Genomic DNA, 288358 nt, shown 5'->3' on the forward strand with positions numbered 1-288358 from the left:
AATTAATCAATAACATTAAAAGTGTAGCTAATTTCTTCATCTATGCATCAGTCACATTGATTTCTCCCACATACAACTCTGGGAAAATAACTTGCTAATAAACTTGTCCTCCCTCTAATGGTTGGCTTTACAGTAGCAATGCAGAAAATGTGTTGGATCCTGTATAAACAGTCTTTACAAATTTCAGCAACAGCACGGAATATTTTAAAATAAAATGTTTAAGAATCAGGACATTTGCTATTTATGGAAATTTTAACTTAATTTTAACTATTAACTTTTTCTTTGTTAATATTAATGAATGTTTGCGGGAGGTCCTCAGAGTCCGTCTTATGATCATTTTCTATGCAAAGATGATACAGTCCATTAGTTCTGATAGGACAATATGTCTGGTAACAAATTAGGATATTATAACTTGATTGCATGAAGAAGTCTGATGAAACGGAGTAGATGGAAGGAAACCTTTTGTACTTAAACAAAGAGCTCCTAATCACAAGCTTTGGGGGGAAGCTTTAAATTACCTACCAGAAAGAACTGAAATAGGAAAATTATGTGATCTCCTTAGAGGAGGGGCTTTTATAAGTATGGCCCTGATGCAGGAAGCATTTACACATATGTTTAGGGGGCTGTCCATAAATTACATAACACATTAGGGTGTGGGTCCTTCATTTTGTATGTTTTTTTCAGTGTTGCAAAGTGTTACAAGGAGTGGGGGGACACCTCCTAACTTCATACAGGAATAATTCAATTGACTTTACTGGGATTACTCACGTGCATAAAGTTACGCACGGGTAAGTGCTTGCAGAAGCAGTTTTTCACCTTCCCCTGCAGTGTGGGGCACAGGTCACTTGCTGGTGGATTCTCTGCAGCTTGAGGTCTTCAAACCACAATTTGAAGACTTCAATAACTCAGGCATAGGTTAGGGGTTTGTTATAGAAGTGGATGGGTAGGGTTCTGTGGCCTGCTTTGTGCAGGTGGTCGGACTAGATGATCACATTGGTCCCTTCTGACCCTACAATCTATGAATCTATGAATCTAAGAGGACTAATATATGCCTTGTTAGATAACAGTATCAGTGGCTAGTTTTTTCCCTGAGAAAGACCCCAGTTAATTCTTCTAGTTACAGCTGGGATATATGATAAATGTGTTTTCTGAGTGGGACTAATTGCTTCTTTATATAAATCTCACAATGCAGTTTATTGGCTTTGTCTCTAGAGAGAACATTGAACTCATCTAGTTTTTTTATATAAATACACATGATTGGAAATATCACAAAACCCAGATTCCCTGCAGATATGATTTTTGTCTATTTGGTCATATCTGATTGCACAATTCCAGTACATATGACTCAACACAGTCAGAGACATGATGTCTGATGCAAGGGCTGCACTGATATTAGTTTCTAGTGCATAGTAAATTAACTGAGTTCTTATTCCATCAGCTAAAGTGGATACATTTATACACCATAAAAGAAACCTGTCATCAAGTTAACCCTTCTTCCTGTAATGGGAAGAAGTGAAACCTGGCCCAGGCAGAAGTTCTAGAGATCCTGAGTGTGAAACCTGACCTTCTCAAAGGCTTCTCCTCTCTCTTCTGCTTTTGGTACAAACCATTTCTATAGTTCTTACCTCTTGTTCACTGGGGCAGTGCCCCTACATTGTATGGCAAGACTGGGCACCCAGTCTCATACGATTGGGTTGAACATCAACTGAAAGAAAAATTGATCCATGCATACTAACCTAAGACTGGAGATCTAGGTTCAATTCTCTGTTCTTAAAGACTTCCTGTGTGACCTTGGGCAAGTCACTGAGGCCTGGATCCATCAAGGAACTTAAGCCTTGTGATGCCTATTTTTTAGGTGCCTATAAAACCCCAGGAACAAAACTGCAATCCACAAAACTTGAGTTAGGTGTCTAGGATTCCTATACAATGCATGAGGGAGCTAGGCACCTAAGAATGTGATTTATTATGCTCCATGCAGGTTCTGGGGTGGCTGCAGAGGTGGTATGTGCTATTCAGCTTCCTGGGGTTATCAGTAGTCTTCCTGGACTCCTCAGCCGCCCTATAACATGCATGGGGCATAATAAAAAGCTTTTTCCATACCTGAGAGACACTCTTCCCTGGGCGGGTTGGGATCTGAGGAGGGAAGGAGCGGCACAGCTTCAGCTGGCCCAGGACTCCTCCAGGCAGGTGGAAGAGAGGGGCTTGGGATTTCAGTCGGCCTGGGGCTCCTCTGGCTGAGGGGGGGCACGCGGGGCTCCACTCAGAGGGGAGGGGCAGGGGATCTCGGGGTCCAGCCGGGGGGGATGAAGGAAGCAGACAGAAGGAGTAGAGCCAGGGCTAACCTCTGCCAAAGGAGGGTCCATAGTTAGGAGCCTGCCTCGCTCCCCACAAAATGGGAGGAGGTGGAGGGAATGGATGATGGTGCCCACCATACTACTTTTAGCGCAATGGTTAGAGCATAGTCACATATTTATAAATGGTCTGGAAAATGGGTGAACAGTGAAGTGGCAAAAATTGCAGCTCATACAAAATTACTCAAGATAGGAGTCTGCTTTGAACTTAACTAAGAGTTACAAAGAGATCTCACAAAACTGAGTGACTGGGCAACAAAATAGCAGATTAATTACAACGTTGATAAGACCAAAACACAATGCACATTGGAAAACATAATCCAAACTATACGTACAAAATGATGGGTCTGGATTAGCATTTACGACTCAAGAGAGATCTTGGAGTCACTGTGGATAGGTCTCTGAAAACATCTGCTCAGTGTGAGATGGCAGTCACAAAAGCAAACCAAATGTTAGGAAACATTAGGAAAGGGATAGATAACAGGACAGAATTTGCCACTATATAAATCCATGGTACACTCACACCTTGAACACCGTGTTCAGGTCTGGTTGCCCCATCTAAAAGAAAATATTAGAATTTGAAAAGATACAGATAAGGCCAACAGAAATGATTAGGGGCATGGAACAGCTTCCATGTGAGGAGAGATTAAAAAGACTGGCACTGTTCATCTTAGAAATGAGATGACTAATGTGGGACACGATGGAGCTCTATAAAACCATGAATGGTGTGGAGAAAGTGAATAGAGAAGTGTTATTTAGCCCTTCACATAACACAAGAACCAGGGTCAACCAATGGAATTAACGGGCAGCAGATTTAAAACAAACATATGGAAGTACTTCTTCACAACCAATCTGTGGAACTCATTGCCAGGGGATGCTGTGAAGGCCAAAAATATCACTGGGTTCAAAAAACATTAGGTAGGTTAATGAAGGATTGGTCCATCAATTATTATTAGCCAAGATGGTCAGGGATGCAACCCTGTGCTCTGGGTTTCCCTGAACCTCTGACTGCCAATAGCTGGGTCTGGACAACACTCAATAATTGCCCTGTTTCATTCATTCTCTCTGAAACATTGGCTGTAGTTAGAAGACAGGATACTGGGCTAGATGGACCATTGTTCTGACCCAGTATGGCCATTCTTATGGTCTTATAGTCACTTCCCTATATCACTGAGCAGTTGTGAAGATATACATGTTACAGATTTTGAGTACTCAGATACTTTGGTAATGGGGACCAATGTATGTACCTTAGCTAGAAATGGAGGAGTTTGATTTCCTTTTCTGCTTATGTTAAGTTTAGATTAGCCCTAACCATTTTGCCAGCCAGGGTGGAAAAGCATTTTTAGCAAACTCCTCCACATTGGCCAACCAAAACAAATCAAAAACAACAAACAAAAACCCACAATGCACCTGGTCCTTCAGCAGAAATGTTCTCTGTAAAATTTGCCAGTTCATCTAGCCCACCTCAAAACATGTACAGACAAGAATAGCTGCTCAGCATGTGTGGAAAATTGTTTTACTAAATGTGGAGGGGAAAGCATTGATTCAAACTCACGGACATGAGAAGTTGAAATTGCAGAGAGTTGCCATTAGTACTCTTGCTGCTGTGAAATTTGAAAGGAGTGGAATGGTTGCTCATTCAGAGGCCAACATAAAGGCAATGAAGGAAGCCAAAATTACTTTTCTGAATTTCCTCTCATTTCAGTTATAATTAGGCACCCCAAGGTATTCTGTTCTCAGCCACAGTAATAAGCAGTCAGACCTGTTGTTGCATATATAGAAGATATCAGGGAATTGACGGCCTGGGCTTTTGAATTGATTTCTCATAATGTGTTCAATAAAATATTTTAGTATAGCCAGTGAAATCCTATGCACATCACCAGGAGATAGGAGAGATGCTGTCATCTGTCTGCAAAAGAACAAATATAGATCCAAATATAGATCTGCTGACCTGTTGCTAATAAAGATCTATAGCAAATTATTTCTTTCCTGATGCCTGATGATACCGCAACTAGTATTTTATTTGAAAGAGATGCCACACAGTTCTACAAAAGCAAGGCTTGTTGTCTGCAACAGTAAAATTTAATGCAAAAAGAATAGCCTCCAGCTTTATGCACACAGTGTCTATCTCCTCATTTGAAGCTAGCTGTAAAAAAGTACTAAACAAAATATTCCATTGTGCAAAACTCTTCTGAGCCTCCTTTATGACATAATTGCCCTGATTAAAAGTCTCTACAATGTCTCACAGAGACTGAAATGCTGCAGAGAAGTGCATCTAAAATTTCTTTACCAACTCAACGGGCATTAAGGGCATCATCATTACAAACTGGGGATAGCAAATGACAAAAAACTACTTGAACATTTTTCTTAGATGACGAGGCTGTAGTCAAGGCAAAAGGATTATCCACTGTTACAGCAGACTTAAATGTGTATTTCTTTTATCTCGGAGTCAAAACAAGTTAATAAAAAATTAAGTTTCCTTTACTGAAGTCTAACACTAAATATTCAAAAGGCAGCCACTGTGATTCTCTCGGTAGGGGAAAGTATGAAGCAACTTTGTAAAAAGTCTAGAATTCATGGCCTAAATATGCCAAAAGGGGCTGCACTTTTGAGTGACCGATTTTTTTTCTAGTTCATCGATTCTAAGAACACTATATGTGAAAGAAAACAGAGTCAAATATTGTAAAAAATCTTAAATGAATCAAACTGTGCCATAGAAATTCCATGCTTGAATAATAAAAGTATAGAAGTAGGAATATGCTATCGACTACCTGACCAGGATAGTGATTATGAAATGTTCAAGGAGATTAGAGAGGCTTCAAAAGCAGAAAACTCAATAATTATGGGTGATTTCAACTATCCCTGACTGGGTACATATCACCTCAGGACAGGATTCATAGATAAAATTTCTAGAAATAATTAATGGATTTCTTGGATCAGCTACTTCTGGAACTCACAGGAGCAGAGGCAATTCTTCAGGATCTGGTCCAAGAGGTGAATATAGCTAAATCGGTTGAAAATAACAACCATAATGTAATTAAATTCAACATCCTGGGGGCGGGGGGGGGGGGCTGGAAGTACCAAAGAAACTCACCCACAGTAGCACCTAACTTCAAAAAGGGGAACTACACAAAAATGAGGAAGCTAGTTAAATGGAAATTAAAACTAACAGTCACAAGAGTGAAATGCCTGCAAGCTTCAGGGAAACTTTAAAAAAAACACCACAATAGTGGCTCTACTTAATTTTTTTTTTTAAGTAAAAGGACCAAAATAATGCCACCATGGCTAAACAACAGAGTAGAAGAGACAGACTGAGACAAAAAGGTATCCTTTAAAAATTGGATGTCAAATCTTACTGAGGAAAATAAAAGGAGCATAAACTCTGGCAAGACAAGTGTAAAAATATAATTAGGCAGGCCAAAAAAAGATTTTGAAGAACAACTAGCAAAAGACACAAAAACTAACCACAAATTTTGTTTTAAGTACATCAGAAGCAGAAGCCTGACAAACAGTCAGTGGGGCCACTGGATGAGTAAGGTGCTAGAGGAGCATTCAACGAAGACAAGGCTTTTGCAGAAAAGCTAAATGAATTCTTTGCATCAGTCTTCATTGTAGAGGATGTGAGAGAGATTCCCCATCTGAGCCATTCTTTTTAGGTGACAAATCTAAGGAACTATCCCAGACTGAGGTATCAGTTGGAAAGGTTTTGGAAACATGACATGATTAGAGTGAGCAGATGTCCCATTTTTATAGGGACAGTCCCATTTTTTGAGAGGTTTTCTTATATAGGGACCTATTACACCCCACCCCTGCCCATTTTTTCACAGTTGCTATCTGATCACCCTAAACATGATACATTAAACAAGACCAGATGGTATTCACCGAAGGGTTATGGAGGAAATCCAATATGGTAGTGCAGAACTATTAACTACGATACGTAACCTATCACTTAAATCAGCCTCTGTACTAGATGACTGGAGGATAGTTAATGTAACACCAATTTTTTAAATAGGCTCCAGAGATGATCCTGTCAATTTCAGGCCAACTTCAATACCAGGTAAACTGGTTGAAACTATAGTAAAGAACAGATTTATCAAACACAAACACAACTTGTTGTTGGAGAAGAGTTAACATGGCACTTGTTAAGGGAAATCATGTCTCACCAATTCATCAAAATTCTTTTAGGAGGTCAATAAATATGACAATGGTGATTCCACTGATACAGTGTACTTGGATTTTTAGAAAGCTTTTGACAAGGTCCCACACCAAAGACTCTTAAGCAAAGTAGGCAATCAGGGGACAAGAAAGAGTCCTCGCAAGGATCCATAACTGGTTAAAAGGCAGGAAACAAAGGGCAGAAATAAATGACCAGTTTTCAGAACAGGAAGAAGTAAATGCTCTGGGACCAGCACTGTTCAACATATTCATAAATGATCTAGAAAAAGGGCTAAACAGTGAGGTAGCTAAGTTTGCAGATCATACAAAATTACTCAAGATAGTTAAATCCAAAGCAAAGTGTGAAGAGTTAAAAGGGCATCTGACAAAACTGGCTTACTGGGCAACAAAATGGCTAATGACCTTTAACGTTGTTAAGTGCAAAGTAATCCATATTGGAAAACATAATCCCAATGATACATATGAAATGATGGGGTCTTAATTAGCTGTTACAACTCAAGAAAGATCTTGAAGTCATAGTGGATAATTCTTTGAAAACATCAGCTGCATGTGTAGCAGCAGTCAAAAAAGCTAACCAAATGCTAGGAACCATTAGGAAAGGGATAGACGACAGGACAGAATTTGCCACTATATTAAATCCATGGTACACCTTGAATACTGTGTTCAGTGCTAGTTGCCCCAGAGGGGAGGGATAGTTCAGTGGTTTGAGCATTGGCCTGCAAAACCCAAGGTTGTGAGTTCCATCCTTGAGGGGGCCATTTAGGGATCTGGGGCAAAAATCTCTCTGGGGATTGGTCCTGCTTGGAGCAGGGGGTTGGACTAGATGACCTCCTGAGGTCCCATCCAACCTTGATATTCTATGATTCGATCTTAAAAAGAAAGACATATTAGAATTGGAAAAGGTATAGAGAAGAGGAACAAAAATGATTAGGGGTATGGAACAATTTATGAGGAGAGATTAAAAAAGATTGGAACCGTTCAGCTTAGAAAAGAAATGACTAATGAGGGTTATGGTTTTGAAACAGGGAAGAATGAATTCCCCCTTCACATACCACAAGAAACAGGGGTCATCTGATTAAATGAATAGGCAGCAGTTTTAAAAACAAAAGGAAGTACTACTTCACACAATGCACAGTACACCTATGGAACTCATTGCCATGGGATGTGGAGAAGGGCAAAGTATAACTGGGTTCAAAAATGATTTTGATAAGTTCATGCAGGATGGGTCCATCAATGGCTGTGAGCCAACATGGCTAAGCCTCTGAATGACAAATTCTCAGACTGGATGACATGGGATGGGATCACTTGATAATTGGCCTATTCATTCGCCTCTGTCAGAGGGCACAATTCTGGGCTAGATAGAGCATTGGTCTGACCCAATAGGGCCATTCTTTTGTTTTTATGTTAAAGGAAGGGTGGAGGGGATAGTTTGAGATGTGAATTCAGAGTCGCCTATAGCAATACTCTAGGAAACCAGGTCAAAGAAAAAGGAGGCAGCTTGTTTATAAGATTGTAATATTTCTGCACTCTACTAAAGGATAACGTATTTTACTGAATGACAAATTATCTGTTTAAATAATAATTTGACAAAGCACCTTCTATCTCCACAGGCATTTACAAAGACATATACACAAATCTTTAAAAGATTACTACATACCCAAGAACTTCAGCCACCTCTGGGATGAAACACAGTGGTTTAGCACAGAAAGTGATTTCACAAACTGCAGGGAAAATTTAGGAAGGCAGAATATAATTTTCAGAGCTGACCTTTGGCTGGACACTGGTGTTAACACCCCTACAACTTTAAATATCCCCTGGTGATATAACTAAAGGACCACAAGTCATCAGGACTTCGGTTCTACATCTCAGCTAACAAAATTAATGAGAAATGAAATATGCAGTAGAAAGGTCAAATTCACTCCTGGCTTACATTAGCTTCTGCAGTAGCAGGCTCCCTGGTGGTGGAAAGACCACCATAGAGACATCTGCAGTGACACAAAGCAGCCATCACCATACACCCACCAGGAGCCAGTGCATCCTAATTAGTGGGTGGTACTAGCTAGGAAGGAGGTATGGATAAGGCATCCAGGGGAAATGCTAATTCAACACATTAAAAATATTGGAATTGCTAGAGTAGACTAATAGTCCATCTAGTCATCACCATAATACAAATAATAAATAATCGTCATCCCTGTTTGGGATCCTTATGCACTTCTGTAATATAAATATATAACAACCACCACCACCACCATGGAAACACTGTCTCTCCTCCCTAGGAAGAAATCTCTCTTCCCCGCCTCCCCAAGATACTTTACATTTGAAGCCAGCCAATCTTGATTACAGTTTCCTGTGGATAAGAAATAGAGACCAGGGAACAGCTCACTGCTAAGCTCTATGAAACCTCCCAGGGTATCAGTGTTGTCAACCCTCCAGGACTGGCCTGGAGTCTCCCAGAATCGGCATCGATCTCCTGGTGACTACTAAATAGTTTCTGTCAGAGTTGGCAACCCTACAGCGTGTTGCACTGTTCCCCTCTACTAAACACTTTTCCCTGATTAATGCAAACAAGGCTGCTGAAAAACTTCAGATAGGAAAAGGGCTTCAAGACTCAGTTTATTTTTAGCTGTTTTTATTTTGCATTATACAAGCTTCCTTAAAAGCTGATTATTTCAGTCAATTGTTTTGCAGTCCCTCTCCCCCATGTGCTCATCTGCTATTCAGTATCAATCAAAAGCAACACCCACTGTTAGCTTCTAGGCAAGAAGCCATCAGGAAGATGAGTTACCATGATCACCTGCATTAATTCAGGAAGGCTGAGAAAATGCTGTCCTCTGTCATTTGTGATGGGGGAAGGGGCACGCATGTTAGTTAATGTTTGCTAGGTGGGGAGGGACTTTAACTTCATAGTAGAAACAATAACTGAAGAGCAGCCTCTGGGTGCAACACACTGCCAAAGTGTCAGAAACTATCAACATTTGTTTGTGTTTCCTATCCCCCTCTCGAGGTAGCAACACAATAACTAGCATAATAAATACATTTAGCTCAAACTACAACTGAAGATAAGGGAGGAGAAAATTCTTAACATGTAGGGGGAAAACTTTTTTAAAAAACACCTAAATTATACGTTAGGAGATCAAAATTCACAGTCATTTCAAATGTTTCTTGACATCTTCACAGAGCCTACAATATATTCATATTTTACCCTGAGAAGCATAAAAACAGAAACTTTAAGGGCATTCACAGTTAATAATTTCGTTCAAGGTAAGTTATTAACCAACAACTCACCTTAAAATCCTTTCTTAAACTACACCACCACATCCAGCCCTCAGTTTCTTTGCGCTTAATTTTCAGGTGATCTGCAAATTTAAACAGAAGTTTGGTCCATCCAGGCTAGAAGGCTGTAGGATGACTGGACACCTAGTAAAAAGGTGACATTCAAAGAGTGAACAAAATGAAAGTTAACTAACAAAGAGAGGAAAGGAGTTTTAATCAGACTATATAAAACAAAACTTTTTTTTAATGAAAGCCTATTTAAATGCAGTTGTATCCAGTTTGGGATAAAGGAATCCTTTTTAAAGATCAACATCATTTTCCTTTCAAGTCAGATGTTAAGAGTTTTTTAAAAAAATCCTTGAGACCATCCAGAGATTTTTATACAAAAACCCTAGAAAAACATTTCCAAGACACCAAACAAGTAAGGAGAGGAAGAAAATAAAATAAAACAACACAACACAACCTAAAGAACATAAGGCCTTATTTATACATCATAAAAGGAAAGAAAAGGACAAATCCAATTTTTCTTTAAATCATTTGCAGACAAAAATGGCTCTTTAACAGAGATGGACTTCTAGGAAAGGTGAAATAGACCTGTACTGAGCACTTCAAAGATTTCATTGTAAGTGGCCTTAATATAGAAGATTGCCTAATAGGGGAGGCATAAATTTCACTATAAATTATCTGCATTAGGTTTTTTAAGTGTGTTAATTGACACTTTTTAGTTAATAATCCTAGTGCAGACAAGCTCACCAAGTAGTGCTTTACTCTGGGCCATCATGCTGGTATCCAAATCAGATCTTATAAAAGTAAACACAACATTGGCCAAAGGCAAAAGCTTCCCATTCCAGCAATCTTCACAAAAACTTCATGTACCCAATCAGGGGAAACAATTGCAAAATACAACCCCATGCTTATATGTTGAGGAAGCAGTAAAAGTAAAAATGGAATAAAAAAAATCAGTAACATTCAGGTGACAAATTAAATTACATTTTTTAGCTGGAACAGAACCAAATCTCATATATCAATAACAATCTTTCTGAAATGACTTAAGTCAGAAACTATTTAACTACAATCTTCCCATTAATTGGTGTTCCAAAATTAACCTTTCTATAAAACAAGCTAGGATTAAAAACTACCAAGGCTCATAATTCTGAGGCATTAGCTGTTTACCAGGGCCCATGTCCTGCCAGCCAACGTTTGTAGGTGAACCCTTGTGCCACTCTCAGACTAGATATACCATTGATCTATTGTGGAATGACAATTCCTATGTCCTTATTTTACAGGTAAAAAATAAAAATTGTAGTTTATATTATATATATTCATATATATCCCCCACACAAAAAGTCTTTTAAAATGTAATATGGTTGGAAAAGTATGACATCCCCATGCACCCAAATACACAGAAGCAAGGCAATAATAAATTATGGGATATCATTTAACTGTGTCCTAAAGCCAACTCAGCATGTTTCTACTGACAGAGACAGAGTCTGCATCATCACCAGGAACTTCCTTCTGCCTCCAACTGATAAGGAAACACACTACACACAACCCATTAATCTCCCTCACAGAACAACACAAATCCTTAATCACAACCTCATGCTTCCCCCATAAAAACATAACACCCCATACACCAAATCTGTGCACTTACATCATATTTGCCTAACCATAAACCCTTTTAAATGAAGTTTTTTTATTCATGGAATTGCTTCAGTTTGGGGGTGAGGGGCATGGAAAGGGGTCATGGATTTCCCCAAAATTCCTGTGTCATGCAGGTACATGGAAAGAGTAAGAATATTTGAAATAGGGGCTATATGATTGAAATCGGGGTTTTTTGTAGTGGTCTTACTTTAATTCACGCTGTGGAAAAAATAACCATAAAAACAAGTTGTTACAGCAAAAAAAATATTGTTTGTGTGTTGTGCCATAATACACACCTTTCACATTTGGTTATTTTATGCACTTTCCAATGGCTTATGACACACAGTGTGACTCAGTGAAGTAGTACTTTCCTGTGGGTATAGGTAGCTTCAGTCCAATTGTAAATTAAGAAGAAATCAACAAAGAGTCCTGTGGCACCTTATAGACTAACAGAAGTATTGGGGCATAAGCTTTTGTAAGTGAATACCCACTTCATCACCCACAAAAGCTCATGCACCAATACATCTGTTAGTCTATAAGGTGACACAGGGCTCTTTGTCATTTTTTACAGATCCAGACTAACACAGCTACTCCTCTGATACTTAAGAAAAAATAGTAGCCATTTTGAGTAAAGGAAAACTGTGCATATGATGGTAAGGATGGGGGTGGGGGAGGATAATGGTAAAGAACCTAAATACTTCAAATATACATTTAAAGGTAGTTAGCAATGAGTATTAACTATATACCACAATCCACACTTTGCAAACAAGCCATTTATTAGCAAAAGGACTGAGAAATAGGCCAGTCTGAAAAATTCTTAAATGTTTCATTTTTTGAAGTCGTCTGGATCAAACTCACAGATTTTGTTGAAAATTTCCAGAAAAAAAATCAATATGTACTCAGACTAAATACAGTAAATTTCCCTACTTTAGGTGTCTCCCCACCCCCCTTTGTTTTTCTGCATTATAAATCTCAAGTGCTGACCACTTTTCCTGCAGAACTTTGTCTGTCTTTTTAGAATTGGGACCCTGACATCACAGGAAACTACATTCTGAGCTGTGGCTAAGCCAACCCCCAAAAGAGAGTGAGGCAGAGCTAATGGGCCAGATTCTCTCTTGCCTTACTCTAGGTGACACCTGTGCAAAGTGGGTGCCACACGTTGCCATTTTGATTTGGTAGCATTTTCACACTCACTTTGCACAGCTGTAAATGAGCATGTAAGGTGGAGAAGCAGGCTCATGGGGTTTAAGATGTTACAGCAAAGCACAATAGTAAGCGCTGTAGCAATGGAACAGTTGGATGTATAATCTTTCCTTGCTTTTACTCATTGCTGTTGCCTCTCTTTACACATAAAAGTGTTATGCTGTTCAATGTTAAATTAATTTCCTGTTGTGGCCATTTCCCTCCTAGTCTACCTTTAAAACCTGAAAATGTGAAAGTCAGTTCTTCCATTCATTCCAGGTAATTGATTTAAGTGGAAAAACACCTTCATTTAGTTGGGTACTTTAAGTGTAACTGTGTGATCCTACCTTTTTCTAGCCTGCCCCAGCCCCCATCTTTGCTGTCAGGACTAGTTGTGGGTCTAGTAAAAAGTTTCTTTGCTTCCATCCAGCATGAAAACATGCATGCGCTTGTGAACACATACATAATCACACTGAAACCAGAGGTAGAAGGCAGGAGAAGCAGGAGCAGTTCTCCCCAACCAGCTATAGACAAAAGCTTTACCTCCTTCAGTCATGGCAAAAAAGTGCAGTCTGTTAGTGTATCCACAGCCAATAACTGGTATAGCTGCAGCAGTGCAAATAAGAAAATCCATGATTTGCAACAGTTAAATTTACCCAATGAATTGGGGCTTATCTCAAGCATAGACCCCGCCTCAGTTTTATTTCACTGAGGAGGTTTGTGCAGATATACATTATATGAAACTAGAATTACTTTTGTGCTCAGATTAAAACTTATTTGACCTTAGCTCAGAAAGTGAGAATTTATCCATCTCCTTCTCAGGCAGTGTGCATAATACACAACACCTTCAATCTTTTGTCATCTAAAGACTGTTTGTGGTTGATTCCCTTCTCAAGTATTGTATGAACAGGGATATTAATGCATTGTACCAGCTGGACCTGGAAGAATTCTTTTCCTATTTCTTCCTGTTTTGCATATTGTTTATTCAGAAAAATATACACTGTAGTTGAATCATGGTAATAATGAGGCTGACAGAACTCTGAGTGCTAGAGATCACCTTCACCAACTTGAAAAACTGTGCCGATGTTGGGCTGATTTTTCTTACATTTATTGTAAGTTTTATACACAAGATGTATATACTATTTTTAAATGATTAATTATAATCACTCCCATAATTCTAGTATTCAGTGTGAGCTGTAAGTACACTTATGTTTTTCTCACTGTTGCTATCATTGGTACATGTCCAGCAACAGCAAAAATATGATCGTAGATAAGGCTCCAAGCAACAACTGCACCAAGTCATCTACCCCTACTAAGAGTAAGCTGACATAAAATGTAAAAAATCTAGTGACTGAGAGCACCTTAACTATGCTAGCACTCCCACTGTCAGTATCACTGACACATCAGAATCAGTGGGCGCAACAGTGGGGAATATTTCAGTCCAAATCCTTAATACAGATGCAACCAGGAATGGTGAGCATCATCATACTAGCTCAGAGTGCAGATAGCATGTGGGTGATCCATGCATTTACTTGAACTGTGCTGTCCCAGTGAAGCTACCAGGCCTGCACTGTTTTATTCATGCACTTCTAGCTTCCCTCCTTTATTTTCATTATCACTGGCAGGTTTTTGTTTTATAGCTATGGTGGAGGTTTTAAATTTCCCAATAAAAAAACAAAAGAGACCACCACACACTCTGGCTGCTTTTTTTAAAAAATTGTCCAAAGAGAGAAACAAGCTCAAGATCCCTCTCCAAAGTACTGTGGCAGTGGTAAAACTGCCACCACCTGCAGATATCATGTGGTGGCAGACAAAAAAGCACTAAGATTCCAACACTCAGAAAGCATGAGGAAGGAAACAGGAGGCACTTCAAATGCATGGTATTGGGAGCAGTAGGATCATGGTGATCTTATAAAAGCAGGCTCAGATGCCACCGTAGTGTATTAAAAGATTTATTTTCCAAAGGCAACAGAAAACTGCCATTCAAGGCAGGACAATATCCCACTTCTTACATTAAGAAAGGCCTGATAGTGTCATGTCAGAAGATAAATAAGGTCAGTACACACATCATTGTTGTGTTTACAGACACCATTAAGAGTCCAGAAGCAAATAAGAAAAGCAACTGCTCTGTTGAAAGTGCTGAATTCAGCTGCATGAACAAGAAAACAGCAATACCCTCTAAACAGGCTGAACCAGTTCATATTGGTTTACAGAAAACAGCCCTCACCCAACTCCCCTGGAAGCTATAATGACAAAGCACTCAACCAATAAAAGCGTTGGCTGATCAGTGATCCTTTGGGCTCACCACCAGTGCAGTGTCAGAGAACTGGCTTTTACACAACTCTTCTTATGGGTGTCACATACCCCATAATCCTCACAGCTTAATGTTTCCCCATAGAAACCTTTACTGCCAGAATGGTAGCAAGGGAGAAAGGTGGGTATGGGGTATATATTAATCTAGTCCAGTATGTCACTTCTGTGGCTACCTCTACTATGACAGGTTTAATCTACATAAGATTGTGAGTTACATGGGGCTGCAGCATTTAAAATCAGACCAGACTTCTGTCCAAATCACTGCTTGGAGACCATGAGTTTGAGTCAGATGAAGAATCCAGCTCTTCTCTTCCACTTTCATCATTCCAAGTGTCCTTCCTCCAACCAAGTTCTCTTCTGTGACATGCCCGAAGATCCCCTGGGTAAGGGGAAAGCTGCTCCACTGGCTTCTTGGTCTCAGCTCCTTGCAGCTGGGAATCCAGTCCATTTTGCTCCCCTTAACAGCTAAAACAAGCAGCAAAGCCGGACATTGTGGAAGGAAGGTTGCTGTGGTGCCTGATGCCACATGGTGGCTACAAGGAGGCATTGCAGGTGGCACCACAGCTTGCAACCTCCTGAGTCAGACATCCATTCCTTGCCTCCCCCTCTTTAGCCCTTGCTGCTCTTTATATCACACAGCAAGTCCATGGCAAACCACATGCAGCCACCCAGTTGAAATGACCCTGTGCTGCATATATTGCTGAAAATGGGTTCAAACCACAAGGTACAGACCAGAATCTGAGCTAATAAAAGTTCCATGGTGCTCTGGTTATGACACATCTGACAATTCTGCCTCAAAGGGTTCCAGTGCCTTTACTTTCATGTCTTAGCCAGAAAGACTAAATTAATTTACACTGATGTGAAATTCTACTGTGAAAAGGGACTGTACAAATAGCATTGCAGAGATCAATTTTTATTGTGCCCCAGCCATTCCAGATCAAATTGACTCAGTTTTCAGGATTACAATGGGGGGAGGGGGATGTAATCGCTAGGCTTTGAAACTCATCTTAATCTGAAAGTCAAAAGTTTATGTTTCTGTGCCTTTATTTCATGTTATTTCTTTCTCTCTTATTTGAAGCTGTAACACAATTCAATTTTGTTGTTGTTGATGTACCAGTCAGAATATAATCCAGCTCACTGTCTCTCAGCTATGTTGATTCTGCAGAGCAAATATAGGTTCCTCAGAACAGTAAACAGGTCTGACCAGGAAGCCCTCCAGGCACAACGGTCTTTGGGATTTTCTCACATGCTTTATTTTTTTCAGGATTGGCCTCATTGAGATCTGTTAATTAATACAGAACCCCCGTCCCTTTTTTTTTTTTTGTAATTAATATATAGTCTCTTTATTGACCATAGCCTCACAAAATTCAGGACATTCTATGGAATGAGTCACACAGCAATCTTAACACTTGTTTATTACAACACAGTCTTTTCACTACAAGATGAATCTGCATATAGAGTTAAACAAATGCTGCAAATTGTACCCATATCCCCAGTTGTTAGTGTCTTTCCTTTCTATTATTTGCTGAGCAATAAATCACACTGCAGCATTCTGAGATAATGAAAACATAGTGAAAACTGTCTTAAAATGTCTCAATGTATGTAATTCAAAATTCACTATTAACCTTTTATTTTTAAAAAAATGTCCTCTGCCAACACAGAGAAACAAACAAAAAAATTAAAGCACCATTATTAAGTGGTCACCAAAGTACTAACTGGGCAAAGCTTAAAAGTACATAGCATTTACCAAAAATCTGGTTAAATGAAATCTCCTCAGACTAGGTCATTTCCAAACGTCTAATTCCAACTGCAATTGACTGTAGCTCCCATAATTTATGAATCCCAGGATGCACTTATACATCTGCAATATCATTATTTAAGCTTTTTATACCATTAGCATAAAAATTTTGTAAGTCATTGCCCAGGTGACAAGTTGAAAAGTTGCAGGGAATCAGTGATGAACTTCTCTCACCTTGAGTGAAAAGAGTTATTTTCTCGACGGCTCATGCTAGAGATTTTTAATGACAACAACATTTGAAGAATAGCCATTAAATCTGAACAGTCAAGAATTCCCCAATGAAAAAGTAATAGGTTTAAAAGGGGAGAGAGAATGTGTTTGAGAAAATTAAAGAACTGCAGTTCTAGAGACTCATCTGCTTAGGCTATTTTGCAAACATACACCTGCACTGATGGGTTTTGATGAGGTATGGCCCACGTAGCTACACCATGACTGTCTAACCAAATAACCTCTGCCATGTAAGAATGACCTATGGTAGTGAATAAGAGCTAGCAGGGAGGTTGTAAGGGCACAATCTCCCTAAGGCTCTTCCTCATCAAGGAGTGGCAGATGGGTAAAACAGAGCCAGATGGCTGAGAAAAGGTTCTCTCACACAGACCCCAGAGAACCAATGGCTTTTGATTCTCAAAACACAGGCCTCAGTCATACATGAGTAGGAGGGCACTAATCTTTTCTGGTGGCCAGGCCCAACATCACATAGTCACTCTGGGCCTACTCCAATTCCTACCACAGTAAAAGGAAGATCGGCCTTTGACTTTAATTGGTGCTGGACTAGGCCTATGCCATACTCCTCCTCATCCTAATTCCATCCCTCCCTCTAGTTACAGGAAACTAGCCTGAGGTCATGATGATTGCAAGGTTTCTGATTCATATCCTCTTAGGGCATTCCAGACGGGGCATGAGTAGTGCTACTTCCCAGCCCCTGTATCCTCTTCTGCCCCCTACTCTTCTACTACCCTATGAAAAATTCCTCATTGTGTGGTAGGTTTATGACAAAGGGGTTAACAGAGTTAGCTATTCTCCCATTTTCTCCCCACATTCCTGCTCCCGCTTACTCTTGGTGTTAAACCTATGATGTGTATTTTAAAAACAGAATGTAATTCTCCTCCAGTGTAACTCCACTGATGACCAATTGAGGAACACCATTTGTATTTGGCCCATTGTGTTTTAATATTTTTAAGGGTGATGATATGACCAATTTTTTTTAATGTAGCATAAGGTTTTGATGTTGTATAATGTGAAACAGAGGGACATGCAGTAATTCACTGGTTCCACTTCCTCTAAGTCATCCTTGATTCATTTTCACACTGCAAGACTGTTGGCTAAATGCCTTAGAATTTCATCATTGTTAATGTTACAAACCATAGGGAGGGAATGCAAAACAATTTAATAGCCTGAACAGAAAAATGCAGTGACTTCTCAGTTGTCCAGACTAGGCTGGAAATGTACAGTTGTTGCTGAACAAAGACACAGACTACTGAGCTATATATATGTAAACAATTTTTGTAAGAACTAGACAACATGACATTACTAATTTCCACTTACAGTCTATACCTGGGGTGTCAAACATAAGGCCTGCAGGCTGGATCCAGCCCTCAGAGCAATTTCAGTGTGCCTGCAGACATCCCATAAATCTTTGGGCTTGTCTGCACAACCTGAGTCGACGCTACCGGAGGAGATTTGTGGAGTGTATGTATCAGTGTGCTGCTCTCTAACTCTGTGTAGACTTGGTTAGCATGTGCATTGATAAAGGTCTCTTTGAAACAGGACTACATCAATGCTACTATACTATAAGGTGGGTGCATAACTGGCTGGATAACCGTACTCAGAGAGTAGTTATTAATGGCTCCCAATCCTGCTGGAAAGGTATAACAAGTGGGGTTCCACAGGGGTCTGTTTTGGGACCGGCTCTGTTCAATATCTTCATCAACGATTTAGATGTTGGCATAGAAAGTACGCTTATTAAGTTTGTGGAGGATACCAAACTGGGAGGGATTACAACTGCTTTGGAGGACAGGGTCAAAAATTCAAAATGATCTGGACAAATTGGAGATATGGTCTGAGGTAAACAGGATGAAGTTCAATAAAGATAAATGCAAAGTGCTCCACTTAGGAAGGAACAATCAGTTTCACACATACAGAATGGGAAGAGACTGTCTAGGAAGGAGTATGGCAGAAAGAAATCTAGGGGTCATAGTGGACCACAAGCTTAATATGAGTCAACAGTGTGATACTGTTGCAAAAAAAGCAAACGTGATTCTGGGATGCATTAACAGGTGTGTTGTAAACAAGACACGAGAAGTCATTCTTCCGCTTTACTCTGTGCTGGTTAAGCCTCAACTGGAGTATTGTGTCCAGTTCTGGGCACCGCATTTCAAGAAAGATGTGGAGAAATTGGAGAGGGTCCAGAGAAGAGCAACAAGAATGATTAAAGGTCTTGAGAACATGACCTGTGAAGGAAGGCTGAAACAATTGGGTTTGTTTAGTTTGGAAAAGAGAAGACTGAGAGGGGACGTGATAGCAGTTTTCAGGTATCTAAAAGGGTGTCATCAGGAGGAGGGAGAAAACTGTTCACCTTAGCCTCCAATGATAGAACAAGAAGCAATGGGCTTAAACTGCAGCAAGGGAGATTTAGGTTGGACATTAGGAAAAAGTTCCTAACTGTCAGGGTAGTTAAACACTGGAATAGATTGCCTAGGGAAGTTGTGGAATCACCATCTCTGGAGATATTTAAGAGTAGGTTAGATAAATGTCTGTTAGGGATGGTCTAGACAGTATTTGGCCCTGCCATGAGGGCAGGGGACTGGACTCGATGACCTCTCGAGGTCCCTTCCAGTCCTAGAGTCTATGAGTCTATGCACACTAAACATCTAGTGACTACCAGCAGGGTCCACATGAGGAAGTTAAAGTGCCACACAGTGATAAGCTATACAAATCACACTCTTGCAGTCTAGACTTCAATGCAACAATCCAACAAAACATCACAGAAAAGTGTAGAACTACTTGGTCCCATTTAAGAGGCTCTGGGGAGGCACAAGTCTGGTGGAAGGCAGTACATGCCCAGGTGAGGAGAAGAGGCACTGAAGAGTGCTTATTCAACATCTGGAGAATGGATACCTCTAACTGGCAAGTCAAAGAAAAGGATTAATATAAGTAATTACCAACCTGGTTTATCTTTATCTGTTTCTATTTTATTAACTTTTGCTGAATGTGGCCCATGCCAAATGGCAGAATATTTGCTCAGGCCTGCCATATGAAATTATACCCCAGTCTATGCTATCTTTCATAGTTATTTACAAGCATTAATAAAGGATCATGACACCCTTGTGAGGTAAGTGGTATCACAGCCATTATGTAGATGGATATAGTAAGGAACAAAAAGAGGGCAATAGACAAACCTGAGGACCTCAAGTTAGGCACTTGAATGGCCCACTGTTCAGAAGGGCCAGCTCTGAGAGAGTGGTGTTAATCTCTCAAAAATTCCTATCTCATACAGAGCAACATTAATGTTAAGAGCAAAGTCTAAGAATTATGAGTCCCACCTCTAAATTTAGAGGCAAAGCAGTCAATGAGTTAGTTCATCTGTCTGTCCCTCCTCCTGCCTCACATTCCCGGGAAGATGGTGCCATGGTCAATGCATGTGCATGCAAGGGGATAGGGTGGGGGAATGTGATAAACTTTGGTGCCTCTTTTTCCCTCCCGCTTGCCAGTGCTATGGTGAGAGGGTATGAGGAGCAAGGGCTTGCTGCTGAATAAACAAAAGAGAAGGCTGCAGCTCAGCTATTCCAACTGAGGAGAGGCAGGAACTGCAGGACATTCAGACTTTAAAAGCCTCCTACAGGAGGTAGTTTCTGCCTTCCTGAAGTGAAAGCCTGACAAAGGTGGATTTGCATTTGCAAAGTTGGATCAGCTGAAATTAACAGAAACTGGATGTGTTCACCACCACATCAGATTAGGCCACTTTTGCAGATGCCTAAATATGAGGTGCTGAAGTTTAAGCACCCAGCTTTGAAAATTCAGCTTTAGTGACTTGCTCAAGGTCACAAAGCAACTCAGTCTGGAATAAAACTCGAAAGTCCTGATGCTGTAACCTGTCTCTGGCAGTCACCACTAAAGTATGTATACAAATCAACATTTATAAAACATCTACTGAGAGTCAAGTCTTGCCATATGTGGCTGTGCTTTAAATCTTGAACTCAGAGAATCAGTCGTCACTTCACAGATATTCCAAAAAAGGAAAAATTAATGGGAAATTGGAGAGGCTAACTGTTTACTTTGGATGGAAGGTTACAAGTTTGTAATTAAGCGTTACTTTTTCTTCAAGGTTTTTTTTTTAATGCTAAACTTTTGTTTACCTGCCTACCTTTGAAATGTGCTTTTCAACTCATGTCCAAACATGATCTAATTCATATGTGGTGGGGGATGGGGGAGTCTTTTGTAACTTATTGAGGGGAACTGGAGCTCTTCATTAAAGTCATGCAGAAATCATTAACAAAACTGGTGAGAAATTGGGGACATGTAAACAAGCTTGAATGAAACAAACCACTGGAACATTTGCCCAACATGTGAACCACAAACCATTAAAATCTTTCAGCTCGTCTTTTTTGCTAGTTTGGCTCTACAGTTCTTGGTTTCAGATGGAAGAGGAAAGACTGTAAACAAGGCTCTTCCCATGCAATTTTCAACCTGGCTCCATCCCAAAGAGATTAAGGCTATGTCTACACTACAGAGGTCAGTCAATGTAAGTTACATCAACAATTGCTTTAATTACAGAAGTTACTAGATCGCAGGCCCTGGTTCTCATGGGGGACTTCAATCACCCCGATATCCGCTGGGAGAGCAATATAGCAGTGCACAGGCAATCCAGGAAGTTTTTGGAAAATGTAGGGGACAATTTCCTAGTGCAAGTGCTGGAGGAACTAACTAGGGGCAGAGCTCTTCTTGACCTGCTGCTCACAAACAGGGAAGAATAAGCAGGGAAGCAAAAGTGGATGGTAACCTGGGAGCAGGGCTATCTCTAGCTATTCTGGGGCCTTATGCAGCCCCCCTGCAGGAAGGGGGAGGCAGGCCTCTGTGGGGGACCGCGGGGGGGCTGGCCCCAGGCCTCCACAGGAGGAGGGCAGGCAAGAAGCGGGCCCCAGACCTCCATGGTGGGGGGGAGCAGTCTGGCTTGGGGGGCAGGGGGAACCACCCCCCAGCACTCACCAGCAGCATGGCTGGGGCTGGACTGCTGCACTCCTGCCGCTGGTGAGTGCAGCCCTGGCCCTGCTGCAGATCTCAGGGGAGTGAGAGCAGGGCTGGGCAGTGGCGAGAAGAGGTGGGGCTGGGGCAAAGAAGGGGTGAGGTGGAGCGGGCACAGGGGTCCTGGGGAAGAGCCAGGGCAGGGGCTGGAGCAGCACATAGCGGTGAAGGGCACCAGGAAATTTGATGCCCCAAATTTCCTGGTGCCCTACACAGCAGCGTACTTTGTGCGTGGGTAAGGACAGCCCTGCCTGGGAGGCAGTGACCAAGAGATGGTCGAGTTCAGGATCTTGACACAAGGAAGAAAGGAGAGCAGCAGAATACGGACCTTGGACTTCAGAAAAGCAAACTTTGACTCCCTCATGAAACTGATGGGCAGGATCCCCTGGGAGAACAACATGAGGGGGAAAGGAGTCCAGGAGAGCTGGCTGTATTTTAAAGAAGCCTTATTGAGGTTGTAGGAAAAAAACATCCCATTGTGTAGAAAGAATAGTAAATATGACAGGAGACCAGCTTGGCTGAACAGTGAACATAAAAGTGCTGATCTTAAACATAAAAAAGAAGCTTACAAGAAGTGGAAGATTGGACAAATGACCAGGGAGGAGTATAAAAATATTGCTCAGGCATGCAGGAGTGAAATCAGGAAGGCCAAATGACACTTGGAATTGCAGCTAGCAAGAGATGTTAAGAGTAACAAAAAGGGTTTCTTCAGGTATGTTAGCAACAAGAAGAAAGTCAAGGAAAGTGCGGGCCCCTTAGTGAATGAGGGAGGCAACCTAGTGACAGAGGATGTGGAAAAAGCTAATGTACTCAATGCTTTTTTTGCCTTTGTTGTCACGAACGAGTTCAGCTCCCAGAGTACTGCACTGGGCAGCACAGCATAGGGAGGAGGTGACCAGCCCTTTGTGGAGAAAGAAGTGGTTCAGGACTATTTAGAAAAGCTAGACAAGCACAAGTCCATCGTTGGAGCTGGATGCGCTGCATCTGAGAGTGCTAAAGGAGTTGGCGGATGTGATTGCAGAGCCATTGCCCATTATCTTTGAAAACACAGGACGATCCAGGGAGGTCCCAGGTGACTTGAAAAAGGCTAATGTAGTGCCCATCTTTAAAAAAGGGAAGGAGAATCCGGGAAATTACAGACCAGTCAGCCTCACCTCAGTTCCTGGAAAAATCATGGAGCAGGTCCTCAAAGGATCAATTCTGAAACACTCAGAGGAGAGGAAAGTGATCAGGAACAGTCAGCATGGATTCACCAAGGGCAAGTCATGCCTGACTAACCTAATTGCCTTCTATGACGAGATAACTGGCTCTGTGGATGAGAGGAAAGCAGTGGATGTGTTATTCCTTGACCTTAGCAAAGCTTTTGATACGGTGTCCCACAGTATTCTTGCCAGCAAGTTAAAGAAGTATGGGCTGGATGAATGGATTATAAGGTGGATAGAAAGCTGGTTAGATCATCAGGCTCAATGGGTAGTGATCAATGGCTCCATGTCTAACTGGCAGCCAGTATCAAGCTGAGTGCCCCAAGGGTCGGTCCTGGGGCTGGTTTTGTTCAATATCTTCGTTAATGATCTGGAGGATGGCGTGGACTGCACTCTCAGCAAGTTTGCAGATGACACTAAACTGGAAGGAGTGGTAGATACGCTGGAGGGTAGGGATAGGATACAGAGGGACCTAGACAAATTAGAGGATTGGACCAAAAGAAATCTGATGAGGTTCAACAAGGACAAGTGCAGAGTCCTGCACTTAGGAAGGAAGAAACCCATGCACTGCTACAGACTAGGGACTGAATGGCTACGCAGCAGAAAAGGACCTAGGGGTTATAGTGGACGAGAAGCTGGATATGAGTCAACAGTGTTCCCTTGTTGCCAAAAAGGCTAACGGCATTTTGGGCTGTATAAGTAGGGGCATTGCCAGCAGATCAAGGGACGTGATCGTTCCCCTCTATTCGACATTGGTGAGGCCTCATCTGGAGTACTGTGTCCAGTTTTGGGCCCCACATTACAATAAGGATCTGGCAAAATTGGAAAGAGTCCAGCAGAGGGCAACAAAAATGATTAGTGGGCTGGAGCACATGACTTATAAGGAGAGGCTGAGGGCACTGGGATTGTTTAGTCTGCAGAAGAGAAGAATGAGTGGTGATTTGATAGCTGCTTTCAACTACCTGAAAGGGGGTTCCAAAGAGGATGGATCTAGACTGTTCTTGGTGGTACCAGATGACAAAACAAGGAGTAATGGTCTCAAGTTGCAGTGGGGGACATTTAGGTTGGATATTAGGAAAAACGTTTTCACTAGGAGGGTGGCAAAGCACTGGAATGGGTTACCTAGGAAGGTGGTTTTTAAGGTCAGGCTTGACAAATCCCTGGCTGGGATGATTTAGTTGGGAATTGGTCCTGCTTTGAGCAGGGGGTTGGACTAGTTGACCTCCTGAGGTCCCTTCCAAACCTGATATTGGTTGTGCAAGTCAACACAGTGCAGCCTTGGTTGGTGCTCTTGTATCAATAAAGAAAGAGTGTTGCATCATGGGAAGCTATCCTACTGTGCAACTCACCACCCTCTCCTACTGGAATCCTTCGGAACAGATTGCAGTGAATCATGGGGGAATGCTCACTGCTCCATGATGCAGTGCTTTCTGTTCCATTATCCCATGGGCTTCCAACTTCATTTCAAACCATTTTTATCAGCCTCTGGAAACCATGTGCCCGCCCTCTCTGCCTGAAAGCATGGCTCCTGAACAGCTGCCCAGTCTGGTGATGTGTGTTAGGAACACAACGCAGCTGGTCTTGCAGTATTTCATGAGCTGCGAAACAGAAAGTGAATCCATGGTGCCTGCCCTGCTGTGTGCCATGGCAAGAAACAATTCAAGATTGCTCCTGGTATTCACAGAGCAGCTGCACAAGGTGGACCAACGGTACTGGGCTCAGGAAATAAAGCACTGATTAGTGGAATCACATTGTGATGCATGTATGGGATGATAAGCAGTGGCTGCAGAACTTTTGGATGGACAAAGCCACCTTCCTGGTGGCATAAGGACACCAGAATGAGAGCTTTTCTCACAGTTAAAAATCGAGTAGCAATCACTGTGTGGCAGCTGGAAACTGCAGACAGCTACCAGTCAGTTGCAAATCAGTTTGGAGTTGGAAAATCTACCGGGGGGTTGCAGGGATGCAAGTGTGCAGGGCCATTAATCATCTCCTCCTGTGAAGGACTGTGACTCTTGGTATTGTGCAGGAAATTCTTGATGGCTTCAAGACAATGTGATTCCTTAACTGTGGCGGGTGATAGATGGAATGTATATCCCTGCTCTCCTTCCTTCTCTTCCTCCCCCACATCCTTTGTCCCCTCACTATGCGTGCATTTTCAGAGCCATCTCATCTCATGAGCAAATTAATGTACAGTGCCTTGCATGATGAACAATTTTATCATCATCCCAATGGGACCAGCCCTAGGTTGATAGCTCATTCATAGTAGTGTGTTTTTCACATTAACAGAGCCTGTCAGTTAATTCTGATTACCAAGCTTAAGGGGTTAACAAAAATGATGGAAGTAATAGCAGCTTAATTCCCCAAGGACAATAAGTCACATCACAGTTTGACTATACAACAGAAAAGAACTTACGTTCTCTTTCAGGGAAGCTCTAGGACTCAGCTGGCATAAGGACATAATTACCAGCTTTTAGCCCAGTGAAAAGAAAAATATCTCCTCAAGCTGAATAGTGCACTTTATCGCTCTTGGGAATACAGGACTTCACTTTCCAGACAAAAGCAAAATGTGATACTTAGTCCAAACAGACAGTGCTATGAAGATGGAAGAATATGGATCAAACTAATAGACGATTTTCTTTTTAAATTAGGTTCTTGCTGTATTAGACTCTTATTATTTAGAAGTTCTTTAAAAACTTTATTCCTGGTTAAATTGTATGCTCTTTGGAATAGGGTCTGTATGTCGGGCCAGAAACAGCACCAAGAACTTTGTTGGTACTTACTGAATAAAAGCATTCAGAGATGGAAGATGGCTGTATATGGCTATCTTGAAACAAAGGAGGTGAGAAAGAAATATATATACAGACGAAGACTGCAATAAGAAAGCTAAAGACAAAGGTGACATCAAATTCATTAAAGCTGAAAGTGGAAATACATTAACCAATGAAAACAGTGGATAAATTACTTTGAAAGACTTATGAATGAAGAGAATTCCAGAGAACTATGCTGTTTGATAAAATCAAACCAGGGTCTGGTGCACTAGTCTGAAAGAAACTGCAGCAGTGTTAAACAACATGAAAAATAGGAAAGCTCTCAGTTTCGATGGCATACCAGTAGAGGTATGGAAGTGCCTCGGACAAGAATGCATGAACATATTGACAACTGCGTAATTGCATCTCGGGGATTAAGATGATGCCTGGAGAAAGAGCATATTACTCCTGAGGGAATTCTGGTTAAAAAAAAAAAAAACCCTAAAAATTCTCAGCCAAAAATTTAAAAATTCTGCATTCTATATTTTAAAATTTGGCAAAAATCTGCATAGTTTGTCAAAATAACACAATATAATCATGCCAGTTTCAGTTATTTTGGTAACTTATTTTAAAATACCTGTTAGCAAGTACGTCTGTAACAATACAGACAAGAAGAGAGATTCAGGAAATGTTTTTTGACAAATAGATTCCTTACTACACATATTAATACAGAACTCTGAGTAATAATTCATTTAAACTACAATACAGAAGCAGGGTCAGCAAATTATATGGGCCCATGGTGCCCAGGCTCCAGGAATATTCAGGGGATGGGGGCCTGGCTCCACCAATTTTCGGGGCCAGGTCTTTCCCCTAGCCCCGTCTACCACCCTTGCGCCCCTACCCTGGAGCGTCCCTGCCTGTGCAGCAGGCAGTTGCCATTCTGCTCCATGCTGCACTTCCTCGCCAGCCACTGCTGGCTACAAAAAGCAGTGGTGCCAGAGGGCTGGGGGAACTGTGGAGTCCTCCTCTCTGCTCCAGCCCCGGGGCAGCCTGCCTGCATCCCAAACTCCTCATCCACAGCCTTGCCCCACCAGCAACCCAACCTTCTGCCCTAGCCATGGGCTCCCTCCTGCACCATGAATGCCTCATCCCTGGCCCCACCCTGCAGCCCTCACCTCTGCACCCCAACCCTCTGCCCTAGTCCTGAGCCCCTCCCACATCCCAAACCACTCATCCCCAGCCCTCACCCTCCCACACACACCAATCCTCTGCCGCAGCCCTGAGCCCCTCCCACATCCCTCATTCCCAGCCAGAGCCCTCACGCCCAACACACACCTCAACTATCTGCCCCAGCCCTGAGCCCCCTTCCACACTCTAAACCTCTCAGCCCCACCCCATTAATTTTGTTATGTGCACCAATATGCAGGTGTGTCGGGGTGGGACTTGGACCCATTCTGGGCACCACCAAAAATTATACAAACCTGTCACCCTGTTACAGAAGCATATTTCCTGCACCCCTCAAAAGCAACACAATGGCTTTGAGGGAGTCCAAGGTAATGGAGGAGCTGAGGGAAAGGGAAGTAATTGCTGTGAAGGAGCCTGGGTGTGAACTTGGAGGGTTGTTGGGTATGTGTGGGAGAAGTATGGAATGGGGTTTTTTGGGCAGGGAGGAACTGATAAGGAGCCTCCACCATGCAGACCCTGGCTGACCCCTAGCTTCTCTCATTCAGTCAGGCACATCTTCCCCTGTCCCCGTGTGTCCTTGCACCCCCACTCAGTTATCCCTCCTCCCCCTCACCTGGAGAAAAGTGAGCAGAGTGTGTGTAACAGAAGAATGCCTATCAAATTGAAAAGTAAAATCTACACTATGGTAGTTAGACCTGCAATTTTGTACAGCTTTGAATTCTGGGCACCGAGGAAGAAATGGGAGCAGATCTTGAATATGGTGGAAATGAAAATGTTAAGATACATGCTTGAAGTTACAAGGATGTACTATGTTCAGAACAAACAAATTATGGGAAGTGTGAAGGTGGAAGGAACTCAGAAGGAATCCAGGCATGTGAAAAGATCAGAAAAATATATAAAAACAAGGGTGCTAAACTTAGAAGTGGAGGGTAAGGTATGGGTTGGAAAACCCAAAATTAGATGGATACAAAAGGATTTGATCAGCTGTGTTGTTCCCAAGCAACTGCTTCAATGGAATGGAGAAGGAGGACTCAAAGGGCTGACCTGAAATAGGACTAAGACTAGAAGGAAGGAAGGAGGCGAGGGTTAGGAAAGAGCTTCAGGAGAAGTAGGTTCAATCCCCAACCTCTGTCAGAATCTTCGGCCTTGGGCAACTAACAAATTCACTTTGTCTCAAGTTCCCCCTCAGTAAAACATGAATAATATTTCCTACCTTTTGTCTTTGCTATTTAGATTGTTAGATCTTCAAGATTCTGCGTATATGTGGAGCATCAATCATAATCAAGCCCTGATCTTGACCACAACCATCATACAAATTGAAATTAAGATTGCAACCATAATTTCTTCCTATCTGTTTCCATTTGAATTCTCTGTTTTGTTTTCTTATGCTCCTAATTTCCTAAAATATTTTCCTTTTGGACTGATTTTCCAGGCTTTTTCAGCTCAAATGGGGATTTTTGTGAATATGAACAATTTGATGAAAATCCCTGTAGCCAATTTGGAATTATGACTTTTTATTCACACAAAGCAGTATAACTTTTAAAAATTCAGAATTAGTATTAGAGTTGATTAAAATTAATTGAACAGAAACAATTGTCAACCTTTTTTTCTCCTTTCCCTGTAGGTTTTTCCTTTGTTTCAATATAAGTTCAACCAAATATACATTCAATTTCAAAAACTTCCCAGGCCTTGCCACTAGTACCCAAGATACTTTCAGGTAGACTTTGAGGGTACCAGTATGATTCTGATGAGCCATACTGTGCATACAGCTGAAGGAATGTATACATCACAGAAACACCATTATGATATTTTCAAGAACTGTATCATTGTCTCCAGGAAATGAGAACTAAAGAGGTTTTCTGAGAGAGGAGAGAGAGACCTACAGTTTCTTTGCATTACAATTAAACGGGTATCCCAGATTATTTTGGTTCAGGCTATGAAGCTGACTGAATCAAACTTAAGAGTTCTTTTCTAAGCACCAAAAGATATGATACAATGAAAAAATGCTGTACAGGGCTTCATCTCTCCCTCACTATAACCTTAAAATTAGGATAGTCCCATTAGCTAAGCAGTGAATGATAGTTGCACATGAGCTATACAGAAATAGACTAAGGTCTTCTGATGATATAAAAAAAACCCACACGATCCTGAAGTGTTAGTCCATTCTGATATTGACAGAAACTCGAGATGTAGTTTGCCTTCCACCCCCGTCACATTTATCCATTCTCTGTAATATAGGGAAACTCACCATCTTCACCCCTCAGGTATCTTCTGAATTATTTCTGTTTTCCCTGGACCTTTTCTCATCCTCCTGATACATCAGTCTTTCAAAGTTGTGCTCTTTTTCCATTCATACTTTAAACAGATCCTCCCTGAACTGCACTATCCTCACACCCCAAATTACCTCTTCCTGCAAGTTTTTTTTTTTTTGCCAACGCTCCCCCCACAAAGTACAGTATGTCTACACAGCAAAGAAACACCCACAGCTGGCCCACACCAGCCAATTCAGGCTCGCGGGGCTCGGGCTGAAGGGCTGTTTCATTGTGGTATTCTTCTGCGCTTGGGCTGGAGCCCAAGCTCTGGGACACTTGCATCCCACAGTGTCCTAGAGCCCAGGCTTCAGCCCAAGGCCAGAAGTATACACCACAATGACACAGCTCTGCAGGCTAAGCCCTGCGAGACCAAAGCCAGCTGGCACAGGCCAACCGTGGGTTTTTCTGTGCTGTGTCCACATACCCACACACTCAGCAATAAAAATTTAGTCTGACAATTCCATAACTCCACTTGCAGAAGCTATTGCTGTCTACATAGATTTGACTTACGAAACTTATTTAGAAGCATTGTGATTTTTTATAGTGTGGTAGAGCAGTCTGTTGCTCATGATAAAAGACTATTTGATGTTTAGTATTTTTCAAGCATCAATTAATGTCCACAACATCACTGGGAGGTAAAGAGGTTTTTTCTCAATTTTACAGATGGAGAAATGGAGGCAGAGATGTTAAGGCCCAGATCCTCAAAGGTAGTTAAGTGCCGAACTCCTATAGATTTCAATGAGAGTTAGATGCCTAATTACCACCTTTGAAGATCTGGGCCTATGTGACTTGTCCAGGCCACAGAACAAGTCAGCATCTGAGCCAAGAATTAGAATTCAGTTCTTGGTTCCCAACCTAAACACTATGTGATGTCACACCCCATATTCCTTATGGAAATATGCTTATGATATGGTTATGGCATAACTGATATATTTTATGCAAGATGGGTCTTGTAAGGTATCACCCAAAGGTTATAATTTACTTAAAGTGATTATCCAATGTGTATGCCTGTATCATTTCTGTATCTAAAGTTAGGAATATTGACGACGTAACAACGTGCAACTGTGTGTGTATCTGGAAGACACCCACCAGACAACAGGCCATCAGCTTTAATGGGCCATTAGGAAGAAACAATAAGACTTTGAAGATACTAATCTTTCTCTTTCCTGAAAGAAGTCCTGGGACACAGCTGTGACACTACTAGGTCAGGTGGTCCTGTAACCTGGTACTAAACATCATCTTGGATTTCTAGTAATTTTCCGCTAAAAGAGTGGGGAGGTCAAGACTGGGAAACAAAAGATTTCCACCTTATGTAAATTCTATTTAAGTTGGGGAGTAAGGCAAACAGGACTCCTCTCCATTGCCTTCCTGCCCAAAAAGAAAGACTGTGAAAGTACCTGAAGAGACAAAGGAACTTAGCGATGGGAAAGGGTTGAGTCCAGACTAAGATAGGAGTCTAGTCTGTAAAGTAAAATAATTGGAACTCTAAGCTACAGAAACTCTGCAACTTGCCTAAAACAATATTTAGGGTGAGAAATTATTTCTTGAAACCAGTCTCTTTTAAGATCTTAAGATCGGTATGTGTGTTTTGTTTTATGTGCTTGGTAATCTGCTTTGCTCTGTTTGCTATCCCTTATAACAATTTAAAATCTGCCTTTTATAATTAATAAACTTGTTTGGTTAATTATTAAATCCATTTTGTGCAATTTCTAACTGTCGGGGGGCAAGAAGTTGTGCATCTCTTCCTCCACATTGAGGGAGGGAGCGAATTTATGAGCTTATGTTGTATAGATTTCTCTACAGTGCAAGACATTATTATTTTGGGTGTACTTTCCAGAGTGGAGCTGCACTTGAGTGCTGGGCAATTTCCTAGCTGAGTCTTCTCATAGAGAGCTGTTTGCAGACACTGTGTGATCCTACAGCTGGGGCATCCCTATGTGTGTGTGTGTGCATGTGCGCGTGTGCTGCCAGAGGCCGGAGATCCTAATTCAGCAAAACAGGGAAACGGAGCCCAGGCTAGTGGAGCAGTCAGGCTCGGTGAAATCCCAGTACATCAGGTGGCATCCCGGACAAGGGGGGAAGGTCAGGAGGAGGAAGGGGGTTCAACCAGTCACACACTAGATGTTAGTGAGGATGCTAGAGCCAGACATTAACAATGGGTACTAAGTAAGCTTTCCTGCACAGTTCTGCTAACGGAATTCTGCCTGAACCTGTAACAGTCATTAGTTTCAATATCAGGCCTCTCTGGCTATTGTGATGTAGGGTGTCTCCTAAATAGCAGGAACTAGGATGAGATTTTCCACGTGCATCCTAAAACAGTTCTGTATTGAGATCTATTGTGATTTAAGGGCAAAATGTTCAGAACTCCCAAGAGACCTCCATTTTCTCTTTGAATCTAGCTATCCATAAACAGGTCAGCAGGTGACTTAAAGGGCCTACTTAATAATTTACACTAGTCTGCTGCAGAAGACAGGATGACCAAGGCCTGGACTACACTTAAAAGTTTTGCTGGCATATGTGTGTGTGTCAGTTGTGGGTGGGGGAAATCATATCCCTTAACTATGCCAACAAAAACCCTAGTGTGGATGCATTTATACTGGCAAAAGAGGCCTTTTGCCCCATAGATTATTTCATTCTAGTGTATTGATATACCAACAAAAGATTCTTGATGGTATAATCTGCATCTCCACTAAGAGGGTTTCCCATTATAGCAAAGTAGACAAGGCCCAATTCTGCCTGCATTCTCTTGCCAGTGAGGACTACCTGCTCTTGCAAGATGTAGGAAGAGGGACAGCTGTACAGCCTGTAGGAGAAGTCAGGCAAATTACAAGGACACTTATCTCCATTTTATGGATGGGAAACTGAGGCACAAAGAGATTAAGTGACTAATCCAAAGCCTCACAGGAAGTCTGTGGCAGAGCCAGAAATTGAACCCATATCTCCTAAGTCCCAGGGCACTGCCTTAGCCACAAGATCCTTCCACTGCTCAGCACATTAAAAGATACCCTACAACCAAGTGCTTGGAAACATCTTTTACTGTTGTCACAGCAACAGATGATATCAGATTCAGATGCACATTGTAAAAATGTATTCAGACCAATTTCATAACACTCTTATATCTCTATCCTTATTTAAGAACCAATGAAAGAGTACACCTTTGATAATACCTGGCTTTTCTGCTAAGTGCAGCCATTTCACTGACTTTTTGCACTGAAAGACAAGCTCTAGGGATCAATTAACAATGATTATAACACAAAATAAACAAACAGATAAATTAGGAATTTCACTTCGGAATGGATTTTTGTCTACAGGTAGACAGACTTCTCAATTCTCAAGAAAGCACTAATAGCACAAATATAGCAACACTCCTGGACAAGGAATGCAAGTGGACAAATGAATTTGTATGTGTATTATCGTCTGGGACTGCAAGTAGTATTTCAGTTAAGAGTTCTTTTCAAAGAAAATAGACAAGAAAATCAGTACTGAAATTGGTGACGTACGTAGAAAATCTAAAGATCTGATTAGGATGCCTTAAGGGGAAAAGTTGATGGGTCTGAGCATTATGCATAATCTACCAGTCACTGAGATATTTCATGCACTGAATAGTGGTCTCATCATTTTCTGCTTTCACATTTTTCAGATTCAGTGTTTAGCCCTTACAGTTGCAAAAAACATTCCAACAACTGATTTATGTTGCTGACTGACTGTGTTCAGTTACGTGATGTCTGTCAGATGAGATATGGAAGACGAGGTGTGGTACTTCACCTAAACTCTGCCCACATTCCCAGCATATCTGAGTGTTTCTGCTACAATGACCAGCAGTCAAATAGTTAACTCTGACATTTAAGTAACCACAAAGCCTCAGAAGTGACACTCCACTGGGATGAACCAGGGAGTTTTTACTACTCAGTTATTTCTGGTCTATCTACAGACTCTGTCTGCAGTTTCAATACGGTAACAGCATCAGTCCAGTTTCAGCAGTTTTGAAAGGCAAGCCATATGAAAACAAAGACTGTATGCAAATAAATCAATAAGCCTACATGGTATTTATGTGAAGTAATGTTGCCAGTATATGAATTACTGCACAGAAAAAAGCACAGGTCCAGAAATAAATTCAGGAATGTCTGACTCAACAAATCATTAAAACATTTAAAAAGTAAATTCCACCAACATACAAAACCAAAGCATGTTATTCCCCTTCCTGTCTCATTGACAACCAAGAGTGAAATCCTGCCCCACTGAAGTCAATGGCATAGGATTTCATCCCAAACCTCCACACCCCCATCTTCCGAAGCAAACCTGTCCCCTTGAAATCACCAGCAAGAAGATATAATGTATATTGCTGTAATATTTGGGAAAAATGCTAAAAAAACCCAACTTCATCGTATCCCTATTTTATGATTTGTTGTCTCTAATTTTACCTTTGCTTCAATTTTTCCATGTTTTCCAACCTCTCTGTTTTCCCTCTAATTAACTTTTGCATCTTCACCATCTAGGTCTCTCCCCTCTTATCTACTCCTGGACTGGGCCCAGGTTATACCTTGTAAGAAGTCATCTTAAACTCATTGGTAAAGAGAAGAGGATTTTGTCCTGTAAACCACAGTCTTAGCACAATATTGCTCCTCTTTTGTGAAACTGAGGAAACGCTGCAAAATTAAACATATTAAAAAAAAGATCCCATCTGGAGAAAGGAAAGGGAGAATTGTGGGATAATGCTTTGGTGAGTTTAGGATGGCTGCATGCGGTAGCTCTGAAGCGACAGAGCAAGTCTCAGCCATAAGCCACTTACGATAGGCCTTCCCAAATGCATGAAGATTAAAAGCTGCATTCTGCTCCCCACATGTACCACCGCCGAACAATCTTTAAAAATCCACTTCAAGCCACGATTACTTTGTTTCAAAAGGCTGTCTCCTGTTAGTAACCGCAGTGAAAATAACATCCTAACAGTGACAATAGCATATGATTTCCACAATCCTATTATTTTCACACTTTAAAGAAAATGATGTTTTTATTGGATGCTTATTTCCACTTAAGTAAAACTCAGACCCTGTTTTCATTTGTGGTATTGAGGCTTGGGTTTGGTATCATCAGGCACTTAGCAACTATTGACAACAGCAGCTGCTGCCTTATTTATGTAAAGGAAGCATTTACCACTACAGTAGCACCCCTTCCAAACCTAAATTAAGTTGTTTTCCTAGAAAGTTGTCTTTAGAAGAAATATACAATAGACCTATTGCCCACAAAAGTTTGTTATAGCTTGCAGAATACACATGTATTCTCTTAAAGACTCCTTTCCAGGAAATAGTCTAGTTTGGGGTTTCATTATTTGTTACCAACAGCTTTCATATGTAATAGCTACAGAGCAGTGGCTGGTGCTGTACAGTAGCTAAGCTTACCACCACATTGGATTGAGTTTTATATATAACATTCAAGCTTCTTATTAGAATATGAGAAGGCTTTAAGGCCTTGGCTACACTGGCACTTTACAGCACTGCAACTTTCTCGCTCAGGGGTGTGAAAACACCCCCCCGAGCGCAAGTTACAGAGCTGTAAAGCGCCAGTGTAAACAGTGCCCAAGCTAATCCCCACGGTGGAGGTGGAGTACCTGCAGCGCTGGGAGAGCTTCTCCCAGCGCTGGCACCGCGACCACATCTGCACTTCAAAGCGCTGCCGCGGGAGCACTTTGAAGTTGTAAGTGTAGCCATACCCTTTGACTAGAAAAACTGTTTAGAGGGAGTAAGTCCGTAGAGAGACCTGCAAATCTATTCCTGAGTTTTTATCTTCCATCCCCTTACACCTTTCACAAGCAGATGTTCTCTCCACAACTTCTCTAATCTCTTCAATCTATTCACATCTGAAATAGATTTTTATTAGGAGCATTTAACCTTCTTACTAAAATTTACTGCATGTCTTTTTATCACATCTGGAAAAAAAAACCAAAATTTAGAAAACCTATACAAGCAGATGTTGAAAGCAGTATGAAGAGACAATGCCATATCATCGTATTGTTCTGTATGTATGAAATATTTTAATGTTTTAAATAACATTTGCCACAGCACTGGCCATTGCAGATAATTTTAGTTGTGCAGCACTCCACTCTCCTAGTTTAGCATTATTTACTTGCAGTCTAAATAGACTTCCACAATCTCTTTTATTCCCTTCCCCAGTAGTTTACTCCCAAATACTCTGTTTCCTTATGGCTCATCTAGTGAGGAATTTTATAATAAAAAGCTACCGAAATCCTTGTTGAGGGCTAAAGGACGGAGTTCTGACAAATTCTGTTTATACTGGCTATGGGATCTACTTTTGATAGTTAGGCCATAGGTGCTCATTTATTACCAATACTTCACCTATGGTCTTTGTATTTGTTTACACACTGTCTTTTCCTTTTCAAGACTCAAAAATAGTTTTAAAAAATTACAACTTATACAGGAGAGTGTAATTTGATTTCATATAGACCCTTTCACAGTCCAGCTGCCCCTAGGTGCTTTATGAGACACGTATGCAGTGTAGTTGTAGTCGTGTCAGTCACAATATATTAGAGACAAGGTAGGTGAAGTAATATCTTTTATTGGACCAACTTCTGTGGGTGAGAGAGAGAAGCTTTTGAGCAACACAGAGCTCTGCGTGACCTGAAAAAGTGTGTGGCTTGAAAGCTTGTCTCTGACCAACAGAAGCTGATCCAGTAAAAGATATTATTTCACTCACCTTATAACACCATGTTAGATACTGCTACAGCCACAGGTAGGCTACAATAGCTCACCTGTAGCAGATGGTTTTATATTAAAGAGGAGGAACGTGGGCCCAGAATACTGGAATGAACATGTTATTTTCAAACAGTGGCCACTGAATATATAGGTCTAACACATTCTACTACAAGATCCCTGAATAAATGACCATACTGGAGTTCCTGTACAAGAATGTGTCAGATGCAATATGCCTTAACGATGAAAAAGCATTATGTAAGACGTGCTAATGATAATACTACCTAGCTCTTATATTGCACTTTTCATCAGTAGATCTTAAAAAGAGTTTTACCACAAAGGTCAGTCTGATTATCTCCCATTTTCCAGATGGGGAAACCGAGGCCTGGGGGTGACCCATCAGGCCAGTGGCAGGGCCAGGAATAGAAGCCAGGCTTACTGAGTCCCAGTCAAGCACTACCTACTAGGCCACACTACTAAAGTGATTTTAAGTCAATGAAATGATTCTTTGCAATCAGAATTTTCTGAGTAACAAGGGATAATATCAATCTACCTCATCCTTTATATTAGCACCACTGTCTCGCAGGCTGTGTCTACACTAGCGATTTTCTGTAAGTTTCACCCTCTTGCCCTAGCATCAATGCAACTTCAGCAAGTGGTGGCAACCGGAGGAGTGCTAATGTTCCCACTATTTTAATCACTGTGCCCTCTAACCCTTTTCACAGTAGGTCTCAATGGCATGGTGATTAAAACACCAGTAGTCTGTCTACATCACACTCCTTCCATTCCACAAGTGAAGATACGATAGGAAATTTTTTTTAGAAAATATGCTAGTATGCTGTACGTGGCGTTGCCTATTGAAGCAGGAAATCTGGGAGGTATTTTTACCCTAACAAAGATATAAGGCTTAATTCCACAAATTTTACCAATCTTGCCCCATGGGATAATGAAGCATCAAAAGCCTCCCAACCATGAACAATTCTAAACATGAAAAGTTTGCCAAGAGGTAAAAATCCTTCCTGGAGGATCAAGTTCAAAAATTATCAAAACAGGATGTACTATACTCCACAGAACACACGTTAGCACATCCTTGCTGTGCTTCATCATGGAATTTGCACTTCCTAATTCAATTAATTTTCTGAAGTGCTGTTATTTTAATCTATTTTTTTTAAATAAGCAAACATGCTGCACTCAAACTAGGTGAAACTTGCAAATAGGTAATTGTGGATGTGAACACATTACGGGTACAATCTGTCAAACTTTGTGTACTGTTGCATATTTGCATAGATATTTAGCCCACAGGTAAGCGATACTGTCTATTTGAAAGGGATCATGGCCAGGACATCCCTACACCTTGTGACCCCTGGTTGCCAGAGCAGCCCCTTGAGGGCCATGAACAGCTGGCTTATGTTAGGGCAGTTTGAGAGCTGCTCTAATGCTCAGCCATATAGCAGACCATCCCAAATCAAACTCTACATCTGTAGGATGTAAATGTGTATTGAAGCCACCTTTGTCTCCCACAGGTTGGATGGATAGAAGGAACCACAGAGTTTTCAAGATTAGAAACAAACAAAACTCCACACAAAGAAACACGCAGAAAGGAAACAATTTAAAAATCTCAGTTTATTTACATGATAGAGGGTTTATGCTACTTGAAAAGTTGTTCCAACAGGAACCCAGCAATTAGAAACCAAGCCTGTCTTCAAAACTCAGGAAAAAAGGGATGATTTAAGATTTGATGATGTGACTTCAGAACATTCCGATGATCACTTGTTAAGAAAGTGCCACACATCAACTAAAACAAAAATACACGTCAAGAATGGTATTAATTCTACATGAATAACCAGACGCAAACACTTGGAAATGCAGTAGTCTACATTCCAGCTTCTTCTGTATCCTCCCTTCCCAAACACATACAGTTCCCTGAACCATATCACCAATCCATGAAAAGAGTGCCCCCAAAGTAAACATTTTATTTTGCGATACAACTTTGCAACAGTGTACAGCCTTGATGTATTCACACATCAAAGATTAGGCAGACTGTGGCCAGTTCTGTGTCAGAGGCATGAGATGGAATATTTTAGTAAATAAATGCTATTTATTGGCATACCATATAAGGGCAAAAGGAATGCAACTTGCTTTCCCATGAAATTGATTACACAGATGTTATTTTGTGAAGAATTTGGAACTAGACTCAAGATTTTAAGTTCCTTGTTGTCTTTCCCTTCCCCCTCCAATTTGTAGAAGTGCATGTTCCTCTCTCATGCAGTGCTTTTGGTATTAAAAAGTCAGCTTTTTTTTTTTTTAAGTAAACAAAGCATATTGAACAAACTTAGTTCACAGTCCTGTACTTCAACTAAAACTATCATTTTTGTTAACTTGAAAATCAGTTCCACAAGAATGAGGAAAGTCAATTTTGTTTTAATTAACACTGAAAAAGTAAGTTTGGCTTAGTTTTGCTGGATAGTTTGTTTTGTTTCATTTTTAAAGTTACCACAAGGAAGAAATAAAAGCAACATAACATAAGAACATAAGAACGACCATACCGGGTCAGACCAAAGGTCCATCTAGCCCAGTATCTGTCTACTAACAGTGGCCAATGCCAGGTGCCCCAGAGGGAGTGAACCTAACAGGCAATGATCAATTGATCACTCTCCTGCCATCCATCTCCATCCTCTGACAAACAGAGGCTAGGGACACCATTCTTTACCCATCCTGGCTAATAGCCATTTATGGACTTCACCACCATGAATTTATCCAGTTCTCTTTTAAACGCTGTTATAGTCCCAGCCTTCACAACCTCCTCAGGTAAGGAGTTCCACAAGTTGACTGTGCGCTGCATGAAGAATTTCCTTTTATTTGTTTTAAACCTGCTGCCTATTAATTTCATTTGGTGACCCCCTAGTTCTTGTATTATGGGAATAAGTAAACAACTTTTCCTTAGCCACTTTCTCCACATCACTCATGATTTTATATACCTCTATCATATCCCCCCTTAGTCTCCTCTTTTCCAAGCTGAAGAGTTCTAGCCTCTTTAATCTTTCCTCATATGGGACCCTCTCCAAAACCCTAATCATTTTAGTTGCCCTTTTCTGAACCTTTTCTAGTGCCAGTATATCTTTTTTGAGGTGAGGAGACCACATCTGTACACAGTATTCAAGATGTGGGCATACCATGGATTTATATAAGGGCAATAATATATTCTCAGTCTTATTTTCTATCCCTTTTTTAATGATTCCTAACATCCTGTTTGCTTTTTTGACTGCCTCTGCATACTGCGTGGACATCTTCAGAGAACTATCCACGATGATTCCAAGATCTTTTTCCTGACTCGTAGCTAAATTAGCCCCCATCATATTGTATGTATAGTTGGGGTTATTTTTTCCAATGTGCATTACTTTACATTTATCCACATTAAATTTCATTTGCCATTTTGTTGCCCAATCACCTAGTTTTGTGAGATCTTTTTGAAGTTCTTCACAATCTGCTTTGGTTTTAACTATCTTGAGTAGTTTAGTATCATCTGCAAGCTTTGCCACCTCACTGTTTATCCCTTTCTCCAGATCACTTATGAATAAATTGAATAGGATTGGTCCTAGGACTGACCCTTGGGGAACACCACTAGTTACCCCTTTCCATTCTGAGAATTTACCATTTATTCCTACCCTTTGTTCTCTGTCTTTTAACCAGATCTCAGTCCATGAAAGGACCTTCCCTTTTATTCCATGACAGCTTAATTTACGTAAGAGCCTTTGCTGAGGGACCTTGACAAAGGCTTTCTGGAAATCTAAGTACACTATGTCCACTGGATCCCCCTTGTCCACGTTTGTTGACCACTTCAAAGAACTCTAATAGATTAGAAAGACACAATTTCCCTTTAGAGAACTCATGTTGACTATTGCTCAACAGTTTGTGTTTTTCTATGTGTCTGACAATTTTATTCTTAACTATTGTTTCAACTAATTTGCCCAGTACCAATGTTAGACTTACCGGTCTGTAATTGCTGGGATCACCTCTAGAGCCCTTTTTAAATATTGGCATTACATTAGCTAACTTCCAGTCATTGGTTACCGAAGCAGATTTAAAGGACAGGTTACAAACCTTAGTTAATAGTTCCGCAACTTCACATTTGACTTCTTCCAGAACTCTTGGGTGAATGCCATTTGGTCCCGGTGACTTGTTAATGTTGAGTTTATCAATTAATTCCAAAACCTCCTCTAGTGACACTTCAATCTATGACAGTTCCTCAGATTTGTCACCTACAAAAGCCAGCTCAGGTTTGGGAATCTCCCTAACATTCTCAGCCGTGAAGACTGAAGCAAAGAATCCATTTAGTTTCTCCGCAATGACTTTATCGTCTTTAAGTGCTCCTTTTGTATTTTGATCGTCAAGGGACCCCACTGGTTGTTTAGCAGGCTTCCTGCTTCTGATGTACTTAAAAAACATTTTGTTATTACCTTTGGAGTTTTTGGCTAGCCGTTCTTCAAACTCCTCTTTGGCTTTTCTTATTACACTCTTGCATTTAATTTGGCAGTGTTTATGCTCCTTTCTATTTGCCTCACTAGGATTTGACTTCCACTTTTTAAAGGAAGTCTTTTTATCTCTCACTGCTTCTTTTACAAGCAAAGCAACATTTCTTAAAAAAGATAAATATGACCTTCCATAATTTCTGAAACAGAAAAATATTAGTATGACTGCTCATCTAATTCTAGACTGACATGGGCTAGACTACAATACTCTTATCAACACCGAGTAGGTATTAGTACTTTATGCCACTTGACTAGTAGTCCCTTTGACTTTAGTAGAACTACTCATTGTCTAAGGTACTATTCAAGAGAAGTGAGGGAAGTATAATCTGGCCCTATATAAGCATTTTTATCAGTTCTCATGCTTAGTATGTTTAGTTCACAAAAGCTTTTTCAACTGATCTATTTTTATGTCATTTTTTTTCCAGCAAATGAAACAAAAATACATGTTGCCATTTGGAGTAAAAATAAACTGTACCTTCTGCAGAAACAGAATCTCCACTCGCAGGAGGTGGTGCCTACAGAAAAAAAACCACAATATTAGTAACACTCCATATGTAGAGTGTCCAAACTCTAGGTTATTTAATTGTGAAAGTCAACAGATGATAGCACAAAAGAAACATACCACTGGCACCGTAAGACAATACTTCTCCCTCTCACACCTCCATTTTTCTTACTACCTGTATAAGTATTTGTCTCACTCAAATGCAGGTACAGACCTACCAGTAGCAGATGAATACCTGTTTAGAATAAAGATGATTTACTCTTGTAGGATACAGAGGATTTTTTGATTTGCAAACAGCAAAAATGAAAATATCTTTGCAGCAATGTTACTATATGATTAAGTTTCTTAGTAAATTTACAATTACATATTTCTAAAACTGTGGGGTTTGTTTGGCTTTTTTTGGGGGAGGACAATCTCTATAAGAGGGGAGTCACTCATTCTGTAGAAGGGATACATTCTATATTTAACTGTGGTCCATGGGGCTTTGTATAACTTTAAAGCTACATATATCCCTCAGCCCACACTGAATCTCCCATTTACGTTGGTTCCACAAAGATCAATGCTAGGAAATATAGCTTAGTGCAACTAAACTTAGTTGTTAATTTTACTTGTCTACCTATTGTCACATCTAACAGCACTCAGTGAGAAAATATTTTCACATTTACGATCACTATTATTTCTGTCCTTAGTCTCACTTCCTTTCCCATCCTCCTATTTCTCTCCTCTCTTCTATTTCCGACTCTGAAATTCCTTCTCTCCAGCAAATCTCAGTTCCATGTGGGCTTCAGTTCCATCTCATCTGCTAAAATCATTAGCAATTAAATGCTTAACACTGACATTTAAAGTATCAGCATCTGGCTGTACAGTTAACGCCCCATGAGATTAATAGGGAAGGGGAAGGGAGTTCACCACTCTTAGGGCTCTTACCTGGGTTTTAGTCATAACCTTCCTACTGTCCACACGCAACATCATCAACATTACAGAAAATATACTAGGTTGTTATTTTGGTTGGTTGGTTTTTTTAAGTTCTCAGAGGAAGACTGCCCCTCTTCCTCTCTCTTTTAAAAGATACTTCTGCCTGGAAAGTATTCCTACCAAAGTACTTTTATCAGATACCCCTCCCAGCAAAGCCCTTCTATCACATTTTCTTTCCAGTTTTATAAAGGAAGAATAATGTGATAAGTCTGAGAAAAACTGTTCTGCAAGCTATTTATAGTTCATCTTGGAGCTTTTCCAGCTTTATGAAAACATTTTAAGCAGCTTCCTTGTAGAGTGAGTGAGCAAGCAGTTCTTGGGATTAATGTTAAACAAAGGCCTGGCTGTCCAGGTCAGTTTTATAGATGGCAACACTTGCTGTAAAGTAAATGGTACATTTCAACATTGACATATCCAGCAACATGTTCTGGTGTTCCAACATCTAATTTTCAGTGTGCACCAACACAGGTGCTGAGAAAGAGACAGTGAAAGGTATCAGGAAACACCAGAAATTTTCACCATCTACAGACCGTTATAAACTCTGGTGTATGTCTGGCTACAGAATGCCAGGGTAATTTTGGGTATTTCAAACGTTCAGTATCTACTGCTGTCAGACAGAGACTACCTCTTCTGATCTCTCTGATTGTACCAATTTTACTCGGGGGTAACTCCATCAACCACAGTGGAACGCTCCTGACTTTCACTAATGTCAGAGCACAGTTAGGTCAACTGTCCTGAAACTCAGCTGGGAGAGAAGAGTAAAGGGAGACCAGGAGGAAAGATCAACAACGTAAAACACACTTAAGAGACAGAGAATGCAGAAACACACAAAGTGGTCAACACTGGATACTTAAAAGGAAGGCAGAAACCATCCAAAAGTGCACCCATTAGGGTAACAGAGCAGAAATTAATTCCCAATACTGACAAGTCATTTGCGTCTCAAATATAACACTTGTCAAATCATAAAGGCCCAGATGCCAACCCTAAATCAATTTAAGTCAACAGGTCTACCCATGGAGTAAGGTGTCACTCAATAACAATAAGGGTATCAGAAACTGGCCCAGCCATAACTATATACGCAGAAGCAGTGCAATAAAGACTTCATCATTTGCTTTTTACTTTGTTCTTAGGCATGGAAATTCTAGGCATTCTACTCTCCATAAAAATACATGAATTATAGCAACAGAGTATACCTTTTATTTTTGTAGTTAATATATCTCATGAAAATAAAAGGTATATACCACTCATCCAATACAAAAATCTTCTCTCTAAAATGGGTTAGAAACAAGCATGGCAGCTGTTCCAAAGAGTGCAGGTGACTCCAGAATATGGAACTATGTTTCCAATTATAGTTGTTAAGTCAACATCCCACTACAGCTTTGATTTCTCTTGTTCCTATCCTTATGGAAGGAAGTAAAAGAAACCATAGAAAACTTTTTTTTTTAAATTTCCAGGTACATGTGAAAACCTCACAGCCATTAAGATTTTGCTGTTGATCTCTGTATACTGTCAGTTCAGCTTGAAAAACTGAATGTCTGACAACTGAATTTGGCAATGCAAGACTGTGGAAAAGACACCTGTTTAAAAGTTAATATCTAGAATTTGACGTTCTGCTCTCAAGAGAGAATTAAAGGCTATACTGTTTCCACTTCAAGTTACTTTTGATTGGAAATTACATACATTAAAAATACCAATTAAAACATATTGTGCATTTTATTCAAGGATAAATATGTTAAGAGTAATTGGACTACCTAGATAAACAAATGAGGACTGTCGATTAATCGTAATTAACTCGTTATTAACTAAAAAAAGAATTGTGATTAAAAAAATTAATCACGACTAATCGCAGTTTTAATTGCACTGTTAAACAATACCATTTGCAATTTATTAAATATTTTGGATGTCTTTTGTATTCTGTGTTGTAACTGAAATATTTTTATTGCAAATATTTGCACTGTAAAAATGATAAAAGAAATAGTATTTTTCAATTCACCTCATACAAGCACTAGAGAGCAATCTTTGTCATGAAAGTGCAACTTACAAATGGAGATTTTTTTTCTTACATAACTGCACTCAAACAAAACAATTTAAACTTCAAGTCCACTCAGTCCTACTTCTTATTCAGTCAATCGCTAAGACAAACAAGTTTGTTTACATTTACAGGAGATAATGCTGCCCTCTTCTTATTTACAATGTCACCAGAAAGTGGGAACAGGCATTTGTATGGCACTTTTGTAGCTGGCATTGCAAGGTATTTATGGGCCAGATATACTAAACATTCGTATGCCCCTTCATACTTTGGCCACCATTCCAGAGGATATGCTTCTATGCTGATGATGCTCATTAAAAAATGCATTAATTAAATTTGTGATAGAACTCCTTGGGGGAGAATTGTTTTACCCACATTCTGCCATATATTTCATGTTACAGAAGTCTCAGATGATGACCCAGCACTGTTCATTTTAAGAATACTTTCACTGCAGATGTGACAAAACGCAAAGAAGGTACCAATGTGAGATTTCTAAGGATAGCTTCAGTACTTGACCCAAGGTTTAAGCATCTGAAGTGCCTTCCAAAATCTGAGAGAAGAAGTGTGGCGCATGCTTTTAGAAATCTTAAAAGAGCAACATTCGGATATGGAAACTACAGAACCCAAACCACCAAAAAAGAAAATCAACCTTGTGCTGGTGGCATCTGACTCAGATAATGAAAATGAACATGCGTTGGTAAGCACTGCTTTGGATTATTATCAAGCAGAACCCATCATCAGCATGGATTCATGTCCTTTGGAATGGTGGCTGAAGCATGAAGGGACATATGAATCTTTAACGCATCTGGCACATAAATATCTTGCAACGCCAGCTACAACAATGCCATGCGAACGCCTGTTCTCACTTTCAGGTGACATTATAAACAAGAAGCGGGTAGCATTATCTCCTGCAAAAGTAAACAAACTTGGGACTTACAGACTCTAATATTTTACACAGTTTTATTTTTTAATGCAGTTTTTTTTTACATAATTCTACATTTGTAAGTTCAACTTTCATAATAAAAAGATTGCACTACAGTACTTGTATTAGGTGAATTGAAAAATACTATTTATTTTGTTTTTTATAGTGCAAATACTTGTAATCAAAAATAAATATAAAGTGAGCACTGTATACTTTGTACTCTGTGTTGTAATTGAAATCAATATATTTGAAAATGTAGACAACAAAAATATTTAAATGGTATTCTATAATTATTTAATTGCGTGATTAATCATGATTAATTTTTTTAATCACTTGACAGCCCTAAAAAATTAAAGAAGAAAAATCTGTAAAAGCAACAGAAGCAGGGGAGGGTCATGGATGATTGGGGTTTAGTAAAATATTACAAAGAAATAGTGAAACCATTCAAGGAAAAGAAAGTGAGGAATGGGAGCAAGAAGGAAAAAAAGTTTTAAACACTGGCGGCTACTATAAGACAATACCATGGAACATCAATTCAAATGAGATTTAAAATTTTTGATTTTGCAAACACTGCAGTAGAAATATTTCCACTGGAATTTTTGTTTTAAAAAAAACATAGGAACAGTTGTTTTAAAACAAACAAATTGACCTGGAATGTTTCAAATGCAAACAGTGCAACATAGAGGACTTGAAACTGACAATTATTTCACTGCTTTTCATTGTCCATGCTGATGGTATGTCTGAACTTGAATATTTAGTTGTGTTTTAACACGTGTTTATGAAAGATTATTGTAAATTCTAGTACAGACAAAACACAAATGTTTGCTGATAGTTGCATTTAACTGGAAAAATGTGACTAGGAATGAATATGTGAGTACTGAAACAAACATTTCTTTATTTCTACACTAAAATTTTACAACTGTGTTAATTAACATGTTAAAAAACATGCCTAAGAATTCATGTGTAGACATACTTTGAGACAAATGCAGAAAGAAACTGAACAGAATCAACACTGAAAAGTTTGATTTTGAAATTTCTTTCAGTTTAACCAGCTTTGTTGTGAGTAACAAAGACTTATTAGCTTAAAATACAACATTTTAAAGAAGACAGTAACCCTTTTACAGTAATGTTAGTTAAGACTGTAAATGCACAGAAATGGGAAATTCAGTTCTAATCTTCTCCTAGATAGAATGTATAACTGACACCTTACTATATTTAATCTTCTGGCAACTCTTTTTAAGGGAGTTCACTTTTAACTGCTTATTGCAGATACAATGTCATAAGCACCCATCTCAGGGAAATTTATTAGTCCTCAACTAGCTAAAATGAACAGGAATATTTGACTCACTATCCCAATACATAAAAGGTCCTGGACTTTGCATCACTGATATATCTCTGGGGTAAGCTACTGAAGATTTTAGCCTGTATCTTACATGTAAACAATGAAAAAGTGATGCAACTAGGAAAGAAGCCTCCAAATATGTATATGTTCTGTATGTCTGCTTTTTTAAAGTAAAAACATTAGTTTTTTTCAGAGCTTGGTTTTAAGAGGTCTGAGGTCTCATTTGACACGTACACTTGCACAATTGCCATAACTGTGCACACAAATCATGTAATTGAGAGAGTCTGAGTTAAGGCTAGTTAGTTGCCTATATAGCCACATCCAAGTGCAAAACATCTGATATGCTCATGGGAATGGCCAAAGCAAATACAGGTGAGAAATGTTTAGGGATTTATTTTTTTTTGGTTAAATCAGGCACTTTACATAGCCCCCCTTTTTTTTTTTTGCGCTTAAGTTGTGGTCTTCAAAATATAACATTTACATGGAATAACTTCTCCTCCAATGACATTTGTACATGTAAGTATCAAACCTGCAGGACATTTTTCTAGTTTAAACAGAGAACCCGTGTATTTGAATTTTACATTAATTTGTATTTGAATTTTACATTAATTCGCAGAACAAGGTGCTATTCTTTAACAAGCAGTTAGAAACTAACATTTCCCCCTTCCTTGTACTGCGAGGCATTTAATTATGCAAGTAGGCAAACAAAAGATCCCCTTAGTGATTAGAGAGTACAGTCAGCTAGTCAATGAGTTTTAGCACTGGGTGGTAACTCATGGCAACAGGGCAGACAGTGAAGACAGCAGGCTAGATACTTAGCATCAGAAGAAATAGCACCATAGAAAATCAGCAAAACGGCAGTGAACCTGCCAGAAAACACAATTATTATACTGCAGCAAAAAAAAAAAAAAAAGGTTTATATTATAATGGCTTTATGTCCCTCATAATCTCTGTATTCTACATTTTATTTTTTAAACCTCACATCTTTGTTTAATGCAAGGACCCACTTCGTTTACCTATTTTATTTCAATGCTGGATTTTGGGATCTTTTGCTAGCATTAGTAACAATTTTTAAAAATAAACAAGTTCTATTAAAAGCGTTTTGCCCTTACTGATTGCACAATTAACCTGGCTTCCTCTTCACTGCAACAAAAGGGGCTGTCATGCACCAAAACATTCGTACTGAAAAATAAAAATTAATAAGATAGTTAACAATCAAAAAAATGGAACAGAATAAAACCTACTTATGATAAACAGCCTCTGCTAAGAGCCTAAATGTTTATGTCTACCAAGAAGTGAGTCAGTCAAAAATGAAGGAACAATAACCAGCATTTCATACATCTAATATTTTACATTTATATAGTGCCTTTCGTCCTTAAAAGGATCCCAAAGTTCTATAAAAATGGACACAATGGCATGGAGACAACCCTTGGGTAAGGGATCTAATAAACTGACTTCACAGCACACTGGTGGCAAAGGAGAAATTTTGATCGAAGACCTGGGGATAACCTCTGCTCTTCCAAAAAGCGTCCAAGATCTTTAACGCTCATGGAGAGCAGACGGAAACATGGAGCCAAATCCTCTGCCAGTGTAAATGGTTAAAGTTGCACTGAAGTTAGTGCAGCTGCGTCCATTTATACCAAGACTGAAATTGGACTTTGGTTTGTAAGGTCTCATCTAAATTATCCGACAGGATAAACTACACAGTATTCGACTCCTCAAAGCAATGCTGGGATTTATTTATAAATTATACTAACGTACCCTAAGTGCTTTGGAATCAAAAAATATGAAGCTCAAAATATTACCAAGTTATCCAACCATTAACAGAGTACAGTGAGAACACCACATTTTTCCAGGAAACATATAGGAGGACTATAATGAATCAGAATTTGCATTACACATTTGGTTTATGTCAGACATCTATAGTATTAAGAGAGGACCCAGAAGAACATTCACCCCCTGAAGATACTGTGCTGACAAACCACTGCAAACCAGCTCAGTGAGCTTGATAATAGGCCATTTAAATGTGTATCAAGCCAAAACCTGGTATTTTATGGCAGTTAAACCTTCAAGAGGACTAACTACTTAAAAAAAAAATCTTAACATTTAAAAGAATTTATGTCCAAACTTTTAAAAATTTATATATACACAGTTACATATCAATATACACACATCAAATTACTAGCAATACTGGGACCCATTCAGCAAAGCACGTAAGCACATGCTTAATTTTAAGCACTGCTAAAAATCACTCTGATACCAATGCTTAACTTTAACCACACACACTTAAACACTTTGCTGAATTGGAGCCATATACACACTTTCCAGATTCCAATGAATCTTTGCGTGCCATGGTTTACATCATAACCGTTCCTTCTGTAGGGTCAGAAGGGTTGGGTGAAGGCCATGCAATATCCTGGCAAACAGCTAAAAATGGCATTACTCCTATGCTTTGATTGTATTCTAAGGGTGCCTGCACATTGATTGGGTGCCCATTACTTTAGCTCAATGAACACCATCATAGTTATGTTAATATGTACAAATACATCCTGCTACCTTCTGAGATTTCACTGAATTTTCTTAGAGAGTTCACGGAAAAACTGCAAATATTTCCAGTTGCAATGTAAGCAATTGGATACACCTAGAAACTCAACTGAATATAACACCAATAAACCTTTTTGTTTTTCGTTTTTACCAGTCTACATTACATTTAAACAAAGGATGTTAAACAAAACTAACATTAAGGATGGTATCACATCTTGCCAACAAAGATGATTCAGTCACTAGCTTCTAAGACAGGGGTGGCCAATCTGAGCCTGAGAAGGAGCCAGAATTTACCAATGTGCATTGCCAAAGAATCACAGTAATACATCAACAGCCCCCCCATCAGCTCCCTCACTCCGCTCCCAGAACCTCCCACCCATCAGCGCCTCCCCGCCCCTCCTGATTAGCTGTTCTGTGGCATGCAGGAGTCTCTGGGGGAGAGGGGAAGGAGTGAGGGCATGGCAGGCTCGAGGGGAGGGCGGGAAGGGATGGAGTGGGGGCAGGGCCTGTGGCAGAGCCAGGGGTTGAGCAGTGAGCACTCCCCGGCACGTTGGAAAGCTGGCGCCTGTATCTCAAATCACAGAGCTGGTGCCTATGCAAGGAGCCGCATATTAACTTCTGAATAGCCGCACATGGCTCCGAGCCATAGGCTGGCCACCCCTTTTCTAAGACAAACCCATCCAGTCCAATAAGAATGCTGGCTAGGAGAACTGGGGTCAATTTCTGGCTCTGCCACAGACTTGCAGTGTGACTTTGGGCAAATCACTTAATCTCAATATGCCTCAGATACCCCATCTATAAAACAGAGATAACAATGCACTTGTTCTCCAATTCTTTGACTGTGTGCTATTTGGACTGTTAAGCTCTTTGGGACAGGGATTGTCTCTCTCACTATGTGTTTGTGCAGTATCCAGCACATTGGAGCCCTAATCTCAGTTGGAGAATCCAAATAACAACAACAGTATGGAATAAATGATAGGCAGAGGATTCATTAGGGCTTTGTATGGAATATGGAGGCTCTCAGGAAAATCCCAAACAGCATTATGAGGGACAGGGAAATTCATAATTGAGGACTAACTTGACAACTTAATTCCTTTGTTATATTTAAATACTGCAGGAATTTTAGAAGAGAAACTGATCATAAATTCATGTGCAATGATACACAGTGGGATGGTAAGGATAAAATGACAGCAGTAACTCTGCTTTTCCTTAAGTTAGGTTAGGTTGCTATCTTTAACAATTTAAAGAATTCATAAATTTCATTTTACAGTGTAACTGTATAATGTCACCATAATAAATGGCTAACACAATCCTAACCTCCTTTCTCTAGTTCAAAGTGAATACTTTCAATTAAGTAATTCCTAAATATTAACGAGCTACACTTGGCTATATTATCAAATTACATAACAAGACATGTCAAAGAAATTACAAGTTATCAGTATTGTGCAAAAAACAGCAGATTACAAAGTAACTGGTTTTTGAGCTGTTACTAAAGTTTACTTATAAATAATCTGCAGGACTCACATGATCAATATATATTTTTGGAGTAATTTCCAGTAAACCCTGTGTAGTTACCATGCAAGTGCAATTATCTATCAGGATGCTGTAAAAACAGAAATGTTACTGCCACCTCAAAGCAAAAAATGTAAGTGGTTCACACACAGTTGCTGCACTGAGAGAATGAATACAATACAAATAGGAATAGCTTTGAATGGACACTTACCATTTTATAGCACCTGGGTCAGCCTTTTTATGAAGCAAAGCTTTCCAGTATTCATGGGTGGATTTAATAATTTCAACAGCAAAATCCTAGTTTATATCAAGAAAAAGTTTTGAGATATAAAAAGCTATTAACTAAATTCCAAATAATTAATTTATTAAAAATGCGATTTCACATGGTATATTTTCCAAAACTTTTAATAAGGCTTCACAGGAGGCTCCCTCTAATCACACATTTCTAAGGTGAGAAACAGACCTCACTACCCACCATGTACATTGGCATCACATTGAGGATACTTTCTGGTTGGTGGCCAGATACAATAAGGAGGATTCGTGAAAAAAGACATCAGTGTATGTGTACAGGAATGAATCATCATACAGGATTCTACATGTGTAACTACAGATGTAGTAACACTGTATGATGCATTATTATTTGAGAAACAACACATGGTCCTTATTAAAGATTGTATTATAACGCATACACACAAGGGTTAAAGTTAGTGTTGCACACAGAGCAATATATTGGCATTTCCTGATTTGACTGCTCAACCATCCAACCTTAGTGTTACATTAAAATGGTGTATTAATTGCCTAGTTTTGTTTGGTAGGAATTTGTTTTGTGCTGTTGTTAAAAAAGGAAATACAGGGAGGAAATTAAAAAGCTCCAAGAAGTTTTTGAAGTTCTGGGCATCACAGCTCTATGGACTAACACATACTTGCAGACAGAGCGTGCACATTTCATAACTGGACTAGGTGGCTAGACATCACTGAGATGTTGCCACCCCTTCACCAGTGCCACTGGAACAATTTGGGGAAGAGTTACTCTTTTACATCCTGGGTCTCTAGAAACAAATAAAGCACATCCAAGTTGGTCAGGGGGTAAGGTATTTAGTGCAAACTCTGACCCAAAATTCCAGCAGTTTTGGCTACTGCTTTCTTCAAGCCCCACTGAATATGCTTTGCAAAGTACAGACAGTGGAGGAGCTGGCATTAGAGCTCAGGTTGTCTGGCCTTGCAACACGGGGTATTTTCCACCAGGCTAATGATTCATTTGAGGGAGAAGAGTAATAAGAGGATCTTTACACCCAGACAACACTGGAAAGTTTGTTTGGGTTGGTTAGGAGGCATTTTATAGCTTAGACAGTTTATCGCCAATTTGTGTACCGGTATCATTTCACTGGAACCCATTTATAATGCTTCGGAAAAAAATCCCTCTATAGATTGTACATAATGTGTGATTTTCAAAATATTTTGAAAAACTCAAATCAACCCAATTTCACCTGGAAAAAGTGAGCACTACAGTGAGCACAGTCTCTACAGGGAGCATTATTCCCATGTCTACTGCACTTCCAATCAGCAGCTATTTTAGCCACAGGTTGTCAAAAACTCATGAGAATTTTTCTTAAGACGGGAAAAGATCTTTAGTCTTGAAGACAAAAACTGCTGAAACATTTTTACGCAAAATTACCAAAAAAATTCACCTCTGAGCAAAGACCAAGCATGGAAAAGTCTGCACCCTACCATACTGCTTCTTTTAAAAGACACAGCCTTGCAAAACTGTCATGAAGATTTGCAGGTCTATGCACAAAACCTATTCCCCATTACTTTCCTATGATGATAAAGATATTGGGAAAAAAAAAAACCCAGCCCTGATCCTGCAAACACTATATGCCTGTGTGTAAATCTCTATAGGAGTGGGACCTAATATTTTACCCACTTATTCAAAAAACATTATTTCCTTGAGATACATTTAATTTTGCAAGTTTACCTAATTATCTACACAGACAAAAATACAGCTATTCAAAATTCTCTATATGGATTACGGTTTTCATCTTACAAACACATGAATATAAGCCAAATAAAGTTCTGATGTTTGATAATATATTCCTGCCCGCTCCATACTGCATTTAAAGAATGCTGACATAGTTTTATTCCATTATGATGGACCAACCACTTCCTTGAAAGCAATTCCAAAAAACCTAGGATATATCATTCCAAAAAACACATATGCCAGCAAGATGCATCTTTAAATCCATATCATCTTCACCTTGTCTTTAAACTCTCCATTAAAAGCAAACTGATTTTCCGGTTTGTCATCTGGGACCTTATATAATCGGAACCACTCAGCTGTAGCCTCAAGATAACCCGGTTTGTGTTTCTTGACATCATCAATATCTGTAGGTATATATATAAAAAAAAAAGTATCACCTTTTTACTCACAGTTTTGGTAACATCAATTTTTAGAAGTCTTGTAAAAAATTTGCAAGCAATTTGATTTGAGTGAATTCTTTCAAAGTCATCAGGGAATTTCAGTTTCTTCCTCAGTTTCCCATGGTTGATATTTTATTTCACCACCACACTAAAACAGACAAGCCAGTCACTTCCTGGTCTTCATTAATTAAGACCCAAAGGGCCAATGAATAAAATGACCATCTTTATAGCAGGTGGGGAAGAAAATTCCATATTTATAGGCTTTCATCTCACTAGGTACCTCATATGAGACTTGGGTTACTTTACACATTTTATTTCCCAGCAACTGTGCCAATGCGTCTTTTTGATAATGGAAAAACAACTGGCAAAAACAAGTTTAGCTCATAGATTTTAAACTAGCACCTGAAAACAAAGTATAAACTTGGTGTAGCAAAGGAAAACCTACAATGTATATTAAAAACACACCTGACAGCATATATCACGTCTGAGTTTGGCCCACTAGATAGAGAAAAGGTAAATGCTACTAGCATTATGTACTCTAATACCTTCTGCTAGTTACTTGCGCTAACCACATTCTACCCTTACCTCTGCAGGTGCAGAGCACCTGGCAGCAGGATGAGAAAGTTCCTGCCACACAAGTATAGGACAGGGACGCATGCCCTTGGCAGAGCATGATGAATTTGGAAAATGGGCAATACAACTTACAAATTCTGGTTGCTATTGTGAAATTGTATTAGGAAAAATTTCTGTAACATGAGTGCCTGTATGTATGTGGACCCATCACTGCTGATCAGTCCTGAAGTAAGTACAAATCAGACAAGGACAATGGGAAATACTTAGCAGACCTGAGGAAGATCTCTATGTAAGCTTGAAAGCTCAAATCTCTTTCACCAGCTGAAGCTGGTCCAATAAAAGATATTACCTCACTCCCCTTCTCTCTCTAACGTTAACAATGGTGCTTAGACCTCACAAAAGTTATACTAAAGACAGCTGCATCCATAAAAAAACCAGTTTTAGTTTAAGTCCTCGAAGGAGAGAGGTGAGGTCAGAGCAGGGAAAGTTACCTGAAAGATAGAACAAAGGAAGCCAGATGGGTTTATAGCAAGCCAGACAAGAAGCAGCCGCTTGGGCAGGAGAAGACAAAGTCACACACCCTGTGGTGGTCTCATGTGGCAGAAGGGCCCTTCCTGCTTTTTTGAGTCCTAATGACCCAGCTAGGTCCAACTGGTCAAATTACAAAGGATTAATATAAACACCACAAACATGTAGGGACAAAATTAGAAGGCCAAGGCACAAACCAGCTAGGGGTATAAAAGATAACAAGAAAACATTCCACAAATACACTTGAAACAAGTGGAAAATCAACGACGTGGCAGACCCATTGCTCAATGAGAGGGGAAAGATAACAACAGAAAATGTGGAAATGGTAGAAGTCCTAAATGACTTTCTTGTTTCAGTATCCACCAGAAAGGTTAATAGTGATTGGACATCTAACACAGTGAATCCCAGTGAAAATGAGGTAGGATCTGAGGCTAATAGGGAAAGAACAAGTCAAAAAAGTACTTAGACAAGGCAGATGTCTTCAAGTTGCCAGGCAAGAGAGAGATTTCCTGGGGAATATCTGAGCCATTAGTGATTATCTTCAAAAACTCATGGAAGATGGGAAACATTCCAGAGGATTGGAAGAGGGCAAACATAGTGCCAATCTATAAAAAGAGAAATAAGGACAACCTGGGGAATTACAGGCACCACTGAATTTCATGGCCCATGACCTTCAGTAAAGGCATCTAGGCTAGCTTAGCTTCTCCTCGTTTCCACTTTCTTTAATAGGCTCCAGAAGCAGTTGGAACAAAAAAGGAACATTAGCACCATGTGATTATCCGGCTTTTTTTTTTATTTTTGTATTATGTTTTTCTTCTTAATTTGGGGGATGTGTTACAACGTAAGCCCTCTTGTTGTGAAGCCAGCACTCAGCCAGACAGGAAACGGGGAAAAGAGGGCCTGATCACTCAACAGCGATCCACCTCAGCCACTTAAGAGACATCATGGACAAGCTGGAAAGACAGCTCATTCAGTCCACTGAACACTAAGAGCTTTCACACAGGACTTGGGGGGTGGATGTAAAGTCGGGGGAGGGCAGGGAAAGGAGGAGGCATTCCCAGGGTTCTGATAAGGGAGCAGAAAAATAGGAAGAAAGGATAGCAGATTAAGTGATTTAATACACTACTCTCTAGAAGCTGGGTTTCATATCTGTATTAGAATAAAACAAATAGGAGTCGGTTGATTTCTGCCTTCCCCGCATCACAGTCATTAGGTGCCATACTCTGGTACCGGATATATACAAGTGGTCTCCATTGAAACTATGTATTCAGGCTGAAATCAAAGGGAACAAAACATGTATAGAATAGCAAATGTATTGCCCAATATAATTTGGTCCTATTTATCTATATTGCCAATCTCTGCTCAGAAGAGGCTCAGGATGTGAATGCCAGGAGCCTTGCAGGTCATACAGTATTAACGTGATTAACATAGGTATGGGGGTGTGATTTCTGCATCTTACTGGTATGCATTTTCCAGCTCCGCTTTCATAAGCATCAAAGTCAACCCCAGGATTAAAAAAAGCAGATGAAAAAAAGTTAGCTGTTATTACAGTGAGTGTAAGCGGCTTGATTTGAATAAGGAAAATCTCTAGAGGCTGGCACGAATGATTACGGATTGCTTTTTGTCAAAGAAAACGGCCAATGAAAATGTGGCTCCCAAGTCTATCGGGCCTTACAAAAGGAAGCGATAAAAACATTTGTACAAAACTACCATTTTTAGTACAACAGATGCTGTTTCTTGCAAGCAAAGCTAAAACAACATGCTTGCAACAAGCTTTCTAAACAAGGTCTGTGGGAAGAGAAGACATATGTTTTTAATAACATCTTATAAACATTTACAGGAAGCAGCAGCTACATTCCATATAAATGCATTTGTTGTATTTTCTGCAGCAAGGGGGGAAAAAAAGCCCCAGTACAGACAATTAATTTCTTTATGTTGAATGCTTACACAAATTCCCAACAAAAGCTTTCATGGGCCTCTTCTGCTGTTCTGCATATAAATATACCCATGCATACAGAAAGGGAATATACACAGTACATGATACCAAGTAGTGCAATATTCAGCGACTGACCACTTAACTCAAAACTAACTTAAAGCCACCACATATGGTCATCATCTATAATGAATAAATACAACCCAAGACACTGCCCATTGCTATGTATTATGTTTATAAACAGCAGAGACTATTTCGTTTGGGGAGAGGAGAAGGGTGCTGATATTGTACAGTAACTATACACTAAGTTATTAATATACCAACATTGATAGAAATTATTTACAGATATTCATTCTAATGACCCACAGAATGAAACCACCTGGCCAAGATTTCCAAAAATGACCAGTGGTTTTGGCTTCCCTGGTTTTTATGTGCCGACCTTGAGACACCTTTAAGGGGCCTGGATTTTAGAGGGGAAGTGCTCAATACTTTCTGAGAGCAACTGTAAGACACCTCAAACCCAGCACCCCAAATCATTAGTCACTTTCAAAACACTTGGCCAATATGAATCTCATTTTAGGCCTTTGTCATTGGGGCTAAACACAATCATGCCCAAATATTTCTCTGAGTTTGCAGGAAAGGTAAATTGGTCCTGATCTGTATTTGAACTTCAATACATAAATTAAATCCCGCTATGAGACAAGAGGTCAAAAAAACTTTCCATTTCAAGACTTTGACTCTCCTCTTGGCCAAGATATTACACAAAGCTCAGGCCTGATTTAGAGATTCAAGAGCGGGGAAAAAATTTTAGATGCACACCCAGAACCACTTCCTTGTTTTTAAATTGCTTCACTGAGTCTGGCAATGGTTATCTGCCTAGCAGCTGCCTGGGCCGAACACGGCACTCAGGTCTGGAAAGGGCAGAGTTAAACCAAAGCTGATTGTATTAAAACGTGCTTCCCTTGCACCAATGAAAATTTCCAGGTTAAACTTTTTAATTTACGCACACACGTGAGCACACTTAAGAAGCCGGTGTCTGACTGCAGCTCAATTTGAAACAGGGCTTGTCCCCACCCCTTCTAATATTAAAAGTCATATTTTTATAACCCCAACATAATACATAAGGCTCAGCCCTTTGAAACTCTGTGTCCTTAATCCCCAGTGAAGTCAATGGGAGTTGATGCCTAGCACCTCTCAAACCCCAGATCGTGTCATTCAGGTATTGCAAATACAAATTGCAGCTTTTTCATTGGCATAGGCAGAGTTTCCAGTTTAAGCAGTACTTATCAATAAATGCCTCCAGAATTGGAGGCCTATATATTGGGAAGATTCTGTATAAACCATGGGAAATGCTCTGCTTTAAATAGTGTTTTAGAAATCAATTGCAGTTCTGAGAATGAAAAAAAACCCAGAATGGGGAAACATGATGTACCTGGTGCATGTTTAAATCAGTAAGAAAAAATTAATATACAACACAAGCCCAGGACAGGATTTTAAAGCATTTAGGACTTTACTGTCCCCGAATTATTTTTTCCAGATTTACTGTAACTAATCCTCACCAGAAACAATGCACATGCCTACTTTGAAATTTTAACACAAAGTGGCCTGAGTCACCCAAGCAAAAAAAAAAACAAAAAAACTAAATACTTTTCACAAATGTTAGCATAACAAAAAAGACTGAACAGATGTTATTCAGACTTCTGAAGGGGACAAAGGAGACAGGAAAGGTTTTTGCTGGGAAGAGACCAAACATAAGAACTCTACACCCAATCAGAACTATTAAATGAATAACAGAAAGTATCCAATGCCAATAGCATAATTCAATGATATCAGCTTGTCAGTTATTAGAAGAGGTTTCTTAGTTTTATCCACCGTTCATCTGAATAAAAAAAAAAGGTCTCATGGGGAGGAAGGAAAAACAAGTATGAAGGGACATTTTGTAATGCATATTCCACCAAATTTGTTTATTTTCAAAACGAAGAGGGATTTCTTTTAACCACTGCAAGCAACAGTTATGTTTTGTTGAATCAGATGGGGGACATCCTCTCCCCTCCAAATCTTGGATTACTCAGACAATCTCTGAAGTGACCATTTCTTATATTTAAGAAATGTTTTCCGCTTCACCCTCCAATTGTTAGAAGGACGCTTCTCAGGGTATGTCACCACAGCAACCAGACACCCGCAACTGGCCCTTGGCAGCCAACTCAGGCTCAAGAGCTTGGGCTGCAAGGCTGTTTCTGTTGTAGCCCAAGCTCTGGGACCATTCCACCTTGCAGAGTCGCAATGGACTAGGCTCCAGCCCAAGTCCAGAAGCCTACACTGCAATGCAACAGCACCAGAGCCCAAGCCCTGCGAGCCGGAGTCGGTTGGCATGGGCCAGACACAGGTGTCTGGTTGCTGCGTTGACATACACTCAAAATTGTGTATTTCCCATCTGTCAAGCTGCCCTGCAGTGGCTCAAGAGTGAGAGACCCAACCTCAGGGCAGACTGTTAGGAACCAGGGCACAAACCCCCAACTGGTTGTGAGTTTTGTACTTAAATTTCACCAACCAAATCATCAAGTGTGAACTCTTCAGACACTATAACAATCTTAATATGGAGTCACAGATATTCCTCTTGAGTACTCTCTGTCTTGCCACCCAGGTTAGCCTAACTTTGTGATAGATGGATCCTTACCCCAAGGATCACAGCAATATTCAGTATGAGAGGGGTAGCTGTGTTAGTCTGGATCTGTAAAAAGCAACAAAGAGTCCTGTCGCACCTTATAGACTAACAAATGTATTAGAGCATAAGCTTTCATTGGTGAATACCCGCTTTGTCAGTCATGCGTCTGACAAAGTGGGTATTCACCCACAAAAGCTTATGCTCCACTACATTTGCTAGTCTATAACAGGGGTAGGCAACCTATGGCACGCGTGCCAAAGGCGGCACACAAGCTGATTTTCAGAGGCACTCACACGCCTGGGTTCTGACCACTGCATTTTAATTTAATTTTAAATGAAGCTTCTTAAACATTTTAAAAATCTTATTTACTTTACATACAACAATAGTTTAGTTATATATTATAGACTTGTAGAAAGAGACCTTCTAAAAATGTAAAAATGTATTACTGGTACATGAAACCTTAAATTAGAGTGAATAAATGAAGACTCGGCACAGCACTTCTGAAAGGTTGCTGACCCCTGGTCTACAAGGTGCCATAGGACTCTTTGTAGCAATATTCAGGTTACTTTGAGTCCCAAAAGACAAGGCACTTAGCCCAGGTCAATTGCACACTCGATCTCACACCAAAGGCAGTTTATTAAAAGACTGACTACAAGCTATCTGAAGATTTATTTATATGGGACAAGGAAACGAGAGAGTTATTTCGAAGGTCAAAACAGGTAAACATATATACACACATGAATTTCAATCTCAAATTTCAAAATGTGAAAGAAGCTTGTATAATAAACAAGCGCTATCTGTCCTTTATAGCTAATCCAGGCTAAGCACTGGGGATCTTTTGCTTATGCCTAGTAATCCTTGCCCCCCACAGTCCAAGCAGCATAAAGATACGTTTCCTCATTGTTAGGGGTTTTTATTCCCCTCACCCTTCTGCTCTGAGCTTCAAACTCAGATGATGGGAGCAATTCACTTGCAAGACTCATCTTCATGGGAAATAAACAAAGAAATATTTTGTTCTCTTTAATGCTCCACTGTAGTCTGTCTGGTGTCGATGGGCCTTCCTTGTCGGGCAGGACATAACAGCTTCTGTTGGAGATTAGCACTTCATACTAGTTAATGCCTCTCTTCTGTCAGGTGATTTAAACACAGAGGCTTACAATGTGAATGCTCAAATATCACCTTACAACATCGGACACAGATGTTATAAGTGAGATTAATGCATGCATCAGCTCACAAGCATTCAATGAAGTCTAAACATTCAACACATTATTATAATTCTAATATCTATTTTAACAATCCGTACACAGAGGTGAGCCAGACTCATTTCAACTCTGTATTTGTCAGTAGTCAACTGAGGCAGGGGGACCCTGGCATGAGCTGACACCTGGTTGGCCAGCATCACATTAGCAGATAATTAGGCTTGCTAGATTAGGTTCCTTCTTCTGGACAAGAAAAAATGGATGCATGAGATTAAACTTGAAAGTTTAAGAAATACAACTAGAAAACCATGGCTATTCATGCAAATATATTCTCAAATGAAAAATTGTGTGCGCGCACACATCACATGCCAGATCATATTTTTTGTTTTTTAAAAAAAGAGATAAATAGTCTATTTCCAAATAAACTGGAGTTCTGTCACAAAAGCACCCAATCCTTTAGGGCAAGAATGTTACTCAATAAAACAAAATCAGATTTAAGACAGCACTAGTGCACTAAGTGTTAAACAGTGGCTCAGTTTTTTTTCCATATTTTACTTTTGTTATACTAAACTATTTCTTAATCAGTTTAAGTTATGGTCAAAAAAAAGTATAAGAGATTAAAAAAGAAAAAATGTCTAAAAATATATCATTAATTGTTTGTCAAGATCACTTAGGTAGCCACCAAGTGGTTCTTATTTATTACAAAATGTATATTGATACCCACTGAACATTATGGAACGTTGTAAACTTGGGTGCAAACATTGAGGGCAACTCCACAGATCTTAGTTCCTGTGTGAAGGAGGTGGGGAAGAAGACAGAAAGATGTTCTCAGATAATTGAATCTCAAATCAGTTAGCCCTTCTTACCAGATGTGCCTTTCTATTTACAAGCAACTACACTGTAGTTGCTAGCTGAAACTTCAGAGTCATTTCTAAGGGCTGTCACACGTTCTGATCATGGGGGCAAGGTCCATGGCAAAAAGCAAGGGTCTCAGCCTCCAAACCAAAAGTAGACGGAAAGAGGATCTATGTGCTACAGCTATCACCTGAAAAATCCAGGGCTAGTGATGAATCCAAGATGACCATGTGACTATGAACCACGCCAGCAAACGCTATGAACCCATAGACAAAAGGCACACTAACATCTCCTATCCATTCATGTAGATGCTTCCTTATGCCATTAGCATCAGTTCTATCTCATCCTGGTTTTGATGAAAAAAGAGGCATAGATCTGAGTGTCATCTTCGCACTGATGAAGCTGCAGGCTGAGACATCTCACTGCTTCCCTAAACTAAGCTTCTGGATCTCTGTAACAAACACAGTACAAGAAGGCAAAAACACTCTGCTGCAATTGATCTGCCTCAGTGATTTTACCAGCCTAACAGCTTCCTTATCCCTTCATCAGAGGTAATCTGCCATGGTGACCTGTGGAAACAATGAAAAGGGGAGGGCCATCTAGGTAGCAGCTCACTGATGCAGATAACAACTTGCCTTAATATTGCATTCAGCCACCAGGAAAATGGTTCAATGCTGAGCAGCATAATTCCTCAGACATCTGGAACGCTATTGGACACATCAGTTACTACAGACAGACCATTAAAGCGGGGACTATCCCAACAAAAGGATAAGTCCTGACCGCATGTATCTGAGAGTACACAGGATATTTAGCCTGAGAACATAATTATTACCTTGACAAAGATTGTCAAAGACTTGCACGCGACTTTAGCCCTTGGATTCCCAATGATTTTATTTGCTAGCTACAGGAAAGGTACAGAACAAGCACCGTGTGAAACATTGACAACACACCCTTAACTCTTCTGAAGGGAATACCTGCAGGAATGGGAAGGTAATCCGGTTACCATGCCACTTTAAAGCAACCCTACCAAGCTGAAATCTAGTCAATTTTTCAAAAATAAGTTAAAGGTCATTTCAGGCGCTAGTCCTGCCACCCATTTTTTGTGGCTCCACAAATCAACCTTTTTTTTTGTATTTTTTTTTCCTTCTCTGTTACTGTGCAAAGGACCCAAACAAAACAAACTAGTGGATGAATGGCTGTTGGGGAGACAAACTAACAATACTGAAAGTAAACACTTAAAAAGCTAATTTGTTTCTTTTTGTTTCTTTCAGCAATAGTACAAACTATTTCACAGTTGCAAGTAAAAGCTTTTCAGACAAATGTGATTTTATTTTTTAAGTTAGATGTGTTCTTTTAATCTGTACCTTCTCTCTGCTGACACTAACATTAAGGCTTCTGTTAGAGTCAATTGTAATAATGATTTTGCAATGTGAACTACAAAAAGCTAAAATGAGCCCACCAATTAATTTCACATGTGCAAAAATTCTCAGTTACTTGGGAATCATGTTGTCAAAACCCTACAGGACACTTTAAAAATGTAGGGACATCTTCAGAGTGCAAAACTATACCTATCCAAATACTCGTGAACAAAAAACCCCTCATACAGCCAATAGAAATTAGGGCTGTTCAAAGTAAATGACATTTGCAAGGGTTTAAACTTACAATTCTCCCAACTACTTACTAAGGCAGTCACGTTTCAAAGATCATGCTCTCTCACACAGGGTTCTGTGTGTGACAGGTCATCTAAGGAAGTCTGGAGATAGCCGCTAGCTTTCCTAAATCTTAGTGTGAGATACCTAAGTGCATTCCCTAAAGAAGATGTTTAAGGGCAGACTACATCAAATAGATGAATACATGCTCCCTTTTCTTTAAGCGATCTGCCTTGCTTCATCCTTTGAGTGTCAATGTCAAACACCACTCTACTGACCATGCAATTAAAACCAAGGTGCAAATATTTAAATCTGGAGCTGCACAGTTCGTAATCTAGGTCACATTTCTGTATTACCAATTCCAAATTCTAAATTTATCCTGTTCCTCAAAGTGCACTTGCTGAAATGGATGTTTGAGGACAGGTAAAGATACTTGCCATGAATTTTCTGGGCTTCTGGGTCATCCACACTGATGGCAATAATCTTCCAATCTGTCTCTCCTTCATCAATAAGAGCCATAACTCCAAGAACCTTTACCTGAATGATCTCACCAGGAGAGTGAACCTGAAAGCACAGCAGCACAATTTCTGTCTTAGAAAGGTACAGAAAAGGCTACACAGTCGCAACCTCTTTGTTTTCCTCTAACAGACCAAAAAGTTGTTCTCCTCTTTCAATTCTTCCACATTCCCATTCAGAGTTTTACTTCCTGTCCCTAATAGATTCCCAGGTCTATTTGCCCCTCTCCCGTCTTTTCTCACTTTTGATTCTCTCTTCCACCGCTCTGTGCAAGATCTCAGTAATTTCTTCAAGGAGAAAACTGACATGTTCTAGCAAAAATTTTCTTCCCTCCCCTCTATATTTACCCCAATCTGTGATCTAGAGGCACCACTCATTCATCTTCTAATCCCTTCTACCTATCCCTTCTATCCCCATCCCAAGTCCTCATCTCTTCTCTCACTCTCCTGGATCCTTTCTCCTAGCCTTCAAACATACACCTATCTCCACACTCTAAATTCACCCTGGCTTCTCCAAGTATACCTCATCTCTCTCCTATTCTTTTCCTCCAAGCCCCAGGAGTGTGAAGTTTCTTCCTGCTGCAGCCATTTCCTCTCCTTCAATTCCTTCTTGGATCCCTTGTAATCCAAATTCAGGTTCCGCCTCTCCACTGCCACAACCTTTACTTAGGTCACTAGCAATCAGTCTCCTTCTGGCATAGTCCAACGGGCACCTTCTGCAAACTCATTCTCCTTGATATATTCACCACCTCTAGCACAACTGATGATTGCTACCTCCCTTCCTAACTCTGTGGACTTTCAGAATTTTTCTCCCTCCATGTTGTTACCACCGTACCACTCCAAACGAGCCTTCGGAGCCTTCTTCTCCTCCCATCACAGTCAACATCCCATAAGCGCTATACTAGACCCTCTTTCCTTTCTCTCTCATCTCTGGGTGGCCTTAACCTACCACCTCTAAACAGGTAACTCCCAAATCTGCCTTTTCACCTAATCTATCCTCCTCACTCCAGTCTCACACGTTTGTTTTTCTGACTTGCGTTCCTAGATTTCCCCACTGGCAATTCAAGCTCAACATGGCAAAAAAAAATAAGTTCTCTCTCTCTTTTCTATTGCTGTTAAAAACTGCACTGCCCTTGTGAGTTATTTTAGCCATAAAACCTGCCATTTTTATCTCCTCTTGTCTCTCTCATTCAATACCCAAGCTTTTGTGAAATCCTGCTGGTTCTTTCTTCCCTCTCTAAAATCCACCATTTCACTGAGTTTAAGGCCAGAATAGACCACCAAATCATACAGAAAAAGAAGATAAAAACACTTCCAGGATATTTGGGAGCCAGAGGGGGGAATCCCTTCCTGACCCTCTGCCAGTGGCTGGCTGAAACCCTGAAGCATGAGCTTTTAGGAACATAAGACATAAACCTGAAGTGAACCCCAGGGTTTTTAAACCTTTCCCCTACCAAGACAAGCAACCCTCAGTTTCTTCTCAGATTCTAACAACAGAACCTTGCCCATACATTGGCAGGGCTGGTCTTTGGGGTGGGCTGTCCAGGCCCCTGCCGAGGGCGGCCCACCAAAGAGGGCGACATGCGCAGGGTTTGGATTCCCACCTGACCTGCTGAAGGCCAACTGGGCTGACAGAGGCGGGAAGCAGGCAGGCAGCAGCACTGGAGAGGGGGTTGGTGGGAGAGACCCAAGCTGCACGGGGTAGTTGGACGACCAGCCATGGAATCAAGTGATCAGATGACTCCTCCAGAGCAGGGGTTCCCATCCTCCGCCCTGCTCCACCTGTGCAGCCGCTGCTGTTCCTGTCCCCCCACTCATCCTCCTCCCCGGAGTCGCCCCTGGCCATTCCAGACTGGGAGCGTCCTCCTGTCTGCCGGGCAGGGTGGAGGCTGATGACAGGGTGTCCCCCTCACCCGTGCACCCGATTTCCATTGAGCTTGGGTGATGGGACGGGGAAATTGTGTGTGTCCTGCTGCCTCTCTGGGTCTGGAGCTGCTGGTGGCTGCTTGTGTCTGAACACAAGCCTTTAGGTTCCTGACCCTGAGTGCTTTCTTAAAGAGACAGTGCACGCATACACTCAGGCACACACATACTCCCCTCAACACAACACGCACTGCCTCTCTCACACACACGCACTCTCTCTCTCTCTCCCTCCCACCCCACCCCCACCCCCCCCACGCAACATACACAACACCAGGGCTCCCTGCACTCAAGTCACTTCTCCTAGGGCCGGCTCTAGCCATTTCGCTGCCCCAAGCACGGCGGCACGCCACGGGGGGCGCTCTGCCGCTCTCTGGTACCGTGGCTCCAGTGGACCTCCCACAGGCGTGCCTGCGGATGCTCCACCGGAGCCGCGGGACCAGTGGACCCTCCGCAGGCAACCGGCAGAGAGCCCCCTGCGGCGTGCCGCCCCGAGCACGCGCTTGGCGCGCTGGGGCCTGGAGTCGGCCCTGACTTCACCACTTGCCTTCTTGTACTGTGCTTGTTACAGAGATCCAGAAGCTGCTGCTCATCTTCCCTCCCCTTACACAGCCCAGGAGGTGCATGGGGCAGAGGAGCAGCAGTCCAGTGGGGGAACAAGCAGTAATGCCAGCTACTTTGTGCATCCAGGTCAGTTTCCCAAAGTGGGTGCAGGAGGGAGAATGAAAGGGTTAGGGGCACAGGGGGCACAGTGCAGGGGTTAGGTGCTCAGGCTCAGGAGGGAGGTGCAGGGGGTAGCAGTGAAGGGGGCACAGTGCAAAGGGCAGGTGTTGAAATGTGGGAGTATGCACTGTGCAGGGGTTGGGGTACAGGAAGGGCAGCGGTTGGGATAAAGGGGACACACTGCAGGGGTTAGGGGAACAGGAGGGGGCAGGTATTGGGGTGATGAGATGTGCACAGTGCAGGGTTAGGGGCTCAGGAGGGAGGTGCAGGGGGTAGGAGTGAAGGGGTACAGGGATTGAGGCACAGAAGGGGGGTACAGGGGTTGGGATGAAGGGGGCACACTGCAGGGGTAGGGGCAAAGGAGAGGACAGGTGTTGGGGTGTACAAGAAGGCACAGGTTGGGAGTGAAGGGGGAGTAGGCATTGGGGTGAAGGAGGGGGAGTAGGCATGGGGTGAAGGTGGCACAGTGCAGGGGTTAGGGGCACAGGAGGAGAATGCAGGTGTTGGGGCAAGGGGGCATGCCAGTGCAGGGTTAGGGGCACAGAAGGGAGGTGCAAGCATCACAGTGAAGGTGGCACAGTGCAGGGGCTAGTGGGGAAAGCAGGGTGGGGAGCACATGGGGGATCAGGGGCAATGGGGGAGCACCACACCCACAGGGGCCAGGGCACCTAAATGCAAGTTCGCCCAGGGTGCCATTTTTTCCAAGGCTGGCCCTGTACTTGGGTCATCCCACAACCACAAATAAATAGTGTAACCTCTTCCCTCTGGTCAATTGCTTCCACCTTGCCCCTCTCCATTCTATCCAAAAAGCTGCTACCAAAATATTAAAATAACTGTGTTTATTAAGACAAACCTTTGTGCCTATTTCACACACATCAATGGGATCATTATCACCACAGCATCCCGTATCCTTATCTTTATGGTGTGGATCTTCCCAAGTCTGTTAAAGGATTGAGAAACACAATAATTAAACTCCAATCACAATTCCTTAGTTTACCTATAAATTACAGAGGTTAATAAAACACCAGTAAATAAAGACACAGCCTCTCCTTTTTCTGGCAATAGGCATGCTTAGCTCAAGAAAGATGGTAGATTTTATGAGCCTCGATAAGATAGCTGGGAGAGCACCAGCCTTTTAATCCGAGGGTCTGGAATTTAAGTCCCTCTTCAGGTACAAACGCTAAGTCAAAATTGGATGTGTTTCTGAAGATACGTTCAACATTTTGTTTGTTGTTTTTTTTAATTAAAGCAGATTAAGTTTTAAAACTTAGTTATTTCCACTTTTAGAAAAAGTTTGCCATCAGTAGCTATTTTCCTGCTATAAGTGACTTTGTTTTTTGTGACTTTTATATCCTCTGAAGTAAGCAATTGTTTCAATTTGGGGATTTTTCTTTTCCATGTTTGACATAATGAATCTACTAGAAATGAGAGGGAAAAAACATGCCCACACCCACCCACCAAAAAATATGGATTTTGGGAAGAGAGAAAAGAGCCTTGTGGTGAAATTTCTTCTAAAGCACCCTCAAATACATTTCAGCACTGGTTGCTGATGAGCAAACATCTAAATCATGAGCAAACATCTAAATCCTTACTGTCACCAAATATGGAATTTCAGCCACTGTTTATAAACACAAAACAAAATTTTAAATTAAATATGATCAAACAAATCTGAAGATTCAAAATGAAATGAGTCAAAGTAACTAGTTTAACCCAAAACCAAAAGTCCCTATATATTTTTCCTTTGTCAAAGAGGTTAAGAGATTCCAATTAGTATTTACACTGCCAAATATGAACGGCCTACCTGAACTTTGTGTAATGGGAAAAAAATATTACTACTTCTTTGTTTAAGTACTTTTGAATGACAGGAAGATGACAGCCTAATCCTGTCACATAGTACAGGGAAGTAAAAAGTATAAATTCAAGGTTCCTTAAATACTTAACTCCTTCCTGAAACAGCGCACACATTTACACATATGCTCCAATTCTGATCAAAATTTATGGACACACTAAAGGTTTGTATAAAAAATTCCTAATTTACAAATCTATCAAACAAAAAGGTCCTTCTTGCAACTTATTTGCATTCAGGCAATGCTCAGGATTTATAAGGTAATTTACTCAGAAGACAGGAAGGTTTCACCATTATAACAAAAATGTTACCTGAGGGAGGGCACCATAATTCCATATATAACCCTTGTGAGGAAAGATATTGGCCACATATCGAAGCTTGCCTTTCTTTATATCTTGTTTAATGGGATTCAATGGTTCCTTGGTGGCAATCTAAGCAGATTGTGAAAGAGAGAGAGTGAGAAAAGAATTCTAAAATGCACAGCAATTAATCCTGTACCCAACTGGGTAAGAAGTTGCATTTTGGGCAGTGGGGAGAGCATGCCTGAAGTTTGGAAATTATTAAAGTGTGATAGCCTCACTAACTCTCCAGGGTCACGTTCAAAAATCTGACTTGCTATTCATGTTTTAAGCTTTGGAGTGAAGTATTCATGGCAAAAAAAAATAAAAAGCTGGACCTAGACAAGCAAAGGCATACCATTATAAGGAGTCTGTCATGGTCAGCTACAAATACTGAAGAGGAACTAGGTTTGAAGCTCTGCACTTTATGGGCCAAATTCGGCAGTAACATAATTAGGGGCCCAAGCTGATCAGACAACAAGGGGTTGACAATGATGGAAAAACTGCTTTAACTGTTAGTTGTTTTCCTCCATCTGTTTTCTCTACCCATAGTATAGCAGTTACACTTGTTCTGTACACTCATTCTGCACACTCAATGAACACCAAACTGGTGCAGATTAAGTTAAATCAGAAAAAGGTACTCTTGTTCTGAAATAAGTGTCTCCACATGGGGACCTATTGCAAAATAGCTCATTCTACAATAGCTATTCTGGCCAGTTTCCCCAAGTAGACAAGTCTGACTTTACCATCTACACATGTTCTCTGATCCATTTACACTAAGCATATGACATATACCATTTAAATCACCACTGAATTTGGCCCATAGATTTCCAAAGGAGTTGCATCCATTTACACCAGGTCAGAGCTGGACATTGTGCCTCTAATATTAGGTCTACTTCTTGTATAAATACAAAGCATGCTCCAAAAGTTGTGACTGATTGTGCAATTCTGGTTTCAGTCAGGATTTTCCCTGCATTTGGCCAAATCCTACCAGTGAAAATATGGAGTAACTCCACCGAGATTGGTGATGTTTCTCCAGATGTACAGCGATGTAACTGAGCAAAATAATTTGGCCCCTGCCTGATGTTGCCAGAGCGTCTTGGAAGAGGCTGCTGGCAATGCAAAAATGAGAATGACCTCAAGGAAGTCAAGGAAGGCCAACAGGAAACTATGTGAACTGCTGGGGCTGAGTGACATGCAGGAAATGTGGTCTAATAAGATGGGGCAGGGGAGGCAAGTTTCAATAACTTTGTTTCTTAAATTCTTTAGATCAGTTAAGAAAATCTTCCCATGAAGGGAAGAGCAGTCCAGGAGTCACAGATGTGTGGTGATCTTTGTCTAATTTTGCCTTCCTACCATGGTCCAATCTCAAGGATCGTGTCTGGGAGTGGGGAAGGGGTTAGGACAGGAGTGGGCAAACTTTTTGGCCCGAGGACCACATCTGGGTATGGAAATCGTATGGTGGGCCATGAATGCTCATGAAATTGGGGTCTGGGGTGCAGGAGGGGGTGAGGGCTCTGGCTGCGTGTGTGGGCTTTGGGGTGGGGCTGGGGATGAGGAGTTTGGGATGCAGGAGGGTGTTCCTGGGACCGCGGGGTTCGGTGGGCGGGAGGGAGATCAGGGCTGGGTCACAGGAAGGGGCGAGGGATGCAAGCTCCAAGTGGCGCTTACTGCAAGCAGCTCCCAGAATTAGCAGCATGTCCCCCCCCTCCAACTTCTACATGAAGGCATGGCCAGGCAGCTCTGCATACTGCCCTGTCCGCAGGCGCTGCCCTGCAGCTCCCATTGGCCGTGGTTCCTGGATGCGGAGCCCCCTGACTGCTCCTACGTGCAGGAGCCGGAGGGGGGACATGCTGCTGCTTCCAGGAGCCTCACAGAGTGAGGCAAGCCCCTGACCCTGCTCCCCAGCTGGAGCACCAGAGCAGGGCAAACTTCAAAAGTAACTAAGTGCCAACAACTGCTCTTAGATTAAATATGATGTTTTTCGATAGCCGATACAGAGAGGTCAAGATTAGGACTGGCACACTATAATTTATTCACCAGTAAAGCTCATGGAGGGATTAAATCTTTTGAATCCAAAGTTAAATATGTTACGGTACCTGTGTATTTGAGAGGAAGATTGAGTTCAGGACACTATCCTGCAACTATCCTGTTCTGCCCCTCTTATGCATGTTGAGTAGTACCTTACTCTGCACCTTGAAATCAAGGTTATTGAGGAATAAGGAAATACTCAATGTGAGTAAAGGAGACAAAATTAGGCCCTTAATTTTTTTTTTTTAACTACAGGAAAAACGTCAGCATGAATAACCGCAAAAGAACATTGTCGTAAGAATTTTACATATAAGGATACAACTGAATAAACTGACTTTCTAAAATGTTGGAAACCATTACATCACCATCAATTCTGCAAATATCTATATATTTAATAAACCAAGGTTGTTTTTTTAATTACCTCCATTTTAGCGTTTGACCAGCGAGGCACTTCTACAACCATGTTAAACACTACCTAAAAAGAAAAAAAAATTCAAGTATTTAAAATAAAGCTAAGTTGGTGATAAACAATTTTGTGATAAGTTATTTCTTCTGCATCTGACAGCAATACTTGCTGACACTGACAACTCAGACATTTAATTTTCTAGATGCAACATATTTACAACACTATAGTTTGTTACGTTATTCCATATTCCCACATTCCACATTCCCCAAAAGTAGAAGACAGGGTAACTATTAAGGAAGACTTAGAAATCTCCACAATGCTTTTCAGTCTGGTCTATGATATATTTCTTCACACAATGTTCAATTTGCCTGTGGAACCCATGGCCACAGGACATCATTTAAGCCAACAACTTAGCAGGATTCAAAAAGGATTGAACATTTTAGATAAAATGGATATTTGAAAAATAAACAGGAGTTTTGAAAGGAATATAAACTCAAGCATAAACACAGAACAAAATAACCCCACATACTCTGTCAAGACACTACAGTGCAAACACTTGGCCCTCTGGAGTAAGAGAACAAACAACACATGACAGAGGGGTAGTTACAGTGCTAAATGCACTACTGGAAGGTGCTCATATCACACTCATCTCTGTAGTATCTAAGATCCAACTGAAAATAGAATAGGGTAAAATTTAACCTCCAGTTAATGCCGGTTAAGAGGAAATTATCCCTGGGGGCAGGTTATCACATAATTGCTTACTGCGGGGTTTCTTGCGCCTTGCTTTGAAGCAGCTGGCACCAGTCAGTGTTGAGTGTAGGATACTGGGCAAAACTGCTCTGATCCATATGGCAATTCCTGTGCTCCTATGCCTTATTTTCTGTGTGACAAGGTGAGTGAGGCAATATCTTTTATTGAACCAACATCTGTTGGTGGGACAGACAAGCTTTCAAGCTTACACAGAGCTCTTCTTCAGGTCTGGGAAACTAAGGCCAGGTCTACACTACAAACTTACATTAGTATAACTACGTCACTCACAGATGTGAAGAATCCCCAGCCCTAACTGACACAGTTATACTGACCCAACCCTTGGTGTAGACAGCGCTACGTGGATGGAAGGGTTTCTCCTGTCAACATAGTTACTGGCTCTTGTGGTGGTGGATTAACTATGCCGATGGGAGAAGCTCTCCCATCAGCATAGAACTGTCTTCACTGAAACACTACAGCAGCACTGCTGCAGTTTTAAGTGTAGAATCATAGAACTAGAAGGGACCTCGAGAGGTCATCAAGTCCAGTCCCCTGGACTCGTGGCAGGACTAAGTATTATCTAGACCATCCTTGACAGGTGTTTGTCCAACCTGCTCTTAGAAACTAAGGCTATGTCTACACAGCGCACCCTTACAACAGTAGGTCTGTGCCGCTGCACCCATGCCGCTGTAAGGTGCGCTGTGTAGCTGCTCTTTATCGCCAGGAGACAAAATAAAACCACTTCCAATGGGGGGCAGTAGCTTCCTCATCAGGAGCGCGGCTCCCGCCAATGAAGCACTGTCCACAACAGTGCTTTTCATTGTTAAAACTTTTGTTGTTCGGGAGGGGGTGGGGGTTTCACACCCCTGAGCGATAAGTTTTAACGATGAAAGTGCCAGTGTAGACAAAGCCTAACATGATTTTTTTAAAAAGAAAGATGAACCGTCAAACTGACTTCATTGGAGTTGCACCAGGCTTGAATTTGTTCCAAAATGTCACCTTGCCTAGGACCCTAAGAGACACTTCTTACATGAATGTAAAATGTGTAATAGATATTGCAACCTCATGCAACATCTTTGGGGACCACATTGTATTGAGCTGAGGTATGGTTTTTGTATCATTGTGGGTCAAGGGTTGTATTCAACTCCAGGGGGATGGGCTACTACAGTTCCTCCAGGAAATAAAAAGAGGGGAGGTGGTTATTAAGGTGAATCACTCAGGTTGTAATCATCTCTAGAAAGATCTCTCTCTCTGAGAAGGTTTGCATTTACCAGGTCAAACTGCTTTTTCCAGAGACCAACAGACAAAGAAAGGGCTTTTGGTACAAAAAAGACTGAGTTTAAACTAATGCATGGCTTTCTTATGATTCAGCAAACAGACAGGACCTTGGATCCTAGGAGAACCCAACCCCTGGAAGGACTGCAAAGACTGACATCTACCAGAGCTCTATGCTGGAGGTGGAGTGATCTCTGTCAAGCATGTAGGAACTTCGATTGTTTTTATATGTTTCTTCTGTGATGCTTTTAACTTAAGAATAGCTGTGCTTACTTAGAAAGAGCTGTGAGATAATTTGTAACTGCTGGCAATGGGCTGTTCATAGCCTTTGGACAGAATACAACACACAGGTTCTGCCTGTGAGCCAGACTGGCTTGCTGGGGATATCACAGTGAGGTGCAGAGGGATTGCCTAACCCCCAGTCTGAATGGAGAGACACACAGGTCTCCATACAAGAGAGGTGATTGCTGGGAGTCTAAACTTTAAGTGGGTGCTTAAGGAAGACTGGATTGGAGGGGGTGGGAAATGGTGTCAAAGGTGCAGTTAACCCTGAAACTGACATGAAGTACCTGGATTTTTGCTCCTAGTGATCTGCTGTATTAACTAACAAATACATTTCCAGAGCTGATACAACAGTCTGATCAACGCCAGCCTCTGCAGTCCCAAATTTGCACCCTCTTCCCCAAATTTGAGAGATGAACTAAAAAGCACAAGAGGGAATCTCAACAGTCACCTTTCACTGATTTTTCCTCAAGGTCGCAAGTAATTCACGGTCCTCTCATAGCCAGAAGATCCCAAAACACATTCTATATTAATTTGTATAATGGTCATGCCCATAATGCGCTGTCCAAATTCATAAGACAGAATCTATCTCCTGAAAAGTCCACAACCTAAGCTAATAAGCAAGGAAGAAAGCACAGAGTTCTTAAGAATCAGTTAAGTGAGATTATTCCCTGGGTAAAGAGCATCTTGAAGAAAAAGGACATAGTTATGAAAGAACATAGTTCAGGGCTGGCAGCACCGAAGGAGACAAAACTGGGATGAAAGTGTGATAAGAGACAAAAGCAGATAAGGACAGGAATGCAAGGAACCGGTTATGGGGGATGTCTGACAACCATCTTTAACTCTCCCCCAGAACCACTGGGCTTACTGCGTAGCACTGCGATCATGATGGGGCAGGCTCTCGCAGTTGGGGAGAGATGGCAAAACACTGTTTAATGGGCTCACTCCAAAAATGTTAAGGCCAATTCTGGTATGGAGCGCATAAAAAAACAACAAGAAGACTAAACAAATAATCATTTTGACTTTCATAATTACAACAGGAAAAGGACCTATAAAGTCTTGCTGAAATATTACAGGATAAACTTTCACTGCCATCAGAGCCTTATTTTTGTTGTGAAGGAGACTGCAGGAGATTTAGCCGTACACCTGTGTTGTAACTGCATTTTCCTGACTGCATCTGTAACTGTGGCATCTGGAGAATATAGAGATTTTTTAAAAACCTAAATTGATCAAGAACTGCTTGAGGCCTGCAGTGAGTCAAGGAAGACTCTCAGGGCCAGAGCCTCAGCTAGCGTAAATTGGTGTAGCACAAGTTATTTCAGTGAAGCTACATTGATTTATTGCAGACAAGAATCTGGCCCTCAGTATTTCTGATATCGGTTGAACACAAATGGTCAAGAGCACTAAATATAACAGCCTGATAGATTAATTCATATGCCAAAAAAAAATTAAAAAATCCAAAAGGCCTCTGAAAGGTTGAGCCGTCCAAGTTTCAGCAGTTGCGGATGTTTACAAGAGTTTAATAGCTTCATGCAATCCTTGTTTAAAAATAAAAACAGTTCGTTTATGGGACAATCAATTTTTTTCAGGGATTAACCAGAGCCCTTGACCTGGGTGCAAAGGGTTCATGACGGGATGGTTTTAGTGTTGATTAGGGAGGTATGTACAGGAGGATTTGACAGCTGGAGATGAAAGGAAGAGAGAAAAGGTTGTTCATTCCTCCCTCATATAGTCTATGTTGTGTCTTCTCTTCTTTTCCCTCACTTCCTCTTGTCCATTCTCCTCTCCCTTCCCTTCCTAGATTTCACCCTTGGATCTTCCCAGCATTCCCTCTTATTCTCTCCATCACATAGACTCAGTCCTGCCTTTCCACCCATGAATGTCGCTTGCTTCCCCCATTCGTTATGGCTTGCCACAACGTGCTGCCCCCCTCTGTTACAGAGGAAGCAAGCAGAAGTACAGATGCCAACCCTGGTCTGACAGGTGCCTCCTGTACATGGTGAGCACCCTCTAGGCTCGCAATTTGGAGCAACACCCCAGACTCCACATGGTGCAGACTCTCATACGTGCGTATGAGGGGCTTCGTGGAGGGCAGGCTGTATGATAGACCTGGACGGAGGTGGCCCCTGGGGTGCATATTTGTTCACACCACCTACTTACAGTTTCACCAGCTCTGCTGGGTGGGGGCTTCTTTGGAAGAGCAGTCTGCTGGGGTATAGGGAAAAAACAGGACAAAACATTTTTTTGTAATACAGACAGGGACAGCCCATGTTAGCTGGATCCTCTCAGTTCTCAGGGACACACAGATTCTCTACTTATATATAAGAACCGAGACTGTATTGTTCATTCGCATTAATATAGAGTACAGTCGTTTTCACTTATGCTCCATTAAATACCCTGAGAGCTGAGAGGGGGAATCATTGGCTGCTAAGTGGGGAAAAATTAAAGCATTACATTGTCTAGTTTCGAAGATACAATATGCCAACAGGAAGAAAACAATTAAAAATATTTAGTAGTATCCCTTAAATTACAATATTTTGTCTATGACATATAAGAGCAACCCACAGCCAAAGGAGCAGTTTCAGGAAGGGCAGGAGAGGAGGAAACAGGGATGCAAATAGTTTACATGAAGAAATCTGTTTCTGGCTCCGTTCCTGGACCACCTCCCTACAAGCTGCCTTCTGGCTTGAAGAGTCCTTTCTCACATACAACCCTTCTCTCCTCCTGGTAAATCACTCTTTCCCTGCTGAGCTGCTCACTTCCTTCCCCAGTCCTGCTGAGCTCCTGATGCTGTAACCAGTGGATGTGGGGCAGGGATGCGAAACTATTTGTAATGGGGGAGAGGGGGTGAAGAAATTTGATTTTTGCCTGGGGGGATGGGGGAAACAGAGTTTAGTGGCTGCTGTGGAATCTTTTAAGGGATAAAGCAATTTTGAGTAGAAGAGGAAGCAAGAACGCAGGGTAGCCTGTGCCGAACATGAGGAAGAGAACAAAACTGATGGGAAGAGAAGGAGATAAAATGAGGAACAAAAAGGATGGTGAGCTTTTCCAGAAAAAGTCTGCAGTTACTCCAGCCACTTGTATAGCAAAGTGCTTTTGGAAAATATAATTTGAAAAAAAAAAAAAAAAGCATTCTGGACCTGCTGACATACCTTGCTTACGCTTTGTACCATGACAAGGGCAGAGATAGAAGACAGCAGCTATACTTCCACTGTTTCTCTTCTGTGATGATTTAATGCAGCTGCTGCTCATTTGTGATTTTACCAACTCTCATCACAGGCCTGAGCCGAAGGTCTAAGAAGAGTGAACAGAGCAAGCCACAGCCCAGTGCCTTAAACTACAGAAGAGCAAAGAGGGATGAAAAGAAGGACTACCATGACACATGATCACAGATATATGGAGACATGCTTACTATGGACTTGTTCACAATATAAGCCCCATCCCCAATGTATCACTTGCTATGAGGTGCTGGCCAATGAAAACCAAACCAACAATCTCCAGCTATATCTAGAGACCAAACATTCTAGCCTGAAAGACAAGCCTCTGGAGTTTTTCCAGTATAAGTTAACAAAGCTACATGGCCAAAAATGCGCAATGTCCACTCTGAAGTCAACAGGCAGGCAGACATCTCATCTTGTGAGTCTTTGCACTGAAAAGCGAAGGGGAGTCTGATAACACAAGGGAACGGTTTTTACTTCAAGCTGTACAAAGAATTGGTTTCGGTGATGTTCAGTGATAAGATAAGCATGCAACTGGACACTTTAAAGTTGTGAAAGATCCAGGACCAAGAAGAATCTCTGCCATTGGTGAAAATGTAGCATCAATCTTCTCAAGCTTGAGGCAACTATTTCTCTGCAATTAAATCTCACTAATTCACTGATGTGGCTTCCTTTGCAAACTCTCTCTCCTAGGCAGTGGTGAGCTGGAGCTGGTTCACACCAGTTCGCAAGAACCGGTTCTTAAATTTAGAAACTAGTGTAGAACCGGTTGCTAAAGGGGCGAGTGGGTGGACAAACACCGTCCTGTTTGGTCTGCCTGAGCTCCCAGCTGGGGAGGCTCCTCCTCCCCCCGACAGAGCCACAGCGTGCCGAGCTTCCAGCACCAACGCAGCTCTGCAGCTCCTGCCACCTTTTAGCGCCATGGTAAGGGGGCCGGGCAGGAGGGATTGCCAGGGCTGCCCTGAGGAGGGGGAAGTGGGGCAATTTTCCCCATGCCCCAGGCCCCACGGGGCCCCCACGAGAATCTCTGAGGCTGCCCCCCACCCCGGCCTCCGCCTTCTCCCCTACCCAACCCCCCCCATTCCCTGTCCGATTACTGCCCCCCAGAATCTCTGCCCCATCCAACCCCCCACCCCGCGTTCCCTATCCCCGGGACTCCCTGCCCCTTATCCAACCCCCCAGGCCCCTTACCATGCCACTTACCCCCACCTCCCCCCTCTCCCGGAACCTCAGTTTGCCACGTCCAGGATCGGCCCTGAACAGCGCTGCAGCAGTGTGGCTCCTGCAGGGCCTGAGCTCCTCCTGCTTAGAACCGCGTGCTAAGGGGGCGGGGGTCTTTCGGCGTGGTGGTGGATAGGGTCAGGACACTCAGGGCAAGTAGGGTCCGGGGGGGGCAGTTAGGGTGGGGGAGTCTCAGGAAGGGGTGGCCAGGAGACAAGGGCAGAGGGGTTGACGGGTTGTGGGTTCTGAGGGGGGCAGTCAGGGGCAGGACATGGGTTGAGGGAAGGAAAACAGGCACGTGGCGCTTTTACTCACCACGCAGTTCCCTACCGGGTCTTTGGCAGCACTTCAGCGGTGGGTCCTTCACTCACTCTGGGTGAAGGACCCGCCGCCAAAATGCCACTGAAAACCCGGAGCGAGTGAAGACGCCGCCGCCGAAGTGCTACCAGGTACCCAGTAGGGAATCGGTTCTTAGGATTTTGGGAGCTCATCACTGCTCCTAGGTTAGATATTAATCTGGTGGCTGAGTGCAAGACGACTTCCTTTGTTCTCTCTCTCTGCTAACCAGCACAACTGCAGGGGAAATTTTTCAAATATCATACGGAAAACGTTCCTGAGTGGGAACATTGTGATGGTCTCCACAGATGGAGCACAAGCAATGGCATCACAGAGGTCTGGTTACATATAGCTGCTTTGTAGCACTGATGGCTCCTTGTATAGACCAGGAGGCTCTAATCACAAGAAAATCACCAGCATATCTGAAAAACATGAAGGATACTGCTGGGAAGACAGTTAACTTCCTTAGAGCTTATCCCATGAATCCTAATGTTTTTGCTGTGCTGAATGATCAATGCTGCCAAGTTCCTCCTTCACACTGGTATGTGTTGGTTTTATCACAAGAAAGCACTGACACACCTTTTTGAACTCCCTCCCAAAGTGCTAGTCTCTCTGGCAAGTCACTCACTTGCCTCGCCCGCCTGTTTTGATGACCCCTTATGGCTCACTCAGCTGGCTTATTTACCAGAAGTTTTCACTTGACAGAGGGAACTCAGCTTGAGTTTGCAAGAACAGCCTGTGATGCTATTTAACACAGAACATGTCTGATCTCGATTTAAGAAAAAAACAAACTTATGGGACTCTGCAAGTAAATGAGGATAATCTCGACGTGCCTAGATAATTTCCTCACTGAAGCCCACACACATCTTCCCATTTGAAGTAAAAGCATGTATTCAAGAACACTTGACTCAGCTGAAAACAGAACATCTGTGAATAAAACATCAAAGACACGTACAATGATGAGCTGGTTAGAAGACCTTTCAGTGCAGCAGGGAGCGACATTTCAGATTTGTCTTTAAAAGACCACTATGGCCCCTAAAAAGACACTAAGCGTATGTCTACACTACAAAATTAGGTCAATTTAATATAAGTCGATTTTTTAGAAATCGATTTGATACAGTCGGATTGTGTGTGCCCCCATTGAAGACCATTAAGACCATTAAGTCGGAGTGCGTCCACAGTACCGAGGCTAGCATCGACTTTCGGAGCGTTGCACTGTGGTAGCTATCCCACAGTTCCTGCATTCTCTGCAGCCCATCAGAATTCTGGGTTGAGCTCGCAATGCCTGATGGAGCAAAAACACTGTCGCGGGTGGTTCTAGGTACATGTCATCAGCCCCCCCACACCCCCTCCATGAATGCAACAGCAAAAAATCATTTCTTGCCTTTTTTTCCTGGGCTACCTGTGCAGACGACATACCATGGCAAGCATGGAGCCTGCTCAGCTTACTGTCACCGTACATCTCCTGGGTTCTGCTGGCAGACGCGGTACTGCAGTGCTACACAGCAGCAGCTCCTTGCCTTTGCAAGTTAGCAAAGACAGTTAGCAGGTGCATTGTACCGTCTGCTGCTGTCTCCTGGTTCCTCCTGGCCGGCCTCGGTGAGGTCAGTCGGGGACGCCTGGGCAGACATGGGTGCTCCTGGCCAGCCTTGGTGAGGTTGGTCGGGGGTGCCTGGACACAAATGGGAGTGACTCCAGGTCATTCCCTTCTTTACGTTCAGTCTAATGGAGATTCAGTCCTGCCTGGAATATCAGGCAAGCCTAAAAAACAACCAGAGAGGCAAACAGCCACTCTGGGTCAGAGCCCCAGACATCCCGCTTCTATGATGAGCTGCATGCCATTCTAGGGGGTGCCCCTACAACTACCCCAACCCTGTGCTTCCCTCCTCCCCCACCCCTCCCAGGCTACCTTGGCAATTATCCCCCCATTTGTGTGATGAATTAATAAAGAATGCATGAATCTGAAACAACAATGCCTTTATTGCCTCTGCAAGCGGAGATCAAAGGGGGGAGGGGAGGGCGGTTGGCTTACAGTAAAGTTGAGTGAACCAAGAGGGCAGGTTTTCATCAAGGAGAAACAAAAAACTTTCACACCATAGCTTGGCCAGTCATGAAACTGATTTTCAAAACTTCTCTGATTCGCAGCGTGCCCTGCTGCGCTCTTCTAACAGCCCTGGTGTCTGGCTGCACATAATCATTTAATCTTTTAGAACAGAGTTCTGATCGCACAGATTACTCTCTCCATACAGCAAACAGATCCAGTACCTCACATTCGGTCCATGCTGGAGTTCTTTTGTGATTCTGGGACTCCATAGTCATCTCTGCTGATCAGCTCACCACGGTGGCCAAAGAGGAAATGAAATTCAAAAGTTCGCAGGGCTTTTCCTGTCTACCTGGCCAGTACATCTGAGTTGAGAATGCTATCCAGAGTGGTCACAATGGAGCACTCTGGGATAGCCCCTGGAGGCCAATACCATCAAATTGCATCCATACTACCCCAAATTCGACCCAGTAGGGTCGATTGCAGTGCTAATACCCTCGCCAGGGAGGAGTACAGAAATCAATTTTAAGAGCCCTTTAAGTTGACAAAAATGGCTTCGTTGTGTAGACAGGTGCAGGGTTAAATCGATCTAACACTGCTAAATATGACCAAAACTCGTAGTGTAGACCAGGGCTAAGGGAATGTCTACACTTCAATCAGACAACCTCAGCTGGCCCGGGCCAGCTGACTCCTCGCGGGGTCCTAGAGCCCTAGATCAAGCCCAAGCTCAAATGCCCACACCGCAATTAATCACCCCCTTAGCCCGAGCCCTGTGAATCTGAGTCACCTGGCACAGGCCAGCCAGGGGGGTTTAATTGCAATGTAGATATACCCTGAAGACTACAGAACCAGCCCCTGACAGAACTGTGACTGCAACTATAGGAAGAACATCCAGCATTCACAGATGGAGATTTGAAACTTTTGATGCTTTTCACATCTACTTACCTGGGCAAGAGAGTGAATTTTCAGTGCTTGCAGTACTTAAAACAAAGCACAGGTTCAGATTACAAGATAGTAATGATCTGAGACTAAAAGTAATTATCTCCCCTAACATCTGGAAGGCAGCCATCCCCAACTCATTAAGTAGTTCAAATATATAAATAGTTTCTTTATTCTCTTTTCCATGCTAGCAATTACAGTAGTTACACAGGGTTGACATGATTGCAAATCTGAGAGTAAATCAGAGTTTGGAAAGGGAGGAGGCCCATGATACGGCCTCACTACTAAACGACGCCCTATACCAGGAAAAGCTGGGGAAATCTTTTTTATTAGAACAAACCAAGCAAGTTGATCTTGCAAACTGCTAAGATGTATGTCCATACTTCAGTGAAGAACTGAATTAAGCACATCAAAAGATAGACCAATATTTTGTAGTCCCCTTTTCAATATCACAAGTGCTCAGAACAATTTTAAATAAATCTGAAACTCAGGAGACTTATGCCAAATTATTTCTATTTTCTATATCTAAACTGCCATTGGATGTACATTATTTACCAGAGAAACACTTGACTAGTATAATTTAACATATGGTTTTAGTACTGCTAGAAGTGCCAACAATTAAGTAAGATCCTGAACACATGTGCTTATTTAAAAAAGCTATGCCACTTTTCATGGGATTAGGAAAGGTAGCCAGGTTGGTTATCTATTGTACAATTTGTATCCATATCATCTCTTGCCTTTTCAACTGAATATAGTATTCCTATCCTAAACTGCTGTGTAATATTACTGAGTGGTTTTAAAAAGTTTCTATGCTTCATCCTAGACATGGCTATGTTTTAAAAAGGTGAGCAAAGTAATTCTTTTATGTTTATCTATCTCTGAGTAAGTGAATTACATACTCATAATTTGTAATATACCCACTTTTATGAAGCATTTTGAGATCCTTTTGGATGAAAGAAAACATATGTAAGATATTGCAAAACCAATACTCAATGAAGTTGAACTTCTAACTAAGCACTACATTAGACTGATCCTCTGAAGACATCTGTAGGATCAGGGCTATAGCATGTAGGAAATAATGATGTCAAACTTTTAGTCAAGTTTAAGAAGATTTCCACTAAATGAGAAAAATATTAAAGTATAAATATTAACGTTACAGCTCAAAAGTTTCATCTAGTTTTAACCATTTTTGTAGATTAGGCTCTGCAAGATGATCAGGATCAGATATTGTCACACATTGCTTAGACAGATAAGAAACAGAATACATGACTGCCTGCTAGAGTTAAAATTCATAGCATATGTCATGTGAGTGCGTGCCTCATCACCTGTTATACAGCTATATAGCTCCTCCTTATGTTTACCTTTTATTCGCATTTATAAATGACTGTGCTCCTACTTAAATAATTCTTATGTCAGCATTAGAAAAAAAGACTGAAATTTAAATAGTACATATAACTGGTATTTGTAGGTTAAATGAATTATGAGTGGGAGAGAATTAACGTGTATGTGTGAACAGATGGACGTGTAAGGATGGTACACTGGACCATACCAGTGGCAGGAAATAATATTTCAAGTGCTGCTAGAAACCAAACCATCAGAGTGGCTCTGTCTAGTTAAAATGCCATTTAGCGGTATTTGAAATACAATTGATTGGTCACACAGATATTGCCTAATAATTGCTGGTTACTCAGAACTTATTTCAGTGCCTAAACAGGGATTTAAGAGCCCATCTTTAAGAACCCATATTTGAAAATCTGAGGCTTAAAATGTGAATTGTTTCTTTCGCATTCTACTCAATACTTAAAGTGATTCCATGCCCCCACTTAGGTCCCAAGTCAACCTTTACTAGAAACTATACAATTTAAAAGAAGACTCCTTCACAAACATTTACACAAACAAACCTTGGGCACTCATTCTCTCTCTAACTAGCAGCAATGCTGAGCACATGCACAGGGCGCTTTCCTCTACTGTGCACAGCTGCACATCCCAGAAAAGCACATGCCTTCAGTTCAAAACACACCTGGAAAGTCTGGGTTTTGGCCCATCGTACTTAATATCCCTGTGGTTTTCAACCTGTGGTCTGCAGACCCCTCGGGGAGTCCGCAGACTATGTCTGTGATTTTCAAAGGGGTCCTCACCTCCATTAGAAATGAAAAGAGGTTGAAAACCACTGCTCTAACAGAAAAGATTTATAATTGTTTTTATATTACACTGCAGTCAGAGCACATAGGGAATGTTTTACTAAGAGAGTTTACTTGAGCAGGCTTCTGTATGTAATAGGAGAAAATACAATGTATGAACTTTACAACTGTCGGAAAGAAGCTTCTACTGAAAAATATAAAATATTTGTCTTTTAGAACATTTTGATTACTAAAAAAAAAAAATGACTTTTTTGCCCATTTGAACAGAAGACTTGAAATCCCTTTGAGGTCCCTCATGGCATTTGTATTTGAAGGTTTATCAGTTGTATTCAGTGAAAGATGGATGGTACTGAACAGCTCTCATTTTGCACCATGACTGAAAGCCCCATGCTAATGTGTCCATTACAATCAGAGCATAGCAAAATTACATTTAATGAAAAATAATTTCTAACTGTACCTCGCTTCCATTAGTCTTTGATCTCTTCGCAGGAACCTCCTTATCCTATACAGAAAAAGAAAAATTTGCATTTAGAACGCTCACTTACAGGAGTCGAATCCAAAATATATTCATGTTAGAGAAAAGAATACCATGGTGTTTCTATAAATAATTACTACACTGTAGAGTCTACACAGACTATACTAGTAGTTTTTAAAAGGGCCTGAAAAATCCACTCATGAGTGGCAAGCTAGTCCTTGAGAATATGAGCGGGGACCTAAGCCATCAATTTCTCTATAACTGTAACTCATTTTTAAAACATTTAAATTTCCTAATGGTTGAAAGGCTATAACCTTCCAAATGTGAACTGATGCATTTTCATCTTCCTGAATCAGAAAGGGACAAATCTAGTTTCTTTGCCAAGCATCAGCTGAGTGAAATTAAGACCTGTTAGTTTCAGTGCTGCTTTACAGATTCCATTCAATAGACAGCCACAAAACTGTTAAGAACCAGGTCAGTTTCATCCTGCTGCTGCTTGCAACAGCTGTGAATTGCATTATAAACAGCAGCAGGCATTGGAGTTATTCACAAGTGAAGAGGACTTTAAAGACAGAGGCTGGAAGAGAGGAAGAGTAGCAGAGGCCTCTTCGTTCTCCAGCAGAGCCGCCCAGAGGATTCAAGGGGCCTGGGGTCTTCCTGCCACTGAATTGCCGCCGAAGACCCGGCACTTTGGCGGCGGGTCCCGGGGCAGAAGGACCCCCCCACTGTGGGTCTTCGGGGCACTTTGGTGGCGGGTCCCGGAGCGGAAGGACCCCCGGCCGCCGAATTGCGGCCGAAGACCTGACACTTTGGCAGCGAGTCCCGGGGCGGAAGGACCCCCTGCCATGGGTCTTCAGGGCACTTTGGTGGTGGAGCAGAAGGACCCCTCGCCATCAAATTGCCACCGAAGACCCAGAGTGGAAGAAGCTCTGGGGGCCCATGCCCTGCGAGAGTTTTCCAGGGCCCCCGGAGCAAGTGAAGGACTCCGCTCCAAGGGTCCCGAAAAACTCTTGTGGGGGCTCCTGTGGGGCCCGGGGCAAATTGCCCCATTTGCACCCCCTCTGGGCGGCCCTGTTCTCCAGTCCCCTTCCAGCATCTAGGAAACTGGGAGAGGGATCAAAGTGGAGACCCATGTCTCTCCCAGCAGACTGGAGGCTCTGGAGGGACAGAAGAAACAGAAATTTCTTCCCTTGCTCATCAGCCAGAATGGGAGGAGCTTCAAATTCATCAGACATCTGCTTGCCAGAGGCAAGTTTAAAAAAAGACGAAAGAAGGATGCAGGAACAGCATCTTAGCGGAAATGTCAGCACCCTCCTCCCTCCCAGCAGCTAAGGATAGTAAGAGGTGCTAATAAAGTTATGGCCCCTGGACCTCCCTTGTAAGGCCTTCCAACTCTTGTCTTTCCCATCAACCTCTCACCAGCAGGTTTAGTCCTCCCACACAAAGGCATCAGGTACACTTTTCAAGCCCTGGTTGCAAATGATTAAACAGAATGATATTGACATAGCATTTATCTGTTTAGGAAAACCCCTCTGGGCACACGGTAGGGCTGCATATTTTTCTCAGTGTTCCATCCTACAAACCAACTGAACAATTGAGGCAACAGACCTTAAAGGCTGAAAAGTTCCCAAGCTATTTTTTGGAACTAGTATGCCATAATAAGCAAATCTCTTCTCAGATTAAACTGAAGGCTGGCAGTTTTCACAGATGACATAGAAAACAGGCATTTCACTATAGCAATAATGAAACTCCAGGGAATATGGCTAACAATACGTGAAAGTGCTTGGCTGCATCTCATGCCTTGTAATTCTCCAAAGGTGCGATTACCACTCCTCTCTTGGGCATTATTGCTGTCTTCAAATTATAACATGTCTTTTGGGAATTAAAGAAATATACCATTCACATAAATATGTATTGTGTAAGCCTCTTCTACTGCAAAACTGCTGGTACTGTAGAAAAATAGCAATTTACATGGGTTTGATGAAACAAAAAGTGATTTAGGAATAGTAACAGTAGAAACTGTATTCTAAATTAGCACACATAAGCACAGAATTTTAACAACCAGGGTAATTAACGCCTGGAACACTTTACCAAAGGATACAGTGGACCTATTGTTTGAAAGTCTTTAAATCAAAACTGCATATCTTTCTAAAAGACACACTCCAGTTCCACCACAAATTATTGAACTCAACACAGAAATAACTGGGTGAAATTCTATGGTCTGTACTATGGAGGATCAGGGGTCTCAAACACACGGACCGCGGAGCTATCTCCTGTGCACCCCCCCAGCCTACCTCCAGGTGAGGGATGGGGAAACTACACCTCTGGGATTGCCCCCTCGAGCCTCGGGACACTCCCTGAAGTGGCTGGCATCACATCCCTGCGGCCAGCGGGGGGGGGGGAGGAGAAGCAGAGGGCTCCATCCGCATGTTGCCCTAGCTTCTAGGCACCGCCCCCCACAGCTCCCATTGGCCGAGAATGTGGAACCACGGCCAATGGGAGCGTCAGGGAAGGTACCTGGAGGCATGGCAAGCAGTGTGCAGAGCCCTGCGGCCCCCTCAGTTCAGCTACTTCCCAGAGCGGAGCGGGGCTGGGGCCAGCAGCCTGCCTGGCCCCAGTGTGCGCTGCTGCCACCCCCAACCTGAAGCCCTCCTGCACCCCATCCCCCAACTCCCTGCCCTGAGCCCCCTGCTGCACCCCAACCCCGTGCCCTGAGCCCCTTGCCTGCATCCCAACCTCCTGCTGCATCCCAACCCCGTGTCCTGAGCTCCCTGCCTGTACCTCAAACCCCTGCCCGAGCCTCCTGCTACACCCCAACGCCATGCCCTGAGCCCCCTGCTGCATCCCACACCCCTTCTGCACCCCAATCCCCTGCCTTGAGCCCACTGCCTGAACCCCAACCCCCCTGCTGCACCCAAGCTCCCTGCTCTGAGCCCCCTGCCTGCACCTCAACCCCCTGCCCTGAGCCTCCTGCTGCACCCCACACCCTAACCCCATTCCGAGCCCCCTCTGCATCCCACACCCCTTCTCCACCAACCCCCTGCTGCACCCAAACTCCCTGCCTTGAGCCCCCTGCCTGAACCTCAATCCCCTCCTGCACCCCAAACCCCCGCCCTGAGCCCTCTGCTGCATCTCCCACCCCTTCTGCACCCTGAGTCCCCTGCCTGCACCCCAACCCCCTGCTGCACCTCAACTCCCTGCCACGAGCCCCTGCCACATCCTTTATGGACCGTCTGGGGGCAGGGAGAGGGCAGAGTTGGGGTGGGGACTTCAGGGAAGGGATTGGAATGGGAACAAGGAAGGGATGGGAAGAGGCGGGGCCTCATGGAAGGGGTGGAGTGGGGGCAGGGCAGGGGCAGCGAGGGCTGGGTGTCAGTGATGTGGTCCTAGGGCCAAAGAACTAGCCCTCATATGGCTCTCGTGGTCATTTGAGTTTGCGACCCCTGCCACAGATCATAAAGGTCCCTTCTGGTCCTAATATATATGAATCTATTGTAGTAATTGCTAAAAATAAAACAAGATTTCTATTGAAAAGGAAAAAAAAATCAACCCGCTTTTGACCATTAGACGACACAACATCCACCATTTCAAGAAATAATAACTGCATTTGAGTCTAACATATACCTCTTTAGATCCAGCAAGCAGAGGAATGTCATGAAACGGGGAAATATATTTACCCTCCGCATTCTCTGCGAGACAAAAAAAAATTGTTACAAATCTAAACCAAACATGCTGAAAGATGTCCACATTACTAATAAATATGTCCCTATTGCTTCCATCATTATAGACAGACAAGGGTCTATAAGTATTTTAAATTGAAACACTGCTTTCCCAGGGGATTTATGTTGTAACAAAGTCTCTTCTGGAGTCAAACTGCAAATTTTACGATAAAATGATCGATTTATACATCTACCCCGGCAACATGGGGAAGGAACAGCTCAGTGGTTTGAGCATTGGCCTGCTAAACCCACGGTTGTGAGTTCACAAAGATCTGGCACAAAATCAGTACATGATCCTGCTAGTGAAGGCAGGGGGCTGGACTGGACTCAATGACCTTTCAGGGTCCCTTCCAGATCTAGGTATCTCTCCATGTATTATTATTAATGCAGAAACAATTGTTATGCAAATGTTGTACAAATATGGTATTACATTCCAGCACATAAAAGACAAAGTTTAGCCATAGGTAGGGCCCTACCAAATTCATGGCCATGAAAAATGCATCACGGACCATGAAATCTGGTCTCCTTCCACAAAATCTGGTCTTTTTTGTGCTTTTACCCTATACTGTACAGATTTCACAGGGAGACAAGCATTTCTCAAACTGGGGGTCCTGACCCAATAGGGAGTTGCAGTTTTTATCAGTTGCTGACAAAAATCAGCTTATTTTTGGGGAGGCTGCAGTATTGCCACCCTTACTTCTGCACTGCCTTCAGAGTTGGACGGCTGGAGAGCAGCGGCTGTTGGCCGGGCACCCAGCTCTGAAGGCAGTGCCCCACTAGCAGCAGTGCAGAAGTAAGGGTGGAAATACCATAACATGCTTCTGCTAATGGCAGCTTTGCCCTTACAGTTGAGCTCCCAGCCAGCTGTCGCCAAGCCACAGCTGCCCAGCTCCGAAGGCAGGGCCACTGCTAGCAACAGTGCAGAAGTAAGGGTAGCAGTACTGCAACCCTCCCTACAATAACCTTGCCACACACACCCTCAACTCCTTTTGGGGTCAGGACCCCTACAATTACAACACTGTGAAATTTCAGATTTAAATAGCTGAAATCATGAAATTTACGATTTTTAAAATCTTCTGTGAAATTGACCAAAATGGACAGTGAAATTGGTAGGGGCCTACTCACAGGCCACTGTTCAAACTGAAGTGACAGTCACTAGATCAAGCCTATCACACCCAACCTCGAGTCAGTGTGACAAAGTTCTGACAGAGTGCAACTGACCATTTACATCTGTCCATTTCTCTCGCAGCAAAGTAAATCAGAAGTGACTCCACTGAAGGTAATGGAATGACAGTGGTATAAAAATCAGTGTTAGGAGCAAAATCAGAAAGTAGCTTTTTTTAAGTCTTCATAACCATTAAAAAAAGGAAGTGTGAAATTGAAAGTAACCACACTAGCTTCTTGTTTGCAATGTTGGTGTAAACGTGTTGTCCCAGGGCATTAGGGAGACAAGACGAGTGAGGCAAAAGAAGCTGGTCCAAGAAAAGATGTATTTCCTCACCCACCCTGTCACACTAGGTTTTTCTGTCTTGATAGGTCTGAGAGCTTCGTTCACACTTTCATACATGCAGACTGCTCAGCCCGCCCTCAGTAAAATAGCTATCCTCATTTCATATGCAAACTTCCCTTTACTACAAGCACATTTGGAGCACTCACTACTATTACATCAGAAGCATGGACTCACAAGACAGTCTACACACTGTTATTCCTGCCAAAGTAATTAAACTCATGCACTGCTTAAAAAGTTTCCTACGTGTTTTTTTTTATTTGTAATTGTCTTCTCTTCTTCATTTAGGGTGACCAGATAGCAAGGGTGAAAAATCAGTACAGAGGGTGGCAGGGGTAATTGGCACCTATATAAGACAAAGCTCCAAATATCGGGACTGTCCCTATAAAATCAGGACATCTGGTCACCTTATCTTCATTCTGGGATGTGTGTTTTGCCCCATAGTGGGGCCACTGGCTGAAAGGCCCTCAATACCATAAGTCTCACCCAGTGGGACACAAGAGACTCCTTCGTACTGGATTAATTTTACTGTATTTTTTTAATATTTTTTTTTAAATCACCCTCTGGGGAGACAAGCCTTCAACTGTTTCTCTGGGACATTCAAATTCCCTGCAGGGCTGGAGACAAAGCCCTCTACACAGGCCAACTCTCCAGGCCTAGGAAGCCTAAAGCATCTAGCCACATCTTAGTCTTTATTCATTTGTAGAAAAAGCCTGTAGGTTTCAACCCAATGCTCCAGCGCCCCGGGGTGGAGAGGGGGCCAGCAACAGGGGGTGCCTATGCTAACACCCCAGGCCAAGTTTCCTAGTTAAGCTCTAAAGCATGGCCGGGGAGGGGGGGAATCCTGGCTTTCTCCATTCACCCCCTTTAGGGAGCGCCCCCCAATTACGGCTAGCAGGGGGCAGCGTCCCTGAGCTCGCAGCCACCCCGCGTTCCACCGCGCCCCGCACCTCCCCGGCCAGAGGCTGCGGCGCCCGCAGTCCCAGGGGCGCTGCTACTTACTAAAGTAGAGGCGGTACTCGGGCGAGTGGGGCCGCCCCCGCTGCTCCGTGCTGCCCTGAGTCATGGTGCTGAGCCAGCTGCAGCACGGCAGCGGCGGCACCAGCCACCTCCTCCTTCCCGCTCCAGAGCAGGAGCAGCTGCGAGCCGAGAGCAGCAGCAGCCCCCGCAAGGCCTGCCCGAGCCCCGCACGCATGCTGGCGCTGCCACCGCTCCGTCCGCTTCCTGCGCCGGGCTGACAGTCTGAGCATGCTCGGTGGCCGCCGCTGAAGCTGCTGCCCTGGCTGGCTCTGCCCGGACGCTGCTGCGCCCTGGTGCAGAAGTGGGGTGCAGAGGGGCAGCACGAGGCGCAGGGAGGGGGGAAAAAACAGGGGCAGCCGGAGTAGGGTGACCAGACAGCAAGTGTGAAATATCGGGACAGGGGGTAATAGGATCCTATACAAGAAAAAGACCCAAAAATCGGGACTGTCCCTATAAAATTGGGACATCTGGTCACCCTAAGCCAGAGTGAGTAGTGGGAGCCAGGTCTCTCGCACCCCTGGCCTGGGAGGGATCAGCTAGGAACGTGGGAATGGCAGGATGGGCTCACCCCTCTGAAATCTGTTGGAGGGGCTTCTGGGGCAGCTTGCATACACCTGCTGCTGGCCAAGTCGTCAGCCCCAAGTGTGCCACATTTTGGGGTAGGCCCGTCCCCCAAATCACGAGATTGGCTTAAAAATAAGGCAATAAATGGGGAGGTTTTATTTGCTTTCTTGCTCTTGAGCCTTTGGAGTCTCAAATTTTTTATTTCAAGCCCTAGACACTTTTCCTAGTGAAACCCCAGTGTCTCACGTAACCACATGACTGTGGGGAGTGGAGTTCTAAGCACTAAGTACAAACTTCGCAGCGAATGCGTGCGTGACTCATGAGAATTGCAAACAACGTTGATCTAGGTCAATGTCTATCTAGCTAATTTTTATTAAAAAAAACTGGAAATAACTGACCGCCAGAGAGGTGATTCAATGTCTTCCTCCCACTTCTTCCTTGAAGGGTCAAACTGTTTCATACATGATGATGCTCTGTTTAGAAAAAATTCATGGCCAACTTCATCAGTTTCAAGGATGGGAAAAAAAGATCACGAAATAAACTAACCAAAAATGTCCCTACTAAATAAAGAATGAAGGCACAAAACTGGGGTGGGAAGTCAACATTTAGAAATTGGAGCCTCTAGGCTAAGGAAAATATAGCTGCTACTATGTTTTTAATTGGAAGCAAAAGATTATGCACAACTCAAACCCAGGGGTGTGTACACCACCTACTGCCTGGACAACATGGGTTGGGCTGCAGCATCTATTTGTACAGGAGCCCTACAGTTGCTGATCCTAACTCAGATCCTTATGGCTTATGTTTAAACAGATCCACGCTGATCCTTAAATTAGATCCATATCTGTCCTCAGAGTTGAACTGGCCCTATGGCTGATTCCCTACTGATATTACTCCATAAACTGAGCTGCACAATGTTGATTCCTTTAGATTTTGACACCCCTAATGCTGATCTTTATTGATCCTTAAAAAGGATCTCTACTGGTTTTGATTCCTGTATAATAAGAATTAATAAACATGTAGCACTTCTGTAGTGCTTTTCTACCATAAATTTAAAAGCATTTTATAAAGAAGTGAAAGTCTCATTGCCCCATTTTACAGATGGGAAAACTGAGGCACAGCATAAGGGAGGTAAGTGTTTGCCCAAGGTCACACTATCAGTCAGTAACATAGCTTAGAATAGGACCCAGGTCTCTTGAGTCCCTGTTTAGTGTTGTAGCTGATTACTCTTGGGCTCAGATTTTTAGAGGCAGAACATTGCCTAGTGGAATTTTCAAGTTGGATGACTCCATGCTGCCTAGACTCCCTGTCGAGGGATATTAAAGTGCCTAAGGAAGAGACTTTTTAGAAGCCAGCAAGCTGAGTGGGGAGCCACATAAACCAGCCAGGAGGACAGAGAGACGAAAGAGGCATAAGTGCTCAAGTGACTGAGCTGATATGCCTGTCTGATACAGAAATAAGCAGCTCCCTCCACTCAGGATCTTCAGCCATGAACCCTCTCCTGGAGTTAAGCACCTAAGCCAGTTCAGCCACTTAGCAAGCCCATGCCTGGCAGGTGAAAAACACACACTCACCCAAAGTTTCCCTATGCCCTTATCTGTCTTTTGCATGTGCTGTGCTATTCTTCTACCAATTGGTGGCCTGCATCCAGCCCTCCTCCTGCAGCCAGGGCCGTCCTTAGGATTTATGGTGCCCTAGCCGGGATTATTAAACTGGTGCCCCTGTGCCTGTCTTGCTCTTAGCAACATGAACATAAGCTTACAGTATTGGAAAACTTGCCACATGCATGTTACTTTAACTTAATTAAGCACACTGTAATGCTGATGGACTAGCACTAAAGAAGTAGCACTATAGAAAAAATTCTGATTTGACAGAATGATGCAAATATATTTTTTTAAATTTGTCAACATTTTATTGAAAATTTATATGAAGAGGTGTTGAAACAAGGATTAGTTTTTAATTAAAAGCAATCTTTCTGGCTTTTTTGGTTGCAAAATCAGTAATAATGTCATTGTATGACAAAGACAAAGTGATATCTTGTTCGATTGCAAGAATAGCAAGACCAGTCAAGTGTCCCTGACTCATCGTAGAGCGGAGATAGTTTTTAATGAGCTTTAGTTTTGAGAAACTCCGTTCTCCTGATGCTACTGTTACAGGAATTGTCAGTAGAATATGAGTGGCAAGTTTGCTGGTATGAATAAACTGTACATCATCGATTTTGCATGTGGCAACAACTCAATTCTTCGTACAGTTCAAGTCCATTTAAATCAAAATGATCACCATGCTTCAGGAGGCTTTCTAGGTCAGGGGTCCCCAACGTGGTGCCCGCAGGTGCCCACAGGGGCCTCTCAGTGCACCCGCGTACTGGCTGGAGGATGAGCATCTGCTGAAATGTCGCCGAAATTTGGCAGCATTTTGGTGCCGACGCCTCTGGATGACACTGCTTGCCGCTGAATTTCAGCAGCATTTCGGTGGATGCTCGTCCGCCACCATGGTCCTTCGTCTGGCACCTGCCAGATGAAAAAGGTTGGGGACCACTGCTCTAGGTTCTTGCACTTTGTCATTAGTTGCTCCTGTTTTCCTATTTCGTTGAATTTAGTCCATCTTAGCCCGTTGCCAGCTGAGTGAATGGAACCCCAGGCCGACAGTGGGTTGAGTGGCTCAGCCAGGGTCTCAGCCGCCGGCCTGCTCAACCCTCTGCCAGCCTGGGGTTCCTTGGGGGTCTCCAGGCCAGCAGCAGGTGCTGAGCGGGGCTGGCAGCCGGAACTCCAGAACAGCGGTGGGCTGAGCCGCTCAGCCCACCACTGCGTGTCATCAAAAATCAGCTCGCATGCCACCTTTGGCACATGTGTTGTAGGTTGCCGACCCCTGCTCTATACATTAGTAAGGAGATGAGCATATTACAGTTGTTGGAGGGTATCATAACCTTAGTCCCAGATTTGGACCTTAGCGTCCAAAATATGGGGGTTAGCATGAAAACCTCCAAGCTTAGTTACCAGCTTGGACCTGGTACTTGCTGCCACCACCCAAAAAATTAGAGTGTTTTGGGGCACTCTGGTCCCCCTGAAAAACCTTCCCTGGGGACCCCAAGACCCAAATCCCTTGAGTCTCACAACAAAGGGAAATAATCCTTTTTCCCTTCCCCCCTCCAGGTGCTCCTGCTGAGATACACAAACATAAGCTCTGTGAATCCAAACAGAGTGACTCCCCCTCTCCGTTCCCAGTCCTGGAAACAAAAAGTACTTTCCTCTTCACCCAGAGGGAATGTAAAATCAGGCTAACAAATCCAACACACACAGATTTCCCCTGATTTCTTCCTCCCACCAATTCCCTGGTGAGTACAGACTCAATTTCCCTGAAGTAAAGAAAAACTCCAACAGGTCTTAAAAGAAAGCTTTATATAAAAAGAAAGAAAAATACATACAAATGATCTCTTTGTATTAAGGTGACAAAATACAGGGTCAATTGCTTAAAAGAATATTGAATAAACAGCCTTATTCAAAAAGAATACAAATCAAAGCACTCCAGCACTTATATTCATGCAAATACCAAAGAAAAGAAACCATATAACTTACTATCTGATCTCTTTGTCCTTACACTTAGAAACAGAAGATTAGAAAGCAGAACTACTTCTCCAAAGCTCAGAGAAAGCAGGCAGACAGACAACAAAGTCTCAGACACAAAATTCCCTCCACCCAAAGTTGAAAAAATCCGGTTTCCTGATTGGTCCTCTGGTCAGGTGCTTCAGGTGAAAGAGACATTAACCCTTAGCTATCTGTTTATGACAGAGGGCTCTATTTAGCAGTAACAGGGCTATAGGAAAATCAGTCAACATTTTTTGTTTCTCTGACGAAAACTGGCCCACTCCCTTCCCCATACCAAACTTGTCACAAATAGTTGTCAACTTAATTTTCTGTTTTTGGCTAAGATACTGATTTTTAAAAAAAAATATTGAAATTGAATTCAGGATTGTTAGCAAGCATTTTTGGCAAACAAATTTGCTCAATGACAATCAAAATGGCAACACAGTACTGCTTTCATGCTTGGCTCACTCCCCGCCCCCCGCCTGCTGGTTCAACAGCTGCAGTAGAAGAGGAGATTGGTGGAAAACTGCAGGACCCCAAAATCCACCTCTTGCGGTGCAGAGTGGCAACAGCAGCAGCAAACCCTCAAGTCTGATCACTCGCTAATGGGCACCACCGCCAGCCCAACAGACCATGGTGAAGTTAGCACAGCATCTGATCTCAGGGACGGGGCACCCATGGAGCCACAGCAGCTCATCCTGCCCTGTGCAGCTCTCCCTGGATGAGATGGATCACTGCCAGTCCGGGGGAGAGATGCACTCCCCAGCTAGGGAGACCAGATCCAGATGTCCTGATTTTTATAGGGCCAGTCCCGATATTTGGAGCTTTGTCTTATATAGGCACCAATTACCCCCACTTAGGGTGACCAGACAGCAAGTGTGAAAAATCAGGATGGGAGGTGGGGGGCAATAGGAGCCTATATAAGAAAAAGACCACAAAATTGGGACTGTCCCTATAAAAGTGGGACATCTGCTCACCCTGCTCCAACCCCTTGTCCTGATTTTTCGCACATGCTATCTGGCTATCCCCAGCCCAGCCCTCTGTGACCATTCCAATCCTGGCTGCTTGCGAGGAAGTGAGTTACTTTCACTGTCATTCCTCAGCAGGTAGGCAGCCAGCCTCACCTCCCCCCCAGCACCTCACCCAACACAGCCTTGACAGCCCTCACACCGGGGGAAAGAGTCACACTCCCAGGTGAGTTCCTTCCCCCACCCTTTCCCAGAGACCCCAGCAGCCAATCCCCTCCCTCAGACTGTGCTGCATTCGGCTCTCTCTAGGACCCAGCAGCCCTGCTCTTACATTCTCCACTGCTTCCTATCTGTCCGGGCTCCAGCAGAGTGGTGCCCCCAGACCTAGTGGTGCCCTAGGCAGCTGCCTGTTCTGCCTATGGCTAAGGACGGCCCTGCCTGCAGCCAGGGTGGCTCTAGTTATTTTGCCACCCCAAGCACGGCAGGCAGGCTGCCTTCAGTGGCTTGCCTGTGGGAGGCCCCTGGTCCGGCGAATTCAGCAGCAGCCTGCGGAAGGTCTGCCGAAGCCGTGGGACCAGCGGACCCTCAGCAGGCAAGCCGCCGAAGGCAACCTGCCTGCCGCCCTTGCGGCAACCGGCAGAGCGCCCCCCATGGCTTGCCACCCCAAGTACACGCTTGGCGTGCTGATGCCTGGAGCCACCCCTGGCTGCGGCAACTGACACATATCAGGCAACAGACACATATCACAGCTCACCTACAGGACTGGGATCTGCAGTCAAAATAGACATTTTCCCACTTAGTTTAAAAATCCCACTTTGGGGCCTCCAGGGCTTTGGCTGAAGGTAAGGCTGGGCACAGCTCCTTCACTGTGGGATGGCAGTAGCTCTTAGGCTGTTTTGAAAATGCTGATCAGTGAAAACTGAGGCATCAGGCAACACTGACGCTGCAGTTTTGAAAATGTCAGGGTACCAACATGGCAGACTTTGGTGCCTATCCAGGTGTCTAAATCCCTCTAAAATGTGGCCCTTGATCTCCAAAAGTGATTTTGATCCCTAATCTGATACTGATCTCGAAAGCTGATCTCTATTAACCACTTATTACACTGGCTGTCATATACTGTACTACTCCATCTCAAACATTATGGGCAATGATTTATTTTCAGTGGAGAAGCCATATCAGTCCCTCCACTAGTTCTAAACATTCACTGATTTCCCAGACTCTTTGTTTCCTGCTCAAAGTTGTGGTTCTCATCTCAGAAGCAACAGGCCTGTCTGTTCTATATGGACACTAAAAGTTCCATGGAACTTTTTGTAAGAATAAGGGATTTTCCCAATGGCCTTGTCCAATATTTCCTACTGCTGTGCAGTAGTATGCTAATTAGCTGCCACCCTACACCTGGCTGTATTTTATTTACCGTATGTAGTATGCAAAAACTTCTTGGAATTTTTCATGGCAAAAAGGGCTATGCAGAAATAAAATATTTATATTTTTCTGTAATTTTTCATGATCATTTACTAAGAATATTACAACAGAGTCTTCACAATGACATGGAGGCTGTATTGCAGGCCAAGGGACATTCATCTCTATCTCCATAAAAGCTGCTAAATCATACCCAACGGCAACGCTTCACCAATCCACAGCAGGCCAGCAATATGAGTTGCAAGGAGTTGGCATCTTTCTTCACTGATATCAGCAGACCTCCTCTTTTCAGTCACACCTCAGCTATAACTTTTTGAAACTTTTATATTTTAGGACTGAAATGCTCCATGCATAGTCTCTGCTTGGAGCTTGTTTATTTTTAAAGTTTAGGGAAAAAAAATTTCTACAGTTTTTAAATGTGAAGAAAGCGAAAAAATGTAGACTTCTCCCATTATAAAAAAAGTCTTGTAAACTTTCTTTGATTAGGTCTACAGCTGAAGCTGAAAGCTAACATGTCATGGAAATAACTCTCACTGAGAAGTTCTTTCATTTGTTTCAAAGGAAGCTGGATTATATTTGATCAATTTAGGAGCCTTTGAAAGTCACCTACTGAGCACAGTCAGTTTTTTGCTAAACTTGTAAAGCTGACTGCTAAGGGAAGATCCCAGAACATATCATTCTGCTTGCCTAACTATGTAGTGAAATACAAAGCTGTGAATTGTTACCAATGCCTGGGGCTGGAGGGAGGGCCTTGTAAGATGCAATAAATAAGGGTGGGTTTTTGTGCACTTTGTAAGGTAAGCATGGTGTTATCTAGGGACTTATCTTGTAATGTTCAGTCAGCAACAAGCTTTCAACAAAATGTAGAAGGGTTCCAGGTTGTGCATAGTATCCTGCCTGTATTGTCAGGGGAGGCAGGGACCAAGGCTATTTTTTGTTCTCTTATGTACCCGGCACACTTTAGGTGCTATAGAAATAATAATAAAGCTCCAAATAGACTTCCTATGCATATATGTTAGTATTGTTAAAGTTATACACTAGATTCCTAAAGTCATATTTAGGTAAGGAACCTCCTCATTATTAGCAGGAAGTTTCCCTCAGTTCTATGAGATTTTGAATCCTTAATGCAAAAGAGAGTTTCAGTTCTGCATTATATATTAAGCAAATGCGTTGGAAGTATCGAAGTACTTAAAAAAAAGTAATTTCTTCTGAAATAACTTTCACCTAATTTTTATGAATACAATTTTTCTTAGGAGGGGATGTCTACACATGGAGCTAGAGGTGTAATTTTTAGCTCACGGCATTACCTGGGAGGGTACTAAAAATAGAGTGTAGCTGCAGCTGCGGGAGGAGGCTAGCTTTTCCAAGTATATACCTACTGTCACGGACAGGTATGTATAGTATTTGGGGTAGCTAGTCCCTCCTACTGCTGCACCTACACTATTTCTATGGCGCTTGATTAGAGCTAGCATAGGTATGTCTCTCCTCAAGCTGGAATTTACATCTCCAGCTTGAAGTGGAGATATACCCAAAGCCTTAAAAGCATTGCTCCATAGCTAAAATCCCCCCCTCCCTCAGAGCGCGCCGTGTCCCACTCCTCTGCCTACCTCCCAGCGCTTCCTGCCCAGCCGCCACCAAACAGCTGGGAGGGAGGGGGAGGAGCAGGAACGTGATGCACTCAGGGGAAGAGGCAGGGAAGAGGCGGGGCCAGGGCTGGGATTTGGGGAAGGAGTTGGAATAGGGGCAGGGAGGAGCAGAGCTGGAGCATGGCAGGAGTGGAAATGGGCGAGGCCTCGTGGAAGGGGTGGAGTGGGTTGAGGTCGAGCACCCACTGAGGAGAGCAGAAGTCAGCGCCTAAGGCGGCAGCACCCCCCAACTTGAAGTGATTTCTATTATATACAGGATTTACAGTTTGATTCAATGACTTACAGCACCTCCACTCTACAAATTGTTCCAGCACTCCTGCATTGCTCTGATTACTTCAGGTGAAAATCACCCTGTACAGGGGTCCAGCACAAGGCCTGTGCAGCACTTAAGTTCTATTTACAGAGCTCAAGCTGGCTCCTACTCAGGGCCAGCTCTACAGTTTTCACCTCCCCAAGCAGTGCACCGAATTGCCGCCGCGGGCGGCGGGGGCAGTCCGTGTGCCCTTAGGGCAGCAGGCGCGTTTTTGCAGCGGCAGCAATTCGGTGGCAGCTTCTATGTTTAGCTGAAGCTGTCGCAGACAGCTAAACATAGAAGCTGCTGCCGAATTGCCCTCACCGCGGAAATGCACCTGCCGCCTGCGGCGGCAATTCGGCGCGCTGCTTGGAGGCAAAACAACAGGGACTGCCGCCCCTTGCAGATTTCCGCCCCAAGCACCAGCTTGGAATTCTGGTGCCTGGAGCCAGCCCTGCTCCTATTGAAATTACTGAAAGTGTTGCCATTTATCTCAAAGGGAGCAGAATCCAGCCCACAAGACTTACAGGGGACTTACATGGTTCAGCAGGCTTTATGCTTGTCCTCAGCACAGACAGGGTGAATTTCACTCTACCAGAAAGTCACTGGAGCAAAGCAACATTTCTACAGCTTTATAATCACCTAACTCTGAAGGACATCCTTGCTCTGACTTTATATACTGCAGTCATGTTTTTCTTTTGTATTTTACAACAATACTATCAATACATTTTGCCCATAAACATTTTTTATCAGCTATCATGGCAAGCAATTTAAATACCAAAAAATGTTTTGAAACATTTTATCACTAAAAAATCCCAAACACCACTCGGTGTCCCATTTTACCTTCCCTCTGGAGAAAATCATTGTTTTTATCTTTTCAGCTAATAAAAGCATTTCATTAATATGTTACGTGCTAGTTCAGTGCTTTTGCTCTCAACTTGCAATCACACCGTCATCAACATTCACTATAATGCTACTTTCATCTACAGACTAGACTCAACCATTCTTGCACTTGCTGAGTGAAACTCATCCCCATGTGGAAAGGGCCAGCACAAGACCTGAGCATCACTTTGTCCCTTTCTAACTAGAGTTTAAATTTCACCTATTGATTTGCAATACCACCTTGTAGTAATAAGAAATTCTGTCATTAATTAAAGAAGGCAAAGTCTACAGTGAGTAGAGTTGAGTTTATTTTATTATGTTGTTTTAGGGGCTCTACTTCTAATAGTTCATACCTGCAATGTTTGGAAACTTTTGTTTAATTTAGATAAATAATAGATATTATTTCATTTATTTATATTACAGCAGTGCCTAAAGGTCCCATTTTCTTCTCTTGATTTGTGAAGTTTTCAGACATCAAAACTTCACATCATTTTAATACAAACTTTCTATGGCTTTGGTGAAATTTTACACCTTTATTTTATTTTTTTTTAAAATCAGGATTCAACTCCCTATATCTTTACCTTTGCCCAGCTCATTTTCTTGCTTTCCGTGGTTAGCTTTGATGTCACAGTCCCAGCTACTTGATCGATCAAGTCAGAATATTTTCTTGGGAAAAGAGTGCTGCTATGCTGCTGTGACCCCCTAACAAAGAAAAACCCAGATTAGCCCTTGCTTAGTAAATTTACCTTTCCTCCTCATTAAAAAGAAAAACAGTATAGAGATCAAAGTGAGCAAAATGCAAATTTGGGTCATGATTCTCCCAACAGGAACAACAGTGTACTAGCATTTTATTTTTAATTTGAGAATTAATTTTTTAATTAAGAAAATAAAAAGAGAAGGAAGCTATTAAGAATGGTGAAAGCAGAGACTGGACACATCGTTCTGCCTTTATAAATTACAGCACAGAAACCCTGGATTCCATACTTTCCAGTTTGTCCCTGCTCAGATTGGGCAGTGTCCCAAGCCATAATTAACAGTAGCTTTTAATATAGGTAGGGATAGTCTTCATCATTCTTCACTCCCAGCCCCTGGTCAGTGGCTGAGATAACATCAGGGCCCATAGGTGGGCAGTCTGACCTAATGGTCAGATCCTAGAGTAGCATCAGGGGTCGCACCAGGGTTACAGTCAGAATTAGAAGCCACACCAAGGATCAAACCAGTGTTACACCCAGGGTCAAGCCAGAGCCAATAACTAGAGTTAGGGCAAGGGAGTAGGGGCAAAGCAAGGCAACAGGAACAAGGAGTAGGAACCAAAGGAGGAGGCAGGACGACTCTGGCTGGCAAGAGGTCTAGCAACTAGTTGCTTAGACATGGGACCTGGAAGCTTTACGCTAAGAAATGACCAAGCAGCAGTCTGCTGGTCTCACTGAGTCAGAGTGTAGCCCCTCTTTGTGTGGTATCAACTGCTCTCACTTGGTAACCTCTGGGTTTGAGACTTGCACTGCATGGTAGGTTAAGGCACCAGTGGGAAATGGTCTACGAGCTTTACCCCAAGGAATTAGATACACGGGCCCTTTTGCCACACCAATACCAGAAAGCCCATATACCCTGACCTGTATTTTTCTTTCTTCAGGCAGGCAAGGCCGTAAATGGGCTGGGTCACAGACCAGAACAAATGTGGAGAATACCGAGGTAAGCCTTGGCAAGAATGGAAAGTGGTCACCAGCTTTAGAGTTTTACCCTTTTGGCTTTGACAGTCCTATCATTACCATTCAGGAAGATTGCTGCAACAGATTCTGCTGCATCATCCCCTCCAGTCTGTGTCCACTCTCACTGATGCAGTTCTGTAGTGCTTCCTGATGGCCCTCCTGTAACCATCCACCTTTCCCCTCTCCCTGTGTTTCCTTTTGAATACCTTGTCCCCCTCTACATACATACAATACATAACATTTCTGTATGTGTATACTCAGGCAGAGTCTTTATTCAAAGGATGAAAAATAAGCAGTGCAGCTTACCTGGTTGCACAACCTGCTAACTTGAGCTCTCAGCTCAGAAAAATCCCACAGTCCCCCTGGCTCCTTCAAGGGAAAATAGCTTCATTAATCTCACATAAACATCTGCAATAAAAGTGGCTAAAAAGCAATCAATCCGCCACTGGTCACTTACTTTTAAAGACCTGTTTTCTCTACTGGAAGCTCCCCTCTGGCAAGATCAACAGTGGGAGGCAAGGTGACACTCATATGCCAAACACTTCATGGGTTTGTTTTTTTATTACTTTCTCAGTAGCTTTCTCAGTTCATTTGGGAGCTTTTTCAGTGTAAGTGTCAAGGTAACTCAGCTTTGAACAGTTCATCATGAAAAAATCAAGTAGCAGATTCCTACTTCCACCCATTTTTGCCACTTTAATCCCAGATCTATCATATTCTTATCTCATGGCTTAGCTGAGGACATATAGTGTATATATATTAACAACTTTCAATGGATAGGTTCCAGTGCTCAAAGTCCTCTGAGATGCAGTCATGCGGTAGTTCTTATCACTATTTACATCTCAACTTTACTCTCCCACGGGTGTTTTAGTACACCTAACATTTTGCATGCCATCAGAGTGGTAGCTGATAGAAAAAAGACCATATGTGCAATAATATCTACTTTTACAGAGACCAGGGGCTAAGAGAGACATCTGAACTCTTTACTTTCTCTATTTATGTAGCTGGCAGACAAGAAAGTAGTTCTTGGGGACGTCATCATTGTAGGTTCTGATTTTCCACCTTCTGCCTGTGTAGTCATTTATACCTGTGTGAACTGAGGGCAAAGAAATTTCAAACAGCAAGTGCAGGAGTGGCTCTTCACACAGTGTATCATTTCTCTGTTTCAGACAAGTAGGTCCATGGAGAGAAAAGCAAATGAAGCACCTTCGGGGATTGTTGTGACTACATTCCCATCTAAAGTTACACGGAGTGCAAGTAAGTCCTGTGCAGAGAGCTAATGCAGACCTATGCACCTCTAAGGATACGTCTACACTTCGAGCTGGAGGTATGATTCCCAGCTTGCGGAGACATACCCATGCTAACTCTCATTGAGCTAGTACTTTAAAAAATAGTGCATAGCTGCTGCGGCGGAAGCTGCAGGACAGGCTAACCACCTCAAGGATGTACCCATTGGAGATCCTAGGGCTACTCGGGGCAGAGCCTTTTCTGCAGCTCACACCATGGCAGCTACACACTATTTTTTAGTGCACTAGCTCTGTAGTTCTCAAACTTTTGTACTAGTGACCTCTTTCACATAGCAAGCCTATGAGTGCAACCCTCCCTTACAAATTAAAAATACGTTTTAATATATTTAACACCATTATAAATGCTGGATATAATGTGGAGTTTGGAGTAGAGGCTAACAACTCATGACCCCTATGTAATAACCTCACGACTCCTTGAGAGGTCCCAACCCCCAGTTTGAGAACCCCTGCACTAGCTCAATCAGAGAGAGCATGGGTATGTCTTCTGAAGTTGGGAATCACACCTCCAGATTGAAGTATAGATGTACACTTAAACTCTATTTTTAGTGCATATACTTTGTGCTAACCCTGTGCACAGGGGTGAATTTCACCCTTACAGAGCTGTATGTTGTGTATGTCACGGAAATTACTGGTAAAAATTCCATTGATATTGAAGGGACCAAAATGGCCCTTAAACTCTATTTACATTTAAAGAATTAAAAATTTATTAGACAAATTCTGGTCTTAGGCCTTGTTTAACAGGGAAGTTTTTCTGTGTATGTTTTCTCATTATAACTTCATCGAAAGTGAATCCATACCACTTTGCATATGCTGGTTTATGCTACTTCCCTGATGAATCATTGTGTGTCCATGTAACTCTATGCTTTTCTTAAATTACTTCACAGCAATCTGGCAGCTATCCAATGGTACAATTGTAACATGCCCTGTTACACAATGTTTCACCATGATTTTTTCTTGCAGCTCATTGTAGGACACTTGCCAGAACCTACAGGAATTCTTGTGGTTGGGGTCAAATTATCAGGACAAAATCATGTGATTTTGTTATTCCATAATTAATATGGTTCTAGAGAGGTAGTACCATTTTCAATCTGCTGTCACATAGCCTGGAAGAAACACTGCTTAGTGGCATGACTCTGACAATCATTGATACAAACAGAGTGCTCTAGAATCTAGATGTATTGGCTGTCACACAGCCAGATGGCTTTGGATGAATTGAGATATCCACCAACAGAACTGCTGTGATGCTGTGTGATTCCTGAAAGAGGAGGAGGAGGAAATCAAGCAGTTACTTCTGCATGACATTTTCCTACAGTGGTTTTACTTGGTGGAGTGCTGCTTCTGGGCTTGCCTAGCTAACACCAACTGGTGGGACAGTATAGTGCTGCAGAACTCTGCGCACGTCCAGACTAACCCGCGGCATCGGTGGGTTAAAATCGATTGCTCGGGGATCGATATATCGCGTCTAGTCTGGACGCGATGTATCGATCCCCGAGCGCACTTACATCGATTCCAGAACTCCATCAACCCGAACGGAGTTCCGGAATCGACACGGAGAGCCGTGGACATCGATGCCGCGCCGTCCAGACGGGTGAGTACCTCGATTTTAGAAATTCGACTTCAGCTACGTTATTCCCGTAGCTGAAGTTGCGTATCTAAAATCGATTTTAATACCTAGTCTGGACGTGGCCTGAGACAGCCAACAGAGGCAGCAAGAACTTCAGGATGTGGAAGGCTATTTGTATCATGGTGCCTAAGAGTCCCAGGAGCAGACTAAGACTCTGTTGTGCTAGGCATTGTACAAACAAAGAACAAAAAAGCAGCCCCTGTTCCAAAGAGTTAACAGTTTAAGTATTTGTGCAGAGCTCATCCTGACGCTGCAATGGCAGAATATCAATATGAGAATTCTTCTCATTGCAGAGGAGCATTTGGCTGTTGCTATATGGAAGCTTACCACCCCCAATTGTTACCAGTCCATAGCTCACCAGTTTGGTGTGCACATCTATTAAGAAGGTGCTGCTGCCCTCAGTCATACATCTTAGCAATGCTAAGGATGGATGGATTTGCAAGGTTGTGGCTACCGAATAGTATTGGGACTACTGATGGAACCCACATGCCTATTATTTGCCATTCTACACTAGGCGTTTAAGTTCAACAGAAAGGGGTATTTCACCATAGTGATCCTGGACAAATTAAGCCACTGTAACTACATTAACATTAGTAGCATCATCCTGGTGCAATGTAACACAGTTTGTCCCTTAACCTTGATTAGATTAATAGTCCATGGTTCAGACCAGAGGTAGGCAACCTATGGCACGCATGCCGAAGGCAGCACGCGAGCTGATTTTCAGTGGCACTCACACTGCTCGGGTCCTGGCCACCGGTCCAGGGGGCTCTGCATTTTAATTTAATTTTAAATGAAGCTTCTTAAACATTTTAAAAACCTTATTTACTTTACATACAGCAATAGTTTAGTTATATATTATAGACTTATAGAAAGAGACCTTCCAAAAACGTTAAAATGTATGACTGGCACTCGAAACCTTAAATTAGAGTGAATAAATGAAGACTCAGCACACCACTTCTGAAAGGTTGCCGACCCCTGGTTTAGATGGTCCAGTTTCAATAATAAAGTTGAAAATGTTGGGCCTGCTTACTACAGCTTTAAACAAGTATAAATTCATTGAAGTTAAAAAGTGGTAGTTAACCAAGCCCATTATTTAATATAAATGCACAAAAGTACAAATACATTATTTTCAATAGCTTAAAAAGAAATATCATGTCACAGCTGTGAGGAGCCACAAAAACAAATAACCTTTTGCTTACTTACGGGCTATCAGAGTCTTGATGGTGCTTTTGCTTCATTTATGGCTCTGGATCCAAATAAAAATTAGCACTGACCACACAACAATAACCTAATACTGTTGCTTGGGAACACAATGCCAATATTTTCCATGTTGAGATCAGCACCTGTTCTGTCTCTTAAATAGCACAATTTATAAATAACTCATATGAATGCAAACATCAACTAGATTCCAATTTTCTAAGAATTACATAAAGACAAGGTGTTGGGGGATTAGGGAGATTGCACCTTAATTTAAAAAGCATGTAATTTGTTTAAACTTTAATATTATCCATTCACTAATTGGTTTTAAGGTTGGAATGGAACAGGAATAATTTCTAGAATTTGAGTTATTTCTTTATTTCTTCATGCATTGTGTTTAACAGCTAAGCTCAAGTAGTTCACAGAGAGTTATGGTAATTTTTGTGTAGTTTTATTGCAAGCCAGATAAAGTACTGTAGAATGAAAGAGAAGAAATAGTTTACAAGGGTGTCTAGTTAAAACCTGGTGTCTTGTTGTTACATACCCCAGGTCTCCATTCTCCAATCTGGGCTATCACACAGAACTTTTGTTTTTACCAAGCACTGGTTGTACCAGTTGTGATGAAGTCCTTTGGCTCATGGTTGGCTGAACCAGGACAATCTACAATGGTTTGTCTGCAGTGTGGACAGGGAGCCACAATCCCAAACTTCAACTCATACTGCAATGCCTTTGAGTTAAGAAATTACCCAGAAGCTCCTGTTTTCAATAACAGTGCTGGACAGCATGCAGCAGGTACTTCAGGAGTCCCAGAAAGCTGTCTTGTATGTGGATACTTCAGAAGGGTTCCATAAAAAGTTATGCTGTTGTGTAGATCGTTAAGCCATTGCAAGGACAAATAATGCAGCAAACGGCATCATGCAACCAATGTCCTGAAACAGCATCCTTGCTAATGGAAGACACTTTTACTCTGGAGAATAATTTCGGGAAGGGGGAGAATATATTTGCACCTGCTAAACTTTATTAAATGTTAAACTTGGTCGTAACCCTAGGTAGGTTGGGCAGAGCCTCCGATGAAGCCCAGGATGTAATAAAGTTTGTTCCATAGTTTACTACCACATCTACCTACCTACGTGGAAAATAGTCTCTTCCCCAAAAATTCATTACTTAAAAATATAATAAAACCACAGGAAAATGATGGAAGTCATGGGCCCTGACAACCATGACCAGCAAGAGTTCATAAAGCATCAAATGAAAAGAACTGGCCACTGAGCTCCCCCACCTTAATCTATTGTTCACTGATGAGATTCTTAAGGCTCTGCAATTTATCACAGTGCTATCACCACCACATATCTGCTTGACTTCACACTTTTCTTACCAGTGCATCCACAGCAGTTGTCACCTTTAAGAAACTTGTATTACTTAACATACAGACAAGAGAGGTATTTAGGGCAATTCAAAATGTAAGGGAGATCTCTTATATGTATGCTCTTGGTCTACACAAAGTCTTCACAGTAAACCTTTAACTGCTTTATTCTTCTATTAGGTGTTAGGGGTGTTAGCATTTAGCATGCTAATTCATTTAATAGTTTTGTAATCCTTTAGTTTCACCACTTGGAAGGAACTAGGAGCTTTAATTAAGAGGTAATGTCAATGGAATAAGAACAATTATCACAGGACAATGGACTCCTGCTGCTTCACAGCCTGAGGCATTTAAGGAAAAATAAATGTTGAAATGAGGCACAAGAACTGCGGCACTGCATCTTTTCTTTTTGCAGTTTCACTGCAGTCCTTCACAATGTCAGCTGCAGTGATAAAACTATAGGCATGGCTGCAGTTTATAGTATGGAAGTAGTCACATTATTTATCGACTGTGGGAAGGTGCTCAGACACTACAGTGTTAAATGCAGTTTAAGAACCTATGCAGACAGTATAAGATGGGTGCTACAACTCGATCTCTTTGTGAGGATGAAGCCTTGGGCCAGGGCATCAGTGCAGCTACATCCATTGCTTGCCACCAGTGGTGGAGTTGGATCCCTAGGGTAGGCAAGGTCCTAATGCAGAAGATTTATCAGCTGCTGGTGTTTTTAAGTCTGTTGATTAGACCCTCTCAGACAGGTTACATGGCACTGTTTAAAATGCCAGGCACAACCGAAAATAACAATATAATCTCTTACAGGGGCTGACGCAATGGACACTGAAGCCAGGGCAAGTAGGAGTCTGCCCATACGTACAGAAGCAAATTTATATAATGCTTTTCATCCAGAGATCTCAAAGTCCAAAGACACCAGGAGGAAATAATTAGGAGTACAGTCCTTTGTGTATATCTTTCCCCTAGTTCCACTATCCCTTCACCTCTCCCTTTGTCAGGGGCAGCTCTAGGGATTTTGCCCGGCAGGCAGCGGCGGGACCAACGGACCCTCCGTAGGCAAGCCGCCGAGGGCAGCCTGCCTGCTGCCTTCATGGCTTGGCAGAATGCCCCCAACAGCTTGCCACCCCAGGCACGCGCTTGGCATGCTGGGGCCTGGAGCCGCTCCTGGTACCAGTGCGAAACATGCCAGTTTCCCTAATATAGACAAGCCCTCGGGTGCATTCAGTGTCCCACCTCAGGCAACTTTTTCATTACCCATTTGACCACCCCTCCACACGCCCCCACACACTGTTTCCTTTCTAGTGCTAGACCAGTGATTTTCAGCCTTTTTTCATTTGCAGACCCCTAAAATATTTCAAATGGAGGTGTCAACCCCACTGAAAATCTTCGACATATTCTGCAGACCACAGGTTGAAAACCACTGCACTGGGGAGTGTCTCCCCTCTAGTCCCTGCGAGGGAGAAGGGGTTGGGTGGAAGGGGGGAGGAATGAGGTCCCCTGTACTGAGTGCCTGTTCACACTGACAATGGAGAAAGGAAAAGCCATGGAGTTAGAGCGTGACCAGTCCCTGGTGCATTAAGTTACTGCCCCATGAACACAGAGACGGGGAAAGCCTCCAGGGCAGCCATTGTAAACGGATTAACCTCCGTTTTGGTTTGCTCAGGGCCGCTCCGGCTCCGGATGGATGGGAAACCAGAGCGAGCCTGCTGTGTGTGATCGCTGCCTGCCCTGCATGACAGCGTGCGCCGGCTTCCCCACCTCACCGGGCACATCGCTCAGCGGAGACAGGCACAGCCCCAGCAGAGGGGGAGGGGTCGGAGAGACTCTTTCCTGTCACTATCCAAACAGCGATTTTTAAATCCTATTTTGTCCCTGGGGCACATCTGTGTTCAGAAGGGGCCCATTGCCCACAAGCATCGGGGTCGCCCCGCCGCAGCGCAGCCCTTCCCTTTGCCCGAGCTGCTGGCCTCTCAGGTAACAGGTGGCAGGTTCCCCAGTCAGGCTCCAAGGGCAGCAGAGGATGACTTCATAGGGGTGGGGCCCTGCGAGGCTGTAGTCGAGGTGGCAGGCAACCTGAGCCAGGGAACAAGTGAACTTGTGAAGTCAAAGACAGGTGAGCTGAGCTGATTGGCAGCTTTTGCACTCACCTGGGAAACAAACACTAAACCCAGCTCCCTAAGAATCGACATTCTCCCAAGGAAGAGTGTTGTCACTGCTGAAAATGGAAACCAAAGAAGCCCCTGGGAAAGAAGGCATGGGAGCCAAGAGGAAGAATTTGACCTTCTTGAAGCACAGACTGTACATGTTGGAGAGAAGGAAGACAGACACTGTTGTTGAGAACAGTGTTTCTGTGGACCAGGGTAACTCTGGCACTTTGAGGAGGAGCCAATCCGACAGGACAGAATACAGCCAGAAGTTACAAGGTAACAGAAAAAAATCTACTTATTTATTATTTGTATTGCAGCCCTATCACAAACCAGGACCCCATTGTGCCAGGCACCCTATAAATAGGGAACAGGGCAGTAGTCCCTATCTCAAAAAGCTTAAAATCTAAGTGACCATTCCCCCCCCCCACTATGGTAACCATTCTTGGCTGGTTTTATATTTATACATAATGCCACTTGCACAAGATTCCAAATGGGATTCATATGATGCCCAGCTTTTTAAAGCTTATGTACAAAATATACATGGAACTGAAATCCTACTCTACATGTTAGCCATATTATCTACCAGTTCTTCAGTATTTTGAAAATATGTCTCCACATGAGCTCATAGTATTCTGTGGAATGGAATATATACTGTCAAACTAACAGAGGTGGGAAGGGATATTTTTGTTTAACTTAAAGCTTGATTAAATTTAAAAGAAAATTTTGCCTGTTCATCTCTTATCTTGACTGAATATGTCTGAATTTCAAGTACACTCAATTACATGCTTTTAATAGTTATATGAACTATGTCATCAGAATACCTTTTATGGCAATAATCTTGTATCAGGGGAATAAAACAATAATGTGTTTTAATAAAATATGTATGGTTTTGGTGCATTTAATAAAAGAACAGCATTCCCTCAAATGGAAAATATAATGTACATAGCTACTGAGCTGTTGAAATGCAGTTAACAGGTCTGGTGATGACATTCCCTTTCAGTGACTAAAATGCTACCTATTCAGATGTAGTAAGAAGTATGAAGAGCTTTAGGTTAATTTTTTCTCTCTGCAATACTGACTTTAAGGATAAATTCACTATTAGCTAATTTGCTGGTGCTTAGTGAAAAACAAATCATACTTTGGAATTTGAGTTACTTACAGCTTAATATTTTGAGAAAACAGTAATACTAAGATAATTAGATCAGTGAAGTGGGAAAAATCTTACTTCATTGTTCTGCCAAAAGAGAAAAGAAACTTAACTATTAGCATATATCAGAATACATGATAGGTGATCTTTACTGAAGGTGCTGCTCCTTCCTCCCACACACATTGGGCATGAGTCTCTTCTCACTTATATTACAGTAAATCCGGAGCGAGGAAGTCACACAAGACAGTCTATGGAGTTACAGCAGTGCAAAACTACCTTAAAGTGAGAGAAGATTAGGGCTACTGGGTTTCAGAGCTATAGTCTTCTTCTATTGAATTCAACCAGGAGTCCTTGTGGCACCTTAGAGATTAAACAAATTTATTTGGGCATAAGCTTTCATGGGCTATAACCCACTTCATCAGCCCATGAAAGCTTATGCCCAAATACATTTGTTAGTTTCTAAGGCCTGGTCTACACTGGTTGGGAGGGAGGTTGATGTAAAATACACAACTTCAGCTACGGGAATACCATAGCTGAAGTCGACGTATCTTATTTTGACTTACCTCCCATCCTCACAACGCAGGATCAACGGCCGTGACTGTCGCATCGACTCCGCTACCGCTGCTCGCTCTGGTGGAGTTCTGGAGTCGATGGGAGCATGTTTGGGAATCGATATATTGTGTCTAGATGAGATGCGATATATCGATCCCATATAAATCGATTGCTACCCGCCGATCCGGCGGGTAGTCTGGACGTACCCTAAGGTGCCACAAGGACTCCTGGTTGTTTTTGCTGATACAGACTAACACGGCTACCCCTCTGAAACCTTCTAGTGGTTTCCTGAAGGAATTGGGTTTGTTTAGTTTGGAAAAGAGAAGACTGAGAGGGGACATGATAGCAGTTTTCAGGTATCTAAAAGGGTGTCATCAGGAGGAGGGAGAAAACTTGTTCACCTTAGCCTCCAATGATAGAACAAGAAGCAATGGGCTTAAACTGCAGCAAGGGAGATTTAGATTGGACATTAGGAAAAAGTTCCTAACTGTCAGGGTAGTTAAACACTGGAATAGATTGCCTAGGGATGTGGAATCTCCATCTCTGGAGATATTTAAGAGTAGGTTAGATAAATGTCTGTTAGGGATGGTTTAGACAGTATTTGGTCCTGCCATGAGGGCAGGGGACTAGACTTGATGACCTCTCGAGGTCTCTTCCAGTCCTAGAGTCTATGTCTATTAGTCTATGAGTGAATTGTCATTCTTGATAGCAAAATGAACTGTAACCAATTTGGAAAGAGCAGTGCAAATTTATATTTAGAGGATCTTTAGCAGAGATAATTCAGGGTTTATTTGTGGGGAAGGAAATCTGCAGGGCTGGTCAAACTTGTTAATAAAAATAAGATTTACAGAAGCACTGATCTGACAGTTAACTGTGTCTTATCAAACATTTTCTGAACTAGTAGGTTTTTGGGGAGGGGAGGGGGCAGGGTTTAAGAAATTTTAGTTTAAGTGAAAAATACTAGCTTGATAGATCTGGCCACATTCTCTGAACAGACAGAGAAAGGGAGGCAATCCTGCCCTTCTACAATGTGCCTCAATCCTGTTGAGAAGGCCTGACACATGAAAAGTCTTGTCTACAATGGTATTTAAGTTAAGCCTGTTTATATTAGGAAAATGTATGAGAGTTTTGACTGTGCAACACCAGTTGAAACCCCTAATGTAGGTACACTGTCCTGGTGCAAAATAGGGATCTCTAAAAAAACCACCTCCATGAGGGGCATAGCTACCAGCACTGGAAGCATGTGCGCCGTCTACACTAGCACGTTACAGCACTGAAACTTGCAGCACTCAGGGGGTGTTTTTTCACCCCCCTGGGTGAGAAAGTTGAGCTGCTGTAAAATACCAGTGTAGGCAAGCCCTTAGACTGACCTAGTTATGTCACGATATAACCCTGTAGCGTAGACACACACTATGTCGTTGGAAGGAGTTTTTCCATTGCTGAACGAAAACCATCTCCGAGTGATGGTAACTACCTCAATAGAAGCAGAACATTCACTGGGGCTTGGCTACACTTAAAAGTTATACCATCCTATGTCCTGAGTTTTATAGTCAGGTTGACCTACCCCCAGCACAGACATGGCTAGATTGACCCAAAAATCTCTCCATTTCTCGAAGAGGTGGATTAACTACAATTGATGTAGAAACTCCTTCTGTCAATGTAGGAAGCGTCTACGCCAGGGGTCAGCAACCTTTCAGAGGTGGTGTGCCGAGTCTTCATTTATTCACTCTGATTTAAGGTTTTGCAGGCCAGTTATATATTTTAACATTTTTAGAAGGTCTCTTTCTATAAGTCTATAATATATAATTAAACTATTGTTGTATTTTAAGCAAATAAGGGTTTTAAAATGTTTAAGAAGCTTCATTTAAAATTAAATTAAAATGCACAGCCCGCCCGGACCGGTGGCCAGGACCCGAGCAGTGTGAGTGCCACTGAAATCAGCTTGTGTGCTGCCTTTGCCACGTGTGCCATAGGTTGCCTACCCCTGGTCTACACTAAGGTGCTGCAGCAGCTGCATCCTTGCTGTGCTTCTGTATCATAGACATAGCCTAGATGATGAGAGCAGCTATAATCCATGCTATAATTGTGCTGTTGTCATCCCAGCCCTTTCACAGGCACTAGAATTTACTTTTAAAAGGTTATTAGGCACACAGAAAAATGGGTGCAATTTGTATGAGTAGAATTACAGACATGAAAAATCCACAATTCTTAGGGATCTAGGGCCTCCCCATGGATTTTCATTAGATTTTCCCATTTTCTACAGAATCTAAACTTTTATCTAAAAAGAGTTACTAGGTCTCTGGTTGCAAAGATAATCAGGGGCATTCAGTTAGCTTTGTGAATCGAGATATTGAAACAACAGGATCACAAGAGGTGTGAACTTCTCATTGTAAAGGCTTTTCACTTTAAAAAGTAATCACTTAATTAGCAACACAGCTATGGATATTTTAACTAATGATTATATCAGAAACATCCAGTTAATGCACTTATCTAGTGTGAGCGGTCATTCAACATCTTGATGTTTCATTTGTTTAAAAAATTCCTCTTGAGAAAGGCTGCACATTTTGCACTTCAATAGCATCATTTCATTCTTAAATTTCACAATGCATTACAAACGTCAGTCAAGTCTCAGTATCTTCTGTAAGGTAGCTAGGTATTATTAGCCCCATTTTACATATGGGTAAACCTAGGCACCTACTGATTGATGTCACAGAGCACCTCAATCAGTGGCAGAACCAAAATAAAAAGGAAGTTGGTTGGAATTCAGAAGATCTGTGTTTGTTTCCTGGATCTGCCACAGACTCCTTGGCTAAATCATTTCTCTATACCACAGTTCTCCTCCTGGTAAAGTGGGGGTAATACATTACTACTGCACATAGGTGTCATGAAGATAATTCATTAATGCTTGTGATTTATTTAGAAACATTGACGGGGATCTTATATGTGCTTAGATGCGTCTTAGGACTTCTGACTCCCAGTCTCCTGAAAATAATGTTGTTTACTTTTGACTGAATAATTGAGGAAATTAATACTGTCCTTAAAAATCATGTAAAAAGTAATGGTTAGTTTGTCAGGTTTTAAAACAAATTGTTGGTCTCCCTACTAGTAAGATTTGGTCTTTCCTATAAAACTTGGACCAACAGCAGTGAAAGTCATTGTTATCTGGACTACTCTAAGGCCTCTATCCTGCACACACTTTTGTACTTGAGTAACTCAAGTTCAGTGAGTGTAGCTACTCACATGCATAAGTGTCTGCAGGATCAGGGTGCAAGCGAAGCCAGGTCTACACTTAGAAATTAGATTGACCTAGCTATGTTGCTCAGGGCTGTGAAAAATTTTGCACCCTGTATGACACAGTTAGGTTGACCTAACTCCCTGTATAGGTGCAGCTAGGTCAACAGAAAAATTCTTCCATTGACCTAGATACCGTCTTTAAGAAAGATGGATTACCTCCATCAGCTACAGTGCTATAGCTGTGCTGCAGCCGTGTGAACCTAGGAGGAACACACAAAATATTTGAAGAGATTACTTATGTTACGTTTGTTTCTTTTAAAACCTAGCTAAATAAGAGCTTGGCATATTATTGTCTGAGGAATGTTTCCAGAAAGTATCTGATTTAGGGATTTGCAGTATTTCACTTTAAGGTAATAAATATTTTTGAAAAATCTTCATGTTGGAAGTCTATCTAGTATTAATACCTTTGCTTTTGACTTGTCACTTTAGTGGTGTACTGATCAGCTGTACTGTCAAATTGTTTGCAGTATCTTGGAGGGTAGCAGCACTACCCTTTGAAGTTCTAAGTCAGAGAACAGCCCCTCCCCTAGCCTTTTTCTGAACAGCATGCCTCTTCTTCCTGTCAGCTGACAGTTTCTCCAACCCCCTGCTTCTGCATCTCCTCATTGAAAGCCCACATATTTCTCCCCCAATTTCTTATATGCTTTGGACTATATTTAGATTTTAAATATACATAGAGCTAATTTTTTCTTACACTGAAAATTTGTTGCTCTTTGGAGCAGCTGACTTCTTGATTGAATTAAAGTCCAATTAGGAGTAAAAGTTTGCATATCTTACACTGGTGCAGAAGATACACCTATATAAATATACCCATTGTCTTGAGATCATATAAGGCAACAAGTCCACTTGTCCTTCCATGCTCAAATTTCTATTCAGTAGGCGTATGTCTGCTTTTACTTGCCCCAGGGTAAATCTGGAGAACTCTGCTGAAGTCATTGCAGTTTCACTGATGTAACCTCTTTGGGGAACCATTTTTGTGTTCTGTGTTTGTACAGCACCTAGCAGAAAGGGGTCCATGACTGAGGCTCTAAAGGGCTACTGAAATAGTCTTCACTCCCTTAGCGTGTCTAAGACCCAATGTTTTTAAAGGGTATGAATTCCATCTCCATACACACGGTCAGACCCACAAATAAACATTTTATTAATCAAAATGGTTAGACCTTGGGTCAGAGACACCTGACAATCCTTGCAGATGATTCATGCCAAAGCTTGACATGTGCATATAACTGGATGTAACCCTTCCTCAGGTCTTCTGTTACCAACATTAACCAAGTAGCATAAGACTGATATAAATACACCAGCCTGTGACATATTGGAAAGGTTTATTTGCAGGTAATAGCACTAACAGTCAAGGCATTCTTCTGTCACACAGCAATAAGCTTTCTCTTCCAGCACATTCCTTTGGGGATCTCTCTAGTCTCCTGTCAGCACACACAGAATTAACAGTCTAATCTCAAGGAACTGAAGAAAAGAATTTCATAGAATATGTGGATTTTTTCTGTACCTAATGCAAAACAAATAATGACAAGAGTTTGTAATTAGATAATTCAACTATTTTTGGTCTTGATGTTCTGAGAAATCTCATTGCCCTGGCAACTCATGCAATATACTATAATATTCCTCTTCTTGTATTCTAAATACTGTATTTTTTTCTTCATCTTACACATTTGTTACTTTCATAGCTTCTTCAGGCTGAGTGAAATGCCCCTGACTGCAGAGTGTCAGCATAAGGCTTATGCACCACTAAAGTGCCACTTGAGCCCTCAAAAATAGGCCATGTACTGACCCTTTGCAGAGGAGGCAATTTCATCCTCTAGGACCTCTAGAATCCTACTCCCAGGGCTGCCCATCCTATGAAGTAGAAGGACTGGAGGATAGTGGATCTTCTGGCTCTGGCTTCTCCCCAAAATAGGCCCCAACACCTCCTGCAAGTTGCTGTACAGTGAGGGAGCTATTGCAAATGAGGGATCTGTTGTGTATTGCACACAAGGTATATAGCTCCACAAATCCTACCCAGACTCGCTTATTGCCAGAATCAGAGGGATAGCTGTGTTAGTCTGGATCTGTAAAAGCAGCAAAGAGTCCTGTGGCACCTTATAGACTAACAGACGTTCTATTGCCGGAAGACCCTCTGTACTTGTGGAGGTAAGTGCAGGGATTTGCCTCTTGGTGATTATCTTTGAGGGATGTTTTTAGACTGCATATTCACAAACGGAACAAGTAAAACACAGGTAGCTCCTTTGACAATGTCATTACTTGGAGAATGTTATAACCTGACATCTAAGGTCAAAGGGACTGTATTGTACAACAGTGGCACTGAGCCTAAGCAATATTTCATCTTTCTCCTTCCCCTGCCCTCACCAGACTTATACCACTGTTGATGCAGGTGCCAGATGGAAAATTAAGTCTGCCTATATTTGAGTATATGTTTGCTATAGCTGCATTCCTCAAGGTTTCCCCTCTTTCCCTTCTGACCATAGAATGCTATTAATATCCTCAAAGGGCTTAAAAGCAATCAGCTGAACATACAACCACAAGTTCTACTATAATCATTGATTCAGTAGCTCCCTTTTGCATTGTATAGAGACAGGCACATCCAAAGTGAAATAGTAAATATATTTAGCAAAAATGTAAAGTTATATTACAAAAATACAAAGAAATATATTACAAAAAATACAAAGAAAAGAAGATTTACTGAAATTTTTCCTAGCTATTTCTTTGTGTTGAGGTTGAGTGTAGTTATTTCCTGGTACCTATATTATGTACTATATTAAGACTAATAAGTGAGTACTGACAATACAAGGATTGAATTTGATCAAGCAATTTGAATGACAAACCAAAAGAATAACTCAAGGGTTACATCTTGAAGCCCAAAATTGGATGCAATAGTTTTATTTTGTTCATTAAAAAAACAAGTTATAGCATAAGATTAGAATGTTTCTCTTCAATAAGTCTGTTTACATTCACGTTTCTAACGATGTCCTATTAGTCCTGATAGCCAGACAGGCAGAAGCGGCGCCAGGGTTTTTGGCGCCCTAGGTGGGGGTCCTTCCGCGCTCCCCCGGTCGTTGGCGGTAATTCTGCGGCAGGGAGGTCCTTCCATGGCTCCCGGTCTTCGGGGCACTTTGGTAGCGGGTCTCAGAGCGAGTGAAGGACCCGCCACAGAATTGCCACCGAAGACCCAGAGCGTGGAAGGACCCCCCTGCCGCCAAATTGCTGCCGAGGGTGGCAAAATGCCGCCCCCCACCCAAATCCTAGCACTCTAGGCGACCGCCTAGGTCGCCTAAATGGAAGCGCCGGCCCTGCAGACAGAGTGATACTAGTGAGATTTTTTCATGTTGTCTGGTGTTTTATTCACAAGGTAGATAAATTATTTTCACACGCCACCTCAATGGAAATGTTAATTTTTGTGCAGAAATCACTACACATAGAACTTAAATGGATTCAATTCTGCAGTATTTTCAGTGGTTCACTCTGAAGTTTTAAATATAGTTACAAATCAAGACTTCTATAAAAAAATGAATGCACTATTGCATAGAGGAAACAGACGGAAAGCTCTGGCCCTATGTTTTTAGCTAGGAAATCAGAAGTAATTGGAAGGAGGCCACGAAAAGGTACAAATGACCCCTTTGTTCTCCCCATTACCGGTGTGGGCCAATTGCTGGGTATAGCAACAGCCTGTTCATTTATTCCACTTTGCAGCATCCATGATGAATGGGTATTATAGGTGGATGCAGCTCCACTGAAATCAGCACCTGCTCACATCAGGGCTGAATTCGGCCTAAAAATCTTGATCAATTGGGCCTGGAGAGGAGAAACCTCCTTTGCCTGGTTTGACGGCAATGTTTCAACCTAAAGAAGAAAACATTCACCCCTCCTGATCACCCCTCTTCTATTTGCACATCAAGGCTGAGAAGCTCAATGGTGGAAATGACTGCCCAAGAGGAGAAAAAAACTCTAAGCAGAAAAGTGCCTAACTGAATAGGGCTACAAATTTATTCAGCCTCATCCTTTGTCTTTGCCTCAATTTTGATATTTTCAAATAAATGCTCTGATTAAAAAAACAACAACAAAACCATGGCCACACAGGCTTACTAGCAAGTGTGTCATATAACAAGGGCAAGATTAGCAACACAACTGCCCTTTCTGAATATCCAGGGTCAGCACTCAGTATAATTATAGAAGATGATGATGACATGTCAGATCAATAACTATTTATGACCCGTGATGATGAACAACTCAGAATATTCCATCTTGCAAGCTTGTTGGTTCTCTGATAAACATTATCCCAAGTATCAGAGACCTAGTCCCTCATTGTCTTATGCAGGCATTGCTGGATGTTTATGACTCTTCTCCTGCTAAGCAGTTCATTCATAAACTACAGAATGTTCAATATTGGTTATCACCTTGCAAAAATAAAAGATACATCTTGTTACTGGCTCATTAGACAATAGGGTGTACACAAGATGTTGACACAAATAGCATCAGAGTGTGCGTCTCAATAGACGGTTCCAACGCATTGCCACTCAGCTATAAGTCCTTCTGCTGTCAAACTGTTATATGAGTTTTGCACTGATACTCAGTAATGGTATGTCCATTTTTTGCTGGTTCTATACACCATCTTGTGGCTAGCAGTATCTTAAACACTCTCCAAAGTCTCTCTTCCTATTAAGTGTTTTTTCCTGTGAAAAAGAAGTAGATCTGTACCTACAGATAAAATACACAACCTGTCTACACAGCTCACACAGTATATCTGCCGGATTGGCAAACCAAATGCCTAACGAACCTGTGAAAGGAAGGAACTTCATTACGGACAGTTTCTCTTTCTTCTCTACCTGTAACACATATATATGACTCATCAATCAAAGGAACATTTCCAAATGTCTGGGATAAAAATAGGTATTTTAGGTTTATTATAAGGAAAAATAGTCATGAGTGGCCACATCCACATATCTCCTGCTCTTTGGATCCTTTGTTACTGGATATCACAGCTGACCTCATTCTCCTAGAACTTCTCAGCAATGTCCAAGGGAACCTATCCAGATAGAATTACAGATTTCATCATCACCATGGACAGATGAATTCATAGCACAACTTCCTGTATCCCTGAGCCAGAATATTCTCACATTAATCTTTTTTAATAGGGCTAAGGTTATTTCACTGAGGCTCAGTTAAACGTAATCTTCATCTTACATAAGAAGTGACATTTTTCCTGCCCCAAAGAGTTAATCTAGGGCTAAAATGTTATTTCTAAAGGAGTCAAATGCACAAATGCTAATCATTTTAAATGGGAGATATGTATCTAAATCTTTCAGCTCTTTCAAAAGTCTCAGCCTAAATTTAAAATAGTAACCGGCGCCAAATGACCACAGCCTTATCCCATAACTGCCAGTGGCAGGGTTTTGTCCACCAAAGCAACTGCTACTGGACACTCAGAGACAGGTTAATTGGACTAAATGGACCACTGGCCTGATCCTGTATAGCAATTCCTATGTAACTACTCTGCTGAATATACTTCTCCCCTCATTGCCCATGTGGCTAGGGGAGTCTTCAGTGGACACTAGCATTGTTTCTGACCTCATATTCTCCTCCTGCACTAACACAAAGCAAACCCTGGAAGGAGCTATGCTGCTCAGTCCACAGGATTCCCACAGTATCAGAGGGGTAGCCATGTTAGTCTGCATCCACAAAAACAACGAGGAGTCCGGTGACACCATAAATACTAACAGATTTATTTGGGCATAAGCTTTTGTGGGTAAACCCCGCTACTTCTTCAGATGCATGGAGTGAAAATGACAGATACAGGCATAAATATATATATAAGGTAACTCCCTTCTCTTCATGTGCCAGTATATATATTTATGCCTGTATCTGTCATTTTCACTCCATACATCTGAAGTGGAGGTTTTTACCTGCAAAAGCTTATGCCCAAATAAATCTATTAGTCATTAAGGTGCCACGGGAGTCCCACAGTCAGGGCCGGCTTTAGGAAGTGCGGGGCCCAATTTGAACAGTTTCAATGGGGCCCTGGCAGAGATGACCAAAAAAAAAGAAAACATATGGGGCTCGTACTCACCAGCGGTGCTCCGAGTCTTCGGCGGCACTTCAGCAGCGGGTCCTTCACTCGCTCCAGGTCTTCAGAGGCACTGAAGGACCCGCCGTCGAAGTGCCACTGAAGACCCAGAGCAAGCGAAGGACCCACCGCTGAAGTGCCGCCAAAGACCCGGAGCGCCGCCAGGTGAGTAAAAATTAAAAAGGCGCCTCTAGCCAGGGAAGGGATTCTCACTGGGCGCAGGGCCCTCTTAGGCGTGGGGCCCAATTCAGAGGAATTGGTGGAATTGGCCTAAAGCCGGCCCTGCCCACAGTGAAGCTCCCCATTCCAGGACAATGAAACGACATGAGTCTGCTGCTTGTTTGGCTTTCCTTGCTTCAGCCAATGAGGCAGGGTTTATCCTTTTCAGAGATACACCAAGCATCTGAAACCACTCTGAAACCAAGCATCTTTGATGACTCTGAATAGACTAAACATGTATCAGTGACTCAAACCAGATTAGGCATGATAGTGGGAATGCAGGTTCTTAAACTACAGTTCTCACAAGTTTTCTGTGCTAAATTTTAACAGAAAAGATGGCCCCACAAGCTGGGTCCTTGTCACCAGTCACTTCACTGCAGGAGAATGAAGAGCAGCTGACCAGGCGAATGATGGCCAAGAGGGTAAAAATCATTGCAGAACTGGTGCAGACAGAGAAAGACTACCTCCATGACCTGGAGCTGTGCATCAGGGAAGTGGTTCAGCCCTTGAGACACAAGCAGGTAAGAAAGTGTTGGGTTTATTTGTTTTGTTTTTTGGCGGAAAGGCTGATTTGACAGAGATCTGAATTTACCACTGCTCTGTCTGCAATCAGCAACAAACACAAATGTCTGCCAAGGGATATGCAGGAATGGCATGGTGCTGGGTACAATTCTAGGCATAACTTTCTGGAGGGGATGGGGCTTGCTGCAGGGAGGGCAAGCAGGAATACTTTAAATGCCCAAGGCTTTCAGGGTGAAGTTCATTTCACCTGCATAAAGCTGGAATAAATGGGACAGAAACAGGACTGCAGCTCAGACCTCCTCACCCTGAACCCTATGGCCATTATTCTAGGCTATGAACTAGAATTGCAGCCGCAGCTCCTCCATGCTGCTTCAGCAACCTGCTGTGTAATCACAGATTACACATCCCGTCCCCTCCCCTGGCTTTCTCCCATCACCATGGAAACTCCATTATACCAACTTCTCCAGTAAGGGGCTTGAATGTTATGGCCCTTCACACCGTGGTGAATTTCATCCTTGAAGACCGCTTTTATTCAAACAAACTCATCCTGGTTGCTTGAACAGCTGTTGTGGGAAAATGCTAGGCTAGGCAACCCAATAAGTCCTGAGGTATTTGCATTTTAGATAGTGAAGCTACGTATAAGCAGGATGGATCTGATTACATCTTTCCTTAAGGTCTTGTAGTTCAGATTATACTCATTCTTCTCTTCCACAGAAACTTCAAACTTACTTGGCTGCTATTCAGAGAGAGCACATTTTCCCCAAAAATCTTTGCAGTTTTGGGCAAACTGTGTGCTGGAGTACCAGCCTTCCCTGCAGGCAGGAGCACTCATATGCTGGGTGTGCAACAGGTTCTGGCAGACAAATTTAACTTGTCCTCCTACCTCAAACCCTACCAGGCCAGGCAGCTGGTATATGCTACTAGTACAGCTCAGAATCCACACTGGGTCTTTAACCAATTATCTGAACTGTGTATATATGATTCCATATGAAACAGTTTGGCTGCTTAAGTTGGGCCAAACTATTTTTCAACTGCCTTGACTCCACCTCTCCTGGAATGCTACTTATTTTAGGCACGGCAAAGTACATTAGAGGGTTGTGATTTGTGAAACAATCTAACATGCTGCTCTAGAACAGCCTGATGTAGACCCTGCTGGTGTGCTCTGTAAGGTACTTAGTTCATTTTAACCTGTGCCAGTAGGGCCTGTAGCACACACAATAGAGGAATGTGAACTGTAAAGTGCTCTTATGTGCTTTGCTGGCACCATGTAGACAAGCCCTTAGAGACCCTGACACCTGCTGGTGTTACTGAGAGGACAACATGACTCCTTGTCTCTTTTCCTCTCCTCACTAGCTGCACTCATCAATTAAAGTCTTGTCAATGTTGACGCAAGAGCTTTCGCCTCCGCAGCTCCTGCTATTTGGAACCACCTTATATATCCATTTGCTGCTCCTCATACTGAAAACATGTTCTCCATTGTCTGCTACTTTTAGCAGTTAGGCACATATACCAGTTTGGGCCTTTGTCATTATGTGCCCGTGTATTTCTGAATACCACAAACATATTGCATTAAGTAAGATATCAGAGATCCACTGTTAAAAGACAAAAGCTTATAAAAATAAGATCACAACCTTACATTTTTAAATTTAACATAATCTGCATTTTTTTAAAGAAGGCTTTAAGAATGTCATATGCTTTTAAGATTATTTTTTAGATGAATAACCACATTTGAAAGCTTGTTTTTTTATTTATTTGAGGGCAGACTGCTTCAACAGGGAAAAAGTAGTGTCTAGAAAATTAAGCTATAGATGAATCTTTCACATTTCCTAATGGAGCAAAAATGTTGTTAATCTCTATAATCAGAAATTAACTACACAAGCAATTAAAACATGATGTTGATTCTATTACTGTAACATGCAATTTGATTCTCCTGGACTCCTTCTGTAAGCTGCTGTGTAAACACACTGTTCTATTACTAATGGATAGGCATGGTCAGAAGGACCGGCATATCTGCCAAAATCAACACTGCCTTTAGTTTTCTGCCTTTCCACATACTGGGTAACTAATTGTTCCATAACCTTAATCACTGTCCCTTTGTCCATGGAAGCAAGTTGCCAGTATGAAAAGTATATTTTCTAATTTTTTTTTGGCCTATTTCAAATAAGCAGTGAGATAATTCTGCCCTATGTATTAAGATTTCCAGTTAGTGTAAGTTCTTTCAGCTTCACTGAAGTCAATGAAGTTGTGCTAGTTTGCATCAGCAGAGGGTCTGGCCCACAGATTATATTAATGACTAACCACAAATCTACATATGCAGTGTTGTTGTAGCTGTGTTGGTCCCAGGATATTAGAGACAAGGTGTGTGAGGTAATTTTTTATTGGACCAACTTCCGTTGGTGAGAGATAGAAGTTTTCAGGTTAAGAAGAGCTCTTGGACCAGAAGTTGGTCCAATAAAAGGTATTACCATACCCACCTTGTCTCTAATAACCATAAATCTGTTTATTCTAGCCAAAATACGCTGCCTGGATTTTAGTCCTATCACCTCACATAAAATGGCCTCTTCTAGTCCAGAAAGGCTATTTGCCTGATATGTGGCACCTATGTAAACAAACAACAGGGCTCAGCTTATGTAGTCTCTATGGGTAACATGATAAAGGGATCAGATTCTCTCATAATTGTCACTTTCAGTTTTACTGTCTTTTTTTCTCTATGATGAAATAAGTAAACATTTTAGCCAGCTACAGCTCTTCCTTTAGCTAGCTAATAATATTTACTTCTCTCCAAGACACACATATTCCCTTTAGGAATTGTTCAGAATAAATTTAAATACACTTGATAAAGTGCCCCTCGTTAACTGCTTTAGCCCAGCTGTATTAATTAAAACACTGCACATGTGTCCTTGAAATTGCAGCAAGGATGTTTACATAGACTTTTGCAAAAGTGGCATGTCCTGGAGTTTTGAAAAAACCTGCATTATTCAGTGTCCCTCCTTATGCTTCTATCAGTTGTTGCTCAATATTTGTGTTCCATCAGATTGTTAGGTTTGACGTGGATGGCTTGTTTAGCAACATTGAATCAGTCCATCAAATATCAGCCAAACTGCTGTCATTGTTGGAAGAAGCCACAGCAGACATGGACCCACGCATGCAAGTAATTGGTATGTTTACTGTCTTTTTGAGTCCTACAAAATGGTATGAAGGGATAATATAAGAACATTTGTCCATCCCATACACCAACCTTTGTTCTGAGCTAGAGCCAGTCCTATTGGGAGCAGGCCCTTACTAAATCCCCATAATGATACATAAAAATAAAAAATGTACAGCCTATCTAGTGATGTATTGCATTCATGAGATGTAGCCCTTACTCCATCCTTACTTGATTTCAGTAGGGGAGTAAAAACTGTAAAAGGGAGTCCTGACTATGATGCCACAGGTACTAACCACAGGGTCACCCCACCCCTCACCTCACCTTTGGTATGTCCTACTTAGATAATTAGGCAAAAACTTTCATACAGTACTGTGATAGTAAAGAATTAAACAAATGATTAGAAAAATAAAAATATCAAAACATTGTTGTACTGATGTTTACTTGTAATATATTATTCAGCCAAGAATTATTCACATTTGAGCATGGTGAATAGACAAATGGTTCTGAAACTTTTTTTTTCGTGGACCACTTGAAAATTGCTGAGGGTCTCGGTGGACCACTTAATGATCTTTCCAAATGTTGTTTGTACCATTAGCTAACTATTGTAAAGCGCTTTGGATAAAAGCACTATATCAAAAAAACTTAATAATTAATGTTTTTTTCTTCTACAAATAAAAGCACAAAACTCATTTTAATATCAGTTGTCTTATCTTTCTGATGCGATGGTTGTGCCCTCTCTCCCCCACCGCGGCAGCCCCCAAGCTGAGGCTAGGAAGGAGGGCCATCTCTCCCCAGCAGCCGCAGCCCTGGAGCTGAGAAAAGTCGCCTCTTTCTCTAGCTGCCATAGCCCTGCATGGCCCAAATTCCCCTCACCCCCTCTTCTCACCCCACTGCCTCCTCACCTACTTCCTATTTCCCCCACCTCATCCCACTTCCCCCTCCCCCCTCCCCCCATTCCCCCAAAGGCCATCACCTCACCTTACATCTGCGCCACCTACATCACCTGCACGACTCCACTAATTAGGTGGGTGGCCCTTCATTCTCTTGTATTCGGCTGCCCAGGTGCACACCTTAGAAGGAACTATTCATGGGCCGCCTGAATAGAGCTCGCAGACCCACTGGTGGTTCACAGACCACAGTTTGAGAACCTTTGGAATAGAGTTCCAAACAGGGTGTGGCTCATGGTCAACAAGGAAAGGTAAAGCAGAACACAAGCTGTACATTTATGCCTGTAGTTTGCAGTTGTTTTAATCAGATGGACTGATTACATGCATCATGACAATCACCCATTCAAGAGTTCTTGTGTGGTTTTAAGGATGTGATAAATCCACTCTTTAGGTTATTAGACACTACAGGCCAATTATGGCAATGCAAGCCTCTGGAACTCTGGAGTATAGGAAGCACCTACTGTGCTCCCATAGTGGGAGAGAAAGGTGTTTTGCCTCCATAAGCAGGACCGGCTCCAGGATTTTTGCTGCTTCAAGCGGCGAAGAGAGAGAGAAGAAAAAAAAAGCCACGATGGTGGCACGTCGGCGGCTGCTCTACCATGCCACTTCATGCTTCGGTGGCAATTCGGCGGCCAGTCCTTCCCTCCGAGAGGGACTGAGGGACCCGCCGCCAAAGACCCGGATGTGCCGCCCCTTTCCATTGGCTGCCCCAAGCACCTGCTTCCTGCTCTGGTGCCTGGAGCCAGCCCCGTCCATAAGGCACAAAACCTCCAAGGGCACTAGGGTAAGTGTGCTCAGCTGTGGCACTTCTAAAAGTGTGGAGGCAGCACTCACATCAGTGAAAACCTGTTAGTGCTTACTTGTGCATAGGAAGGACAATTCCACCCCCTCATGGCCAATAAGTGCTTCCTAAATCACTATAGCAGACTCCTACTGCTTGCATTCCTAAGCACAACCAACCACATTATGGCTGTCTTCTGCACAGGTGCACTGCAAGGGACAGAGGGTTTCCTTGTGCTGTCTTCCCCTCACAGCCAGCCATTATTTACCTCTAAATATCTACGCAACAGTTTTATTGGATACGAAATTCAGTTTTAGATAATAAAAATTCTATAAAAATGTTATATACTTGAAGAGAGATTTCACTTATAAGTCCCATTTATTTTCTACATTACTTACTCGCAGATCTGTGAGGGTTTATCATGGGATTTACTCAGCATTGGACCCCTCTTTGTGGCAACATCTGAGGATTAGCACTAATGAGCTCCGATGCCCCTTGCCAAGAGTTGTTCACACCACATTCCTCCTCCCTCTCCAGGACTCATGGAGCTCCCTCTTCATGACTCAGCCCTCCAGCCAAGTCGCTGTCTAGTCTGCCCCTTCCAGGGTATCAAAGGCCCACTACATCAGCTGTCCATATGCTGTTTCAGACTGTCTTCCACTCCAAGGCTGGGTCCTATGCCACTTCCTCAGTGGCCAGTAGCCACTCTATGTCTAGCAACTCCTGTTTGCGTGCTCCAAAACCCTGTTGCTATTTTCCTAGACTCCTTCCTACTTTCCTCTTTGACTACTTGCCAAACTCTGTAGCCTCAAACACACCTCCCTTCTCCCAGGGAGTGACTGCAGACTATTTCCTCTGCAGCACCCTTCTGCTTCTCATCCTGGTTGCTTTATACAAGTTCAGCCTGCCCCTGCCCAGCTGGGATTCACAATCAATTAGTGCTTGTTTTTCAAGCCTAAATCTCCTTCCAGGTGCAGTTGACCAACCTATAAAATATAGGAGTTAGCAGAAGAGAAAACCTTGATTAGTATTAGAACACAGAAGAAGAAGTAACATTTATCATTCTATAGTTTCAGCTTCCAAAATCTGTTAGTGCTTTCCAAGAGTCAAGAGAATGAAACCTGAGCTGCAGATATGGGAAAGAATTCTTAGTCAGACTATTTGACCATCTTCGTATTTTGTCAACAGCTACTTAACTTCAATGACTAATAAACATTTTGGGGACAATAAGTTTTTTTGTTAAATATGCAACACCGCTACCCAAGGTATACGATAATATATTATATAGGCTCTGAGACAGCCAGAAGGTCCTCCAACAAAACCAGAGAAGATCAAACTTGGCATTCTTTGGGTTTTGGATTCAGACCGAGGAGATCCTTCTTCTTCTGTCTCAGAACTGCCCCCAGAAGGCAGCACCAGCCCTTTTTACATTGCCTGGTGGGCCTGGCTTGTCTAGCTGCCGGAAGACAAATTCTCATTGGTTCTGCTAGCAGCTGACTCTGCATGGTCTCTCTAGAAAGCTCCTGGAGGTCCAAACTGACTGCTGTTTTCTCCCAAAAGGTACCTCTTTTGGGTATGGTGTGTCAAGGTGGGAGAGCCTCCAGCAGGGAGGCATCAAACGCCTGGTACACCCGTTCATACCAAGTTTAATTCAAATACCTTTGGCAGACCCACTTTAATGAAAGCTATGCATGTAGCTTAGCAAATGTGCTCACCTCCCATACTCAGAACTCAACCAAGTCATTACGCACAAAGAGTAGTCAAAGGAGAGTTTGTGGTTTTTTGTTTGTTTTTTCCAAATTAGTCATAAGCCTGAGGCAACATGCTATAGAGAAACCCTATGTGCTTGCAAGAGAATTGAGAAAAAAGTATAATTTGCCACAGATTTTAACGCATATGTTGCTTGGCCAAAGTACTGATCTTAGTAAGTCTGCATCTTGTTTGCCAAGGCAAACAGCTAAATGTAATTTGATGAGACTGTGCTGTTTGATGGTATTTCAATAACTGTGCGTCATGGTGATTCACACACCTAATAAAAAATGTTGCATTCTATCAGGCAGTTGTTTCCTTCATAGCAAAGGGAGTCAGTGTTTCGAGTCCCTACCATGTCTGGGAGAGAAGACAAACAATTTCATGAATTTATTAGGTTATATTTAGCTATATATATGGAAGCAGTATGGACATAAGAACTATTTATGAAACTATATGTGGGTCTGGTTCAGATGGATGGCTAAACCATATTGTGTCAGTGACTAGAGTGCGCAGGCTAGAGCTGGGAAAAAGTGAGAGTGATTCCTTCTTGTGTGCTTAGTTTCTGAAAAAGGGTGGTCATATCATTATAGAGGGTCAATTTAGCCTTTGGCATCCCAAAGGGATAACTTGTGAAGATAGCTTTATTTGTGGGGTTCTAATATTCACTGTGTGGGATGTAAAAACAAGCCCCTGAAAAAACAATTCTCTTGAGGAAAGGGAACAAAAGAGGATCCCCAAAATGATTTCTGACTCTTTAACCCATTCTCCAGTGACTAGGGACTAAAAAAATATATTTAACGTAGACATTTTCCAATGTACAATCTTTCTCTTGAATCCAGCCAGTCAGTGTAACATTGGACTGCTCTGCTAATTCTCCAGTCTGACACCAGAAATGAGATAGATCCTGTCTATATTAGAGAAATTTGCACTAGTGTAATAACATCAATGTAGTTAGTTACACTGGGGTAAATCCCTAACACAGACATGCTTAGCCAAGTAAATTACACCAGCATAAGCTCTACCTTATATCAGTGCAGTGTGCTCCCTAGCGGTTTGGCCTGGCAAAACTACATCAAAGTTACATATTTCTCTAATGTCAAAAGGACCATAATGTAGTTGGCTTTCATTTTAACGTCCCCTGGTTCTTGTATTAAGAGAAAAGGCAAATAGAAACACCTCACTTTACCTTCTCTAATGCTATTCCTTGTTTTGTGTACTCCATCATGTCCCCTCTTATTCATCCCCTCTAAACTAACAAGTCCTAGTCCTTGTCTACACTTAAAACACTGCAGCTGAGCAGCTACACCAGCCTACACCAACGGGAGGGCTTCTCCTGTCAGTGCAGGTATTCTATCTCCCTCAGGAAGAATTGTCCCATCAACCTAGCTTTGTCTACACTAGGAGTTAGGTCGGTTTAACTGTGTCATTCAGGGGTTTAGTAGTTATATTTACTGAATTTCCTAATGTAGACCAGGCTCCAGTCTTTTTAGGGCTTGTCTACACTTATCGGGGGAACGATCCTGCAGCGATCGATGCATTTGTGGTTGATTTAGTGGATCTAGTGAAGACCTGCTAAATTGACCACAGATCACTCTCCCGTTGACTCCTGTACTCTACTGGATCAAGAAGAGTAGGGAGAGTCGACAGGAGAGTGTCTCCCATCAACATCGCGTAGTGTGTAAGTAGATCTAAGCTATGTCGATTTGAGTTACGCTATTGACATAACTCAAATTGTGTAGCTTAGATCGAATTTCCCCTGTAGTGCAAACAAGGTCTTATTCTCTCTCCTGGCCTAAGTCTCTTCATGCCTTTAATTACTATTGGTATCTGTCTCTCGACCCTCTTTTTTTTCTGTATCTTTCCCGTATCTTTTTTTAAATTGTGTGACTAGAACTAAACACAGTATTCCAAGTGAGGAGGTATCATTGATCTACATAATGACCTTATATTATTTTCTGTCACATTTCACACATCATAAAATATTGTTTGCCCTTCTGAATATATTGAGCGGAGTTTATACACACATTTTAGTTCTCCTCCTCCTGTATATTTTTTCTCTCCCCATTCTAGTGACTGGATATCACAGGAATATGAAGTTTTAGAAATTTCAGCAAGGCTTCAATTTACTATTTGATCCCTTCTGCCCTCTTCCCTTTGTTGCAGAAACAGGAAGCACCACTGAAAGCTGTGGGGAAAGGTTGTTGCCCTCATTCAAGCCTTTCTGGGTTTCATCTCCAAGGCCAATTTATCAAAGCATTCTAGAATGCAGTACAGGAGAGCAGTCAGTGTTGGATTCCCCAAATTACTCAGAAGACTGAGACTGGAAGTAATACCAGTCCCCAAACACAGCCCAATAGTTTGGACTATATAGAGTATACTGGAAGCTGCCATAATAATTTACCTACGTCTGTGTTGGTTGCTTCAGTTCATATGGTCTGGGATGGAGAAGAACTTTAGACTTAGGAAATACATCTATCTCTATAAAGATCTATCATTTGAGTCAAGTCAGGACATAATCTCTTGTTTAGCAACAACATAAACTTCAGTTAATTAATTTGGCATAGTGGCACACTAAACTAATGCACAGATTTTGCGGAGCTCATTTACTTTGTGGGAGTGAGTAACATTTTTGGTCCTATCTGGGAATCTGCTGAGATGAATTGTGAGCCTATAGTTGGTATTTGTGGTGCAGAAAACAAAACTGTTGCTCTTATCAGAAGCTAATACACTAAAGGTTGTGCTGAGCAGTCACAGCTCCTATTGAAATCAGTGGAAACTATGAATAGTCAGCATCTCAGGGCTTGTCTAAACTACCAGCTGGATCGACAGGCAGTGATTGATCTAGCGGGGGTCGATTTACCATGTCTAGTATAGACACAGTAAATTGGCTGCCGATCGCTCTAGCATTGACTCTGGTACTCTACCTCAATGAAAAGTGCAAGGGGAATCGACAGGAGAGCGTCTCCCGTCGACACACCGCAGTGAAAAGGACATCGACTTAGATCGATTCCCCCCCATAGTGTAGACCAGCCAAATCAGAACTAAGGGAACAGGACCCAGCGATTGTTTGTATGGTTTTCCTTGCACTTTTGGATAATAAAAGTCTACATACAGGTTAATGGGAAACTCAGTCTGCAATGAATGTTGCTAGCTGTTGGTATTAGCATTTATCACAGAGGATACAGAACAGAGATGATGTAAGTACCTTTGCCTCCAGGATTCTGGCAGATTTCTTATTTGTGGTCCAACACTAAGTGAAATTAACTTTGGTGGTCTTATCTGAATCATTGTTGTTCCCCTATTCACACCTTAAAACCAACACACATTAGCCCAGTTAACCTTCTCTGCTATGGAAAAACAACAGATCTGTTGTTACTGTGGAAACAGAATCACTTTTCACTTCAAGACAGAGTGTTTCATACAGTGTATTATGAGATGGAATGCAATGGTCAGGCTGAAAGGCAACAAGAAAACTGTACCTGACAGCACTGTGCTTGACCTGTGAATGGGGCGATGAATCTCAATTAATGTATCATTCTGCTTTTAATTTTAGGCATTATTACTATAACTCCAATGGAACCTTCTTGTTTATAAAAGGAGAAGAATCTGAGTGGTTGCCACACAGGTGTAATTTTTCTAAAAATGCCCAGCACAGTAGTTCACATTATAATTATTATTTATTATGTGCATTCTAAGGTACATCTTGTTGTTGATCCTGGTACCATTACTTAGGGTTAAAAGAACAAAAAATAAAATCACTCAGGAAAACAGATGTATTCAGCTTACTATCTCTTTCTAACAAGGAAACCAAGCTATGAGGTTTAGGGTGGGGGCGGAGGTTGAGGGAGTTAGGCACACAAATCCAATTTATATTCAATAGGAGATGGAAGCACATTTGAAAATCCCAAATATAATTCTTAAGGGTAGAATGGTGTAGGGTGTGTAGTGTGCAGGGAAGGGAATGTAAGCATATTCCTTTATCCTTTTCCATTTTGGCTGCATATAAATCTAAATGGTATATAATAATGACTCCAATCAACAGTATTTCTTTGGTTTTCAGTGATGTGAAGAAAAACTCTATCCTGGGCCTCAATTGTTGTTACTTCAGTTTTCTGCAGAATTAATGAAAAGAGAAAAACAAATAGACTAATGGGAGGCTGGAGTCGTTATTCCTGTTATGACCCATTTAGGTTTATATGCAGCTGAAAAAACACCAAAAAGAAAATTAGCATGCTTATGTTCCTTCCCCCTGACGTCCACACACAGCACCATTCTTCCTATAAGAGCTAAACCACACAGTTTGGTTTCCTTATAAACTGAGAGGAATTGGGCACAGGAGTGGGGGAGGAAGAGAGCATTTCATACCTTTCCTTGAGGGAATTTTTGTTCTTTCAAACTCTTATAATGGTGCCCAGCTATGACAAAGATGAGCAACTGAGAAAGACATATAATAAATAATGCACATATACACACAAGGTAGCTTCTGAGGTGAGTAAAGTGGAAACCAGCCTTTTTAGCTCATGACTAATGTTGAGGAAAACGCCTTCTGAGATGCTGTTGTCTGGCCTGACATGCTTTGTTTTTCTCTTTATCAGGAGAAGTGTTCTTGGAGATTAAAGGCCCACTAGAAGACACATATAAAATCTACTGCTACCACCATGACGATGCGCACACAATGCTCGAATCCTATGAAAAGAATGAAGAACTGAAACAGCATTTAAAACACTGCGTACAGTCATTAAAGTAAGATCTTTTCAAATGATGATTTCTGTCCATAGTTAGCTGCCTGTCAGGAAACATTTTAAATGGATGTAGATGAAAGGTCCCCTGTAAATCTGGAGTTTTCTGAGGCTTGTTGGGAGCTCTGGCTTATGCTGCTTTCATGAAAAGATGACAAGCCAGGGGCCATGATTAGATTTCTTTCTCTCTAGGATGGCAAAAATAGCACAAGGAAGGTTTCTCTTCCTTTAGCTTCAGTGCCCAGACTGGCAAAGAAATGCAGTATCATAAAAGGTGTTGAGAGAACCTTGTCCAAGCCCCCCAAAGACCTGTCACACACCCCCCCTATCTTCTGTAATTCCATCAAATGTGTATGCACAGGATAACGTCACTGGAATTAAAATGTCATGTGATTGTAGCTATTTGCTTTCTCGGACAGTATACTTGTACGTCTGTCTCTCTACGGCTTTCTCAGGCTACAGGAATTAGAAGTGACTGCACTATTAGATACCTTGTGTTGTGAGTGTTAGAATTCACAGTTAAGGCATGCTGTGACTGCCTGAATGGCAAGTGAATTTGCTCAGTTCTACAGCTTCAATTTCCAGTTCTTTAGAGAAGTTCTATTCAAAGCTGGCATGGAATAGGATAATGTGACTTAATCCTAATCCCAGCCATGTGAATCTGAGCACCTTGATCCCAACCCCCAAATTCTCTATCTCCATTTTGCCATCTAGTCCGATGGCCTATCTCTGATTGTGGCCATTGCAGGATGCTTCTGTGTGAGGAAACCACCATAATGCATCTAGTTACTGGATTCCCCAGTTCAGAGCTTTACTAAGCTTTTCATAGCTGGAAGTAGCTCTAAAGTACATCACTATGAAGTCTTTTTTCCTACTCTGTTCTTTCCTGGTTAACCCTTAATCTTTTTTCAGGAACTAATGGGAAAAAAATCACTACGTGCATTGCATTGTGGTTTTTGCTTTTTTCCCCCCTGGGTTTTGTTTACAGTGACTAACGATGACAAGCAGAACATTTGTATCCACTTCAGCAAGTGTCAGAAATGTTAGTAAAAAAAAGAGTTGAAAGTACTCAATTAAAATGTATAGCTGTATTCATCTGAATCTGTAATTATCCTATAGAGAGTACAGCTCAAAAGGGGGAATTAACTAGAGTTCCTACTAAATAAGGCATAGACTCCTTTCCTCCATGAGGGATAACACATTCTGGTGCCCACAACGGTTATTCTTGCAAAAATTCACTTCTAAAAATAAAGACATTTTTGTTTGGGCAAAGTATTACCAAATTTTAAAAAAATACTGAAACTGGATCCAAATGATTAAGGGGCAGAGCTGCTGCTTCTCAGCTGAGCTGTATCCTACAGTATTAAAATACTTCCATATTAGGACTGTCATGAGGTTTGTGCTCTGCACAACTGTGCTGGCACACTGTATTTAATTATCCTTGTCCAGTCTCTTACACTGCATGCTGATTGCAGAGGAGTTCTAACATGCTAGAAATTCCATCCAAATTGTAGGTGATACTTTGGAGGCATCAGCATTAGTAAATTCTGTAGAATCTTATAATCCAGTAGTGATATTGTGCATTAGCTTAGCCTATGGAATTCATTTTGTATACATTAAATGTTGCTGGGGATCACCTGCTTTACTTTTAGTCAGAAGCATCTTGGTTACCAAAGAGAGCTCTCCCAAAGCTATCACTGCAGGAACACTGCAGCACTACTATATTAGCTTCCTGATGCTCAGTTAGTCAGCTGTAGTCGAGGGGGCTTTGTGGTGGACAGCCAGATGGCAATGGGATGATTTTGGGAGGGAATATTGTTCAGCACTGGGCAAGAGAAAAGTCAGGTATGAAGAGATGCTGAATTTTTTATTCTAATGTGTTTTTTCACTAAACATACCATCCTTTCCAATGGCCAAACTTCTTCTGTATGTTAAATCATACCTTTAATAAAATATCCCAATGTGTGTTTGTTTCCAAAACATTAGCACATATCCCTGCATATTTTTGGTGAATAAATTCATAGTAGTTACACATCTGTTGACGGCTTTTGAAAGTTAATCTACATAAAGAGTCTTTCAGGAAGTAAATCTTTTCATTGGGAAAAAAAAAAGGAATCCTAATAAAATACAAGGGAACTTATATTCAAAAAGACTGAAATACACTGTCCATCTTTCATTCTTTAAAATTTTATTTCTATTTAAAGAGAATAGAGTGGACAAATATATAGCCCAAGAATTTACACTCTTTCTTTTATTGATTAGTGATTTTGTAGCTAGGACTTAAACATTAATTACTGCTAGTACAGTACCCTCAACTCCCTTATATAAAATATCTATCAGATGGTTGAGTTTTATCACCAAAACCTGATTTATTAAAGTCCTTACCCATTAAGGGCTGTATTTTCAAGAAGATGTGGGGCCAGATTCACTGGTACCCACTGGCTGCTTTGTGAAGTACCTAGCTCAACTGGCCAGTTATGGCTGTTTTGTGTCACTGAACACATTAGTGAATTTCACCCATAGTCTGTATATATTTTTTTCTTAGGAGGAAGCTAACACTTGTTTTGTTTTTCTCCTTTTGCAGAAAGATATATGAAGAAGAGTAAGTATCATGCCAACTTTTTTGTTGTTTTTTAGGAAAAAAAAATCTAAATGATCTCCAGATGTTAAAAATGTTTAAAATTGCATGTATGGAAATGTTCAGAACAAGAGCACCATTTTAGTACAACAGGAAATCCTGTGCAGCAACAGAAATTAGATTTCTCCTAGACACTGGTGATAAAGTCTTTGACTTTTAATTTTTCCTAATCTATCTGGTTTTCTAATTACAATTGCACCTGCTTTGCAGTATCTTTCAAAATCGGTTTATGAAGCTACTTAACCTGGTTCCCAGTCCTTCAAGAGCCCTTTATTTTATCGCCTCCCTTCAGAACAGATGTATTTCTGTGATTTAAAGCATGCTTCTCAAAAAACCAACAACAGTGCAATCCTTTGACATCCTAGACTAGCACAGCAAGGTCCAAGTGATAGAGATTTGAACTCTGGATTCAAAACCCCTCTAGCTCTTCTCAGAATAAAATTCTTTCCGAGCTAATGACTGTCTTTCCTGCCTTAAATAAGGCAATAAAGAAGGGTACATTCCTAGACTGTAGTTTTGGGAGACCCATGAGCCCAGGGCCATCAAAATGGGACAAATCTGAAGATATCTTGGGAGAGGAGTGAGAGAACTGAAAAAAAAAATTACAATCCTAGGCAAAAATATCAATTCTGATAGAAAAGAGGTAAGGTTATATTGCTCTGCTAAAATTGCTCTGCTAAATACCTTATGGGGGTGGGGAAGGAACATTTGAAAGCCAGGAAATTCTAAGTTAAGGCTACAGTCATGAGGGGAAAAAAAGCAAATAGTTGAAAGTGTGAGTGTTTGTGTTTATAGTGTGAACTGGCCATTCTGACTTGCACTGCACTATCAGAAATTAACATGCACTTTTATCCCTCAAAGAATGTCCAGTAGAAACACTAAATTGTGAGTTTCTCACTGAGTTTAAATTGATCAAGGATTCATGAGCAGTCACCTCTTAGATGCCAAATTGTGCCTGGTCCTTGTGTGGTTGTGACTGTGACAGGTGCAAGGAGCCATTCTCCTGAGCAAGGACCAGACATAATCACAGTCCATGTACTCAGGAATGCTAAGGAATACTGTAGTATGTGCACTGCAAATACCTTCTCCTGAGGTATTGCAGTGTCATGCCACCCTTTCCTCAGGATTGTGGCTAAAAACCACCACTGGGCCCTTACCTTGTAGCTATTTGAATGAGGTTCTGTGGCCTGCAATGTGCAGGAGGTCAGACTAGATGATCCTGATGGTCCCTTCTGGCCTTAGAATCTGTGAGCCTATAAAAAGAAGGATTGCTTCAATGGGATCCATTGATGCTTCTTCCATTCCTGCTCTCCACAACTGGTTTATCCTGTTTTAGAAAATACACTGGTATCTACCCCAAGCATCTCTGAGGTCACTGGAACTGTGAGGCTACAGATTTCTTTTCACTGAGTATAACCGGGAAAACATCGTCTTCAGTGTTAAAGCATGCTACACTTGAATAGATTACTCCAGCTGGACAATAAAATAGAACCGAATTCTCTGCTTACTTATACCCGTGCAACCTCCATTGAGTTCACTGATGTTGCATAGGTGTAAGTGACAGCAGAATATGGGCCATAGTGATTTATTTGCCCTATAGATTTTGCAAAATGGTGAATTTGCACACACAAAAATAATGTTTAAGTAACATTAAGTGACAAACACACACAGCAATAACTTAATGTGACCCCAACTCCACCTTAACATGTTTTCTGCTAGTGTGTCCCACAATGGAATTATATATTTCATAAAGAGCGCATGCCAGACTTAACATTGAATGGTATATTTTTTCCTAGTTTGCCACTATGACTATTTAGATGTACGAATCCATGCCGCCACCCCATCTGTGACTTTATTTTGTTGCATGCAGTGCGCAGGGGTGTGCAGTGGAACCTGATGCAGTTAAACCAGCTGTGTTTACATGACTGCAAAGCAACAGCAATGATTTGCAATGAGATTACTGCAGCTACTTATGGCACTAAACTACTTGCTAAATTCATGATAAGACTGGGTGGCTGCAGTAGCATTACAAATGAATTATCAGCTTTATCTTCTGCACAAAAGATGTCACAAGTCGTTACACATCTGTTTAAATTGTGTGGCAATGCAGCGTTCTGATTGGCTGCAGCATATTCTAAAGGGGTATATTAGAAACAGGACTAATCTAGGGAGAGTGGTTATCGTAAAATAATCTTACTGAGTAGAATTAGATGAGTTGAACTTCGTGGCATTTTGTGCCGCAGGGAGTCATCATCTCACAACAAACCTACTATCTTTCAAACCATATTGCTAGACTGTGTCATGCAGATATGTGAACAGAGAGCTGTTTATCACTTGGGCGGCTGTCCAAAGTGCAACTGTATGAAGAGAAGACACTTGAAGATTTCGATTCATGAGGCAGCTTTTAAAAGATTTGCATTCATGGGGCTTTTCAGGGAAAACAATAACAATTTAATATTATTTTTATTCCTGCTGCCAGAAGCAAAAGAAGGGAAAACAGCTTTATATTTGATGCAGGATAGATGGGGAGGAGGAAGAGAAAAGAGAAATGATGAAAAGGCTTGGGAACATCAAGAGACTTTAAAAAGCATTTACTGTTAAAACTCCTTTTTTCATGCAGGACTTTTTACACTGAGTGCCTGCACATGAGAGATGGCTTAAATATGTAGATGCCTCTTTTCCAAAGCATCCAAATCATGACTTAATTAGTCAACAGTGCTCCAGTATATTTTTATAAGTGAAAGCCAAAGTGTTTTCTTTCTTTCTTTCTTTCTTTCTTTCTTTCTTTCTTTCTTTCTTTCTTTCTTTCTTTCTTTCTTTCTTTCTCATCAGCTGTGTTTATGGCTGAACACAACAAAAGTTGGGAGTTTGCAATATTCAGTGGGTATTCCCTCTATGTTCCCTTTATTTTCCATAAACCCAGTCCCTCCCCATGCTCAGACATTCTGGCTCACCTCTCATTAAATCTCACATAGTTAATCTCAGAACTTTTTTCCTTCCAGAAATTCTTTCTTTAGGATGTAATGGAAGCACTGCTCTGTGTTTTTGTCATGAAAAGCTGCATTACAGTCAGGGCTCCTGTCTTGTTCACACTATTATTAATGTCTCCCTCCCTCCTTTAAAGTGCAGACCTACAAGAAGGTCCCCAGCAGTTTATACATGATTGCTACCAACATGGGGTTGTAGCAGAGTTTCCCAGCATGTCCAGAAATTTCTTTCCTTCTCTTTCTCCCTGGAAACCCTGTCACTGTCAAGAGTGAAGAGGCAAACAGGCCCTTTTTACCCACATATTGCAGAGGAAGCAAATTGCTCCAATACTTTTCCATAAAAGAACCTGCAGAAAGAGGTGGGAGCAGGGCTTTAGAATGTTTGCCACTTGGTGGGAATGGATTGTGTGGGAAAGGAGGGAGTCAGAGCATGATAGGAGTGGGGTCAAGAGATCCAGATGGCTTGGATAAGCTTGGGGTAAACATCCAAACTGGATAATCCAGACCAAATTTTGAATCCTTTTCAAATTCGCTCATCACTAGCTGTGATTCACCAATCAGCAACCAAGGCTACTAGTATCGACCCTGTCACTTCTGCAGCAGAAAGCATAACAAAGGACTGTGGTTACAGAGGCAAGCTCAGTGGTGTAAGGTACACAACAGTTAGTGGGTGTAAATAAGGAACTTTGAGCTGATATCACTTTCACACTGAGGTGCCTAAAGGAGGTGTAATATGAATATTTTAATACATTCTTTTTGTTGGTTATTTTTCCTACTGCATCCCTCTCTCCCAGGTCTGGTGTGTAAAGCAGACCATACAGACTCCTTTAGCCACAGTGGGCCAAATTCAGAGGTCATGTAGAAATTATATGTTAGTCAGTAGATGTGAGTCTAAGAAAGTCTAAGCTGGTGTAACTTTCATCCGAGGGAGCCAAAAAAAGTTTTCAATTTACCCCAACCCAGACTCCCCACTTAATGTGTCTCCTAATCTTTCCATTTAAATGGGAATTGCACCTGTGTAACTGAATGCAAAACTAGGCCCCAGTTTTGACATCTTCAATAATTAAAAACTCAACTGTAGATTTAAAAAGGTAATAACTTCACTGACTAGATAGGACTAATGCATTTTTTTCTTCAAGGGGTTGCCATTTTACATGACAGTTTGTTTGTTTGTATAAATAATAGAGGAAAACCGAATTTAATGGATATGGGATCCCTGATGATCAAACCAATACAGCGTGTGATGAAATACCCCTTGTTACTGTGCGAGCTCTTGAATTCGACTCCTGCTTCCCACCCTGACCACAAGGCACTGCAAGATGCCTTTGCTGCTGTGAAAGACATTAATGTGAACATCAATGAACTTAAAAGAAGGAAAGACTTAGGTAGGGAACAGAGATGGTATATTCCTTTCTCCTATTAATTGTATTCATACATTGTAGATTTTGGCTGTTGATTATAGGAGATGGTTTCAGCTCCAATTATGTTACTAAGGATATTTTTTCTGGCTTTATCTGGGCTACAAAACCTGCTGGGTTTTGAGATACATAACTGCATTATAGTCTCAAACTTAGAAACAAACATCCTGGTTGGATCACTAGGGATATAAACTTCAAAAATGTGAAAATGAATATAGTTCAGCATTGCATATAATCCATTATACTAACATCAGTGATGCTCCTGCAAACACTAATAATAATTAATAAATAATAAAGATATTTTTAAAGACCTGCCATATTTAAGCCTTAACTTTACTACCTCTTTCCAGTATTTTCACACAAGATTACAGCAACGGATATCAAAGTCTCTTGTCTCAAATGGTCTTATATTAGAGTGCAGAGCTATGTTAGAGCCCTATGAATACAGATTATTAGTGTTGTGAAATTCTCTGTCTGCAGTGTTGAAGTACAAGAAGAATGATGAAGAAGAATCTCTTAAAGAGAAGTTTTCCAGACTGAATATTCACTCCATTAGCAAGAAATCCAAGAGGGTTACTAGCCACCTGAAAATTCTGACGGGGGGAGAGCCTCAGGTACTTAGTCAGCCATTTGCAAATTTGCATTGTGTCACTTGTTTTGTGGTATTTATCGTGTAATTTTCCATGTGTCACATCAAAGATGAAAAGATATTATGACCTTAGATTGAAAGGAAAACCTTTCAATGTGTCCTCCATCTTTTCTTTTGGATCTAGCCTTTTCTACAAATCTCTGACCTGCAGGAAAGAGGTACTGGTCAGCAATTCTCAACAAAATGAATATGCAAGTCAATGCTCAATAGATGGGTTGGTAGAAGATATTGTAGGTGCAGAGGGCATTTTATGTGCATTTTATTCAGCATCATTCAGATCCTAGTACACCAGGATCATCAAACAAGACTTATATGCTAATTAGTATGGGCAATGAGTTTTCCCCTACATGCATAAGAACCTTTGACTGTCAGAACGATTAGATGACTACACATTTTAAAAAATAAATCTGCTGCAGTGTGTTGAATGCAAAGAATTAAAACACTACTTTATTGTTCCATTGCCCTAATTAAATAATTATTGGTTTATTGGGAAAAAAATTTCAAAAGCCCCTAAGCCATTTGGAAGGCTAAGTCCCATTGACTTGCACTGAGACTTAGGGTCCCAAGTGAGTTAGGTGCCTTTGAAAATGTTATCCCAATAAATAATGTAATTAGGGCAATGAAAATATGAAGAAGTGTTTTAATTTTTCATTCAAGCCTCATCTTCAAAAGTATCTTAGGTGCTTTGGACATTGTGTCTCAGTGAAAGTCAATGGGATGTAACCTCCTAAACGAGTGAGTTGCTTTTGAACATTTTACCCTGTATACTTTACTATGATTGCTTATCCAAGAACATTTGCCCTTTGAAAGGTTACTTGCAGCCTTGTGCCTTTCTTCTGTTTGTTTCTTTTTGAGGAGACATTTCTCCCTCCCACCCGCTCCACCTCCCCAATTTTTTTTTAACATTAGAAATTCAAATTTACTTCTGTTTTTCCTAGAAGGCTCCATGGCAGACTGGGGGATTAATAGGATTATGATATCCAAGATACAGTGACATCTGACTGAGAGGGGAAATGATTTTTATTCAGTCTGTTAGAACTATTTACTATTTGTTTTTGTTAACATTTTTTGAATTCTAAAAACTTAAGAATCACTTTGGAAAAAAGATGCCAGTGTTATAGGAGAGGGAATGCTGAATCTTTAATTGGAAGCTGAGAAAGCTCATGACACACATCTCTGAGTCTTTCAATGACTCTGACAGTGAAAGCAGTGAAGACTAGACTTGACATTTCTCATATTTCTAAGGTAAAAAGCAAGCAGAAAGGAAGAATTAAAAAAAAATCAGGCTTTCTTTATATACCATAAAGAAGTAAAACAACCTCTTTAGAGATAATGGGACTGTAACATGTACAGGGCCGCACAGTGCTACAGAAATAATTCAACAAAATTTCTGCACCAGTAGTTGCCCATATCTGCAAGAGAGAGCACCTGAGGAAGCACTGCTATGATGTGAAAAGACTTACGTTGTTACCTATCATTTCTTGCCCAAATTGTGTAAACATAAAAAAGGAGGGGTTCACTGTTAAACATAGATGTGCCTACAATTAAATAACTTCATGCTACCTTAATGCTCGGCAAAACTCAAACTCTTTATCATACACATTCCAGTATCCTTGTTTTTTCCTCTCTTTAGACCTGATTATTGTAGGTGGGTTTGGAAGAGTTACTTCAGTACAGTGATCCAGCTTCATGGAGAGGAATTCATGGGCTTTTCTTTAGATTTTTCTAGCAGACCTCTGGCCAATCCTTTCATTAGTTCTCTGCTGCCCTAACTGTCATGTAAACATCTATTTCAGGTGAAAGACCAGACCTTTAATAAGGAGGAAAAGCTATTTAGAAGTTTAGAAAAGACTGTGAAATTTTGCGTGAAGAATATTTCATTCTCCCTACAACATCTGCAGGTGGGTATATCACACACCCACACCTATATGAGCTATGCACTCATAAAACGTATATGTGAACAGTTCAACACACACTTTTCACAGTGTCATGTAATACCAAATCCTAAATGGCCCTGTACCTATGCATACGACCCAAAATGCAGCAGAAATGAATGAAGGTGAATTTCACATTTTCTGAGTAAACTCTAATGGTGTGGAATAATCTGCTAAATTGAACGATGATAACCCTGTTCCTTGAGAAATGTACAATAAAACTGAATAAAACACAGGATAATATATCATAGGATACAATCTTGCACTGGTAAGGGATGGAATAGATAACCAAAGAGATTAATACTATTGCAGGGTTTGCATGAACACTTATACTGTATTACAGCAAATAATCAATCTATTTTTATTTTCCCACCTTATTCCTTACTAGGATTCCATGCTTCTAGCTGCACAGAATATAACTGAACTACAAGGTATTTTACACCACAAAGATGATGAAGACAATGGCTGTTCAAAAATATTGAATAACATTGGAAACCCCTATGAAGGCTTTGTAAGTTCATGAAACATGCCAATATCACACAGCTATCAGCATGTATGACCTGTGGGTCATACATACAAATACAGTGAAGGGAAAAGAGCAGAAAAAAGTAGGTCTCCATTAAAAATACTGAGAAAAATACAACTTTTCACTTACGTTTCTGTAGGAAATAAGATAATTTAAATTACAAAAATTCCTGTCAGTTTAAGTACAATGGAAGCTGGATCAGGCCTCTGCTTAAACTAGCACTGCTGCCAACTCACACAATTTTATCATTAGTCTTATGATATCAGGTGTTTACCTAAAGCTGCAGCTCCTGGAATCATATGAATGTGTGGGAATTGCAGCTTTTCTTTTCTTTTCTTTTCTTTTCTTTTCTTTTCTTTTCTTTTCTTTTCTTTTCTATCCCTCGTGATTGCAGAGAGAAAGATTGAAAACATCAGCTCTAATGTTTAAAAAAAAACACAGAAAAAACAAACAGAAGGCAAATAAAAAAGAACCCAATAAATATCATTTTTAAATCTCATGAGTTTTGGGTCTGACTTGTGATATTTGAACTCCTGGGATTGGTAGTACGAGCTAAGCTTCAGGCTAGAGTACATCTTTCAAGGTAGGGAAAACTTCTGCCTGAACCAGGCTCTCTAACTAAACTAACATTTTCAAGCAAGGGGCAAATTTTATATTTCCTTACTCTTACCCCTCCTAAACGCCAGCCCACCAGGTTTCCTCCGCCTAATCAAAATGGAGTCCCCGTACTAACAGCAAATACTCTCAGTGACAGATCACTCCATCCCAACCAATGAAAGGACTACTAGTTATATTTTTTTTACTAAAAGATAAGCTGTTCCATTCCAAAACCAAACCACCAAAACGGACTCTGTAACTGCAATTCTACTTCCTTTCTAATTCCACCATTTAAAATAATTGCATCATTTAAAAGTATATTTTAAAAAATAAATAAAATGAATATAGTGAAGAAAGGAACACAGGAATCGCCATTCTGGCTCATCACAATTGTCCACTGAGTGCAGTAGGTTTTGCAATAGTGGCGGGTATGAGATGTTTCAGAAGAAGGCACAAGAATCTCCTTAGTGGACAATTATGGCATAATCTGTGCATAGGGGAAGTTTCTGCCTAACTTCTATAGAAGTTGGGCTCATGACCTGAAGCATGAACATTTATATCCCTTCTAAATTTTTTTATCCTATCTATTATAACTGTAAATGTTTACAATATCCATACAGATATTTTCCTTCTTTTACTCCTAGTAGGAGCTTGGCAACAACAATATCTAGAGCAATATGCTCCAAGGATTAATTATGCATTAGGTAAAAGGGTATTTCCTTTTATGAGTTTGAAACTGCTGCCTTTCAGTCTAAATAGCCCCTTGATTTTGTATTGTGAGAGTAGGTAAATAGAAGTGCTTGATTTACCTTCTTTATCCCTTCATTATTTTGTATCCCTGAATCATGTTCCCTTTTATTCGTCTCCTTTGAGAACTAAACAGTCCTAGCCTTTTCAATGTCTCCTTATATCGAAGTTTTTCTATTCCTGTAATCATTTTTGTTGCCTGTCTCTGAACCATTTCTATTACCGTCATAACTATTTTTTAGGTAGTCTGACCAGAACTGAATGCAGTATACCAAGCAAGGGCCTATTACTGACATGCACTGGAATTACAATATTTTCAGTCCAATTCATTATACACCTAACATTTTGTTTGCACTTTTGATCACCATTTCACCAGGAGCACAGATTTTCATTGTGCTGTTTTGTGTTTTTTTCTTGAGTACTTATAGTTGAGAACTATGGAGATGAATAACTTAAATTATTTCTTTCCACGTGCATTACCTTGCATTTGTCAATACTGAATCATCTCCCTAATCCTCTTAGTTAGGGCCAAATCAAGAATAGCCTCTCCTTTCCTGTGCTCCAGAACCAACAGTTCCAATAAACAATTGATTAAGATACTGAAAAATTGCTTACCTAAGCATTTGTCATAGGTGCCAGCTTTTCACATGAAAATGGAAAGCTTTCTCCACAGAACAATTATATATCAAAGGCAGTACCAATGTGAAACTACCACTGTACATCAGTCCTCACCTTGAGAGACCACTCCTGGGGATGATGGACATACAGCCTTTTGCAGCAGTGGTTTTTGTTATGCAAGAGCCTTCTTTCTTGTTAGTGGACTGATTCTAGCAATTCATTTCACAAAACTATCCAGCAGCCTTTAGATGGTAATGAGTTTCAGTCACTAGCAGTCTGTGTTGGATGTGAACCTATAGGTGAAACAATCTTTAAGCCGGATATTAATCTCTTGAGCCATCCAGATACCCATAGGCATGGTTTCTAAAAAAAAAAGAAAAACAAATTTAGCCACCAGCACTGTGAATTTATGACTCACTTTCAGTAAACTAAAGAAAACCTTACAAGAAAGCATACCACATTTTAATCAACTCAAATCTTTCTATCTGTCTATGTAGGCATTTATACTGCATCATGAGGATATTAGACCTATCCCCTGGGAAAGTGGTTGTTCCTTTATTTTATTCAGTGGGAAAGACTGCCATTTAATTGAGACTGCACTGCCTCTTGCCTCAGATGGTCTTTCCCAGTTTAAAGGTCCTGGTCCCAGTAAGCTTCACAATATTACTACGGCCATGTCTACATCTAAAATTTTGCAGCGCTGGTTGTTACAGCTGTATTAGTACAGCTGTATAGGGCCAGCGCTGCAGAGTGGCCACACTTACAGCAACCAGCGCTGCAAGTGGTGTTAGATGTGGCCACACTGTAGCGCTGTTGGGCGGCTTCAAGGGGGGTTCCGGGACGAGAGAGCAAACCGGGAAAGGAAACCAGCTTCGCCGCGGTTTGCTCTCTCGGTCCCGGAGCCAGCCAGCAAACCGCAGGGAAGGAGACCTGCTTGCTCGGGGTTCCGGGACCGAGAGAGCAAACCGGGAACGCCGCGGTTTGCTCTCTCGGTCCCGGAGCCAGCCAGCAAACCGCAGGGAAGGAGACCTGCTTGCTCGGGGTTCCGGGACCGAGAGAGCAAACCGGGAACGCCGCGGTTTGCTCTCTCGGTCCCGGAGCCAGCCAGCAAACCGCAGGGAAGGAGACCTGCTTGCTCGGGGTTCCGGGACCGAGAGAGCAAACCGGGAACGCCGCGGTTTGCTCTCTCGGTCCCGGAGCCAGCCAGCAAACCGCAGGGAAGGAGACCTGCTTGCTCGGGGTTCCGGGACCGAGAGAGCAAACCGCGGCGAAGCTGGTTTCCTTTCCCGGTTTGCTCTCTCGGTCCCGGAACCCCGAGCAAGCAGGTCTCCTTCCCTGCGGTTTGCTGGGTGGCTCCGGGACCGAGAGAGCAAACCGCGGCGTTCCCGGTTTGCTCTCTAGGTCCCGGAACCCCGAGCAAGCAGGTCTCCTTCCCTGCGGTTTGCTGGCTGGCTCCGGGACCGAGAGAGCAAACCGGGAAAGGAAACCAGCTTGATTACCAGAGGCTTCCTCCTTCCACGGAGGTCAAGAAAAGCGCTGGTAACTGTCTACATTGGATTACCAGCGCTGGATCACCAGCGCTGGATCCTCTACACCCGAGACAAAACGGGAGTACGGCCAGCGCTGCAAACAGGGAGTTGCAGCGCTGGTGGTGCCCTGCAGATGTGTACACCTTCAAAGTTGCAGCGCTGTAACTCCCTCACCAGCGCTGCAACTTTCTGATGTAGACAAGCCCTACTGTGGTTAGCACAGGGGACTGGAGGCAGGAATTCGTTTTCCGATCTCAGCTCTAACACTCATCCTTTGTGTGCCCATTTAAGTTGTCTAGGCCTCAGTTTCCACATGAGGATAATAATAAAGCCCTGTGCACTTAGAATTGTTACTAGGTTGTCTGATGGGGTGCTGTTGGGCTTACTTAGCTACTGTTGGAAAGCAATGTGAGTGCTACAACTGCGTGAATGCAGCATTATTATTTTTGCTTTGTTTTTAACATTAGAACATAATTGTAAGTGCTACAAATGGGAGAAGGAAGTATTATTTGTTGGACTGATTTTTTGCTTTGTTTTCCCCTTCTCAGGTGGATCAACTGGAAAAGCTGGTTTCCCCTCTCTCAGCTCTACTAGCCTTGTTTCCAGGCCCCCAGAAGCTTATCCAGAAGCGTTATGACAAGTTGCTGGATTACAATGGCTACCTTGAAAGGTCAGCAGGAGATGAACTTGATCTGGCAAAGAAGGACTATGAGGCTCTCAATGCACAGCTTGTGGAGGAACTTCAGGTGTTCAACAGGACGGCCAAGACTATTGTGATGAACTGTCTGCATTGCTTCATCACTCTCCTCAGGGACATGATGTCCTCAGCATTTCAGTCATATTCAACCATTGTGGTGCCTGTTCCGGTGAGCAGACTCTCTGTGTGCATGTGTATGTATGGTATTTCGCCAAAGATACTTAAAAACCCACTGTCTGTTCTGGTGATCACAGTGGATATTTTTTCACATTTCATGTCCTTTACCCTTGTCTGCTTTGAGCTTTTTTTTTTTTTTTTTTGCCAAGAATTATACCAGTGTCGTTGCTGCTGTTCCTCCAGTAGTAGCAATGGTAGCAGTTGCTAGCATTTTAACCCCTGTATTATTTACTGCTGCCCTGAGCAATGTTAGATTACCTGCTAGGAAGAATGCCAGCAGCCACTGGAATCCCTTCTACACATGTGCTCCCACCACTAATACTGGTGGCGCCGTGGCGTGTTAGCAATGGTAGGACAATGCTGTTGTCACAAAAGCCTACTGCAGACACCTCCTTCGGAATAAGGAATAGCTTTCTAGTTTGGCAACAATATGAGCTACATCAACACTTTATATATTTTGAGGTGTATTTAGACAGTGCCTACCTGAGGTGCATGGAAGTGTATTGGTTTGCATAACATTCTGTTCACACACAGCGTTAATCATAACTCTAAGATATGGATCCAACACTCCATCTAAATATAATGACTGAGTTGAGGTGAATATCAAACAATGTTAGAGTTTTGTTGTATTCCCCTCCCCCACCCCCGCCAGAGGAAATAAGTCCTCTCCTTGACTCAGGTTATGTCTTCACTACTGGCCCGATCAGCGGGCAGCGATCGATCCAGCGGGGGTCAATTTATCGTGTCTAGTTTAGATGCGATAAATCGATCCCCGAGCACTCTCCCGTCGACTCCTGTACTTCAGCTCTGTGACAGGTGCAGGCAGAGTAGATGGGGGACACCACGGTAAGTCGATCTAAGTACGTGGACTTCATCTACGTATTTCACATAGCTGAAGTTGCGTAACTTAGATTGATCCACCCCCTTCCCCCCCCCAGTGTAGACCAGGCCTACGGGAGTTTGAAGGGTGTCCCCACAATTCCAAACCCCCATACTCTGAAGAAGCCATGTTCTCCTGGCTGACATCTGGACAAGATTCCACACCACTCCTTAGTAGGCCATAGAGGTTACCTTTTGGTACTGCACTGCACTCCTTCCAGGGGAGGATCAGCCTATTTCCCGGCCCCTGACAAGCTAGAAGTGAGAATCCATGCAAGGGTTCAACACAGAGCTTTGCAGTTTAAGGGGAAAGTGAGGGCTTTTTCTACATGAGGAATTTTCAACAGTATAACTTGAATTAATGTTTACATTGATATAACAAACCAGTGCAAAAGACAGTGTTGGACACACTTATTTCATTATAAGAGTGGCTTATTCCATTCAGTTTAAATCAATTAGAAAACAGATTTAATTAAACCAAAATAGGCCTTTCATACCAGTTTTAAATACATCAGTATGAATTCACATTTTAAGCTACCGTTGTGCAACTTCCTCCTGTAGACAAGCCCTACATCATTAAAGAGGGCTTTATGTTTTTGGGAAAGCTGCTTATACTAGGCATTGTTTTCACTGGGGATTTTCCCAGTGTCACTTTTGAGTTTTGCTCTTTACATCATGTTTAAAATTAGGGATAGGTCTGAGCCAAACTCACAGATCCAACACCACAGGGACATGTTAAACTGACATGACCAGTTTAAACCATATTGAGTTAAACAGATACTGGTTTTTAAACTGATTTAAATTAAACTGATAGCACTTCTGTGTATAGACAAGCCCTAAACAGAAATGATTTTAAGATCATGCCTTCTTTTATATCTGCCTGATGCCTAGCTTCTTGTGGGCACTATCAGAAACCATAATAACAACTCAGATTTCATGAGTCCTAGTGCTTGATCCACTAGATTAGAGCTACTGTTCCTTACCTCTCTATCCTATGTAATGTACATGAGATATAATCTTACTGTGTATTTGCAGCTGTCTTTCTCAAGTATCTATGAAGTACAAAATCAGGTGTTAGAAGAGTTTCACAATCTAAATTTTGTAAAAGAAAACAGCAGTGCAACATTTATTGAGCGAAAACTGAGCTTTGAAAAGAAGAAACCTGCCCCTACCCAGGTGAGTATCATGCCTCTGTCAGTGAAAATTAAGCATGTGTCAAATGCATCATCTTTCGATTCTCCTGGGGTCTGGGCATTGATTTGCCACACAGAGTTTAGGGCCAGAAAGGACCACCAGATGATCTAATCTGACCTCCTAAATGGGGATCCAAGCTTGATCCCTTGCTTTTGGGGCCTGAGCTTAAACCTCCATTCCTGGGATGAGAGTGCTACAGTGACCAGTTACTCTTTGGTAATTTTCTGTTGTCTTTTTGTTACCTTTGCTTTTTGTCATGTAATCACTTTGAGACTTTTCCTGATCATCCCCTGCAGCTCCCATTGGCCAATGGTTGCCTGCCCATGGTAGCTATGGGGGCAGTGCTTGGGGCGGGAACAGTGTGCAGAGCCCCCTGGCTGCCTTATGCATAAGAGCTGGAGGGGGGACATGCTGCTGCTTCTGGGAGCCGCGCGGAGCCATGGCACATGTGAAGTGGGGCAAGCCCCGGACCCCGCTCCCTGGCAGGAGCTCGAGGGCCAGATAAAAATGTCTGAAGGGCCAGACGCAGCCCCTGGGTAGTCTGTAGTCTACCCCTGCACTAGAGGATGTGGGGAGGGAGCCAATGGAGAACTGCTGGTGGGTGCTCAGCACCCACCATTTTTTCCCTGTGGATGCTCCAGCTGTAGAGCACCCACGGAGTCAGCGCCTATGACCATAATCTTAAATCGACCTATGTTAGGTCAACTTACAGCCATCGCAGTAGTTACTGTGGTGGCTGATGTCCACACTACCCTTCTTCTTTGGTGGGGTGCGTCCTCACCGGGAGCGCTTCCATCGACTGAAGAGGGGCAACATGGAGGGCTGAAAGCCAGGGCTTTCAGCTCCATTCAACTCCCTACTGGGAGCCCTGCTGTCCCTGGGGGCTTCTTGCCCTCTCACTACCAGCTGGGAGTGGGGGGAAGGAAGCCATGTGGGGATTCTCCTCTCCGGTGGGGAGATCTACGCCCAGAGTACCGGGAGCTCCGGGGGCGGCAGAGCTCCCAGTGGGGAGCCTGGGTGGCAGCCCAAGATGGAAGCCTGGGTGGTAGCCCAGCTTGGAGGGGAGACCTGGCAACAGCCCAACTGGGGAGCCGGAAGCCGGCTTTCTTGTCAATTTCAGCTGAGACATGACCAGACTGCCAACAGCCAATGTAAGAAACGCAGTGTCTACACAGACACTAGCCCTACATGAGCCCTATGCCTCTTGTGGAGGTGGAGTTATTGCGTTGGAGTAGTAAGGCACTTACCTCAGCAGGAGCAAGGCTGTAGTGTAGTGTCGACACTGACATAGTTAGGTCAACATAAAGCATTTATGCCCAGGCACTAACTCTGTAGTCTAGACCCAGCCTAAGACTGCGCATGCAAGTCATAGTTGTTTCAATTGTTAAATATTCTCACACAGACATTAATCTTGCAATGTTTATTTTGTTGAAGTTTTGTGAGTGGGTTTGATGGTTTTCTATAGCTAGAGCAGGAGCTGAAAAAATGGAATTCAGACACACCTAGCACACAGAGTAGTCTAGAAGTGCACAGAACTGCAGGAGTGACACTTAATACCTTCCTTTTTATATAGCAATGTCATTTAATATAATATCACAGTCCAAGGCTCCTGCCTTGGCTCCTGCCTTGTAATATGTTATATGACCTCAGTACGTCTGCCAATTTTTTGGTTACTTCAAAATGCTTTCAGTCATTTTACATGGGAATTGTAAGTGCACTGATACAGAGAGACAAGGTGAGTTAGGTAAAAGACGGTTACTCACCTTTGTAACTGTTGTTCTTCGAGATGTGTTGCTCATATCCATTCCAGTTAGGTGTGCGCGCCGTGCATGCACGTTCGTCGGAAACTTTTTACCCTAGCAACTCCAGTGGGCCGGCAGGTCACCCCCTAGAGTGGGTGAAGGTCTCTGGCGTCGATGGGACCAGTAGCTCAACCTCAGATCTTATGGGGGAGCTCGGCGGGACCGGACTCGACGGACCCTCCGGGCCCGGAATCGACGGGATCCCTGTCGGTAGTGCCACGGCAGAGGCAGGTGCCGGGCGCTCCACTCGAGTCTGCCTGGATGGAGTTGCAGACTTCGAGGGCCTTGCTTCGGGACCCGGTGCCGGGGAAGGTCGGTGCCGGGGAGTCTTTCCGGTGCCGGCGCGGTCCGGTGCCGGTGTAGAGGCGACGGTCTGTGAAGCTGCCGGGTTGAGTGCCGCTTCCATAAGGAGAGTCCTCAGTCTCTGGTCTCTCTCCTTCTTTGTCCTAGGCTTAAAAGCCTTACAAATGCGGCACTTGTCCGAGATGTGCGATTCCCCCAGGCACTTTAGGCACGCGTCGTGGGGATCGCTGGTCGGCATCGGCTTCTTACAGGCCGCGCATTGCTTGAAGCCCGGAGAACCAGGCATGGGCCCGGTGCCGGGTGCCGGGGAGGGCTACGGCCCAAACTGGCTAACAAATATTTACAACTATTTACTATACACTTAACTAACTACACTTAACTACTAACTACAACTATAAACAGTACAACGAAGGAGAGCTAGGGACGTGGAAGACAGCAAAGCCGTGCTCCACAGTTCCAACGACCGACACGGCGGTAAGAAGGAACTGAGGAGCGGGTGGGCCGGCAGGGGTATATATCAGGCGCCATAGCGGCGCCACTCTAGGGGGCGACCTGCCGGCCCACTGGAGTTGCTAGGGTAAAAAGTTTCAGATGAACGTGCACGCGCGGTGCGCACACCTAACTGGAATGGATATGAGCAATCACTCGAAGAAGAATACCTCTTTTTGGACCAACTTCAGTTGGTGAAAGAGATAAGCTTTTGAGCTTACACAGAGTTCTTCAGGTCTGTGATCACTTTGTGAAAGTGTTCACTCATAGGATTTTGTCTTTTAATAATTTTTCAGTGTGAGTTCGTTTGAGAGAACAGTGATTGTCTCATTTCACTATGCTCTTGAGTGAACTCACACAGAAAAATGATAAAAGACAAAAACAGTGGGCAAACACTTTTCACAAGTGATCACTCTGTATCTGACCTCTCTGTCTTCATTCTCAAAGGAAACCTGCACAACACCTTCCAAAGATGAGCCTCGGAGCTTAATTCATAAATCGGCTAGATACTAAAAATTATGGACACAATAAAGACCTTGGATTTATGGTTTACAATCTATAACCCACTCAACCCCCCACCCATCTTTTATTTCTTTTCCTCCTATGACTTGGAGAGGTGTTAATGGGTCACTTCACCTTGAATGGTCACTTGAAATATATGTTAACTACTTATACAATTTGTTCCACCTTTTGTTTAGCTGTGACACTTTGAGTACATTTCCCAGACCTGAAGAACAGCTCTGTTTAAGCTCAAAGTTTGTCACCCTCACCTACAGAAGTTGGTCCAATAAAATATAGTACCATACCCACCTCATTTCTCTAATATTCTGGGACCAACACAGCTACAACAACACTGGATAAACCAAATACCTGACAGTTCACATCCAGTAAGTTTTTTTATCCTTCAGTGACTATAGTTTCAGCCATTAGTGCAACAGGTGAACATACACACCTACTGTGTACACAAAACTCACAGGTTTGAGGGCACAGTTTAGGAAATTATACTCCTAACTGTCCAATGGGCATGTAATTGCATGCTCTGCTTGTTCAAATGTAGATTGCTGCAATCAGACTGGTGTGCAGTAGTTTTGTTTGTACACAGCTGTTAATCTAGAAGTCTTAAAATACATTACTCTCAATTAATGTTGTGTCTCTTTTTTTCCATTTTTAGCCTGAATCGCCACGTCAGACAGAGAGCCAGAGATCTAAGCTACTGTCTACATACAGCACAGAATCACTATATCAAGCTAAGCGCAAATGCAATGCCACACAGGAATTTGATATTGATTTATATGAAGGTGAGCTGGTGGCTGTTGTTGAGCAAAAAGATCCCTTTGGAAGTACAAGCAGGTGGCGTGTTGACACAGGAAGTAAGTCCTTTGCACAAACATCCCAATAACAGCTTTCCTTTTGGCTATTGATTTTCTTTTCAGTCTAGGCCCATCTGTTTACCTCTATCAGATCAACAGTTTGTAAAAAACAGGTGACTGAAACATATTTGAAATAATTTTTCTTTTCTTTTTAATCTATCTAGTTCATAAAGGGTATGTGTATTCCTCCTTCCTGAAGCCCTACAATCCAGCCAAGGTGCAGAAGGATATAGCAGAAACCAGTTTCTGTGATGACGATTTCGATAATATCAGCCTTTTTGTCTCTTCACGGCCTACCAATGATAGCAGTGCAAGAAATCTAGGACATAAGAGGAGTGACAGCAGTTCGTCTAATAATAGCCTATGTGAAAAACCTGCAATTAATGGGACAGAGACTGATCACGATGTGGATGATCAACATGTAAGCATAATACATGCAGCATATCTATCTATATCTGTTTTTCCTATTCCAAATATAAAAGTTGTGCACTACTGCTTACAATTTAAAGGGGAAACCTTAGTTTATAAAAGGACTGTTCTAATCTATTAGGATACCATAGGATTTCACACAACATTCTTACCCTCCAGGCCCTCTGGTGTAATGTTCGTTGGGTTTTTAATGAACCACACAATGTGTGAAAAGGTAATACATGCTTAAGGGTTAAATTGTGGGATTTAGCCATAACCTTGAATTGAAAGAAGAGTGGAGCTGCAACATCCCATGCAGACCCAATGCCTCTAGCTGCTCCTGGACAGTAAAGCCACCTCCCCGCCCTTACAAAGAGAGCTGGGGTAATCCCTACTAAAGCAGCTAGCTCTGCTTTGTGCTGTTTTCATCTATTTTTACTAAGAAGGTCATGACCATTCTTTTCTGCTAAGGAACCCTATGTCTTTATCTAGAACTGGTTGCTGCAATGTGTGCCTTATAGAACATCTAGTGGTTGAGAGAACTGAAGTGCTCAAGTTAGCAGCTGCTAGATTTAAATGCCTGGGCCTACCCTAGCTCAGTCTTATTTATTAAGGGCTTGGCTACACTCAAAACTTCAAAGCACTGCCGCAGGAGCGCTGCTGCGGCAGCGCTTTGAAGTGTGAGTGTAGGTGCAGCGCCAGCGCTGGGAGAGAGCTCTCCCAGTGCTGCATGTACTCCACATCCTCATGGGGTTTAGCTTGCAGCGCTGCGGCACTGTTTACACTGACGCTTTACAGCGTTGTATCTTGCAGCACTCAGGGGTGTGTTTTTTTCACACCCCTGAGCGAGAAAGTTGCAGCGCTGTAAAGCGTCAGTGTAGCCATGGCCTTAGTCTGTTTCTTTTTCAGCAGTGACTTAAAGGGCTGAGTTTAGTTTTTCTGGGGATGTACCTATTGCCCCCTTGTGGCCAGAGATGACCTTGCAGGCATTTTGCTCCTGTTAGTCCCCACTTGTGGACCCCTTAAAAGAACTACACATAGTCTCTGTTGTGGCTCATAGCACCCCACACCTAACGCTAGTTTAATATGTTCAAGCAATCCTTAGAGTTCCCAAAATAAAGTCCATAACAATAACATAAAAATTCATGCGCAGCCATGGGTTTTCTGCCATACCTATAGCTCTTCCTTTTTCCCAATCTGCACTACCCAAAGCCACCAGTCTCAGCCTTTTGGGCTGGAGCTCAGCCCTCTAACCCTGGCTTCCTTCTTTTTCACTGTCTCCTTTGTTGTTTTTGGTGCAGCATCCTCATTACCTAAGGCTATGGCCACCACTTTTTTCAATCATTATAGGCCATGTTATATAATTTTTTTAATCTATTCTCTCTCTCTAGTATCCCTAAGGAAACACAGCAAGACCTTTTTTGCATTATTCCATTTCCCTGACATTCTCACTAGTTCCTTTAGGGAAAAAATCTTTGATTCCAAGTCAACTCAATTTTTCATAAAGAAAATTTCTTTCTATAGAATGTTGCCAACAGTGCCAGAGAACATGATCAACAGTTTTTTTGGTTTTGCACACTTTACACAGTCTGTCTTTATGTCTTTTTAATAAGTTTAACTTAATATTTAAGGCACAATGACCTGTTAACACTTTAAAATTTACTACTTCATTTTTTCCACCATGATTGTATAGTATGTAGTATTATCTTTGATTTTTTAGCATACATCACAGAACTTTCATCCTTTTGTTTCCTTAATCCATAGTTCTTGCCACTCCTTTGCAAACTCCTTCAAGACCACATTTTTTAATTCTTGTCTATTTAAGGTTATGTACCTCCTCATTTTTTAGACCATGTTTTGCTGTTCTGTCAGCCATCTCATTTCTAGATATTCTACTATGTACTGGAATCTGTGCTATTGTCATGGCGGTGAGTGGAGCCCCCCTTTGGGGAGCCTAGCCCCCAGTTCTGGCCCTTCTGCCCATGTCCAGAGCCCCAAACCTCCTTCCCCCCAGCCCAGAGAAGCCCTGAGCACCCCTTCCCCTCAGAGGAGCCCTGAGCTGGCGGCAGCACAGCCTGAAGTGTCCCCCTCCCCTCGGCTGGAGGAGCCCCGAGTTGGCTGCAGCCCTAAGCCTCCCCCGCCCAAGTCCTGAACTCCAGGCTGGCCGAAGCCCCAGAAGCCCTTCTCCCCTGCCAAGAGGAGCCCCGGGCTCGCCAAAGCCATACCATCTCTTCCCTCCCCGGACCCAACCCACCCAGCAGAAAAGTGTCTGTTAGAAGCTATTTTTGATATGCCCTATGCATGTTCCAGGGCAGCTGAGGAGGGGTATGTGCCTCCTCAGGCAGCCTGGAACCTGAATGGGGCATAATAAAACAAAAACTTTGCCGCCAAACCCTGCAACCGGGGGTCTGGCCTATTATAGCCGCCGCCCATGGCTATTGTTATAGAGATATCTGCTTGCATTATTTCCGTCGTTAGGAACACTATTTCATTTATTATGACATTTTGACTTTCTGAAGTTCTGTTCTGATTGTTATTATGACTGACAAGGAATCAGATAAAATTACAGCTGCAGCCCACTGCACATCTCTTATCTCTGTACATTGTCAATACATTCTTATTCGTACCCCATTTGTTTCCAGCTACATTTTAAAGTAAGTTCATCCTACTTTACACTTTGTATGATATTATCTATGTGACAGTTCCAAGTTAATTTATCAAATATTGCTCCAAGGGACATAAACTTTTGAACTACTGACTTTTTCATCATTCTTCCCTAATTTTCTTCCTTGTTAAAAGTATTCTCTTGGTTTTTGCAAGTGACAATTTAAATCCCCAATTATTTCCACACTTGGAAATTCTCTGGAGTGCTTCATTTGTCTTTTCCATGGCTATTCTGTCTTTTATGTTTAGTCCATATAGCACAGTCATCTGTGAAAAAGGAAATATCTATTCTCATCTGCATACTTTCCGGGAGGTCATTTATCATGATGGAACACAAAGTAGGGCTGATAACTCTCTCTTGTGGAGTTCCACTTGTAAGCCTGTCCGTTTTTGATAAAGTTGTTCCCACTTTGACGTGTATCGTTCTATCACTTAAAAAGTCCCTTATCCACCAAACATTCTCCCTTTTATTTCAGTTTTGGCTACTTTATATAGGAGGCCTTCCCTTCCTGCCATAACATGTAATCTGCTTTTCCACTGTCCAGGCAGATTGTTATAATCAAGTTCTTAGTCTTTATATTTTTTTGTACCTCCATTTCTAGTCTCAACTGTGCATCTTCCTTTCCTGAAACCACATTGAACTTCATTTTTCTCCGAGCATTTCATTATCTTACATTTATCATTTTTTCCATTATTTTCCTCATACATGATGTGAGGGCAATAGGCCTGTAAGCATCTGGTCTTGTATGTATCTTGCCTGATTTACTAACGTCTTAGCAAAGCTTGTTTCTATTCTATTGGCAACACTCCTTTTCCCATATATCATTATATTAACTGCAATAGAATTTTTAGACTCTCTTCTGACCTGTGTTGAAGCATTTCATTACTTATGGTATATTATCTTTACCTGGAGCTGTATTTTTCCTTTTCCTAATGGCTAAAATAAGCTCCTGCATACTTAAAATTTTTATGCATCATCAGTATATTCTCTCCAGCCATTTAATAGTTCACAGTTATCCTCAATAAACCTTTTTTTTCCTTTTTTTCCATGAAACTCATTGTTTTGAATCAGATCACTACTGACCTTTTGGAATTCTTTTGCTAAAATGTTTGCTTTTCCTAAATTTGAGATCTCAGTTTCATTGTTCACAATAAGAACAGCTATACATTTACTTTTACTTTGAATTCCATTCATTCTGTGAGTTTGCTTATATTTCTGAGACATTTGAAACTGTCAGTTTCCCACAGAAATTTCTCCAACTTTCTTTTTTTATTGTTTTTTTGATAATCCTTTGTGCCACCATCTTACACCTTTTATAATTCATTAAGTCTGTACTATTAATTGTGTGTTTTGCTTGCTTGTATGCCTTATTTTTTTCCCTTGATTGCTAATTTGCAATCCTCATTCCACCAGGGAACTGGATTTCTACACTGGGGGCAATTTGATGTTTTTTAGATGGCCAGATCAGCTGCTAGGTTGCTACTTGTATACTTACTGCAAAAATATTCATCACATTTAATTTTGAAAAGGTCCCAGTCAACTTTTTGAAAATTCCAGCTAGGAACTCTTTGTGTTTTTGACATTTCCTCAACCTTGGTACTCAATATGCATAGGGAAGTGATAACTTCCCATTTTGTCTTCTTTATAAAATTCCCTGCTGCATTTACTAGCTATGTTATTTGTTGTAGTTCCTGGATCCAAAACAGAAATGGAGCTATTCACTGAATTAAATCTAGAAGGTGCTCCTGCATTCATTAGCAGCAGGTTATGTATATCAATAAATTGTTCTAAGCATGGTTTTCTTACTTTCCCATATTTCGACTGTTATAATTGCCACAAATTGTGAGTGGGTTTTTTACATTAATAACTAATTTTTCTAGTTCTAAAATAACTAATTTTTACATGCACTATAAACAAAAATCTATGTTTTTGTTCTGCATGGGAATCTCAGTAGCACTATATTGAAAACTTAGTTTCTGCACACCCTTTTGACATTGCTAAGTCTTTTATGAATATATAGACCTCTCACCCCTTCCTCTGGTAGCCACTTGATTCCTCTAGAGTATATCATATCCTGGTAGACTGAACACAAGTTTACTTATTAGCTATGTTTCTTGCACATATATCACATCAGCCTTTTTTCCCATTTCAAAGATGCCTTTTTAAAATTCCTCTCCATACATTATTAAACTATGAGGATTCCAGCTAAGGATCATTAAAACCTTTAATAAGCTGTATTATTTCCTTCATTTAAAATTGGATGAATGCAGTCTATTGAGAGATTGTCTATTTTTAGATATTTTTCTGCTGCTTTTGCTATGATTTTAATCCTTTCATTTTTTCTCCACGTCTGCAAGGTGCAGTTAATTTCTTCTTAATGAATGTTATAAATTTCCCTTTATCTACAAACAATATATCATCTCCCATTCCTCTCATATTCGCCTCCCTGCCCAGTGTTGTTGTTTTTTTTTCTATTTTCTGCAGTGGCTACCTTTTGGTAGCCTCAACATATGACACTTTTTGAATAATTTTTGTTTGTATTTCCCTAGCTCATTCTGATACTGTACATCCTTTATATGCAGCACTGTGCAACTAGGTTCTGTTTCCTCCACCTCATTGTTCCCTTACAAATGGCTGGTGCACGCCCAAACCTCAACCATCATAGTGCTTCACAAGGGTGGGGGAGGGGAAATATAGACCAATAGATACCACAGTTGGATCTTAGCCAGGATCATCCCTCCATTAAGCATGCCAGGTGGTATAAGACTCATGCCCATATCTGCGGGGTTGCTACACAAGAGCCTTATCTACTGCACCACCAAGTCAGATGAGGGAACAGCAGATAACATCTCATTGCCAGAGGCTGCACTCACTGACTCAGCTGGGTCAGGTGACTGGCAGCAGACTTTTGCTTGGACACCACCAGGCATAAAGCTTCCTGCTCCTGTCCCACTCCCTAGCTGAGCAACTAGTTGCTGAGCTTGCTGCTGAACAGACTCCTGAGTCTAAGTTCCTGCTGCTGGTTCCTCACCCTAGTTCCAGTGAGTGATTCCAACTTGACCCTTGGTGTCACTTTTCATTCCAGTTCTGGCTTAATCCTTGGCATGGCTATTGATTCTGACCCTAGCATTGACCATCTTGGCATGGCTCCTGACTCTGGCTTTGATCTATGGTGTGACTTCTGAAATGACCCTGATTCTGCCCCCTGGCTCTGACCATTAGGTAAAGCTGCCCCATTATGACTGACAAAGTGTTACGTGTACAGCTGTAAGTGGCTGGTTTTCTCCCTCTCCCACTAAATAGTCATTTAACAAACAATACGTTCATTGCCTATTGTCTTTTTTATATTATCCTCAGACAATCCTAGTGGCACTCCATATGTCATCCTCTTGCTTTAGTCAGGAATTTAGCCAGTTGATGAGTAACCTTCATTTCCCCTTAGGTTACATTTTTAAGAAGTTTTTCACCTTGCTCCTTATGTGTACATTTTATCAATAGATCTTCACTCTTTATTCTTTTAGCTTTTTGTACATCATCAACACTTTGTTTTATCAATTCTGCCATTTTTGTTGGGTTAACATCTCTTATTTTCACATCTTCTGTCATTGATTTGACGATTATGAAATGTTGACTTTTATCCTGTTTTTCATTTAATTACTTGTTTAAATCCTGATATATCGAGTCTTCTCCCCTCTCTCCCCTGATCTAAGACCATTTCTCATCCCCCTACTTCTTCTCCTTCATAGTTCAAGGCAACTTTCTCTCTTCCCACATCCTCCATTGTCAGTTTCTATGTTCAACCTGGTTACAACTGAGGGCCAGCCGCAGCAGTTGTAGCTCATCTTTGTTCTGATGGAGAAGGTAGCCCATAGTCTGTCTCCTCACCAGAACATTCCTCCTGATAGACTGAAAGAGAGGGGAGCCCTAACCCACACTACACGCTCCTGACAGCAGGCCCTTAAAGGAACAGTGTCCTGGGATTTTCCTCTCATCCAACTCCTTATTCCCTGGACCACTTCCCTTCTTCTGCTACCAGGCCATTTTCTGGGCCTTTGTTCATTCCAACTCCCTGGAATGGGGTATTCTGACCCCCTTTAATCTTTAAAGACCAGAATTCCTGTTACAGAGGATTTCGTTGGGTCTTTTTGTTGAAATTATCCATTTTATTTTGTATTAATTGCCTTTTTTATATAAAATGTATCCCTTCTGAGTACATTTTATATATTAAGATAAATTAATGGGACATAATATAGTTAAATGTTATCAGTTCAGGTTTCATTTCTGCTGATTGTTTCTTTTTCAGACTTTCTATGCTGTTTATGCATTTCAAGCAAGAAGCCATCAGGAACTCAGTCTTCAGGAGTACCAGCGGGTTCGGATACTCCAGTTTTCTGACCTGAGCGGCAATAAAGAATGGTGGTTAGCAGAAGCCAAAGGACAGAAAGGATATGTACCTGCTAATTATCTTGGGAAGATGACATATGCATAGGAACAGAAAGGATTGTTGGGACTAGTTTCTCTGAAATAGAGACTCATAGTCAGAATAATAATCTGTTATATTTACAGCAAGCAGAGTGAACGCACAAGTGTTTTATAACCCAGCTATAATATCTGGAGAGGTACACAGGCTACACTGAGAACTCTTACATGCTAAAAGCCATTACTTTGTCAAGACCTGAGGAAGAGGAAGTGTTTAACAAGATTCTCTCTGATGAACGTCCTGGAGAGCTTGCTATTTCTTTACTCATTCATTCACTCTCTTAGTACCATACTTCATAAATCAGGAGTTAACACACAAAACAAAGTACAGCTAAACTTACACCTTCCTGTGGGTGCCTCTCCAACATATTTAGCAAATAATATGTGAACCCAAGCAGGGCCGGCACTTCCATGTAGGTGGCCTAGGCAATCGCCTAGGGCGCCAGGATTATTGGGGAGCGGCATTTTGCCGGGGGGGGCGGCAGGTGGCTCCGGTGGACCTGCCGCAGTCGTGCCTGTGGAGGGTCCCCTGGTCCCGCGGCTCCAGTGGACCTGCCGCAGGCATTCCTGCGGACGGTCCGCTGCTCCGGTGGACCTCCCGCAGGCACGACTGTGGCAGATCCACCAGAGCCGCAGCACCAGCGCGCAGGGCAGCGAAATGGCCATGTGCCTATGGCCATGTGCTAAAAACACGAGCACCGGTCCTGAACCCAAGAGAATTAACCTTGGAAAAGGATTAATTGTGTCATCAGAATTGCTGTAAAGACTCTATTGTTCAGACTGAGATGCCTTTTCCATCCCAGCTCCTTATTAATGCTCAGAACATTACTTTTGGGCTGTGAAGTCTATCGAGCCTTTTATTAATTATTAGAGATGAAAAAAGTTGTCTTTTAAGAACATTGTCCTTTCTGGTTCTTGATCACTCAAAAAGAGCTGTTTTAAAACTTAAAACCTGGCAAGTACCTAACCTTCACTCAGAGAAGTGCACTTTGCCAAATTTGGAATAAAAAAAGTTGATTGAGAAATAAGCAAGTTATCTTTTGACAGTGACATATATAGCATGCACAATGTGTAATTTTTCATAACTTAAATCTGTACCATATAGCTCTAGATAGATGCCCCACTAATATGTTTATATTTGGAGACCTGCACATTGACAAATCCTGATTTTTTGCAATTATTAGACTTTAAAATAAAATCAAGTGGTGCCTTTATTTGAATGCCTTATTGCAGTGGTTTTCAGTGTGAGGTCTGTGGCCCCCAAGAGGTCCTCAGACTATGTCTAAGGGGTCTGCAAAAAGTGACTATGAAAATAAAGTTTTAGATCCCAGAAAAGGCATTCCGTTTTTCTGATCAATCAAAAGTATGTGAATACTCCCACCTACAGGTCAAAACCTGGAAGTGTTGTCATTACCACAGAAGGCCACAGTTTAGCGCCCTTTCTCACATTGCATCAGATACCATGCTGAGCACATGCAACATTTATAGTTGAATTCTGTTCAGCCAGCTTTCAGTCTAAGACATTTATGGTAGGGTCCATGGACCACAGGTTGAATTTTCAGAGGAATCCACACGTCCATTTGAAATTTTTTAGTGGACCACAAATAAAAACAGGTTGAAACCACTGCTTTATTGCTTATGTGACCTCTTTGGGGTGCATGTCTAGTCACTGAGATAACAATGTCTTGAGGAAGTGCATCGAAGTGCCAGGATGTATGGTGTGGCACGGTATCTCCTTCAGATGCTTCTATTACTCTTGAAGTATATGACCATTAGATTGGAGAGTGGAAAAAAACTAAATGTATTTGACTGTGCAATCATTAGATTTTTCTATCACTAAAGTAGCTTTAAATACTCTATCATCAGTGAACACAGAAATACAAAATTATGAGGAAAGATGTGATCACTGCAATACTGCTGTTATAGGTTCCTATCCATTACACAGTGAAAAGACTCCTATGGACTACAGTAGTCATCAGATAAGTGCTGCAGCCCATCAGATAAGTGCTGCAGCCCACCTCTGACCTGAAATGGTGATCTACTAATATATCAGGTATTTTCTGTCCTATAACATCGATGACTGACTGTGATAGTGACAATACAATGAAAATTGATTGTCAGACTGAATGGTCAACAACACACAGGCAACAGTCATAGGCAAAGCCACTGACTGCATGATTCCTGCTCCCCTAGCCCAAATGTAGCATTTAAAGATAAAATGAATGAAACCATTTAATAGGATTTAGAAAAAAAGGAGACTACCAGCAAAGGAAGGATGAGAGAGGGTAGCTTTGCTCATGAAGTGCAAAGAGGTCTGTTAAAAGAAAAATCTAGCTTTAATTTTTCCAAGAAAGGGAGACACACTTGTTGAACTCGCAGAAGAGGAGAGGTGTGGCAGGTCATGGAGGAACTTTAGCCCTCTGTACATTGTATGATAGAAAAGGCTTGAGAGTTCACTGGTATGGACATACAGATTTTGGTATTTGAACTTCTGTGATTGATCACAATCCAAATGATAAATAAATAACAATGTGGTTTCACTGCCTTATTTGTGATGCACAGGATTGTACCTAGCTGTTGCAATTTCCATGACTGGAATGTCTCCATCCCTTCAACAAATGTTACCATCCCATTCGATCTGTTCAGAATGCAGTTGATATTGTAAATAATATTGTCTTTATGTCAAGTAGAAAAACAAAATCTTTGGGGTAGATTGTTATGTCAGCTTGGTGCTGTGCAATCTTCATTATATTTAATGAGGACTATGGGCTCAAAGTCCTGCGCGTAGAGTTGAATATACTCCAGTAACAAATTGCACTAATTTTGCACTACAAACAACAAAAAAGTTTTGTTATTGGAAAGATCCCCCACAAGAAGTTTTTCAGCATGTCTTATATTTCAGAATATCTTAATTAGAGAGGATCTGCTATCTGCAGTAGCTGAAAACTGTTTTAAAGTAGCTGAATTGTGTGTAATAGGCTTAATAAACTCCTACAAGCACAGTGATGAAGCTTTGTATGCTAGGGACCGTAGTTAAATGAAAGAACTAGGGAGCAAGATATTAAAAAGAGACTAGTGATTTTGGATGCCTCAGTATTTGTGTGCCCAGCCTGACTCATCTTAAAGGTCTCTGATTTTTAGAAAGTGCTGAGCACGCACACTATGAATATCAGCCACTTTTCAGGTGTCTCAAATTAATATTAAAAAAAAATGGCATCCAAAATCACTACTCACTTTAAAAAATCTTGGCTTAAGTGTCTTGATTTCACAAGGAATGAAGGACTGCGCTCTAGTACTAAAGGATGAACTTTTCAAAAGAATCTGAGGGAGTTGGACAGCTAAGCCCTATTGAATTTCACTGGGATTTGGGAGCCTATTCCCTCAGGCCCTTTTGAAAACTTCAGCCTTAACTGCTGGTGCCCAGAATATATATTGTATATTTTAGGATAAAAATAATCTATATACCTTGAATTATATCTCCTTTCTTCCATCAAGCACAATCACTTTGGAGTCACAAAAAGTTTAATGGTAATGTACTCCGTATTGACTAATGGGATTGGCTTTGATTATTTCTGAAACCTTGTTCAGTTTTAACTATTATAAATGAATGAGAATATATTTATTTTGCCAACTTTTATTTGTTTTTAAAATAAATAAACTCAAGCCAAGAGCATTGCCAAGATGACGATGAGAAGCTGTCTGAATTAATGCCTTGCCTACACTGGAGGAATCTGGCAAAAATTCTAATAGGACCTGCTTAAAGCAGATCTAGATGAGACAGTGCTTAAAACACTAGAGACTCATCTACATTAGGGTTCCCTACATTGATAACATCAGTGAAGGCAAACAGGTTTTAGTAAAGGTGTGATGGGAGGGGGGCAATTTTTTTCTAATGCAGACATGACTTCAGTGTTTGAATGGCCTGCTCCTGTTAATCAACGACAAAACTCTCATTGACTTCATTGGAGTAAGAGCGGGCTCCAGTTTAATAAACCAATAAGGCACCAATCTTGCAAACACTTAAGCACGTGCACTTTACTTACTTGAAGTTAATGGGATTGTGCACTTGCTTAAGAGTTTGTAGGACTGGGCGCCAACTTTGTCACAGTGTTTCTTCTTCAACAGGATTTTTTTTTAAAGTGATGCCATTGTGCTCTGCACAGCAATTTCAAGCCCAGTACTTTCCAAAGCCAAACAGTGACACAGGGACTCAAGTTTTATCTTTGGCAGCCACCTACTGCACTACTTTCCTTTTTGTTTGCAGTCCCTGTCCTACACAGGATATTATTCACTTTTTCTGTGAAAACAACATTGAGAATTATTCCAATACTTGTTTTTAAATTAATACATTTCAATGTGTTATCATCTACATCTAAACTTCAAGAACACTCCTGCTTTTACTTTATGAAAGCTCAGAAAAAATGCACATAATAGGCCCAGTCCTGCAGTGGGGTTGGGTTTCCTGTATGAGAAAGGGCTGCAGGAATGGACCCAATAATTGCAATAGAAAATATAGCTACGACAATGCTGAGTGAATCCAGATTTTTTATTGTAAATTCCATTTATAGTAATATTGTTTGCACACAAATTTTTAAATTCTTTTAAATTATTGTAATAATAAAGATATATTTTTGCACTTTCGTGTTGTCTTCTTTTAAAAACAACACATTTCTGCCTGAAGCACAACAGAACATAGATCCAAGACCCATTTTCCGTTCTGTTATCAACTAGAGACCATGCTGTCATCATGATGGTAGCAGAGCAGAGGAAATTAACAGTTGCTTCAAACAGATAATACACTGCACTTGTCTCTATCTATTTATCTTATGAATCTATCAGTATTTATAAAGTGTCATTTAGGCACTGAACAAGGTTTAAAAATACACTGAGAAAACTGCTGTGGAGTAGTTAGTTCGGTTCTGTCCTTCCCTAGCTGTAATCTAGCTACTGATTTGTGAACATTATTAGTTCTCTGTCTTACTCTAGGATCAATCATGAGTTGTAATAGTGAAAAGCATGTTTCACTCTTGGCTCTCAGAGAACTTTATGCCAGATTCTGATACGCTTACTCACAATGAATAGCACTTTGCACCCTAAGATTCCCAATTAATTCCAGCAGAACCACTTATAAAGTAGCATTCAGCGAAAGCAAAGTGATCAAACTTGGCCATTTATGAAGAGTAAGCCTCCCAACACCTCTCAGAGGAAGGAAAAGAGTAGACCGCCTATTTACAAGATGGATAAGCTAAGACCTTGGCCACCCTACAAATACTGTGCCAGTATAGCTCTATTGGTATACTTGTACCAGCAGAGCTCCCTATTGCAGACACAGCTTACACAGAGAGAAGGAGTTTTACCTGTCAGTATAGTAACACCACCTCCCCAAGTGACATTAACTATGCCAAAAGCAGCGCTCTTCTGTTGGCATGGCTACATCTACAGTGGGCATTTTGCCAGCATAGCTATGTTGGCTACAGGGTGAGTTTTTTCTGCATCCTGACCACACAGCTATGCTGACAAACATTTGCAGTGTAGATCTGGCCAAAGGCAGAGAGATGCTGTTACTTCTAAATCACACAATAATGCAGAGTCAACCTAGAACAGGGATTGGCAACCTTTGGCACATGGCCCACCAGGGTAAGCCCCCAGTGGGCTGGTTTGTTTATCTGCTGCGTACGCAGGTTTAGCTGATTGAGGCTCCCACTGGCTGCGGTTCGCTGCTCCAGGCCAATGGGGGCAGTGGGAAGTGGCATGGGCTGAGGGATATGCTGGCCGCCACTTCCCACAGCCCCAATTGGCCTGGGACGGCAAACCGCGGCCAGTGGAGCTGCGATCAACCGAACCTGCGGACGCGGCAGGTAAACAAACCAGCCCAGCCTGCCACGGGGCTTACCCTGGTGGATTGCGTGCCAAAAGTTGCCGATTCCTGACCTAGAACCTCAAACTCCAGCTCTCCAGTCTTTAAATAATAGATCACACTTTATGACAGTTCTGGCGCCTTGCACTTGTCACAGAACAGATTCCTTGGCCTGTAAGGTAGGTTCCATTGAACAACACTATACAATGAACATTCCCTTCTTGCAGACAGGTGGAATTTTTATTCCTTTCATCCTGATTATGCTTCCTAAATCAGAGAAGCCGTTGTTTCCTGCATTCTCCTCTGTTTTCCAACAGTTTGTGCGTGATGAGTTCAAGTTAAGCATTTGCCCTAGATCAGGTCTACACTGGAAACTATTGATGATGTGTCAGTTAGGGCAGTGATTCTTTACATATTTATATCAGCACAATGCTTCCCTAGTGTTGATGCGGTTACATGGTCAAAAAAGTCCTTTTGCTAGTACAGCTTATTTCATGTGGGGAACTGGTACAATCTATACCAGCAAAATACCTCTTTTGCTGATATTATCTGTCTCTCTACTGGCGGGGTTTACAGGTAAAGTTATATCAGCAAATTCTTTCTAAGGTAGACCTGGCCTGACTACATGGGAAGAGACAGACTTGTATTAAAGATTTGGTCTCATTAATATTCCAAAAAGGAAGAGGAGGGAGGCAACCTAGCACCAACTCCCTATCAGATAATACAATTGTAACAGCATTAAAGTACATCTAGGTGAGCTGCTTTACTGGTATTTCAAATTGGGTTAGCTATCTCAAACTAGCTAACAAAAACAAAAACAAACAAACAATACACTCTTTTTTCCCTAGTCCAAACAAACCTAAAGCAAACCACATAATATGACGTTTCAAGGTTTTGGGCCCTCGCATGTCTATAGACATGCTCAGAGGCTGTGCCAAGACCACTTTGCAAATCAGGATTTTGATGCTTTCCTGTCAGAATAAATTTTACCAATGAAGTAAATTCTTTACTTAGGAGTAAACTTGCTAAAAGAGAAATCTATACATGTTTCATTTAATAGATTATGTGTCATTTCCACAGAATACCATTTACAAGGAATAAAAATTCCTTGTCTGCACAAAAAATCTGGTTTAATGTCTCCACCCTCCAACCTATGTTGTCATTAAAAAACCTTCTGTGCTAGAATGAGGGTGGAAATAGGGATAATTCAGAGACCATACACATTTCTTATTATCTGTGCTGTTACTCAAACTATTTTGGCAGTTTACAGACAATAAAAAGAAGAGAAAAGAAAATCTTAGTTCTTTCAGGAAATAGTACAGTTGAAAAAGAAGTTCTCCTAGCACCTGACAGTGATTTTTCTTTAGTTCACTAAATAAAACTACTACTTGAGAATCAGGAGGTCTCTTAGGCCTTGTCTTTTCTAGGAAAAAGCTGAATTCAACATATCACACATTTTAAATCATCATCATGCTTGTTATGATGGAAGGTGAACAGTTAAGGGGATTGGGGCTGCATTTCCTGGGCTAAGCTGACATGCTATTCCCTTGCAACAAGCAAAACTTGTGAGTTTTGTGGCTGGTAGATAAAGCGTGGAATACTTAAAATAATCTCATGATTTTAGGTGCTTTAGAAATACACATAAGAAAGCTAACACTTGGCATGTCTTCTTTTCTTCAGCTTTCCCTTCCTCACATCACCAAAACACAAGAAATTGATTCAATGGCTTACACTTTTGCAGCAGCTGGAGAAAGTAAACAAAAAAACAAAACAAGGCTGCTAATAAGCTTCCTTGATAGCTGAAAATGAAATGCGCTCTTTCAAATGGCCACTTTCAATAGAGGTATACATGTTTAAATAGTTTCTTCATGGAATCCATTTCAGATAATAGATTTTCCTATGGAATTTTCTCATTTGATATGTCATTAATTCTGCACAACTTCTCGACTGAAAACTCACTGTGAGAGAAATGCTTTAGCTTCAGGAAAGTAACAGGCTAATAGATGTATAATACTTATATTAACATGTGATTAAAAATGATAATGCATCAAGTATAATTCATGAAGTGTATTTATATAAAGGTGTGTTTCCCTACATATAATACTTATAAATACTGAAGTCTGAGTGATTTGAGCTTAAAAAAAGGAGCATGTTATGTTTTAAGGCCAGAAGGGACCATTATAGATAATTCAGTCTGACCTCTGGCATAGCACGGGCCACAGGACTTCCCTGAACTAATTCCTGTTTGAGTCCAATACCTGTGATTTAATTACAGCATATCTTTTAGAAAAACATTCAATCCTAATGTAAATGTCATAACAGAGAATCCACCACAACCCTGGGTAAATTGTTCCAATAGTCAGAATTATTCTCATTTAATTTTTTTTGCCTTATCTGTAGTCTGAATTTATCTAGCTTCAGCTTCCAGACCTTCCATTTTATTTCTCCTTTGTCTGCTAGATTAAATAACCCTCCATTATCAAAACTGTTGTTCCCCATCCCCATGTAGGTACTTATAGACAGTAAATAACCTTCTCTTTGATAAGCTAAATAGATTCATTCTGAGTCTCTCACTAGAAGACATGTTTTCCAAACATTTAACCATTCTCGTGGCTCTCCTCTGAACCTGCTCCAATTTTTCAAGATCCTGCTTGAAGTGCGGACCCCAGAACTGGACACAGCATTTCAGAAATGGTCACAGAAGTGCTAAATACAGAATATAACTTCCTTAAAGGTTTTTCATCAAACTTCCCGAAGTGAGTCACAGACACCAAATAAAGAAAGTTTTGTTCTCAAAGGAGAATTGTTAGAAAAGATATGAACATGTAGAAACAAATGTAACATCATAAACCATTCTGCATCCTTAAAAATAACTAAGGTTAAGATTTTGTCACAGTTATTTTTAGTAAAAGTCATGGACAGGTTGCAGGCAATAAAAATAAATAAAAAAAATTGCATGGGAGTCATGACTATCACTAAAAATAATGGGGAGAAGAGGGAAGGAAGAAATGACACCAGGAGCCCCATAGAGGGGACTGACAGCCCCAGCCGCACTGCCATAGAGGCTGAGGCTGCACCAGCTGCGGTTCGGGAGCTCCTGGCTCCACCCCCACCTTTGACAGCTGAAGCCGAAATCACGGAAATCCAGTAAAGTCATGGAACCCATGACCTCTGTGACTAAATTGTATCCTTAGTTATTAAATCACCACTGGCAAATGCTACAATACATTGTCTATGCGAACTTTAAACAAATATGAACAAACGTTTCTTGAAACTTGAGAAAGGGGACATGTTTAGTTTGCTAGATCTGAAGCATACAGTATATTTACAGTCTGCTGTACATGGAGAAAATACACAGATTTACATTCTTAAGCATATTACAGAACAGGGGTTAGCAACCTTTCAGAAGTGGTGTGCTGAGTCTTCATTTATTCACCCTGATTTAAGGTTTTGCATGCCAGTAATACTTTTTTAACATGTATTTTAACATTTTTTAACATAATTTTAACATTTTTAGAAGGTCTCTTTCTGTAAAAGTTTATAATATATAACCGAACTATTCTAGTATGTAAAGTAAATAAGGTTTTAAAAATGTTTAAGAAGCTTAATTTAAAATTAAATTAAAATGCAGAGCCCCCTGGACTGGTGGCCAGGACCCGAGCAGTGTGAGTGCCACTGAAAATCAGCTTGCGTGGCGCCTTTGGCACACGTACCATAGGTTGCCTATCCCGTTATAGAAAAAAAAGCTAATCTGGAAATTAGCTGCATGGATATTTATTAAATGATTTATGTTATACTTCACATATATTTTTGTTTTGAAGAAACACAGAAACAAGATTAACAGACAGCTCTATTACTTCTTCAGTTTCTTTTGGGCAGCCTTCTTCTTGACCATTTGTAACCTTTTCATAGCATTGAGCTGTGATTCCTGAGAAGTCGGGCCTTTTAGGGACAGTGACTGATTGCCAGAATCTGCACTTGATTTGCTGGTGCTGCTCCCGCTGTTACCTGTTGTGCTACTGCTTCCATTCCCACTATTAACCTGGCTGCTGCTGCTGCCTGGGGCCGTGCTGCTAGGACTAGGAAGACCTACTTTGCTGACATTGTCACTGCTCACTGAACGACTCAGACCTGTTTTCCCCAAGGTCAGAGATGGAAGAGGTTTTAGTTGAACAGGGTTTGTGTTATTGTTACTGGAAGCTATTTTTGACCCGAGCCCTGTTTTAGATGTTGTTAACCCTGACAAACCCACAGGTTTCTGGTTATTAGAGGAGGCTGCAGGTTTTCCGCTGGTACTCTGTGCTGTTGATCCCAGTTTGATGGTTGATGGACTGGTGGAGGAGGTTTTGGCTGCAAAAGCCGCCCATCCAGTAAGGCCACTGGTTGCTGAAGAGGAAACGCTGGTACCGGCTGAGTTCCCCGAAATTGCTGCTGTGGTCTAAAATCAATCAATCCCATATTAGTAATGTTTGAACACACAGCAGGAATGGTTATGATCAGACTTCAGTTTCAGATTCTTTAAACAAAAATATCCATTAGACAATATTCTTATATTTCATCCTGAATCATCTCAGTCAAAAGCAACACAGAGAAAGGAAAGGAGACAGGTGCAGAGCCTTTGTCTTCACTGAAAATGAAGTTAGTATTATCATTTCTTTCCTTTTTTCTAACCAGCGAACCGGACACCATATGGCACAATGATCCTTCACTAAACTCCATAAAAAGACAGTCTATCTGAAGTAATTAAAAAGATCAACACTTGTGAAGTATAAATGAGAAAGGCAGTCCATTAGATTGTGTGTGATTTTGTTACCTGGAGCTGCTTTTTAAGAAGATAACAGATGGTCTATCACATAATCAGACCCCAAGCAATGAAAATAATGCAGATTCCAGAGTTTCTTGATTATTTTATAAAAAACAGGATTTCCCCCCAGCCCTCCTGATTCTTGTCCACCTGTACCTGCCATGCCCCCACCACATACAAACAAACTGTCCACGAAAGTTACTGGATTTATTTCCATTTAGTGTTTCTGTTAATGCACTATAATAAATAATACTCAGCACTTATATAGTGCTCTTCATCTTAAAATAGCTTTAAAACAGTAATTAATCTTCATAACACCTTGTGAATAGTTAGCCTTTGTTTACATTTGAGGAAAACTGATACATGGATATTAAATAATTCACCCAAAGTTACTCAGTGAGTCTGAGTTAAGGCTTAGGGGTTCTCCCCTTCAATCTTCTGCTCAAACCATAGTCCTCCTCCTCCCCACCAGCACATCCATGCAGTTTCTAAATGCTGAGAATTATGACTGAAATTAGGCATTGATCCTGCAATTATTTATGCAAGTAACTTTTCAGATGTATAAAGTTATTCACATGAATATTTGTTTGCATCGTAGGCATCATATTATCCATATGGGCTCCCATACATGGAAAGCAGTTAAACATATGAATAACTTTATGCACATGAATAGTTCTTCTGATTTCAGTATGCTTAGGCTTGGTCTACACCTAATACTTACATCAGCACAACTATGTCAGCCAGGGTGTGAAAAAGCCAACCCCCTACAGAAACAGTTATGCCAATAAAATCCCCCATGTTGATGCAGCTATTCTGACAGAAGAATGATTTTGTTGACATCGTCAACATCATTCGGAGAGGTAATATTCGCACACCAGCAGAAAAACTTCTTCTGTCATTGTGTGCTGCAACTACACTAGCTATGCTGGCATAGCCCCCCATAAGGTAGACATTGTGACATTGGCAGACCAGGTGCCAGCTCATGCCGAGGCCACTGGGCCTCACTGAATGCTGACACATGCCTAGCTGGAAACCAGTCTGGTTTGCCTGTGCGTTAGCATTGTTAAAATAGATATTAGAGTTACAAGAATGTGTTTAGACTTCATGAAATGCTTGTAGGATGCTGCATGATAACATCTGTATCCTATGTTATACGGTAATATATAAGTATTTGCTCTACAACTTTAAAAATGCCTGCTAACACTGTAAACCCCACAGTCAACAGACAAGCATTACCAGGTGTGAAATACTACAAGAGGTGTCATCTCCTCCCCCAAAAAAGAAGGCCTATAGACACCAGTCAAACTATTGTGGAGCATCAGTGAACAAAAGTCTGTATTGATTGCTTCCCCCAACACCCATGAAGTGGGTACCCATACAAGCCCTCATCCCACTGCAGCTTGAACGCTGGGGGAAGGGAATAAAAATCCCTGTTCAAGAGAAATTGTGATCACTATGTTGCTTGAAATTCAGAGAGGGCAAAATTTCTGAGAAAGAGCAAGATCCCCAAGCTGATTGGTTTGGATTAGCCCTAAAGGATACATAGAGCTTGCATATTATAACAGTTACTATTATGTTTTGGTACATTCGTGTGTATATGTTTACCTACTTTAACCTTGTAAATAACTCTTGTTTCTTTTTCTTAGTTAATAAATCTTTAGTTTATTACAGGACTGACTGTCAGCACCGTCTTTGGTAAGAGACCTGAGGTGCAACTGACTTTGGGTAAGTATCTGGTGCTTGGGGACTGGGAGTAACCTGAATATTGTTTTGACTTTTGATGTAAAAGATCATCTATCACAAAGGCAGGCCTGCCTGGGTGACAAGATAGATCAGACTGCCCAAGGGACAGTCTGTGACTCCGTGGTAAGGCTGTTATAGGGTTTGTGGAGTTCCCACTTGTTACGTGGCTGGTGAAATCTAACTATAGAACATACAACCCATTTGAGGTTTTGTGACCTGCTTCTGTCCTGAAGTTGGCACCCACACTCGTGGGCCAATCCAGACAGCTTCACTGACACAGCCTTACAGTTTCACCTGCACTTAAGTGCTTTGCTGGACTGGGGTCATACTTTGTTAGGCTACTCAAACTATTCATTACGCTGTTGCTGCAGCTTCTGGTTTATCTCCTTTTATCTCTTCATGACAATCTTTAACACAGAAAAATAACCCTGAGAAGGAGAAATATGAGACAAGGTATAGAAGAGGAAGGAATCTCACAAATTAGATCTTATAGAAGCAACAGGGATTCTCTAGTCTCATAAGAGAAGTCTTGCAATTGCAAATGTGTGCATGTTACTTAAGAAAGGGTGTGAATTGCTGTCCTTTCTATGAGCGTGAAGATTTCTCACTTTTATAGAAATGCCATTTAAAAAAAAAACCAGAACAATCTACTTTTTTCCCCTCCTTATAAAACAAAAAAGTCAAGAAACTGAAAATTCACTATGTTACAGCACTACTGAATACAGACAAGGGCCTGTATTGGGGTTCTGATTACGTTAAAAAGCAAGACGGGGTTCTGACAAGAGAAAAACCAGCTATACAAAATTTAAGGAAGAACATTTCATATATGCAATAAAATAAAAGCACTTAGAGAGTTTAATGTACAGCACCTTGACTTCTGTCCTCTTGAATGCTAGGAAAGTTGTTGGGGTATCCAGCTTGAGCTTAATTTCAGGTTTCTTTACCAATGGATCTTTCACAGTTGGTGCTACTGAAACTACTGCAGGAGCTGGTTTCTGAGGTGGTTTCTGAGTCTTTTGAGCCTGCATAAATAATAATTAAACTCACATTAGTTATGTTTCTGTACTAACGACAAAGATTTAATCAGAGTGACAATAAAAAACATGAGTATTCTGAGATCATAACATTAGCCATTAGAATACTATCTTAGATGAGACCTGGAAATTAAGCATTGAGAAAACAGATCAGGTGGAAACCCAACTTAGATTTGTAGGGAGGTTTCCAGCTGACAGGTAGGTGGGATCGAGTCCCATACCATGGGAAGAGTCCAGCAACTGACAGGCACACTGGGTGGGACCATATATTTGAGTGTGTAAACAGAGGCGGGAGGAGGAGTCAGTAGTTCGACCTGATGGAGGAGAGTACGGAACTAGTGGATGAAGGGAAAGGGAAGGAAAATATTGGGAAAGATTATGGTTAGAAACTAGCTTCTGGGAAGCAGATAGCAGGGCTCTTTTCAGAGAAAGCAGGTAAGGTGGCAGCATTTTTACTGAGGTCGCAAAAGGAAACTGTAGCCTACAAAGGGAAAGCTGACGTATGGCAGTTTGATAGGGAGGTGAGTGTGACGCGCTGTATCTTGGGGGAACACACTATATAATCTTTATAAAATGATTGTGTGGTATCCAATGCAAAGTTTGTAATATTGGGTGTCTTCAGAAGGCTCATGATGCACTGAGCATGGTTGTTATAGTGATGTTACAGTAACTGTTACAGTAATGTTTTGGTAAGATTATAAGTTACAATTTCATGTATATAGTATACATAATTTCATATATAGGCTGAAAATGTATCCTCATGGCTTAAAGAAAGCCCAGGAAAAAACTCTCCAAGAACAGAGAGGCAGTTCACACCTCATCAGGGCATGTATGGGACATGCAGGAACAAAGGACGCTGGCCTAGAAAACAACAAAAGGAGCTGTTAGACTCTCGAGTGAGTCACTCCCCTTCCTTTGGTCAGTTTGGAACTGAGATGAGGTAATGCTCACCTGACTCTGAAAGGGGGGAGGCAAAGCCAAGAGAGAAGAAAGAACATGACAAAAGGGAGAGACATTTGCCATGCTCTCTCTCTTCCACTTATATCTACACACATCACCACCAAGCGACTGAAGCGCTGATCAAAGTTGAAGAGCAACCAGCCAGACTGTGCTGAGGAGCATCTAAGTTTGTAGGGGCACTGAAAGTGTTAAGATCAGCTTAGAATGCATTTTACTTTTATTTCATTTGACCAAATCTGACTTGTTATGCTTTGACTTATAATCACTTAAATTTATCTTTGTAGTTAATAAATCTGTTTGTTTATTCTATCTGCAGCAGTGTGTTTGGTTTGAAGTGTGTCAGAAACTCCCCTTGGGATAATAAGTCTGGTACATATCAATTTCTTTGTTAAACTGTTGAATTGATATAAACTTGCAGCATTCAGCAGGCATAACTGGACACTGCAAGACAGAGATTCCTAGGGTAGTGTCTGGGACCAGAGATATTGGCTAGTGTCATTCGGTTGCACAGTCCAAGGAGAAGTTCTATGCCAGAGGCTGTGCGTGAACAGCCCAGGAGCGGGGGTTCTCACAGCAGAGCAGAGTAAGGCTGGCTCCCAGAGTCAAGCAGACTACCAGTCCGGATAACACCAGAAGGGAATGTCACAGTGACCGTGAAATATTTATATTGGTGGATGAGTATGGTACTTCAGTGCAATTTACTGAGCACAAGTAAGCAGTCCTGAGTTCAAAGGACTGAAGATAATCAAAGTACTAAAACGACTACTGAAATCAATTAATAACTTTCACTGGCTATAACAAAAACATTTAAAATGAGATTTTCCTAATAGAAAGGTCATTTCAACATGTAACATTTTGCTGGGTTATCACAAAGTAGCTTCAAAATTTAACAAAATTGCTTCTGTATAATGTCTCAGTTTTAAAAGGTCTCAGAATTCAAGATGAATGAGCTAATGATTTATGTTTAGTGCAAATAAAGATGTTTTCTTACTCCTGTGGTAACTTACTTGTATGTTAATTTCAGCTTTTATAAATTGTTTCTAATACCAAAAGACACTTTTTACCAACAAATTTTGACTTCTTATGAAACTCAGAAGTCAACAGCCTGCTTACTAAAGAAATTAGTTAGACGCTATCAGGTTTATTTCTTACTTTGGCTTGCGGATCTCTTCTGTGCTAACCCCAGATGCTTTTGTTTGTTTGTAACCTTTAAGCTGAACCCCCAAGAAAGCTATTTTGGGGACTTGATTTTTGGAATTGCTCTTTTAAAATCTAGCAAAAGCCTAAGTTCCAGATGTATTTTCTTTCTCTTTGTTTTTAATAAAATTTACCTTTTTTAAGAACAGATTCGATTTTTAGTGTCCTAAGAGGTTTGTGCATGTTGTTTGATTAGCTGGTAGCCACAGCTAATTTCCTTTGTTTTCTTTCTCCGCTCTTCCCAGAGGGGTGTGTGTGAGAGAAAGGGCTTGAGGGTACCCCACAGGAAGGAATTCCCAAGTGCTCCTTCCTGGGTTCAAAGGGAGTTTTTTTGCATTTGGGTGGTGGCAGCATTTACCAAGCCAAGGCCAGAGAGAAGCTGTAACCTTGGGAGTGTAATACAAGCCTGGAGTGGCAAATAGTAATTTAATTTTTAAAATCCCTGCGGGTCCGCACTTCCTGCATGTGGAGTGACAGAGTGGGGATTTTAACCCTTTACAGGTAAAGCAAGCAGAAAACAGACACCAAGAGGGATTTTACAGCTAACTGGCCGGCTGGGTGTCCATAAGGGAGCCCCCTTGGCCCTTCAGTTATCACACAGCCCAAATGAATTGCTGTCCCCAAATACTACTCATGTTAGACAAAAAGCTGACTCTTACCATTCTCTTCATCTGTCTGGTACAGCGGGCACAATACCACACGAGGCGAGGATCATTGACTTCTTTGTCTGTCACCTGAGGTTTATGACAATCCTGGTGATAGAGATTATGGCACTCCTGACACTCTACTAACTGATTTCCAGAAGTAACTGTCATTTGCCTGCAGAACAAAAAGTTGAGGACACGTTTCTGACGAAAGCACTTTAAGGTTATAAGAACACAAGAACGGCCGAACCGGGTCAGACCAAAGGTCCACCTAGCCCAGTATCTGTCTACTAACAGTGGCCAATGCCAGATGCCCCAGAGGGAGTGAACCTAACAGGCAATGATGAAGTGATCTTTCTCCTGCCATCCATCTCCATCCTCTGACAAACAGAGGCCAGGGACACCATTCTTTACCCATCCTGGCTAATAGCCATTTATGGACTTCACCACCATGAATTTAACCAGTTCTCTTTTAAACACTGTTGTAGTCTTAGCTTTCACAACCTCCTCAGGTAAGGAGTTCCACAAGTTGACTGTGTGCTGCGTGAGGAAGAACTTCCTTTTATTTGTTTTAAACCTGCTACTTATTAATTTCATTTGGTGACCCCTAGTTCTTGTATTGTGGGAATAAGTAAATAACTTTTCCTTAGCCACTTTCTCCACATCACTCATGATTTTATTTATATACCTCTATCATATTCCCTCTTAGTCTCCTCTTTTCCAAGCTGAAGAGTTCTAGCCTCTTTAATCTTTCCTCATATGGGACCCTCTCCAAACCCCTAATCATTTTAGTGCCCTTTTCTGAACCTTTTCTATTGCTAGAATATCTTTTTTTGAGGTGAGGAGACCACATCTGTACACAGTATTCAAGATGTGGGTGTACCATGGATTTATATAAGGGCAATAATATATTCTCAGTCTTATTCTCTATCCCCTTTTTAATGATTCCTAACATTCTGTTTGCTTTTTTAACTCTGCACACTGCGTGGATATCTTCAGAGAACTATCCACGATGACTCCAAGATCTTTTTCCTGACTCGTTGTAGCTAAATTAGCCTCCATTATCTAGTCATTGTGATCTTTGCAAAGCTTAATATAAAAAATTAGAAATAATCTTATGCTATGGATACACTTTCTATTCTTGGCAAAATGAAAAAGATCCCTTTTCTACTGTATCAGTTCTTCCTAACAACTATCTTACAAACATTTTGTTGCTTTGAAGTAGACTCTAAAGAAAAGCTAAGAATTTTAGATTATTATTATAAACACATCTACAAGTCACCTGTAAAGGAAAAAGTCATTTGGTTTGTTCCCTTACCATGTATAAAGCTCTGAAAAATGTTCTATTAGTATTACTAGTACTATTATCATAGCATCTGAGTGCCTAGGGAACAATATTGTTTAAGATATTGAACTGTATTGTTCAACAACGAATAGAGTTTCAATGACAACCATTCTTATACTCCTGGGGGAATTCTGTGCCACTGTGCCCGTGCAGAATCCATGTGCCATTCAGAATTGCACCCCCCTGTCCACAGAAAATACATTCTGCCAGAAAGGAGTTGCAATTACTCCTTTTGACCACCAAGGGCTGCTGTGGTACAAGAACAGAGAACAGCCACTCCCAGCAGCCCCAGCTGCAGATAGGGAAGAGAAAGAGGCTGCCTTTCTCAAAGCACCCTGCCCATGGGACCAGGTAAGGAGGCACAGAATATGGGGGGATGGACAGCATGTGGCATGTGGCGCTGCTGGGGGGGTGGGTGTCACAGACTGGGGTTCAGAAGGGCTACTGTGGGGGACAGAGTGGGGCAGGGGCTGAGTGGGGGTGCAGGGACACATGGGGAGAGGGAAGTGGCTGAGTGGGGGTGCAAGGACACCTGGGGATGGGGGGTGCAGGGACACATAGGGATGGGAGGTACAGGGACATATGGGGGTAGGGGCAGATGTGCCTGACTGAATGAGAGAAGTTAGAGGTCAGCAGGGCAGAGGCTCCCTAATAATCCTTCCCCCCACCCAAAATCTGTTCCATACTTCTCCCACCCACACTCAGTAACCCTCCAAGTTTATACCCAGGCTCCCTCCCAGCAATTACTTCCCTCTCACTCAGCTCCTCTGTTATCCTTGACTCCCCTGCTTCTGAGCGAGATGGAAAATATGTTTCTGTATTGTAGTTTCAATGAATTATTACTCATATTTATGTATTAATATGCCTAGTAAGAAATATATTTGTCAAAAAACATTTCCTGCATTTTTGTTGTTGTCTGTATTGCTACAGACATAGTTGCTGACAGGCATTTTAAAATAAATTACCAAAATAATTGAAACTGGTGTGATTATACTGTGCTATTTTGACAAATAAAATATGCAGATTTTTAAAATAAAATATTGTGTGTGGAATTTAATTTTTTTTGGCACCGAATTCCCCCAGGACTAATTCTTTCAGTTAAAGGATTAAAAAAAAAAATTGGATGCAAGTAGTACACTATTTTGTGGAACTTTTAGTTACCATCCTTCGTTCCCCATCACAGACAGACATTAGAAACATAAGATAATGCCAACATCATGGAGAGATGGAACAGAAAGGAGTGGCTATGAGTTCTGCTTTGAAACAAATATGTAAGCTGGTGATGAGGACTTAGTTTTGTGTGGGCCTCTGCTGAAAAGAATCACATTATGTAAGGGACAAATTAGTGACGTACACAAGACTGGAAGTATGTCTGCGGTCAAACTGCATTTTCCTAATGATTTCTTCTTTCAGATGACAAATCAGGCTATTTAATTGCTAAGCCGCTTTTGCTCATCTCCCTAAGGAGCAGGTACCTAGGTAACCATGGAAACTCTATTTGTGGATGGGTGGGGAAAGGTAATACCTTTTTTCTTTATATAACAAGGAAATGAAATCAGAAGAGGTTGTTGATATAGCTGTAAGAACAATTTCTGAAAAATATCTATTTTTTTTTTACTAGGCTATCTAAAAAACAAAGGAGGAAATGTTTCAGAAATTTTGGAGCACATTATTTATACTCAGGATATTTCAGAAGCCATTTGATTCTTGAAAAATAGATTGGGTCAGAACAAAGCGTCTCTCTTTCAACTGCACGTGACAAGGGAACAGACTAAATCTCCATATTTTAAAACTCTAAAGGACAATTTTGGATGGATTACAAAAAAATAAACTTTTCATGCCAAGAAAAGTCAAAGTCTGACTTACTTTAAGCTAGTCTTTAAATCAAGAGAAGCCTGAATGGTTTTGTATCTTTTAAAAATGGAGACAACATTAATTTATTCATTACAGTTTAGAAGGCTATTCTTGAAAAGAGAATGCGGATTCTTCCTAAATGCTCTCTCCTTGACAGGACTTCAATGTCACCTGCAAATCACACACAACATTTTCCTTTGTAATATTTTTGCTTTTGATTCTTTAAGGTCCCCAACTAGTGACTTGTGTTTTTTCCTTAAACATCTGTAGGCGGAAGGCAGGGCCAGGCATTAGAGCTGGAGGAGGAAGGGGGACAAACTTTTTGGCCCGAGGGCCACATCTGGGTATGGAAATTGTATGGCCGGCCATGAATGCTCACGAAATTGGGTGCTGGGTGCAGGAGGGTGTGAGGGCTCTGGCTGGGGGTGCGGACTCTAGGGTGCGGCTGTGGATGAGGAGTTAGGGGTGTTGAAGGGCCGGATGTGGCTCCTGGGCCATAGTTTGCCCACCTCTGCATTAGAGGGAGGAGATTTTTTACCTCCCTCCCTCCCAGACTGACATAAAAAAACAAAAAAACCCAGAAAATAAAATAAAATTGGGGTCACTCTAGAACTGCTACTTGCACTCTAATTTGCAAAGCTGCACTCAGATCCCACTCTACAATAGTGTGAAAAGTGAATAAGCAGTCTCACTGTTAGTGCACATTTCAGGGAGTTAGAACACTTCCATTCTAATGCTGGCTCTGCAGTGACATGCTAGGTGACACTGAGCAAGTCACTTCATCTCTCTGCAGTTCAGATTCCCTATGTGTAAAATGGCAATAACGCAGATAGCAGTACAGATAAACTGGCAAATGACTGTCTTTTTGTTCTGTGTTTGTACACTGCCTCACACAACAGGATCCTTGCCAGGATTGGAGTTCCTCAGTGCTACTGCAATGCAAATAAGTTATAATAATATTTGGACTCTCCTTTTCTTCTTATTGCAGTTTACCTAAGTGTTTCACATTTGGATATGAAGTTTTCATTAGCAGTTAGTTAAATATTACAAGTTTCACTTTCAAAACACTATACATATTTGCTTTACTTTATAGAAGAATTCAACACCTTATTGTTAAAATGTTCTGTTTAACATTGACACTTTTTTTTAGATTTTTAAAAGAGTCTAAACCATATTTGTTTACAGTATTCAGTATTTCTGCTCAGATAAACAAAAAAGCACCATTGTTGAAGCGGGAGTTAATAGTGGAAATCCCAGCCCTAGCAACTGAAGCCTCACTCAGTAAGCCTTAATTACAAGGACAGGTAAATAAAACATTTGACAGAGTAAGAATGCTTCTTACATAGCTGTAATAAATCTAATAAACAGCATCTTAGATCCTGTCTTAAAGTGTGGTTGGGATGTCGTGCACAGGCCTGTATTCTAAGTTGCTCCAGGTAACAAAAGTTTAACTCTGACTATTAAATATAATTTTTATAAAAGGTAAGCAAAAGTTGAAGATAGAAAGACTGGTCCAAACTGTATTTTAGTTAGAAGAACTGGGATAAAGTTGTAACAAATATGGCAGCGTCCTGCAATTTTCTTAAACTGAATTCAGTAAGATTTTTCAAGTATCTTTGGAGTCCATTGTACTAAATGTAAAGTTTAAGTGTTAAGTATATTTCTTGGGAAATACCTAGAGGAAAGTTAATGTAAATTCCCCATTTCTAGTTATGTAAAAAAACTGATTTTTGAAGTTATGCCCTGAGCAGAGGGCTTCTCTCTGCCAATTATCTGTGCCCAGAGACTGGTGACCAAAGGCTGAGGCTATGGCTACTCTACAGAGCTTGCAACTATGCCACAGTAGCACTGCTAGTGCAGTAGCTCTATGCCAACAGGAAAGACCTCTCCTGCTGACATAGCACTGTCCACACTGGTGCTTAGGTCAGTGTAACTTATATTGCTCAGAGGGGTGGCTTATTCACACCCCTGAGTGACATAATTTATATCAACATAAGGTGAGGTGTGTACGTAGCCTGAGCTGTATAAAGAAACAGCTAAAATAGCCAGACTTTGTTCTGGTTCTGAATCTGAGACAGTTATAGACTTGTAACTATGGTGAAACCCAGCTGTGGTTTTGAAGACTGACACCACTGCCTGAGGCTGGATTTGGGGGTGACTTCTAGTTAGCTCTTTAGCATGCATGTGGTTTCTTTTATTGTTTTTAATGTTTTTTCTGTAATGCTTTCACCTTAAGAATAAGGTGCTTGCTTTGAAAGAGCTGTGTGGTAACTTGTAATCGCTGGCAATTACACTGGGCATAGCCTTCGCAGAGAGAGTTAAGTGGAGCTGGTGGCCTTTTAGGTAGTCTGGCTTGCTGAGGATATCACAGGGTAAATAAGGGAACTCCAGTCTCTGCCGAAGAGAGAGTCATAGTTTCTAGGACTGGAAGGGACCTCGAGAGGTCATCGGGTCCAGTCCCCTGCCCTCATGGCAGGACCAAATATGTCTAGATCATCCCTGATAGACATTTATCTAATCTACTCTTAAATATCTCCAGAGATGGACATTCCACAACCTCCCTAGGCAATTTATTCCAGTGTTTAACCATCCTGACAGTTAGGAACTTTTTCCTAATGTCCAACCTAAACCTCCCTTGCTGCAGTTTAAGCCCATTGCTTCTTGTTCTATCCTTGTTTCTCCCTCCTCCTTATGACACCCTTTTAGATACCTGAAAGCTGCTATCATGTCCCCTCTCAGTCTTCTCTTTTCCAAACTAAACAAATCCAATTCTTTCAGCCTTCCTTCATAGGTCATGTTCTCTAGACCTTTAATCATTCTTGTTGCTCTTCTCTGGACCCTCTCCAATTTCTCCACATCTTTCTTGAAATGCAGTGCCCAGAACTGGACACAATACTCCAGCTGAGGCCTAACCAGCACAGAGTAGAGCGGAAGAATGACTTCTCATGTCTTGCTCACAACACACCTGTTAATGCCTCCCAGAATCATGTTTGCTTTTTTTGCAACAGCATCACACTCATATTTAGCTTGTGGTCCACTATAACCCCTAAATCCCTTTCTTCCATACTCCTTCCTAGACAGTCTCTTCCATTCTGTATGTGTGAAACTGATTGTTCCTTCCTAAGTGGAGCACTTTGCATTTGTCTTCATTAAACTTCATCTTGTTTACCTCAGTCCATTTCTCCAATTTGTCCAGATCATTTTGAATTATGACCCTATCCTCCAAAGCAGTTGCAATCCTGCTCAGTTTAGTATCATCTGCAAACTTAATAAGCATACTTTCTATGCCAATATCTAAGACGCTGATGAAGATATTGAACAGAGCTAGTCCCAAAACAGATCTCTGCGGAACCCCACTTGTTATGCCTTTCCAGTAGGATTAGGAACCATTAATAACTACTCTCTGAGAACGGTTATCCAGCCAGTTATGCACCCACCTTATAGTAGCCCCAACTAAGCTGTATTTACCTAGTTTATCGATAAGAATATCATGCGAGACCGTATCAAATGCCTTACTAAAGTCTAAGTATACCACATCTGCCGCTTCTCCCTTATCCACAAGGCTCGTTATCCTATCAAAGAAAGCTATCAGATTGGTTTGACATGATTTGTTCTTTACAAATCCATGCTGGCTATTCCCTATCATCTTACCACCTTCCAAGTGTTTGCAGATGATTTCCTTAATTATGTGCTCGATTATCTTCCATGGCACAGAAGTTAAACTAACTGGTCTGTAGTTTCCTGGGTTGTTTTTATTTCCCTTTTTATAGATGGTCACTATATTTGCCCTTTTCCAGTCTTCTGGAATCTCTCCTGTCTCCCGTGATTTTCCAAAGATAATAGCTAGAGGCTCAGATACCTCCTCTATTAGCTCCTTGTGTATTCTAGGATGCATTTCACCAGGCCCTGGTGACTTGCAGGCATCTAACTTTTCTAAGTGATTTTTAACTTGCTCTTTTCTTATTTTATCTTCTAAACCTACCCCCTTCCCATTAGCATTCACTATGTTGGGCATTCCTTCAGACTTCTGGGCGAAGACCGAAACAAAGAAGTCATAAAGCACCTCTGCCATTTCCAAGTTTCCTGTTACTGTTTCTCCCTCCTCACTGCGCAGTGGGCCTACCCTGTCCTTGGTCTTCCTCTTGCTTTTAATGTATTGATTAAAAAGTCTTCTTGTTTCCCTTTATTCCTGTAGCTAGTTTGAGCTCATTTTGTACCTTTGCCTTTCTAATCTTGCCCCTGAATTCCTGTGTTGTTTGCCTATATTCATTCTTTGTAATTTGTCCTAGTTTCCATTTTTTTATGTGACTCCTTTATATTTTTTAGATCATGCAAGATCTCGTGGTTAAGCCAAGGTGGTCTTTTGCCACATTTTCTATCTTTCCTACCCAGTGGAAACATGATGCTGATGAGCCTACAGTGGGTGCTTTGGGTGGACCACAAGGGGGGAAATATAGGTACAGTTACCTGAAATGGTGACACAAATGTATTCAAGGCTCCCAATGTGAGGAAATGTTTACAGCCGAATTCACCAAAATGTATTTTGATTGGCTAATTTTAAGGAATGAGATTGTCAGGCCTTTTTGAACACTGTTTATTTGAAGGTCACTTAAAGGGACAGGTGGAGTGAAAGAAAAAAAGCTTTACCTTCATGGATACTGCCCTCCCCACTATCTCACAGGAATTCACAGTAACACTATTGGATCTTCATCATCCTGATCCTGAAATATGTTCTGATCAGGATGAGCCAGAGAACGGGAACCAGATGACTTCAATACCTCCAATGGCTTCAAATAAATCCTGGATAATCACCTGAACTTTGGGTTTCTGTTTTCACTGCCTCTCTAGTGTGTCATTTTCTTTCCCCATTTCATTTCTCCTCTTCCTTCTCTCTCACCTGTTTAATAAGAATCTGGCTTAGATGGCCCAGGGAGTTCCATCTTTTGCAACAGAGCTATAAACCCGTAACCAAAAAGGCTAGTTAAAAGCAATGCCTTAACAAGCCTGACAATGGTAAAAGTTTGCCAAGTCATGGAGTGGCTAAAAAATATCTGCTGGGCTTGTGCTTCTCCAGCAGCAATGCTGCAAGTGACAATCAGCTCCACAGACAAAAGCTGCATTTTCTTTCTTGGCTGTTCTTTTACCTCTTCTTCTGTGCATGTCTTTTGTCTTAAAAGAAATGGGATCTGACTTCAAGGACAAGTGCAGCAGCAACAGCTCAAGACCATCTAAACTCATTTTTTCTCTTTTCCCCTCAAAAGGACGGGTAATACCATCATTAATACCATCTAAAAAGTCTGTGAAATAGGGGTAAAAGACTCTATTCAGCTAAAAGGGAATAATGTAAATTGTTAAAATGAAAGCTTTACTTAATACTTTGCATTTCATATGCTTTAACTGTTTTTCCTTCTTTTTCTGTGTCTTTAATAAAAGATTAAAAAAGACTTTTTCCCATTTATAACAATCATCATAAAAGTCTGCAATAACTTGACATGAAAATTCAAACCACAACTAACTGTTTGAAGTTGTAACTGCAACAACTTATCCATTGTTGGACCCGAGATACTCCTTAATTAACACAGCAAGAGCCTGAAAAATGACTGAATAAATAAGTAAATAAGATAAATTTTCTTATTCAACAACTTTGATCCCTATGTGAGTGTGTATTCACAAAATACATGCTTGCTACTTTTTCCTTCTACTAGCCCTGCAAAGCTTGTACGTCACCAACAGAATTGTCAGTTAAGTTCAATTTCAGTCATTATTAGTAGTCAAGATGCATAAGTCAGACAAACCTATCTTGACTCATGAATTCCAAGATAAATTTTCAGGGCTGGCCATTCAAAAAAACAAGACAAAACCAAACCATTTTTACTTGTAATCCAATTGAAAAATCATTTTGGAAACATGGAAAAACAAACATAATATGTTATCAATGTCACTTTTAAAAAACACTTCAAAATAGACCCTAACTTGAAGCGCACTGCTCATAGGTAGTGATTAACTGCCAAGTTTGGCTACCAATATTTAAAATGAATACTTGTTGTGCTATATTTATATACTGGCTACTTACGATGTTCAATGATTCCCGCCCTCCACCCAAGATGTGCAGAAGTCTTACCATTGGCAAAACATTGGTATGGTAAATAATTCCTCCAAAGACTTGATATTTGTCTTACTATGACTTAGATATTTTTCTTCTTAAAGGCCTCATGTTTCAGGAAAGCATCTGTATTCAGGAAGCCACTTGCTTAATCCCATTGAAGTGCTTTCTACAATCAGGTCTAAGATTATTTATAAAATAAAAAAAACTCTGGTCTAATTTGATATGGAGACACAGAGACTACAAATATAGAACTAATTTGTCATTTTCATAGAAGAACTCATTAGAAGGAGTGTATGTATGTGTGCGTGTCTGACAAAGCATGAGTCACTTACCGGCAAACAACGCAGGCTAAGCCCATTTCCATGGCAAAATCATCAGCACTGGTTTCATCAAAACTAGACAGATCAGGCATGGATAAATCCTTGCTAGTCTGGACTGTGATAGGGGATGAACGAGCCTCTTGCTTCTCTATCCTGGGTTTCTTTGGAACATCAACTCCTTCACCAATTTCCACTTTCATCTATTAAACACCACACACAGAGATGGTGAAAATGTGAAAAGTTAGTGGTTAATTGTTAGCTAAACAACTAACTGGCATAATTAATTTACAAATACAAGTAGGTAAATTATGCACTGTGGATCTGCACAATACAGCTGGCACCCCACCAAAACATTTGTGAACTAAAAGCGTAGAAAAGTCGTGAGTTGTACTAGAAAAGTCATCAGTTGTACAACTCACAATGATTGTAAAAGGTTCAGTGGTCTTTTTTTTAATATAATAGTTTAGCATATTTTTATTGATTCTTCTCCTCCCAACGAAAAGTAGTATATAAAGACATTTGGGAAAAGTTATGATAAATCCTCCGCTGTACTGTTGCGTCTGTGCTAACTTATGATCCTATGGAGCAAGAGGTGACATGCTGCAGATGCAGCTAAAATGAGTCAGAATAGCCAAGTTCTGCGTGAACAATTTGGTTTTGGATGAATAATAATTTTAAATTCAAGCATAAAAGGAGCTCTTTTAGTCCACAATTATTTCACTATTAGAACCAAAATTGGGCTTACTTTATCAGCAGTCCTCTTCTCTGTTTCTTTTTTCACCTTTTCTGTTGTGATGGGCTTGCCATTATTGTTGCCTGAAGGCAGACTGGACAAAGCTTTAGGCTCCTGCTTATTGGAAACTGGTTTGGTAATAGACACTTTGGGTTGCTCTACTTCCTAAAAAGATGAAAAAAATGCTGATAAACATAACACATAAGACACTTGCTACTTTGCAACTGCTTAGGTCACAAATCTAGGTAAGCATCACATTTTCTATACACTCATTTAAAAAATGGCACAACATTGTATAACCAGTTGTATAACAAGTGTTTCCATTTTTTAAATCTTCTTAGAGGTAAATATTACTGGGATCTAGAACAACATTAACCAATCAAATCATATATGTGAATAAGTGTACCGTGGCCCTTTGGAGTGAATTCAACCTCACCTCCATCTCCTCTTACTATTCACCTTTGCAGAGAGAGGTCTGTTTATTTTTCTGGATACCTAAGTGCCTCTTCCCTTTGGAACGTTAATATCAAAGGCAAAACTTTCATACTTCCAAAATTCACAGCCACAATGAGCAGATATTTTCAGATAATTCTGATGACAAAATTCAATGTACGTAACCATACATAAATTGGCTTCTGGTGTCAGTAAGCATCAATATCTCACTCCTTCTGGGAGGAAAATATTGATCTTTGCTTAATCTTGGTCAATATTTACCTCTTGAGTCTATAAATCTCGATATGCATCTCAACACAAGTCAATAACTGCTTATTTGTGTCAGTGATGGATAATAATCAGGTCAATTTTGAACATAAGTGATTAAATTAGTCGCCAAAGCAATATGTGTGAAAATCAGAGGGTATGTCTACACTACAGGATTATTCCGATTTTACATAAACCGGTTTTGTAAAACAGATTGTATAAAGTCGAGTGCATGCGGTCACACAAAGCACAATAATTCGGTGGTGTGTGTCCATGTACCGAGGCTAGCGTCAATTTCTGGAGCGTTGCACTGTGGGTAGCTATCCCGCAGCTATCCCATAGTTCCCACAGTCTCCCCCCACCCATTGGAATTCTGGGTTGAGATCCCAATGCATGATGATGCAAAAACAGTGTCGCGGGTGATACTGGGTAAATGTCGTCACTCATTCCTTCCTCCGTGAAAGCAACGGCAGACAATCATTTCGCACCCTTTTTCCCTGGATTGCCCTGGCAGACGCCATAGCATGGCAACCATGGAGCCCATTTTGCCTTTCGTCACTGTCACCGTATGTGTACTGGATGCTGCTGACAGAGGCGGTACTGCAGTGCTACACAGCAGCATTCATTTGCCTTTGCAAGGTAGCAGAGATGGTTACCATTCCTATTGTACCGCCTGCCATGCCATTGTAAATTGGCGATGAGATGACGGTTATCAGTCGTTCTGTACCGTCTGCTGCTGTCATGGGTGCTCCTGGCTGGCCTTTGCTGAGGTCGGCCGGGGGCGCAAAGACAAAAATGGGAATGACTCCCCGGGTCATTCCCTCCTTTATGTTTTATCTAAAAATAGAGTCAGTCCTGCCTAGAATATGGGGCAAGTGTACTAGAGAACCAGTGTACCAGAGAACCAGAGAGCATAGCCGCTCCATGTCAGATCCCGCAGAAATGATGAGCTGCATGCCATTCTGGGAGTGCCCCTGCAACAACCCCACCCGTTGCTTCCCTCCTCCCCCAACCCTCCTGGGCTACCATTGCAGTGTCCCCCCATTTGTGCGATGAAGTAATGAAGAATGCAGGAATAAGAAACACTGACTTTTTAGTGAGATAAAATGAGGGAGAGGAAGCCTCCAGCTGCTATGATAGTCCAGGCAGGACATTAAACGGTGACGGGGGAGAGAAGCCCAGCCTCCCACTGTTAAGACAGTCCAGGCAGTCCAGAATCTTTTCTTTAGACATGAAGGGGGGAGGTGATGGAGCTCAGCCCCCAGTTGCTATGATGAAGACGGTTACCAGCCGTTCTGTACCATCTGCCGGGAATGACCGAGAGTCATTCCTATTTTTACCCAGGCGCCCCCGGACGACCTCACCAAGGCCAGCCAGGAGCACTCACGGGCTGATGATGACGATGGATAGCAGTCATATTGTACCGTCTGCCTTAGTGGATGCTGCTGTTCAGTGCCGCAGCACCCCGCCTACCAGCAGCATACAGTAGACATACGGTGACATTGAAAAAAGTCAAGAAACGATTTTTTCCCCTTTTCTTTCACGGGAGGAGTGGAGGAGGAGGGTAAATTGACGAGATATACCCTGAACTACCACGGACAATGTGTTTGACCCTACAGGCATTGGGAGCTCAGCCAAGAATGCAAATGCTTTTCGGGGACTGTGGGATAGCTGGAGTCCTCAGCACCCCCTCCCTCCCTCCATGACCGTCCATTTGATTCTTTGGCTTTCCGTTACGCTTGTCACACAGCACTGTGCTGTGGCCTCTGTCTATCATAGCCTGGAGATTTTTTCAAATGCTTTGTCATTTCGTCTTCTGTAACGGAGCTGTGATAGAATAGATTTGTCTCCCCATACAGCGATCAGATCCAGTATCTCCCGTACGGCCCATGCTGGAGCTCTTTCTGGATTTGGGACTGCATCGCCACCCATGCTCATCAGAGTTCCATGCTGGGCAAACAGAAAATGAAATTCAAAAGTTCGAGGGGCTTTTCCTGTCTACCTGGCCAGTGCATCTGAGTTCAGATTGCTTTCCAGAGCAGTCACAATGATATAATGTGGAATACCGCCCAGAGGCCAATACCGTCGATTTGCGGCCACACTAACCCTAATCCGACATGGCAATACCGATTTCAGCACTACTCCTCTCGTCGGGGAGGAGTATAGAAACCGGTTTGAAGAGCCCTTTATATCGATATAAAGGGCCTCGTTGTTTGGACGACTGCAGGGTTAAATCGGTTTAATGCTGATACATTCAGTTTAAATGCGTAGTGTAGACCAGGCCAGAGACTGAGCAAGGTGCCATGACTGAAATTTCAGTTACTTTGGGAACAAGAAACCACAGCTGGGCATTTAATACAGATTATCCACTTGGCAGTGGAAAGCAGTAGGTTATTGGTGGGGTCCCTTTAATATAATATTCTCCATCTTAAACAGCGTTTAGTACTTGTTAGCTTAATGCACTACTGGAAGAAGCTCAGACACTACAGTGATGCGCATGTTATAAGAACCTCTACAGAACAGAACATGACACACAATTTTTTTTTCATTCGTCAAGTGTGCTAGTTGTTTGGTTCTGCAAATCATTTTGATTTTAAAACCTGCCCCTCAACGTTTTTTCTTCTTCTTGCCGCATACGAATTAATCAACAGAATGTACAGAAAACTGATGTGATTTTACCATTATCTGGCTATATTGCTTAAGATTTACACTCATCAACAATAATTAACCTGCATTTTTATGAGCTTTTAGCTCTAATTTTTGATTCAGGATGGATGAGCAACCTGGTACAGAAGTAACAGACATACCACCACCAAAGCCAGGATAAAAGTATTCAGAAAGCACCATGTTACAAAGAGTCCCTCCCACCTCAACAGGGAACAGCCCTCTTCCAGGACCAGACACTGTGCCACTGAAGTCACTACGAATTTTTCCTCTAACTTCAGTGGCACCAGAATCAAATGCATAAAGGTCAGTGATCAAGTAATAACATAGCTACTCCGCAAGTCTGTTTTCTCCCCCTTTCTGACTCTCACAGTTCTTCAGCTATAAAACTTGAAACAGGAATAGCTGGAGCTTTAATACTGCATATAAAAATGACCTACATGTTCTATTCATGTGAATACCTTTTGTGAAGGACGATAGCTTGAATCAATTCCTCTGGCCAAAGACTCATCAAGCAGAGCTTTTAGCTTTTCAGCAGAATCCTTATTCTTTGAATGAAGGAAGCCCAGGGCTTTCAAAAAGATGGGATCAAGCTCCAAGTTCACTGTAGCAGCCATAATAGCTTCTCTGAAAGAAATGAAAAAGAGGACATGGAACTTTATTCATGTGGAGTACAACTCAAATGACACAACAGCTAATAATCTCACAGACAACTCTTTTCAAGAGAAGAAATGGACACATTATTTATCACATCAGTTCTAGCATAGATATGAATTAAAAAAACAAAACTGATAAACAAAGCCACAAAAGCCAACTACCTTCCACCTCCATTAGAAGACAATGAATTTGCTGTGTTCTAGAAAGACAGAGTAGCAGCATCTTATCCCACAGCAGAAATAATGTCAGATTCTGAATTTGGCAAACCCAAAGTCAGAAAATCAAATGTACTGTATTCATGAGAATGCAATGCATATTTCAGAATATCGTTATTCAGAACATAAGCAAAATTCAAGTGTAATAAATTAAAAGTGAGTGACAGTTTCAAGAAAAGAAACTAATAGGTTGTAGATTTCCTCCTTATATAATAAAATACTAAACTTTCATTGCATGCACACTGAATTTCATCTGGTTGCTTACTAACACTAACATATTTGGAAAAACAATTTTCTTTGCAGACACAATTTCACTTTTTGAACTTTTCAGAACAATAGCTTCTCATTATAACGCCTAGAACAGTTACGTCACAGTTTTTGGTTTAAAAAAAATGATAAAATCTAGATGTTAATTGCTTAATTTTAACTGACAAAACAAGGAAATTAAGTATTCAGGCTATTATTTGTCCAAGTAACTTTGTGATTATTGCGTACATTTGATGACAAGTAAAAACTACCTAGGTTTGAGATGCCACAATATACAATGAGATGAAATAAGGGAAAGGGGCAGAATTAATTTTAAAATGTCTTTTCTTGCTAGCAGCAATTTTTTTCCACATCTGAGTTTTCTCTGCTCAGTTAAGCTACATAACTAATTCTTTCTACCTAGATAAGCTGTCAGTCTCTGCAACATAAATTCCAGGAAATGGCAATTACATAAGAGATCCTCCTTATAGAAGAAGAAATTCTCCCAAATCAGCAATATATCTTTATTATTTCAGTTTAAGGAAAGCTACAGCAAATAAGGCTTCCAGTCTTTTCTAAAAAGTATGAGATGTAAGTATTCCTAATCCCTTTTATCATCATGCCACATTTATTGAGATTTCTTATTTCTAACCCTATAATTTGGAAAACTCTTTTAAAAGAGCATTCATGCCACTCTCCGAAAAAGTACAGCTTGGACACGTACTCTGGTTCCAGCTTGCAGAGCCTTGCCTGACTGAATTCTTTTCTATGTTAAGCACAGTGAAAATAGTGAGCTTTAACCTCTCTGGACAATCCACCAGCAGTGACAAGCTGCTCCATCATTGCTTGCCTGGAAGTCTTCAGGCGTCTTTATCTCATGCTGGGCTTTCACAAGACACTAGAGAATCACTCTACCCAGATCATCAAGGAGTTCAGCCTATAATAGACTTCATAAGGATTTTATCAATGGACCCAGCAGAGAGCTAAGAATCCTGTTCAGAACCTTTTCTCTATTCCTTAATCATTGCTTCTTGTCAAATCATATCTCAGTGGCCACAGAACTTTGACTAGTATCTCCTAAACACCAGTAACTCTGGTTTTGTACTGATCAAGCAAAGATTACAGTGTAAGCTCATCTCAGGGCAACTCAGTTTCGCCTTGATGTCTATAAAAATGGAATTCAATGCACATGGAAAGCGGTTACCCTCCTCTCTCATACATCCACCTATGGTAACTGCTCAGGACACTCTTGTGATCTGTGGACTGTATTACCTGCTCTTTTTCTTTGTTCAGTATTTACGGTCTGCGTTTCAGTAGCATACCCTGTATCTCTAGGTCTCTGTTAAATACCCAAAGATACAAAGTATGTGAGATAATAGAACCCTTATCACAGACACTGGAATAATGCACTGCTTGAGGAACTTGACGTTCCTTTCTTGTGAGTTTTCCTGTTTACAAGTCTCTATATAACATATTGACATAGTCAGAACAGTTATTAGTAACCAGCCAAACTCAGGATGCCGTCAGGCTAAATGTGATTTCTTGAATTAAAAGAACTCTGAGAAAATGTCTATAAGCAATGTTGAGTCCAACAGCACAAGGACAATTTTGTTTTCTAACAGGTAACAGTTTGTAGATCTAATTCTAACTTCAGCTTTTAAGAACGCCCCTGTCAAGGAATTGTTAAAAAAAGAGCACTGTTTGTGTTCAATCCTTTGATCTGCATACCATGGCTTTCTCTCTTCTGACCTCAAGGTTAATATAATAATAATGCTGCATACTAGTACTGTCACAGTTAAGAATTTGTCTGTCTCTACTGTAATCTCTCATTTTCAGGGGGTTTATAAGGCTATTTAAAATATGCAGAGGCTGAACTTGGCACACAAGGGCTCAGCATGGAAATGAATTTTCAATTAAAAAAGATCTATTTTGTTGCTTTTTAAGATAAAGAAAGTGGGAAAATTTATTTACCAGAGTGGGATGCTCATATGCTAACTTAAAAATGGACTTGATCTGCAAAAATAAGGTTGATGATCTGTTCTCCTTACATGCACAGGTCTCTTACTGGAACACAAAAACATAGGAAGTTTTATATTGGCCCACTATCTGTCTGGTCCAGCATCTTGCCATTTACAGTGGCCAGTATGACAAACATTACAGTAATGAAAGAAAGGACGATCCAGTGATTAGGTCACTAGACTGGGGCTTGGCAGACTGGGGTTCAATTTCCCCCTCTGTCACAGACTGCCTTCAGCCAATCACTTAGTCACTCTGTGCCTCAGTTCCCTATCTGTCGAATGGAGATCACAATATTTCTATGCTGCACAGTTATGCGGAGAAATAAAGTCAGTGAAGTACTCAAATACTATGGTAATAGAGGTGATATAAGTAGTATCTTCAATAATATGCAAGAAACCCCATAATGGACAATTATGAAATAACCTCCCGCTATGGGAAATTTCTAAACTGCTGTCAGTGGTTGGCTGAGTAAAGCCTAAGAGCTTATATCTCTAATTTAAAGAAAACAAAATACCAAAAAACCCTCCACCCCATATAGTGAAACCAAGGATATTCTCATTCATATATATGTCTAATACCCCTCTGAAGCCTATAAACCTCCTGGCCTCAATGGTATCTTGTGGCAATGAGTTCCACACTAATTATGTACTATCTGCAAAAAGTATTTGCTTTTATCATTTTAAATTTAATCATTTAAATCTCAGTTTAAAGGTCCTCTTGTTCTTATATTATTATTTACTGTTCATATTTTACTTATTATTTTGTATTTCAGTTTTGTGTTTCCTCTTATTCGTTTCCTCTCTCAACTAAATGAACCCAATCTTTTTCACGTCTCTTCATATGGAAGTCTCGCCACTCCTCTAACTATTTGCATCACCTGTTTCTGAACTCCTATTTATGTCATCTTTTTTGAGATAGGGTGCCAGAACTGAACACAATATTCCAAGAAAGGGCACACCACTGATTTATATGACAGTATTCTAACAGTGCAGTATAATCAATCCCATTCTTTCTAAAACCTAACATTGCTTACTACTTTGACTACTACTAATTATCAAGAAGCGCTTTTTCATTTACAATAACAATCTAGGTTGTCTTCAGAAATAGCTACCTTAGAATCCAGAAATGTGAATTAATAGTTCAAGGTGAAATGTATTGGAAGGAAAATTTTGTAGCTGTCAATACTAAATTTCACTTGTCAACATGCTGACAATCCACCTGTGTTTTTTTGGTTCCACTATTCATCCCAGTCTTCTCTGGTTTTGACTATTTAAATAATTTTATGTCTGCAAATTTTGCTTTTCCCACCCCTTTTTCAGATCACCAATATATTAAATACCCACTCTAGCAAACTGCATGCACCCACCGCCCAATATAACGTATTGCTTGGCTAAAAATTTACCTTTTATTCTTACTCTTTGTTTACAGTTTTAGATCTATGACAGAGCACGGCCTTTCACGGAAAGGCTTTTAGCCTCTCATTAGGGACCCAAAAAGCTTTTTGGAAGTCCAAATAAATTATATTAACCAGTTCTCCTTTATCCATTATTTAGTAAATTAGAGCAATATAATTTTTAGGGCTGTTGAATAATCGCAGTTAACTCACGCAATTAAATTAACTGTGATTAAAAAAATTAATCGTGATTAATCACACTGTTAAACAATAGAATACCAATTGAAATTTATTAAATATTTTTGGAGGTTTTTCTACATTTTCAAATATATTGATTTCTATTACAACACAGAATACAAACGGTATAGTGCTCACTTTATATTATTTTTTATTACAAATATTTGCATTGTAAAAATGATAAAAGAAATAGTATTTTTTAATTCACCCTATACAAGTAGTGTAGTGGAATCTCTATCGTGAAAGTGTAACTTACAAATGTAAATTTGTTGTTGTTACATAACTGCACTCAAAAACAAAACAATTTAAAACTTCAGATCATACAAGTCCACTCAGTCCTACTTCTTGTTCAGCCAATTGCTAAGACAAATATATTTGTTTACATTTACAGGAGATAATACTGCCCTCATCATGTTTACAACGTCACCTGAAAGTGAGAATAAACGTTTCCATGGCACTTTTGTAGCTGGCGTTGCAAGGTATTTACATGCCAGGTATGCTAAACATTCATATGCCCCTTCATGCTTCAGAGGACATCTTCAGAGGACATCTTTCCATGACGATGATTCTTGTTAAAAAATTTGTGACTGAACTCCTTGGAGTAGAATTGTATGTCTCCTGTTCTCTTTTATCCGCATTCTGCCATATATTTCATGTTATACCAATCTGGATGATGACCCAGCACATGTCCATTTTAAGAACACTGTCACAGCAGATTTAACAAAATGCAAAAAGGTACCAATGTGACATTTCTAAAAATAGCTACAACACTCCACCAAAGGTTTAAGAATCTGAAATGCCTTCCAAAATCTTAGAGGGAAAAGGCATGGAGCATGCTTTCAGAAGTCTTAAAAGAGCAACACTTGGATGTGGGAACTACAGAACCAGAACCAATAAAAAAAGAAAATCAAACTTCTGCAGGTGGCATCTGACTCAGATGGTGAAAATGAACATGTGTCGGTCTCCTCTGCTTTAGACTGTTATTGAGCAGAACCTGTCATCAGCATGGACTCATGTATTCTGGAATGATGGTTGAAGCATGAAGAGACATATGACTCTTTAGCGCATCTGGCACATAAATATCTTGCGATGCTGGCTACAACAGTGCCATGCGAACACTTATTTTTACTTTCAGGAGACATTGTAAACACGATGTGGGCAGCATTATCTCCTGCAAATTGCAACCAAACTTGTTTATCTAAGCGACTGGCTGAAGTAGGACTGAGTGGACTTGCAGGCTCTAAAGTTTTACATTGTTTTATTTTTTAATGCAGTTATTTTTTGTCCCTAATTCTACATTTGTAAGTTCAACTTTCATTATAAAGAAACTGCACTACAGTACAGTAACTCCTCACTTAAAGTCGTCCTGGTTAACATTGTTTCATTGTTACATTGCTGATCAATTACAGAACATGCTCATTTAAAGTTGTGCAATGCTCCCTTATAATGCTGCTTGGCAGCTGCCTGCTTTGTCCACTGCTTGCAGGAAGAGCAGCCCATTGCAGCCAGCTGGTGGAGGCTTGGAACCTGGATAGACTGGCAGCCCCATCAGCCCCCTGTTCCCCTAAGATCCCTGTGCAGCAACCGCTCAGCAGGCTATCAATTGCCGGCAGTTCAGCTGTCCCTCCCCGCTACTGCCATGTGCTGCTTCTGCCCTCTGCCTTGGAGCTGCTCCCCAGAGCCTCCATCTTGCTGTGTCGAGGGGAAAAGGGGAGTTAATAGGGGGGGCTAATGTCAGGGTGTCCCCCTCCCCCTGCTCCCCACTTACCCCATCTTCCATAGAGCAGGGGGACACATGACAGGGCTTGATGAAGGGAGCTTCCTGGCAGCAGCTGCCGTCTCAGCTTGCTGATCAACTTAAAAAGGCAGTGTACTTAAGAGTGGGGTCAGCGTACTTAAAGGTGCAATGCACGTCTCTCTCTCACACACAGGGTGTGTCTCTGTCTGCCACGGTCTCCCCTCCCTCCATTTGTGCTGCCTTATAGAGTGTGAGGCTACACTAACGAGTTAAACCTTGAGGGCTCAGCCAATTGCTAGTTCATCATTTAGCAGTAAGGCATTTCCTGGGAAATATCCCACCCTCTGACTTCACCACCTCAACCAAGCTTCACAATCGCTTTGTACCAGTATTGTTTGTTTAAAACTTATTTTGTGTGTGTGTGTATGTAGAGAGAGAGTCTTTTGTCTAGTGAAAAAAATTTCCCTGGAACTTAAACTCCCCTATTTGCATTAATTCTTATGGGGAAATTGGATTTGCTTAACATCGTTTCGCTTAACGTCACATTTTTCAGGAACATAACTACAACGTTAAGTGAGATGTTACTGTACTTGTATTAGGTGAATTGAAATAAACTATTTCTTTTGTTTTTTACAGTGCAAATATTTGTAATAAAAATAAATATAAAGTGAGCACTATACGCTTGGTATTCTGTGTTGTAATTGAAATCAATATATTGGAAAACATAGAAAAATCCACAAATATTTAAATAAATGGTATTCCATTATTGTTTAATAGTGCAATTAATCGCAATTAATTTTTTTAATCATTTGACAGCCCTAATAATTTTCCTTTGCAGAATAAGTGCTGGTTTGTGTTTTATATTCAATTTTCATTGTACTGCAGTGCAGTTCATTGGTTTGTAATTACCAGGACCATCCTACTGCCTTTTTATATGAAAGTTAATTTTGCTACTCTCCAGTCCTCATAGAGAGGGAATTATGTTAATGAAACTGAATTTTTTGTTAGCAGCTCAGCCACATAAGTTCCTTCGGAACTCTGATTTCACCATTTGGTCCAGTGATGACTTCTTCTTTATCCATTTATTCAAGCACCTCCTCTTCTGAAACCTCAATTCCAAAGAATACCTCCAGCTTTATTACATGAAAAGTAGGGGTCTAGAGCATAGATCTCCAAAGGTTCCTTTGTGATTAAGAAAGATGCAAAGAATCAGCTGAGCTTTTCTATAATTGCTCCCTTCTCCTCTGCTAGCCCAGGAAACCCAACAATTCTCTTGGAGGCTACCTGCTTCTAACAACTACATATTTTCATGTTTGTATTAGGTCAGGCTAATTGCTGTTCAGATTCAGTTTTAGCTCCTATTTTCTAATTTTCTTGTCCTAGTTCACATGCCACTGTATTGGTCCATCTCTTTCACCAGTGGGTCCTGGAAAAGAAGGGGAATGCTTAAGGGTTTGAGGTGATCCTGCAATGTCCATCTTGGGGAGATTTTTCTGGAGAGGAGGGTATGTAGACACACTGAAGGAGAACCTGGATTGAGGACAGACTTTGTTTCTGCATTCACATAACCATGACTTACTGATTGCTGCCTAAAAACTGCCTCACTTAGGGGAAAGGCCACAAAGATACTGGACGCTGCCTGAGTGCATGTTATAGTTTGTTGATTTAGGTCATTGGTTAATTGTTTCATAGTTTGTATCTCAATTGTTTATCCTCCCCACCCATTCCTAATCAACACACCACCTTGTGAGTTTCAGTAGGCAAACTGTTTATTACACCAGGTTCTGGAGAGTCCTTAGATATTGTCTTCATGAAGATTTTCAGGTGCACGATCAAGCTTTGGTTAAAACTAAACTCGGGGACTAATCACAAAGCCACAATTTTAACCTCTTAATATACCACTTTGGATGTAAGGATTATTTACATTCATAGATTCCAAGGCCAGAAGGGACCATTGTCATTATCTAGCCTGACTTCCAGTATAGCACAGGCAACAGAACTTCCCCATAATTTCTCTTAGAAAAACATTCAATCTTGATTTAAAAATTTCTAGTGATGAAGACTCAACCATGACCCTTGGTAAGTTGTTCCAACTGCTAAAAAAAATTATGCCTTATTTCCAATTTGAATTTGTCTGGCTTTAATTTCTAGCTACTGGATCATGTCATACCTTTCTCTGCTACACTGAAGAGCCCATTATTAAGTATTTGTTCACCAAGTACTCATAGACCGCTGCTGTCAAATCACCCCTTAATTCTCTGTTAAAATAAACAGATTGAGAGCTCCTGAAGTCTCTCATTATACAGCATGTTTTCTAATTCTTTATTGATTCTTGTGTTTCTTCTCTGAACTGTTTCCAATGTATCAAAATTGTTCATGAACTGTGGACACCAGAATTGGACAGAATATACCAGCAGCAGTCATACCAGCGTCAAATACAGCTTTATATTATATTCCCTTTAAGAAGGGAGCAGTGATCTGAAGTCTACTAATTCCTTGTCTTGAGAATTTTTTAAATATACGAAATCAAAATTTAAAGGCCAAAAAGTGATTATAGTCTTTCACCACTGCAAATTTTAAACAAGCTATGCTACACATGAAGACACATTATGCCCAAATTACATGTATTCTTAACTGAATATTTGTTGATCTAATCCCTCAACCTTGCTGTCTGGTTTTAGATTGTGAGCTCCTGGGGGCAGGGATTATGCCTTCTTCTCTATATGGAAAGCACTTATCACATGATGGGGTGCTACCACAAATAAAGAATAACTGTCCAGAGGCAAATGTTTCAGTTTTATTCCAATGTTAACCATTTAACTAGTTTGCATTTAACTCAGGTGTGAAGATACAGACTGTCTTCAAAGGAGAATGTGTTTTAATCTTGAAAGAGATTTAAGTATTCAAGTGAAGTTCAAAAATCATACAATCAGAGTTGGAAAAGACCTATTAGGACCAATTCCCTCACAGAAACAAGTTCCTGCTAGCTGTTTATAACAGCGGCACCCAAGAACACAGCTAATGAGAACCTTCCATTATCAGTTACTATAGTGACCTAAACTCAACACTAGCTACGAAAATCAAGTATGTGCATGTGTGTGGCAGAACAGGGAAATTATTATTGTGTACAGCAAAAAACAAAACTGCACTGAAGATTAAAGCAAAATAAAGTGGCCATTCTCCTACAAGGGAACTTCAGCATTACAAGGGGAAGCAGGGAAAGGTCCTCGTCACTAGGTCGATAATAAACCATTGGTTTGTACGGTGGTAAGTTTCCTAAAAGACTGAAACCAGCCAGTCGAAAGCGAGGGAGTTGCTCGGCCCAGTGATCAGCCCCCTTGCACTGCAATAACACGACGCTGCCCCCTGATCCGACAGCCTGAGCCCGATTCCCAGCTGGGCCCGGAGGGAAGCCTCGGCTCTGGACCGGGGCAGCTCGGTACATCTGGGTGTATCCGCGGGCTCCGTCCCTGCCTGGGCTGTGCAGCGCCGAGCTCGGCCCAGCCGCTCGCGAGTTAGGCCCAGCGCGGGGCTCACGGACGGTATGGGGGGGCGCAGCCTGTGCCCCGACCCGTCCTCGGCCCTGCCGCCGCCGCCCTGGGTCCACCTCCCCTGGCTCCTCCCAGGAGCCTCCGCCCGCTCCTTACCCCTCGCCGCTGGCCTCACTCCGTCCCGCCTGCCGGTCCCCGGCGCCCGGCGAGTGACGCAGAGCGGGGCCCGGGCGGCGGGAAGGGCCGCCGGGAGGAGGCACCGCGGCGGCAGCGTGCGGAGGAAGAGGCGGAGCCAAGGAGGAAGCGGCTGAGCGGGCTGAGTTGAGGGAAAGGGGAGTCTGCTGCCTGGGGCCGGGGCTGGGGTAAGCGGAGCCGAGCCCTGAGCAGTGAGGGGCTGAGGATGTGGGGTGAAGCCTCCTGGGACCCTGGTGTGGGGCAGGTGCTGTGGATGTGGGGTGCACCCCCCGGGCATAGGGACCCTTGTGTGGGGCAGGTGCTGTGGATGTGGGGTGCACCCCCCGGGCATAGGGACCCTGGTGTGGGGCAGTTGCTGAGCATGTGGGGTGCACTCCTAGGGCATAGAGACCCCGGGGGGGACAGGTGCCGTGGATATGGGGTGTATCTCTAGGGCACAGGGACCGTGGTGTGGGACAGGTGCTGTGGATGTGGGGTGCACCCCCAGGGCATCTGGCCCCCAGGGAGGGGCAGGTGTCATGGATATGGGGAGCATCCCCCAGGCATAGGGCCCCCAGGGAGGGGCAGGTTCCATGGATATGGGGTGCATCCCTAGGGCACAGGGACTGTGGTGTGGGGCAGGTGCTGAGCATGTGGGGTGCACCGCTAGGGCATAGGGACCCCAGGGAGGGGCAGGTGCCGTTGATATGGGGTGCATCCCTAGGGCATTGGGACTGTGGTGTGGACAGATGCTGAGGATGTTGCGTGAAGCCTCCCTGGGACACAGGGAGGGGCAGGTGCCGAGGATGTGGGGTGCAGCCCTGGGGCACAGGGATTGCAGTGTGGGGCAAATACTGAAGATGTAGGGTGAACTGCTGAGGCACACGAACCTTTGTGAGGGGCAAGTATTGAGGATATATGGTGAGTCCTCTGGTATGTGAGGGTGACCATAGTCACTCATCACAGGGGCCTGGGGCATTCACTTTTAATTTTTCATTTACTTTCCCATGGGTTTTGCTGGCATGGGCTTGGGGGAACTACCCCCCAACCCCTTGAACCCTCTGTATTAGGCAGCTAATTCCATAGCTCCCATTGCCGTGGATGCGTGGCAGAGACCACGGTCCAGGTTGTGAATGTAACAACCCTCAGGAAAGGCTGTCAGCAGGGTTTGAATCCTGGATGTTAAGTCCTGCAGCACAGATTTCTACTACATGAGCTAATAGAGACTCTCCACTACTTGGTAACACTAGTCGGTTGTTATTTTCTGGTAAAGGGACGAGGCAGAATGCAGGAACCCAGTCCTTGCCAGTATGATACATGAATAGCTAAGAGATCCAGACATGTTCATAACTAGCATTCACTGCAGAGCTATTAGCAATGAATAAACAGGGAAATCACCAAATGAACCAAATAAAAGGTTGACGATTAGTCCACTCCGTCTTACTTCTTGTTCAGCCAGTTACTAAGACAAACAAGTTTGTTTACATTTACAGGAGATAATGCTGCCCTCTTCTTATTTACAATGCCACAGAAAGTGAGAACAGGCATTTGCATGGCCCTTCTGTAGCTGGCATTGCAAGGTATTTATATGCTAGATATGCAGTGATGAGCTGCCAAAATATTAACAGGTTCCCTCCTCCTCACCCCACGAGGGGATCATGCCCGCCTCCCAGGACTCCTGCCCCATCCAACCTCCCACGTTCCTTGATACCCCCCCCCCCGGAACCCCTGCCCCATCCAGCTGCCGTCCCTGTCCCCTGACTGCCCCCTGCAGCCCCATCCAACCCCTCCTCTCATTCTTGGTGGCCCCCTGGGATCCCTGCCCCATCCTGGAGCCGCTCGGCTGAGACCGGGCCGGAGCCACTTGGCCGGGCTGGGGCTGGCGCCATAAGGCCCGGGCCGGAGCCACTTGACTGGGACCAAGGCCAGAACGGGCACCGCGGGGCCTGAGCTGGGCCGGAGCCACTCGGCTGGGACTGGACTGGGCCACGCCGCCCCTCTCTGGAGCCTTCCTCGCGCCCCTCCTCCCCAGCTTACCTACCTGCTGCCTGTGTTCGCGGGAAGCAGAGGAGGGGGAGGAAAAGAGGGGCGGAGCGTTCAGGGGAGGAGAAGGAAGTGAGCTGGGGCCGGGGCGGGGTGGACAGCTGCCGGAGCTTTTGTTAAATAAAGCCCTTTTAGAACCCGTTGTCCTGGAACAACGGGTTCTAAAAGGGGTTCTAAATTTAACAACCGGTTCCTGCGAACCGGTAAGGACTGGTTCCATCTCGCCACTGCAGATATGCTAAAGATTTGTATACCACTTCATGCTTCGGCCACCATTCCAGAGGACATCCTTCTTTGCTGATGATGCTCTTTAAAAAAAAAAAACTCATTAATTAAATTTATGACTGAACTCCTGGGGTGAGAATTATATGTTCCCTGCTCTGTTTTACCCACATTCTGCCATATATTTCATGTTAAGAACACTTTCACTGCAGATTTGATAAAATGCAAAGAAGGTACCAATGTGACATTTCTAAAAGTAACTACAACACTTCACCAAAGGTTTAAGAATCTGAAGTGCCATCCAAAATCTGAAAGGGATGAGGTGTGGTGCGTGCTTTCAGAAGTCTTAAAAGAGCAACACTTGGATGTGGAAACTACAGAACCCGAACCACCAAAAAAGAAAATCAACCTTCTGCTGGTGACGTCTGACTCAGAAACTGAACATGCATCAGTCTGCATTGCTTTGGATTGTTATCGAGCAAAACCCATCATCACCATGGACGCATGACCTCTGGGAATGGTGGTTGAAGCATGAAGGGACATACGAATCTTTAGCACATCTGGCACGTAAATATCTTGCGACACCAGGTACAACGGTGCCATGAGAATGCTTGTTCTCAGTTTTAGGTGACATTGTAAACAAGAGGTGGGCAGCATTATCTCCTGCAAATGTAAACAAACTTGTTTGAGTGATTGGCTGAACAAGAGTAGGACTGAGTGGACTTGCAGGATCTAAAATTTTATTTTTGAATGCAGTTTTTTTGTTCATAATTCTAAATTTGTAAGTTCCACTTTCATAATAAAGAGATTGCACTACTCTATGTTGAAAACATCCAAAAATATTCAAATAAATGGTATTCTATTATTGTTTAATAGTGCGATTAATCACAAATAATTTTTTTTAATCGCTTGACAGCTTTAGTACTGATCAGTTTCATTTTCTTTCAGTTAGTGTTTACTTTTGGTTCTCATGCACTACTAAGAACACTCAAAATGGGTTGCAGACACTAAGAGATTTGTTCAAAATAATTTTTTCCACTTAAAGACATGTTCATAGACATATTTTTCATGGTCATATTTTTTTTAGAAGAGCCCTGAATTTGGGACAAAACTTGAACTGACAATATCTCTTAAAACCTTTTTTATGTTTAATTATTCATTAATGGATATGATAGGCTGGACCGCAAAACCCACTAGTCCCATCCATCCCTATATCACCTATTGACACTTAATAAAAATACTTTGCTTGTTTACTGAAACAAGAGCCAAGTATAACTGTATATAATTATTGAACAGTAATTACAGGCATATGTGAGAGCCTATCGTGTCTGGAACAGTTTAATAATGACTCTGCCATTTCTGTTTTACACACTTTCAAACTTCTTGTGCTAGAGGAAATGTAAAAAGTCTCGTGTTAAATAACGACCAAACCAATCTGGAACACAAAGGTGATCAGCAAAAAATTCCTTCCTCCTCTTAGTTCTCTTCACATTACTCAATTCTGCTTTTCAAAGGAATGACAACTATTTGAAAGTGCATATCTAATCTCTATAATTATTTCCTGTCCAATTTTGCTAACATTTATAATTGCTCAACTCTGCTAAGGGATAGAAAAAGGAAACGTAAAGCTGGAAGAAGGAGAAGAGGAAAATGCCAGTGAACGAGCATCTGATTTAGATCACTTTGAGCATGTGGTTTGGATGACATGAGGCAAAGGGTTAGTGCTTCCAGCAGGAGGTGCCAGTGAAACTCACTATGGCCTAGCTAGTGTAACCTTGGAAAATTAACTGTTGCTGCAGTGAGCATCAGTAGTGTCTGTACATGGTTGAACAGCAAGTAGAGACCAGAATAAACAACAGAAACGATGATTTTCTTTTCTGAAATGATGCTGAACAAGGTTTGTACTGGTCTGCACATGTACTTTTACTGTGTTCAACTGAAGCCGTTGTCAGCAATATGATAACTTTCCTGGTGTAGGCTTCTGTGAACTACTAGATTTTTAACCATATTTAATGTGTCCTTGTATAGTATTCATGTACAGTTGTCATTTTAAAAAATAAGATGAAGGCAGTATCATTAACTATAGAAACTGCAGTGTTAAAGGGATTGTGGAAAAGCTCCTATTTGAGAGAACAGTTAACTGAGAATAAAAAACAGGTGCTTTTGAACATAGCAGGTGGGTTTGCATTGATCACTACCTTCTGTCTGAGGCTGAATAAGAAATTTCCTAGATATTTGAGGTAATGAATTATCTGTTTCATGGCGAAAGGGCTTTTGATAGCTACGAGAGTAAGAGCAAGAGAAACCTGCTGGATTAATCTAAGCCTTTAGACTTCACAGATGAATGGAAAATATAACTGAGAGACCACGCTGAGCATATAATTGTGCAGTTGGTACAGTTGACTGTGGAAGTTAGAGGTCAGAAAATATACTTCCCAATTCTTTGCAAACTGATTTGTGTAAGCAAGGGAGAAAGGTTTTCCTAGCACTCCTCTCTGAAACTGGAATTGTGATAGATTACCTGCTCATAGAAGTTGGAGGTGTTTTAAAGATGACCTTCAAAGGATTTTTTCAGCAATTGTCTTCTTGTCTTTTTTGCTACTTTTATGATATATAAAGAAGGCCTGAAAAGTTTGTTGTTTTGAAGGTTTTTTTCCCCTAATTTTTTTGTTTTATAAATATCAGGAATATCTAATACTGTCTTTTCTGGTTATGCTGGAGAACCCTCTGGGAGGTCTCAGGAATCTTTATTGAGACTTCAAACACCTTAATTGAAAGAGCAAGGCGGTTGAATCTTTAAAAGTGCTCATTTTATTTGGGATTTTAGAAACTGAAATTACATATATGTAAACATTAAAAACAAAAAGTTTTAAACATTGACTAAAAATCTCTTCCCCGCTCAATTGCTCAGATTTCTCTTGGCTCTTGTGATGTCATCATTTCAGTAGTTTTCCAATTATCACAGAATCTTCCAGCCTTGCCATGACCTGAACGTTTTATATGAAAAACAAGAAAAATTAAATTAAATTAACTTAAATTAAACAACAAAATTAAATTAAATTAACTTAAATTAAACAACCCCCAACCTCCACTTTCAGACCACCTTTACATATCATAAAGAAACAAAAAGAAAGGGCATGAGCACAAATTTCTTTCTTCTTCCCCATTTACTACAGATTATCTTTAAATCTTGGATGGAGGTTTCTGATGCTCTGTCACTATAGGCTGTATGTTAAGAGCCAAGAAAAAGCCAAAAACAACCCAAACACTCTGTGGTGACCTATTATAGCTCTTTAGAGGTTTATTCTTTTTCTTTAACAAATTGTTTTGATTTAACCTTGTTTGAACTATATTTTGAAAATTAATTCTGTATTAAGATATTAAGGACTGGAGTAATTTTTATGGAACAATGTTTTGTCTCTACTTGGAAGACATAGTCTAAAGCATAGATATGAAACGGACAGTGATAATGTGCCTAAAAAGGTACAAAGTTTTTTTCCCTCCATCAAACACTCTGGAGAATTTAAGATTTAATTTAAAAAAAAATATCTTAGCCACTCTGGTTGCAAAAATAACTTTCCAAATATGAACCAATATGGTGTTGTCTTCTCTGCAAAGAACTCTGAAACTTTCCAAAACAGCTCTGAGAAATGTTGTGCCACTGTTCAACTTAACATAATGTTCTCTCAGAAGCCTAATGATGACACATTAATATAAACATTGTTAATTAGTTTACTGCTGATTATTTTAAGGGAAACGTCCAGTTATTGTATTTTGTTCATTCCAACAACATTCAGTAGGAATAGACGAAGAGATGGCTACCCTCACCCCAGTAGTGTTTTTTAAAGTCTCTATTGTAAGCAGTGAAGCCCTGTAGTAGGTTAGTCCTTCCTCTGCCTGACTTTCAGCACCTGAGTCTACACTCAGTCTAAGCTTCTGTCTGTCTGCAGCCAGCAATTGCTTATTATCATCTTTTCTCAGTGCAATCTCTGATAGCTGTTTCCTACTCTGTAGAACACTGAGAATCTACAAGAGAGCAGCTGGGGAAAAAGCAATAGGCAAAGCAGGCTCTGTTAAGGAGATTGTAGTATGGGAGAAGAGGATACATTGTAATAAATCTCCTTTTAATACAGGCCCAGGGAAGTGGGGAGAAAAAGATCTGGATGATAAAAGATAAGGCGAGGTGTGAAATTCAAAGGGTGGGGGAATTATTATTATTTGTTAACTGCTGGCAGGGTACTCGGCACTGTATGCATGATAATATTGCAGTTCTAACGGAGTTTACATCCTACAAGATAGACCCAAGTAAGATAAGGGTGAACCAGAAGAGGTGTTCATTGTTTAATATAATTTTGTTCGTTTTTTTGTGTCGTTTGCGGGAGAGGAGTGCAGACTAGAGGCCAGCATGATTGAAATGACGTAAATGTGAAGTATTGACACCAGCAGAGTTACTTTGCACTAGTGTAACTACAATCAGACTCTGACCGTAGGAGTTCAAGCTGCTTCAAAATAATTTAAGAAACCTGACATTTTGGGAGAGTCCATTGTGGACAGAGAACAGTATAGTATCCTAAGTGGACCTAATTAAGAATGTAATTTGTTTCACTCCATAGAATGAGTTTAATACTGCTGTTTATCTTAACTATCTCATAAACTGAATTCAAGAAAACAAAGAAGAGAGATCACTTAGGCTGTGCTTTCATTAGCAATTTTTTAAAAATTTCCCCATCATTACCCCTTTTGCAGCTTCACCTTTGTTTCAATAGTGGGCATGCTAGTTATAGAGTGGCTGCTTGTGTGTTAACCACTGTGTCATTGAATCTGTTCAGGGAAGGTCTAAACCATATAGCAATTAAAATACTGGTAGCCGATCTGTACTAGAACCTTTATGTACTCAGGGGTTTTTTTGTGTGTAGTTACATGGATATGGCTGTACCAGTGGAAAAACCTAGTGCAGGTGTTCCATACTGGTATAAAAGTGACTTGAACCAGTGCAGCTTCTTGGGGATAACTACACCAGTACAAACCCTCCCCAGCATAAGCCTGGCCTTCTTTTGTCACCATTAATACCATCAGTGGTGCTACAACAGTGGAATTTAAGAAAGGTGGTAGATTCCAAAAACAAAAAAAGAGAAATGAAGAATTAAGATTTATAGGGTGAAATCCTGGACGCGTTGGAGTCAATGAGGGTTTTGTTGTTAACTTCTTTAGGGCCAGGATTTCACTCATATACTCCAGAAGGGACTATTGTGATAATTGAGTTTGACTTCTTGCAAGTTTAAAGATGGTGTATATTTCACCATGGCTGTCAAAGCATCTGAAATTTGAACTTGAAGTCTCTGGCATTGAAAACGAAATCTGCCACTAGGCCACCAATTCAAGATGGACAGAGGAGTAGACAAGCAGCTGGATGATGGAAGTAGTGGTTTCCTAAATGAGTGAAGCTCATCATGACATTTTTGGGAGGTCCACTATTGACAGAGAACAGTATATTGTCCTAGATGGACCCTACTTTGTTCAACTCCATAGAATGAGTTTTAATTCCTCTGATCTAAATTAACTATCTCAGAAGCTGTCACAAACAGATAGCTAAGGGTTAATGTTCTTTTACCTGTAAAGGGTTAACATAGGGAACCTGACCAGAGGACCAATCAGGAAACCAGACCTTTTCAAATCTGGGTGGAGGGAAGTTTGGGTGTGAGTTTCTTTGTTCTTTGTCTTGTGTCTGTGCCCTCTCGGCTATGAGAGTGACTTTTCTATCTCCAGGCTTTCTAATCTTCTGTTTCCAAGTTGTAAGTACAAGGATAGTAAGACAATAGGTTTATATTGTTTTCTTTTGTATTTACATGTGTGTAGTTGCTGGAATGTGTTAAATTGTATTCTTTTTGGATAAGGCTGTTTATTCATTTTTTTCCTTTAAGCAATTGACCCTGTATATTGTCATCTTATTACAGAGACTATTTTTAATGTCTTTTTCTTTCTTTTTTTTATATAAAGCTTTCTTTTTAAGACCTGTTGGAGTTTTTCTTTAGTGGGGACTCCAGGGAATTGAGTCTGCAGCTCACCAGGGAATTGGTGGAAGGGAAAAGTCAAGGGGAAAATCTCTTTGTGTTAGATTTACTAAGCCTGACTTTGCATACCCTCTGGGTGAGGGGGAGAGATTAGATCTCTCGGTACTTGTGTTTCCAGGACTGGAAGCAGGGAATCTCCTAGGGTCGTCCAGGGAGGGGAGCCTGGGAGGAAGTAACAAGGAAACAAGGGGAGGTGGTTATTTCCCTTTGTTGTAAGACTCAAGGCATCTGAGTCTGGTGGTCCCCCAGGGAAGGTTTTGGGGAGACCACAGTGAACTAGGCACTGTATAATTCTTAGCTGGTGGCAGAGATACCAGGTCCAAGCTGGTAACTAAGCTTGGAGGTTTTCATGCTAACACCCATATTTTGGACGCTAAGGTCCAGATCTGGGAAAAAATGTTATGACAGAAGCTGAAAAGAGAGTGGTTTCTCCCAAAATCACTATAAACCTCCAGTACTTCTAATCTGAGGGAGAAAGTGATTTTGGTGGGGAAAAGACCCTAAGCTGCAAACATGCATGTGAGTTAATTACAAGCCTTAAATATTTGTAAGATTAGTCCCTTAGTTATCTGCTCCAGAGCTCAGACCTGTGTTACAATATTATAAAGCAGCAGCACTCGTAAAATAATTTATTTTTCATCAGTTCATAATTTACACGTAGTTTACTTTGGATTGAAGCTGCCTAAATGCAATGATTAATGATCATCAACAAAGTTGTTTCAGCCATTTTTTGTGTACATAAGTTCTAAATTCCAATGGCTGCCTCTGTTGAAAGCTGTTAATCGTAATATTTACTAATGTTTATGCTTTCAGGGTTTTTTTTGTCCAGGAGAAGGGAATTAACTTTTCTAACAACTGTCACATGAAGGTGTAAAAACTGTTAAATGTAAATGTACTCTTTTAAGACTTACATAAAGGCATTTTATATGAATGGCACGTATCATAAATATGTATGACACTCAAAGATCTCTTGCTGCACTGGATAATTATGGCTTAAAAAAAATTAGTTAAGATAGCTAGTGGAAAGTCCATGGTTTATGTTTTTAAGATTTTTCTTTTACGAGACTTGTAGAGACTTCAAATGATCATTTACCAGCAAAAAACCCAACCCGGTTTCTATTGCTACTTGATTGTGGAAACAGCTTTCCTTATGTTTCAGAAAACTCTGTGCAAGCAATAACAGCAGCATGGGTGGGCATTACTTCTCCATTGAGTAGCTGTTTTCAAAACCTTGTTAGAAATCAGCTAAGGAATTGCTTTCACTGCAGAGTTAACTTGGTTGATTGGCATCCGGGCCTGAGCAGCCAGACTGCATAGCAATACTCTTTACAGTGTCCTCTCTAGTGCTGCACTAAGTGTGCGATCAATCACTTAAAAAAACCCCCATAATATAACCGTCGCAGTAATTTGGATCTTTACTTTAGTCTCAAAGGTGGACTAGACATTTTTTCATACCCGAGTCCTAGAACAACAGTTATAGTAACGTTATTAAATATATATTTTTTAAAAGGAATAATATTGATCCAGAGTCATTTGCTTTCTGTACAAAACATTCATAATGGCATCTTTTTGTACTGTTAAGATACCCTTTCTCCGGTGGTGGTATTTGCTTCTACAATGATTGCTTCAAAAGGGTGCCATCTAGTGTCTAAAGATTGCAATATGAATTGCAATTTATAAGGCAGTAGATGGGAATTTATTAGGTGGTGGTGCAGAACAATTATTGCATCATAATTCTTAAACTGCCTGCGAATAGGGTAAGATTGATAGAGGAAACTGTGACTCTTGAATGAAGTATTAAGGACATTGAATTGATTTTTTTTCATATGATGACAAGAATATTAATGTGAGCCATGAGTATTATTTTAATTAAGTCAAACTTCTCTTTAAATGAATTGTATGTGCTTGAGTTGCACATGTATAGGATTCATGAGGTGCATTCAGCTTGTCTGGTTTTTTTTGCATGCTCATGCCTTCAGTGAATGACCCTACCGAAGTTGAATTTCATTTGTAGTATAGAAACTAATGCCGTCTTCTGGTTACATGAATGCGTTGTGTTGGCCTTATAGTGATCTCAGAAGCACAGATCTGTGCCTCATAAAATCAACTGCTATAGTCAAGCTGTCATGGTATAAATATACCAAAACAATCAAAAACTAATAGCACACACAAAGACTTCCCTCCCTCAAGATTTGAAAGGATCCTGTCCCCTGATTGGTCCTCTGGTCAGGTGACAGCCTGGCTCACTGATCTTGTTAACCCTTTACAGGCAAAAGAGAGATGAAGTACTTCTGTTCTATTAACCCTTAACTATCTGTTTATGACACACGCACACATGAGCAATACCAGATTTTTAAAAAATGCATGATAATACTCGGAGAGATCTGACTACTATATATTTATTGACTTTTAGAGTGCCTGTTCCCATAATTGTGAAGTGCTTGCTTACACATTTTTAAGAATACCAAATAGTAAATTGCATAAAACCATTCAGAGGCTCAAGGATGATTGAGTTAAATCAGTTTGATCAAAGTGATTTAAATTATCGTTTTAATCGGGGCAGGACACCTTGATTTAAATAATGTTAAGGTTGTTTTGAATTTGTACTTTGTAGTTATTTTCCTAAAGAAAGACATTAAGACGTTGATTTGCAACTAGACGTAACTTTTACACTATATTTGGTACTTCTTTTTGCTAACAAGGAGGATGCTTGATGACACAGATTTTTAAGTATTTAATGAATTAAAGTACTTATTTTTGGCCACCATGCCCTTCAGATTTTTAGAACGACACCTCTACCCGATATAATGCGACCTGATATAACATGAATTTGGATATAACGCGGTAAAGCAGCGCTCTGGGGGTGTGGGACTGCGCACTCTGGCGGATCAAAGCAAGTTTGATATAACGCGATTTCATATATAACATGGTAAGATTTTTTGGCTCCCGAGGACAGCGTTATATTGAGGTAGAGGTGTAGTAGATTCATGCTCTCTCATATTATTTTTATTCATAGATTGGAAGAAGAAAACAAACTTAGGCCTTAATAGGTGGTTGTAATTTAAGTATAGGTCGTTGTAATTTACAGTTTAATTATAAATAGGTTATTTTGAAAAAAAGAAAAATGTATGTAATAATCAATTTTTTATTGTTTTTGTTTTTTAATTATTGTATTTTTCTGCATTGGGCTTTAAGAAAACCAACGTCCTTTTGTCAGGAATAAATCAAAATGGACAAAGTTTTTAATACAAATAAAATGATTTCAGTATAATTATATCAAGGTCACATGTATGGAAGAAGTAGACTTTATCATTATAAATTGCAGCAAGTTATTTAGTTTTCTAATTTATGCTGCTTCGGGGCAGTCTGGATTAAAGGCCTGATGCTGGAGCTCACAAGGATTATCCCCTGACGAAACACACTGTCTGCTATGGATGATGCTGAGCAATAGGCAGCTACGTGTCCACTTGGGCAACAAAGTCAGTTTGCCCCAGTTCCTCAGCAACAGACTGCCATAAGGCTCAGTATTTGCTCTGACAGTTTTCAGTGATGGTTTCACATGAGTGACATGCCTCCAACGAAGTTGTGCAAATTTGCGTATGCGGATGACCTTGCCCTGGCAACTCAAGCAGCCACCTTCAGTGACATAAAGTCCACCTTGAACAGGAATCTAAACACCATAGAGGAATATTTCCGGAAATGGAGGCTCAAGCCAAATCCTCACTAAACAACAGTCACTGCATTCCATCTTGATAACAGGAACACTAAGCACACTCTGAAAGTGACCTTCTGCTGCAACACTGTGTGACATGACCTCACTCTGACCAGTCTCAGAGTTAAGCTGGACCACGCTCTAACCTCCCACGACCATCTGAGGAAGGTAGCTGCCAAGACGAAGACAAGGGTCAACCTGGTCCAGAAAATGGCAAGCACAAGCTGGGGAGCATAAGCATCAATGTTACAGACATCAGTGATGGCCCTTGTGTACTCCGTAGCCAAAGCCTATGCACCGATATGGACCAGAAGTAGCCATACTTGTTGATATACAACTAGACACTGCAATGCGGTGCATCACTGGAACCCTCAACTCGACCCTAACACCTTGGCTGCAAGTGCTGTCTCACATTGTGCCTCTATCCATTTGCCATGATGCCACAACCCTTCAGAAATTTCAGAGGATCGTGGAGAAGGAATGTTTTCCCATCCACCAGGACCTTAATCCTTCATCACCGCTTGAAGTTGCAGAAGTTTTTTTGGACCCGGGCATTTAATCATCAACAATGAAACTTCAACCCTGATGACGCTTACAAAGCTGAATGAAATTCACAAGAAGTCCAAATAAACACCTCATGAAAGACCCCATGCAGAAGATCTCTGACTTCGATTTCCCACAAAGGTTATGGGCAGCCTTAAACTGTATCCTCACAAACAGATGGCAGATGCGGATACTTGCTGCAATAATGGAAAATTAAAGACTCTCCAATGTGTGACTGTGGTCACCCAGAACAGACCATGGAACTCAATGCCCAATTCACAAATACGAAGAAGGCATCGCCAGCAGAACACTCTGCTACTCCAGATGCAATTGTCTAGCTTAACTATCTAAATGTAAAATTATAGTTGTTGCTCTACATTTGCCTCAGCCATATGAAGAAGAAGGGGCAGAAAAAATTTGGAAAGGATAGGAGACATTTGGGAAGTCAAAATAATCTAGACCAGCAGTTCTCAAACTGTGGGGCGGGCCTTCCAAGAGAGGTGTGGGAATGTGTTAAGAGTGGCAGGAGCTGTGTTTTTTTTTGTTTTTTGTTTTTTTTTTAAGTGCTCTGGCTGTCAGCTTCAGGTGGCTGGGGCTTGTGCAGAAGGACAATGCACACTCAGGAGACAGGGATAAAAGGGACAGCTGGAACTCCACCATCTTGGCTCAGGCTCTCCTCCTCCCACAATCCCTCACTTGGAGGCGACGAGGCTCTGTCTGTCAGCCCCCGGGGTGGCTGGAATAGTACAGAAGTCAGGGTAGCAATGGGGCGCTAAGTCTGCTGTGAACAGTTATATTGCCGAGTATCACTTCCCACATTGGTGTCATTTTTTCTGTGTTGCTTCTGGTGTGACGCTGCCTTCAGAGATGGGTGCCCAGCCAGCAGCCTCTCTGCTCTGCCTTCAGAGCTTGGTGGTGATGTATGTACTTGGGGAGGAGGGCGAAAACCAATAGAGACACAAAGAAGGGGAAAATAAGTTTGAGAACCATGTCTAGACCCATTTTTAACAGTTCAGTCTTATTCATTTCTAGTTCATGATCAGATTGTTTTCTTTCATGACAGATAACTGCTAATATATTCCCTCAAGCTTTTGGGGGTGAGCATCTATTAGCAGAGAATAGATGAGTTTAAATGCAGAATGGGTGGCTTAATACAGTGCCTTTTCCACACTTAGGCCTTGATAGTGCAGATACATGCATATGAGTAAGTCTGTGTGAATATAGCTAAAAGATTGGGGCCTTAGTCATTGAGTGTGAAGGGGGCTCATTTGTGAGGTGTTAAATATATATAAATACACACGTGCAATCACTCATATCTCAGAGGGGACTGCAGTACACTTCTTGTTACTTGAACTGGCAAATATTTAAAAGAATGCTTGTGTCATAAACGGATAAGAAAAGTTAATAGCACAGAAGTACTTTATATCTCTTTGACTGTAAAGGGTTAACAAGTTCAGTAAGCCTGGCTGTCACCTGACCAGAGGACCAATCAGAGGACAGGATACTTTCAAATCTTGAAGGAGGGAAGTTTGTGTGTGTGCTGTTAGTGTTTGGTTGTTGTTCACTCTGGGGGCTCAGAGGGACCAGACGTGCAACCAGGTTTCTCTCCAATCTCTCTGATACAGGCTCTTATAAATTCAGACTAGTGAGTACTAGGTAGATAAAGCAAGTTATGCTTATGGTTGTTTTCTTTATTTGCAAACGTGTATTTGGCTGAAAGGAGTTCAAATTGGTATTTTGCTGAAAAGATTTTAGTTTGTACTTGTATACTTAGGCTGGGAGGGTGTTCCCAGTGTCTATAGCTGAAAGACCATGTACCTATTCCATTTTTTTTTTAATTTACAGAGATAATTTTTACTATTTTTCCCTCTTTAATTAAAAGCTTTTCCTGTTTAAGAACCTGATTTTTTTTTTATTCTGATGAGACCCCAGGGGACTGGATCTGGATCCACCAGGGAATTGGCGGGGAGAAAGGAGGGAAAGGAGAGAGAGAGGTTAATTTTCTCTCTGTATTAGGATTACTTTCTCTCTCTGGGAGAGTCTGGGAGGGGGAAAGAGAAGGAGGGAGGAAGGTGAATTGTCCTCTCTGTTTTGTGATTCAAGGAGTTTGAATCACACAGTGATCTTCCAGGGTAACCCAGGGAGGGGAAGCCTGGGAGAGGCAACGGTGAGGGAAAGGTTTTACTTTCCTTGTGTTAAGATCCAGAGGGTCTGGGTCTTGGGGGTCCCCGGGCAAGGTTTTGTGGGGACCAGAGTGTACCAGGCACTGGAATTCCTGGTTGGTGGCAGCGCTACAGGTTCTAAGCTGCTAATTAAGCTTAGAGGAATTCATGCTGGTACCCCATCTTTTGGACGCTAAGGTTTAGAGTGGGGAATTGTACCATGACAGCTTGTCTCATGTTAAAATCACCTGTCTCAAACAGGTGCAATGGTCATTATTTCAAGTCTTTTTAAAAAAACAACAACAAAAACTTAAATGCTATATTCTTTATAAATATTATTGTTCTGACTTCTATTTCAGGTACTTCAGCTCTGAAGGAAAATGAAAGGTGGTGTTACTGAAGAACATCTGTACCTGGCCTACTCCCATCAATTTGAAGATTGCATCTTTCCTCTCCACACATCAGTATCCTTATTTTTGCTGTCCTACTGTGACTGCAAATTATTCAAAGTTTTCTTAGTGCCTGCTAGTGACAGTACAGATGACCAGTTATTTATCAAAGCACAGCCTGGGGACCTAGAGGTCCACTTCATCTCAAGGTGTCAACTCCCTTTGGTTGTCCAGAGCTGCTGTTTACCTGCTATAGTTGAAGAAAATGGCAAATTCTGTCGAGCTGGTCTTTCTGTTGTATTGAGACACATAATACAGAAAACATATGAGGTAGATCCATCAAAGAAGTTGGTTTTGGAACTTTTGGGTTTTAAAAAGACATGCCTAAAAGCCTGTGCTGAAGTGAGTGCATCTTTTTCTGTTACATATTTAAATATAATTAACACTAAAAATTGGGTTTTAATGTTGATATCTGCTGGAATATCCAGTTAAGATATTTTATCATACGGTTTCCTGTTGTTGGTACAAAAGTGGCTGTACTGATTCTGGTGAATGGTAATGATTTAAAATGAAAAAACCCACCCTAAATATTTAGCAGAATATAAGTAGCCTTAAGATTAAAAATATGGGCCAGATCCTCAGGTGGTATAATGTAGTGTAGTTTCATAGAAATCAATGGAGCTATTCCATTTTAGATTATTGAAAATCTGCTGCTATCTGTTTTAAAAGAAATTCAGTTTACTTTTTATATCTGCCATGCTCAGAGTTTAGGGCTGTGTGTGAGAGCTGGTGTTATTACTCACCCCTAAATCAAATCAGTGAATTGCATTCTTTATACACAGATGTTCAGGATGACATCAGTTCTAAGATAAATACAGAATCCTGAACTAAGGGCTTGGAAGGTGTGTAAAAGAGAAGATAATAATTAAATCTAGTTACATAGTAGTGTAGGTCCAGGACCAAGCTTAATGGCCACTTGTCCTAGGAAAGGCTTGATAATTTACAACTTGAGTCAGTCTAGCTCTAACATTTAAAAGGTTAAATGTAAAAACAAAACAACAAATCCCCTTTGTTTTGTACCATAGGAAGTGAAAGGCACTGCTGTGCAAAAAAATCCAACAAACAAAAATCCAGTGGTAATGCAGGTAGAGGGCAGAACATGTTCCATGAAGAGCCTACTCCTTATATCCCAGAAAGGGAGGTCAGGTACACTAAGCTGTGAAACTCTTTAATGCCATTTAGAAATTCCATGTACTCATTTAAGTTTTCGATATGAATATTACTTGTCTACACCATCTTATTTAAAAGATCTGCTTATTTGTTCATCACTTTAAAAAATACACCTCTACCTTGATATAACTCTGTCCTCGGGAGCCAAAAAATCTTACCGCATTATAGGTGAAACTGCGTTATATCGAACTTGATTTAATCCCCTGGAGCGCGCAGCCCTGCCCCCCGGAGCACTGCTTTACTGCGTTATATCTGAATTCTTGTTATATCGGGAAGCGTTATATCGGGTTAGAGGTGTAATACCTTCTTAAACTTTCCTACATATATTCTGTCATAAAACAACCTTATAGTCTTTAGTTCTGGTCTGTCCAGTGACCTGAGCTCATTCAAGTTTAATTGTATAATAACCCTTAGCCATGGCCATATTTACTCTGGACCAAATTCTGTGATATTAATTTGTTCTACTAACATGAAATATCCTTCATTTCTATTCCTCAAAGCAACAAATACAACTATTGCTTATGAAAATACTCATTGATGTAAAATTTATTGTTGCTTATTTTCAGCCCTGATTATTTTTGAAGATGAGTTTTTCATTATTGTACACTCTCCAGGTGCCCTGGCTCCACGTTCTGCCTTCAGCTCCCATAGTGTTATCCAGATGACCCTGCACAGATCCTCCTTTTAGTTTTTAGTGGTCTTCAGCAGCTTATCAGGGCTGTGGCTATTCTGCTGTTCTCCAGCTTCCTTGGTCAAGCCTACACCTCTGTCTCCTGTACTCCCTGGCTACATGCTGGACCAACCACCTGCTTGCTGCTTAGGGCCAGGATTCATTGCAGGGAGCATACGCTAATCTAATTAATTTCTTATTTTGTGGAAAACTGCAGAGCAATAGACGCTGCATGCAGTTCCCAGTAGCACAGTTTGACAAAAAGTAAACAGAATGTTGGGTTTCTGGCTGCAGCAAAATATTGAATTCCATAGCATCATGGGAAAATGCCAGATTATGCAGCCACGTAATTGTGGAGTCTTAGTGTTCTGCTTTAGGTGGATGGGACTGTTCATGTTCAAACTATTATTTCAAATTTTCTGCCGATCCAGATAGATGACACTACATTGGTTTACACTTAGTGCACATTTTAGAGTTTTCTCTACAACCATAAAGACTGGAAACAATATTTCTTTTTAATGAAAATGCAATTCTGCAATAAATTCCATGGCTGTGGAATATGGAGGGCCTTTCCCTGAGAAAGATAAAATACTTCAAACACATAATCTATTAGGTTCCGATCTCCTCTCCAAAACTCTCTTTGAAGCCAATAGGTATCAGTGGGGCTGTATAAACTGAAGCCAGTACCCATTTTGGGTTTGCAAGGAATGCAGGATCAGATCTTAAATTTATAATCCCAAAACTGGGGATAAAATTATTGAAAATGCCTAAATCCCATTTTCAAAATAGATTTAGGTACATAGGATCTTAAATTTCATTAATGGGATGTAGGTTTTTCTAAGTTAGTTAGGTGCTTTTTAAATTTTTTCCCTGGATCTCAATTTTGTTAAACCTGTCCATGTGTTCCATTCATTACTACATTTTATCATCCTTTTACACTGGTATAATTCCTTTGAAATGCCATTATAATTGTGTAAAACTAAGTAACATAATGGTAAATCAGGCCTGCTACATGATGCTAAAATATGGTGAGTGGAGGTAGTTAGGGGATTTGTATCTTTTAAGTCTATCCATGTATATAGTTAGTAATTTAGGATCCTTTAATTTTAATACATTTTAAATTACATACACTCCGAAATTTGGTATTTTAAGGAGTTATGAAATTTAAGCAATAACCCAAGAGACCAAATAAAAATTATTTGCCTGGTAGAAAGTGTCTTTAACAAATGATCAAACTAAATTATGCTGGCAAGGTTGGGCTACTGTAAACATTCTAAGAAGTGCAGTTGTCCGCTGGACACAGTACTTGGTGAAGATTTGACTAATCATAAACGTGTATGTCCTAATTATTACTGTTGCTAACTATGGCTGTTGCTATTTTAAGAGTATGTATTCTGATCAGTGTTTATATATAAACAAAGGATGTGGAGAGCTTTATGTTCTGTAATTTGAAGTGTAAAGGAACTTTTTTTTCACTTGTAGTACAGGTAAGAATTGGATTTCACTGATATAAGATTATTTAGAGATATTTTGAAAAAAAAACAACCAAGGACATAGGTAAAGATCAAATTTTGGCTTGATATATGGTATGATTCCTAAAAAAGGGTAGCATTTAAGTGTGTAGTTTGCAGATTCTTACAAATAAATTGGGGAAACAATTTCCATGAAGATCCATAGCATCCCAGTGAAAAGAGATTATAATCGGAGATTATGCAACTAATTTAGAGTGTGTGTGTGTGTGTAGAGAGAGAGATGTTGCAATGGTGAAAGAGTGATAGGAGTGATTTTAGAGACTCTGCTAAAGAAGAGTATTTGATGCTATAAATTCCAGATGATTGCACCAGTGAATAAATCAAACAAGAGGAGAAGTTTTGAGTTTAAAGACCGTTGTAAAAAATTTAAGTAGAAATAATGGAGGAAAGTGGGAAAATAATTAGAAAAATTGGAATTTTGTTAAGATATCATTACAGTTGGACTCATTGTTCTTGAATTTCTGCCATCACAAGCAGAAAAGCATTCCCAACATTGTGTAAAACATTTGTGAAACAGATTTTCTGTAAAAAAATGCCATTTGTGGGATTCATAGATGATGCGATACTCCGTTTTTACAGGCACTCTTGAGATGACCAATGTAATTTAGTCATGGCTTCACCTCTTCTGGATAATACAGCCATCCCAAATTGATGCCGATAAAAGACATTTATACCACGCCAGACCACCATTAATTCTTTTTATATAAAAAATTTAGTTTCCAGACTTATAATGGAAATTAATCTATTAAGGGCTTAATGTAAACTATGTGTGTGTATATATACTTTGAATTTCTGACATTGAAAGTGCACATGGAAAGGGATGTGTGTGCGTGGCATGTTAAGAATGGAGTTTCAAACTTTACATGGAAGCTCTTTACAAGATTTAAATCATGCCCTTAATTTTGAATGTCTGCATTATAATCCAAACAATTCTAATGAGACTGTGCTTGTTTATGTTTATATGACAGGTTAGTCAGTGGACCAGACTTTGTGAGATCAGCATCCCTCAGGCTGTTGAGAGCTTATTGAATGCGTCTCCTGATCAGTGTCAGGTCATTCCACCTGAAGTTTTGCTTCTTGAGAAGAAGCTAGGAGAACCTGTCAGAGTGCACAATGATGACAAAATCCGAAGGCAGAAACTTCAACAGCAAAAGGCAGGTTATAAGACTGCAGCACCTGCCCTCACTAAAAGAGCAACGAAAAATCTTAGCCCAGAAGAAGGAACAATAGTGGAAATCAAAGACCAAGAACCTGCAAGTTTGGAACTGAAAGTAGCCTTCTCAAAATTAGTTGTGCAGGAAATACCTGCTGCAACCAACAGGGAGCCCTTTCACATCAGGAAAACAAAAACCTCTGATCTCCCACCTCTGGAGCATGTTTTTGCTGAGGGGCTTTATTTCACTCTGGCAGATATAGTGCTTTTGCCATGCATCCATCAATTCTTGGTAAGAAAACAGCTTCTGTAGTTAATAAATAGTGTCCATATCTGTTAGAGTCTGAAAAGTTACATAACTACTTGATATAAGACAGTCAAGCAAAGTATTTACTATGTAACCCTACATGGCACAAAATAGTTTCCCTTAATTGTTTTGTATATGTATCACAGGGAATGATGAGTTTTTTATATCAATACTAAAATGTAAAATATATGAGAGACAGTTGTTGGTAAGGGGCTAGATGAATCCTATATGTTTACTATTACAGTGTGCTGAAATATACTTCTGGCGCACAGGATGTTAAAAAAGGTGTTTCTTTTAATACTTATTTCAAGCACTTTCATTTGCCATTTTTGTGCTATGTGTGTCTTCACAATTGGCTAGGTCTGCTAAAGCATATCATGTCTGCCATTTGAAACTCAGTGTCACTTGGTGTCTGGCTCCTTAAAGGGGAGATGGGGCTAGTCACACTTATGCCATAATTAATTAATTGTTTCCCAGACTGAGAAGGTGGGACTAGGGAGGTTTAGGTGATACTTAATGGACACCAGGCCATGTAAGAGGACTAAGAAAGGTCAACTTGGGAGGGACCACAGAGAGCAGGCAGACTTCTTCGGAAGTGAGGGTCTGCAGTAGACTGAAGGGACTTAAGGGAAGGAGCCTGGGACTCAGGATTCTATCCCAGAGCCTCACAGAAAGTAAAAGATAGCCCAGAGAGTCTGAGATGATGCTGGAAACTCCAGGGAAGAAGTCTGAGAGTTAGGGCTCTATCCTAGAGCCAGAGACTTTAAAGATAACCTGGAAGGGACTGGAAACTGAGCCCAGGACAAGCTAGAAAGGAGCCCAGGTGGGGAGAAAATTCTTTTGTTTGTTGGGACTGAATTTGGACTTCCTACCTCAAAAGAGAATTGAGGTCAGAATGACCCAGCTGAAGAACTGAGCCACGTGACCTGCCAGGAGAGGGAGAAAATCCTGGGGAGGAGGAAAGTGAGGCAGGGAATTCCTGCAGAGTCATGGGGCCAGAGATGCTCTATGACACTCAGGTAAAAAGCTGTGACATCCCAGACAGTAGCCTCTTCCGTACCTGAAGCAGGATACCAAGGAGAGGGGGAAGCAACGGGCTGGGGATCAGTTGTGATCCAATCGGAGGGGTGTGACAGGTGAGAGCACTACGTGGAGATAAAAGGAGTCTAATGTGGAGATCAGGAGAGAGGAAGCTATGTTTATGTGGGAGGGGGTAATCTATCACTGTGTAGCTTGCAGATTCCAGAAGACTCCTGTCATGAAGCAATTCCTAAATATTTTTAAATGTATGTAGATTCCCAAACTAAAAACTTGTTAAACTGGATATACGTCTGTAAATACCAAATACTTAAAGAGTAAAAAACCCTTGTTAAGAGAATACTATACTTTTCTCAGTTACTAATAGTAACTCGTAAATTCAAAATTAAAGTTACTTATAAAATCAACAACCATCACTCCATGTGCTGAAATAATCTTAATTTTGCCCCTCATGCTGAGTATATCTCCAATTCAGGAGATACTCCTGTTTTCTACAAAACACATCTTTGTCTCATCCGTTACACCAAACAGTTAGCATAAATCCAGCTAGATTATTTTATGCTTGTTGATACTGATTCTACACTGCTGTAACATTTAAACTTAACTTCTTTACATTGCTACAGCCAACAATTCCTGTCTTTAAAACCAGACACAATTGACAGGAGACGTGTGTGTATCTTTACTGACAGTAATCAGATTCAAAACAGTCTTATGAGACAGAAATAGTTGGAATTTCAAAGTGTTTTAGTAGGGTTTGTCCTGCCTAGGAAAAGTGGTCAAATTTAGGTCTGGCTTAACTAAGATGTGCTAGTTAAACCTGACCTTAAACTCAAACTTTTTCCAACTATAAATGGAAGTTAATACTTTGTCATTTTAATCAGCTGGTTGAGTTGTAGCCTAAGCAGAGTGAATATTTACTAAAGTAGAGTACACCTACTTTATGATCGTGGAATCTGTATGCTCTTATTAAGTCCAAAGTATTAATGGGGGGAGAATTATAAAATGAATAACAAGATTAGAAGCCAAAATCAAGATGTCTTAGGCAGCTTTTTAATGGATTTTCTTTTAATGAAAGTGCATTGTAATGCGGGTAAAACAAAAGTAAGTAGGAGTGAGATAGTCATAGCTGTAATTTTCCTGCATGCTGATTCTGGCAACAGCATATTGGTGGGGCAAGGCAAAATTTGATTTTGATACAGTTTTGTTGTTTCTCTCGTTTATATGAATATAACCCTGAATTGAAACATTTTTCAGCTGAAACATGAATCTTTATGTGATCTTATAAGGATATGGTTAGACATGTCTAAAAGAAAATGAATGTCTCTTGGAAAAGTGAGAGGGTTTTTTATGGAGGAAGTGAAAGGAAAGGAATGCAGAGACGACAATGGCATTTTAGTGCAATAGCACCTTGTCTTTCCTTTCACGTAGCAAAACTTAAGTGTTATTCAAGTATCATCCAATGGCAAGCTTCCTCTGAAGTTAGTATTAAAGTTTGACCTCTAGTAGTCTCTAATATCTTGAGATTTCCTTGGAGCTAAACTTTCAGATTTTTTTTCTTTAAATATTTCCTTTTATAATACTTGATTCATTTTGACAGCCAGATTGTTTGTTCTCCTTTTTAATGTTTTTATACCTAATTTTTCTTTTTAACTATTCTATCATTATTGGTCACTTCCTGGGTCATTTTCTGTGGGGCGGAGGAAATATTCCTTTAGCTCTGTTGTGGCGAAGCCACTGATTTATTACCTGTCCAAGGTTGGTTTTGTGACAAGTACACTTCTGTAGCACTTGTTGCTAAGATGTCCATAGATAGGAGGTCCTGAGACAACCCTGAGATTGTCTGTTCTGGGATTTCTTTGCATCAGTTTAGCTATACCATTGAAACCAAGATAAACCATACCTCTGCAAGTCACTTTTTACACTAGTGCAACACATCCACACTATGGATTTGTATTGGTGCAGCTATGTTGGTGTAATTATTTGGTGCCAAAACAATCCCGTGTAGACAAGATGCAAAGAGGCTTCAGGGTTAACAGCTCATTGAGTTGAATGAAAGCAGCTCTATTATAGACAAATGGTGCCAACTCCACTGATTGCAGAGATCCCTCTTTCACTATACATAGTTGAGAAGGGTGGCATGATGACACAGGGCAGGAGGGCACAGAAAAACATGGGCAGAGTTAAAGAAGTGGACACCTTTGTGCCAGTGGGGGACCTTGGATAGTGAGATGTTAGCAGTGTCTTGGGGGCGAGGTCTGAGTGTAGTCCACCACTATTGATCCATCATATGCCCTCTGTGATTTGGCAGTTGTAGAAGTTGCTCTTCATCAGGAAAATATATTAGGTAATACACTGACAGTAGACATAAATTTATTCTCTATTTCTTGCACAAGAGGTCTTATATCTTCATTTATTTTTACTCTTTGAGTAATTCTAGCACAGCACCTACCCTGTATTTAATTTTCAGGAAATGTACTCTAATGACAGAGGTGAGGAAATGAGAGAATTGTAGCAGCCCCTTGCATATAAAACGCACTTGAATGAACATAGCAGTGATATCTGTTTCATTGGTGATCTTCGGTATTTATACTTCAGGAATGTTTGATATCTGAACTGGTCAATGAATGCTTGTCAGAGTCTGTTGCCAAAAGGAGTGCTGTATGAATTTAGGCTTTGTATTTTGCTAATTTTTTCTGTTGGTTGGTGAAAACAAAAGCAGTTCTGGGAGAACATACTGTCAATCAGATTCAGAGAAGTAATCTCCAAAATCAAAAAAAGCACTTACTGCAGTAAAACCCGCTATATAGCTCTTCTTGGTAAAAAATCATAATCTTCAGATGACTCTGTGCATTGTCACAAGAATTTTCCACCCAAGAGTAGCAGTAAGGTTGTTCCTTCGAGTTATGAAGAAGTTATTTTACAGTAGACTCCAGATTACAAATACAGCAGTATTTTTTTATTTTTTGTTTTTGTTTTGCAACCATGGGTAATTGAGGATTATCAGTTACCTTTATAAGGATTGTTTCAACCAATAAAAGCTACAAAACAAAATGTTTTCTTAATATTTTAACAATGATCAGACCTTCCAGTCTCATTCATTTTTCCAAGACTTTTCTAAATAAGCCTAGCACAATTTTTTATGATTGTTTGACTTATTGATGCCATGCCTGGGAAGAATTCTGGATCAGATGCTCTGTGGTTTTCAGTAATCCAGTAAAACATGTCTGAAGAATTACAGTATGTAGTGCTGGAAGTTATATGTTCATTTGCTGCTTTTGTATGGCCTTGGAGCTTTAACCTTGTGCAGCTTGTGAGTCTTGTGTGAACAGTTGCATTTAATTAAAGGTGCGGCCATAATTCTTGGCTACTCAATGAAAATAGCAAAAATAATAAAACAGAACAAAAAACCTCCTCAAACAACCAACCGTAACATAGATAAAGTATACCTGCCATAGCAAAATCACCGTTCTCTGAGATGGGCATCTTGTGTGCGTTTATGTTGCCATTTATTAGATTGCATCAAAGATAATGATATAAAACTTGTGTTTTCTGGTGTTTATGATTTAAAAAATAATCTAACTCTGGGATGGAACATGGTGAGGCTACCTCACTTACCTTCAAAGCGAATGATCACTCTGCTAGATGGTTATGTTGTGTCTCCTACTGCTATATTACCCATATTTGATAACTTATAACACGGTTTTGCCCAGCCCTCTATTGTATTGAATCCAGTTGTTACACTGTTGTGAACAGAAACAGTAGAGTTCAACATCCATCTTAAAATGTATCTGACCACTTATACTAATAAGGTGACCTGGACCACATTTAGACTATGCCTTTTTCAATCATTGAGTTTGTAGTTGTTAATTTTTTACACCTCATCATTATTTTTACCTTTAAATAAAGAGCTTCAGTGGTACATGTTTAAAAAGTACAACATGGCAAATATTAACAAGTTGTAACTAATTACCAGTATCAACATAATAAGGCCAAAGACTTGTTTTTAATATACTTGTTCCATTTATACTGTCTTCTCAAGTTTAGCCTTATTTAGCAGTTATTCTTTCCATTAATTGTAGCTGTTAAATTTAATAGAAGAAGAAGAAGAAAAGTATTTTTTCATCTGGGAGAAAAACACTCATAATTCAACTCTTATTGTCAAGTAGAAAAGCACATGTTGGAATTTCTTTCTAAAGACAATTTCTTCAGCAAAGTAAATCTTTTCCTACACGTATTCTAAATACGTGGACATATTTTATTATTTAATTAAATATCCTAATACTTTTTAGTCTTGTCTTTGCACTCTAGTTATTACTAACTACTTATGATTAATTTGTAAGATGAATACAAAAAACACAAATAAACTGTGTGTTTTTTTGAGCATTTGTTAAATGTCCTTTACCAATTCCTGCATCCAAAACACACACACACACACTCTCTCTCTCTCTCTCTCTCTCTCTCTCTCTCTCTCTCTCGCATGTTATTTCTTTGCTGCTTTTGTTTACAATCATAATTTACGGTCTTCTGTTTTGTGGCATAATCATTTCCATGCCAACAATGTATAGTATGTCACAGGCCAATGACCTCCTAATTTGGCTAATCTAATTTACAAGAAGGGCTAGAATGGTAGACATCTTGTAGAGACAGACCTTGAAAAATAGATTCATTTAAATATATAAAAGCACTATCAGAGAGGCATTTCCATTGTTACATTTCCATTTTTTTCAACATCTACCAAGTTGTTAATCTAACTCAGTGGTTCCCAGACTTTAACAACCTGTGAACCCCTTTCACTAAAATGTCAAGTCTTGCAAAACTCCCCCCCCCCCATGAATATTTCCAGGGATTTTAACCTTTACCTGAGTATAAATTATAAAAGCAGTGATCTTGGAAATATAAAATTTGTTTTTATGACATGCTTATTATACACTGTTTATTATTATTTATAATGACAGTATTTTTATTACATTAAGAAAACGGCAACACTCTTCCAAGATCTCAGTTTTGTAGGTTGTATCACTTTTTGAATAATCCTGTTATAACACAAGGCTCCTATGTTTCATCAAGGAGTATCAGATGTGAAACAGCATGAAGGTATTTAAGAAGCCAACTCAAAGAGTTCCTTCTACACAAGCATTCAGGTCTTGAGCAGTCCAGGCAAACAACACACATTATAACAAAGCTTAAACTTGTTCTTCATAATAATTTTAAAAGCAGTACTAGCTGCCTATTTAATTTTAATAACAGCAAAAACTATCCACCTCCCTTTCCATTTCTTATAAGAAGTCTTGAAGTTTAAATCTCCTCAGTGTGATAGATATGCTTGCTTGGATCTGCTTAGCTCTTGGAATTTCAGAGGCTCCGGGCTGCTGGCCCCATGCTGCGTAGAGTCCCTAGGACAGCTCTGTCTGCCATTAAGGAATTTTTTCCTGGGAACCCCTGTAACATTTCACGATCCCCAGTTTGGGAACCACTGATCTAACTCAAATAGCTTGAGAAAAGTTTGTCTACCATTCAACTTCATTTTCTTTAGAAGTATTAAATGATCGTACCCTAAAGTTTTACAGAATGAAAGTCATAGCTCAGGGTTTTGTTTTCCTGAATTTTTTTTTTTTAAATTGAGGAATATTTTCTGAAGGAAAGCTATTTTACATCTTGCTGCTTTAATAAAAAAGGCCAAACTCTCTGACATCTCAGTAGATAATGTTTTTTTGGTTAAGCTTATTTTTAAAAAAATATTATTTGTCTTCTTTGCTATAGTCTCCTTTTTCTCATAGCTGCAGCTGCAAGAAGACAGAAAGTTTGGCAGTAATAGAGCAGACGGGTGGCAGATCCAGAGGAGAAGAGGGTAGAATTGGAGGTGCCGCAGTGGTGGAGTAAAGTAGCAGGTTCTGGGGCTCTGCGGGATCAAGGGGGAGCAGTTATGGCAGCTCAGTGAGTCATTATTTTTTCTTGGTGGCTGACATTTTTTCCCTGTCTGCTCAGGGAAGTAGCAGAAAACAATGAGATGTAGAAGGAGGAAAACTGAGGGGTAAATAAAATATAAAGACTAGGAGAAAGTGGAAAGGAGGCACAATGCGTCAGTGTGAAGAGAACCAAGGATGGCAGAAGGCAAGAGAAGGATGTGTGACATCAACAAACTGATATAATTGATCTCTCTGCAAAATTGCCAAAATCTCACAGATTATTGCTCGTCCAAAGCAGTAGATGTTCTGAAATTCACTTTCTGTCTTAGTGATGTAGGAATTAGCATAATATTAGGGTTGTCAAGTGATTAAAAATGTAATTGCTCAATTAAACAATAATAGAATACCATTTATTTAAATTTTTTTTGTTTTCTACATTTTCAAATATATTGATTTCAATTATAACACAATACAAAGTGTATAGTGATCACTTTTTATTGCAAATATTTGCACTGTAAAAGATAAAAGAAATAATATTTTTCAGTTCACCTAATATAAATACAGTAGTGCAATCTCTTTATCATGAAAGTTGAACTTACAAATGTAGAATTATGTAAAAAAAACAAAACTGAGTTCAAAAATAAAACAATGTAAAACTTTAGAGACTACAAGTTCATTCAGTCTTATTTCTTGTTCAGCCAATTGCTCAGACAAACAAGTTTGTTTACATTTGCAGCAGATAATGCTGCCCACTTCTTGTTCACAATGTCACCTGAAAGTGAGAACAGGTGTTGTAATCGGTGTTACAAGATATTTACATGCCAGATATGCTAAAGCTGATGAGGGGTTCTGCTCCATAACCATCCAAAGCAATGATTTTCTCTTTTGGTGGTTCGGGTTTTGTAGTTTTCGTATCTGAGTGTTGCTCTTTTAAGACTTCTGAATACATGCTCCATACCTCATCTTCTAAGATTTTGGAAGGCACTTCTGATTCTTAAACCTTGGATTGAGTGCTATAGCTATCTTTAGAAATCTCATGTTGGTACCTTCTTTGCATTTTGTCAAATCTGCAGCGAAAATATTCTTAAAATGAACATGTGCTGGGTCATCATCCTAGATTACTATAACATGAAATATATAGCAGAATGCAGGTAAAATAGAGCTGCAGACATACAATTCTCTCCTCAAGAGTTCAGTCACAAATGTAATTAATGCATTATTTTTTTAACGAGTGTCATCAGCATGGAAGCATGTCCTCTGGAATGGTGGCGGAAGCATGAAAGGGCATAGGAATGTTTAGCATATCTGGTATATAAATACCTTGCAATGCCAGCTACAAAAGTCCCATGTGAACGCCTGTTCTCACTTTCTGGTGACGTAAATAAGAAGTGGACAGCATTATCTCCTGTTAATGTAAACAAACTTGTTTGTCTCAGTGATTGGCTGAACGAGAAGTAGGACTGAGTGGACTTGCAGACTCTAAAGTCTTGCATTGTTCTGTTTTAGAGTGTAGTTATGTAACCAAAAAAAAATCTACAATTGTAAGGTGCTCTTTCATGATGAGATTGCACTGCAGTACTTGCATGAGGTGAATTGAAAAGTACTGTTTCTTTTGTTTATCATTTTTACAGTGCAAATATTCATAATAAAAATAATATAAGGTGATCAGTGTTCACTTTGTATTCTGTGTTGTAATTTAAATCAATATATTTGAAAATGTAGAAAAACATCCAAAAATATAAAAATTTCAATTGATATTCTATTGTTTAACAATGAGATTAAAAGTATGATTAATTGCGATTAATTTTTTTGAGTTAATCGCGTGAGTTAACTGCGATTAATCAACAATCCTACATAATATTACTTATTTGCATTTCAGTCCTACCAACTGACCTTTGCAAAATCCTAGATCTACTGCTGCCCCAGAAGGACATAAATAATGTGCACATTACTAAAACAGCCCATTCTAAATGCAGAAAATCAATTTAAAATGAACACATTGTTTCAGTACAGATTATTTGATGATGGTGCAAAATAAAAATTACAAACTAGTAATTTAAAAATCCGGATACAGCCAGTTCCAAACACAACAAGGTCTTTTATCTGATTTTGGCATTAAACCCTTCCTCGTTATTTACACTCATAGTAAATTCTCCCAAGAGTTTATTCACTGTGACCTTATCCTATGTAATGTATCCTATGCATTTAATTCCCATGGGCACTATCTGAATCATATATGTAAGGAGCAGGGTGACCAGATAGCAACTGTGAAAAAACAGGATTGGAGTGGGGGGTAATAGGCACCTATGTAAGAAAAAGTCTCAAAAAATGGGACTGTCCCTATAAAAACGGGACATCTGGTCACTCTAGTAAGGAGAGTTGTACGCTAATTGGTTCTCATTTTAGGCCGTCTATAACCACTGAAAACTAAGACTGAAATAAATTGTCCTATTTCAATTTAAATATTTTCACACCACATCTCCAAGTCAGCAGGAGAGGATGCAAGATTTTCTTTCTACCACACTTAGAAATGGCTGTGTCAAGTAAGCCTTCAGAGTTGAAATATTGTCTGTAAAATGGCTAGCACGCTTTTTGAGTGCTATATAAATAACAAAATGAAACTATATCTATTTTAACTATCTATCTTAGGTATTTTGAAGCCCTTTTTCCCTTCAAGATCAGTTAACATATGAACCAGAATTAATTATGGTGAACCACACTCAGATCTATGAACAGGAGTACTTGTGGCACCTTAGAGACTAACAAATGTATTTGAGTATAAGCTTTCATGGGCTACAACCCACTTCATTGGATGCATGTAGTGGAAAATACAGTAGGAACACACACACACACACGCACACACACACACACACACACACACACACACACACCATGAAACAACAGGTGTTACCATACACACTATAAGGAGAGTGATCCGTTAAGGTGAGCTATTATCAGCAGGAGAGAGAAAAAACTATTTGTAGTGGTAATGAAAATGGCCCATTTCCAGCAATTGACAAGGAGATGTGAGGAACTGTAGTGGGAGGAAAAATAAGCATGGGGAAATAGTTTTACTTTGTGTAATGTTTTGTGCTTAATGTTTCCTCTTCCTTTCTTCTGCTTTTTGGAATAACTAAGTGACTACTTGGTCCAAACAGGTATCCTAAGGATTTTGGCTGACCATTCATACTTTACTTTTCACTGTTTAATCTTGGATTCTTCTTCCTTCTTCTGCACCCCTTTCAAGCAGAAACATCATTACAAACCAAAGTTATAACTGTTACAGTAGGAAGACTCTCGGGGACCAGACTCGTAATTATGATCCCGTATTTGGGCAACACAAAGGTGTTACAGAATCTACAAATGGACACCGAAAAATTCCAGACTGGGGGGAAGGGAGGCTTCCAGGTGGTGTGAAGTCAGCTTCTGCCCCATCCACCTGTCCACCAGCATCCATAACATGTTGGGAAAAAGCGAGGAGCAGAGCTTTGCCCTTTTGTACAGCTCTTTTCTTCTGTGGATTGAATGCAAAAAATTGCAGTACTAAGTAAGGTTTTTGCTTTGTTGTCTAGGTTTTCATCAAGAAGCACAACAAAAAGCTATTAGATTTGCCTCTGATATCCAGTTGGTACCACAGAGTTCAGGAAGTGCCTGGAGTAAAGAGTGCTGCTGCCAAGTGCAATATGCTGTTTCTCCAATTTCCAGATTTGCTGTCTTCCCCAGATGAGCAGCTGAAAGACTTCTATACGATTCCTGATGACTTAGAGGAAGAACATGAAGACTATCAGTTTATAGGCGGTCCAAGGCCAACCATGACAAAGTTAATGGTAATTAATCATTTTCGTTTATTATTTTCAATAATAATAATCATATTATTATAGTTTTGCCTGAATTTAGGATAGTACAGATCTCTAAGTAGTAACTAATTAGAAGTTTTTGGAAAACACCTTTGGAAGCCTTTATCAGCTCATTAAGGGCTACCTGTATATTCTGGCTTCTCTCTGAGAACTACTGAGCTATAATTTTTTATTTTTATATGTTTTTGTTATTTAACTTCTGAATAAAAAATGATAAAGTTTATAACTGGAGGAAACCAGATGTTAAAATTATTAAAAAGTACACAATGGTATTGGTATATCTATTATGAAACAAAAAAAATTAGGCTGTTATAGAACCAAAAATAAAATGGTGCTTTGGTATTTTGTTTTAATATTCTGTCTGATTTTTTCAGTTGTTTGTTCAGAGCTATGAGTACCTGGAGATGCAAAGAAAATGTAAAAATCTCCATTCATTTCTGCATAAAAGGTATAAGAAGACGAAAGCCAAAGAAAATGTAACTGTATGGTATGGAACGGCAGTAGTCCAGCCATGTAGCTAAGTGATCTTAGAGCCTGATCCTGTGCCATTAAAGTTGATGGGAACTTTGTTACCAACTTCAGTGGGCATAGGCTTAAACCATAAGGCCTGTTTGAATCTGTCTTTGAGAGATCTGTTCTTTCCTTACCCACAGGAAAGCGGTATTGAAGCAAAGTTTTCTCTTCATCCGTGCCCTAGGTGGACCCTAGATTGGAACAGTCTACCAGCAGCAGTCAGTCCTGGAGAAGGTAGGGCCTTTTTTTGTATTTTATTTTTCTTCAAGCTATTCCTATAAAAATCTATTTCTTCTAATAAAACTACATAATGATTTTGGTAGGAACAATGGAACTGTACGGTACTTTTCTTGAATGTATGTTGTGTTTTTTCCTTTATGTCCGATGTTACATTTTCCACTGCAACTTCGTGATGGCATACTAATCAGCATTGTGAGTATTATTATGAATTATACACTCCCTCTGAAGCATCAGCAGATTCCAGTCACTTGCAAAAAAAAAATCTTACATTAACTAGACTTGGAAACTTTACACCATTTTTGTCTTTTGTGGGTTTACGATTTCCTCTTCCACTCCTCCAGCACATTTAGGTAGTGTTCTCTGACTTCATAGAAGAGTTGGTAGGTTTTGTTGCATATGACAGTTCCATGCACTGCTGGGCCCTTTAATTCTTATTCACATCTATAAATTCCTGTGAGCTCAAACACCTGCATACTGAATTCTCCTGGGACACTGAATGTTTTTGTCTGGTTCATGCCTCAGCAGTATTTCAGAAAATGATTTCTTCTCAGAGCCTTGACAGATGTGTTTGGAACTTCTTGAGGCGTCTAGTTACTCAGACTACAAATGTGTTTTCTTCAAGGATTCTGACTATTTTTCCTTCATGGGAGATAGCTCCTCAGCCTGCCAGCCATAGTGTTGTTTCACAAAAATCATTGCTGTCTGTTTTTCCTTTTCCTCCTGTGCACTGTGGCTTATTTTCCTCAGACAAATTACTAATTCTTCACAGTTGTTTTACCTGTCACTGCTTTAAAAATAAGAAAGTAAAAAGTAAATTGCCAAACCTCCACTGGAGGGGGAGTGTGCAGAAGTGTAATTCAGCCTCTCTTAAGGCATTAATCCTAATATTTTCTGGTTCGCAAACTCCTCCCCTCAAACTTCTGAATTTTATCTTGAATTTTAGAAACCTTAATTGCCACATAAAATGGAATAATTTCCAGTTGCTGTAAATGCAAGCTATGGACTGGATACAGGAATAGATTGAAAAGATTTATGTTCTCTGATCTCCCTGTGATGTAATCCCAGAGAAAGTTCCCCAGACTCTCAACAGCAGGAAGAATCTGTCAGTTTAAAGTGTTTTGTGTGGTCTCAAGAACTTGCTGTACATCTTCACTAAATATATAGTTGTGGTGGCTTTCTAGTTAAGTTAGCAAGGCTTCAGTTTTGGGCAAGGCCAGAGAAAATTAGGCAGTGCCAACAAAAAATACCCACCAAATCTTTAAAAAATAAAAATAAAATCTAGGTCTTGCTTTCAACCACAAAAAAATGAACTGCTAGTGTTGGACTAGTGTTTGCTAGAAGGAAAGACTTGTGCTTTTTGACAACTGGGTCTTTGAATTCAGAACAGGAACATAATTGTCATCCTATCCTTTCTGAGATGTATGACATCATGTCTCCAACTGATACATTATTTTATGTACCTATTTTTTAATCTAGATTGCTTAACCCAGTGGCCAGAAGGATACAATGTGTTTGCAGGAGTGCACTAAAACAGTTTGTTATGTTAGAAATCATGGTGACATTTTGCAGGCATCTCATATACTATCCACTGTCTTCCAAATGGTTACAAACGAACCGTAAACTATTCATAAAGCTGCTGGAATTGTAGGGAATTTTTGTGGGAATCTAGTTCACTTACAGGCATGCAGGTGATGTCATGGACTTGTTCTGTGTCAGCTGATACAGATAGCAGGTTCTGTCTGTTCATGTCGGTGAGTAACTTCTGGAATTTTTGTATTCACTCCATCATCCTGTTGGCAATGGTTGTTCTTGAGATTCCAATTTATAGGCTGGTTTCCTGAGCAGACATTTCCAGAACATCTGGATTCTGAATGGGAATTGCATTAGGGTGTCATAAAACAGATGTTGGGACATGCCTATTCCAGATTTACAACTGCAAAATGAAGAAATACATATCCAGATAACGGGAAGTTCTCAGGGAAGGTACTCTAAAAATGATGGCCTAAGGGCATATTAGAATCTTAATGCCAGTGTACTGCTTCTGTTTTTATGTGAGCTTTTCTAAACAGACTGTTGGGATCATGATGATAATTTTGGCCTATTCCTGACCCTTCACCTTACTACATAGGTGCTGGAACTCTGGATGCTGGGAGTGCTGCCGCACCCCTACCTTGCCAGGACCTTGGCAGTCTGCTGTCCATGGATTCTGTGTAGGCAGAGAGCACTTAGAAACAGGTCACTGGTACTGAAGTACTTTTGTCCTTTTCATGGGCGGTTTGACTGCTGAGAAGTACAACTTGTATAATACAGTTTCTCTTAAGTCCTACATATACTGCCAACCTCCACGAAGCTAGTGAGAAGTAACATCCCTCTGCAAAAGTGGGAAAGGTTTGCTTTCTTTTTTGAAAAGCACAGACATCATCTTAGAAACTGGTTGAATGGCCAGCACACTGAAATAACAAATTCAATCCACTTAAGACCTGTAAGGGCATATACACACATTTCCCCTTTACATGGAATTAAGCTCTCTTGCCATGTAATATTATTTTGTGGTACCCTTCAGTTCAGAAATTAGTGAACCTGTGTTTGTTGTAGGTGCGGTCCTCAAAGTCCTGACAGCACTTAGTTGCTCCATGAATAGATTTATGGTTTATAATTAAATATATGTGTCTTCCTAAGATTAACTTTCTGTTGCTGGTTTCCTGCTGAGAAATTCTCTTACTGGAAAGTTATGCAACTGCTTGCATTATTGTTGCCCAGTTTCTTTTAATATTTGAAGGAAAAATAACCTTTAAGATAGGATCTGTCAGCATTATGCAATGCTGTTTCAGACTTCTTGTCGGTGGCTAGAGCCATTGTGTTAAAATAATTTTCTAGTTTGTCTGATAAATTGCATAAAGGTGACAGATAAAAGTTATATTAAAAGATTCTAACATTTGTGAAAGTCTGATTGATTGATTGTTTGCTTCCTGTCTTTGAATATTGGGCTGGCAGTTTCCATTCACACTGTATCTAGGTGTCTGATTCCTTCTTTTGGATAGGAAAATGTCTGAAAGAGATGATTCATAAGGGCCATTATTTTTCTGAAATTTCTCTTGTGCTGGATCCAGTTCTCTGGGGAAAAAAAAAAGTCATAATTCCCAAGGTATCCTGCCCATCCAACTAAATCGGGGTGGGCAAACTTTTTGGCCCAAGGGCCATATCTGGGTATGGAAATTGTATGGTGGGCCATGAATGCTCATGAAATTGGGGGTTGGTGTGTGTGTGTGTGTGTGTGTGTATATATGTATGTATGTATGTATGTATGTATGTATGTGTGAGGACTCCAGCTGGAGATGAGGGGTTGTGGGTGCAGGCAGGTGCTCCGGGGTGGGACTGAGGTGTTTGGCAGGAGAGAGGGAAATCAGGGCTGGGGCAGTGGGTTGGAGTGTAGGAGGGGGGTCAGGGGCTCAGGCTTTGGGTGGCGCTTACCTCATCAGCTCCCAGAAGCAGCGGCATGTCCCCCCTCCGGCTTCTACGAAGAGGCGCGGCCAAGCGGCTCTGTGTGCCACCCTGTCCGCAGGCACCATCCCTGCAGCTCCCATGGGCCATGGTTCCTAGCCAGTGGGAGTTGTGGGGGCAGCATGCAGAGCCACTTGGCTGTTCCTACACGTAGGAGCTGGAGAGGAGAGGACATGCCACTGTTTCTGGGAACTGTGTGGAGCGGGGCAAGCCCCAGACCCCACTCCCTGGCAGGAGCTCGAGGGCTGGATTAAAACATCTGGAGGGCTGGATAACTAAATGGAGGAAGAGTTCTTTTTTTAAGATGTGGATACCTTTTCCTGTTGGCACGCTTGCTGAAATAGTCACAATACTGGCATCTGCACAATAGTTATGAGTGTTTTATTCAATCCTAGTTTACAAAAAAAAAAATTCTAGTTTTGTATCATCTTTGGAAATATTATTTAGGAAGGGCGTAGCTAGCTCACCACGTGTGCCAGCAGTGGGAGGTTTCTGCCTCCCTTCCCTTCCAAAACAACTTAACCTTCTTTAGCAAGTTTGGTGAGGGACCCCATGGATTATGATTTCTGTACAGAACAGTGGAGCCATACTGAAGAAAAAAATATATAGGTTACAGAACTAGTGTTGCCTTTCAGTTAGATTTAGCTACCTGTTCAGCTCCTCTCTTCTAACTGTGACTACATTGTATGTCATCTTCTTTTTTACTGACGGAGACTGATTGGGGCTATATAAATTCTCAATATTTTATTATTAGGCCCTACTTGACATGGTAGGAAAACAAAGTGGCTGGATGTGACAAGGTTTTAAATCTGGGTTTGAATAATGCATTTCTGTTGTATAAAGTGGCTTTCAAATAGATTACTCCTGTAATTTGGTAAATAAAGTTCCTTTTATTAGTGTTCATATAAATTGAGAAATGGGAACAAATGTTTCAATTCAGGTGCACTTTGTTTTTATCCACAGTTAATTTAATTTGCTGCCAAATAGTATTTTCATTTAATAGTATGAAAAATATACTTGGTACTAGCTTTAAATTATCTTAAATTAAACATTTATACTTTGTATTCTGTTGTGAACGTATTGAAGTTCATAGAATACATTTTTCACTACAGAAGTTTAATTGGACCACCTTGCTGTCGTAGTTACTTATTACAGCAAAAAGCTTTTGATGATGGCAATACTAGCACATTTTATTTAGGCCAAAATGAATTTCATTCAGTGTTTTTTGAATGGGATTATTTACTTTAATAAAACTAAAGATTGTAGTATTGTGATTTGAATTTCACTCACATTATGTATCCAATTTCAAATAATATTTCTAAAATAAAATTACGGGTAGGATAATATGTATTAAGCCTTTATCACTCTTAATTGGAATGCAATTTCCAAAAGTAGTACTTTAATAAGAACAAAGTAAACTAATATTTTAAATTTGGATCTTCTCCTTTTTATTCCTGATGTTATGTGTATTAACTTTCCCAAAAGCAAATGTAGCAACCTGGCGACATTTATTAATCTTTGACCTCTGCCTTCCTCAATGACAGATTATCACAATATTTGTTCATATTTCATGTACTGTGTATCTAAGCTTGCTAAGTATTTCCAACTTCATGTAAATAAGGTACTCATCAGATGTATTAATATGGCACCTGCAGTTGATGTTTGTAGTAAAGCTTTTAGACTTTTATAAGTCTGTCATAAAGATAAAATTTTGCATACAACTTTGTCTGTTGTAAAGTTGTTGTGAATGTTACTATGTATTCCCTGACCTATCATTTATTTAATATTCAGCTTTTCTTCCCCAGCCCGCTAATTAAATGAGGGAGCAACAGTGGAAAAATACTCATAAAATATAACTTTTCCTTTTCTTTATGTGCTATTGCAAGCTATTTCGGTTCTCCGTTTTTGGAACCTAAAAGCCTTGGCCAACATTTTAAAAAATGGGAGGGTTAATTTGGGCTCTTAAATCCATATTTAGGCTCCTAAGTATGTTTGGTGTGAATTTTGAAAAGTGGAAGCTGACCACTTGTCTACCATTTCATATTATTTCTTTGTATTAAATATTTATATTACTGTGGTGTCCAGAAACTCCACCAAAGACCAGGTACCCTGCTATGGTAAATGCTGTACAAAAATAAAAGTAGACATGGTCCTTATATTGCAAAAGTTATAATTTAAATGCTCTTTTGCTCTTCGTTTAAACTGTGCCCTTTTTCTGTCTTACTGGTGAGGCAGAGGAAAAACAGAAGTTAATTAGAGAAATGTGAGCAAATGAATGAGATGAATTAAGCATTCAGGAACCATTGTGCCTGGTTGTGATTCTAGGATCTTTGATGTCAACTGGCAGAGGGCATAGGGATGCAGAGATCCTATCAGTTCACTAGAGCAGTCATCTAAGTTCTCAACTGAAAGCCTGTATCACACTTGTCATAATCACTGATAGATGTATATATGGAATATATGTGGGGGTGATGTATGTGTACTAAAAACTATGTTTTATAGGTCTGTAGTTAAAAGCAGATTCATAGATTCATAGACTCTAGGACTGGAAGGGACTTCGAGAGGTCATCGAGTCCAGTCCCCTGCCCTCATGGCAGGACCAAATACTGTCTAGACCATCCCTGATAGACATTTATCTAACCTACTCTTAAATATCTCCAGAGATGGAGATTCCACAACCTCCCTAGGCAATTTATTCCAGTGTTTAACTACCCTGACAGTTAGGAACTTTTTCCTAATGTCCAACCTAAATCTCCCTTGCTGCAGTTTAAGTCCGTTGCTTCTTGTTCTATCATTAGAGGCTAAGGTGAACAAGTTTTCTCCCTCCTTCTTATGACACCCTTTTAGATACCTGAAAACTGCTATCATGTCCCCTCTCAGTCTTCTCTTTTCCAAACTGAATAAACCCAATTCTTTCAGCCTTCCTTCATAGGTCATGTTCTCAAGACCTTTAATCGTTCTTGTTGCTCTTTTCTGGACCCTCTCCAATTTCTCCACATCTTTCTTGAAATGCGGTGCCCAGAACTGGATACAATACTCCAGTTGAGGCATAACCAGCGCAGAGTAGAGCGGAAGAATGACTTCTCGTGTCTTGTTTACAACACACCTGTTAATGCATCCCAGAATCACATTTGCTTTTTTTGCAACAGTATCACACTGTTGACTCATATTTAGCTTGTGGTCCACTATGACCCCTAGATCTCTTTCTGCCATACTCCTTCCTAGACAGTCTCTTCCCTTCTGTATGTGTGAAACTGATTGTTCCTTCCTAAGTGGAGCACTTTGCATTTGTCTTTGTAGAACTTCATCCAGTTTACCTCAGACCATTTCTCCAATTTGTCCAGATCATTTTGAATTTTGACCCTGTCCTCCAAAGCAGTTGCAATCCCTCCCAGTTTGGTATCGTCTGCAAACTTAATAAGCGTACTTTCTATGCCAACATCTAAATCGTTGATGAAGATATTGAACAGAGCCGGTCCCAAAACAGACTCCTGCGGAACCCTACTTGTTATACCTTTCCAGCAGGATTGGGAGCCATTAATAACTACTTTCTGAGAACGGTTATCCAGGCAGTTATGCACCCACCTTATAGTAGCCCCATCTAAATTGTATTTTCATAGTTTATCAATAAGGATATCATGCGAGACAATATCAAATGCCTTACTAAAGTCTAGGTATACCACATCCACCGCTTCTCCCTTATCCACAAGGCTCGTTATCCTATCAAAGAAAGCTATCAGATTGGTTTGACATGATTTGTTCTTTACAAATCCATGCTGGCTATTCCCTATCACCTTACCACCTTCCAAGTGTTTGCAGATGATTTCTTTAATTACTTGCTCCATTATCTTCCCTGGCACAGATCACTCATAGCTAGTGTATCTTGAGACAAACTTCTCCAGACAGGAGATGGGAGATGCTTATATCCATGGTGGACCAGTGTGTATTGTATATCATACAATAGGAGTCTGTTAGCATTCAAGTCAAATGCTAATGAAGGCTGGCAGGCAATTGAGAAAGAACTTAACAGTAAGAAGTAAACAGTGGGGGGACCTCTATTTTGAGGTGAACAACAGAGGTCTATTCTGATATGTTTGAGAATGCAGAGAGATACTCTAGCATCCTGTATGTGGTGTTAGGTTATTTGTAAGTTATGCTCTGGCCATTAGCATTTAAAGATGTCATTGTCAAAACCCTAGTCCCAGATTTGGACCTTAGCGTCCAAAATATGGGGGTTAGCATGAAACCTCCAAGCTTAGTTACAAGCTTGGACCTGGTAAAACTGCCACCACCCAAAAAATTAGTGTGTTTTGGGGCACTCTGGTCCCCCCAAAACCTTCCCTGGGGACCCCAAGACCCAAATCCCTTGAGTCTCACAACAAAGGGAAATAAACCTTTTCTCTTCCCCCCTCCAGGTGTTCCTGGAGAGAGACACCGAAGCAAGCTCCGTGAATCTAAACAGAGGGATTCCACCCTCCCTGTTCCCAGCCTTGGAAAACAGAAGTACCGAGAGTTAATCTCTCTTTCCCCCCTCACCCAGAGGGTATGCAAAATTAGGCTAGTAAATTTAACACACACAGATTTTTCCCTGACTACTTCCTCCCACCAATTCCCTGGTGAGTACAGACTTAATTTTCCTGGAGTTCCCCACTAAAGAAAAACTCCAACAGGTCTTAAAAAGAAAGCTTTATATAAAAAGAAAGAAAAATACATAAAATGGTCTCTTTGTATTAAGGTGACAAATACAGGGTCAATTGCTTAAAAGAATATTGAATAAACAGCCTTATTCAAAAAGAATACAATTTAAAGCACTTCAGCAACTATAGATATGTAAATACAAAAGAAAAAACCATATAACTCACTATCTGATCTTTTTGTACTTACAACTGGGAAACAGAAGATTAGAAAGCAGGAAACAGAAATCACTTCTCATAGCTGAGAGAGAGGCAGACAGAAGAACCAAGAACAAAGGACTCCCACACGAAACTCCCTCCACCCAGATCTGAAAAAGACTGGTTTCCTGATTGGTCCTCTGGTCAGGTGTTTCAGGAACTTCTTTCTAGGTGTAAGAGACATTAACCCTTAGCTATCTGTTTATGACAGTCATAAAATTTGTTTTTTTTCTGACAAGAGGAAGAATTAATTACAGATATTTGGCTAGCACATGATCTTCTTGATTTGTATTTTTCAAGGCACCAGAATGGCATCTATCAGGAATAATAATCTCTACCAAATAAAAGCATTTAGCTTGGAGGGCAAAAAATGCATTTTGAAAGTCAGGCAAACATTGATCTTGGAGGCAGATTTCTCATTCTTTTAAAATACGGTATTGCAAAGCAATTTGTTTTCTCCTCTGAGGTCAGTTCTCAAGAACTGAACTTATTGATCACATTTAGTATTTTGTAAATACAGAGCACTGTATCAGTTATTTTTCCCCATACACACATGCACATATTCTCACCCTAAGTGCTGATTCCATAGGGAAACTTTATATTCCAAAATTTTAGATAAAGTATGTGGAGGCCTCTTATATTAGGAGGTATCTTGAAAATAAAGTAAAATGTTCAGGTGAGGAATGTAATAGGTTTTTGTGAGGGCATATGAATATTTGGTTTACTCTTTTGTTTAGAGGTAGCCAGTAAAAATATAAAATAAATATTAGTAGTCAGACTTCTTTTTTCTAAGATTGTGTTTTAAAAAATGGAATGTAGTGCATGTTAAAATTGTCAGATTGACAGCTCTGGAGAGTGAAGGGCTCTGTTTAATCACAGATCAGATGCCGCAGAAGCAGCAGCTGTGCCAGCCTCCCAACACTGCTCTGCCAATGTGCTTCAAGCCGGACCTAGATTAGACAACCCTCTGTAGTTCAGTCTCTGGGATATTTTCTGCTGGCATAACTCCATTAGTTATGTCATCATAGAATTTGGCTTCTGTGCAGCCTTTGGTGTTTGCAGAGACTGCCAACATGGCAAGTAATTGTGGTTTTTATTATTTCTATACTTGTCTGCTAGGAAGTGGTCTGATAGAATCAACCGATTGGGCACCAGCCACCAAAACCGTAAATGACAACAACTTCTTGACCTGAGCTGCATCAGAAATATTAACTTATATTTCATTTCTTGAGTGATTTTGTCCCCCTTATGTTCATAGATTCATGAATTTTAAGACTAAAAGGGCCGTTGCAATCATCTAGCCCAACCCTCTGCATAATATGGGCCATAAAATGTTAGTGAGTAATGCTTGTGTCACGGAGTCACCGGTCAATTTTCTGGAACTACTGCATATGAAGCTAGTCAGGACTCTGGGGTAGCATGTCTTCTCTCTCTGAGCATACTGTCACCAAGGCAGGAAGCTTACAGAGCTTTGACTTTCCTGGGTCTGACCTCGGAGCACTCAGCATCCCCTTCCACACCATGCGCTTCCCACAGCAAGTCAGCCTGGACTCCCCCTCTTCCAGTCCCCACAAGCAGACTGTCTAGCTTCCAGCGACCTGACTTCAGACTCCCCCATTGCGCCTTCTCCTTGTCTTTGTCTTGCTTCCCGGGCAAAGAGTCACCTGGTCGTCACCTAGTTGCATCCCCCTTCTGGGTCTCAGGTTACAAAGGGCACTGGTCATAGCATATGTGCAGGCAGCTGGAGCAGCCTCATCTGCCCCACAGGTCTCAGCCAAAGTCACACATCCCTATTCCCACCACTGAGGTATTGGTGCAGCACACAAGGAAACTGAGGCACACACAGTATTCATGCAAAACAGTAAAACTAACATAGGCGCAAAAGTGAGACTCATATACAACATAACAAGGGAAAATCCCCCCTTTGTCACAGCTTGCACCCAGCCCAATTTGTGGTTGAACTAGAATATATTTTTTAGAAAGACATCTAATCTTGATTTAAAGCATAATTTTATGTTGCCTTATTAAAGAAGGAAAAACAAGAGCTATGGGTATGTGATCATGATATAAATTAATTTCACATGTGGGAGAACATAGTTCTAATTTGGATATTTTATGGGAAAAGATCTGATGCAGGTATAGCTACCATGTAGGAAGTATAATATCATATAGTATACTGATGGGTTTATGAGTATTGATTGGTAAATAGACATATTTTAAGTTCTGTTAAAGCATAGCTATGAAGGATTCAGAACAATAAATACATAGTTTAAACTGTTCTAATGTAGAAATGTTTAAAAAAAATAAACTGGTAGATAACAAGCAGGCAGGAAAGTGGAGATGTGGTTTTACAGAAGTAAATAACATTCCACTAAAACAATCTAAATAGTATATTTTCCTCTAGGACTGTTGCTAGACTTCAGCTTCGAGTACTGTGAATTCTGAGATCACTTTAATTTAATCTGATAATTCAACAGGAGAAGTACGGAGGCTCCTTAATTTGCCAAAACTGAATTTTGGCATAATTTTAATCCTTTTCTCAGTACTTGCAGCATTAGCCATAGTGGTGGTGAGGGGAAATGTTCATGAATCAAGAAGAGACTATGGGCCTGATCAGTCATTTACTGGAATGGATGAAAGAAACTCCTGTTGACTTCAATGATCTGGTCCTATATGCCTAAGGATTTACCTTATTTGAACAATCTTTCTCTTATGTGGAAATTCATGTTGATTCTAGATTACTGTTATTTTAATATCAGTTCATATTGTTGCTATATTGAACGTAAACCAAATTTGTGTAGAGAGATATCTTCAGGCAACATAATAGCCTCAGTGACTGAGAGCTCCGAAAAGCTTTGGAGAATATCATTCTGGATGGATAATAAGCTGCCTCCAGTTATTATCCAGTAGAAATTGAGAGTAATAGAAGAAATAATGCTACAGAGATAAGATAGGAAAGCAAAATAAACAAACCTACAAGGGTAATTCTGTTGTAATTGTAACAGTTTAACACCTACTGGGCCAAATTCCCTGTTGAGGTAAATGGCTGCAGGTCCACTGATTTTAATTACACCTGCAGAGTCTTTGGTCTTCGTATTTAAATGCACAGATATCTGTTACTGCTTCCCATAAGTAGCTGAAAATAAGCCTATGCAAGAAAAACTTGGAAGTGGTAAAATAATTTCACTTAAGGTTGGTCAACAAAGGAATTTATTTCTTCGGTGTTTTGATGCGAGGACTTGTGTCTGAATATGGGAGTCGTTCCATTGACTTCAGTGGGCTTTGAATTCAGATCCTGGAGAACTGACTCAAGTCACATTCCCCAAATCTCAGACACATTAGAAAAGTTGTGTATATGATAAATCTTCCACTAAAGAAAAGGCACTTCTTCGAGAGGTGTCTCTGTGGGTGCTCCACTCCAGGTGTTGGTGCATCCTTGTGCCTTCGCTTGGAGATTTTTACAGCAGTACTCGTACCGGTTGCATACACGCAGAACCTGCCCCCTGCACTCTGAGTGTACCTTAATAGTACACGTGCACGACTGGTCTCTCCTCAGTTCCTTCTCTACCATCTCCAGCATGAGATGGCGCTCAGTATACTCGTTAGAGATTTTCTTTTCCTTTGTTCACACACCTTCCTTGTTAGTTTGTTACCAGTAGTTCTTAGATACCTTTCCCCCTGTCCTTTTCTCTCTAAAACAAACAAAAACAAAAAACCACTTTTTTTCCCCGTTTCTGTCAGCAGCAGCTGCTTCCAACATGTCTGGCTCCCCAGGCTTTAAGCCCTGCTCTACCTGAAGTTATGCCATCCCTCTTTCAGATGGCCATGCAAAATGTATAAAATGTTTTGGGGAGTCCCACATCCCCCCCAAAATGTGCCCACTGCAGCAAGCTTAAATCCAGGGCACGTAAGGACAGGGAGTGGCAATTAAAACTGCTCCTCCTTCAGAAATCCTTAGGGTCAGCTTCAGACCTGGGCGTCAACTCAGCTACATGCCTCAGCGCTTGCGCTCCCCTCCCCTTCCCAAAGAAAGACAAGAACATTTCAAAAAAACAGCAACCTCTCTCACCCGCAAAGGGAACTTTGCAGGAGAAGACTTCCTGAGCAGGTCTACAGTCTTCCTCTCAGCGCTTCCACGGCTGAGCACATTTGACACACTGGGCTCCTCCAACGCTGTATGAAACCCGCCTGCAGCTGCGGTGGTAGCACAAAGCTCCGGTGCCGAGGCTTCAGGCTTCCAGTTGCCTGCCTCTCTCATGGCACCGTTCTGCACTGCGACGGAAGCGGTGCCAACACATGTTGACATGCCTGATCCCCGCAGGCTATTCTTGCTCTCCTGGCACCCGCTGAGCTGACTGTCAATAAACAATGCTCAGGACACTGGTGCAGAGGAACCTTTCTTCACAACAGATACTTCTTGCACAGTTCTCACCTCACAGAGGAGCTCCTGCACTGCAATTTACACAGTCAAGGGAACTGCTGGTGTCATCTATCCTACAGTCACCCCTACTCTATGCGTACTGCTCTCCAAATGCTCAGTCAGGGTCCAGACAGCCTTCCTCCAGTGATGAGGAAGTAGGACTGCAGGGGGAATTTTCACCATATCAAATCTCCCATCCTCAGACTCCAATCAATAGAGGTCATAGAAAAATTACCTCCTCATACTCTGAGGAACCTACCCTTTGGTGTGATGGTGTGATGTGCCTGGATGGCACCACCCATTCCCTTCCCACCGCAGTGGCAATATTGGGCTCCATGGGCACTTTATTCTCAAGATCACACTTGCTATGCCACCACAGCCAGGCACAACACCTGCCTAGTACCGCCAGTTTATGAACCTGCCACTGATGTAAGGCACTAGGCAGCACTTTCACAATTGTAGGATCAGTCACGACCTGCCTCCAACCCAGTGGACCCAGTTGTTACCCCAGATTAAGCCTTATTTCCTCCCCCAACCCCAACATCTTTGGATGACTTCTCAAAATTTCAAGACCTTTTCAAACGAGTTGCCAGTGAGTTAACAATTAACTTGGAGGAGGTTCCTGAACAGCAGCATGAGTTAACGGACATCCTGCGGCCCTCCTCTTCTTCTAGGATTGCATTACCGATCAATGCAGCCCTTTTGGAACCTGCTAAGGCCATCTGGCAGACTCCCGCTGCAAACCGACCTACCTGTAAGCAAGTGGACTGCAAGTACTTCATCCCTTTCAAGGGCTCTGAACTCCTTTTCAGTCATCCAGCACCAAACTTGCTGTTAATAGACGCAGTCAACCAAAAGACCAAACACCAGTTTCTGTGCTCCACCCGGTCCGACAAGGATGGTAAGCAATTAGATCTGCTTGGATGTAAAGCATACACATCTTCCACGTTACAATTTTGCATTGCTAATTATACTGCTGTTCTGGCAAAATATGACCACAAAAACTACAACAAATTCATGGACTTTATTGATGACATTCCAGAAGAAAAGAAACAACAATTTATGGCTCTAGTTTCCGAGGGGCAAATCATCTCACGTACCGCTCTTCAAGTGGCCCTCGATGCAGCCAATACTGCAGCAAGATCCACTGCCACAGCAGTAGTCATGTGCCGAGGTTCATGGTTCTCTTCCTCTTCCTTTCCTCAAGAGGTCTAGAGTACCGTTGAAGATCTTCCCTTTGACGATGACAAACTCTTTGCCTCCACGACCAACGATGTACTTCATTTAATGAAGGACTCAAGGGCTACTCTTCAGTCCCTAGGAATTCAAACCCTTACAACCAGAAGGAAACAATATCGATATCAACCTTACCAGCGTCCACACTACCTCACATATGTCCAGCAATTCCATAGATCACATGAGCAACAACAGCAATGCCAGAGACCTAGATACCAGCATCGCTGTCCAAATTTCTTGGCAGCATCTCAACCCCCTCCAACTAATAAGCAGATTTGAAGCCTTGGTCAAGAGTATAGAAAACAACGTTCCCACTTCAGCGCTTACACCACGTCTCTCATCAATGGCAGAACATTATCACCAACAAGTGGGTTATAGAGGTGGTCACAATTGACTATTCTATCCCTTTCCGATCCTTGCTTCCTAACCACCCACCCTCCTCGTCCCTCTTCAGGGACCCCTCTCATGAGCAACTGCTCCTCCAAGAAGTACATCATCTCCGTCTATTGGGAGCAGTGGAAGTCGTGTCCGAACAACACAGAGGGAAGGGTTTCTATTTCCATTATTTCGTAACAGAAAAGAAAACTGGGGGATGGCGACTAATCGTCGACCTCAGGCAGCTCAACACATTTATCAAAAAGCAAAAGTTCAGAATGGTTACCCTCACCACTATAGTCCCAGCGCTGGAGCAGGGTGATTGGTTTTCAGCCCTTGACCTAAAGGATGTCTACTTTCATGTGACTATACGTCCGGTCCACAGATGTTTCCTTTGTTTTACCCTCGACTTAGCACATTTTCAATACAGGGTGCTACCCTTCGGCCTATCCACCGCCCCCTATGTTTTTTCCTAGCTCCTACCCATAGTCACTGCCTACCTCAGGAAACAAGGGATCATAATATTTCCTTACCTCGATGATTGTCTTCTCAAAGCCTCAACTCTCAACAAAGTGCTTCGATTCACGCAGCTCACCGTTGCTTATTTCCTATCCCTTGGCCTACAAATAAACAAAAACAAATCCACATTATCTTCTACCAAGCACCTGGAGTTCATAGGAGCACACCTCAATTCCTGGACAGGAATAACATCTCTCCCGCCCGACTGCTTCAACACCATAAAACTCCTGGCCACGAAACTTCGCAACAGTCCTCAGGTCACTGCTCAAGACTGTCTACAACTATTAGGTCACATGGCCTCATGCACTTTCGTGGTCAAAAATGCACAACTACACATGAGGTGCTTCCAAGCTTGGTTGGCCATGGTTTACAGACCGAATGTACATGCTCTAAACAAGCCTATATCCATACCTTTCAGAGTCAGAGACTCTCTCCTATAGTGGACAGGAGTCCCTTTTCTCCAGGATGCTCCATCCCTCATAATAACTCCTGATTTATTCCTCACAAGGTGGGGTGCACACATATTCCACCACATAGCCCAGGGGCTATGGTCTTCAACTGAAACCTCTCTACACATAAATGTTCTAGAACTTAGAGCTATACGCAACGCCTGCCATCACTTCCTCTCATTGATCCGAAACCAACATGTACAGATAATGACAGACAAAATCGCCTGCATGTTCTATGTAAACAGAGAGTGGGGAGCTCGCTCTCACTCGCTTTGCACAGAAGCTATGAAGCTCTGGAATTGGTGCCTTGCGAACAGCATCTGGATACCAGCCGCCTATCTTCCCGGGGCTATGAATACCACAGTGGACGGATTAACCAGACGCTTTCCCTGGGATCACTAATGGGAGATAAACAACACAATCATCTGCAACATATTCTGCATTTGGGGCTACCCAATCATAGACCTTTTCGCAACTGCGAAAAACACAAAATGTCCTGAATTTTGCTCCAGAGTGGGACTGGGCAAACATTCCCTGGGAGATGCATTCGTGATCTCATGGGACCAGGACTTACTATATGCATTTCCCCTGATACCGATTCTCCACAGAGTTCTGACAAAAATACGAACAGATTGTGCCACAGTAATTATGATTGCCCCATCATGGCCAAGACAACTGTGGTTTCCTTTCCTCATCAGAATGTCAATTTGCCCACCGATTTCATTGCTCCTCACTCCGAACCTATTGCAGCAACACAGCTAATTTCTTCACCCCAACCTGTCCATTCTTCACCTCAAAGCTTGGTTCCTACATGGTTCTCCTAAAACGAACTAGCATGCTCTGAGCTGATTCAACGAGTGCTCCTACATAGCAGAACACAATCTACTTGCATCACCTATCTCCGAAAGTGAAAGTGATTCACATAATGGTGCTCAACTAAACAGCTTCCTCCTACTTCGGCACCTCTTCTGCTCATACTTGACTACCTATTAGACCTTAAGCAATCTGGCCTTTCTTTCAGCTCCTTCAAAGTCCACTTAGCTGCTATTACAACTTTTCATGACACGGTCGATGATACCTCTGTTTTTGCTCATCCAGTCACCAAGGACTCTAATCCCTGTAGGTACTTGCTTCCTTTTACACCTCTCTATGAAAACAGCATTCTTAGTGGCAATGGCCTCCACCAGACAGGCAGGAGAAATAGTAGCTCTGATGGCAGACCCACTGTATGTGCTATTTTTTAAGGACAAGGTTGCTCTCTGACTACACCTCAAATTTCTTCCAAAGGTGTATTTGTCATTCCACATCAGTGAGCCAGTACACCTTCTTTCCTAAATCACATGCAAACTCTTTTGAATCCACAATGCATACATTAGCTGTACGCAGGACTTTGTCCTTCTGTTTGGATAGAATCAAGCCCTTTAGGGACTCTTCGTCTCCATTGCGGAGTGCTCCAAAGGGACACCTGTTTCTACCCAGAGACTTGCAAACTGAATTTCTGAGTACATCCTACTGTGCTATCAGATAAAGAAAGTTATGCCTCAGAATTGGTGTCAAAACTCACTCCACTAGATCTGTGGCTACCTCAGTGGCTTTTCTGTGCAAAGTTCCTCTGGCTGACATCTGTAAAGCGGTCACTTGGACTTCTGAGCACACATTTGTGAAGCATTGTGCCCTTACTCAAGGTCTCTCTCTGATACATGATTAGGCAGAGTTGCCCCTGGGGAAGATCACTGTCAATGCCGCCATCCACAGGACAGACAGCCGACTGTGACTCGACATTCTCATGACCGACACAGAAAAGAAGAAGGTCCTCATGGTAGATGTCGTGGTGCCATTTGAAAACAGGTCACCGGCCTTCCATGAGGCCCGAGCATGGAAGGTGTCAAAGTACACCCCACTGGCTGACACCCTGAGAGCCCAAGGCTACGAGGTCCAGATACATGCCCTGATTGTGGGAGCCTGGGCGCACGGGACCCCGTCAACGAGCCGCTGCTGAGAGTATGCGGAGTCGGTCACTGCTACGCTCACCTTATGAGACAGCTTGTGGTGTCCAACACCATCAGGTGGTCCAGAGACATCTACACGGAACACATCATGAGACACCAGCAGTACCAGCTCGAGTAACTGAGACCACTGACCAGGGAAATAACCCACTTCCTTCCCTGACGAACCAAAGGACACACCCCACCCATGGGGTATTCGCTTCACTGATACTGATTTAGACTCTTAATACATTTCGTGGGTGGCGTACCCGAGCCCACTTACCACTGACGCTTTAAAAACTTCCACACCCTAATCTGGGTCTGTGCTGGTTATGTGATATGTATGTATCGCGTGAACCTTGTAACTGATACCTGTAATCCCTCATAACTCGAGCCTGACCCTAGATGTACAGTACCTTCCCTCTTAACTTGTGTATATTTAATTTTAAACATTAACTTTACTAAAATTTTAAAATCTACTGCATTCCTACCAAATCTGAAGTCCCTACCTCCTTGAGATACACTGCTTTTAAGTCACTTGTAGTGGAGCACTCAGAGGGTCATCTCTCTCTCGAAGAGGAGGTTACTCACCATGTGCAGTAACTGATGTGCTTTGAGATGAGCATTCCTGTGGGTGCTCCACTACCCAGCCTCCTCCCCTCTACTTCAGAGTTGGGGTAGCCTCCGTTGTAGAGAAGGAACTGAGGAGACTGGTTGCGCATGCATACTATTAAGGTACACTGAGAGTGTGTGTGTGTGGGGGGACAGGTTCTGCGCATGGGTGAGTACAGCTGTAAAAATCTTGGCGCGAAGGCGCAGGGACACACCAATACCTGGAGTGGAGCACCCACAGGGACACTCATCTCGAAGAATGTCAGTTACTGCACAGATGAGTAACCTCCCCTTCTGCTTGCAGATTGCTGTACTAACCCTAACTGAGAGTGTTAGAGGGGTGGTTGAAAAAAAATCCAATAATTATTTTTCTGGGATGTTAAATATAGGTGACTTGGATACATACTGAAGTTTGTTTGTAAGTGTTCACAAAATTGATTAGCAGCAAACATGTTGTATGTTCACAGTCTCACTGAATTCTCAATAATATTCTGAAGATTTGTGGCATATGGTAATGACAAGACTTCCAAGTTCCTTTTGTGATATATAATAAGAGTTCATGATATATCACAGAGTAACACCATTTTACTTAGTGTCACAGATTAAACTGTTTTATTTTGGCATTATCTTTAGCACAAGTTAGGCGTGGGAGAGGCTTTCAGAGCACATAATACATGGAGGTATTGATCTTTTATTTAAATTCATGACAGTCAAGAGAAATATAGCAGGATTGCAGCAGCAGAGCCTAAAATGTGGTATTTTGCTTTAAAAATCAAGTCTAACAGTGCCCCTAAAATACGATCCAGGAAGTAATTTATTCTATAAAAAAGGAGTTAAAAGAAACACTTGAAAGTTTTCTATTTCCCTTCCAAACCTGTCAGAACTTTTGAAAGGTTTTGAAGGTTTGTTTTTATAGTTTTACTAGCCCTTCTCCATCTCAGGCATCCTAAAAGCAGGAACTCCATCCTTTTTTTTTTAGCTGATTTTTCCATATCAGACAATTCTTTGCCTGCAAACCACATGGGTAACAATCCCAGTGAAGCTTAAATAAATGAAGAACTGCTTCTCATTAAACTCTCCCTATTGCTGCAGTTTAGTTCCATACTTATTTTAAAAGTCTGAACAACATTTATAGTTGCATTGTATTTTTCCAGTCTGAAGTCTGGAAAACTCAGAGTCTATCACCTTAGAAAAGTTGCATCCATCATGACAGAAATTCTTAATAAGCCCTTTCTGTAACCATACCTTGCAGATATCCATCATTTCAGATCCCCAGGTTACCTGTGCGGAATTTTTTGTCCCCATATTTTATTATTGAAAATTATTTACATCTGAAATAACTCTTATCACCTCAGTTTCATTATTATTTTATTTACTTTTAAGGAATGATTCCCACAGAATTTTAGTTTTGTGCATGATTTTTTTCTTTTTTTGTCCTTCATTTTGGCACTTTGTTACATATAGTGCCCCACATCTGGCCTTTGGCAGGGTGAGAGTTCGTTTGTAACTGAGTGCTTGTCTACATGGTGCTGGCAAAGCACGGAAGTGGTATGTGATTAGTAAAGTGCACTAATGTGCTGTGCTCTATGTGCCCTGTTTAGACGCTGTTGGCGTGCTCTAAAAGGTACCTAGTTCAGATAAATTTAGTCTTAACAGTTCTGATGTTAAAGCAAACTAGGTCCCTTTTAGAGGATGCCTGCAGGGTCTGCATTGGGCAGGTGGAACACAGCATGTTAGTATACTTTACAAATTGGACCTTTGTGGCATGCTTTGCTGTGCTGTGTAGGCAAGGCCTAGCTGATACCTCCTCCTAATTTCACAGATACATCCAATATTAACTTTTCTCTAAAGCAGTTTAAAGATATGAATTGCACATACACCTATGAATTTTATGCAGCTAGTCTCTTCAAAAATATTACTACTCCTCTTCGATCGTATCTTCACCCATCCAACTCCTGTTTGTTTTGCCCAACCTGTTTTATCCTTGTCTTTTAGTTTTCAAGCTCTCTGGGATGGGGACTGTTGCTTATATTATATTTATGAAATGCCTAGTACAATGGGACTTCAACCTGTCTGGGACCTCTTGGTGATGCTGCAATATAAATAATTTATTATAATAGTTAATTTTGTCTGTTTCTAGATGTATAGATGGCATCCCTCCATCTCAAAGGACAATGGTGTAAGCACTAAAGCTGTTCAGTTACTAACTGTCATGCTGCAGTGTCATGAGTGGCTAAAAAGTCCAATTCTTGAGTGGCAGTCCTGCCACAGACTTGCAGGCATAAGGTGCAGAGCCAGATGATAAAACAGGCACGCTACTAGCACTTGAAGCCTTCTGCACTTTCCTCTTTTCTCTCTTAACTTTTGTCTCTTTCAGCTACCCCTCTTCTGCTTCTTTGAGTCCCTGTTGCAGCACAGCCCTCCGTTGTAGCCTGTTGCTAGCTCTCTCTTCCCAGCTTGCAGTGTCAGTGTTGAAAGTTTTCAATTCCTCTTGCAAACATCCTTGATCCTAAGGCTGGATCACCCAGTGGCCTTGGAGCATCCACAAGCTCTCCAGATAGGAGGTCCTATGGAATGCATTCATCCAAACCATGGCCAGGTCAACCAAGACATCTGTTTAAGAATACCGAATAAGCTTGGCAATTTTGCTTTTTCAAGTATTGCACTATCAGGAACTTGGGTTTCCCACTTGCTACTTAAAGTATGACAAAGACAGCAGGGATGGAAAGTGGTTAGCCTTCTCTTGTGCCTGCTGTAGATGGTCCAGGTCTCGCCACCATACAGCAGCATGCTCGGGATGCACATCTGGTAAACCCATATGTTGATGTTCAGTGTCAATTTTCTGTTACCTCTCATGTTCTTGCTCAGTTGGCCAAATGTGGTAATTGCCTTTCTGATGCAAGAGTTAACCTGGAAACAGGTTATTCAGTATAGTTGATCCTAAATAGCAGAACTTGTGCAAAATTTCTAGTGTAGTGCCAGTTATTAAAACTTCTGGTGCAGTCAATATACTTTGTGCCATAGTCATTGTCTTCTTTAGACTGAGGGTTAGTCCAAGTTCATCACAAGCTATCGCAAAGCTATTGCAAAGTTTTTAGAGCTCCTCTTTAGTATGTGCACTAAGCACTGCATCATGGGTGAAAATAAATTCTCTTGTTGACAAAGGTTTAACATTGATTTTTGCTCTTAGATTAAATAGATTTCCACCTGTTACTGTATGGAGATATGTACCCTCACTGCTAGATGAGAAAGCATGGTGAATAAGCCAAGGGAAAAATATATTGAAGAGCATTGGTGCCAAAACACATCCTTGTCATAGAGAGAAAACATGCTGACTTGCTAGATGTACATGTTCATCAAGTATTTGGTTTGTTGAGAATGACCTATGCCATGCCAGCAATAGTGAGGAGAGAGGTCCTTTTGTTGTTGCAGTCACTCTCATTTCCTTTATTTTTATCTAATCTTATGATGGCATCCTTCATGTCTTGTGGTACACCTCTTTCCCTTCAGCAGGCAATCAATATGTTGTGCAGTTATGTAAGCACAACTTGTCCTCCTTGTTCCAGTATTTTGGCTGGGATTCCATCTTTTCCTTTCCTGCTGCTAGGAAGGTGATTGCCTTTTCAAGCTCATTGATAGGTGGTTCTAGATCAAGCACTTAGATAGTTTGGAGCCTGGGGATCACAGTTGAAGCCACTTCAGAAACAGTGGTTTCATGTGAATAAAGTTTGTGATAGTGTTCCACCCAGTGTTGCATCTATTTGCTTCGGGAAATAACTCCATTAAGAGATTTATGTAGAGCAGTGTTTTTGTCTAAAGGACCTATTGCTTTGTTGATTCCATCACATAATTTCTAGATCTCCATTCTCAAAGGATGCTTGTGTCAAGCAAGGATGATTGAGCACATTGCCTTACTGTTCATTGCAATGTGTTCTTGACCACTCTGAAATTAACACTTCTCTGGCGAGGGCTTCATATTGTGGTGGAGGTATACTGTAGAATGTTTGGCTTCAGTGACTGGGAGCATTTCTTCAGAGTATGTTGCAAACCAGTCTTTATCATGTTGATGTTAATGTGTGAACAGTATCTTTGTTTAATACAATGGGATTTCTGCAGTGAAAGCCTTATTTTTCAGGATAGAAGCCCATGGTCTGTGTCATAGTTTGCACTCTGAAAACTGCAACTTTGGAGAACAGCCTGGGGTGTTTTCTATGGGTGATCATTCAGTCCAGTTGGTACCAGTGTCTAGATATGTGGTGCTCGTCACTGAGACCTTCCACCAATGACTGCCTTGGAAGCAGATGTCGGTAATGCTTATTCTTCTTCAAGTGGTTGTTCATGTCCATTCAAAGTAGGCGTGCGCACGCTGCGTGCACACCAGCCGGAAGATTTTCCCCTAGCAGATTTTCCCCTAGCAGATTGCTGTAGGGTCAGCCCTGGTGCCCCCTGGAGTGGCGCCACTACAGAACCCTATAAAGGGACCCACCGACCCTCCACCCCCTCAGTTCCTTCTTATCGCCGGTGATGGCTAGTTGGAACTTCGCTTGCTGATAGCAAGTTTAGCAGTGTCCATAAACCTCGTGTATATAGTTCATGTATATAGTTAGTTTATCTAGATTAGTTGTACATAGTTCTTTGCTGCTAGGGGTTCACCCCCCAACTACTTGTCCTGCTGGGGCATGCCCGGGTCTCCCGGGTTTAAACTCTGCAAGGACTGCGGAAAGTTCATGCCAAAGAGCGACCCGCACTCTGCTTGTCTGCGGTGCCTCGGGGAGAGCCACCAAAGAGACTGGTGCACTATTTGCAGGGGCTTCCATCCCAGAACTCTCAAAGACAGCGCACAAAGACGTAAAGTTCTTCTGATGGAGGCTGCTTTGCAGCCACCTTCGGACCCGGAGCCAGCCGACGCAGTTCCCAGCACATCTTCATCGGTGCGGAGCGCCCCGGCACTGCCATCAGGACTTAGGGCCCAGCCCAAATCCTCTAAAACCCAGCACTGGAGGGAGTCGGGTCATAAAAGGTCAGCCTCAGTGCGGCACCGCTCGCCCTCCTTGGTGCCCGCTAAAAAGAAGAGGTTCAGGCTGACACCGTCCTCTGGTACAAGTGAACAGGCTGGGCTACAGCCCCCGGCTGCTCCGTCGACTCCTGCACCGGAGAGAGGGCGGTTGAGTCCGTAGTGACCATCATCCCCAGGCCTTAGCGGAGACGTGCGTCCCCCCCTCGACGCCGGAGGCATTCGAGGCGGCCTCAGACCTGCTGAGACTCCCAGTGCCAACCTCCCCGCACCGTGGCAGGGAGTTGCCAACCACAGCTCGTCCCCCAGTACAGTCTAGGGGCAAGCCGGCCATGCTGTCACCTCCCTGTCCGTCCTGCACCACCTGGGCGGCACTGGACCAGAGAGATAGCTCCCCGCCTCTGCACCGCTCCCTGGCGACGACGGGTGCTGCTCCTCCCAGTTCCTCTTATTTGGAGACTTCAGACTCAGAGGCAGACTCCTATCGCTCCAGCCGGTCGCGGAGCAGGAGATCGACTTCAGGGGTGAGCCACCAGCGGCACCCACCACAGTGGCAGCAGCAATGGCAACCGCCCTCTCAATGGCCGTTTTGGACCCCCTGGGCCTACCACTAGTTGGTGGGTTGGGCGTTTGGTCCTTGCTCCAGGTTGGCCTTGGTATCCTCAGCATCAATGGCCCTGGCGCAGTTGCCTCCTCCACCAGCACCGTCGCCAGGCAGGGGTGTACCGCATCTGAGTTCAGCACCGCCTCGCCAGGCATCGGCACCGGTGGCAACCACGGTTTGTGCTCAACAAGTGCCACCAGACACATCAAGCCGTTCCCTGGCGACCCTGGTACCGGCCGCGGTGCAGCATTTGGAACCGGCACCGGCCCCACAACCTCGGTACCATGTGCTGCTGGACCCTGAAGGGCTGGAAGTGGCGGAGGATGTGCCGATCCAAGTGATTTCCTCCTCTTCTTCCCCAGATGAGGCGGTCACGGGCATGGCCATGACACTAGCCCTGGAAGACACTAGGATCCTTCAGCAACTGTTCAGGCAAGCGGCTCAGAGCCTCGCAATCCAGGCTGAGGAAATTGAGGTGGACGTAGATCCGGTAGTGGACATCCTGGCTCCATCGGGACCATCCAGGTTGATCATCCTACCGTTGATCAAGACCATAGAGGACACGTCCCACACCTTATGGTTGGCCAGGACTCCCTGGTAGTAGACGCGGCCAACCAAAGGGAGTGTCAAGGGTTTCAAGGGTCGACACCAAAGAACAGGGACGCTGAAAGGCTCGACCTCTTTGGTAGAAAGGTGTACTCCACGGCAGGCCTTCAACTACAAATAGCCAACCAACAGGCTGTCGTAAGCCGATACGGTCATAACACATGTTCGGCTATGTTGAAGTTTGCCGAGCTCCTTCACCAGGACTTGAGGGCAGAGTTTTCGGCCTTGGTGGAAGAGGGAAAGCTAATCTCCCGAACCTCCCTTCAGGCTGCCCTAGATGTAGCGGACTCTGCCTCACGCTCCATGGCAACAGGTCTGGTCATGAGACGAGGAGCCTGGTTCCAGGTCTCGGGCCTCCTGTGTGAGGTCCAGCAGGCTATCTAGGACCTCCCTTTCGAAGGGCAGATGCCGTTTTCGGACAAAACGGATAAGTGTCTGCATAGTCCAAAGGACTCAAGGGCTACGCTTCGCTCACTTGGCCTGCCTATCCCGGCAACCCAACGTAGGCAGTTTAGGCTGCAAAAGTGGCCCCGTGCCCTTACCAGCCTCAGAATCATCCAGAGGTTGGGTGCAGACGGGACAGGAATGGGCGAAGGCGCCGCCAGCACCATCCCTCCGGCCAGGCATCCGGCCAATCGAGACTGTCGTCAGGTTCTAGGCCCCCTATTTGATGGTATGGTCAAGGACGGCTTACCGATCAGGACTCCGGATCCTTCTTTCCCTACCTTTGGGTCACGTCTGTCCCACTTCTACCATACCTGGTCCCAAATCATGTCAGACAGTTGGGTGCTTTGTACGGTAGAGAGGGGATATTCTATCCAGTTCTCCCTCTTGCCCCACCAGCCCCCCTCCCCATCCCTCTTCAGGGACCCCTCTCACGAGCAACTTCTAATTCAGGAAGTGCGGTCCCTCCTCACAGCGGGGGCAGTGAAGGAAGTTCCTCAGGAGCTCAGGGGCAGAGGCTTCTACTCCCGGTATTTTCTAATACCGAAGGCAAAAGGGGGCCTCAGACCCAACCTGGACTTGCGACGGCTGAACAAGTTTGTGAAGAAGCTCAGGTTCCGCATGGTCTCCCTGTCTTCAATCATTCCCTCCTTGGATCCAGGAGATTGGTATGCCGCCCTCGACTTAAAGGATGCATATTTCCATATTGCCATAATCCCCCGACTCCGTCGGTACCTTGGGTTTGGCGTGGCCGATGCCCATCTGCAGTTCACAGTGCTCTCGTTTGGTCTATTGGTGGCACCAAGGGTCTTCATGAAGTGCATGGCAGTCATGGCGGCCTTTCTGTGCAAGCGGGGTATCCAGGTATTCCCCTACTTGGACGATTGGCTTATAAAGGATTGCTCCAAGGAACAGGTGGAAGCTCAGGTGCGTTTCATCAGGCGGACCTTCCTGGAGCTCAGCCTCCTCTTAAATGAGGCCAAGTCTACCCTGTCTCCTACCCAAAGGATAGAATTTACAGGGACAGTTCTGGACTCAACACACGCCAAAGCATATCTTCCGGAGTCCAGGTTCCAGTCCGTGTCCGAGATCATTCTCGGTCTGCACCGTGCCCCGACCACCATGTCAAGAAACTGCCTCAAGCTGTTGGCCACATGGCGGCATGCACCTATGTGGTGAGCCATGCCAGACTCCGGCTCCGCCCACTACAATCCTGGCTAGCGACGGTATACTGCCTGGCCAGGGATCCCCTGGACTCAGTGGTGACTCTTCCCAGGTGGTGCTGAGCTGTCTCCAATGGTGGCTCGACCCACAGAAGGTGTGCTTGGATGTTCCCTTCACCACCCTTCAACCATCCCTCTCCTTGGTGACGGATGCCTCGGATCGGGGATGGGGAGCGCACTTGGGGGATCTCAGGACACAGGGCTTGTGGTCGCAGGAGGACCTCAAGTTACATATCAACTTCAGGGACCTGAGAGCTGTTCGCCTGGCTTGTCTGACCTTCCAATCCCACCTGGCCGGCAGATGTGTCTCAGTCCTCACGGACAACACGTCAGCAGTCTTCTGTATCAACAAACGGGGGGTGGGTGCACGCTCCTCTCCCATGTGCAGGGAAGCCCTCGCACTGTGGGACTTTTGTGTTCAGAATGCTAGCCACCTGACGGCGTTCTACTTCCTGGGGGAACAGAACGGCCTGGCGGACGCCCTCAGCCGCTCTTTCTGGGGCCATGAGTGAGCCCTTCGTCGGGACATAGTGCGCTCAATCTTCCAGCTCTGGAGTCATCTCCAGTTAGACCTGTTTGCTTCAAAGGAAAACAGGAAGTGTCGGTGGTTTTGCTCCCTCTGGGGCCACAGCCTGGGGTCTCTGTCGGACACCTTCCTCCTACCGTGGAAGGAAGGGCTGCTCTATGACTTTCCTCCATTTCCCTTGATACACAGGGTAATTCTCAAGATTCACAGGGATCCTGCCCATGTAATCCTGATAGCACCGGCGTGGCCGCGCCAACATTGGTACACGTCGCTCCTGCACATGTCCACCCGAGCGCCCCTGACGCTGCCCCTGCTGCTGGACGATCATGCAGGACCAGGGCTGCCTCCGCCACCCAAACTTGCAACCTCTCTACCTCACAGCCTGGTTGCTTCATGGTTGAACCCAGTGGAGATGCAGTGTTCCCAACAGGTCAGGCAAGTGCTGCTCAGTAGCAGAAAACCCTCGACCAGGGCCATCTACGTGGCCAAATTGAAACACTTCTCCATCTGGTCTGGTCAGCGAGGGCAGGAACCATTGCGGGCCCTGATTCCCGTTATCTTAGACTATCTTCTCCACCTGAGACAGTTGGGCCTTTCCCTCTCCAGTTACTAAAAGGTGGGTAACCATTTTTTCCTTGGCAAGTGCAGAGCTCCAGTAGTCTTTTCCCATTGCTATTCATTTTTCCCACTCAGTAGTGGCCAATGCATAGTGGCCACAACTTGTGATCTGAGCTGACTCTAGCATTGAAGAATCCCAATAGATGGAGTTGCGTGGCCTATGGTAGCTTAGTGATGATGTTGTTGAGTTATGATAGAACAAGTCCTTCCCTTCAGAAATGGAGGGAAATGTTGGTGTATATATACTGATGATATTGGCTAAGGCACCTGTGGTACATGTTGTTAGTGATACGATACATTCTGATGTGGTAAAGGGAGATTCAACTTTGAATGCTAATACATTTTTGACTGCATAACCCGTGCCATGTTCACAGCAGTTTTGTTTTTTCTGTGCCAAAAAAAGATGTAATGCATCTCATGTAGAGAAACCTGTGTCAGCTAGTCTGGTTTCACAGAGAGTGGCCATATTGATGTCAAAACTTCTCCAGCTCTCTGTTGATGATGGCAGACTTTCTAGGGTCATTGACCTCCTCTAAGTCATTTGAGTGCACATTTATAATAAATCAACATTATTATCTGTGTTTGTGACAATCTCTAATGGGAGAAGTGACATTGATGATCTCTGCCAGCTTTGTGAAGAGTGGTTTTTCAGAGAACAAGGCAAGGTGCGTGCACAGGTGAAGATGCTTATCTGTCAGACGGTTGTGGTGTTGGTTTTTTTTAATGTTCTTAATAGAAAACCCAGATTCACAGAGGTACGTTGAGCCAAACATTGTTAATAGATAGAAGGCTAGATTCTAGGTATTCTGAAACTGGTCAGCATATTGAATCCAGAAATCACGAAGTCCCACTTTGAATTTTGCTCGCAAGACATCTGAGCTCTGATGCCTTATAGTTTCTAATTGAAAGGCACCCTCATCAATTGAATCAAGAATGTTCTTTGCTTCAGAAGGGCAAGGTCCATCAGCGGAGACAACAAACTGATCACAAACAAACAAAAGCAAATCCTTTGAAATTTTTAAAATTCTCAAATTGTATTTTAAAGCTTTTGTTCAGTGTGTTTTAGGAAATCTTGCATCAGTTTCATCGAAGTAGCATTTGTAGCAACAACATGCAATGTGGGAAAGTGCAACATCTTTCTGATTACGTCTGTCTAAAAGATTTCAAGATTCCTCTTTTTTAAGCAGATCCCCGATGCTGCTTGCATGGTCTTGAAGCTGCAAGTTGAGGGAATTCAAGTGACCAGTAATATCTCACAGAAAAGCTACCTGTGACACAGAGGGGACATCATTCATAAAAATTCCAGGAACTCGCAAGCCTTTTTTGCCTTGTGGTTTGAAAGAAATTCTATTTCTTTTTGAACTGCACAAAACATCTCTAACATGTGCCCCCTACTTAACCAGTGAACGTCGTGCTGCAACAGATCACTGTATTTGGCTGAAATGTCTTGTAAAAGAGTTCTAAAAAGACAGTGTTGCAAGCTAGAAGTTGAGCATCTATAGTTCACTAATTTCATCACAATACTTACTGTTTTTTTCAAGTCTCCAGACAATTCACCACACAGCACAGTCTGGTGAATGATGTGGTGAAATGTATTTAATGAAGAGTGTATGGCTACCAAATGTAAAGCAAAGCCCTTCTCTTTCCCTGTCATGGAGGGACCTCTGTCTTTAACAAGCAAGTTTATCTTCTGCAGATCTAAACCATTTTTTTCAAAAAAGCCTTTTATCTTTTTAAAAATGGCCTCTTCTGTGGTGTCAGTTTCTAATGGTATTAAGTGCAAAAATTCTTCCTTGAAAATTTCACCATCATAAAATCTAACAAATAGCGATAGTGGAAAGTGTCACTTAAATAGATTGATTCGTCCCCTGCAAGAGGCCTGTATTTGGCATTTTTTAAATCGGAAAGCAGTGTTGAGAAACAATCCTCGTAAATTACCTCCAATATTTGCACTGCCGTGGAAACAGACAGGGGAACTTACTTCACATGGTTCACAGTGTCATCTTTGTTTTTATCTCTGGCGTAAATCTCCTCCAGCATTTCCAGTGTACACTCCTTTACAAGGAAAGGCATTTTATTTTTAGCTAGCCCCACGTTATCCGAAGAGAAGCAGCTGTTGCTTTTTCCTGACGGTCGCTGATGTTGTGAGAATGACATTGGATTTTCAATGTTGTCACGTCTTGCAGCACTGCCGAGGCTAGGCCACGTTGCAGTTACTGTGCTTCATGTGCATCACTAATGGAAAAAACGGGCGATTTCCACATCTGGACTCTGGGCAAACGTATATTTTGGTGCCCTTTGAGTTCAGCCCCAGACGGCGGGGCTCAGGTCATCAGCCCTGGGTGATGGGCATAGGTGTAGTTTGACTTCTGTATTTGTAGGGGCAGGGACCGGTGGGGCTCGGGACAGCCCCATGCAGCAGGGCCCAGGGAGGGAGCATCACCTCCACCCCCTGATTCATCTGAGCAGGCCATCCAGCCTGTTTGGATTGAGGGAGGCACAACGAAAAATTATAATTCAAGGTTGGGGGGGGGCATGCTCAGCTAAAAAAGTTTGAAAATCACTCTTGGTGTAGCAAGAGGGGCAGGGATGAGGCTGTGTGCAGAGAGGGCGTAGTTCAGGGTGCAGGCAGGGGAAGCTAGGGGCTGTGTGGTGGGAGGGGGTAGCTCAGGGTGCAGGGAGGGGGTAGCTGAGGGCTGTGTGCAGGCAGGGATGTACCTAGGGCGTATGGAGGGATATTCATGGGGTGGGGGTTGAGCAGCAACGTCAGGCGCTCTATGCATCGAGGTCAGTTTGTCGACGGTGGCTGTGCTGTGAGGCGTGAGGAGCTGCCTTGTTGTTTCAAGGTGAGTTAGTGGGCCATGCAGGAAGCCACATTTGGCCTGTGGGACCATCTATTGAGTATCACTGCCCTGTGTCCTCTGCCAGTCGGCATGAGCATCAGGAGGTCCTTGGGTCAGTGTTACACATATCCTTAAATGTTTGCAGGACTAGGTTTTAGTCGGAGGACTTGTTAAATATTAAGATAATCTGCTCTAAAATCATTTGGTATTTCTTAAACAATATTCTTCTTATCATTCATTGCAGAGCTGCAATTACATCATGAGACTTTATGCTAAGTTGCAATGTGTAGACATGATTAGACCAACTGAAACAAAGTTTTGGTATGATCTTTGCTGGGAGGGCTCATCCATCAGAGATAGCCAGGAGATTTTTTTTTTCTTTTAAAACTGCAGCCCAGTCTTTGCTCTGGTTCATAAACTTCTTATCTTCAACATCCTCCTCATAAATATTTGATAAATGTTAAACAAATAGTCTGCTGTTTATCTCCGGCCTTTGATTCGCTTAATTTATTCAGGGTTTTTATACACGGTGTATTGTATTTCTAGATTAGTTGCTAAGAATGATATTTTTCACATTTTTGGTGGCTGCCTTTCTTACTGAATGATGACTTTCTTTATTTAGTCCCTGATGATGTGGTGATGCTTTTATTAGCTGCTGCTGGCATTTCTGAGGACTCTGAATTATTCAAACTTTCTCATTATTGGAGTTTCATTTCTTCAGTTCCTGTTGTGCAAGTGACACATTTCCTTTTCTGTAGATGCACTTTTTCAGGTCTTCTTTCAGGATAACAACTAGTCCTGGTTGTTTGTCAGTAAAGTACATACCCCTGGATTTTGCATACAGGAAAAAAAAAAGCTCTATATTAGTATAAGGTTACGTTAGTAAGATTTTAGTCACAACAGTGAGGAAATTCAGAGTTAAGGTTCTCATGGGAACCTGATCTCTGACTTTAGATACATGCATTACAATTCCACCTGTTAGGGCAACGTGACATACTATACAGCAAATATAATATGGAAATATAATAAAGAAATACCTTTTTTCTTTAATTTTAGATATAATTTAGTAGATTGGATATTAGATATTATAACATATATATAGTGGGATTGAGTAATGAAATATATTAAAACTTTCTTCCTCCCCTCCTTTGAATGGTACTGTTATGATTCCAGCATGTCTAATGCCTTTTGTTGTCCTTCTCTGTCCCGTAGTCAAGTTTATATGTTTCATACTCTAAACTGCATTGTTCCTTGCACATTTTTAAGGTGCTAGGTCCCAAAATGTGACTATTTCAATGAGTACTTATTAGAATTAGTGCACTCATATAGTTATTGTAACGAATCTTTTAAGCCAAATATCTAGAGGAAGGAGGTTTGCTGGCTAGCCTAGCTCTGCTTTTATAATGCAGAGAGAACCTGACTCAGTTGATGCAGAGGATAGTGATCAGGGAAAGACTCATTCCAGGAGTCTAATGTTTGGAGATACCAAGACCAGGGAAAATGACAAATCTGTTCTGCACAGAGGCCTTCTGCTAAGTATGGCTGAAATATAATGACAGCCTGGCAGGTGAGGTGGAGCCAGAAAACAGTGAGATCAACTCCATTAATGTGGTGCTGGCTTGGTACAGCTGAAGAGCAGCATGCAGAGGTAGTGCTGTGGCATGGTGCGTAAGCTTGTAGAAAAATGGTGGTGAAACATATTTTTTTAGGTCTCTTTATCCAGGGCAAAAACCCTTCTCTTAAGAAGACAGTGCACTGCTAATGGAAAGCTTTGATTGTTTTCAGTGGGACCCTTCCTGCAATACTGTAATTTCATAGTGTTGGCTCCATATGCCGTCCAGCTGAAATAGTGTATTAAGAACTATAAAGACAAAGTCCTGTCATGTCTTACTTCCTCCATAAGGTCCTCATACAAAATCAGCAATTGTCTGCCCTTCTTCAGAACTGGACTTCCATCGAATGCAGCAAACAGTGAAAAGCTCATAATTTAGAAAAGAACTGAACTTCACCGGCAAAGTATGTACAAAGTCAAATGAAGGCACCAGTTGTTAGGCTTGCTTCCTAACTAAGTGTATACACACATGCATACAATACATCCTTTATCACTTCTGATTAATTCACTTATATCCAGTGTTTCTCCTTTTCCAGCTTTCCTCTAACTGGCTCACAGGGATCTAATGCCTGCCCACTGTGGGTTTAGCCTTTGCGTGGGATCAGCTATTTTTTCCTAGTCAGTCAGGAGCGTGCGATCTTGGCAGAATGGGCAAATGGTCTGGGAAGTGATTACTGTCTGTAATGATTATGTAGTTAGGCCTCGCCAGTATCTACCTTGTACCAGGCCACCTACCTGGACTTACATCAGCCATCAAGACATTTTCCAGTATGACCATTCTTCTGGCAGTTGGATGATCATGTATCAGCCTTTCCAGCTTACAGGAAACTGATTTTTATGTAAATATCCTGTATAGTTTCAAGATTTCTTTATCAGATCTTTGTTAATTGGGATATATTTATCATCTTCTGGGTTTTTAAACTGTGGAATAAAATTTTAATATACTCTTTAAGAATAGGCTGTCCTCTTATCGGGGCATGAGCTCCCTTAAAGCCTTCTGCACATTTTGAGTGTTACCCTGGCCCCACTGAAGTCAATGAGAGTGTTGCCACTTCAGGATCAGGATTTGACCTTAGATATTTTACTTAAGCTCCATTGTAACTTGCATGAGGTATTCAGATGCTGGTGATTAAGACCATATAATTACCTGAATATTATTGTTGCTGATAAAAATCTGTTATGTTTAATGTCTATCTTTATTTTGTCGCAAAAGATTTGGAATATATTATTATTATCTGATGAAAAACGTTGAAGAGTTAAGAACATTAATTTCCTTTACAATCTGCTGGGATGTAGCAATGATCTGAGTATTCTGGATGCTGTATAATTTAATTCAAAAAGTTGCACTAGCAGTGTTCATTTTAAAAGAATTACTCTGCCCACTTCATGGATGTTTTCCGTTAGTGCTGTGATATTTATTGCTATAAAGAGCCTTCCTGTTTTTCTGAGGATTTTTGTTTATATTCATTCATCAGATTTTCAAATCCAGCTTTACTGATGTTTTGGAGTTAACTATGGTATAATTTAGCCCAAAATTATTCTGACTTTCCTTTCTTCTGGGCATAATATTCTGTGTCACCCAGTGAAACTTTCTGGCTGTGGTCATTTCACAAGGACCCATAATTTACAGGCTGGTATTGCGACGTTTAATTACCAGCATAAAAAGTCTTTAAATCAAGATTTTTTTCTTTGACTCTTTGCAGTTTTTTCCTGGCTTTTTTAAACTTTATTTTTTCCATATGATGTGGTAGACTCAAGAATATTCATGTAATCCTTTCATTTATCAGTACAACAGCTATCCGAAGGTAGTAATTCTCCGTATTTCTGCTATAGTGCCTGAAGCAGTCCTTTTTTAGAAAAGGCATCAAGACATCAGGCTTCCTGATCCCTGTTGGTATAGTGTCCAACTTTACGCAATTTATTCTTAAATAGAAGTGAGAGAAAAATTATGAATTGCTCCAAGCTGAATGACAAATTAAGGGAGGAGTTTTTTTTTTGTTGTTTTTTCCACGGGGAATGTAACTTTTGTAGTTTATATATCTTCACAAGCCACTAGAGGGCAGCAAGATCTATTTGGATGACAAGCTGTTAGTACAGAGATAAATGGAAAACAACACCCGCACAGACGAACTCCTCCTCAAAGGACATGCCACATTTTAATGGGTCTAGCTGCAATTCTTGCTGCAGCAACCATTTGTGTCCATTTGTTGAGAGTACTTTCAAGATTTTTTTATCAGTACATTTGGTGCCTTAAACAATGATGTATTGCGGAGCTCCAGCTTTTGTCCTAATCATGGCTCAGGGCCCTCTTGTGCCAGGTGCTGTACAAACACAGAATAGAAAGATGGTCCCTGCCCTGAAGAGATTACAATCTAGTATAAGACCAGATAAAATGAAATTTGGAGATTTGAAAATGAGATTCAAGTTCCTAAATTATTTAGGCATTGTAACACAGAACACAACAATGCCTAAATACTTTTAAAGATCTCTGCATAACTGACTAAAGATCAATCAAAAACACTGGTCCCTCCCTTCCTAGCTAAAAAAATACCCCAAACATGTCAAAAGGGGCAAATGTCATATGGGACAAATTCAAACTTAATTATTTGATAGAACTCATGCCCTCTTCGGCGGGGGGGCTTTTTAAAGACCACATGTGTGTTTGGGCTTTGTTGTTGTTGAGGGTTGCAGTGTTCTTTGTGTTTCTCACATCTTCTTTACTGCATTTTAGTGCTTACTTCCCCTGTCCTGGAAGGGCTGCTTGTAGAGAGATTACTACAGTCTCTAATTCCAATTCTAGGCCTCTCTCCTGAGGTAGCCAAGAAAAGATCAGTTACTGTCCTTTGTGGTTGGGCATTTTAATAGCTTTTGTTATTATTTCACTTGGTTTGAAAAGCAATTTGTAGCATTTCCTAAGTCTCTCTCAATGTTGCAGCTAATAGCTAACATCTTGAGCCTCCAGGTGTATCCATATCTGAAACATGCAGAAGAATTTGTGCAAGTTGTGGTGAGAGTAATTTAATTCTGTTTAAGAATTTTATAACAATGCATTGAAAGGGAGGCAGTAGAGACCTCTTACATGTAATATTTTGTCTAGATCGCCTGAAATGGTATTAAGGTAAAATATCCCTTTCATTGCAAAATCAGGGCCTAACCCTACTGCCATTGAGGTCTTACTTCACTGAGATCATGATCAGGCTCTCATATACGTAGAGCCATTTATATCTGCGGACCCTGTTTGTTGATCGCAGATGGATGCGGATCCAAATTCTGTATCTACAGCCCTGCAGATCTGCGGATATCCACAGACCATGTTTGTAGATTGGATGCGGATACAAATTTTATATTTGCACGGGGCTCTACGTATGTACTGGAGTTTGAGAATTTTGCTCATAGTCAGAGAACTTGTAATTTGTGTGACTTGGGTATGCTGTGATAATCTTTTACCTACCATATTAACATGTTTCACTATCTATCATCTGTCCAACAGGATTACACCATGTCAGGCTATCAAATAATTATTAATGTGAATTTATTCTTAACCTGAGAAAAAATGTGGATTTTTTTCTATTGTTTGTTTTAGTGAACTATACATTTTTTTATAGCAAAACCATTATGAAGCACTACAATTGATTGATAAGTACAATATGTATATAACATTGGGATAGTTTTATGAATAAATATTAGCTTAATAAGTAGCTGATAGTACTTTCTCTGAGGGTTTTCAGGTTCCCCAGTTCAGAATAAAAGAAACTGGATAATCCAATGCAATTTTTGAATTGTCAGAACATTTTTATTTAACAGTGAACCGTTTTTTTTGCTGGGGTCTTTGTTGGATTATTGAAGTTCTATTTGACTCCTTCTTTAGTTTATTTACTACTTTAAACACCCAAAAAAGGAAGTTATTTGTAAAGCTCTTGTTTACATTTGACACATGTAATTGTCCTGACTCTTTACTAGAGACATATGTAATTACAGTAATTAAAAAGATTTATATTCTTCAAAGATTAGCCTGTTTCTCTGAGAGAAGATTTGTTTCAAAAGACTTCATATTGCAACTTAATTCTCCTTATTTGGAAAGAATTCCCAGCTGGCATTAGTTTATATCTGTTGAAAAGTCCTAGTTACCGTTAAGTTTTGTGCAATATCAATAGATTTGTGTGGACTGTTTAAGATTTGGTCAGGAGTTTATGAATCATATATTGCATTTTACTGAAGTAAAACAGATCTCATAGTACAAGGCCTTTTGTATGTAAAATATACTTAATTTGTAATTTGATGCGTATGCTAGAAGTGTAGGTGTAATAGATGCTGTAAATGCAAGCATTGTACAAATGGCTGCGCATACTTTTTTTTTCATTTACCTTGGTCTTTGTTAAAAATTCTGAGACAGATTTTGTTTCAAACTCTAAATCATTTTAGTCTAAGATCAAGAAGAGCTCTTCTGCTTGTTAAAGTTATTTATTATTTCCATCTGCAGTTGCAGTATTTTTAGATTTCCACATTAAGAAGCATGAATGCATTGCTTGAACTGGAAACAGTCCCACATTAGACAAGGTCAGGAATTTTGTCTTGACTCTTCCTGAAAGTGAAGTTTTAAACTGTGTGTGTATTTAGAATTCTAATCAGTAGTTTTGGAGAAGTCAATGTTGCTGTAAAAACATATCAAATGTATATATGTATTTTATTATGAGCAATTCATAATATGTTCCAAATAATCTTTGTTACTCAAAGGCTTTTAATTATGCTAAGTAAAGGCTAGACTATTGTATATTCAGTATTTTTTAGTGAAGGTGGTATTAATTATTTCCTACTTAGAAAACTCTTGACCAGATGCTCTGGAATAGCTTCTGAAAAGTTAATTTTTGGCTCATGTCTCATGTCAAATTTCTGGCATCTTCCCATAGCACTATCAGAAGGAGTTAATGTACTTTTTTGACTTTTAAAGTATTCAACAGCAAAGACAAACAAATAGGAAATTGAGCTAGTCCCATATGTGAACACCTTGAATCATGGAGAAATAGGAAAATAGTAACAGTATTAAAAACAAAAAGAACAGGAGTACTTGTGGCACCTTAGTCTCTAAAGTGGCACAAGTTCTCCGGTTCTCTTTTGCGGATGCAGACTAACGTGGCTGCTACTCTGAAATCAGTATTAAAAACAATTATATTATAATCTAAAGCAGTAGGACATGCTTTTTTTTTTTTTTTAATAAATCCCATTGATGACATGAAGCCTGTACTTCGGCTTATGCTAGCAATTTGCTTTATCCCTTTAATACATATAGGACTGGGATGTTGGGCTTTGCACTGGTGTTTAAGTCACTTGGTCAGCATTAATTCACTAACCCTATGAACACCTGTCATAAACAGATAAGTAAGAGTTAATAGAACAAAAGTGCTTCATATCTCTTTTGCCTGGAAAGAGTTAACAAGAACAGTGAGCCTGGCTGTCACCTGACCAGAGGACCAATCAGAGGACAGGATACTTTCAAATCTTGAGGGAGGGAAGTTTTTGTGCTGTGCTGTTAGTTTTTGGTGGTTGTTCACTCTGGGGGCTGAGAGGGACTGACGTGCAACCAGGTTTCTGTCCAATCTCCCTGATACAGGTTCTTATAGATTCAAAATAGTGAGTACTAGGTAGATAAGGCGAGTTAGGCGTATGCTTGTTGTCTTTATTTGCAAATATGTATTTGGCTGGAAGGAGTTCAAATCTGTATTTTGCTGAAAGGATTTTAATTTGTACTTGTATACTTAGGCTGGGAGGGTATTCCTAGTGTCTATAGCTGAAAGACCCTGTACCTATTCCCTTTTAAATTTACAAAGAATTTTTACTGTTTTTCTCTCTTTAATTAAAAGTTTCTTGTTTAAGAACCTGATTGTTTTTTTATTCTGGTGAGACCCCAGGGGACAAGGTCTGGATTCACCAGGGAATTGGTGGGGAGAAAGGAGGGAAGGGAGAGAGAGGCTAATTTCTTTCTGTGTTAGGATTACTGTCTCTCTCAGGGAGAATCTGGGAGGGGGAGAGAGAAGGAGGGGGGAAGGTGCATTTTCCTCTCTATTTTAAGATTCAAGGAGTTTGAATCACAGTAATCTTCCAGGGTAACCCAGGGAGGGGAAGCCTGGGAGAGGCAACGGTGAGGGAAAGGGTTTACTTTCCTTGTGTTAAAATCCAGAGGGACTGGGTTTTGGGGGTCCCCGGGCAAGGTTTTGGGGGGGACCAGAGTGTACCAGGCACTGTAATTCCTGGCTGGTAGCAGCACTACAGGTACTGAGCTGGTAATTGAGCTTAGAGGAATTCGTGCTGGTACCCCATCTTTTGGATGCTAAGGTTCAGAGTGGGGAATTGTACCATGACAACACCAAAGGTAGAAAGTCATTTAGATGTTTTAGAAAATCCTACCCCTAAACTCTTTCCTGTGTTTTTGGACCTTATGGGACATTGATTATTTTATCTATTTATTTATTTATTTTGATTCTAATACCTCTTGACTCTACAAACTTCGCTCTTTTGAGCTTTTTGGTCTGTTCTGACAGTCTCCACAAAGAATGCTGAAAGAGGCCCAGGCTTATTCTGGAACAAGGGGAATATGATTGTGACGAAGTGGGACTGGTTTTAATGTTCCCTCTGAATACTGTGTGGGGGCCTTAGCTCTGGCCTACCCTCTGTTGCCTGGCAACTAATGGCCAAGCCCTTCCCCCCTGCAAGGGGATGCTAAAGGTGTTGGAGACAAGAGAGATCAGGTGACCACCTGGCCTGGAAAAGAGACAAAGCCCAGAGAGGAGGGGCTGGAGGGGTTTTGGTAGTTTTTGGAACCTAGCTGGAAGCTGGAGGGGAGTCCCGAGGAGGCTCGGGCCTCCCAGGGGGCGGTGGCCTTCCTGGGGCCCCAGATGGACCTAACGAAGGGGGTGTCTTCTTGTCTGTACTAGCAAGACCTGTTTTGGACTGTGTTCTTGTCATCTAAATAAACCTCTGTTTTACTGGCTGGCTAAGAGTCATGTCTGACTGCAAAGTAGGGGTGCAGGACCCTCTGGCTTCCCCAGGACCCCGCCTGGGTGGATTCGCTGTGGGAAGCACACGGTGAGGTACATGCTGAATGCTATGTGTGAGCTTCCTGCCCTAAAGATAGTCTGCTCCAAGGGAGAGGAGGCTCCCCAAGGTCCTGACTTGCTTTGTGGAGAGCAGTTCCAGAGCATCGCCCAGGGACTCCATGATAGTGATGAATTGGACAAAACTCTAATCTCGCTTCTCAGCTGCTTTCCATCCTCTTGCAAGCCTTCTTTTCCAACAAGTATAGGTTGAAAAAACTCAAGTTTCCCAGCGGGATACTACACTCATTGCTAATATAGACCTTGATTGTAATCTTTTGGTCTACATAACAAAAGCCCCTCGGTTGTAAATGGATCTGAAATACATAATTAGCTTTCTGGACTCCACTTGAGAAGTTTGGTTTTACCCTACCTCTAACTGTACGCTAATCAGCATAAGGTACTGGGTGCAGTCCTGACCCCCCCAGTGAAATCAGTGGGTTCTTTTGGGATGGACTTTAGGGGGCATATTTTCACCCAGTGTCCTAAACAGATCCATATTCCGCAACCCAGCTCCTAGTGAGAGTAGGGATCTGATTATCCGAAGCTAGTCAAGACTTTTAAGAGAACACTGTGCTATTACCTAAGAAGCGATAGTCCTCATAGAGCAGCCTGGAGGATCTTGTTGTGCAAAGGGGAAGAAGGGGTACTTTATAAATAAAATAATTACTTATACAGACAATTTTTCCCAGTATTGTTGTGTGCATGTTGTTTTTTGATTTTGATAGAAATGGTCATTCTGATACTCCAAAATATTTCAGTCGTAGTATGTACTGAGACTACTCTAGAACTGTGTTCTTAAGTAAGAATTCTTCAAAGTTCCTGTTGGAATATGACTCTAAGAATATGCTGTAACTGCTTAGGGTGGTAGGTGAAAATGGTTGTCTACATATGGGACTTTGTGAGGTCAAATGCAACTTCACTGTGTTTAAAACCAAGCAGATGTTTTTTATTCAGGCACTTCAACGTCTGTTGTAGTTGCTTGTCAGGAAAGTTATGAAGAAAAAATCTTCATTATGCACATTAGAAAATCATAGGACAAGTTACTTTAATACTTTCCATAACAGGCTGAATATTTGTAATAGCAGCTTTATATATAATATTGGTAGAAACATGTGCTTTCATTCTTTTAAATGTGAATATACATATATTAGAGAGAGAGAGCTAAATTAGAAAAAGGTTAAGATAGTCATGACAGGATATTGGTTTCTTTAGCAATAACTTGGCAAAAGTCCAAGAATTTTCTAGGTATATTTATGACTGAATTGTATCTAGAACATATCTGAATGTAGACAAAGACCATTCAATGAAAAGTTTAAAGCTTGCGGCAGCACATGATGACATGGGTTTGATATGTAGCAAAGTTTCATGGCTCATTACCTGACAGATAACAAAAACAAAGAGTTTACTGTAAATCTGTCAATCCTTGTTGGCAAGAGATTCTTTTAAATAGGAAATCACAGAACTGGAGAATGAATGCTTTCCTGTCATTAAGTGATCTATAGTATTTATCAAACTGTTCAAGTTTAAGGGAATAACTTTTTTTTAGTAGGCAGGGTTTCTTTGTGAAGATTGAAAATTACTTGTTTGATCAAAAAAGATGTAGCAGAGAGAAATCTTGAGGAGGTTTTTTCCTTATTTACATGAGAATAAAATTTGGGATTTGGAAACTTTAAATCTATGTAAAATGGTTATGCGCCCTATTTTTCAGTCTTAACAAATATTAAGAACTTCAGAGATTTGATTATATGGACTACTAGTCTTTGAATGTTTTATTTTCTTATGGAATAGGTCAATGTTTGTAAAGACAAAATACACTAAAAAATGAAATATATATACTGTATAACTTACATACTAAGAAAAGAAACAAGACCCAAAGCAACAAACTCCAAAAATACATAGTTATCTATGAGAGAGAGAGAAAAAACTAGGACAATTTCAAACCAAAATATGTTTCCCCCTTTAAAATTTGTAATTGAGAATCTACATAATTCTGCCTGTTAAAGAATAATCTTTGCAAGTTAAAGTTATGAAGTTTAGTAACCTGCAAAAATCTCCAATATCCATCTCAAAAGTATTTTCAAACATTCGTACTCCTATTTTCAGTAAACTATAAAGTATTGTATAAAAGACATGTACAAGCAAATGAATCACAAGGTCTGTCTCATCTTTTCTGCTTCTAGTATCACAGAACCGCCAAGAGTGGGTGGGTCCCAGATTTGGGGAGGAGAAACTGTTGCTCTGTGATAGTGTGCCATCTGCTCCTTGAAAGCCTGTGGGCATTGTACAGAGTAAATTTGTTTTGATCCTGTAACCATTCTTTTGGTTAACTAACTTTGCTGAGTGAAGCCCACATTGTCCAAATGGTATTGATTGGAAAGTGGCAAGTTGGGCCTATGTGAATGCAGAGTTCCTGCAGGAGTTCTGTTGCCATGGGGAACTGAAAATCCACATAGTGGCCATTGGTTTTGGCATGTGTCTCTGGATAGTCACAAGTTTGGAGTCTGAATGCTCCGTCAGACCATTCAATGGAAGAGTACCATTATACTTGTCACCTCTACCAACAGGAAAATTTGGAGGAACTTCTGAGGGGAAAACAGTGAGAGTTCTGCCCCATGAGAATTTTTCCCACAGAGGGAACAAGCTAGCTGTTGAATTACATAACTTTTGTTTTCCCAAACCAGTATAAGGCATATACAGTTTCTTCTCACTTTTCAAGGGTAATCACTAAGCTTCTCCCCTTCGATTGCTTTGTTCAAGTTTTATGAATAGCTGTATTTAACACCTCCATTTAATTTGATGTGCATGATCTTTAATTCATTTTGTTCAACGGAAGTAGGTCTATGTACGTCGGTAATAGTTACTTAGCGCAATCTGTGTAACCTTACTTCTAACTAAGTTGTTTCTTTGCAGAAGATAATTCAGACCATCACCAAAATATTTCATTGTTGCATTTTAATTTGAGGCATTGGACCAGATTTAGATCTCAATTACACTGGTTGGAATCTACAATGATTCCATTCAGCTCTCTGGAAGTACTCTCTATTTACACCATGATAATTTAAGTTAGAATCTGGCCCTTTAGGTCTAGTGATTTGAGCTGACCTGAAAGTGGTGCTCTAATTTAATTTTATAATTAAAAAAAATGCAAAATAAACATATAGGTAATTTATATCCAAAGTTCATCTGTGGTAATAGACTGTGGATTTATTGTTTATAGGTTATTCTATGCCCTCACAAATCTCTTGGACAAAGAACATTATTATATTTGTGTGAGGATCAACTGGAGACTGCAGCAGAAAATGAATGAAATCATGTCCCCACTGAAGTTAGTGGCAAAATTCCTATTGACTTGAGTGGAACTGTGATTTCAAACAGTATTTCTGTTTCCTTGTTCAGGACTTTAAGAATTATCAAACATAAGTAAACTGGACAAACCAACTCATTCTTTCAGCCAAATGTAATTTAAAACATGGTACTTAATGGTGTTTTTTATATCAACCTGGAATGAGATCCAGAGCATTTTGAGGTTAAATCTTGAAATAGATGGTTCACATTGTTTTGATTTTTATTCATGAAGATGTAGTCAAATTGTAGCATTAGAACAGAAATGATGATTTCTTTAAGCAATACCAGCAAGAAAACTCTCTATCAGTACACATCTAAGAATGTATTGATATTTTTTTTGGTCTTTTTCAGAGGATGGATATAGTACCCTTTGTATTCCTCCAGGTAGTCACAGAACAGGGCTCAGCAATTTTCTTTCTCTGAGTACATTCTCAAGTCATCGTTAAAACTTTCATTGGAACTTCTTAAAATACATATCTTGTGCTTATTAACTGTACAGAGTGCCGATACAAAGTGATTTACCAAGCTTCAAAAAGAATTTTGACATTCTATGTTTAAACAAACAAAAAGATGAAGAAGCAACAATGTTAAAAAGCAAAATTGCCTTGATTATATTAATGCACTTATTTATGTTCCACAGAACTGTTAGTAGGATCCGTGGATTTCTCTGCTGTATCATCATGTGTGAATTATAGCTCTGTTGATTTCTTAATAAACCTTGCTTTTATTGTTGCCTTATATACCTGGTACATCACTTTGAAGCATCAGTGTTTCAAAGATACACTGCTGTGCTTCTCTGTGGTCTCTTTCTCGCACCTATGGAGTCTTCAGAGAAACATTCTGTAGATTCACTTGTAGGTCCATAAGCCATTTCAAGGCCTCCTCTTTGACATTGTGGATATCATCCATTTCACTTTTGAAACCATATTTGGGGCACTGCATTATGATGCATTCAGTGGTTTGGATGTTCTCACCACAGTTGCACAAAGGGAGTCTTGAATTTTCCACTTGTGCATCAAGTAGCCGCATTTTCTATGCTTTGTTCGGGTGCACTTCAATGTGGTCCAAAGTCTGCCTGGCAGGTGGAAGCCAGGAGGACGATTTGTGATAATGTGCTTGTTGAAACAGTGGATGAGATCCAGACACTTGGCCATTCTCTGGCTGGATCCAGAGTTGAGAGATGGTTGCATGTGGTCCATAATGGTTTTTGTGATTTCAGGCATTGTTGGGGTATGTTGTCCATAAATCACCAGATGAGAAGTTCCAGGTAGTCTTCAGAGCATTTAATTTCTCATGCTGTGGATATATTTCAACAGATAGCTGGATGTTTGATGTTGGCTAATACAGAAAGGCACAGTAGAGGCATTGGTTTTTAAAGTTCTCATGATGATTCACATGGTCTGATTTGGCTGCCTATCCACAAGTTGGGCATGACAGCTTCGTGCACAGTACTCTGCGACTGAGTACACCAGGGTCCAGGCCAACGTTTGTAGTGCTTGGGCAGTTGATCCCAGCCTGTTCCCATTAACTTCTGGATAATGTTGATGCGAGTCTTTGTTTTGGAGGCTACTTTCTTGAGGTAGCCATGAAAGGTGAGTGTGTGGTCAAGAATGACACCAAGATATGTTGGCTTCAGGTCATAACACTCAGTTTCACCACAGAACTCAACAGTCTTGTGTGAGATTCTGTTGTCAAGGGGGAAAGTAAAGACTACTGACTTGCTGTTCTGCAGTAGAACACAGCAGCAAAAATAGGGATAAAGGGATTAAGAATTACTACCTTATTCATGGGTATTCTGTGCATAATCTTACTGTCTCTTCAATCCTTGGATATTTGCTTATTCCCAGGTTTATAATCCTTTCAAACTTTAAAACAAGTGTACTGGTCTAGAGAGCTCTAAGGTGAGGAATTTATCATTATTACTTGTATTACAGTGTAAATGGGATCTACATGTTTTAATTCTCCTTCTATCTATCTTAAATATTTTATGTCCCCTGTTACCGTAGTATCTGAATGTCTCATAATCTTTAATGTATTCATCCTCAAAATGCCCCTGAGAGATAGCGAAGTGCTGTTATCCCCATTTTTCAGAAGGAGAATTGAGGCATAGAGAGTCATATTGAGGCATAAATGTCATTTTTCAGAAGGAGAATTGAGGCATAAATGTCTTGCCCAAGGTCACACAGTCTGTGGCTATCAGGGAATTGAAGCTGGGTCTGCTATATTCTACCTAGTGTATTACAACGTGGGAGACCCTAACCCCTGAGCAATCCTTCCTTTCCTTGAATTAGGCTAAACTTTATATCAGGTCTCATTTATATTAATCAAGGTTCACTAACTATATTGTAATCTTGTTGGAGGCCTACTGTTTTTCTGACTAGAGACAGATTTCCTAAGGTAACTAGTTTCTGTAGTATAAAGATAATCTTGAGAATCTCCCTACTTTTAATTTTTCTAACCTTTAAAGTTTAGAGGAAATTTTTTTGAAAACATGAACTCAGTATATCATGGTTGTGTTCTCTCCCTGAGTCTGCAGACGGCCTGTAGCAATAGCTCTGAGAAATGTGAACTACCCTATTCATTTCATTGGCTGGTTTAATCCGAAACCTAAAGATGACCATTTAAATCCTAATGTTATTAATCATTCTGCCTCAGATAGGAGGATAGGAGTGAAGTAGTAGATGTGGTATATCTCGACTTTGGTAAGGCTTTTAATACTGTCTCAGTGTCCCTCTCATAAACAAACTAGAGAAATATGGCTTAGACAAACCTATGACAATGTAAGACCATGACTGGTTGATAACTACACTCTCTGAGTGTGTTTTTCTAGTGGTTCACAATCAAGATGGAAGGGCATATTGAGTAGGGTCCCACTGGAATCTGTCTTGATCTGATTCTCTTCAATATTCTCATAAATTACTTGAATAATGGCACTTAAGAAGTTTGCGGAAGGGGTTGCAAGCTGGTGGGAGGACAAGATTAGAATTCAAAATTATCTTGACAAACTGGAGAAATGGTCTGAAATAAATAGGATGAAACTCATCAAGGGAAAATGTAGAGTACTGCACTTAGGAAGGGATAATCAACTGCAGAAATACAAAATGGGAAATGACTGCCTATGACAGAGTACAGCAGAAAAGGGTCTGGGGATTATAGTGGATCATAAACTAAATATGAATCTACAATATAATACTGTTGCAAAAAAAAAGCAAACATCATTCTGGGTTGTATAAGCAGGAATATTGTAAGCAAGCCACAAGAAGTAATTCTTCCTCTCTACTCAGCACCAGCCTCAACTGGAATATTGTGTCCAGTTCTGGGCACCACACTTCAGGAAAGAAATGGACAAACTGGAGAGTCCAGAGGAGAGCAACAAAAATGTTTAAAAGTCTAGAAAACATAACCTGTGAAGAAAGATTGAAAAATTGGTCTTGCTTAGTCTGGAAAAGAGAAGACTAGAGGGCGGGGGCAGGGGTCATAACAGTTTTCAATTATTTAAACGGTTGTTATAAAGGGGAGAGAGTGAGAATTTTTTCTCCTTATCCATTGAGGACAGGACAAGAAGTAACACGTTTAAATTGCAGCAAGGGAGGTTTACATTGGACATTAGGAAAAATGCTTTAACTGTAAGGGTAGTTAAGCACTGGAACAAATTAGCTAGGGAGGTTTTGTAATCTCCATGATTAGAAATATTTAAGAACAGGTTAGACGACCACCTGTCAGGGGTGGTCTAGTTACTACTTAGTGCTGCCTCAGTGCAGTGGACTGGACTCGATGATCTTTTAAGGTCCCTTCCAGTCCTGCATTTCTATGATTTTGTGATATGTCAAATGTTAGGAAGAGCTGAAGCAAACCTAAGGCTTCCATACATGTATCATATTACTGCTCAGGATGGAAGTCTAAATTTCCTAATAACAAGTCATACTCCTGTTGTCTGAGTCTCTCCCCCCCCTAAGATTTAGAGGTATTCTTTTTCTCAAATGACTCATCCAGAGTTCTTCTGTAAAACAGGTTCTTTCTACAGTATGCATGTTTAATGTTGTGAAAATGTAAGACAGCATTTTTATCCCAGTGTGCAGAACTTTTCGGTGCCTTTTGAAGCATGGCACCTCTTTTTTACTGATGTTATTGAAATTAGGAGAGAGAGTGTTTATTTTTGATTCATCACTCTGCCCAAGTCACATAAGTACAGTTGTTAATTAAGGGCCTGATCCAAAGCCCACTGAAGTCAAGGGATGTTGCAACAAATCTTTCTGTTGACTTTAGTAGTTTATGGGTCTAGCATTTAAAGATTGCTTTGGGACCTATATGTGAAAGATTTGCAGATAGCCTTGATTTATGAGTTCTTCCTTGGGAAACAGTTAAATTTTGAATCCATTAATAAGTACTGGTACTAACTAGGTAAATAATCAAATGTGTGCTTTCTCAGTAGAATGAGAGATGGCTCAACAAAGCATCAACAAGCTCAATAAAATAGAGATAGCAAAGACCTTTTATGTAGTTTGCTGTCCTGCCTATTGCAGCACTGTTACCCTTCATAATTTGTGTGATTTAAGGGTGTTTTTCAGACTTAAGTGGCGACCATATACCATGAGCTGGTTTAGGATGCTGTGGTGGGACTTTAGTCCCCTGCACAGTGCCTGCTGGCCCAATGCTTGGCCCAAGTCAATGCTGTTAGATCAGTGGTGGGCAACTGCCAGCACCGCTTCCCATAGCTCCCATTGGATGGGAACGGTGAACCACGGCCATTGAGAGCTGTGGGTGGCCATGCCTGCAGATGGTCAATGTAAACAAACTATCTTGTGGCCCGCCAGCAGATTACCCTGATGGGCTGCCCATGGGCCGCAGGTTGGCCACCACTGTGTTAGATCCTCAGTCTGATTTATTTAATGTTAATAAAATTATCTAATTTCAGTTTTTATGTGACCCCCATTATTGTAGTATGTGAGCACCTCTCAGTCTTTAATGTATTTATCCTTGCAAGAGGGAAATACTATTATCTCCATTTTACAGATGCAATACTTTAAATATTGTGATGTGCTCAGAAACTACAGTAATGGGTAATTTTTGATGTGCCTAAATGAAGATTGTGATGAAAAAAGCAACTCAGTCATTTTCATTTTTAATGTAGAATTACAGCAATTGTGTTTGCAAACTGTCCACTCGCACACGCAAATAGTCTGTTCCCTGAATGGCCATTTACGCTTGAAAATATTAGTTTGTGCATCTGCTTATGGAAATTAGTGTGCAATTAACCACAATCACTTTTGAAAATCAAGCCCTTTACTGTGTAGATAATGTTACTATGGTGATAGAAAAGCATAGTGGTAAAAAGATAGAAGTAGAAACTGTATTTTTAGGGGGCTAGTTACAGGGCTTTATTTGGTCCTTTGACTTCTATGAATTTAGTTTTTTGCAAAACATAAAAGCCAATATAGCTGGAGATTGAACCATTAGTCTGAGGTTACCATTGACCTGAAGTTACATTTATTCATGTTTTATTTTTACAGTGTGTTGTTGGAAAAGAGGAAGGAGAATAAGAACGAGCTTTCTGGAAAGACCTGAATGTGATGTAATGCTGTATATAGGTCATATAATGAATGTTGTCAGATCTTAATTTCTTTCATTATATCCCCCATTTCACTCATGCTTCCTATTTTTTAAAAGACTAGAAGTGATTTATTGATTATAAAAATTAGACACACTCAGAAGACCTCACTGTAATAAACTTGAGCTGACATGGAGCAATTTTTAGCCAGTGTTATGTGATACTGAAAAACAGTTGTGCCAGACATACAACTTTACAGCTTATCTGCAATACATATCTGGCATTCCTTCTTGTATACTTGTGCTGGACACTTTGTTGCAATTGTGATCCCTGTTGATCTATATTGGAATATAGGGTTGCAGTGGTTTATTTTGAATGAACTTACTTACACCTTGTAGAGATGATATGTCAAATCTTCAAGACAATCAGGCATTTTTTAGATCTTAGAGTTCAAGTGCTTTGTAAATAAAATAATTGAGGTTGTATTGTTTCCATATTCTACCTCCAAAATCATCTTTGTTGTTTAATAGTTAGCAGATTTGTTTACTTTCCACCATCTGTGCTTTAATGATGTTTATAAACTGTGGTGTAAATATTTTACCAGAGATAGACATGCATACAGTGGGCAGCGTATATAGACACAGACACTGAAGCAGCGAGGCACACAAGCCAGAGTATGGTTAAATACAGAGCCCACAACTTTATTAAACTATTAGCCAGTGAGGAATCCTTCCCAAACTAGTCAGCAGGGTCATTCCAGTGCAGAATTTAGCTGGGCTCAAGTGGCCCCCAGTTGAGGATGGGTATGAAGGCAATGCCACTTCTGCACCACCTGGCCTGCCCAGAGACCCCAGTGGATTGCAGAGTCCCAACCTGTTCATGCCACAGGTAGGAGAGATGAGGGGAACCCCACCCAGAAAGGGAGTGGTGTTTGTGTCTCCATCACTCATGGGTCTTCCAGTTAGCAGGTGAGCATTGTTGATTGTAAAGTATATGGTAGAGAGCATTGTGTACTCTCACTCCGGGCACAGTATCAGGGTTGTTTAAAAAAATACCTTGAAAAACAAAGTTTGTAGCTATTTGTGTTGTGGAACTAGCCTTCACAATATAAAATGATCAGCAGAGTTAACACAGTGATTTATCCTAAAACTCATTGGTTGTTCATACTTCACCTCACCAGATGTGGCCAGTCTTTGAGTCCCAAGAATTGGGCCCTCTAAAATGTCTTCTTTAATTTTTCATCATTGGGGCTGGTGAACAGATTTTATGCCTCAGTTTGTAATCTTTCCTGACACTCTTGCAAGGTTAAGTTAACCTCTAGGAAGAGAGTTTATGAATATATACATTTTTGTCTTTTTCATAAATGCAGTTTCCTTGGAGTTTATTGTTTTAATACAGACCTTACCATTGCTTGGTCTAGAGTACGTTGAACGTTTTGATGGTGCATCAAACCATTCTGGTTTCTATAGCATCATATTTCTACTTGCCAATATTAGTTTATTTGAATACGTTTAAAGGGATACTTCTAGCTTGGAAACTCATATATTGAAAGAAAATAAAATTCATTAGTAACCCTGAAGTGAAAGAATGTTTACAGTTTAGTTTACTTGTCAACATTTATGCCTTTCATTAACTTTTTGCATTTTTCTCAGCTTGAACAATGAAAATGAATGAGGACAGTTTTACTTTAGTACTGTAGCACTGCAAACACTTCGGGGAAATATTTTTTTAAGAACAGAGTATATTTAAAAATTTCAAAAAAAAAGCATAGACGTTTATTTTATTCTTAGTTTTTATAAAATCATTTTTTTATAAAATTGTTGTTTTGGGCTCAATTAATGCTTCAAGTTCTGCAAACATGCATGTGCTTAGGTTTATACACGAGTAGTGCCATTGAGTTCATGTATAAAAGTAGAATCAGGGTCTTGATTTATTAGTGTCCATTTAAATGTATCTATCTAAAAGAATCACTGTGTAACATATTTAAAAAACTGGTGAGATAAATGTAAGGCCTGCTTTTTATTTAATACACAATGTCTGTTTTGTACCTAAAATATGCCACATACCTAAGTGCTCCAAAATATATTAATTTCCTATTGGATTTCATCTTTCTATGCATCTAAGAACATAGTGTTCATTTAACTTCTGTCATCTATGTTATTTCTGGTCTCTTAAATTTAGCAGTGATATTTGTTACTGATGAGAAGATTACTGTGTTTTTAGAATGAACTAAAAACAGCTTTAGGGTGAAATTAAGTATCACAAAAGGCTACTTAGTCCTGTCATAACACATCTAGCTAAGCTGCATGAATAAAATTAAAAGCATATTTTGTGAATTTTTTACTGATGCTTATGATAATAAAGTGCATATTTATCTTCTGTCACTCCAGCAATTTTTGTGTGTGTGAAAGAGTTGCTAAAATGGAATGTGTAAACCTCCAAGCAAATAAATATGATGAAATAAATAATAAACTCTTATAATAATGAGGCCTGTTTGTAGTAAATCTTGTTGTTTTCAAGTAATTTAAGACCATTTGTTTAGCTTTGAAAAAGAGTGTATATAGGCCATATCCTTTGCTGGAATAAATCAGTATAGCTCCACTGACCTCAGTGAAACTATGGCCTTGGCTACACTTGCAGGTGTGCAGCGCTGGGAGTTACAGCTGTCTTCGTACAGCTGTGTAGGGAAAGCGTTGAAGTGTGGCTACACTGACAGCTACCAGCGCTGCAGTGTGGCCACATTTGCAGCATTTACAGCGCTGTTGGGAGTGGTGCATTATGGGCAGCTATCCCACAGAGCACCTCGTCCCATTTTGGCGCCGTGGGTTGTGGGAAGGGGACGGAAGAGTGTGGGTCATTCCGCTTCCTTTCCCAACGCCCCGTGATGCATCGCTTCACATCCCAGCAATCCCTGTTTTTCCGTCCATGTTTGGCACCATCTTGATTCTCTCAACGGTTTATATGCAGTGTGATTTCTGTGGGAAATGGAGCCCGAACTGCTGAGGAGTATGCTGATGAGTGTCGCCAGCACATCATGTTTGGCAGTTGAGCTATTCCTTATGATCCAAAGTGATGAGGAGTCCGACGATGATAGCGAGTCGCCTGACGTATATGACTCTAAATTGCTTGTGGCATTCACGGAAATGCTCAGCACTGTGGAACGCCGCTTTTGGGCTCGGGAAACAAGCACTGAGTGGTGGGATCACATCGTCATGGAAGTCTGTGATGACAAGCAGTGGCTGCAGAACTTTCGGATGAGAAAAGCCACTTTCATGGGACTATGTGTTGAGCTCGCCCCCACCCTGCGGCGCAAGGACACGAGATTGAGAGCTGCCTTGCCAGTGGAGAAGCGGGTGGCTATTGCAATCTGGAAGCTGGCAACTCCAGACACCTACCTATCTGTCGGGAACCAGTTTGGAGTGGGAAAGTCAACCGTTGGAATTGTGTTGATGCAAGTTTGCAGCGCCATTAATCGCATCCTGCTAAGAAGAACCGTGACTCTGGGGAACGTGCAGGATATTGTGGATGGCTTTGCACAAATGGGTTTTCCTAACTGTGGAGGGGCTTTTCATTGACATTAACACAGGCTGGCCTGGAAAGGTGCATGATGTACGCATCTTTCGGAACACTGGCCTGTTCAGGAAGCTGCAGGCAGGGACTTTTTTCCCAGACCGGAAGATTGCAGTAGGGGACGTTGAAATGCCCATTGTGATCCCTGGAGACCCCGCTTACCCGTTAATGCCTTGGCTCATGAAACCGTATACAGGGAAGCTTAACAGGAGCAAGGACGGGTTCAACTACAGGCTGAGCCGGTGCCGAATGACTGTGGAGTGTGCTTTTGGCCATTTAAAGGGGCACTGGCGATCTCTGTATGGGAAGCTAGACTTGGGGGAAAGCAGCATCCCTGCGGTTATATCCGCATGCTGTACCCTCCATAATATTTGTGAAGGGAAGGGTGAAACATTCAGTCAGGAATGGACCTCCGAGGTTCAACACCTGGAGGCTGAATTTGCATAGCCAGAGAGCAGGGCTACTAGAGAGGCCCAGCAGAGGGCTTCAAGGATTAGGGATGCCTTGAGGGAGGAATTTGAGGCTGAAAACCATGCCTTGCATGGGAGTGAAGTGCAGTGGTTACAATGTTAGTAGGAATCTGTTTTTCCTAAACTGATTTGCAGTGCCTGTTTCTTTCCTGGGCTAAGGTATCTTTTTACTTTCTGCAATAATAAAGACTGTTTTCAAAGCCAAGAATTCATTTATTGAAAAGAAAATAACTTTATTGACAAACACAGAACATTTTGGGAACCTAAAAGGGCAGGGGGTGCAATGGGGAACTGTACAGTCACAGGTTTGAATATGTCCTATCTGGAGTGCTGTGCAATGAGTGCTGCACTTCAGGATGCCTATACTGCATGGTGAGGGGGTTGAGCGCAGAGGGTAAGGGTTGTAGTTCTCAGGGCTGGTTGGTGAACGTACAGGTGTTGGAGGCAGCTGGTGGTGGTGGTAAGAACCTGGATGCTGTGGAAAGGGGTTTGGAGCTGACATTGGGGCACAAGGGAAAGAGCTTTGGCACGGGGGGGGGGGGGGCGGCATGGTAGCGCTCTCCCTGAGTGTCTACGCGCGCCTGGATAGAATCCACTTGGTGTGCCAGGATGCTTATCAGCTGCTTTGTGCTTTTCTTCCTGGCCGCTGCGTTTCTCTGGCAGATCCTGCTTTTCTTTTCCCTCCAGTCCTGCAGTTTTTGTTTCTCTCTGGCAGAGTGATCCATAACTGCTTGCAGCAGGTCGTCTTTGCTTTTTCACTGCTCCTTCCGGAGGTTTTGGAGTCTTTCAGCTGTTGATAACACGGGCATCCGAGAAATCAAGGTTGCTTGTAGAAAGCCTAAAAAGGCAACAGTTCACGGAGGCAGCATTGTTTATATCTCAGACAGTTATTCACATACAGTGAAGGAGTTTACAGTCTTCACAATAGCATAATTTTCCCATGCCAAAGAGAGCGCACGTAAACCACAGGAGCCCCAAAATGGTGAGTAAGGGGGACTGATTGCTTCTGGTCTGTACTGGGGTTTCTGTGCGTTGGGGAAAGCAAACAGCTGCAGGGGGCACCTACACAGAACAGTCTCCCAACATTTTCCACAGGAGTTGATCCTGCAAGATATCTCGCTGCTGTGGGTCACCTGGGAAGAGCAGGAGGGTCTTCTCCAGCAATGCGGATTCCTGGCCCCTATGCAGCTTGCCTGTGTACAGCAATGGTCCCCCCACCACTTGTGGCACAGTGGCGTGGATGCATTAGCCTGACTGGGACAAGTACCACAGTGGCTCTCCCTATAAACTTGCGCAAGTGCATTGTCCACGCTCTAGCTGAAACTTTTCAAGAGATAACCGAGGCCAATTACTGTGACGTGATAGACCACATCAATGGGCTATTCCACATCTAGGCATGCATGCATGCAGCCCTAACCCTCCCTCCTCTCCCGAAACATTTCCATTCTGAAAATACAAGCTGCTTACCGGGAACCCGCTCCTCTGCTTGTCCTTCACCAAGTACCGGCTGCTGCGACTGGCTACCTTCCTCCTGGCTTGAGAAGAGCTCCTGGCTGCATGCTTCCTGGGACTTCAGGGTGTCTCCCCCCATCCCAGTACCCTCATTCTCTGTTTCTTTTTCCTCCTCCTCCATCTCCCCTCCCACTCTGAAGTGTCCATCGTGGTCCTTGGATTGGCGGTGGGGTCAACCCCAAGTATTGCATCCAGCTCTTTGTAAAAACGGCAGGTCAAGGAGCAGCACCAGAGCGGCGATTTCCCTCATGGGCTTTGCAATAGGCACTCCACAGCTCCTTCACTTTAACCCTGCACTGCACCGCGTCTCGGTCATGGCCCCTTTCCAGCATGGCCCTTGATATCTGCCCATAGGTATCATAATTCCTGCGGCTGGAGCGCAGCTGTGACTGCACAGCTTCCTCACTCCAAACACTGATGAGGTCCAGCAACTCGCCATTGCTCCAAGCTGGGGCTCATTTGGCGCGTGGAGGCATGGTAACCTGGAAAGATTCACTGACTGCACTCCACACCTGGCTGAGCAAACAAGAAGGGGATTTTTAAAATTCCCGGGGTATTTAAAGGGCGGGTCACCTGAGGCCAGGGCAGTAGAGTTCAAACTGATGAGCAGAGTGGCTGAACAGGCATTCTGGGATACTTCCGAATACCTCTGGAGGCCAATTACAGCGCTTTTGGTGGCCACACTGGCAGAGCAGTGCTGCATCACCAGCGCTGCAGTCGTTATTCCCCAGGCAGAGGTAGAGTACAGCCAGCGGTGTATCCAGGGAGATACAGCACCGGGTGTGCCTTGCAAGTGTGGACAGTGTGTTAGTTGCAGTGCTGTATAGCCACCACCGGTGCTGTAACTCTCCAGTGTAGCCAAGCCCTCAATCAGTTTACTCCAGCTCAGACGCTGGCCTTGGGAGTGTGTTTATGCATGCACACAAACACACTATAGACTTTTGTTGTTTAAAAGTAAACAGTAGTCCAAGATTCCTCCAGGGGAAATTACTTTGCAGAAAACCAAACAAACAAAAAAAACCTACTCTCCTCTCTGCTTTTATGCAGACTTCTATTATATTTGGAAAACTTTTATAATCAGAATTCCTACAGTCAGACTTGTATCTATTTTTTCAGCATCTTTCATATACAGTTTTTTCTTTGTTTTTAAGATTATAATATAGTAATGGATTTTTTTTATTTTGAAGAACTGTGTTTTTGAAGCTATAACAACATTCTCAGATTATAACTAGATAGTAGCTGAATAATTAGCCATACTTCAAAAACCAAAGGACCAGATCATTGGCCCCTGTTCCAGAGACCATAAAGACGGCTTAACCAGCTTTTGAGTATTTCCTCCCAGCACTTCATTGCAGTCTCTGTCCCCGATTTTGCAACTTCTTGCATGCAGCCAGACCCCAGGACTGGGACCTCTGTTCGCTGCAGAAGAAAAATTGTATTCTACTTTGTCTCCTGTGTCATCAGTCAGCTAAATTCTGATTCCAGAAGCTGTATGCTTCATGATTATCATGGTTAAAAATTTGTCTCAGGTATCGGGGAATCACATTAAAAATAAAAAAAGCATTACAGATGTCTACACACCTCAAGTATTGAAAATTGCAACAGAGAATCACCATATTAAGAGTCCTCCCCCATGCCATTGGGAAAACAAATCAGCAAGTTGTATTTACATTGGGCAGGTCAGAGAAAGAACAGCTAACATTGTACTCCCCACTTGCAAGACCATCCTTACCTTCTTGCAAGTAGAGACAGAGTAGTCAAACATCTCATTTGACAAACCGCAATCAAACAACAGCAATGGCTGTGCCAATTGAACTCTTATAAAACAAAAGCTCAGAGACAGAGCAGACAATGAGGCTTTGTAATCAGATTCAAAGAAATTGGTATCATTTAAGAGCTTTGGGCCTGCTTTTGGCAAATGCAGTTGATTATAGAAAATTGTAACAACATTAGGTGGGGAGCAAGGATCTGCGTCGTGATGTGTTAAACAGAACGACTGTATAGCACCTTGATAAGAAAGAGGATTATGGAGTTGTGAAAATCATTGAAAGCTTTCCTCTAGTCATGTTAAAAGATAGCTCTGCTAGCAGATAGGTAGAATCAGAAACAAGATGTGATACTTCTATTGTATAAAGTACTCTATAGATTCCAGTATTCCATAGGCAAAGTTTTAGGGCCCATCTAAAACCTACTGAAGTCAGTAGGAGTCTTTCCATTGTCTTCAATGATCGTGGGATCATGCCCTTATTGTCTTGTTTATTCTGAATACAAAACAGAAGACCTTGAAGTGACAGAATATTTTCTGTCTAACAAAAAAAGTAGATGTCTCCTTTTGTAAACAGATCAGAAAGTTTTTGGGATATAATATTAAAAATTAGGAAAGTAGGAAGAAGTAGAGAATTAAGACAAAACTACCTTGCTCTGTAATATGAATATGTTAAAGTGGGTATTAAAGGCAATTGAAGCAAAGAGTATAGGCCATTTTTTCAAAGGAGCTCCACACACACAACAGTTCCCATTTTAAAAAAGTGTCCAGATTTTCAGAAGTGCTGAGCGCCCATCAGACCCACTTGATGAGCACTCTTGAAAATCTGGTTGTTTCATTTAGATGCCTAAATGGAAGCTGATCTCTTGAAATATGGTCCCAATTGGAAGTGCTGAACACTTTTGAAAATCTAATCCAAAAGTACAAATATGTTCAGGAGATGTTGGCCTGTATCATGTCATCAGTCTTTAAGTAGAACTTCTCTTTGAAGCCAGTTGTGATTTCTGTTTACACGCTGGAGTCATAATATTGCCTCACTGAGATTTAGGTGGATGGTGAGTTAAAATTTAGTGGGCTAGACAGCTGATGCCCATTTCTAAAAAATGTTATTTTTAACTTGCATGTATTAGCTTTGCATGATATATCTAATACATTCTCAGTTTGTAATTACATTTCAGATACTTCATCTCTGAACTAATTTATTGAATGGTGTTTTGCAAAAACATTTCAAACAAATGTATTTTCAATTTTGTTGTTTTTCATGGATGGTTTTGTTGTCACAATACTTCCTTTAAAACAGTATTTACAAATTAAAATATTGGATCTTAAATATTTAACCAGTGATTTAATTTATACTGTGGCTTACTTTTTATTTACTAGAAATAATTTATAGACTCAGAGAAAATGAAAGCCTCTAATATATTTTAGTTAAAAAAAAAAACCAAAAAAAACCCCCTGCCATATCAGAAATCTAAACTTGTAAATCTTTTTTTCCCTAGAAAAATAGCATGTAGGTTTAGGACTAAATAGCCAAATGAATACACATTATCAGTATTTATGTCACCTCGTATCTAAAAATGAAACAAAGGAAGATAGTTGATTTAAAATAAAATGAGACTACTTGAATGCTAGGCTTCATACTATGCAGGAACAACTGTTGAATCATTTTAATCAGTTAGGTATGGTAATATGCTTTAATGACAAATACTAAGGCCTCAGTCTTGAAAACACATGTTCATGTGAGTACTCTCATTGAATTGAACTGGATATTATATGAAGTTACTCATGTGCATGCAGGATTGTTTTTAGGACAGACTCCTGTAAACCTCTGTTATGGAACTAATTAACTGCATGTTAATAATATAACTTTAATCATAATAAATGTCTGAAGAATAATATTCTTATAGACAACAGAACAGCCAAGGAAGCTAACACTATTTATATAACACAGGTTTTGTTTTTTAAATAATGAATCTGATGTTTATGTATGGACAAATCACTTGTTAAATTCTTACAAGACCCTTAATCTATATTTTTTAATTGTGTCCAACTATTCTAGCGTTGTATACCAAACTATCGTGGACAATTATATAAACTTTAAAGCAATGGTTTTCAATCTTATTTGATCATGCCCCCCCCTTTTTGTGTCTGTAGTTGCTTATGCCACACCCCCTCCACAAGAACATATACCACCGCCCGCCTCTGAAGGTAGAGTGGAGTGCAGCGGCTGCTGGCTGGGTGCCCAGCTCTAAAGGCAATACCGAACCAGCAGCAGCGCAGAAGTAAGGGTGGCAATGGGGCACTAAATAGCACCACATTGTCATCCTTACGTCTGCGCTGCTGCTGCCACTCTGGGGCTGACAGCTGGAGCCCTGCTGCCGCCACCACCTCCCAGGGAGTGATTGAAGGATGGGGGGAAGGACAGCCTGAGCCTGGGCTGCCTCCTGGATTGTGATTGAGAGGGGGATATTTTTATCATTTACAGTTTCTCTTTCTTTGCCATTTCTTTTCCATATTTGTGATTATCTGTATATGTTGTTTGCTAGTTTTTCATGTATTTACAGTACATTGATAACGCTGAAGAAAAGTGAAATATTAATATCCTTGTGGCATTTTCTCTTCCTTTAATGAAGGTAATTTTCCATTTTTTTAAACATTTCTCTGCTTTAGCATTATGTTTTGTATGTCACCAATAGCTAAGAGAAACGTTCAGCATATTCTGGGTCATATTCTACTCCAAATTCCCATTGATGTCAACATAGATTAGTAGTAAAATGTGTACCTCGAATTTAAAATATGCTTATGTTGCATTAACTTTTAAACTAATTATATGCAAAAGGTCCCTCTAACCCTGACTGTTACTGCTGCATTTACA

The 288358-nt window shown here is 41.4% G+C and overlaps 4 protein-coding genes across 10 annotated transcripts in view; 2 read left to right on the top strand and 2 right to left on the bottom strand.

Moving 5' to 3' along the window:
- Positions 1-9832: 9832 nt before the first annotated feature.
- Positions 9833-89212, bottom strand: PPA2 (inorganic pyrophosphatase 2). 2 transcript variants are annotated; one of them, XM_030564493.1, is made up of 12 exons: positions 88986-89212; positions 86382-86446; positions 82740-82784; positions 70098-70151; positions 67619-67738; positions 66315-66401; positions 62741-62867; positions 52738-52865; positions 50695-50780; positions 47540-47609; positions 41133-41172; positions 9833-9944 (listed from the first exon to the last, which is right to left on the bottom strand). In XM_030564493.1, the coding sequence occupies exons 1-12, from the start codon at positions 89176-89178 to the stop codon at positions 9892-9894; spliced, it is 1068 nt and encodes a 355-aa protein (XP_030420353.1). In that variant the 5' UTR covers positions 89179-89212; the 3' UTR covers positions 9833-9891. The 2 variants fall into 2 exon arrangements, with proteins under 2 accessions (XP_030420353.1, XP_030420354.1); XM_030564494.1 differs by lacking the exon at positions 9833-9944 and adding an exon at positions 37732-37923.
- Positions 89213-107775: 18563 nt separating this feature from the next.
- On the top strand, positions 107776-159409 carry ARHGEF38 (Rho guanine nucleotide exchange factor 38). Its single transcript, XM_030564503.1, has 14 exons — positions 107776-107981; positions 119321-119511; positions 122547-122670; positions 130736-130883; positions 133464-133481; positions 137690-137889; positions 138403-138536; positions 140368-140472; positions 140894-141016; positions 145071-145388; positions 147311-147451; positions 151235-151433; positions 151598-151854; positions 158810-159409. The coding sequence occupies exons 1-14, from the start codon at positions 107780-107782 to the stop codon at positions 158993-158995; spliced, it is 2346 nt and encodes a 781-aa protein (XP_030420363.1). The 5' UTR covers positions 107776-107779; the 3' UTR covers positions 158996-159409.
- Positions 159410-168603: 9194 nt separating this feature from the next.
- On the bottom strand, positions 168604-199189 carry INTS12 (integrator complex subunit 12). Its single transcript, XM_030564502.1, has 7 exons — positions 199098-199189; positions 189407-189572; positions 185595-185747; positions 184862-185049; positions 175240-175399; positions 172259-172411; positions 168604-169280 (listed from the first exon to the last, which is right to left on the bottom strand). Exons 2-7 carry the CDS (start codon positions 189560-189562, stop codon positions 168696-168698), a joined length of 1395 nt encoding a protein of 464 aa, XP_030420362.1. The 5' UTR covers positions 189563-189572; positions 199098-199189; the 3' UTR covers positions 168604-168695.
- Positions 198277-288358, top strand: part of GSTCD (glutathione S-transferase C-terminal domain containing) — a 141684-nt gene continuing 51602 nt past the window's right edge. Inside the window, exons 1-5 of one of the 6 annotated variants that reach the window (XM_030564498.1) lie at positions 198277-198717; positions 214228-214659; positions 218658-219134; positions 229666-229920; positions 230604-230697. In XM_030564498.1, coding sequence (XP_030420358.1) covers positions 214249-214659; positions 218658-219134; positions 229666-229920; positions 230604-230697 — 1237 coding nt within the window. In that variant the 5' untranslated portion in view covers positions 198277-198717; positions 214228-214248. The other 5 variants (XM_030564499.1, XM_030564500.1, XM_030564495.1 and 2 more) reach the window with 5 other exon arrangements.

Source organism: Gopherus evgoodei, chromosome 5 (assembly GCF_007399415.2).
Source record: "Gopherus evgoodei ecotype Sinaloan lineage chromosome 5, rGopEvg1_v1.p, whole genome shotgun sequence".
Taxonomy (NCBI): Eukaryota; Metazoa; Chordata; order Testudines; family Testudinidae; genus Gopherus; species Gopherus evgoodei.

Excerpts from the sequence above, each read along its gene's own strand:
- PPA2 (XM_030564493.1), bottom strand. The coding sequence starts at position 89,178 with ATGCGTGCGGGGCTCGGGCAGGCCTTGCGGGGGCTGCTGCTGCTCTCG. Across the intron at positions 66,402-67,618 it reads ATTATGGTGCCCTCCCTCAG|ACTTGGGAAGATCCACACCA; the intron begins GTAACATTTTTG and ends ATCCTTTAACAG. Across the intron at positions 9,945-41,132 it reads AGATTCTGTTTCTGCAGAAG|GTGTCCAGTCATCCTACAGC; the intron begins GTACAGTTTATT and ends CCTTTTTACTAG.
- INTS12 (XM_030564502.1), bottom strand. The coding sequence starts at position 189,562 with ATGGCTGCTACAGTGAACTTGGAGCTTGATCCCATCTTTTTGAAAGCC. Across the intron at positions 175,400-184,861 it reads TTAGCCTGCGTTGTTTGCCG|GCAAATGACAGTTACTTCTG; the intron begins GTAAGTGACTCA and ends TTTGTTCTGCAG. Across the intron at positions 172,412-175,239 it reads CCAGACAGATGAAGAGAATG|GCTCAAAAGACTCAGAAACC; the intron begins GTAAGAGTCAGC and ends TTATTTATGCAG.
- ARHGEF38 (XM_030564503.1), top strand. The coding sequence starts at position 107,780 with ATGGAAACCAAAGAAGCCCCTGGGAAAGAAGGCATGGGAGCCAAGAGG. Across the intron at positions 119,512-122,546 it reads AGCCCTTGAGACACAAGCAG|ATTGTTAGGTTTGACGTGGA; the intron begins GTAAGAAAGTGT and ends GTGTTCCATCAG. Across the intron at positions 138,537-140,367 it reads TGACGGGGGGAGAGCCTCAG|GTGAAAGACCAGACCTTTAA; the intron begins GTACTTAGTCAG and ends CATCTATTTCAG.